General features: G+C 42.3%; 18 protein-coding genes and 1 pseudogene across 40 annotated transcripts in view; 13 read left to right on the top strand and 6 right to left on the bottom strand.

Annotated features, from left to right (window-relative positions):
- The window catches only part of sytl5 (synaptotagmin-like 5), an 18,960-nt gene extending 16,722 nt beyond the window's left edge, over positions 1-2,238 (top strand). The window contains exon 16 of the mRNA XM_084544621.1: positions 672-2,238. Coding sequence (XP_084400747.1) covers positions 672-814 — 143 coding nt within the window. The 3' untranslated portion in view covers positions 815-2,238. The remainder of the gene's footprint in view (positions 1-671) is intronic.
- A 2,934-nt stretch (positions 2,239-5,172) lies between these two features.
- Positions 5,173-19,139, bottom strand: srpx (sushi-repeat containing protein X-linked). 2 transcript variants are annotated; one of them, XM_084545326.1, is made up of 10 exons: positions 18,775-19,139; positions 12,826-12,882; positions 11,119-11,307; positions 9,879-10,055; positions 8,735-8,861; positions 8,497-8,618; positions 8,037-8,216; positions 7,311-7,444; positions 6,165-6,284; positions 5,173-6,071 (listed from the first exon to the last, which is right to left on the bottom strand). In XM_084545326.1, exons 1-10 carry the CDS (start codon positions 19,019-19,021, stop codon positions 5,886-5,888), a joined length of 1,539 nt encoding a protein of 512 aa, XP_084401452.1. In that variant the 5' UTR covers positions 19,022-19,139; the 3' UTR covers positions 5,173-5,885. The 2 variants fall into 2 exon arrangements, with proteins under 2 accessions (XP_084401452.1, XP_084401453.1); XM_084545327.1 differs by lacking the exon at positions 12,826-12,882.
- A 3,047-nt stretch (positions 19,140-22,186) lies between these two features.
- Positions 22,187-28,461, bottom strand: LOC311488799 (uncharacterized protein; the record flags this gene model as incomplete). The annotated part of the gene is made up of 4 exons (XM_084545648.1): positions 22,187-23,321; positions 23,652-26,292; positions 27,757-27,830; positions 27,954-28,461. The coding sequence occupies 4 exons, from the start codon at positions 28,459-28,461 to the stop codon at positions 22,471-22,473; spliced, it is 4,074 nt and encodes a 1,357-aa protein (XP_084401774.1). The 3' UTR covers positions 22,187-22,470.
- Positions 28,462-29,106: 645 nt separating this feature from the next.
- Positions 29,107-32,533, bottom strand: LOC311488797 (X-linked retinitis pigmentosa GTPase regulator-like; the record flags this gene model as incomplete). Its single annotated transcript, XM_084545646.1, has 11 exons — positions 29,107-29,117; positions 29,206-29,317; positions 29,469-29,593; positions 30,087-30,242; positions 30,805-30,841; positions 30,940-31,196; positions 31,285-31,443; positions 31,561-31,623; positions 31,926-32,018; positions 32,125-32,280; positions 32,503-32,533. 11 exons carry the CDS (start codon positions 32,531-32,533, stop codon positions 29,107-29,109), a joined length of 1,200 nt encoding a protein of 399 aa, XP_084401772.1.
- Positions 32,534-33,137: 604 nt separating this feature from the next.
- Positions 33,138-36,393, top strand: otc (ornithine transcarbamylase). Its single transcript, XM_084545660.1, has 10 exons — positions 33,138-33,592; positions 33,693-33,831; positions 33,933-34,014; positions 34,400-34,487; positions 34,666-34,819; positions 34,905-35,027; positions 35,129-35,182; positions 35,274-35,423; positions 35,875-36,012; positions 36,137-36,393. Exons 1-10 carry the CDS (start codon positions 33,510-33,512, stop codon positions 36,194-36,196), a joined length of 1,071 nt encoding a protein of 356 aa, XP_084401786.1. The 5' UTR covers positions 33,138-33,509; the 3' UTR covers positions 36,197-36,393.
- A 1,212-nt stretch (positions 36,394-37,605) lies between these two features.
- gpr161b (G protein-coupled receptor 161b) lies at positions 37,606-46,537 on the top strand. 2 transcript variants are annotated; one of them, XM_084544326.1, is made up of 6 exons: positions 37,606-37,758; positions 39,109-39,492; positions 41,079-41,800; positions 43,553-43,660; positions 44,154-44,279; positions 44,407-46,537. In XM_084544326.1, exons 2-6 carry the CDS (start codon positions 39,149-39,151, stop codon positions 44,676-44,678), a joined length of 1,572 nt encoding a protein of 523 aa, XP_084400452.1. In that variant the 5' UTR covers positions 37,606-37,758; positions 39,109-39,148; the 3' UTR covers positions 44,679-46,537. The 2 variants fall into 2 exon arrangements, with proteins under 2 accessions (XP_084400452.1, XP_084400451.1); XM_084544325.1 differs by lacking the exon at positions 37,606-37,758 and having other exon boundaries at positions 38,951-39,492.
- An 890-nt stretch (positions 46,538-47,427) lies between these two features.
- dcaf6 (ddb1 and cul4 associated factor 6) lies at positions 47,428-70,784 on the bottom strand. 4 transcript variants are annotated; one of them, XM_084545125.1, is made up of 20 exons: positions 70,399-70,784; positions 65,906-65,967; positions 63,824-63,916; positions 63,418-63,603; positions 63,228-63,341; positions 62,184-62,319; positions 61,630-61,841; positions 59,704-59,797; positions 59,194-59,313; positions 58,367-58,705; positions 55,317-55,376; positions 53,310-53,487; positions 52,462-52,571; positions 51,969-52,299; positions 51,754-51,795; positions 50,956-51,094; positions 50,304-50,460; positions 50,108-50,196; positions 48,635-48,740; positions 47,428-48,541 (listed from the first exon to the last, which is right to left on the bottom strand). In XM_084545125.1, the coding sequence occupies exons 1-20, from the start codon at positions 70,493-70,495 to the stop codon at positions 48,483-48,485; spliced, it is 2,724 nt and encodes a 907-aa protein (XP_084401251.1). In that variant the 5' UTR covers positions 70,496-70,784; the 3' UTR covers positions 47,428-48,482. The 4 variants fall into 4 exon arrangements, with proteins under 4 accessions (XP_084401251.1, XP_084401252.1, XP_084401253.1 ...); XM_084545126.1 differs by having other exon boundaries at positions 51,754-51,783; XM_084545127.1 differs by lacking the exon at positions 51,754-51,795.
- A 2,106-nt stretch (positions 70,785-72,890) lies between these two features.
- Positions 72,891-78,935, top strand: mpc2b (mitochondrial pyruvate carrier 2b). Its single transcript, XM_084545486.1, has 5 exons — positions 72,891-73,268; positions 75,984-76,024; positions 76,205-76,289; positions 76,734-76,845; positions 78,273-78,935. The coding sequence occupies exons 1-5, from the start codon at positions 73,175-73,177 to the stop codon at positions 78,319-78,321; spliced, it is 381 nt and encodes a 126-aa protein (XP_084401612.1). The 5' UTR covers positions 72,891-73,174; the 3' UTR covers positions 78,322-78,935.
- A 2,321-nt stretch (positions 78,936-81,256) lies between these two features.
- On the bottom strand, positions 81,257-84,256 carry rpl24 (ribosomal protein L24). Its single transcript, XM_084544229.1, has 6 exons — positions 84,210-84,256; positions 84,008-84,083; positions 83,286-83,396; positions 81,969-82,105; positions 81,502-81,565; positions 81,257-81,387 (listed from the first exon to the last, which is right to left on the bottom strand). The coding sequence occupies exons 1-6, from the start codon at positions 84,212-84,214 to the stop codon at positions 81,307-81,309; spliced, it is 474 nt and encodes a 157-aa protein (XP_084400355.1). The 5' UTR covers positions 84,215-84,256; the 3' UTR covers positions 81,257-81,306.
- A 375-nt stretch (positions 84,257-84,631) lies between these two features.
- Positions 84,632-89,937, top strand: cep97 (centrosomal protein 97). 2 transcript variants are annotated; one of them, XM_084544985.1, is made up of 11 exons: positions 84,632-84,898; positions 85,527-85,669; positions 85,777-85,935; positions 86,028-86,129; positions 86,227-86,340; positions 86,437-86,603; positions 86,693-86,857; positions 87,561-87,739; positions 87,834-88,482; positions 88,591-88,666; positions 88,821-89,937. In XM_084544985.1, the coding sequence occupies exons 1-11, from the start codon at positions 84,862-84,864 to the stop codon at positions 89,310-89,312; spliced, it is 2,283 nt and encodes a 760-aa protein (XP_084401111.1). In that variant the 5' UTR covers positions 84,632-84,861; the 3' UTR covers positions 89,313-89,937. The 2 variants fall into 2 exon arrangements, with proteins under 2 accessions (XP_084401111.1, XP_084401110.1); XM_084544984.1 differs by having other exon boundaries at positions 84,632-85,669.
- Positions 89,938-94,009: 4,072 nt separating this feature from the next.
- On the top strand, positions 94,010-101,281 carry LOC311487963 (NXPE family member 3-like). Its single transcript, XM_084544441.1, has 5 exons — positions 94,010-94,129; positions 95,005-95,786; positions 99,773-99,840; positions 99,926-100,150; positions 100,225-101,281. Exons 1-5 carry the CDS (start codon positions 94,037-94,039, stop codon positions 100,785-100,787), a joined length of 1,731 nt encoding a protein of 576 aa, XP_084400567.1. The 5' UTR covers positions 94,010-94,036; the 3' UTR covers positions 100,788-101,281.
- A 19,667-nt stretch (positions 101,282-120,948) lies between these two features.
- Positions 120,949-269,417, top strand: LOC311488796 (NXPE family member 3-like; annotated as a pseudogene). The gene is made up of 6 exons: positions 120,949-120,976; positions 121,090-121,235; positions 265,160-265,941; positions 268,183-268,250; positions 268,336-268,564; positions 268,635-269,417. The product of its transcript is annotated as an NXPE family member 3-like (transcript).
- Positions 121,698-125,644, top strand: LOC311488715 (NXPE family member 3-like; the record flags this gene model as incomplete). The annotated part of the gene is made up of 5 exons (XM_084545566.1): positions 121,698-121,703; positions 122,124-122,905; positions 124,639-124,706; positions 124,795-125,013; positions 125,088-125,644. 5 exons carry the CDS (start codon positions 121,698-121,700, stop codon positions 125,642-125,644), a joined length of 1,632 nt encoding a protein of 543 aa, XP_084401692.1.
- On the top strand, positions 132,309-141,410 carry LOC311487965 (NXPE family member 3-like). The gene is made up of 5 exons (XM_084544453.1): positions 132,309-133,497; positions 134,658-135,439; positions 139,771-139,838; positions 139,924-140,148; positions 140,223-141,410. The coding sequence occupies exons 1-5, from the start codon at positions 133,405-133,407 to the stop codon at positions 140,783-140,785; spliced, it is 1,731 nt and encodes a 576-aa protein (XP_084400579.1). The 5' UTR covers positions 132,309-133,404; the 3' UTR covers positions 140,786-141,410.
- LOC311487959 (NXPE family member 3-like) lies at positions 143,539-175,659 on the top strand. Of its 4 annotated transcripts, none has more exons than XM_084544435.1 (6): positions 143,539-146,920; positions 165,634-165,797; positions 166,885-167,657; positions 173,010-173,077; positions 173,163-173,387; positions 173,462-175,659. In XM_084544435.1, exons 2-6 carry the CDS (start codon positions 165,714-165,716, stop codon positions 174,022-174,024), a joined length of 1,713 nt encoding a protein of 570 aa, XP_084400561.1. In that variant the 5' UTR covers positions 143,539-146,920; positions 165,634-165,713; the 3' UTR covers positions 174,025-175,659. The 4 variants fall into 4 exon arrangements, with proteins under 4 accessions (XP_084400561.1, XP_084400562.1, XP_084400563.1 ...); XM_084544436.1 differs by having other exon boundaries at positions 143,539-147,010; XM_084544437.1 differs by lacking the exon at positions 143,539-146,920 and adding an exon at positions 163,148-164,245 and having other exon boundaries at positions 165,666-165,797.
- LOC311487964 (NADP-dependent malic enzyme, mitochondrial-like) lies at positions 189,937-222,474 on the bottom strand. Of its 12 annotated transcripts, none has more exons than XM_084544449.1 (9): positions 217,995-219,423; positions 208,909-208,999; positions 207,443-207,531; positions 204,997-205,074; positions 203,150-203,600; positions 202,908-203,069; positions 202,593-202,696; positions 201,667-201,770; positions 189,937-191,417 (listed from the first exon to the last, which is right to left on the bottom strand). In XM_084544449.1, exons 5-9 carry the CDS (start codon positions 203,180-203,182, stop codon positions 191,317-191,319), a joined length of 504 nt encoding a protein of 167 aa, XP_084400575.1. In that variant the 5' UTR covers positions 203,183-203,600; positions 204,997-205,074; positions 207,443-207,531; positions 208,909-208,999; positions 217,995-219,423; the 3' UTR covers positions 189,937-191,316. The 12 variants fall into 12 exon arrangements, 11 of the variants coding, with proteins under 11 accessions (XP_084400575.1, XP_084400574.1, XP_084400573.1 ...); XM_084544448.1 differs by lacking the exon at positions 208,909-208,999 and adding an exon at positions 207,618-207,735; XM_084544447.1 differs by lacking the exon at positions 217,995-219,423 and adding an exon at positions 209,267-210,061 and having other exon boundaries at positions 208,909-209,057.
- Positions 191,911-200,952, top strand: LOC311488714 (NXPE family member 3-like; the record flags this gene model as incomplete). Its single annotated transcript, XM_084545565.1, has 5 exons — positions 191,911-192,027; positions 192,520-193,292; positions 196,265-196,332; positions 196,424-196,642; positions 196,717-200,952. 5 exons carry the CDS (start codon positions 191,911-191,913, stop codon positions 197,277-197,279), a joined length of 1,740 nt encoding a protein of 579 aa, XP_084401691.1. The 3' UTR covers positions 197,280-200,952.
- Positions 229,805-246,164, top strand: LOC311487958 (NXPE family member 3-like). 2 transcript variants are annotated; one of them, XM_084544433.1, is made up of 6 exons: positions 229,805-237,992; positions 238,746-238,908; positions 240,407-241,188; positions 243,983-244,050; positions 244,142-244,360; positions 244,435-246,164. In XM_084544433.1, the coding sequence occupies exons 2-6, from the start codon at positions 238,825-238,827 to the stop codon at positions 244,995-244,997; spliced, it is 1,716 nt and encodes a 571-aa protein (XP_084400559.1). In that variant the 5' UTR covers positions 229,805-237,992; positions 238,746-238,824; the 3' UTR covers positions 244,998-246,164. The 2 variants fall into 2 exon arrangements, with proteins under 2 accessions (XP_084400559.1, XP_084400558.1); XM_084544432.1 differs by having other exon boundaries at positions 244,136-244,360.
- A 5,614-nt stretch (positions 269,418-275,031) lies between the features above and the next one.
- Positions 275,032-280,114, top strand: LOC311487962 (NXPE family member 3-like). Its single transcript, XM_084544440.1, has 5 exons — positions 275,032-275,167; positions 276,002-276,783; positions 278,312-278,379; positions 278,465-278,689; positions 278,764-280,114. The coding sequence occupies exons 1-5, from the start codon at positions 275,075-275,077 to the stop codon at positions 279,324-279,326; spliced, it is 1,731 nt and encodes a 576-aa protein (XP_084400566.1). The 5' UTR covers positions 275,032-275,074; the 3' UTR covers positions 279,327-280,114.
- Positions 280,115-286,620: the final 6,506 nt, after the last annotated feature.

Raw genomic sequence — 286,620 nt, 5'->3', positions numbered from 1 at the left:
TTCAGTCCACGGGCTGAACAAAAACCAGCCCACGGGAACTCTCAGGTTTTCAAATTGACACAATGTCCTTGTATAAAAAATTGACTGAACAAGAGATGCTGCAGGTGGCGTAGAAATAGGAAATAGTCCAGCAGTTACCTACTCACTGTAACTTTTAGTCATGATTTATTCATTTTTATGTGGATATGAAGGAAATCTGAAAATCTGTAGTTTATTCCCCCCCTGTTAAGCATTCATGATAATCATTTAAGTCATACCTTTTCCCATATGACAATATGTGGCAGTAATGTGCAATATTTGTGATCACCTGAAGACCGGTGGCCACCATCCAAGGACTGCAAATAGAAATTAGCTTTTAGCTCCAGCTGCTATAATAAATGCACTGTGCATTGTCCCTGTTTAATACATAATATGTAAACATAACGTCTTTATATTGCTACAGCTGAGTTTCAGGGTATTGTCGTTTATTATTTGCCCAATCTATTGCACGTTTGTACTGTTGCCTGCCCGTAAAGGTTTAGTTATTATCATGTTAACTAGCTATTAATTCATTAGATCTACAAACAGGAGTTCTGAGGGAGTGTTCTGTGTTGAGGGAGCGTTAATGTCCTCGGGGCTCTCGAGTCGCTGTAACAAAGTCAAACAAATGTTTATGTCTCTCTCCCCTCAAGGCAAAAGCTATGGGAACGAGGTAGACTGGATGGACTCATACGGGGAGGAACAAAGGCTGTGGCAGCGCATGATGGAAAACCCAGAAGTCCCTCAGGAGTGTACTCTGATGCTGCGATCCAGCATGCGCAAGCACAACACATGAGGCGGGCCAAAGCACAGACAGAGAGGATAAAAGAGAATAACAGAGGGAGAAGAGAAAGAAGTGGTCTGAGGGCACGAGGAAAGAGCTGGAAAAGTGGAGCGATCAAGAGGAAAAAAAAAAGAAAACAGTGAAGGGTCCAAGACTCGAAAAAGGAACAGAGACCATCCCTCTCACTACATCTTTCCGATTCAGATCCCTTCTCCTCTCCACAGCAGCCGGTCATGCCTTACACTCTCATCCACTCGTGTCCCTCCAAAGCATCTAGTCTTGACCCAGCACTGCTCTTTACCGCTGTTTATGTTCTATGTAACTTACTGTAAATCCACTGAATAAGCACACAGTGACTCCTGATGTGTCCTCATCCCCGAGTCATTTCTGCATGTAGTCACAGCCGGCGGAGACCATTTGTAAGGTGATAGGCAAGGCACTGATCAATTATATATATATATATATAAACATTCCCTTTGGTAAGCACACCAAGCTGCATCCCGGTCCGAAGCACACGGTGATGCTGAGTTTCATCCCATCGTAAACATTTGTGCACAGAGGTGGAAACTAACTAATGCTGGTACTGCTACATCACTGTAAAAGAACTAATCTGACTTCTCAAAATCAGTGCTCTTCAGTGGCCATGATTCCTTTATAAAGTTAATTTTTGATAAAGAATTAAGAGTGTTGCAGCACTGTGGAGTGTCTTCTGTGAAAGGAAAAACGAATGACTTTTAGGACTGCAGCTAACTGTGTAGATTGCTTTTTTTTATTGCTCTAGTAAGTTTGTGAAAACTGCCTTGTCATGGCAAAGCTGTAAACAAGTTTATGTCGTCCTACCAACAGTATAAAACAGAGAAAGCACTTAATTTAGTAAATCTACGATGAAATAAAACAAAGAAGAAAACCCTCATTTGAGAAGTTACATTATATATCTGCTGGAGGGATCGTTAGCACTCATTTTTGCAGACATTCATGGTCCCAGATGATGTACCACAAGGAACCTGATGTCCTCTAACGTTTTGAATGAGTGGTCTCCGATGTGCCTCTCCTCCTAAGGATTGGTAATCTCCACCATCTGGTCAAGTAGTCTCACATGTAGTAGACCAACAAAAGATTCCCACTGTATGCAAAAATACAAACTGAAACGAACACAACTAGAGTTGTAGGGTTTCTCGATGACGTTTCGCCACTCACCCAAGTAGCTTTCTCAGTTCTAAAAGCCTGGTGGGATGTTGGGGTAGAAATAGGAACATCTTTGGGTGTGGCAGACCTGAAAGCTGCATGACTAGGGTGTATTACCAAGACCAGAAAAGACTAAAAACGCGCCTGATGGACGTCAGCAGGTTGCACCAAGAGGACAGTACATGCTGTCTTTCAGAGCCGGTCAACATAAATGGTATTCTGTGCTCCCAATGGTTTACTTCATGGACACATCACTTGCCAAATTTGACTTAATTTATTGTCACACGACACGCCCAGACACTCTCCTTTTATCGTGCAGTCTGAACCTCCTGCTCCTTTATATCAAATGTGTTGCTGATTTATTTTTAGTTGATTGATGAATTTAGTAAAAAAAAGTTTACACGTGGCCAAGACAGTACTGGAAGTGAGTTATTTTCCACCCCTGGTTGTTTGAAAAAAATAAATTAAAAATAAATCTGTGGCACGAAGCTTCAACAGATAGCCTAACTTAGATTAGCTTTGATGTAAATTTACATGACACTGTATCAGTGTGATAATAGAAAACTGCATGGTGTTAGATAAAAAAAAAAAAAAAAAAACAGAGGTAGAAGAACAAAAAGGATACGCAAAGCACTGATACTGACATCACGTTACACCTAGACAAGAAAGTGTGATGTGAAGTGCGTTCCCAGGAACCCTGAGATGTGTGTTGTGTGTGTTGTAGAGTGAGTCAGCACTGAGGCGAGCGAGCTGCCTTCATCTTAAGGTTGGGGGCTAATAATGAGCCGGTGACAGTCAGACGGTGACCTTGTCCCTGTCGCCCGGGGCTCTACGATCCACCGTGATGAATCACACAGTTCACAAAAAATACGATTCTCGATGTAAACCCCTCCGTAGAACCATCTCTCATGTGGAATGCCAAAAACTGTCCGCTTGTCCTTGGGTAACCGTCTGCTCTGAGCTACCAGAGCGGACATCTTCACACCCGCAGTAATAGTAATAATACATGTGTTCACTGTCCAGCATACCTGAGCTCGTGCAATACCTGATTACTGAAGAAACTCTTGATGTACAGCATGTACTATCTCTGTTGTGTCTGGTTTCCATGCATCATTTTTAATGTCCCAAATGTGTTACAAGAATATTTTGAAATAAACACATCTTTCCATAGAATATATGTTGTTTTCGTTGTTGTCATTGGCGTTTTTTTACTCTTTTTGCCCAAGGGCTTCAAAAATGTAAACCCAATTAGTTTGAGAACACAAACTACAGCTACAAAACTACAAAGCATAGCCTGGATGAAGAAATTGGTGGAACATTTAGAGTTAATCCTGTAATTGTACTGGTGTTAAGGTCAATCAGGACACACAGCTGAATGCATAAAAAGGTCCGTCTCAGAGACATCCCAGGGTCAAGAACAACCCGTGATCGACTCTCCCATTTAAGAGCATTAGTTTGTGCTCAAACCAAGGATAAGACTTTTTGTTTATCCCCCACATTCTCGTGCTATGAGCTTTAAGAGCATCAAGGCCAGCTGCACCGTGTGCTCGTTGACATTATTGGATGTCATTGCCGAAGCAAACATGAGTAATGGGAGCATTGAAAAAAAAAAAGTTCAGGCCAGCGCAGCATTCATTTTTAGAGCGTCGCATGCGTCACAAGTGCCGAGTTTCTGTCTGAAGCAGCGTTATCGCCGGCTTTCGTCGAAAAAGGCTCGTAGCCAGCAGGTTTTTATGCCAGTAATGTGAACACAGCATTACAAGCCTCTGAATGACGTCCAAACCAAAAGCTAAAGGTCAACTGAATACGGGGCTTTGTCATCGCACTCTATCAGGAACAACTATGACGGCGCTGCTGTTGGACCTGTAACCAGCATTCGTTGGTTATCGTATTTTTGGACAAAAAATACTGAGAGTGTAGAGGCTGTACTGTGGATACAGGCGTGCTCTCAGCTTAATCTCAGCTAGTCTCAGTTAAAGTGCTTTATTTGTTATTCTACAATTGTACAACGAAATTACATGGTGAGGTGGAGGGTTAGTCCTGAGTCGCTTTGACCGAGCACGCCGCCCCTGTGGGTCAACCTGACCCAGCGCCTAGCATCCATGTTTTTTTATGATGGTGGGAGGAAACGCACACAAACATGGGGAGAACATGCAACTCCACAAAAACTGCGCCCCGGGGGGATTTGAACCAAGGACCTTCTTGCTGTTAAAGGGGAACTACTGTTTTTTTACAACCTGGACCTTATTTCTAGCATAAAATAAGATCATTTACTCACCCATATAACTTTGGTTTTATTTGGTGTCGTTCGTCAGATATTTACATCCGCGTATGTCCATATAGTGGGAGTGACTGGGGCACCGAAACACAGCCTCTAAATAACGCAGTCACTCCCACTATATGGATATACGCGGATGTAAATATCTGACGAACGACACGAAATGACGCCAAAGTTACATGGGTGAGTAAATGCTCTTATTTTATGCCAGAAGTAAGGTCCAGGTTGTAAAAAACAGTAGTTCCCCTTTAAAATTATGTTTGTAAGTGTGTAAAAATGTATCATAGTTACCATCTTAATGTGGCGCGCCCCAAAACTGTGTGAGTCATTTATTTAACAAAACAGCTAAGAGGACATAAAATGTATTTCCTTTGATTTCAAAGATCTGTAATTAGCCTTAGGACTGATGAGATAATCACACAGACTCTAAGAAGAAAATACTGTAAACCTAAAGTGGCACTAAGGCGTAACTGAGTTGCCCGGGAAGACTTGGGCGCCAAGTTGCTTCTAGGCGTAGCTTACGTGCGCAGCTCAGATGCAATCTTGACAACATGCAGACGCCACGGTGTCTTCATTACTGCTGCATTTGTCCTGTATTCCACAAAGAGTGAGAATCAACTTTGTTGCTATGGTGCCGTTCCTGGGACCAGTAGCATTAACGGGCACAAACTGGGAAGTCTGGAGCCGGCATAAGCTTCATTGAGTTAGACCTGATAATTAAGAGATAATTTTTTTTAAAAAAAGTACGTATATGATTTATCCTTACGGCTACATGAATGTTTGAATCTATTATTATTTTAATTCATTTGATTTGAGACTTTTTACAACAACAAAAAAATAAAAGTCAGGGGGTCTCCAGCGTTAGTGGAATCTGGCGATTACGAATGTCTACAAATTGCCTTAGCTGACTGACTAATAGCCACAGAATTTGCATTGCTGCAGAGTTTGTTATTTAAAGAAATAATCATTTTTAGTTGTGACTCGTGAAAAGGCAGCTCTGCCGTGAATCCTTCACCTCTTCTTCCGTTTCTCTTGCTCACACTGACGCACAGAACAGCACATCCTCCGCACTGGACATTTTTAATCAGTATTTTATAAATCCAGGCGTAGAGACGCAGATGCACTGTACACCACACACAAACACACCGACAGACAGACAGACAGAGTACATAATTTTTAGAAAAGTGAGGCATAAATATCAGACAGGTGAAAAAGATTCCAGTTCATACAGTAAAAAGTCTTTTTGTACAAAATACTAAAACATGTTTCCGCTTTGAAAATCTTGATAACAAAACAGACAAGGCACAGGAATCAATATGATTGTAATGTACTGTGTGATCCATTTTATACAGATCAGCCTCAGATCAGCACCGCGACTTACATATAAACCTTTGATGACACATGCACACCACCACACACACACACACACACACAGACATAAAGATACATACAGTCAGATGAAGAACAGAACGAGTTCAGGTAGGAGTGTGTGACATGTGGGTAGAAAAAGAAGATCTGAGTCAGTCTTGTCTGTTGTGACTACAGAGGAAAAAAAGATCAAAGATGGCTGACAGTCCATGGAAGTGCGCTGAGGGCCCGGAGGGGAGGAAGGGGGGTGTTTTATGATTGACAGGTCTGGCCTGCCTGCTGCTGTAGCACCATCTCGTCCTTGCGGAGTGGGAAGGTGTCGATGGTGGTGAATAATTCCGCTGATGTGATCGGGAACGGGTAGCGTTGCTTGTCCATGCCCTGCTTGTCTACCAGCACCATTTGGAAAGACCTTAGAGGAATCTGGAGCAGTAACCTAGGAAACGCACATCGGCTCAGCGAACAGGGGCAAAGACCTATGGGTTGAAGTTACATGAGGGTTTGTGTGTTGGCGCCGTGTTAGTACCTACTGATTTGCAGCGCCAGTCCTGGAGGAAGCAGCCTGTGTCGAATTCGGCCAATTTGTGCCGGGTAGGTCCCGACCAGCTCAATTACTGTCACGTGTCTTAAGTCCAGTCCGCACTGAGCATGCTGTTCAGTAAGACAGGAACAGAAAGACAGATCCATATGTTTTACAGCACTGTTATTGGTTGCCGTACATGGTAAAGAAACGAAACACATTTGCAAAATCACCAAGGCTGCAGCTGATGATTAGGTTCATGATTAATTAAGTTCACCTCCATTCAAACTTTGGTACAATACAGAATTTAAGTGGAAACTCAAACCTTCAGTGTTTTTATGTGTGTGTGTGTGGGGGGGGGGGGGGGGGGGGGGGAGCTGTAAAATATGTGACATTAGAGAAGATGTCCAAAACTTGGAAAACGTGCAATACCTCATAACTGAGGAAAGTCAACTATCTTTCTTGTTTCCCAAGCTTCAAACTCACTGCACTCAAATCCAATTTGTCCTCAGTGTGTTGACATGAAATATTAATAATCTCCCTGCTGTCACTGGGTGAGTCTTAACTAATTAATCTTCCTTAAAAGACCAAGATGTTCTTCTTCCTTGCCTCTTCTTTCGCTATTAGATATGTGTAAAAAACATGTTTTAATTGTGTATTATGATTGTAAAATGCTGCAAAAGCACCAACCCCTACTTTTTAACATGGCCTCATAAATGTTTATCCAGTAACTGCACAAACATTTGAGGCTGCAGGACTGATCCCTTCCCTCTTTCACAAGCTGATGATGGCTTGTCTTTCAGCTGATGGCCTGATCGCTTTAAAAGGTCAGGCGTTTAAAGGCAGCTCTGACTTGATGTTTTCTGACGAGCTGAGAAAGCCTCCCCCCACGAATAGCCTTATCAGAGCCGGCGTCAGTATCGTTTATTCACTCGCCCTGACATTTTCTGTTCATCACGACGTTTTCTCTCCTATTTATTTGTCTCGCTGCCTTGTCCCACTTTAGGTAGCCGAGCGAGAGAGAAAACCCGAACACACAAACGCTTTCTGAGACGTATCGGAGGAGACACGAATCACTGCAGTGCTGACTTCCGTCTCTTTCTCACGCTCGTCCCTCCATCTCCAGCCTCGTGTTCTCCGTGTGAGTCGTGCCTCACCTGTAAGTTAGTCATCTGGAAGCGGTAATTATGATTGGCAGCCGTTGGTGCTGAGATAATGAGGAGCCGTCGCTTCTCATAGAACTGGTCCAGCAGTGCAGCAGCCGTACGCACTCCCACATTGATGTTCATGGCTGTGATGACATTGAATGTACAATTAAGTGATACGACAAGATGTGACACACAGCAAGAGAATATTCATTCCAACACAATATGACTGTGAGATGTTGCAAAATGTGATTGTTTTTTGTCTGTTTAGTGCACGAACTGAACAGAAGATGCGACACAGAGTGTTTTTTTCACTTTTTTTCCTATCTCACAGACACAGACATTCAATAGATGGGCGTCTAGTATTGATTGTTCAAATCGATGGATAGCAGAGGCGGCCATTTTCTCCTCCACTGAGTTTCTCAAAAGAAACTAGAAACAGTGTTGCCAGAATTGACTGACGGCAGGTAAGTAATCGAAACAAAAGTAGCCCAATTTTCAGACAGACTTCGTGTTATGTTCTGCGGCTGAATACTAGTCCTGAGACACTTTTGTTAATAAAAACAGCCAAACCCAATTCTCCGTGGATAAGGTCTCCACTACAGTGAATAAATAGAAGCCTGATGGAGGATGTGCAGACAACAAGCTACAATTTATTGGCAATTTTGGTCTCGTGGCAGGGAGTTTCTTTTTTGTGTTAAGAGAGAAGGTCTGTGTTGATTTCCATGCTGTACATACGTGCACAGGTTGTGTCTAAACCAGACCAGGTGAGTCCAGATTGGCACACTCTGGCGGCGCTGCCCGAGAGCTCGTAGCCGCCGGTGCAGGTGAATTCACAGGTGGCACCGTAGTTGTCTCCGTCGCTGTCACACTTCATGTATCCATTGTCCGGGGCGAATAGCGGGCTGCAGCGGCGCACTACACACAGAGAGACACATTTAGACCACGGTAACAGTAAAAAAAGGTGTTACTCTTGCCCGAAGACAGTGGTCTCGTTATTTTATATAATTTACTGAAGCTCAGGTTTGACATAAACCAAAAGAGAAGAGCATTAGATGGCTCCGAGCATACTCATAGAACGGGAGCTACATCCAGTAAATTCTACTTTTACCATACTCCTAGGAGACATTGTGAAAACAACCCCGCACGACAAAGTGTTACTAAATCCTGCTCTACACAGATGATCAAAATCTCTTACCTCGCACTCTGACAGTGAAGCGGCAGGACCCTTTGTTGCCAGCCCGGTCAAACACAGTGTAGGACATCTTATGGAGGCCCTCTGGGAAATCTGATTTCGAAGGTTTTCCCTTCAGGATAACACTGCAAAACACATTCAGTCTTTCACTGTGACCTTCGCATTTCAGAGTGCAGTAACGGACAGGACTAACACAGACTGAGAGCAGTGAAGCAAAGCGGGTAGCTGGGATGAGACTTACTCAGTAAGGATGCCGTCTGCGGTGTCGACACCCTCCGGTGTGTCCCAGGTCACTCTTGCTGTCAGCTTTCCTGGTTCTGCCCACTTATCCTTCACATTAGGACACTTGATTTTTGGAGGATCAGTGTCTATAGAGAGAAGACGAGAAAACTTTAACAACTTGCTGCCTTCTATATTTTCTGTTCTGAAAATTCAATCTCTTTTGCTTTTGAAACAACAATTCACGTTGTGTTGCTGGTACATTTATTTAGACATAACCAGATGTTGTTCTAGTGCGGCACTGCCTGACTAATTAGTGCTTCTAAACGACTCTTATTAAACCAGAATATTCTTAAATAATTGGTCTTAAATAATCACTTGATGGTTACAAGTACCAAAAGCTTCAGTTCCTCAAAAACCCCCATGGGGATGAAATAAACATGTTTACAGCCTGTAGACTAATTTCCCCATTCATGATGGTGGTGGTGGTGGTGGTGGTGGGGGGGGGGGGGGAGCTTTATATAACTATGGTTTAAAGTTATGCACAGTTAAGGGTTTTGCTTCTCTGAGTCACAAGTTGCGAGCTGTGGGTGCAGGTGTCACATGCCTATCTCAGCTTCATCCGCACTCTTTGACCGTTTCTGTATTAGCCAGGAGTTAAACAGGAGGAAACAGGGGCGGCTGACTCTGCAGTGCGTTCTCGCAGACAAAGAGACAGTGTTTGTGAAAATGACTCAAATCTAATTTCACAAACAGCTCTGGTACAGACGTGCTGCTGGCTGTGGTGCAGTGACGACTGAATGATTCCGGGCAAGTAGACAAAAGCCAGCGATTAGCCACTGGTTGCAGGACTTCTCTGCAATTTATATGAGCACCTTATTGCAGGTTGTGTAGCCCAGATTTTGACAGAGGCTGGGAAGAGAGACACATGTATCATTTTGTAGTGAATGGCTATAAACCACAGTCTGCTTGTGAATGTGTTTCCGTGTATAATGCATGTACACGTCTAGAGGCATTTTTTCCCAAACATCAATTACATAACCTTGTGTTAGGACTGATACTCTTTGTTGTAGACTTTTCTTCCAATAGCTAGAGCTGACGCTATGCCTTAAGCAAGTAATTTTTTGTTAGTAGTCTCCAGGAGGTAAAACTGAGCAGACTCTTACCAACACAGGTGGGGACTTCGGCGCTCCATGCTTTGTTGTGTTGACAGGTTGCTGTCTTTTGTCCCTTCAGAGTGAATCCAGGGGAGCAGAAGAACTGGCAGCGAGAGCTGAAGTAGGAGCCGTCCGAGCACTTGTAGCCGCCATTAATGGGCATGTCCAGCTTGGGACAACGGATCTCTGTCATCAGAGAGAGCTCGATGTTTATACAGTACTTGCTTTGAGTTAACAAGTATATTGCTCTCTTTTTCTGCTGGGACTGATGCCATACATTTAAGGAGCTGCTTTTAATTACTGATGGAACCAGATTGTCTTCAATAAAATGAAAGAGATGCGACTGTCTATACAGGCCATTAAACTCAAGCAGCGGTAAGGTTTCACTCTAATTGTTCATCAGTATCCTGAGCTAGAATGCAGAGATTAAAGAGGTCCAGCACGCTTTAAAGAAATTAACTGTTTGATGCTTTAACGATGTCACAAACAGCATCCGAATCCAAGTCCCCCCACGACTTTTAAAGTTGGAATCTTTGGTGCTTTTTCAGCCAATTATCTGACATTTACGCCCACCGACCAGTCGTGTATTGTACTGCCTCAGTTGTAGTCGCCGTATCCATTCACGTCCAGAGTTAATTTGGAATAATTATGTGTCTCAAGGTCTAAATACTGTTTCCAAAACAGCTTTTGCACCCTGCCAAGTACAGCCTTCTGGGAAAAGTAATGGATCTGCGTAATTGTTTACAAAATTGTGGTTTAATAAAATGATTCATTTGAAAATACCCTAAGCATCGGCTACAGGCGGCTTTATAAATCACTATAAATGTTAGATTTGGAAGGAGAATATTCATGATATTAATATAAATGACGTCCCTTGACTGAACACTGCGAGACACAGGGGAAAAGGAACCAGTGGACCTTTTATATCAAGGGTCAAGAATGGATTTTAATCAAAGTGGAATTACCTTGGCTTCAGTATCCTTCGCTTAAAATGACTCCCATCAATCTCTTTTTTGTAATATCAAGTAATAGTTATTCATTAAATTTGGGAGATGTATTAACTGTTCTGCTGGATATTAAGGAAATTATTGCTTCAATAATAAGATCTGAGTACTTAAATAAGGCTGCAGTGTCTTCGCTGACTGACAGTTTTGGGTGCGAAAGCCAACCTGCACTACAGTGGGTCATGGATCCATCTTCACACTTTTTGTCTCTACGTGCAGGTGTTCGGGCGGACGTTAGATCTCACCTCGGCAGGCGTAGTTAGAGGACCAGTGTTTGCTTGCCATGCACACCACCTCTGGGCTCTGGACTTCGTATCCCTGCTTACAGCGGATTTTACACCGTGTCCCCATCACGTTCCTGTAGTGCTCCCCTCTGGGCGTGCGACAGCTCACGTCACCATGTTTCACTTTAATGGGGGCGCACCACGGGGTTCCTAAAGACGGAGGGAAGAGAACAGCACTGACCTTTCCATCGCAGTATCAAGGCAATTACATGTTTGTTTTTTTTACGGTGTGGCCTCAGAGTGAGAAAAACTCAATAATAAGCACTTACCTGAGAACTATAAAAGCTTCCATAGACTTCCATTATTAGTGTAAAAATGTAAAAACCCTCCCATCACCTTGAGCACAGGCAGATAGGGAGGATTTTTCATTACCTTATCTGCCACTTCCCATAATCCAACATGGAAGAAAAGTAGATACCCTCAGTTGAAGAAAAGACAGATAATTATGTGTAGGAAGTGTTTGAGTTTCAGTGTGTGTGTGTGTGTGTTATACAGAGTGAAAACACGAACAGAAGCCTGATTAAGATGGTTGCAGAAATACTTTTTTGTTTTGCACAGAGACAGTTTAATCATTCTGAGCATTTTTGCTAAGCTAAGTCAGCCTACTACTGGCAGTAGCTTGGTATTTACCACAGAAACATCTACAATTGTGTTAAGTAATGGGATCAAAGCAGAAAAAAAATCTTTTTAAAAATCTTTTAAGGCTAAACTACTGCATTTGCTTTCAGTGTGTTTCTTTGCATGCTGGGTAACTGCCCATCTCTACAACGACAACACAAAATTCCTCGTCTGATGCCAAATTTAAGGGGCCACAAGGTTCTTATTCTAATACATCTAAATCTGCAGTTTATTTCCTGCTGGCTGAGGGTGAACACTCAGCCCTGTGAACCAGCGCGCACACTGGAGGGGAGAATAGCCACCAGCTTAGGCTAATTTCCAGTTGGAACAAAAAATGAGATTTCATTACACAGCAAGCCTCCCTGAATCCCTCTCTCTGTGCGTGTGTGTGTATTGGCAAGGTTTCCAAAGCCACTGAGTGAGAGAAAATAATATGACATTTGAGCTTTTACACGAGGGGCGAGTTTGATTTGGCCTCGCTGGTAACGTTCCGCATCTAACTGACCCCGAATTGAAAGCTAGAAGCTGCTCTGACGTAACTGCGCCAGTGTACGAAACTGGCTGACCTGACTCGTCTGAAATGGTGCCTCTTTAAAGACAAGAAACAGCCCAGCACCGTCACAGTACTTTCTGAGAGCCTCCTTGCCCCGTGGTAACTCAATGACCACGTCAATGCTGCAATGCATTGTGGGATATTTATGCAAAAGCAGTGCTATTACTTGCTACTACTCGGAAATTGCGCACAGTTTATATACTAGAGTCATATGAAGGAAGTGTAGTAAAACATCATTTGGGGCAATTAGCTTCACATTTGACCATTAGCTAGTAGGACATGCTAGTTAGCAGATCTGTTGCAGATATGATTATGTGTTCTGTCCCCATTTAGAAGCTAATTGTTATTTGCTAAGCCACAACATTGCAGAAGTAGTAACTTGATAACTACAGGTCTGCAACGTCACCCCAAGTATAATTTACTTTAATCAGAATAGAATCACTTCCTGCATTTACTGTGTATGCGTGTTTTGGCAGTGACAAACCAAGAACAGTCACCTTTATATCTACGAGAATACCAGTCCTCATCATCTCCGTAGGCGGACTGTCCTGACCCTGTGGGTGAAAGAAAACAAGAGAAAGCAACTAATAGAACAGCGGGTCGTGTTCAAGTTGTTAGGCAATGTTTTAGAGCTTTGTCCTGGGCTGACTCGGGGGACTTTTTTTTTTTTTCTTCTGCAAAATGGCACCATGAACAGGCTTAAAAACATTACTTAGCTTTTCATCTAAACCAGACTCCAGGGGAGGTGATCTGGATCTTTTGGAGAGGACACATGCAAAAAAGGAAAACATCTCAAAAGATCCTGTTGTTTTCCAGCTGGCGTGGAAAAATGAATCTGTTTAACAAAAAAGATTCACTCTGCGGTCCCCTGCAGCGTTTGGTGTAAATGAGGACAGCTATTTTGAATTTTTTTGTTCCAAAACAGTTCCCAGAGATATACCTACCGTAGACAGCTATCCATTTTGAGTCAGTTCTAACAGTAAATGCTCTGCTCAGACAGGCAAAAAGACAGTAGCTTTCAGAGAGCTGAGATATTTCTGAGTGGTGGCTGCAGAGCTGGTGGAGGACACAGTTGAGTGCCACTGGTAAAAGACAAATGTGAGGAGAATAGTGATGAGCAAGGAAGATTATTTTAGGAAAGAGGAAGAAGGGGATGTGGAGGGCCTGGTGGTAATAAAGCAAAAAGAAAATGGGTCAGTAAGGGGTTAAAGTAGGGGGGCAGGGTGTTCAACCTTGGCCTCCAGGATGTTATGAACCCTGGTGTGAATGTGTCCTCTGTTCAGGACCCACAAGGGAAGAGTGTTCAACCCTCTTCCAGCTTCATATTTGAGCAGCATGTTTGTCAGTGAGCCCAATACTGTGATCAAATATCCCATACTGTTCCCCAGTCCTCATCACGGCTTTGCTCTGTCAGTTTAATAAAAGCCGTCTGGACCGAAATGCCACAGGTCGACACACACTCATGCATACACAACAAGCTCCGAGGTTTCAGCAGTCAGATCACACAGCACGGACGGCACACGGCAGACCCACATACCGAGTGAGTCAGATTTAGCTGTCTAATGGGAAAACTTTAGTGTCTGCTTCTTAATAGGGCGAGGGAGGGAGCCATGGAAAGGTATGGAAAACTAATTACAGGTGTCGGTGTGTGTGTGTGTGTGGGCGTGCGTGCATCCCAGCAACACTCGCCAGAAAAATTATCAGCTCTGCAAGAATTTGCAGCAACGCCAGACAAACTGGAAGACTCACACAAACATTGTTAAGTCACATTTGCTGGTACCGCCAGCAACCACTGGTGTTATCAAAGCAACCAGAGCAGAAATCTTGAGGATATTTAAGTTAACTGACTCGTAAATTCACGAGTAGCTGCCTGCAGATTTACCATAAGGAGAAAGTGATCTGAGTACGCCAAGCTGGAAACGTTAACATCGGCAGTAGTAAATATGCAAAAGCAAGGCGCCCCCTAGAGGCAAATATAATAAAAACAACTGTGGTTTGGAATAATAGCACCACCTGCAGGCAGTCGTTGTTACTGTAATAACAATGTAGGGCTAGTAATTTCTGTAAGCTACAGTATAATTCTTCTGGATGCCAAAAGTGTCACTTAAAATCCATGATTAACATAAACAAGAACTAAAACTAGAATCTAATTGGCTAAAACATTATATTTAAATGTAGATGGTGAAAAAAAGCCCAACGCAATAGCACTGGATCAGGTATAAAAACACAACCAGGGAAACAATATCCGTGAATCACCCAATCAATTTCTCCCAACTCGTGAAGAGCTAGGAAAAGACTAATTAGATAAGATGAAACATCACTTTGTTTTACCACCTGTACAAACAGTCTGAAGTCTGAATTGTGTCTTGAATAATTAATAAAATGTGCATTTTATGATACAGATCTTTTTTTCCTTGTACTTTTCTTACAACAATAGAAAAGCAAGCATCTCTTAAGTACAGAGGACATTCAAGGATGCTCAATTTTCAAATCTTAACGTCTCCTGAATGTCTCTTAACATCTACATTTGCAGCTCTGAACAGCTGTTGTTGAGTTTCTTGCTTATAGACAGCTCAGGCTAGTAAGACAGGTTTCCGGTACATCATATCTGATTAAACAGACGTGTTCTGGTTTGTGCCTGTTGATAAAAGACTTCCCTATTCAAAGAGAATCGAGGCGAGAATATGCGATCTGAGACCCTTCATCATTCATATCTAATAAATCTGTCAACGCCACGAGGAGGGCGATCAGCAGCCAGCATCATCTTCCCGTCCATCCCTCCTACTTCAAAGAGAGTTCTTAGCAAGAAGTCTGAAAAAAAGTGTTAATAGTGCAGGAAGTGCAGAATATTGCCTTCGTGACAAACCTCTGGGAGCGAACACGCTTTAACTTACTGAGTCTGATATTCCAATTAGCTGTTCTCCGCAGGCTCGTAATGCAAACTGTCATTACGTGGAAGGAGCTCATTCCCTGTAAATGCAGAAGCGTGGCTGGAGGCTAACAGCAGACCATGGTAGGCAAGCAAATGGGATGTCATTTCTTTATCGCTCAATTCGGCGCGACATGATTACACTCTTACATAATTCCTTTTGTGCAGTAAGGGTTTCTGTGTCATTTATACTGTATACCAACACGCCTGCTGCTGCTTTCTTTATCACATCAGCAGTTTCTGATACTGAAGAACAAACTGTTTTAGTTTCCATTAACACTTGACAGGAAAATAGTCCAGTTTCAGTGATACAGTATGACACGCGCCCACAGTTTTTTTAGTATTGCTTGCAAAAACTGTTCTCAGTTCACAGTCATATATATAATTCACTGAATGATAGTTATTTATTCCCTGTTAAGGCTCTGTAGCTGCTTGTGACTTAAGTAAGATAATAATACATTACCTGAGAGACAAGGAATGAGTCATTAGCAGCAGAGGTAACTGGACATGATTCGTTTTAGCTGTGTACAGGATGCAGATTTACTAGAAACCCAGCATCGCACACTGCGCTATTATTCAGCATCTCTTTGGCCGTTCTTAAAGTGAATGATGCAGAGCTGGTGGCCAAAACGTGTCAAGAAAATGTCCCCTACGACATTATGCCACCACCACCACCAGCTGCCAGAATTGTTGATAAAAAAACAGGCAATGTTTGCACAATCTTCTTTTGTCCAATTTTCGTGAGCTCACACCCAACAACATCTGCTTCAGAGTGAGAGATGCTGATTTCTTTTTTATTACGGGCCTCTTGTGTCTGTGCCTCACAGCACTGAGTTTCTGCGAGGTGACTGGATGATTCGATTTCTGCTTCAGTTGGGGAAATTGAACACTAACCTATTAGTTAGCTGAAGTTAGCTTTGTAAGACATGACAGGTTGATACTGATGTTCAGTTCATTCTTAGACATGATGACTTCATTACGTCATTCCTGAACCAGACAAGGATTCATCCTCTGCTGCCTTCTTATAAGGTACAGCTTCGAGAAAAGTCCACATGACGACCTCTGTTGTGGTATTCACGACCTTGAAAGTGTCATGAGTTCTGATGTGTTTGTTGACGTTTTCAGAAATGATAGTTGCATATAGGTTTCTTTGTAGTTTTATAATATGTCCAAGAGAAGTGTTGATATTCTCAGTGGCCACATACTTTCATCATGCCTTTGCATTTCTACGACATTAGGTTACCTGGTTGTTAGCTTGCTAACCTGTTAGCCTCGCCGGCTTCACCCATAGACTGTATAAAGATGGACGCCGAAACTGATCCTCAAAAGTGAAGCCAAAGCAAGTAGAGCTCCCCCTGGTGGCTGGCTGCAGTATAGGTCATAAGCTCCGCCCCCTCCATGTTAGTGGGCGGGACTTGCGCCGAACTAAAACACTAAAGTACATGTCAAATAATTATTTTTCAAGGATGGTTTCCGTCATTTTAGATAAATTTTGTTTTAATTAGTTATTTGACGCTATAGAAACAGGATGTGACATAAGCCATGCCAACCGCTCCATGAAGTGGCCCCATGAGACCATGAGAGTTGTAAAAAGAAAAAAGAATAATAATAAATACAGTGTATAATCCAACATTTCCTTGTAACTGGTGGAGGTACAGCAGAGCGTAGTATCACTTAAACAAAAACGCAAGTGAGTCTAGAGGAAGTGTGGTCGGGCCATCGATAATGCGGCTCCAAGTAGCTCCACTCTCGGACCCGTAACCCGTAAATAGCGTCAGTTTGGCTGATGGGGACACATTGTCCACATGTATACAGTCTATGGCTTCACCACACCAACAGTTGCCTAGCAGCGGCGGCCTCACTACTCACGACTGATGTTACCACGTGAACATCAAGCACAACTTCCCCTGTCATTACCACAAGCGTGTGACCCTCTGACCTTTACCTTTGCTGAACCATGTCTTGTTGTGTTTTCTGTAAAACCACATGAAAACACAAAGTTATTTGTGTTTTGTTCATTAAGTATTAGTTTGTCATGATTCAGGATTCACAGGATCTTATAAGTGTTATTTTTACCTGGGAGCCCAGTCTTTCATTGATTTATTTGATGGTATTTTCAAAAGTTTCTCCCTCTGTGAAGAGCATTGTCGTCCCAAGGCTTTAATCAGTACAAGAATCCTCATGGAAAATATGACCTGGACATAACAAATGCCTGCTTTAAATGGGTTTAACTGTAAAAGGAAATGTATGACTCAAAGACTGTACATACCTTCTTTTAAAAGAAGAGCCCCAGATTGAGCAAAAGTAAATCACTTGAAAATCTCTGCACTTCCACCCAATGTTAGGCACCCTCTCTCAACCAATAAAGGGTATAATTGACCACTAGAACAAACACAAACAGACCCCTGTAAAATAAACTCCTCATAAACGCACACAAGCACGAGTTCAGACCGGAGTCCTGACTGTCGGCTCGGCGAGCAGTTTTTAGCCCGTCAGCATAAATCTCCTCTGCAGTTTGTGTTCATGTTTCAGCCTGTACGATCATACAGCGGTGGTGAGCCACTCTCAAACCATCCACAGACACATAGCCACTGTGACTGCACGTACACACACACACACATAAAATATCCATCCAGGCTTCCAGGCTTTGAAGTCATTTCAGACTGCACTCCTGGCTGCAGGCTACAGGGTTTGCACTGTGCCTTTCTTTGTGATACCCGGACGCTACACTTTTAATTATTAAGATATCATTTTGTGTGTAAAAGATGAGAAATTGTCATGTTTTGTTGACAAAAAAATGTCTAAAATCAAACAATATTCAAAATACAGCAATAGAAAACTTAACAAAAACATAAAATCCTAACTTTAGAGAAGCTGAAAGCAGAAAAAAATGGGGACTTTGAGAGAAAAAAAAAAGGAGTTTTAAACAACTTATCACTAAATTTGTAATTGTGTGCATGTGTGAGAGAGATAGAGAGTCACAGAGAAAATACCATTAAATGAGGTACTGTAAAAGTTTCCAGGCAAACTCTCAGTCTCAAGATATAAATGTCCACTGCAGCGATTTAATTTCAACATGAACATCTCAGTTTAAGCCTCTGAGCACAGAATAAAGAAGTGTTGGCAGGAAAAAAGTGAACGTTAAACTCACAATTCACAGCAGCTTCAGAGCTTTCATTAGTGCCACAGACTGACTGAGCTCTGTGTGCTCAGAGAAACGTCCCCCAGATGCACACTGCACTCCCCCCGCTTTTTCCTCCCCCTCCACGCAAACACAAACCGCGGTTCACCAAACTGCAGCGGTGGAGACAAGAAACCTCAAACACAGTGCAAGGAAAAAAAAAAAAAAAGTAATCTCCTAACACAAACCGTCTAATCTCACCCCAACACCCAAATTTTCCACATTTTCACCAGGGTCAGTGTGGACATTAGCAGCATTATTGTTTAAACTTCCTCCCTCTGTGCAGGGCTAATCATGCCCAGCAGCCTCTTCTTTTTTTCTTTTTTTTTTTCTTACCTTCATACCCGGAGCAGAAGCAGAGCTGGACAAACAGGAGCACCAGTGGCCACATGTCCATATCGGGACGCGGACACGGACACTCTTCAGCATGTGAAGGGGAGCTTGCAGGAAAAGTTCCAGTGCATTCCTGCTTTCCAAAAGGCCCGCCTCTTGCTCCAGAAACAAGGGAGGATTCTCCTAATACAGGCAGGCCCCGGCCATGGCAGGAGATGTGCCAGCAAACTGTGACATGTGCACAGGACATGAAAGCAGCCCAGATATTAAAATAGGGAGCACATGTGTGGGGTGACAGGTACAAAGGACTTTATTTTGAAGGATCAAGAGCAGTAAATTAACGCAGCTAAAATTTATTACAGTAGTAAATGCAGTTTGCAGCATAGTGCATCAGAGTCTCCTTGATCTTATGTGTAGGTTACGTATAATAATAGGGCATTTAGGGACTTTTATTTGAATAAATACATGATTTAATACTTTAAGTGTGTGTCTTCTTCTACTTTTCACCTTGTTTCCATTGGAAACTACAGCAGTGCACATTCTGCAAACATAAACTCAGGTAAAATAGCTTTAATGAGTGTGCACTGATTCATTCATCAACCAGTTTGCAGCCAGCGTGTCTAAAATACAAACAAGCATCTGGTTCCAATAATTTTGACTGGACTGCCCTTCCTTGAGGAGGCAGCAGTATGAGGCCACATTTGGCTCAATTACACTTAAACACAGTTTTCATCTGATTCTGTGTTATTATACAAATGTTGAGCTTTAAATTAGCTTAAAGTGTAAACTGTGCTTCCCAATTTTCTTCCATCAAACAATGGCCCCGTGCCTGCAGAGCTAAACAGCAGTTGATAATGTGCGTTTGGCAAGTCCAAATGTCAGCTGCGAGATCTATTTACGTTTCATTCCACCTTTCCGCCTGCTTCTGTGCCCGACATGCTTTTAACCGAAATGCTGAGCTCCGCTGCTCTTCTCGCACCATTGCAAAGCTGCAGAAACTGTGGAAGGATTGTTCTGTTGTCAGACGTGAGCCCAAGTTTAGTCCCTTTTTGTCTTGCTAATGATGTGGACATTTTGCAGGAAGTCAAGTTGGATGCAAGTTGTTTCCTAGCAACACTAAGCTGTTTAGATGTTCTATAGTAACCGAATCCTGAGCACTGTCTTCAGTTTTTGTCTTCCACCGCAGAGACGGTTAGTGTTTGTGTCGACCAACTCTGGCTCGACATTTATATGAGTCTCCTGATTATTTTTTGCAATCTTTCATAACACACATACGGACGGCAGAAAAGCTGGGTGAAAGTACAGAGCTACTGACTAATTGCTGTTTAAATATCTGCACGAGGTTCGGTTACCGACCCTTGTGCAGTGTATGAATGGGCGAGTCGACACATGAAGTTGCTGAAGTGCTCCTTGTCCTGACGGGAAACAGGAAAGGGAGGCGTGCGCTGAAGCGACTGCGAGAAGATCTCCAGAGCTGTAATTACACGTGGCTGCAGCCAGCCGTCACGCCTGCATGTCCCTCTGGGGTCAGGTGAGGAAACGGTTCACCGACTCCATCTTTGCTCGCTCGGCTCGGGAGCGACCGGTGCGACACTATTATGGGGCAGTTAGAGCCAAAGATTCTGGATTAAGTTTGTCTTTTGGGTTTGTTGCCTTAAACTGTAGTGTGCACTTGCAGCAACTGAGAACTTCTCCAGCTCAAACACAACATGTGTAATTACTGCACAAATTTTGTCATCGTGGAGGTAGAATCACACATAAACACAGCAGTGGGGTTTGATCCTAAACATCTGACTGCCAAAGTTCCCTTTGAAGTCTGAAAGGTGTACAATTATTTTAATCGTAGGCCATAATTTACCATCATCTAGGCAGAAACAAGGAATACAAACGTATTTATAAAACATGCGCGCTTGGAGAAGACAAATTAAAAGATGTGTAACGAGGGAACAAATCCTCATGACGCGGTCACACATTTGACGTTTCTTACATGTTCTGTATGTTTCTGTCTCATGAAAAGACTCTGGAGTCCACCCAACTACAAGTGTTGCCTGTGTAGTAATATAGATCAAGGCTACAGCAGCCTCTGTTCCTCCTGTTTTATCTGCAGTGGAGGAAAAATAAGTTTATTAAAAAGCAGAAATATCTGGTTCTGCTCCATCTATTTTATACTTTATCGTTCTAGTACAGAAGTGACAAATACCTTATAGAAGTGTACATTAAAGGGTTATGTCACAGAATTGTCACCCAAATGGGAAATGCCACTTACATTTACGGAGCTGCGCAGTGAGTTTCAGCCCATAGAGTTTTCAGCCACAGTAGGCAGCTGTTTGCAGCGGGGATGCTCTAAAAAGCTTCTGCACACCACATGCCCTGCACCAAACAACAGCCGGACACAGTTAGGAACTTGATGATGAACATAGTGGTGCATGTAACAGCTAGAAAGGCAGCTCTTTACCTCGGGAGTTGGAGACTTATTTGTTTTCTTTTTATCTCTGACTTTGGCTCCAAATTATTGCAGATGTTGCTGTTGATGTTAAACCTGTTTGACTCCGATGAATCCGTAGTGTCAAAACATTGGCAAACACAGCCGATGAATGTTGTTCAGTCTTATTCAGTGGAACACGAATATGTTTTACTGAATGTCTGGCGATAGTCCCACATGAGTGTTTGCCAAAAACAAAAACAACTCCTGTTTTATGAAATCATTGAGATTTTTAAAAAATTCAACTGTATTGCATTAGTCTTTAACCGTTTATAGGGCAAATTCAAAATTTCAACCCTACAGTGTTATTACAGGACTTTTTTTAACTGAAATTAATGAATTTACCATATATGGTCCCTTGCCCTAAATTGGTAAACAAATATAAACATGTATTTAAACCATTAGAACACAAGCGCTGATTCAGACACTTGTCAACATGCACATTATCACATTAGACAACATTAGGCCACTTCTTCATGGTACCTAATAAAGCAGTTATACTCAGCAGAGGTGAACCTTGCAGACCACATTTGACCCTGATTTGACCTGAGATCCTTGCCTTGATCTTTTCTGATTGGCTGGGTGAAAACTGCGTGCTTCAACGCAATTTAAAACGTGTGCTGAAGGTACCAATATACGGTTCCTTGCCCCGTAAAGGGTTAAAGGCCGTGACACACCAAGCCCAAAGTCAGCCGATTCGCCGTCATCGGTGAGCGCCATCAGCATGAATCGCCAACAAAGTGTGTCGGTGAAGAGAGATCTATTCGATTGGCTGTTGCGACGACGTCACAGCAACATTGAGAGGGCGCACATTGCTTTATTTCTTCACATCATTCAAATACACAAATATGTTCACAACACGATCATCTAGAAAAACTGTAGAGCAACTGATCAGCATGATTCAGGAAAGGCCAGCTCTGTATGACAGTGCGTAGTGTTCCTAGCATCCCAGCTAATAATTGCTTTTGATTAGCCCTTTTGAATGACGATTACAGACTACTGCCCCCTGCTGGTGTGGAGAGTTATTTCCTCTCCCTCAGAACGTATGGGCCGGCCAGTTGTTGGCTTTAGTCTCTGGTGGTGCCGGCAGACAACTGAAAAACATTTTTTGTGCCTGTGTGTGTGTGTTTTCTAATCCGCTGACAGGAACAACAGCAGACTGGTGCTTTTAAGAGGCAGAGTGTGACTCACAGTGAGCAGGTTTGTGTGCGGTTACGTCACTGCAGGTCCAGGTACTGAGGCAGGACGTTGTCCCAGAACTGAGAGCCATCTTGTCTCTGCTTCGTCCTCGGTGCTGGTTTGGGTGCGTCTTTCTGTTGTTTGTCTTTTTTGTCTGAAAGAGCAGCTTTAGGAGGCGACCTCTGTTTGTCAGCTTTTTTAGTTTTTGTTGATTTTACTTTTTCCTCCTCTTCCTCCTCCTCCTCTTCTTCTTCCTCTTCCTCGCCTTCTTCCTCCTCATCCTGTCCCTCTCTATCTTCCTCCTCTTCTTCCTCCTCTTCTCCTTCTCCCTCCTCCTCTTCTCCTTCTTCCTCCTCTTCTTCCTCCTCTTCTTCTTCCTCTTCCTCCCCTTTTTCCTCACCCTGCTTTCCCTTTTCCTTACTATCTTCTTCCTCTTCATCTCCCTCTTCCTCCTCTTCATCACCTTCGTTGGTTTCAGTTTCTTCCTCTCTTCTGTCTTCTCTCTGGTCCTTTAGTCGTTTCTCTGTTATCTGTTTAATCTTTGTATCTTCGTCTTTCTCTTCCTCCTCACCTTCTTCCTCCTCCTCTGCTCCTTCTTCCTCCTCTTCTCCTTCTTCCTCCTCCCCCTCTTCCTCACTCTCCTTTTCTTTTTCCTTACTGTCCTCTTCCTCTTCATCTTCCTCTTCCTCCTCTTCACTACCTTCGTTGATTTCACTTACTTCCTCTTTTCTTTCTTCTCTCTGTCTCTTTAGTCGTTTCTCTGTTTTCTGTTTAATCTTTGTATCTTCACCCTTCACTTCCTCTTCCTCGCTTTTTTCCTCCTCATCACCTTCACTCTCTTCCTCTTCACCTTCTCCTTCCTCCTCTGCAACATCTTCCTCATCTTCTTCTTCCTCGCCACCCGTGTCCTCTTCCTCCTCAGTCTGGCCCTTACCTTCTCCCTCATCTTCCTCCTCCTCCTCCTCCTCCTCCTCCTCCTCCTCACCCTCTTCATTGTCCTCATCCTCCACAGACACCTCATCTTCCTCTTCCTTGTCACTTTTTCCCTCTTCCTCTTCCTCCTCCTCACCAGCTTCCTCTTCTTCCTCATCATCGTCTGTCTCTTCATCTTCCCCTGAGTCCTTTTCCTCATCCTCACTCTTGGTGGAGTCTTTTTCTTCCTCAGATTCAGCCTCCTGCTCCTCTTCATCTTCACTTTTAGCAGTTTCTTCAGTGTCACTTCCCTCGTTGTCCTCCTCCCCCTCCTCTGACTCTTCGCTCTTGCCGTCAGCACTCTCTGATTCATCACTGCTTTTCTCTTCTTCATCCTCTTTACCTTCTTCTTTGCTAGACTCTTGACTTTCACCGTCCTCCTCTTCCTCTTTACTTTCTCCTTCGCTAGACTCTTCACTTTCGCCTTCCTCCTCTTGCTCTTTACTTTCTGCTTCGCTAGACTTTTCACTTTCGCCGTCCTCCTCTTCCTCTTTACTTTCTGCTTCGCTAGACTCTTGACTTTCGCCGTCCTCCTCTTCCTCTTTACTTTCTGCTTCGCTAGACTCTTGACTTTCACCTTTCTCCTCTTCCTCTTTACTTTCTGCTTGGCTAGACTCTTCACTTTCACCTTCCTCCTCTTCCTCTTTACTTTCTCCTTCGCTAGACTCTTCACTTTCACCTTCCTCCTCTTCCTCTTTACTTTCTGCTTCGCTAGACTCTTCACTTTCCCCTTCCTCCTCTTCCTCTTTACTTTCTGCTTCGCTCGACTCTTCACTTTCCCCTTCTTCCTCCTCTTCTTTACTTTCTGCTTTGCTGGACCCTTCACTTTCACCTTCCTCCTCCCCCTCTGTTTCACTCCCTCCATCACTTGTTTCCTTACTGCTTGCCTCTTCCTCCTCTTCAGGCTTTGTTGCATCGCTTCCTTCATCCTCTTCCTCACTGCTCAAGCTTGTTTTCTCCTCACCCTCTTCTTCCACAGACTCATCATCCTGGTGCTCCTCGCCTTCTCCAGAACTACTCTCTTCTTCGGCATCATCGTCATCACTACTGCTTTTGCTTTCCTCGTCTTTGTCTTCCACATCGCTTCCACTCTCGTCCTCTCCCTCCTGTTCTTCGTCTTCTGTTTCCTCCATCTTAGATGTTTCCTCATCTTCATCATCTTCTTCATCTTGTTGTTGGGAAATTTCTTCGCCAGTGGTCTGCTCAGAGAGGGCACTCTTGTCGGCCTCCTGTTCTGATGGATCATAAGTGGTATCATTACTTTCTTCTCCTTTGGCTGCATTTACCGACTCTGCCAGGACCCTCTCTTTATCGTCTTTCTCTGTGCTGTCTTCTATTTCTTTTGAGGCCTCCGTTGAAGAAAAATGGGACAGTGGGGAGGAGAGGGAGGGCTGCGTAATCGCTCTCTGCTTTGTGAACATTTTAGCTTTAGCGGGTGTTTTAGGTGGCGAAGAGGTAGATTTGTCACTGTCAGACTGGAAACCAGTCACTGTCTCGCTGAGGACCCCGATGGCTGCACCTGCTATCCCAACAGCAGGAAGAAGAGATGCTGCATTACTGAGAATTTCCCCCCACCTTGGTTTTTCCTCAGCCAGGCTCTGAGTATTCTCGCTGCCTGCATCAGAATCCGTTCCAACAGGTTCAGAGCTTTGCAGGGATTTGGCACCACTGATAGAAACTACCTCAGTTCTCTCGGGACTATGAGAGGAAATGGGCTTAGGTATCACTTCAGTAGGTGTATCCCGCTGTGATGACAAAAGGCTTGAAGCTTTAGTCTCCTTACTCCTTGGCTCAGCCTTCATATCATCTTTATAGTCAGTGTCACCTACATCTTTAACTTTGATCTCCTCTCCTCTTGCTCTAGTTTTCCCCCTCACTTCAATCTCAGACCCCTTTGTCTTCTTCTTGACCTTTACTTCATTTAACTTCTGCTCATCTACAGTTCTACTTTTTGTTTTTTGAGGCGTGTTCTTGGCAAAGTTCAACTCATTCCCCTCGCCGTTCTCTTTGCTTTTACTTTTAACACGGGTACCTTCTCCGCTTTTACTTTGATCTTTGACAGGTGCGGATTTGAGCTCTTGTGATTTTCCTTCAACTTTCACAGGTGTGGATTTCACACTTCGAGGTTTCTTGGCTTCGCGGGTTGTTTTGACGCGTGTGATGTCTTTTTTCGCTGGCGGTGATTTCATATCCACTGCTGTACTCCGCTGACCTTTTCCTGGTGCAGACTTAACCGGGCGCAGATCTATTATTTGAGTCGACGTGAGTCGCTGCGGCTCCTGTTGCACCTCCATCTCGGGTTTTATGTCAGCGCTTGTGCTCTGGTTTTCTACATATTCCTTTGCAGCACTTTCCGTGGCTATTGAACTGGTTGTTTCATTTCCTTTAGTGACCTTAATAACAGGAGATGTCTTGTCTAAAGCTGGTGATTTAATTTTCTCCCTTGCTGGGGATCTGATCAAGTGTTTCTTAGAAGAACCGGCTTTTATATTACTTTCTTTCAAATTATTTTTTTCCCTGGCATTTTCTTTCTCTTCAGTGAGCCTCCGCTTTGCTGACTGTTGTGTTTTTGGACTATATTCGGATGGTTTGCCCTTATCATGCGCTGGCGATTTAAAATGGGGGCGCTTCTTTTGAGCTTCTCCGTCTAGCGGAGTTTCGATTTTATCAGACTGTGTGATAATGTTCTCTTTGCCTTTAGATGTGACTTTGTGGCTTGTCTTTGTGCTCTTCCGTGGAGACATTTCTTTCTTTAAAGGGCTGGAGCCTTTCAGAAGCTCTGCGGGTAGGGCCGTCAGAGAGTTGTGGTCTGTTTTCCCGTTGGTCTGGAGCTGCTCTGCCTCTGCCTCCTTTGCAGCTCGCCTAAGATCTCTGGCCCTTTTCTTTCCCTGCAATAAATCACAGAAGGATTTATTAAGATGTAAAAATAAGAAGAGAAAACATGCAAAAAAAAAAGGGTCATATGCTGGAAAACACAGTTAAAAGTATAAAAAGGAAAGTCGTAGTTGGCAAAGATCTCCAAACAGTATGACTGTATGTAATTAGGGTATTCTGTGATTAATGCATGTTATAAGGATATAAGCTTAAACTTAGCTACCTATTTGATTTATCTAGAGACATGTTCAATTACTTTTGTAAGACAATTTTAATATAAATGGTTACAAATACTAATCTTTGTGTCACAGAACAATAAATATATTTTCAGAGCGTATTCAGGATGTCAGCGTCATATATGGGCATGCTTCGGTACATAACATGTGACATTTACTCATCACATACAGTACGTACATGACGCAGTATGTGTAGGTTTTAATGGTAATACCAAGAATACCATAAGACATATGGCATGATGGGCCCACGTAACAAATCCGTCACCGACACATCAACAGTATAATCTCGTTAAAGTACAGATGTGGGTGGTAGGTAAAGAAAACCACTGCGATGATGGAGAAAAGACGAGGGATTTTTTTAAACAGATGGTGGTTAATTGGGGGTCAGTGAGGTGCTATCTTCAGGCGCCATACGGCGTTAAAAAGCAGGTTCAGTGACTCGTAAACACTCTCTACAATGCGCCAAACTGATTTTTTGCAAATAATAAAAAAAAGTATTGTGCATCTCCAGAGCTATTCTCTCTTCACACTTGAAGCCCACACATGTGAACATTGCGCATATTGTACATCCAGAAGCATGTTTAACACTACAGCGAGGGAAGGAGCGGGTTACTGAGCGCCACATGCTGCCGTAACCCATTGCACACTACAACGTAGGAGACTTCTTCACAGCTTGCTTCATCACTGGCTGTGGAAACACTGATGAGATGTGGCAAGACTCCTGCCAACTCTTCCAAAGCACTGTGTATGTGTATGTGTGTATGAGTGTGTGTGAGTGTTTGTGTATCTAAGGACTAGAGCAGGAGCACATTTGTGTATTGGCAGAAGATATCCAAATATCTATATCGGCCTGGAGGAGATTCATTACAGAGATTCTTGGAAAAAAGGAAATGAACGTAGAAATCTGAGAGGCCGAAGCAGCAAATTCAGTTTCACCTCAGTGTTAAACTAAGTGGAAAATCTCTCCCTACACACATGGGCTTGCAGGAGCACACACACACACACACACATACACACACACACACACACACGTAGAGTATGTATGCTGAGGCATGCACATTTCCTGGAAAAAAGTCAGTGAGTGTTCAGCATTGCTGCTTCCTGCCCTGGAGTGCATGTAATCTACAGAAGACAGAAGGAGCCTAAAGAAGAAAACAACATTGAGCTGACTCTGTGTCCATTACTCCGTGAACGATCAAACTCAAAGGACCCATTAAAAATAAAAAAAACCACATCTCTCACCGTATATGGTGAAAGGTCGACTCCTTTCTCCTTCACTCCTGCAGTGACTGTTTGTCTCTTAATGGTTTCACTCTCTGCAAGAATAAACAAGACTTGGTTGAACAGCTGTCCGCAGCAGTATCTCCACATTTTTCATGGATCAGATAAATGCTGGCAGACACTGCAGTCACGTGTTAAAAATAATAGGTTCAAAGTACCTGTTTGTGGTGAGGCAGGATGCTCTTCCTCTCTGAGGTTTTTATTGGAAAGACGAGCGGGGGATCCGGTCGGGCTGCAGGGCTCTTTAGGTTGTAAAGGAGATGACAGTTTGACACTTGAGGCCTTTCTAGCGGTTGCTCCCCTCTTCTTAGTAGTCACGGGGATATTGAGGTTAGATTTAGCTGTAGCTTTAGGTGACAATAAGGCAGAAGATAGCTGTTTGGGCTGGGGCTTAGAGGAAGCAGCAGTGGAGGCTTTATTTTTACGTGCGTAGGATGATTGAGAACGTGGGCTTGACGGCTGGGAGGATAACGCTGGACTCTGAGGGGAAACGGGCCGAGATCTGGGGGAGAGAAGTGGGCTTGCTGTTGCTTCTGACTGTGGATTGGGGGATGATGAATTGGTAGCGGTGTCCTTTGGAGGCGTTTTTGGGGGTAGGATATTTCTGGAGGTTTGCCAAGATGTGTTGAGGAAGCCAGAGTCGAGGCGTGGGAGGTTCTGAAACATCTCCCCAAACAGCTCCCCAGAACTCTCCTGAAAAACAAGAGACCGGCTTTGAAATGTATGAATGGAGCTCCCTCAACCAGTTACTTGGTGGCACTACAACAGAGCTGCAGTTTGGTGCAACACTGCTTCCTGCTGGAGTGAGACATAGAGTACAAGTCGAGACCAGAAACATCTCCAGAGTTTCTGAAAGATGAATTTTAAGACCTAAAATACAACGTTAGTTCATTACCACATAACTAGTTTCATAGTCATGTGTGTCAAAATATTAAAATCCAGCAGAGACTATGTGGCCCGGAATTATATTACATTACAGAAATACATTTTTCAATGCTTCACAGCATTGTATACCTAATTTCTAAAGGAATAAGTTATTATATTATTATATATATAAATTAATGCAGATTTTGAAGCAGTGACTATGTTTGCTGCATGTCTAGCCCCACTGACAAACCGTGTGCTGTTTGACAGTTTACAACATCTCCAAACAGTCTACAGTCTGCCAAGCAAGCTTTTCTAAATTAAATGTAAATTTGAATTAAATTTGAATTCTTTTTTACAACTTTTTTGATTTCTTTTCCGATGTTCGACCATGTGCCCGGCAGCAAATGGCTGAAAGTTATGCAAGTGTCGTATATGAAAATGCACTCACTCTTTCTCTGTGACGGGCACGAGCAAACAGAGCTGACAACGGGACTACCCGAGTTTGATCAATAAATGTTTCTTGAAAGAAAATTTCTATATAACTTGACTCCAAAAGGCTGCCTTTGATAGGAACATCCTTCTCTGGCGTCACTTGTTGGTTGTCTGGAGGTCTGGGTGCAGCCAGGACCAACATGTGGTGGCCGCCACAGGACACCTAAACATTAAGTGGACACAGGAATACACATGTATTACCGAGTTTACTGCTTTTTAAATCTTACTAAGGCTTTACATATTCGAGAGATTAAAACACTGTAATTGTGATTAACAGATGACCTGCTGCCATTGCACCACCTGAACTTACTTACTGCATGAACACTGTACTGGCGAAAACGAGTGCAGGGCATCGGGCTGAACTGGTTGATGAAGTTCTCCTCACCTAAACCCAGCTTCCCATGACGACCATCACCAAACGTGTACAACAGCCCGCTGCCTGTGGAGGACAAATGTGTTAAAGAATGCCTGAAGATATTCAAACGTGACTGATTCCTTGTTTACAAATGGAAAAATACACCAACATACCAGACAGAAAATATACAGTTTATTAATTACATATTCATACTTTCTCTTTTAATTTACGTTCTTATGTTTTTAATGCTTTATGACTCACCATAATTTACACAGTCGTGAGAGAGAGCCATTTACTGCATGTACAATAAGAACAATAAAAACTTTGAATGAATAATTATCGCTGCACTACTAAGGTTTAATTATGTGTGAAGTTGTACAGAAATGAAATATCTTTGGGTTTTCAGCTAAAACAAAACAGCTAAAGACCACATGTCCGGCTCAGAGAATGTGTTTGTTTCAGTTTCACCATGACCACAATTTGGCAAGTATGTGTATATCAGACATGAAACATGCACGGACAACTACATCATTTATTAAAATGACAACAGACAGAGTGATCTTAGAAGAGAGTTTACTTGTGATGACAGCAGTGTGGTTCTCTCCACAGGAGATGTGTCTGATGCTGCTGTCACAAAAGTGCTCCAGTGGTTTTGGCGAATGGACCTCGAACAGAAACGTTCCATGGCCCAGCTGACCGTACTGACCCCTGCCGAACGTGTACACGTGCTCCTCTGTAGAACAAAAAGAACGACTGCAGTTAACAGAGCACTCACTCGACTACTAGAACAGTGTTGAGGTACTTGTGATCTACTTGAGTATTTCGATGCTCTGCTTCTTTATACTTGTACTATGTTTGACAAAGAAAACGTGTTTTGGCTTTTTACCTCACCAACTGCATATGTTGCGAAAACTTCCAACTCCAAAGCAATAATCACTTATTCTGTCTTTCAAAATTCTCTTAGTAGTTTCTAAAAAAGTCTTTGGGTGAGGGTTTTTGACACAAGTTGTTTGAGGCTGGCAGATTTATTTAAGAAATATATGGTCACAATACAAAATAGTTCAGCTCCACATTGATTGTCTTGGAATGGAATGGAAAATTGTTAGTGTAGTGTTGTATTTTCCTATTGTTATGATGCGTTTGCATAGGTAATGGATCTGGATACTTATTTTATCACTAACTGTCTAGCAGATAGAAGTATTTAGTGCAATATTAATATATACACGTTCAAGTATGCAAAGTTAAAGATGGCTCTTTTTGGAACAAGTGGGATTATGCTCTTTTTGTTGGTATACCTGTGAGCGCCACGGTGTGCTCTCCTCCACAGCACACCTTCGTGACATGACCCAGAATGCCTTGCACTCGTTGTGGGACTCTATGATTTGCCAGCAGCTCCACCTGCAGACCAAGCCTTCCATTTGCACTCTCACCAAACGTGAAGAGATTGCCGTGCACTGGGACAAAACCAACGTTATATTTACAGTACAATAAAGGATGAAAATGTTATTATTGAGTGTCTCTGTGGACTGTGGAGTACCTGTGACAAAAGCTGAGTGGTGGTACCCACAAGAGACCCATGTCACCGCTTCTCCGACGTTCACCTCTCTGGGATCTGCTGCAAATCCCTCGTCCCCTAAACCAATCTGGCCCACAGAGTTGTCTCCCCACATGAACAGCCTCCCATCCTCTGCCAACACGCAAACAGAAAATCAAATATCACACACGTGTATGCAGCTTGGCTATCAGAAAGATGTATTATATCACCACTGTCAGACCTGTTAAGGCAGCTGAGGTGTTGAATCCTGCAGAAAGCATTTTAATTGGTGCCCAGTCACAGAAAGGATGCAGCAGCTGAAAGGATGTAGTGTTGCTGTAGTGACCCAGTCCCAGCTGCCCCTCCTGGTTACTACCAGCAGCATATACACCGCCCCGACCTGAAAATACACAGAACTGGATTAAAAAGGAAAAAAAATAGCTTGGAGACTACAATTCTGCATTCATGAACATTTCTATCACATAAAATTTCTGGTATTATCTGATTAATGTCTTACGTGTGGAGACGATTGTGTGATCTTTCCCACAAGCTGCAAGATTTACCTTCTCAGACTTCAAGGCTGAAAAAGGACATTTGTCATTAATGCTACTAAAAGTAACTTTAAAAAACACAAATTAGGATGCTTTAGGTCAGTAAGTGAAAAAGAGTTGCCCAGTTAAATGATTATCTTGATCACATTGTCAAGTAGCAAACATTGGTTTCATCTTCCATTTTAAGATTACATGACAGTGAACTGAATGTCTTTGGATAGATATGGACTTATTCTCTGACGTTTTATAGGCTAAATGATTAAATAATTATGCATAAAAGACTTGAAAAGACTATGAAAATAATGATGAGGTAGTTTACAATAAAACACACCTTTCACAGAGGCAGGTTTGCTGGCAGCAGGTTTTAATCCCAGTCCCAGCTGGCCACAAGTATTATCACCAAACATGAGCAACCTCCCATTTTCTGCAGGAGAGAAGTGAAAGATTACTTCAGCTGTGGAAGACTACACTTTATCTATCAGTAAAAAGAGTGCGCCTTCATTATTAACATGTGCCTATAGTGTGATTACCTGTTACGACCGCACTGTGCTGTCCTCCACATGACATATGCACTGGATGGTCATTCTTCAGCCAGAATTTGCTTGGCACATTATCAGCAAAACTGCTCCTCCCAAATGTGAAGACTGCTCCTGTTTCTGACAAGTGTGGCAAGTGATTCAGCTTTAGTCATCCTTGCACTATACAGGAGGCTAACTGAACACTGTGGCTAAATCCCAACCCAGCCTGCTGTCAAGTGATTTAAGCACCGGCAGCGTGACAGAAATAGCGACAGGTTTACCTTACACATAAGTGTAAACTGTTAGCAGAAGAAAGGGCAGGTGAGTAAGTGTAAGTATTCACACAAAGCTATACTCTATAATGCCTAGTGGCAAAGGAAAAACTCTCACCGGGTTCGTCCTCGTCTGTCTGCCCCGTCATCTCACACCTGCTGTGCAGCTCCGTGCCGACTGTCAGGTGGATAAAGGAAAGCTCAGGAGTTAGCTAAGCTGGGCTGGCTGTCCTTCTGTGGCCCATAGAAGATAATTACAGCTAGGGGAAGTAGAAAGTATTTGGTGAGCAGAGCATAATTACTTTCAAATAAAGAGAAAAAAACATAAATAACACTGGAACATGTTCTCCTAAGTGGGTTAAGTTAAATATTTCAAATGCATCAACCCTAATTTCAGAATCTGAAGTTTACGTGTTCCAACAACAATCCTGAAAAACAGTTAGTATATGCCTTTACATACAGTACACTGGGTTGGGAAAGCATCTCTCACTATATTTTAGTACTATATGAGTGAGGAGAGCATGGAGGGATTGTGTTTTACAGAAGTAATACATTAAAGATTCACATATATTTAATGTTATCAACAACAACAAGCGTTTTCTTTCCTTTCTTTTTTTTTAAATCCATCCATGGGCTACCATAGACCCTTTTCACAGCAGCATATTTCACTTGCAGCGTGTGTATAAATATATAGGATAAATACATGCAAAAAACTCACCTGGGCAAAAGTTAGTGCATCAATAGCACCTGTGCTAGAGGACTCTCTGATGTTGGACTCTCTTGGCACCTGGAAAAAATTAGTTATTTCACACAACTGCTGAATACCATAACCTTTATTAAGATGTTGTGCAGGGCTATTATATTACAATATGCGTTTTCGCTAGTGTACCTTATAAACAGGCAAGAAGACGGATGGTCTCATATGATTGGATATTGCTTCCCTTGTACTGTCCAATCACAGGAAGGCAACCTCGGGCCCCGCCCCCCAGCTCGGTCCATGTGCTGGTTGGCTCGGAGCTGCCGTGTCTGCATGCGTCTGTGGAAAGGCTGTGATTCAAAGTTGCTTCTTTCTGATGAAATAGTCGAACAAGATTGCTCTCTCCCGTCTCTCTGTGGGTTTTTACAATGTCTTTGAGGCTTTTATCTGTAAACTGTCCCGCTTTCAAATGTTTGAAATCTTTCCACAACTTGTCTGCACGAGGGTTTAGGTAAGAAACTGCTGACAACTTTATTTAGCATGAACTACAAACGTTGTTTTTCTGCAGTATAATACGTGCATTAGGCATTAATTTGTTACCTGTTTCGCAGCCACGGAGCAGCTTCCCTCGGTTCAGTGAATTTAAAGGGTCGCAGCTGTCTCACCCTTAAAGATTTCAGCTCGGATGAAATCAAGAGGCTGTTGTGGGTGTCGGCGGACCTCAAGCACAGGATCAAACATGAAAAACAGGTCTGTAACTGTAATTTTAAATGCCAACCATTTATTTATTTATTTGCTTTGCTGTCTTTGTTTGATTTATTTCAGGAGGCTAAGTGTCTTTTCTGTTTCAGCATCTGCCTCTTCTTCAAGGAAAGTCAATTGCTATGATATTTGAGAAGAGGAGCACCAGGACAAGAATGTCCACAGAAACAGGTGCATGTGTTTTTTTGTTTTGATTTTTTTGTTTTTATCAAAGTGTATGCAGTACAATGAATGACAACACTGTGCATCAGATTTCCAGAAGGCATTCCACAGTTTTCAGGGTCAAGTCTGCACAGATGAGAGGCTCAGATTCTTCATGTGCAAACATGTATCCATGGACTGTTAGCAGGGCTGATACCGTTCATCTCCATCATTGTTAGTATGGATACAAAAGAACTGCTGAGAAGAGACTTTCAGTGCAAACCTGTAACAAAACACCCTGAACAGCTATTTCCATTTATCTTTCACCCCCGTGACCTTCCCCGTCAATGCTTTTACTTTGTTTTTGCAAGTGGCCTTTAGGGAAACTAAAGTTAACTTAAAATTATAATTTCAGGTTTCGCTTTGTTGGGCGGACACCCGTGTTTCCTTACCTCACAGGACATCCATCTGGGAGTGAATGAGAGTTCCACAGACACAGCTAGGTCGGTCTTATAATTATGATATTTTTCATTATCATTGTTTATTCGAGGAAATTTAAATTTTTTTTAGCTTAATTCTTCTTTACATGTCAGCAACAGTACTCTTGACTGTCTCTCAGCTTCGTTTTTTCCCCTCCTGCTCCACTATAAGAATGATGTGATTTCTACACTTTCACCACAGGGTTCTCTCAGGACTCTGCGATATTGTCTTGGCACGGGTGTATAGCCACTCGACGCTGGAGGAGCTGGATAAAGAGGCCTCCATCCCCATAATTAACGGTCTGTCCGACCTCTATCACCCGATCCAGATTCTGGCTGACTTCCTCACCTTACAAGTACTTTTACACTTCAATAAACTACAGTTTTTGTCCAGTATGTAAGTGTATTGGTGGTTTCTAAATTACTACCATTCTCTTCTAGGAGCATTATGGATCCCTTAATGGACTAACAGTGAGCTGGATCGGTGACGGGAACAATGTCCTCCACTCCTTCATGATGACTGCAGCCAAACTTGGAGTTCATCTCAAGATTGCTACACCAAAGGTCTGTGCTCATTGTCGTGTTTGTAGATTGCTATGTAGCTTTCAGGGACGGATTTCTGCACATCCTGTGACCCTAGGGTAAAACTCAGTCTTTATTTCCAGGGGTATGAGCCAGAAAAGAGTGTCATTCAAGAGGCAGAAAGACTCTCCAAACAGGTGAGGTGATCATCTTCAGGGGGCATTATTATTTTTCATAATAATTTTATATTGGGCGTATTATTAATAAATAATACTCCTTTTGTGTCAGCATGGGACTCAGCTCGTTCTGACCTCTGACCCGATGGAGGCCGCCCATGGCAGCAATGTTTTGGTGACTGACACCTGGGTCAGCATGGGACAAGAAGAGGAGAAGAAAAAGAGGCTCAAAGATTTCCATGGTTACCAGATTACTATGCAGGTAAAGAAGACAATATTTTTTTGGTATTATTTAGAGGCAAAGTCTAGGCATTTGATTTGTTTCTATACCCAATATTTGGCCCGGAAATCAAAACAACATTAGTAGTTTTTGGAGACGTTAGCAGTTGCCTTTGGCAGCTGCTGCTTCTTCTCAAATGTCTCTCGCAGCTGTGCACACAGTAGGACAGTAAGCAAATCAGTTCTGTGCTAACAACGTCTCTGCTTCTAAACAAAGCTTAAGTAGTTAACTTGCATGTGAAAGTAAAGTTTAAATAAAACTCTTAAAATGTGATTTCAATAAATGCTTTACACAATACAAGACTGTGTTCACAAAAAGAGACCGGGAGATATTCTGAAAAAAACGCACAGAGCTTATTTCGGTCTTTAAAAATACTCTAAGTCTGTCACCACTGTTTGTTGTAACTGTTTTTCTTTCGGCTGCTCTATTACAGACAGGAAGTGTAGCCAAACCAGACTGGACTTTCCTACACTGTCTCCCTCGGAAAATGGAGGAGGTGGATGATCAGGTATTCTACTCATCCCGCTCCCTCGTCTTTCCCGAGGCTGAGAACAGAAAATGGACAATCATGGTGAGTACTCTAATTATTTAATGTGCCATTTTAGATGGGTATGCGTTCAATTGAATTTTGCCTGAATTATCTTTGCCCCCAGTTTGATTCTTCTACTTATTGTCACAACCATCTTTTCTTTCAGGGCCTGATGGTTTCACTTCTAACTGACTATGCTCCACAGAGCACCATGATGAAGTTTTAACTTCAGGTCATACATGTGTGTTGCCTGGATGACAGCTCTGACTATAGATGCTTCTGTAGCAGTAACTGATGTCTAGTTTACATTTTTTCCCACTTATAAGCACTTCCACAACACTACAGACAACCCAAATGAACTTTGTTTACATTGCTTCATTCAGCTTTTGATATTAAACAGTTGCATGGGTTGACTTGACTGGAGACTATTGCCATGCTGTTGTCAATCTGTTTACATTCTGTGTTTACTGTGATAGCAAGACAAGCTATGAAAATATCCGTTTATCACTTATAATGGTATCCACATGGTATCTATATGTACAGCACATTCAGGATAGACATAACACAGCTCAGTGACATTAAATGTAATTAAATATAATTTTCAGCAATTACATGTTTATTATGTCTGCAATTGTCGATTTTCCAGGTCATTGTGCATCGAATAGGGAAGATCCAAGCACGTCCTTCATTTAACGTTGTTCTTAAATGTCTAAATGTCTAAACATCTATTCTGATTGTGTCTCAGCCAACACTTGTACTGCATATGCCTGGGCATAGACGGTCACTTGATAAGATGTGCTTTTATTGATTCCCCATAGGGGAAATAAAAATTATGTCAGCTAAAGACAAGGATTCTCAGTGAATTATTGCAAGGGCTTTTTGCACAGCAAATTCAAACTTCTTATTTTTTGGTTTTGTCAATAGCAGCACAAAGTGTGGAGCTTTCTACCGTTTGACCTGACCAGAGCCCAACTCCAAGGCTGTATGGACGTTTCTTTGTGTTTAATCAAAGTATTTCTGCTTGTAGATGTGGTAAAAGTATTTCAATAATTAAACAATCTTTAAATAAATCACTGTTTATGTTCTGTGCACTTCCGGTCCGAGTGCGCCACCAAGCGGAAGTAGTCAGTAAAGCCCCCGGCCTCTGATTGGCTGCCGGGAGATGACGTGTTTGTGCGGGAAGCTATGATCTACGTGGGTGGTCCAGCCGAGCCGGTTTAAAAGCGATGCTGCGTCCTCTGGCCAGACATAAACAAACCAGTCTGTCATTAAACAAACACGCCTGCATGCATTCACATGGTTTTCTAAACACTACTATAAACGCCCACACTACACATTGCATAAATTAATAAAAATTTAAGCATTTTTTTTTTAAGCGGACACATTATTAAAGGGTATGATCTTTTTTTTTTCTACATCTAACACAATAATATGCTCCACACACACACGGAGACATAACGTTTGCTGCTTCAATGGCAATATGAAAACAAGGTTATTTTCTTGGACGACCACCCACACGCTGAAGGAGGTTGCTGGGAGAGGGAGGTGAAGCTGAGGAGGAGGAGGAGGAGGAGGAGGAGGTGGACGCCATTGCAGCGCAGCTGGTCGTTAGTGATTCGGCTAAAGGAGGGACAGACGTTAACAACCCCGACAAATGAGTGGGTTTTGGAGATTTTTCCAGCTTGTCTCTTTCCTCCGGGACTGCACCGTGGAAGCAGAGACGTGAGATGGACGTTTTTGTCTCAGGAGAGGGGGGAAATGTGGAGCCTCAGCGCCGAGCCAAAGCAGGTAACGAGCTGCCTTTCAGTCGGGAGACAATGGGAGAAAAGTTTTTAGCTAAACTTGGCTAACTAACGGTGGTTGTTCCAGCTAACGTTAGCATCACTGCTAACGAGATGGAGGTGGTTGCAAGAGCTTCACCCTGTTCACGCATTTGTCAGGAGCTGAACAAAAACTAAAACGTGGCTGGATTTGTGTTGTTAAGACAACTTTTCCTGCCGTCTTTACACCAAGCTACGGAAAAAAGTGAGAACAATTCCGGGTGTCTTGTGCAAAATAAAGTGAGCAAAAGAAGCTTTTCATAAAATTAAAGCTGAGCATTTAGACTTTAATGCTAAATAAGGTCGACATTATTGTCCCTGACTCAAGCAAAAGTAGCTGAGTGTTATATTTTGCTTCAAGTATGCATGTATATAACTGTATAAAAATGGTTTATAGTTCACTATAATGTAGTTGTAAGTAAACAGAAGTGTAACTTAATTCCTCTTGTGGGCACCCAGTAGTAGATTATAAACTAAAATATAATTAAATAAAAAGAAAATAAATGTAAAACCATGTAAAAAAATATGTCTTAATTGGTAAAGTTATGATATTTGATTACTGCACGTCATTAAGTCATCTGCTTGCCACCTAATTATACTGTCCTGTTATAATCACTTGCCACTTCATTAGGTATATTTTAGGTATATTTTGTACTTTGCTAAATTAAACATTATAATAGTCATGAAGGAGGATTCAGTTAAAGTCCTGTTAAAGTGAATTTGTCTTCACTAGTGTACCTAATGTTTTAGCGAGTGAGTGCATATGTTAGACATTATCATACAGTGTTAAACTCATGTCTTTCCTGTTAAAAGTCCAGTCATCTAAAAGTTTGCATGTTCAAAGTACAGATTTTTTCCAGGTTCAGAGCTTTTTCCCGCTGTTTTTTTTTTCCCCCCCCCTGCATATAATGATTCACACTGATCTGAAATTACCCGTGACCGACCGACTGATTCTGTCGTGTTGATTATCATAGATTATCCAAACAGAGAACATTTGTTGGTTTTACCACTTGTTTTTCTTCTATATTTGAAAAGAACGGGCTGTTCTTGTTTTTGCATTTGTGAATCAAATATATACAGTACACATTTAGATGTTTTTCATAGTGAAACTTTTAATGCTATGAGTTATTCAATTGCCTTTAAGATGAGGAAGATCTTCTGATTTGTTGTTGCTTCCATGATTCATGACATGCTCTTAAAGACATACATTATGCTAATAAAGTAGTCCATTACCAGAAAGAAGAATATTACGAATGCTTTTTTTTGTTATGTACTTGTACACCTGTTTTCTTTCTGACCGCAACCTCCTCCTCGACAGTCTCCATTTCTTCACCTGTCCGGTGGTCCAGTCTCTCGCCATGAACAGCAGTAGGAACTGCACCGCGGTGGGGAACGGCGATGGTCTGTCTGCCCTGGAGTCGGTCTCCATCGTGACCATCACGCTCCTCGCCTGCTTGGGCAACCTGATGATCGTGGCCACCCTTTACCGCAGGCCTTACCTGCTCACACCCAGCAACAAGTTCGTGTTCAGCCTGACTCTGTCCAACCTGCTGCTGTCCTTGCTGGTGCTGCCGTTCGTGGCGGTGAGCTCGGCAAAGAGAGAGTGGGTGTTCGGGGTGGTGTGGTGTAACTTCACCGCCTTGCTGTACCTGCTCATCAGCTCGGCCAGCATGCTCACCCTCGGAGCTATTGCTATTGACAGGTTAGTGACTTACATATTTGAAAAAATAATGCACAAGGGAATGTTTTAAACTTAATGTTTTTTGTTTAGTTTGTTTATCTTGGTCTCTGTCAGCTCCTGAGAAAAACTTTGCTAGTCTGTCACCACTCTGTTTGCAGTTTTGTGCTGGGCAGGTAGCGTATTGTTCGTTTCCTCTACTGCAGCTGGACTCAATTAAAACAGTAAATGTATGTGCTGTAAAACCATAACACTAAGGTGAAATGTGCCAAAACGTGCTGTTCAGCTTAGGATATTTGCAAAGCAGTAATTTTGTGTTCGTAGATAAATCAGTGGCGGTTACGGAGAGAGGCCTCTTACCAGAATTTGTTCCTGTGACCTTGAGCAATGAAGTTAACCACCGTGGAAGCTGTTCAACAAACAGTGATCAGTGTCAGTCAGCTTACGCACGTGAACGAGTGCGAGTGTGAGGAAGGACGTCCACAGACCTCCTAATTTCAGCGCATTTGTTCCGTCGACATTTAATCAGTCACGACTCACAAACCAGACAAAAGTTTCCCCCAGTGATTTGATTATTTAACCCAATAACATGGTTTTTGGTGCATTTCCCTGTACGGTCAGAGGGCAGCCTTGTAAATAAAGCTGGTCAACCACATACTTAGGTGGTGGCTTTTTTTCTGGAGATTCCTCCGGCTCAAGTGACATGTATTAGACAGGCTTAGGACCAGGGTGATTTTAAATGCCTGCTGACATGATTCATAAATGCACCATTCATCAGCAGAGCTCAGATTATTTCCCTTAATTTCTACTTTTAGAATCGAGAACTATATGAACACAAAGCGGCCTGCACACATTCAACAGGCTAATCTAATCAGGATATGCTTTTTTAAAACTTAGTTGATAGTTTCTAACAGCTGTAATTCAGTTTAGCAATTTAGCATTATTTTAAAAAGTGGAAAAATTGTTGTGTTGTCTAATGTAGGGAATCAAAATACACTGTAACTCTGGTCATTTTGGCCATGTATCACAACATTTAAACCTTTTATTAAATCAAATGTTCCCTGTTTTATTTGATTACATTCTTAAATTTCAACAAATCAAGCTCTGGCCCTTGTGAACAGCATTTGTGCTATTTGTTCTAAATGTTAAAAACCAGAGGACTGGTTATGCATTTAGCAAAATTATCAACAATTTGTTAAATATTGAAAGTAACGCTAAGTTTCAGTTGCAAACCACATGCATCGCACTTTTGCTGGAGTTACCATTCGTTGAGTTCAAGTGTGTGTCATTCCTGTTTTCAGGCATCACAAAGCCTCTGCAAATGTTCTCTGCAGCATACAGTCGTCACTGTTCTCGCTGCTTCCCTAATTACCCTCAGCACCTTTGGGGATTTCTGATTACAGTGCATGTTTTTGTTCTGCTACCAAGTCCCTCTTTGCTGTTTGTGGGTTTAAGGAAAACACATGGAAGTCTTGTTGAGGGGGAAAGGGCAGCCTTTAGCTTCAGTATTATTTCCTCCAGTCTGAGCAGCTTTGGCTCCGGAGTTTTTCTAGAGATTAATGATTCTGTTCAGATGATTTCTTGACCGCGTTCCTCTCCCATCACAACAGGTACTACGCTGTGCTCTACCCAATGATCTACCCGATGAAGATCACAGGGAACCGGGCGGTTGTCGTCATCGCCTACGTGTGGTTACACTCGCTGGTGGGATGCCTGCCTCCTCTGTTCGGCTGGTCCTCATTCGAGTTCGCCTGCTTCAAGTGGACGTGCGTTGCGTCTTGGCACAGAGAGCCGAGCTACACGGCCTTCTGGGTCACCTGGTGCATGCTTCCTCCCTTCTTCGTCATGCTGGTGTGTTACGGCGTCATTTTCCGCGTTGCGCGCATGAAAGCTCGCAAAGTTCACTGTGGGACAGTTATCGTGGCCCAGGACGACGGCACGGGAGCTCAGAGGAATGGGCGTAAGAACTCGAGCACCTCAACTTCCTCTAATGGAAGTCGGCGGAGCCTCGTGTACGCGGGGAGTCAGTGCAAGGCCTTCGTCACCATCTTAGTAGTGATAGGCACCTTCCTCGTGACCTGGGGGCCGTACGTTGGCGTGGTGTGCACCGAGGCTCTGTGGGGGCTGGGCAGCGTGTCTCAGGGACTGGAGACTCTGGTGGCTTGGCTCTCCTTCTGCAGCGCCGTGTGCCACCCGCTCATCTACGGCCTGTGGAATAAAACGGTGAGGAAGGAGCTGCTGGGGATGTGCTTTGGAGACCGCTACTACAGAGAGTCATTTGCCACGCGGCAAAGAACGTCCCGCCTCTTCAGCATCTCCAACAGAATCACAGGTTTGGACAACGGCAGTGGCTCTCTTTGTCATGCAGAGCAGTTCACAGCATCATCCTGCATTTTTGGATAGCTGTCTTATTTATGAGTCAGCTTTACAGGCTTGAAATGCTCTCATGATTCTAGTTCCTAGTGGCTCTCTGTGAATTTATTCATTAGTAAGAACAATGTTCAGAAAGATAGACAGATATACAGAGAAAACAGACGCAATAAAGCCAACAACTCTGACTTTATGTGGACACGAATATTCCGATTATGATCAAGTTTTTAAAGTGTCTTGTTTGTGGTCGTGCAAATAAACACGAAACGTAAATTTTAGATACCTGGGAAAGCTCCTGACCTGATTTTGAGATACCCAAAGTGCTAACCGGAGTAGTTGTTCAAGTGTTATTGTTACTGGTCATTAAGGCCACGTCCACACGTACGAAAACGGTCTTTTCCCTCTCCGTTTTCGAGGGCATCGTTTCAAGAAATATCCGCGTCCACACAGGTCCGTTTCAGCACGACCGAAAACGCTACTTCATATTCCAGGCCTATAGGTGGCGCTGTTTCAGTTTCAGAAATTCACCAAAAACGGAGAGGAAGAGGCGGAGCATGCGCACAAATCTTGAGCGCTGTTTACAAATCGCCTTTTTTGCTCAGCGTGGTGGCACAGGAGCATGATATGTTGCCCTAGTAACCCTAATAGGCTCAATATCTTCTCCAGCAGGAAAACTAGCATGCAGTCCACCATTGTTGTTGATGTAGTTATGAGACGTCTTGCGGGATGTGGAAGGCTGCTCGGGGGTGTGACGATGACATCATCGTTTTCCCCGTTTTCGCCGTCCACACAGAAACGCAAGAGTTGCGTTTGCGAATTTCTCCACCCTGGGACCCGTTTTCAGAAAAGTGCGTTTTAGGGCTATGCGTTTACAGGATACGTGTGGACGATCGGCCAAAACGATGAAAAACTTCTGCGTTTCTGCATTTTTGCGTTTCCATGTGGACGGGCCCTAAGGTGACAGAAAGCAGTGAAATGCTGACCTATGCGAGTGTGTTATAGAAAGGTTACAGAGCAGCACGTATAGTGGAACAAGTCAGGAGCCTCAATCAAATTAACCTTCAAGATGAAAGGTTGCTGAGCTGTTCGATTACTGATTTCAAAATATACAACACCAAACTTCTTTGTGTAAACATCACACTTGTAGTATCATCATAAATTGCCCAATCAAGAAAATACACCTGCGGACTGAAGTTAAAATACACCTGTACCATAATCTGAGACTATAGTCCTCACCGCAGCGGCACAGGTTCAATTTCTGTCTTCGCCCTTTGTTGAATGCCGCCCCCCTCTCTCTCGTCATTACGTCCCATCTCTCTTCACTGACAACTATCCAATTAAGCCACAGAAAGACCAAAACATGACTTCCCGTAAACGGACATACAACAGGGTTGCATTCATTAATACACAGGATTAGATGTAACAATCCCTTGTGCCAAAATCCCAGGCAAAACACATTTAGAGACCCTGTCCAGCTGAGAAATCCTAACAAACCTACAGTCATATGATATGACGCTTATCCTACAATCTAAATGAACTAAGTAAATGCTGCTGGCTTGTATGGCCCGCTCAGCAGCTGACGCTAACTCAACGCTTGGTTATATATTGCGTTGAGCATTGTAATAAGCAACTGGTAGACATACAGCGTTCAATTTGTCCATGATAAGATTTCCTTTGCTGCGTGATAATGACTTGCATGTTTTTGTTTATCCAGACTTGGGTATGTCCCCACACCTGACCGCCATGCTGGCTGGTGGAGGACACCTGTTGGCCCCGGGGAGCAGCACAGGAGATACTGGCTTCAGTTTCACTCAGGACTCATGTAAGTGTTACAACACAGTAAGCTCAAAATGTATTTAAATTGCAGCAACAGATGTCAGTTGACTAATTAAATATTATTATATTCAAGGCTAATCATCATCTTACTGTTGTTTTTTTAGAAGGTGCGTCTTCAATGCTCTTCGATTTAACCTCTGCCCATCTGGCTTTTTAAATATCGACTGTTTATCTTAACTGTGAATAAAATGGGGTTAAGATTGTAAACATGAAATGCTGACAGATGGTCTTACTAAGCCTGTTGCGTCATACACCCACAGCCCTGTTAAGAGTCGGCCCCACATTCCTGTTTCACAGCTCATGTTTTCAGCTGAGGATGGTGTGGGCAGGGCAAGTAATGTCATGTGTAACACAAAGACTAATCTACTTATCTAGATTATTTGTGTGTGGTTTTGGCTGTTTGGTTTTGAAAGTGACATTTCCTTTTTGGATTGAGCTCTCGGTTAAGTATTTTACCGTCTCCTCGTTTTCCCACACAGGTACAGATGTGATGCTGCTGGATAACTTCTCCACAGACGGCTCCTCCCTCCTACAGCACCACGGGAATCCGTCCGGGAAGAGGAGGAGCTCGGTCACCTTTGAAGACCAGGTGGAGCAGTCCAAAGGTATTTGTTATATCCACAAGAGAATAAAGAAGACATCATTCACCTCATGCTCGATTGTGATTAAAAAAAAAAAATTAGCTTGTGGTCTGCAAGAGTTTTACGGTAATCCTGTTTTATTATCCCATAGCTGAAAACATGTCTTCAGTCCAAGTCCATGCAGACGTACACAAATCCCTCGACACGTTTGCCTCCTGTTTGGCAAAGGCCATAGAGAATGACGCTAAGCTCACCCTGTTCGGGGAGGGCTTGGCTCTGCCGGGGGGGCTCTTCGCCACGAGGGCAGCGCCGAAACCGAGGTACCTGGACGGTCAGAGACTGAGGCTGGAGAGTATCGATGAAGGGATTGTCAAAGATGACAGAGATGAAGGTGAGCATGGCGTGGAGGAGAAACCCGCCTGAACTGTTGTGAGTTTCTAAGGGTTTCACTGCCTTAACACTGTTACACGTGGCCTCTCAGAGCTCTGTGGCACCGCTGATGAAGTCTGGACTCTCCACACACGGATACGGCATACTTGAAATTATTATCAAATAGGAAGAGGCACATTATTCATTCCACTACGTTGGACCAAGTGCACACCTTCACACGTGTCTTGGCAAGCTTTTGTATGGATTCATGTAATCATTGGAAGCCTTAACTACTGTAATCTGAGTGGTTGGATTGTTGTTTTAATTCGTTTAGTACTTTATATTATTTTTTATTATGATTATTGTGTGGTCTGATAATTAACAAGAACATTTGTTTAGTCCCAGTAGTTCCAGACTCACAACAACGCTTCATTACATTAAGAGAAATATGTTCGGTCCTCATATTCAGTCTACAAAACCAATTTTTTCCTTACATACAACGATGTCTTCACGTACTAATAAGACAACTTACCTAAACTGTGTTGTGTTCTTGGCTCCAGTCACATATTTACCAGTCTTATTGGTACATGATGACCTCAATTAATTCATTGCATCTTCAGCCACATGTTTACAAATCACGTGGCGTCCGCTCGAGGTACTCAAGATGGTAACCGCAAAGGAGTTTAGGATTTTAGTGGGAACACCTGAAACTCAGGCGACTGGGGTCTGTTACGGAGCACTAATTACAATAACTAGTGTTGAACATTAGTGGTGGTGTAAACGGAGGTAACCAGCCAGAGTACACGTAGACACATGTGTAAGGCCTTTAATGAAGAACGTTTAAAGCGAGCAGAGAACCGTGTTCCTCAGAAGATGGAAAAGAGTTTATTGTGAACCCAGCATGTGAGTTTTCTCTCTGTTCTCTGACACCGACTGTAGATCACAACCCGACACACCTTTTTAACTGATGCCTGTCACATTGTGCAGCGTCCTAACGACTCAGTGGACACTTTGAATTTTTGAAATTCTTTTAAAGACTGAAAAAGAAAAAGAAAAAAAAAAACACCACTTTTTTTACTGGAGACATTATTTGTAACAGCTGGACAAATGTGTGGATAGTAAAAACTATTTCCTGACATGAAAAGCATCTTCGCTGGACTGAAAACAATAATTTACTTTTAAGGTGTAGATGTGAATGAGTGTGTTTGCCCTGCAGTGCATGCTGGGATAGCCCTCAATAGGAATTAATGGGTACAAAAGAAATCAGTGTGTTGATAAAGCTTACAGTATGTTAATGTATGGACCATATTAACGGAACGTGTTGGCCGCTGTTTGTAGTATTAATAAGGTACCTGCAGAGTGCGATGTTTCGCTGGTACCTGCTTTAATCACAGCCGGATTAGAAACTAAACTGTCCAGACATTTCACGATTATCCGTTTAACTGTGGATTTACACGGTAATTGCACTTGAACATGTTGTGTGTACTCTCACTGTACGTCGGATAAAGGAGATCGTTGCGGTTCGCTGGTTGTGACGCAGCGAGCGGCCTCCTGACCAAATGAAGCCCAGAATCGGACATTTTCTAGACTCACTCTTGTAGCGACCGAAATAAATAATCTTGCTTTAGTGGTTGTTGAAACTCTAAAGAATTTGACAAATCATGGTTTTACATCAGTTTATAAAACTCCAGCCCTCCCTTTACATCGTAAAAGAGGAGATTTGTAATAAGTAGGGCCCAGTTCAGGTGCTTCGGTCTTACCTCGTGTGTTTTTATTTTTTTCTCCCATACTGTGTTTGAACAGGTACTACTTTTGTAAGAAAAGCTATACACCCGTAAAATGATGTAACCTTTTGATTTTCACTCTAAAATAAGTATTCGTACAAATATTTGCATTAAAGTTTTGTATTAAGATTCTTAAAGTCTTTTTTTTTTTTTTTTACATAAAGCAATGTTTTCTCCTTTGTGTGTCCTGTGAGAGAAAGAGAGACGGTGCTTCCTGTGTCGTTATTTAGGCCACAGATGGTGCTCGTTTGAGGACTCTTCTAACCTCAAATAAAATACATTTGCTTGCCAGTTCAAAAGTCAAATCAGCTGTCTCAGTTGTTGAATTATGTTTCCTTACAGTAAAATATTGTGTCTTTCAAATTTTTCTTAAAACTAAAGTCAGAAGCTTTTATTCTTTAATAATAAAATGATTTTAGGTTACTCATTCCTCTTGTTTTTGGCTTTTAAAGAGGCTTTCCTTCAAAATGCTTTCCACTGTAAGTAATCTCAGTCCTACGGTATAGTCAAACGTTTTATTAACTTAACATGAGGCCTGTTTTGCACAGACTGTGGATTTCTTTCTCTATGGCTTCATTAGAAGCACACCGACAGAGGAGCAGTTTCTAATTTTCTCTAACTTTGCAGTAGGTCTGTGAAGGTTCTCAGTCATCCAGGTCATGGTATATCCGAAAAAGCGTTTTTAAAAAAAAAAAAAAAAAAAAGGCAACTGGAATTGCAGAATTTTTTGATAACAGCGTCCAAATTTTAGCCAGAGAAGACCGATGGTTTGAAAGAGGAGTAAAGGAAGCCATCTGTGTCAGAATGGAAAAAATCTTGGACTGAGATTTAATCTGCCATCTTTTTACAATACAGTTTTAACTTCTGTCCCCAAGAAGTTTCAACCCCATTCACACCTTGAGACTGGTGCCTCTGACTGACAAGGGTCGGTATAGCACCCATCATAGGGAAGAGGACAGGGACAAACAGCCCCCCCCCAATGATCAGGTAAGTATGTAACTGTAAATAAAAAGCTGCACCAGTTTTTGGTTGTTTACACAAACAAGTAAGTTTCAGTAGAAGTTCCTACTTAAACCTCAGACTTCTTCAGAACTGAAGGAGCTACTCGGATGAGTGGTGAAACGTCTTCTGAAAAAACTACAAGTCCAGTTGCCTTTTTTAAACGCTTTTTTTGGGGGGGGGATCATTTTGCAGTAATTATTTAAACCCTATTTCCCATTCATGTGGCTTATTTAATGTAAAAATCATGTTTTTTTTTCCTGCAGTAGCTTGATATACACCGTTTAGTGCACCATCTGATTTCCTACAGTGGAGAATGCAAAGTCAGTATGACCCACAAAGACAGAGGACCTCAAATCAAGATCAAGCGATTGACGACGAGTGCAGCTGCTGAGGACACAGTTGTGATTGTCTAAGAGACAATATAATCTGTCCCAGACAACATTCAGTGACTGACAAACAGCCATGTGGATAGTCTCTGCTGTATATAGTTATCAGACGGGAACCAGCGCGTTAACTAACATACCATGATGTCCAATTCTTGTTGTCCAATCTGCATTTCAGACCCAAGTGCAGACATCTTTTATTTTTTTTTCAAATTCTGTAAAACATATACTTTTGTGGAGAAGAACCACAGTTTTTTTTTTTTTTCCCCTCCTGAACAACAAAAATTAAAGCAATCGTGTTTTACTTAAAGTCTTGTATTCACATGCGTAACTGCCAGCCGGGGGGCGGGGGGGGCAGCACATCAAACGTTAACACTGATCAATGCTCACCTTCTCCTAACAAAATAATATTGCACTTAACATCCTCTCACACAAGCCGCCATTATTCTCACACTTAATATATAGATATATACTGACGTCCTTGCCTCTTGCATTCACACAGGTGTAGTTTATCCTCATACAGAAACATCAGTAAGAAAGTCGTCTTAAAAAAACACAGGGGGGCTAGAAATTACACTAGTTCTCAAAAGGAAGTATTCTATACTATTCTTGTACAAATCTCAGGTATTTTTCAAGTGCTATACAGCAAGAAGAAATAGTGTTTACTCTCGAAATAAAACGCCAGCCGGCTACTGCTCGTCCTCATTTTCCTGGCCTGAACCTTCAGAGCGATCGCCTTCTAGTCGATCTAAGAGAAAGAAGAGGCAGAGGTTAAAGAAAGGGAGACGAATGAACTGGAGGATCAAATGTGGATGCTGTAGTATTAAACTGCACGTTTTACCTGATCTGATGTGATTGAGGGAGGCCAACATTCGGAGCATGAAAGAGGCCGGGACTGTGATTGTGTTTCTCGTTTCCTCTAGCATCAACTCATTCCGAGTTATTACCTGACGGGGAGAGAAGGAGGAGGGGGAGATGAGCTTGACAAATAAGAGAAGTCATGGGAAGGTTGGGAAATTGATCAACCAGACAGAGCGTGAAAATAACCCTCGTTTGACTTTTTGGGACAAACCCTTCTTTGTTTTCTTGGCCAGAGTGAGATGACAAGATCAGTAACAGTTTCGAGTCTAAAGGCTGTTAAATACCCCGCGAGAAGCAAGAAGTGGGAGTTCTTGTAGCTTGTTCTCGACACATCCAACCGGGCAGAACTTTTTTCTCGTGTGGTGTCATGTGTAATCACTTGTCTGTGATTAGTCAGAAACTGGAGCGTGTCGTTAATGCGGAAAAGAGAAATTGCTAACGGCCGCTCATCGACTGTATCTGTGAGCTCCAAGATGCTAATATTTGCACCGTGACCGCTAATCTCTCCTGGGTAGAGATTGGCATACTGTGTGTGGGTGCATATTAAATGATCGGATGCACACGGCCGTCAAAATGACTTGCCGACGTCCGAAAAATAATAAGAAAAGTGCCTCTTGTTGTCGATCAATCTCCCGCATCTCCCACAGTGCTTAGCGTGTGCGACGTGTGCTGCAGTCGGAGGACCCCATGAGGACTTACCCGGAGTTCGGCACTTGAGTTTCTCGTTAAGTGTAAATTAAACGGCCAAAACGAACTTTTTTTCTTGTTCTCACAGCCCTAAGAGCGAGAACAAATTTCTCGCTTCTCGCGGGGTATGCAACAAGCTTAAAGCTCGCATATTAACTGCTTGTATCTAATTTATTTACATTAGTTTCTTTCTGTCTAAAGCAATGGGTTTTGTTTTTTTGTTAGAGAGAAAGGGTCAAAGTGCTATTGAGAGAGACCACACAGGAAAATAGTTTGGATGGATATTTGCGGTCTGGCAGACAGGAAGAGACTACCAGCAACTTGGCAACAACTGACCATCAAATGTTAAACAAAATTCAAAGAGTTGTAGAAATGATAGGCCAAATGAGTGAACGGCGTGATCGAGGTAACGACCGACGGGCGTGACTGATACAGCTGACTGACATCTGACGCAAACATGGAGTTCCCCAAACATTTACAGCAGCAAGGAAACAACTTTGGTTCCCACCATCAGAGTCACTGGACCGATAGTGGGCGGGTGTCGGGTGTTACAGTAGGGGAAGAACACATGGTTGTCACTTTAATGTATTCAAAAAGCATAATGTTGTTTTATGTTGGATTATGTGATCTTTTGGTTTGGAGTACGGACTTCCTGCAGGACATTTTTGCTCTGAATTGTTCATCTTTCAGTAACTATTGTGGCTGTCTCCTGTCCTGATGTCTCACACACCAACTCTATGCAAAATCCAAACTGCTTCCACTCTACCTCATCAGCAAGAACTCTGTTGAACGACGGTGATTCTTCCAGTGGCGACCAAATCTTAATATCGTAGTCAATCCCTGAAGAAGCCAGGACTGAAACAGACCAGAGAATGAGGTTAACACATTACAGTACATGGAAACATCGCAACGTCGCCGTCAGGACCAGGCAGGGGTGATCACAAAGTCCAGAGTGGACTCACTGGGGTCGTAGGGGTGCGGCTGCAGGCAGTTGACAACGTGGTTGTCGGCTTCGAGCAGCATGAGGTGCTCTGCCGTGTGTCTGTCCCAGATGAAGATGTGTCCGCAGTCTGAGCCGCTCATCACAAAGTTGTTGCCCCAGAAACACGACTCCTTTATCTGGATGTAAAATAAGTTTGATTATTACACCGATAACAGTTAAAAGGAATTGTATGCTTTCTCTCAGAGAGTGTGATGAGAACAGTTTTATTTTCCTGTACGTAGATGCAGGGTTGCTAAGAATCAGACCGTTGCGCAAGTTTCTGTCTTGACAGTGTGTGTCCCGAACTTGCAGCATCTCTGACCACAGAGCAGGTTGCATGTATTCTACTACACGCCTATGTACAAGCATCATTAGTATCAAACCTGGCAACCTTACAGTAACACGACTCCAGGAAGTCGCTGCACTCTTGACCAATAAACAGTTACCGCAAACAACTAAAACCAAAATCAAATCAACTTTAAAATTTGAGCTTTAAAAGATGTATATAGGCCTTTCCCCTCGTTTCTAGCCTTCATGCTAAGCTAACCACTTCCTAGCTCCTCCTGCATACTGCAACACACAGACACAATTCTCATCTAAGCAATGATTAGCACTCGTGTACTGAGGATTACCATTGTCCTGGAGTTACGGTGGCCCTTGTAGACCATTTTGACCGAAGGCCTCCTGATATTCTGGGTCTCGCTCTCCTCCATCTCCCTCCGTTCTTTCCTCCTTCGGAACAGCTCCTGGATGCGAGCTGCTGCTGAGCGTCTGGGGGAAAAAACAAAAAACAAAGCATTTGTAAAAGAAACAAAACAAAAAAACAGATAAGGACAGACAAACACATGCTGTCGCTGCTGGTACTTTTAAAAACCCATGCTTTAAATAGATGCCAGGTTTACGTTTTCAATCACTAACAAGCTTTTTAAGCAAACTCCAAGCTAGAAAGCAGCCACTTTTGAGGGAAAACAATTGCTCGTTCCATCGTAACTGACTCAAGTCAGTGATATTCTGTTTAACATGTGACCTTATTCAATCAGATACACGCTATAGTATCAGCATATAGAGCTGTTTTTAATCCACTCAGGATATAAAATCCGTAATTTGTATTGATTCGGCTCCTTTCCATCAGGATCTCATTCATGCACACGCCTTTTTCATTCGCCATCTCCTTACTGTACAAAACGTATAAAAATGCAGCTGTGATGCTTCTATTCACACCGTCTGTGGAGTCAGTACTCACATGCACGGCACTCTGCAGTCAGCTGTGTGTGGGTGTGTATTATTAGTTTGTTGTGAGAGAAATGCCCAAACCAAGCCAAAAAAAGCGTTATCTGAGCACTCTTCACATCATGTTGTGCTCTCCAGTATAAAGGCTTTCCAGCATGTCACACTCCTGACAGGTTGGTTTTGCAGTGCAAACACGTTACCTTATCATCCTATCTCCTACTGCAGATCCTCTGGAATTAAATCTACATTTGTAGTAAAACAGTCAATGACAAAGCAGCACACAAGTTCTCAAATCAGAACACCCATCCTTTAAAAGTTGAATTTAAGAGACAATAAGCTTGATTCAAACATGTAAGGATGGGTTCTTACTTGTAGTGTACAGAAAGAAACAAGGCCATAAATGTTTCTATCATACCTCTGTCCCTGTCCTCTGAACCTTGTCGACGGGATGAGAATGGGATCGTCGTCGCTGTCGTCGGAGTCCTGGTTTCCCCGTGCAGGCTGACTCTGGCCCTCCTCTCCCTCCTCTCCGGCGGGCTCCGCTCTCCTGCAGCCCCCCGACGTGTCCTCAGTACCCTCCGGCTGACTCCTCTCCTGCAGCGAAGACGCCACGCCGCCCCCTTCAGAGGAGCCCGCCGCTTGGCCCTGAGCACCCGAGCTGCCGAGGGCTACGGAGCACGAAGCGTCACGCGGAGGCTCCGTGGAGGCGGCCGGTAAACTCTGCTGGGCAGAGGACTCAGAGGGAACTGGGGGGAGAATACACATCAACTCACGTATGACTGTAAGACACTAGATAGCATATATTCAAATGCATCACTTACAGTCTGTGTTCATTTACCGTACCGCACAAGAAAGATGATTAAAAGTTAAACAGAACCGTTTTCATGACACCGAAAGAGACGACTCACTCTGCTCTGACATCGAGCTCTCAGTCGACATGCTCTCTCTGCTCTGAACAACCATAGCTTCAGAGGTTTTGGGTCCACCGCTGCCCATCGAGGTGGAGGTGCTGCTGCTCCTGGAGAGGAATGAAATGTAATTTTCTTCAGTTTCTCATAATCTAACATGTGTAGGTTCCTGTTCAGACCTGGTGTTAACATATGTCATGAGTGATCAGATTGCAAACGGCCAGAGAGAGAAATTGAGATCTGATCACTCAGGTGACAACTGAAGTTGGTCTAGGACACTTATTGACTGCAATCCTCAGTAGTGTGAAGTCACAATGTGTCCTGGTTAGGAACGATTGAAAGAAAAGACAAGCACGGTGCTGTGTTCATTGGCACGCAGTGAATATTAGAATGTTTTGTCTTTGTAAGAGTTAACTAACCAAATAATAGGTTGGTTAGTTAACAAACTAACAAATTAAAGTAAAATAAAAAACATATCGTAGCAATAGCGTTACTGTTCATGGGTTTGAGTCATAATCTGAGCTTTGTGAGGGTTTCTAAAATAACTAATGTTCATCATGATCTAGAATTTGTGTCATGTCCTCACATCTGGTAGTTAGAAATCCATTGTTTTAATACAGCAGCTGTTTGCATCTGTGTTTAGAATCATGCGGAGAGTGAAACTGAGATAAAATCTCAAGCGGTGGCTCCGACGCATGTTGAGACGGATTACGCCAGGCGTGAACTCATGTAGCTAGTTACCCCCCCCCCCCCCCCCCTCACATGTCGTTGTGATGAAGATTTATTTAAAAGTCGTAAAGGTACAAATGAACATAGAACTATCTTCAGTTCAGGCAGACTTCACTCACCACTCATCTGTGAAGTCCAGCTTGATGGTGCTGGTGGTGGTTCCTTCTGAGCTGTAGTGCAAGCTGAGGACTGGCTCTGCTGCACTGGGCCGACTGGTGGAGGTGGAGGGAGGGTGGCTACTGCTGGCTGGCGCAGACACTGCTTCATCAGGAGGTGAAACTGTAGCTTCTGCGGCTCCTGAGCACAAGAGAGGAAGACACACAGGCAAAGCAAACAAGAAGGGCTCATTAGTGCTGTTGAAACGTGCTGCCTGCTCAGCTGATAACTTTCATAAAAAAATAGCTCAGTGATTCTTCCGGTTGTTTACGACATGTGCTTTGTTGTTCAGAAGCACACTGGAATTATGCAACCTTCTGTTGCATCCATTCCCTCTGATCAACAACATGTAACAGTAATGGTGACATGCAGCAGACGTTAGCAGGGCGGACAAGGGACACACCGACAGAGACGTATCGACTGTCGACAGCTACAGAAACACACAAGACAAAAGAAGTCAAAGCCCCTGAATGGTCATTAGAAAACTCAGCTGCTTGTTAGAGTCAAGGAGAAGAGAGTCTGCAACATGTGTTTCAAACATGCATCCTTGTTTTATTAGTGTCAGAGAAGAAACTTCAAACAGATTAGTAGTCTGTCTCAGAGCCAGGGCTGCAAATTAATCAATAAATTCTTTAACCGACAGAAACATTATATTAAATATTACTTTTTAGTGCTAGAAAGTTAACATCTTCCAATAAAATCTTGCATTTTCTTCTTAGCATCCATTGTGCACAAAAATAATAAGGTTAGAAATACTTAAGTGAAAGTACTTTCAAAGTATTGACATGTGCAATGAAACACAGTATGTAGCACGTTAGCTAAAAGCAAATACCAAATTTAAGGGTGCACAATCAGGAGGATGTGGAGCTGTTGGAACAGAAATGTCTGATACACTGATCAGGCATAACATTATGACCACCTTCCTAATATTGTGTAGGTCTCCCTTGTGCCTCCAAAGCAGTTGTGACTCATCAGAGAATGGACATGGGCCTTCTGAGGGTGTCCTGTGGTGTCTGGCAACAGGATGTTGTTAGTGGGGGCCTTTGGGTCCTATGGGTTGAGGGGAGGGGCCTCTGTGGATCATCCCACAGATACTTGATCAGTTTGGGATCTAGTGAATTTGGAGGCCAGGTCAACAGCTTGTGCTGTTCTTCATGTTTTTTTTAGTTGTTCCTAAACCGTTTCTGTGTGTGTGTCTGTTTCAGGCTGCATCCTGCTGGGGATGGCTGCTGCCATCAAGGAGTGTCATTGTTATAGGGTGGGGGTGTCTGGTCTGGTCTGGTCTAGGTGGGTGGTACATGTCTGAGTAACATCCACATGAATGCCAGGTAGAAACGTTTCCCAGCAGAAGGTTGCACTGTTACAAGATGCTCAATGTTATTTACTTCTCCTGTCAGTGGTTTTAATGTTGTGGCTGATCGGTGTATTTTAGTGTGTATTCATTATATAGTTTGTCCACCAGAGTGCACTGAAAGGTTTGTATTTAAGCTGCAAAGTTTCCTGCGGTTTGATCACAAGTCTGTAAAAGATCACTTTTATGGTTTAACCTAAATAAATATCAGCTCATAATATCTGCTTCAATAAATACCTTTATACCAAACTATAATTTTTATTGGTTTGTTTTTCTGTAATTTGCATGAACTAACCCTTTAACTATGGGTTAAAGCAGCTGCAGCAGATGGACTAATGTAAAAGTTTTTAGATATTATGATTTGTATTATTCAAAGCTTTAGAATAATCATTATGTCCCTCAATCTAAGGAGCAGTAACTTAGGTCAGATAGACATGCTCAGTGTCGCTGACGGCGCTTTAATAACACACATCTGGACGATTAATGCTGAACATTTAAGCGGTGGACACAGAGAAAGCAAAGGCATGAAAAACAGCGGAGAGGGTGAGAGGTGTTAAAAGGTTTATGACGGAAGCAAGTAGCAGGGTTGGGGGGGGGGATTCGTATGGGGGGGACGCACCCTGCTGTTCGTCAAGAGTCATGGATCCCAGCTGTTTGTTTACCACAGACGAGGGAGAATCTGGAACACAAATGAGACCGACTAAACATCGAACACAGAGGTCAAACCTGAGGGCTCACACAGTCAAGCCACACGAGGGTTAAAAACTCCAAAGTCATGTTAAAAATAAATCCAAGACCAAGCAGGAAGAGGTTTAAAAAAATAAATCAGCCAAAGGAAGAAAAAGAGCCTGATAACAGGTGGCAGGTCAGTCCACACACACAGTGCAGCTTCGGCTTCTTTAAATGCCTAAATGAGTATCAGAGATTAGTCAGTGTGAAGGGAAACAAGGAAAATTAGGTTCACACATGCTTACGGCAGATGTTTTAATTCCTGCTGTGTTATATAAAAACTGAAAATCCCCACCGACGACAAGTACTTATTCTTAGACGCTATACGACACAGTAATAAACACGACACAAACATATTCCTGACTGCTTGCTGCACAACAGATCCTCTCAAGTATATTTTTGAAATATTCAAAACCTCCCAAACAAAAGCCGAACTAAATTCTTCATCTTTTAGTCAAACAATTCAAGCAACGGCCTTTCAACCCTTTAGTGTCAGATGCACAACAACCTGTCCAGTAAAAGCCCCTTTCAGACATGACGCCTCATTCTGTATGTGTTCAATATTACACGTCTCTAAAACAAAGCTAAAACAAGGACATTAGGCTTGTTTCGACATCATGCAAGTAGCTTCTTCAGTCCTAAATGACTGGTGGGAACATTAGGTTTTTATAAGAAACATCTGTGGGTGCTGCCTAGCTGCAATTTATGTGACTAACTCTTATAAGTCCTAAGAGTTTCTGGTCATAAATGGGTCATTAGGGACCCACTAATTGTGAAAAAGAAGATACCGCCATAGTTAATCTGAACAACATCCTCTAAATCAGGGGTCATTACAGACCCTAGTCATGGGGGTTTCAGATGGGAACCACCCAACGATGTTGAGAAACAGAAACCCAAACTCCTCATCGGTCACTAAGAACGAAAAACGCCACATGGATGAGGCGTGAAACATCTTCGTTTAGACCTACCAAGACCTGGATGTCCGAGAACCATCACAGATAAATTTACACTCACATATTTGAATCCTTCTTTCATTAAACAACCAACACGTCTGGAATCTTAGTCGGACAAAACCTACAATATTTAGGTCACTTCCAGCAACTCCCAACTTTAACAGACAGAGAGATGTTAAACCACATAAAACTAGATGAATAAGCTATGGTTAGTTGTTGGTTCCCCTCACGGTGTGAGGCGGATGATTGCCAGAGCAGCTCTCCCTTGCATCATTTTAAATTTTCATTAACGTCGACTGCATGGAAGGAGTTATAAATATTCAGGAAACACTCTCAGAAGCATCACACAAGCTAACAAACAATTTGAAGATGTATGCTTTCCACGGTCAGGCGGCAAGAGTTAGCTTTACCCTAAATCGGGGGGTGTCAAACTCATTTTAGTTGTGGGCCGCCAGACCAGTAAGATAACAGCATAACAACCTATAAATAACCACAACGCCAGATTTTTTTTCCATTTGTAACAGCGCTAGGAAAGAACAAGTAAATTAGGAGAATGTTTACATTCAATAAACTATCCTTCAAACAAAATGACATTTCTTAAGAAAAATAAGTGCGATTTGAGCACATTGCTTTGTGCTGTTTAGTCCTGGGTCTCAGTGTTGTGTTCTGTCCGCTTCTCTTACTAAAACAGTGGACAAATTAGGAACAGAAGTTATTTTCACTGAAAAATTGCAGCCTTCAATGTAAGTTTTGCACAAATTAGACCCAATGGTGGCCTGCTTTTGGCCCGCAGGCCGTTTGTTTGACATCCGTGTCCTAAATGATTACACTGATGAGAAAATGTACGAGTAGCGCTCCTTGTGTTCAGAAACTACAGTCCCAACCGGAAGATATTTGTTAAAAACCATCACTGAAATAATTTCTTCTATTAAGGCCCTTCCTGAATCCACATTTACACAGCCACATGACAAAAAGCCTTCACTTAAACTGGCACAGTGGACAAAGTCAGTAATATTACATAGTCTACGTCTGAAAAGGGCTTTATTCTCCTATGGAAGTGAGATCAGACCGAAGGAAAGGTGACGAGTTAAGGCAACAGGTCAGTCAGCGAACACTGGTGAACAACCACACGAGCCATGAGGACGCCAAGGCAGAGCCTCATACCAGCTGGTGCCACTCCAGCAGGAGAGTTTGCAAAAACTCAAGCAACAAGTGGACAGATGGGGTGAGAGCATTAGTGAGTGAGGGGCTGAGCAAACAGTGGAGAGGCGACACGGTGGAGGCCGTGGAGGTTGAGACGTAACAAGGTGCATTACTGGGAGGGAGGGGGGGGGATGGAAAGAGGATCACTGTGTTGTTAGTGCTCAGTTTTAGCAAAGCTGGGTCTTTGTGGAGCCTGACTGCCTCTACAGGTATGTCTGCTTTGGTTACATAGAGGGGACGGGTAGGATGGCAGGGGAGGGGGCCCATATGGAGGGGGTTGGGAAGCTCGGAGGGTAACCTGTCTCAGCAGTCTCAGCAGCAGAGGTAGCAGCTCTTTGTGACTGTCTCTCAGTGGCTGCAGAAGAAGAGGAGGAAGGAGAGGAAGGAGGAGAAGAAGAAGAAGGGCCCGCCCGCTGACCCTGTCCAGGCGGGTCGGCCAGCCGGAGCAACCTCTGCAAACGCCTACACACTAAACTTATGGGCAGCCGATGAGGACCGTACTCTGACAAAGAGGCAGAGGGAGAGAGGGAGAGTGAACGCACGATTAGAAGACAGAGGGAGGAGGATGTGAGCAGGAGGTCGGGAGAAGAGAGACAGGCGAGAAAACGAAAAAAAAAAAGGACAACAGGATGCTTTAAGGAAAAGAGAGTGAAGTGAGGCTGCTGCTTGAGTGGAGTGGCTCCAACAAACACACACTCACACAGACATACACTCACATACTGCACATACAGAGGAGACCTGCTGCCTGCTGCTATATCTGTGAGTGCTGCTTTGGGGCCCTTACCCGAGAGCGCCCGTTCAGATGTGGGCGTGGCCGTCGGCGTCCCGGTCGCGTCGGGCTGGCTCCTCTGCTCCGAGTCGGGCGAGGACGTGACGGGGGAGGAGGAAGGGGCCGAGCTCTCCACTGACGAGGAGCTTGAAGGAGGAGGTGCTGTAACTGTCGACGATGACCCTGAGGAGGAAGAGGAAGTGGATTTAGGCACGGCCGCGGCCGCTGCAGGACTGGCTGGTACCTCCGGGGAGTCCGTCCCCGCAGGCCTCTCGGGGGCACTGGACTCTTGGGTGGAGTCTCCCGTCGGGGCGGCTGGAGTGTTCGCCGCCCCCTCTGGACGGACGGCTGTCCCTGGAAACAAGAACATGAACAGATAGTTAGTGGATGGTCAGGGTGGGACAGGTGCTCACTGCTCACACACTTATCTTCTTTAAGCACAATCAGTCACTGTTGCTCCAGTTTTAACGACATTCATCGGTCTGGTTTGAATAAAATCAGATCAAGGTTATCCTGAATGAATAAATACTTTATTCTAAAGTCACAGGACATGCTTCCCCCTGTACATTTATTTTCATGCAAGACCTGAGATATGTTGAGGTCTATTTTATAGATTTCATTTAATAATCCAAACTACTTTGACTCAAATGATTGATTTTCAGTCGGACTGTAAAAACAATGCGCTCCCTGCTTAGCCTGAAGAGACCAAACTGGGCTTTCCTTTTAAATAAAACCCGTCAGTTCGTTGTTCTCTAACTTAGCCAACATACGCGACTGTTAAATTAAATTTAAGGAGTTTTATGGTCTGTTTGATGAGTCCCAGTTTCCCGCTGCTGTCTCACCTCTGGGTCGCGTCTGAGGTCGCGTTCCTCTGCTGCTCTGAGCCTCGCTGGCCTCCTCAAACCACCGGGACAACATGTCTGACATCCTCTGCATCAGGGACACGTTCGGACTCTGCTCCCCTACAACAGCAAGGGAAACATCTTTAGATGACTCCTCAAGATGATACCTAATTCTTTGACAATCTGCATTTATATAAACATGAAGGAGCTTCGTGAATATTGGGCTTTGATTCTAGACGATGGATGGCAGTGGCAACATGTACATTCAGGTTTGCATTGTCTGAGTTTAAAAGGAAAACGTTAGCTGCTGGTTCTTTCTTATGTTGACAAGCTGCTCTAAGTTTTGATCCTTGCTGGAACATTATAAAATCTTAACAGGGAAAAATAAAAATAATAATTTGCATGATGGGTTAAGGAATAAATTCTAAACATTTAGAGCCTTATAAAAATGTCTCAGAGGTCGCGTCTGTCATACGAGATGTCTGGAGCACACACACGCTAAAACCTCACCATCTCTCTCCCTCTCACTCTCAGGACGAGCCCGGGGTCCAGTGTCAGACCAGTCACCTCGCAGACGGAGGCGCTTCACCGGAGGCTGCCTCAGCTGTGGAAACACACACACGTACGGGGAAAGATTAGCAGTTTGTCAGTCAAAGCATGGCCAAAAATAGCCCCGCTGCCAAAGGAAAACACTGCTTGTCTCTGTCAGTGTCCTCTTTAAAGTGCCCCCCACCCCTCTCCTGGCTGCACAACTGAGGTTGCCCCCACTTTCCAGTCCCCTGGCTCTCTCTCTGGCAGTGCAACAGGCCGAGAGCCAGAAATAGAAAAATGGGGTCTTAGTGGAGGGACGATCAACTGCTTTCCTGAGGAAATGTCATCAGGTCAAGACAGGTGGTTAAAAAGAGCAGAGGCTGAGAGAGATTTTATCAGGGAGAAAAGGACAGTGAACAAATGGGGTCACAGGTAAGAGGAACCGGAGAGTAGAGATGGGTAATGAGCCTTTCCTTTTGCCTCCCCCACTCACCCCCCCTCCTACCTCTGCCTGAACTATTTTGGTGGTTTGAGGAACGCTGCCTGCGTCGGTCGCTGTATTTGGAAAGGAATGTGTGTGGCGGTTGCATCTCGGCACAGCTGAACTCGAGGCTCCGAAACATTGGCACCATGATCCAGCACATTCAGACACACGTGAAGACCGGGGCTAACTGTAAACACGGGTCATCCCGACATGTCCGATTTCTAAAGTAGCTTCTAGAGCCGATATTAAACACAAAATCTGAGTAAGAGCAACACAGATCACTCAGTAAGCCATGATGCTTCGCCCCGCTCCTCCCTCCTGTGTCTTGGGTTTTCAGGGTCATTTGTTTCCTATCACTGCACTGCATCAGCCAGATTTAGCTCCGATGCCTGCAGCACTCAAGAGCAGCAGACAGCAGCAACTACGTCTGCGTGGTTTACAGCAAACAGTTCTTACGACTATAAAAATCCGCTACAAGGAAGCCTCTGCTTGGCCACATGTGCTTGTGTTTATTTCTATGATACATACAAGTAGCAGCTGGATTCAGACATCAGCCACAGCTCCTCAAGGTAAAACTGTCTGCAACATACACATCACATTTATCTGACTCATACTGATGAAGCTACTTTCAGCAGAAGTTATATTTTTGCAATGATAAAAATCAGAATGATCCCTGATCTCCCCCAACAATTCAACTTGCTCCAACAATCAAAACACCCCCGACATCCATCTGATCGGCGCCAATGGCGGAAAAACTACGGCCACAGAAGCTCACTCAAGGCCCAGCAAGCCTACATTACCCACAATGCAACTAAACCATCAACTTAAGTGGGAGGTTTGGATGTGTTTTGCTAGTGGCAGCTGTTGTAGCCTCAAGCTGCTAGCCTCAAGCTGCTAGCCTCAAGCTGCTAGCCTCAAGCAAGTGGGTTGCAAAAGATTTTATTGTTCCATTTTCAAACCTGTAGTCTTAAGACTCAACTGACATCACAAAAGGCTTTAAATGAATGTATTTATAAGTTGTGACCATGTGAAAAGCTGTGAGCATTAGTGAAATTCTTCCTTTAGGAAGAAATATGTTCACGGACAGAATCATCCAAAAGCTATTTCTGTGAAAATATGACCATGGGAATCTTATTTTAAGATAGACTTGAAAAATTGCGATCCAGTCTTTTAGTGGATACTAAAATAAAATGAAATAAAATAGAAAGTGTTAAGTATAAAAAGTACAATTTCCATACAGTTGTGTAAATAAAACTGGCTTCTTTGCGTGTCTGGGTGATGAACAACAAGATGAGACTTAATAACATTAAAAACTGAAAATCCATAACAGCAAATTGCATAAGACGAGCTAAAAAGAAAGCAAACAGTTCCCATCAGGTTATATGTGATTTTACAGGACATCAGCCTCCCTGTGATCTCACCTCTTCCCTCCTCTCCTCCGAGGGGCCCTTGAGCTCTCGGGCCTGGTCATCTTTGGGGTCGAACAGGTAGATGTAGTCGGAGGAGTAGCTGACCAGCACCTCCTGGCCGTCCTCGCTGTAGCAGAGGGACGTCACTCTGCACGACTTGTTGGTCAGGTGAGCGGGAACGAACCGAACGCACATGCCCGTCGTCCCCCGGCCCATGTAGTTCCCTGAGAACGAGAACGGATGTGATATTTACAGGCTGCAGTTTCTATAAATACGGTTAATGATGTTGCAGATGTCACAAGGACTTATGAGTCACAAAGATAACGTCAAAATATTAATGAAAGCGTCTAACAATAGACGGCTCCCACAGGAGGGCAGGAACAGAACAGCAGGATGGGACTCAAACCCCCAAAGAGGAAAACCTGTCAGGTACGCTTCATTACCCCTCCATCTGCCTCAATGACTTATTAACAACTGCTGGTGAAGGTAAACGATTGTGTTACGAGTGTAAATCCGTAACGTGGAGGTAAAGAAAGCAGAGTGGATAACGTCAACGTGTAGCTTACCTGTCGCTCTGGTGCCCAGCATGCGTCTGTCGTAGATTCGCACGGAGCTGTCAGAGCAGCCGACGGCCAGATAGTACGGCACCAGGGGAGAGATGGATATGGAGGTCGCTGCTCTTCGACAGTTTATGAGGATGTCCTGGAAACAAAAGAAAAAAAATGAATATATTTCAGAAGAAACTCCAAAAAAAAAAAATAACATCATATGCACCAGGTGCAGTTTATTGGGCACACCTACCTTAAACTAATGTCATCTAATAAAAGAGTCCAGTAATAAATCCTGCATTCGTGTTATTATGTTGTGTTGAAAATGTTTTAGAGACTGTTGCATTATGTTGCATCATCTTGAGAGATGCTTCTACTGTTTGGTCACATTAATTTCACTGGGGAAAGATTAAACAAACAACTTGACTGCAGTGAAGTTAAACAGCACCACACCACATCCTCCAAACTCATCAACCTGAAATGTTCTGCATTAACGTTATGCATTAGTTTTAACTAGGTGTACCTAATAAACTGGCAGCTGAAGGGAGACGCAACAGCAGCCATGCAGCAACTGCATAACTAGATGAGCGGTTCAGACAGATGATGGAAGAGAGAGGTCCTCTTGTAGCACTGACAGGTTGTAAGGATTAAGAGGAAAGAGAGGTGGTGGTGGTGGGTTGGGGTGGAAAGAGCGGTGACACCGTCTGGTAAAACTATTTCGACAGTTTTAAGGTCACAGGTTCTGATCTGGAGCATGAAACACGAGAAGATGCAACCCAATCGGGGAGGGCACAGTTTCTGCCTCTCGCACACATTCATCACGTGAAGCAGCCTGGCCTGAAGCCAAGGAAACTATTTTCTGAATCACTACAGAGAGACAGAGAGCCGTTTGTGACGAGAGCGCCGGGCGGCTACACGGCTACATCGTCCGCACCAAATTAAAAATAATAATTAAACGTATTACACAACGAAAAAAAAGAGGATTCCTCCAGTTAAAAAGTAAGGTGAATCAGTTCACGTTCATGGCTGAAAGCAGAGGAACGATCACGGGCGTCACCGTACGTCTTTGCAGTCTTCTTTAGTGCAGCTCGTTTTCATGCGAAGGTCGAACCATCGCACCGTGCCGTCCTCCCCACACGACAGGAACGTGTAGGGGTCGTTGGGTACAGTCATAATCTGACGAGAAGACAGACAGAGAAGTAAGTTTCTACCGTAGAGCTTCTGTGACGTGTTGGCCGGAGCCGTTCGGTACCTCGTAAGCTGTTCCATAATGGCAGGTGAACTGACACTGTCTGTTGTGCTCGGGACTCTTCTCTGTGTGGGTGTAGTAGATGATGCCGTCTCCGGAGCAGGAGATGATTTCCTGATCGTTGGTGTGGGGCATGAACTTCGCACTGAAGATGTTTGCCCGGTGACCTGAACGTATGGATTTCTTGACCTAAAGAAGCAAAAAAAGAAAATTACACAGCGGCAATGATGGATTTTGCAAACTTCCCACATAATCTACCTGTGTACACTGATTAAAGTGTACTGTACCGGACTAAATGAATAAATGATTGAGCTACAAGTAGACAGGTGTCGTCTTCTCTTCTTTGGTTGTTCCTCCATAAATTATTTCAGATATATTTATATTTAAATGCCCATTCGATACAACTTACCTTTTTGTTGTACGGGTTGGTGATAACCAAAAAGGTATCGTCTGAGCCCGACAGGATATATTCACCAGTGTCGTTCCAGGATATAGTGTTGACCTGAGGAGGCACAGACGCAGAGTTTAATTTTTGTGATTTACATGAGCTGGGCTGAAACATTTGGCTTGATAATAAATCAGTTTACTGGGAGTTTACTTACGAATTTGTTAATTTTACGTCATCAGTCAGTAAACACCACAAAAACTTTAAGGTACTGAAACATTTTGTGACATTTTATGGACTAAACCGGACGTTTTGAGGAGGAAATAGATTAATCTGAATGGAAATACGTGCACACGCAGTTACAAGTTATTAAAAAGTGATTAATAATAAAAATCAGTAGTAGCAGTTTCTATTTCACAGAGCAAATTTCATCTTAAACCCTAGAAAGGGAGCACAACAACAGGCATCGGTTCATTGACACTCGATATGTGGATCAATATTTCATCAACACCTGCGGCTTCGTTCAGTGTTTCATCATCAGCGCACTCTCTACTGCAATCAGGGGGTTTACACTGTGTAAGGGAGAGTTCAATATAACACGCGTGACAGTCCATCCATCACGACCTGAACTCCAACCAGATTAAACATCTGAACGGACGCCGGAGCGAAGGCGAACCGACGCCCGCCCTATTTTATCCAACGAAAGCTCGAAACAGATGATTCAGACGAGGCTGGTAACGAGAAGGTTTACTCATTTTGAAAAGTCTCAGTGTCTTGTGTAACACGGTGCGATGCAGAGCCACAACGACGCTTGCATAATACAACTACTTCCTTGGTCCTACCGACGCTTTGGTGAAACTCTTTCTGCGGCCGCAACCATCCAACACTCAGAAACACTTGCACCATCCGTTCACTGACAGGATGTAGTTTGTTTGCAGCGGTGTTCACAAGTGACTGTTCATCTGTTGTTGGTGCGGTTTCTAAAAATACGAGCGTTTACGATAAATTAAAAAAAAAAAAAAAAGCAGATGCCTAATTTAAAGAAGCCACATATAAGAATACCAGCCCTGCAACTAATTTCAATTCTCAATAAAAGTATTAGAAAAGGTCTCGTTTGTCTCAATAACAGACCAAAATCATACTGAATTTCACTGTTCAATGTGTTTATTGATCTGTGTGAGCTTCAAATTAAAAACAATTTTTTACTTATTTTCTTTTACTCAGTTAGTTAACTGACTGCTCTCCCTTCATCCTAAATTTGAAAAAGAATACTGTCAATAAATATTTCTAATATTTTCTAAATACAATAAACTAAAATTCTCAAAGCACTTGAGCTCTTTTATCTTCGATACCGAGAATAGTCCACAGGTGTAGTACTATCACCTTTATACATGAGAATACAGATTAACCCAATGATTCGTTTCTATAGTTACAGGTCAATTAACTGCAAGATAATTGTCGCGTTAATTGCTGACTGATTTGTTGTGTGATTACAAAGGCTTTCGTGTTCCCAATTTAAAAGCATGAATGAAAATTTAAATTTAATAATATAATCTAATATAATTAATTAATACAAAAAACAAACATGAATAAACACTGACAATCAGTCAGTTCCTATAAAAGTACTTAATAAAACTAACTATAACTAAAGAGCAGAGGGATAAATCACTGTGTTTCAGATGACGAAAAAAAAAAACAGTAATACTTGTACATGACCAACGACTTAAATTAATCAACAATAAATAAAACTGACAGATACAGAATCTCTCAGCTCGCGGTGAAGTAGACTACATGTCAACAAAACGCTGCAATAAAGTTTGACAGAAGCCGTTCTGGTTACAGGTATGTGAGGTCTCCTGGGCTCTGGCCGCACGCTGTGGCGTGTTGTGGTGCCTTTTTGGACGCGCTGACGTCCGGGCCGATAGTGTGACAGGACGTGTGACTGTTATGTCAGCTTCAGGTTTCTCAGAAGCATTAACCACCTGACCCGGAGTCAAAGATCTGTCGCAGGCTGCACCGGGCCGAGTGAGGGGGAAAAGCAACGTGACGTGCGTTTTTCTCGCGGGAGGACGAAGGAGAAACGGGCGAAGAAGCGGGGACACTTACACAGCCATCGTGCACATTCAGCGTCGCTTCAAGTTTAAGCCTCTGGACAAATTCTCTTCTGCCTGTGAAAAGACAAAAATAGACAAAATGAGAATCATTTAATCTATCTATATATCTAATCGTCCATTTAGTTATCATCCATCTGTTAAGCTAGTCTATCAATCTGTCAATCAATCCACTCATCAGCCACCTATCGATCTGCGTATCGATCAACAGTCATCCATTTATCCATCTCTTCATCCGCCCATCTCCACTTCAGTTAAGTGCAGTAGGAGCGTGCTTTGGAATAAAACGTCACATTAAACATTGTATTTCTGTATGATGTTCTGTATTATTCATGCAGTGGAGGCCTTGGTTCACCGACAGAAAAACAAAGCTGCTCTACACTGAGACTACACTGTACAGACAAAAAAAGTGGACTGAGTGAAACTACTTCAAGTTGGTCTTCCTGTGTTTTTAGTGTTACTTCGACTGAGGTTTTATTGATTGTACACGGACCAGCTTCATGATGGATCTTCGTGTTTGCAGATCTTTCATTTCAAGGCTTTTAGTCAACCTAAGCGATAACAAAGAGCTGTGAGAGACGTGTGTTTACACTTCTCATTCTGGTTTTGATAACATTTGGGATGTGGCTTTTACATGGAACATGAGAAACATAGTTATTAGCGTATAAGTACAGTTTCTAGACTTGTCGTGTCTTGATTTGTCAACACCTCAGCTGCCAAGAGCAATCCGGTTTAAGATCCTCCAACATCAAATATCTACAATAAAGCCTCATCGTTAAATAAACTGTTTAATTTATTAAATCTGAGCATTAAAACTGTGAAGGAGATGAGCGTTTATCACGTGTAGGTGCACTCAAATGCACCGTCAGCAGTCAGAAATCCCAAACTCTTGATGTGACTGAGCGTGCCTCATGCAGGACGAGCTTTATTTACATAAGCACACACACCCCGTAATAAATAATACATGATAAATTACTTCTAAACCACAGGCTTATCCTGCCCAACAAGGAAAAGAAAGACAGAAGAAACATCTTCACTAACTGTGATTAACAAAAGAAACTGTAAATAAAACTGTTAAAACTATTGATTAGAAGAGTATTATTAGAAAAGTAAAGAGGACGTTGTTTGGGCACATATGAGAAAGTGAGTCAAAGGCGTCTCCTTGTCTGATTCTTCTTAATTTGTGAACTTCGCTTATGTGATCAGCACTCGTGTTGATATTATTTCAACAATTATGCTCATTAGACGGAGGGTGTGACACTCAGTGCAGCCGACGATGAACAAAGTTTGAACTCAGACACTGCATCCTCTGTGAGGTTTTTTCTGTTTTGTATGTCAGAGAGAAGTTGTGAAAGTCTGCAGCTGTATAATCAAATGAACTTGCACCGGCAGGTTTTATTAGCGTTGCGAGAGTTTTTGGGTGATTCACGAAACGGTTATTGTTTGTTCTCCCATCACCTCCGATCACAGTGACTGTGGCATCACACAGGAAAGTGTTGCCTTAATAATACGAGACCAAGACGAACTTTATTCTCGTTATATTCAGTAATGTAAAGAAATTTAGAAATTAAACGGGGATTAATATTCTTAACTCGCACAACGCTGCATGTTTTTATTTTGAAAGAGACTTATATACTAACAATAATCAATTAACAAATCTGCAGCCATGTATGGACACTGAACAGGGCTCCCCGACCCCTGTACCCCAGGCCCGGAGCTAATGGAGGAGATTAGGTGGAGACATTTTGCCTCACAATCCGTCATAATGTCTGGACCCAGAGTAAGTGGCAGAAAACTGATGGCTGCATTAAGCTGCTAAACTTCGTCAATGCACTTCCCAGTAACTCATGTTCATGTCTACGGCCATCAATAAATATATTAAATGTAAGACTTCTAAATCATTTCTAAGGTCCTCTCTAGACCTGTAGTTGCACATAATTTCCAATAGATTGACTATTTACTCAGATTATGTAATTATTTTGTTTAATTGTCTGGGGGTTTTTTCAACTGATCACTTGTTTAATCGACTTAGAGACACATTTATATATAAATATATATAAAAAGCCTTTAAAACTGCCCCAGTGTCCGTTTGTTACTCAAAGATAATCAATCAATTAAAATTCAATTGTATATTAATGTGTTAATACTTAGCCTAAGCTCATAATGTTACACATGGAAACTGGAATTTGATTTTATATTAAAAAAACTATTTGTTAAATGTCTGGTTTAAATAGACTTTCTGTGTGTGTTTGTAGTTAAAGTTCAGGGAAATCCCTTCGATACAGATTAATTTATTTCAACCTCGCTGGACGTTTCGACCAGAACTCAAACCCCGACTTGTTGCCTCCCACCCTCCTTAAAAGCTAAATATACCCTGCAGGAGCAGTGACCCACTCATCACTGCATGCATCCTGTCCACATGCACAATAACAGCCTCTCTCTATATCTCAGTCATGCTAAATGCAGCACTGACTAAACCTCTGAGGCACCTGCACCTCCTCCTCCTCCTCCTCCTCCTCTATGGGCTTATGAATCTTCATTCAGCCGCTGTGTGGTGCCCGACTGTGTGACGGGACAAGTCCATATCATAAGATTATAAACCTTTGCACCTTATATCTGTGCCTTCTGGGGTTTTGTCAAAACTGTTTTCTTAGACAGAGAAACAGAATAATTACTTCCATTCACAATAAGACTCTGGTCCCTTTCTAGCTTTGCCCTGCCTGCTGAATCCAATTACAAGGGGAATTTGCATGAACTTTATAAATTACATTTAACAGCTACTTTCACACATTGAAAGCCAAAGCAGGTTAATCTGTCTAGCAGCTTTCAAGTGCTTTACACAAGACGTGCAAAACAAGTATAAATAGGAGCTTAATTAATAAAGGAGCGGGGTGCAAGCTCTGAACAAACTGAAGCAAATTTTAATTCATTAAACGCAGCATCAAACAGAAAAGCTTTAAACCTTAATGACCAACTTTTCCGTTGGTTCGTTCCAGATGTGCGCAGAATGAAAACTCAAGAAACTCTGCGTGTTATGTTAATGCTCTTATCTGAAGTAGCTGTGGTGACAAATAAACCAACAAGGTTCCTGCGTTGGTGACGGTTTCCACATCCCGGCAGTGCGGTAACAAATGTTTTAGCAACTGGAAATTAAACGGTGTTTAGATTTTGCCGCAAAACGTGTGTGTACAAGTCGTCTGTGTCCGACGCTGCTGAGATCTGTTTAAGGTTTAGGGCCGAAGCAGACGCCTCGTTTTGTTTAATGTGGCAACGTGTCGTTCCTCTATTCTGAAAATAAATGTTGTGAAATACCAGACTGTGTCCTCACTTGATTCTGCTGTTCTTGAATCTATTTAGTAGTAGATATATATATTTATTGCTCTCTAAGGCTGCAAAGTTGGTTTCGGATTTGAAAATGAGGCCAGGAAAGAGAGTTAGTTTCGCAGCTCGATATGAAACTTTCAAAAGAATAAGGATTATATTATATCGTATTATAAATGCTATTATTTTATATCTAGAAGGGCGAATAATTAACGCCAAAACATTATGATCTGCTGTGATGAGTTAAACACGCAGAATTACTGCTATAATTTCTTCTGTTTGTGGATTACGCCCACCTTTAATGATTTATGTTCTTTTGACTGAACTAAACTCATAATATTCTCCTACCACGCGACCACAGTTTCTACCCGGGAGTAGACCTCACTAAATCTTGACCTCTTCAAGAGGATGTGGTCGTGCAGTTACTTGAAAATGTCTTAAAAGTGTGGCTTTTTGGGTAGTCTCAGTTCATCTTTTTTAAAAAGATCTGTATATTTGTAACATATTTAGAATTTCTGCAGTGTTTGCATTTTTAATTTTACTGCACATGCACAATGACAATAAAAACAACAACATTATTTTCTATTCTACTCCAGCTAGTTTTAAGAGTTCATATCCATGTTCTTTTCCTTAGTGTGACACTGAAAGCACTTCCTTGCACACCGGACTGAGACTGAGAGCACTCTATAATGCACTATAAATACATTAAACGATTGATTCGTGCTTTGATTGCATTATTTCTGCCATATTATGCTAGCTGGAGGAGGCTGCGGATGACTGATTTAACGCAGCGTGTAATTGTTTTGATGCTGCATAATAACGCGTTGCAAAAATAACGTGTCAGAAAGAGCACCTCCGTGAAGGACTGAGCATTTATCTCATATATTTAGATGCATCGTTTCCGCTTTTGCACCACAAACAGCTGATGTGTTTACACTGGTGCAGTACCTGCAGCTCTTTGTTGTTGTTGTTGTTATTATAATTATTATCATTATTATTATTATTATTAATAAGGTAGTCTAATGTCCTGAGACACACTTACTGCCACTTCCTCTGATTCAGCACCGCGTATGAAGTCTGCACACTGTTTACAATCGACGCACAGTGTCAAATAAAATACATGTTTACTCTCATGTTAGCATTAAAGAAGCCTCGTTTGGTTCTTACCTAAATAGTTGGTCCTGATGGCGTTCGGCTCGTTGTATCCAATTAAGCGTTTATTTACATCCCAGACCAGGTTCCCAGAGCAGGACATCGTGACCATATGTGGTTTTTAATTGACAATAACATTGAAACTTAAGCTAACCCTTCTCCTGGTGATGTCGCCTTTTTATCTACCGTCGCCCTCCGGGTTTTCCATCGGGATCAGTCCCTGCCTGTCGGGACGGGCGCTGACGTTAGCTGGCGGAGGCGCCCTGCGTTGGCATCGCTGGAGGTAAAAGAGTCGGTGCCGTGTGTGGTCTCCCCCGCCGTCCTCCCGACTTTACCCCGACTGCGTCTCTGCTCGCCGAGCTGCTAACTATCTGACCCGCTAGCCTAGCCTGGTGGTTTATTTCGTCTAGCAGACAGCGGTCAGCTGTGTCCAAACAACGCGATAACCTGCGCGTTTTGACAAAGAGGCTGGGTGCGCTCGTTTTGAGGCGCGCTTGTGTTGGACTGTTGTGACACGATCAGCTGCAGTAGATGTCAGTTTTTTGCCTAAGTCAGTTATGAATTTGAGTTTCTTGCTTTCAGAAGTTTTCAATTAAAATGTAAGTGGAAGAGAAGAATTTGGTTAAATAGTTTGTAAATTCTCATCAGTATTTTACAGTAATGTGTCAAATACTCAAACAAGTCGTCTGTGAAGGTTCTCAGTCATCCAGGTCATCCAACAAAGGTTCACAAAAAAAAAGCAACTGGACTTGTAGAGTTTTTTGAGAAGACGTTTCACCACTCATCCGAGTAGCTTCTTCAGTTCTGAAGTTCTGAAGAACTGAAGAAGCTAAAAATAGCAACCCCCGTATAAACCAATCATATTGGAGTAAGTTCTGAAGAACTGAAGAAGCTACTCGGATGAGTGGTGAAACGTCTTCTCAAAACACTCTACAAGTCCAGTTGCCTTTTTTGAACCTTTGTTGGATAAGGATATGTGAAAACTTGTAATTAATATTACAGGGTGTAATGTCATTATTATTCAATTCAATTCAATTCAATTTTATTTATATAGCGTCAATAACAATACAATTCGTCTCAAGACGCTTTACAAAAACCCGGCCTGAAACCCCCAGAGCAAGCCTGAAGGCGACGGTGGCAAGGAAAAACTCCCTTTTAACAGGAAGAAACCTCGAGCAGAACCCAGCTCATATGGAGGGACCCATCTGCCTAAGGCCAGCCGGGTACAGACAGAAGAAAGAGAGAAGAGAACAGCAAAGAGAGAAGAGAACAGCAAGATAAACATACATCTGTCATAGATACACATATCTGACTAAAGCGTACATGTGGAATCTTATGATACAAACTGATGATGTTACATGACAGTTTGAAAATGTAAGAGGAATCACAGGTATGCTTTTCTACATGATTTATAATCTTGTCTTCAGCTTGTCTGTGTTTTATTTTTTTCTATTCTGTGTTGTAACATGATGCAGTAGAGTGTTGTAGAGTAGTTATTGTCTCTTGTCAGCACACATCTAGCACATTGGGACTAGGAGAAACAGTATTTCAAACCTCTGTATGTTAATAAACTTGAATCTTGAATCTTTTGTTGCCCTTTTCGAGCAGAGATCCTTCAAGAGTGTATTAAAGAAGCTCTGCCAAGTCTGTTGTGGGTAAATCTCTCTTGCCACCAGGAAGTGGCGGTAACAAGAACGAAACTACAGAGCTGACACGAACCAGGATGTGCAGATGGCATAAGTTTGGGTGCAAATAATGTCCAAAGCAAAACTAGTCAACTCTGGAGGCTTTGGATGTATAAATTACATTTGAATAATCTCTATTAAGCTAAAACTAATAAAACATAGATGCACGACTGAGGCCTCGGGGTAATTATTCAGCCACTACAACCTTATAAATCTCTCTGGGTGAAAGATGTACACCATTTCTTTGTTTGAATATGTACTGGCTCAAGGTTTCCAGTGTGGTGCACGAGTTTGAGAATAAGATTAATAAGAGAATCGTCTAAAATTAAACAACATTGTGTTATTGTCATGTCAGCTGATGTTATTCTGCAGTGGGTCATATTTTAAAATGTATTTCAGGTGCAGCTTATCATTGATCCTGATCAAAACCTCCTAAAGAAGAATTATAATCACATAAAACCATTTAATTCAATCAACATATCTGTAGGAGTGAAACTAATAACAGCTATAGTTGATTGTTGATGATATTTGCAACGTTTCTGATAAATGTGTGACTCTAAAATACAGCTTGCTGTTAACATGATGGCTTTTTGTGATAACGAATAAAGAATATATTTTATTTGCTTATAACATATGTATTTCTCGCTCCGCATTCATTTCTTCCCCCACTTTTGTATTCGCCCATCTGAGGCACTCCGGGTCGAAAAAATAACAACCCCGTATAAACCAATCATATTGGAGGCCTGATCGGGCGGGCCAATGAGAATGGTGGAACGGGCTAGCCCCGCCCCTCGTGCGGTAGGTTGCGTCGCACGGAAAGTCACCTCGTCGTGTCGGTCAGGGCGAAGCTATTGAGGGTTAGCAGCGGTAGCATGGTCACAGTGCTGCCGGGGGAAGGTCGATAGTAGGACAGCAGCATCCTCTCCTCACCGCGAGCTTACCTGGTGTTTATTTGCGTCATAGAAAACACACAAAGTCAAACTCCTTTTCTTAAATTCCGTGGCTTTTAAAGAAATACACGTAGCTAGCTAACCGTTTAGCGAGCTAGCTTGAAGTTTCAGTGTCTTCTTCTTCTTCTTCTTCTACTGCTCTGAACATCTACAATCATGGCTGCGCTCAGAGCGTCCTATCACAGGATTTTGGACAGGATCGAGCATACACTGCCCGCCAAACTGAGACCTCTGTACAACCACCCAGCAGGTAAAGCAGTAGTTGATCTTCCTGACTAGCTGGTTGGGGCTTTTTTTTGTGGTATTGCTTGGTGGCGGCGGGTGACAGTAAAAGCAGCTGGTACCTGTCCGGCTGCTCTACGTGGTGGAGATGATGTGAATGTGTGGACTGCAGCCTTCAGGGAATACTAACACAGCAGCTCATGTCTAACCTTGACGCCCGAGCTGCACGAAAGTCATTGTTATTATGAGTTAAGTGTTGCTGCCGGAGACCATAAGCTCTTCCTAAAGCAGCTCAGTCTGAGGAGGAGAAGAGTTTATGGCAGGAAGAGTTTGTCACTGTCTGAGCCTGAAGTCTTAACTTGAGTTTATTGTGTTGTTGAATCCTGGGACTGATTTCCCTCTAAAAATCTATTGCCATTGTAATGCACCCTTATTAACTCGGGTGTAAAGAAATTACAAATGCAGGAAACAGTGAGTGTTATGGTGCAATAATACACTTGCCAAAACATTAGGTACACTAGTGAAAAGGAATGCACTGAATTTAAATCCCGCTTCGTTCAGACTTAGTGCAGGACTGTTGGGTTAGAATGCTTTTGTTTTTACTTTTGCACCTAATAAACCGGTTTTCATTCACAGGAAAGTTGTCCCTCTCACTGGTGCAGGAACTAAGGGACTCTTGATCCGAATGCTGAAACCTAATCAGAAAGATAACTAACAATTAAACAAGGTGTTTCGTTAAAACCGTCCACAGTGGCGTTTTCTGCTTCAGTGGGAATGTTAAATTGGTCACTGGCGCAATAATAGAAATAGATTTTCAGTCACAGGAAAGTTTGTCTCAACGGTCTCCTGCTTCAGTAGGAATGTTATTTGGTCTGAGAAATGATGGAAGTTCCTCTCGCAGGTGCTCAAAGCCCAAAGATATTTTCAGACGTCTTGTTTTGTCCAGTTAACAGTCAAAAATTAAAAGCTGTTTAACGCAATATAATGCGAAATATTAAATATATTCGAGCAGTTTCTGCTTTGATTTATCCAGTGGTTTTTCATACAGTGCTGAATATATATTTAACCTCTACACCTCCTGCATGACAGCATACTGCATGCTGTCTATGAGCGTAAATGAGGTGGAAACGTCTCTCGGTTTAACAAATTGTGATTTAACAACACAGCTAACAGCTAAAAATCATAACCTTCATGTGTGCGTTGCTCCATACATTGTTTTCAATAGTACCTTTAAACTGAATGTACGTGTCCTGTACAGTAAGGCCTCAGACACTCTGACTAGAGGGTACTGAGATTAAGGAATAACTGGCGTCACTGGGAACTCTCTGGCCTCTATTTTGCCTGTGAAAGGTTACAGGAGCTCGAGTTGTCAAGGACAACTTTACTGACCAGGTATGAAGGGGGCGGCAACAAAAGCAGACTCCCTCGGAGATGATTCGCAGTGACACGCGGCCTACTTTTTGTTTAGCCTTCAGTATTGGTTCAGGCTGCTGATTGCAAACCAGCAGCTTTTTTTTTTTCCTCCTCTGCTCTGTGGTTAGTTAATGTGTGAGTGTCTCCTTCCAGTGGCTTGGAGGCATTGGAAGTTTCTGTTGGAAGTTGCTCACTTACTCGGCCCTGATTGTCTGGTATTTGATTTGATCTTAAGGAGCCTGACAGGAATTTCAGCTGTCTCACGGAGAGAGAAAAGCCTCCCAATCAAACAATATCAATTGATTTTATATTCTTGAACTAGTTGCGGTGTCCTGATCTTGTGTTTTGTGTGGTTGCATTGCAACATCCCGAAGCCAATATTGCACCAACTTTACTGTGGCGTTGTATGAGAGCAGTTCAAAGGTATAACCATAAAAATAGCAAAAAAATTCAAGCCACACTTAACTAACCCAACACGTGGTATTTGTGTCAACAAAACATATCTGGATTTATTGCACTGTCGGAAGGTTTTGTGTTAACATAAAGAGTTTGAGTAAAGAGGATGTGTCTGACATAGACTGACTATATCCAGGACAATACACAGAATTTTAGATTTTCATCAAGTATTCAGTTTACATTAAATTTTGTGGATACAGCAACGGAAACAGTACATACTGTCTTTACAGAACGCAGCTCCTGAACAAGCACTAAGGCCAGTCAGGTAGAGAGACAGAAAAAAGGTGGAGAGGTGGAGAGCAGCAGATGCAACCAAATAAATTCATGCATCTGGATGAAGCACACATGCAACATGATAAGGTTCAAGGTTCTTTATTTGGCCATTTGTGCATAAACCAACAGTCCAGGCACATTGGAAATCTTGTGCAGGGCTCTCAGAGTCAACAGTTTAGGTAGTTAAGAAAGAAAAAGAAGTATAAAATCTAGAAATAACTATACACTAAACAAGATAGAAACCAGAGTGCATGACACAAGGAGATAGATAATACACAGGAGACTGATAATGGAAAAGAAGAATGGTGAATAAATTAAGACCAAGTATGGCGGTGGATAATATTCTGTGTGATCAGTTGATTCCAGACAAACAGCTTTTAATTTTTCTTCCTGCTCCAAAGTTAATGAGACAAACCTAATTAAATTTTGGTTGCCTCTGGACACTGCTCAGGCGTAGCCTTCTGCAAATAGGTTTCGTCGTTGCATCCATTTGATGGTCAGTAACATCAGAAAGAAACTATTGAAAAACTTTGGTGTAATATCCTTTGTCGGGACGTAACTACCAAATGTCATGTCTCTGTGTCTTTTCTTTCTCTTCCAGGTCCCAAAACAGTTTTCTTCTGGGCCCCGGTGTTTAAATGGGTACGTGCACTTTTCAAAAACGTAAAAATCAAACGAGGGATTAAGAAAGATCAGACGATTATTAGGTTTGTGTGGAAGTAGAAGACATGAAGAATTAAACCTGCGTGTGTAGTTACTGGTATTACCAGTTAAAGCAGCTTTGATGGAGTAAAGACATCATCGGTCTCTTCTCTCTTTCAGGGTCTGGTGTTCGCCGGTTTGGCTGATATGACCCGACCAGCAGACAAACTCAGTACCTCCCAGTCTGCAGTGCTGACGGCCACAGGTGAGACGAGATTCAGATCAGTTGTTGTAACGTTCCAGTTTAAAATGCATCTGTGTGATCAGGAAGAACCTCACAGCTGTATGCAAAACGTTTCCTTGTGAAAAGAAGTAAAAACTCTTGGGTAAATACACATTGATGAGCTCCTACTTCCTGTTTTATGAACTTAAATAATATCAGTATTGATTAGTAGTTATCATCCGCTCTTTTTTTTGCACATTCCTCCCAATGCTGCAATAATTAACATGTACTTCAGACTTTTCAGTTGTTAGTTGTCAGTCCAACGAGAATCTGGGCTAAAGGTTAAAGCTGCTGCATCTACTTTTGCAATATGTTTCTTCAAACAAATCTTATCTATGACTTCTATTGGCAAAACATAGACTCTGTTCTCGTGAATAACGCTTGTTTGTCATCAGCGTGCGTAACCTCCACTCTGTTCTCATCCAGGTCTGATCTGGTCCAGATATTCATTGGTTATTATCCCGAAGAACTGGAACCTGTTCGCTGTCAACTTCTTTGTGGGCAGCGCTGGGGCCTCCCAGCTTTACAGGATCTGGAGGTGTGTGTTTGTGAATTTACAGCAAAGAGAAGTAAAGAGCGCTCTGTCAGTGAATTACTTGACCTAATTAGCTCTAAAAGAACCATTTTAGTGATCAGTTATATTAAAGACGGAAAGATATGTGCACATAGATTTCTGTTAAGTGTGTACATATATATATTGCTAGTTGCTGATATGAAATCATGGCAACAAATGAATGTTTGACTAAATAGTGAATTTGTAATATACAGTAGTTCTCATGTGTAGTATGTTTGCCAGTGTCGGCCAACCTCCAAGAATCTGTTCATGGTTTTTATTATAGTCTTTTCTGAGTTTTCTGCCAAGATTACACACTCGTCTACAGCCAGATGTGCGTTCCTTCAAGTCATTTTCAGTGGGACCAACTCCCGGAGATTTAGGTGAATTTACAACAGCTTTCCAAGCAGAGGGAGCAGCGAACCTAAACGCCATTCTCCTAGTTCAGTACAGACTTCAGGGACAAATAGTAGGAACTGGTCTCGAGAGCAGAGGCGTTAATATCCTTCTTTTTTTAAAGGAGGTGTAGCGCAAGATTTACCTTCTAAGTAAGAGCTTACAAGTGCACAAAGCAGGCCATCTGACCCTGGTACACTATACAGTGAGTTACGAATTTAAGCACACGGTACTAGACAGTATTGGGTATCAAACGTTGTTAGGGGCTTAAGGCGTTGTATGTCTATGCAATGAGTTGTCACCAATATGAAGACACCTCTTCTGAGTAACTTTCCATTGACCTCCACCGTTCCACAACAGGGGTCAGCTCATGTGGACGCAGCGCTGTTTGAAGGCGGCATGTGCAACCAGCCCTGTGGCGTGTCGGATGAAACCGGTCCCACTGACAACACGAACGTTAGCTCTCTAAACAGGACTGTTTAAATTCAAGAAGAATAATGCCCCGTCTAAATGGCGTTGGCTGTGTTCACAAGTAAGCAGAGAGCAGACCCCGCTAGTGGTATACAAACCTTCAATAAGGTTTGAAGCTGTGAACTCGGAAGGTTTAGTACTCGACACATAAGTTCCATTTGAAGGCAGCATATTCATCAAAAGCCTGGGTGGACAGCGGTCGACATATTTGACCATAAACTTAACCAAAAGACGTCTTGGGTGTTATCTGGATGGGCCAAGGCTTTGACATTTAACTAAGCGGTGTAACATCGACATTTTATAACTGCTGTATGACCCTGCTCACACCTGATATTAAAACGCTCTGCAAGCAAATAAACTCTGACATCTTTTGAGGGCGTAGTAGAATATTTAGCAAACAGCTGCTGCGTCTGAAGGATCTTTACCTACCACTCAAACCCTGGAAGCGTCCAGTTGAGGACTCGTTTCTTGAGCCATTTTAATCTAAAAGCACCAGACGGCAAAGAAAGTATGTCTTTTAACCTTTTTTTCTTTTTTCCTTTTAGGCACAAGCAGGATGTGAAGGCACAGGCTAAACAGGAAGCAGAGTCCTGAGGCTTAGGTCCCTCTAGGCCAACTCTCCACTGCAGTGGACATAAAGGGAGACTCTCATCATCTCTACACCACACCATCTTGTCTCTGTAACATCAATGCCATAACCATTGTTCTACCACATTAAGCCTGTTGTCCCTGTTGGAAATATGCACTTTTTAAGTTAAGTTTCAGATTTCCTCAGGGTAAAAAAAAAAAAAAAAGGACGTTTTTTTTAACTTTAGTCAACACACACTCAAGAATGGTGGTCATCAACGCACAAGTACTACTTGTTCAACAAGTTTTATGATTGTACAGTGTTTAATTTAACATCATGCTCTCTATATATATCATGCACTAGCATCATGGGGGTTATTGTTTTTCTTCCATCATCTGTTTTCAGGCGTAGCAATCAGTACCTCGAGCAAAGATTTCCCCAAATACATGTAACTCTTGAAAGTGGTTTAAGGAATGTTTCCAGAATGAAATTGCGCAGGATGTTCTCACACACACATTTACTTATTTATAATCTGTCCAGGCATCTGTACCTCGTCGATCATTAAATCACAACTGATTATCATGTATAATGATTCCTTCCATTTTAATGGCTTTAAATGTTTGAACCTGTGAAAACAAATCCTAATTTATGAATCACTTGATTAAAACTATTCTCTTGTAGTTAAGACTGTACAGAAGGATTCCGTTGTTTCCTAATTCTATATCAGGAATACGTACTCAGCTTTTCATTGATGGTTTCTGAGCCAACGACCAAACACTGGTACTGACATGCTGACGGCTCGTTATTATCAATAACCGCTGTTTAAAAGGCCTTGCTGTTCACAAGAAGGTGTTTTATATTTTGTTTCTGTTTAAGAATGGTAGTTTCTTTGTCTCCACTGTATTTATACACCACAGCCCGATACCGATATATTTAGCAATAACCTGTCTTGTCCCGGAATCTACTGACTGTTTGAACAAATGGCACTTTGAGGGTTGATCAATATGGCTCTGTGGCTCTGTAATGCTAATAAATACTCTTTAACACCTACGGTTGATTTATAGTATGAAAATTGCTTAGTTTATTTACTAGTTACTTCTAAGTCTTGGGTGTCTCCAGGTTACACTGATTCATTTCCTCGTCCTGTAAGGCTGTAATGTGAGTTTTTGAAGCTTGAACCAGACAAGACTTTAAATATATACTGTTAACTTTTTGAACTTTAAATAACACAACCTGTGCAACGACACCAAAGGCTTAGCTATTGCCCCAATTGCAGCTGAAGGGAAGTAGCCCCCCAAAGACATGATGCTGATACCACCATGCTTCACAATGGTGTTTCTTTTTCCTGATGTGCAGCACCAAAATCACTTTTTTACAATTTTGGATGACAAGTTCAATCTTGGTCTCATCAGACCATAACACATTTTTCCATATGGTTGTAGGTAACTGGATTTGTGTTTTAACCAAATATACTACACCGATCAGGCATAACATTATGACCAGTATTGTGTAGGTCTGCCTCCAAAACAGTTGTGACTCCTGCTGCATCCTGCTGGGGATGGCTGCTGCCATCAAGGAGTGTCATTGCTATGGGGTCGGGGTGCCTGGTCTGGTCTAGGTGGGTGCTACATGACTAAGTAACATCCACATGAATGTCAGGTCTAAAAGTTTCCCAGCGGAACATTGAATTGTCACAAGTTCGTCAATGTTGTGCACTTCACATGTCATATTGGTCATAATGTTATACCTGATCAGTGTATTTCATGTGTCTGACATAAAAGTCATTGGTTCTTCTGGTGTTTGTGAGTAAAACTTTGGACGTTCTGGGCTGACAAATCTATCAACATCTGCATAATGCATTTGAATTGAATTTTTCAGAGTAAACTGATAAATGACAACAGTCATTCACAGCCCTAAAAAGTTATGTTAGCAGTAGCACCAAATGTTCTTCAGGTGCACGGGTTTGACATTGACCGTCATTTCTGAAATAGCAGAGTCAACAGTTAATGCAGGAAGCTTTGATGAACTCTATTTGTGTCTCTGGGTACACATACTGCAGGTGTGAGCCAGTGTTTCCAGTATAAACAGAAAAGCTTTTCCACAGCGCTGGTCAGAAGACATGCTGGGACAGAGTGGAGCTCGATCGCCCCCTTGTGGTTACACAGTGAACTACAGAGCTGTATGTAGCAGGTGGCATCTGCTCAAAGACTGTTGTTCTAAAATTAATTACAGATTTGATGATACCGAATTATGGCAGCCTATCCTGCCACTTGATCTGATCTGCTAAAAAAGATAAAGTGGGTCAAAATCAGGATGAGGATTAAAGCACACAGCTGTCACGCCTCATGAAGTAATGGACAGTACTAACTTACAGGTGCAACTAATCTAGCTGGAGTGTGAATCAAAGTTAATGAGGAACTCGATGTCCACCTTGCTCTAAATTACACTTTAAGAGCAATCCATGGCTTTTTGTTAGCATTACTTCACAATCCCTTTTTTTTTTTATATATAAACGTTGACATTTCATTCAATGGATCAGAATAATCCACTCCAAAAGAATAAAAGAGCAGGTTCACACAGACTTAAATTTCAACAAATGAAAATGAAAAGCTTGAGGGAATCTGGCAGATGCATTGCAATGTTGGTCATTGCTGAAATTCAACCCAAAGTAGTTATAAGCTTTGACACATCTGTATTGCGACAGGTGTGGCCTTCAGTAACTAGATTTTGAACCAACAAGTCACAGAACTCTTTAACACCGTCATCAAAACACCAAATGAAGAGGTGTCTTCTTTAAGAAAGGTGTCCACCCCTCCAGTAGAGATTCTGAGATTGAAAACACTGAAGATGTTCTGGCTGCACGAAAATCCAACACTTTTACTAATTTGTCTTTCTAGAGCAAGACTCCAGTATGATCCCAGTAAAAGATTGTTTTTCTTTTTAAAGCACGAATCACTCAAATGATGGTTAACCACAAAATTTTATTCACAACCATAAACAATGGGTCAGATTTAGCGTTTTCCGCCAACACGGGGTGCACTGATCTTCATGGGCTTGGCGATCTTGGGTTTCTGTGCAGTCTTGGTAGAGGCCTAAGAAAAGAGACAAGACGTACAAGTGTGTCAAATTTAAAACTCACGATCTAGTCACGACAGAACATTGATAGACATCCACACTCAGGCTTAATGACGCAAAAGTAATCTCACCTTTGCACTTGGGGCTGCGGGCTTCTTGGCTGCCTGCTTTGCCTTCTTGGCCTCCTTGGCAGCTCTGAGAATGTAAAGAGAACCAAAATAAATCACTGCTCATCTTCCTAAACAGTACAGGCAACTATTTGTGGCTAAATATCAGTACAAATCAAGACATATTATTCCACGGATGAAAAACCAGTCAGACTCGTATCTGAATATGGTAGCTTACCCTCGCTCAGTTTAGCGTCTACTAAATATATTGCACGTTTAAAAATATCAAAATTAAGGTGTAAAATTCTTCTTTAAGAACGACCAATTCTATTCCATTTGAAACCTGTACCAGACTGGTCCATACTCACAAGAACAGAATTGTGGACTGCAGCCATAAGCCCCTCATTTTTCATCAACTACTACTCAACTTCTGAGTTTTAATACATTTAAGAGCAAAGTCCCAAATCAGTGGGTGAAGTCTGTCCTCTTACCTGATGGCCTGCTCCCTCTGGGCCTTGCGGACCTCGGGCTTCTGGTTCCTCTTGGCCATGATCTCAGCCAGGGAGGCCCCAGTGATGGCCCTCTGGAATTTCACTGCGCGGCGGGTACGCTTCTTGGTCACCTCTTCCTGTTGAAACATATCAAACACTTGTTAACTGACATCGAAGGAATCGCGGTATTTGGATATGCATAACATGTCCACCGGCGACCCAACCCGTTATTAAGGTCTTCATTTTGGGATTGTCTGGTTCAAATCAAAGTAAGAACAGAAACTCGCAATGGTCGACCAAACCAAAAGTATTTCTAAGAGGAAGACTTTAATCTACATCTCCATAGTTAGGATCATAAACATCACAACAGTTGTGAAACTTTAGTTTAACAACAATTTTGGGAACAAGATTTCCCCGACCAACTTCACATTTGCTTAGATGGGAGCAACCAGATGAATATTACTCAATAGAAGAGTGCAATGAGTCTCCAACCATCTTTACAAAGTCAGTTTGTGTTTTCTGATAACCTCATCATTCAGGCAAAAATAAACTAGTCCTCCAAACAAATATTAGACATAAGCTTTTATCAGCAACTACACAAATGCCCCAAACACTGCAGAATATTGTGGCAACCAATAGTGACGGTTAATGAAGACACAGAGTTGTGTTTTAGCACGGATTAATTTCTCTGAAACACTCTTGAAACACTACATTTTTTACAAATACTAGTTTAAATGAATTAAGACTACACATAATTGAGCACCAGGTGATTTAGCATGTTGGAGAGTTTGGAGGCTGACCAATGGTGAGATGTCTATGAAGACGTCAAGGGCCAGTACTATGATCTCCAGTTGTTCTATGGCTACGGGTGTTGGCGTGAGCGCTGTTGCCGAGCCTGCAAGACGCAGTCCAGCAACAACACATAACACAGACCAACACCGCGCACACACAATTCACCCGCAGCCAATTTAGTATGTTAACGGAAACTTAAACATGTGGTTTAAACAGAAGTACAGATCCACCATGACTATAGGAAGGCAGAGCTTATTGTAGTTTATCGACTATCTGCTAGTTCAAACAGTTGCGACTCTAAACTACAAGAAAATAACTTACGACAGCTTCTCAGTCACTTTGTCAACACAAAAAGGCACAGCTGGCCCAACAAATTCAGCTTTTGACCCTAACTTCACTGCATCAGACAGTATGTCACTATGGCTTTAAAGCCAAACATGTGAATAATATAGTTTCATTTTCACAGTTAACTCCTTGTGAAAAACACACACACACACACAGGCAGAAACTCGGTGTGTTACTTACAGACTGGCCCTTCTTGTGCTTGCGTCTGTACAGCACAGTCCAGTTGATCTGTCTGGGGTTCCTCTTGGCCAGGAAAGCAGACTCACACTTGGCGTTCAAGAACTGGAACACCTAACAACGACAAAAAAAAAAAAAAATATCACCAATTAACAATTTCAGTTGTGTCCAAAACTGTCCAGCAGATACTCTTTTTAGAGATCTAATTGTTAACCCCAGTGGTAAGCAAAAAAACAGATTTTGACACGAGTGTAATCATGGCATTTAGTCTTTATACTGAAATGTGGGAATTACACCAGAAATCAAAACACATGTCATTTTGCACAGGGTCATACTCATTGGAAACTAGGAAACAAGCATTTTAAGGCATCATGTTGAAATAAGAGATTCTCCTGTATGTGTACTGACATCAGTTTTAACTTAAGCTTGTAGGCTGCGACAAATATGATGTGTAGAGTATCAAACACACACAAATAAACTGAAAAGCAGGTCAATATTATCTTGTTTAGTTGCTAGTTGGGTATGCTAGCAGCTAACGTTAGCAAGTTACATGCGATTCAATACAGCTAGCTGGGCCTACTCCAGAGAGTAGTTTAGGCTGTAAATATATGCGTTACACTCAGTTTAGAGTTAATAGTATGTACTTAATACGGTCAATTGTACTTTACAACGTATATGGGGACAGAGCGAGTAAAGACCGGTGTCAGACTTGGCCAAATGGTTACCTTTCCGTCTATCCTGGCGTATCGGCGGCCATGGCCGGGGTATATTTTATACCCGCTGAAACTGCACAAGTCGACCCTGAAAACGACAAATATTAAACATCACTGACAGAAAAGTATACACGGTGTCTCTTAATGCCAATAGCATCTTTATAATGTTTATTTAACAGTTAAGATGGCATTTGATAGCATTCCGTACACTCACTTCATGATGGCTACGAGAGGGCGCAAAACCGGAAAGAAAGATGACGGATGCGGAAACTGAATTGTGGGTAACGGCCCAAACGACAGTTCAATATTTATAAATTAATAAACGGTAAATAATTTTTTCAACCAGCCAAAGATTAGCTAATGCATTTAAAGTAATGTGCCCATATACATTTTATTTTGCCATAATAAAAACATTTTAATCAAATGAATACTTCGGTTAAGCATCCCGACGTCACAATCTGACGGTTGCCTAGCAAGCATATCAGGAACTGATAACAAACTACTTTCTAGCTAAATGACTGTATATTATAACGCTGGAAACACGGGATAATTTTACTAATTAATAAAAAAAAAATACCTAACATAACTTTCGGTACTTTAATTTCGTATAAGTTATTCACTATCTTATTTCTTATCTACAAACTAGCTGGCGGGTTTCATCAACCTTAGCGCGCTGGTGAAAAATGTAGTCTTTTCGAAGGCCAAAGATACGGCGCGTTTATGAGAGAGACAGCTTGTTTGAACTACATTTCCCTGAAAAGCCTCGGTTACGCAGTTTGACAAGCCACAGACGCTACTTGTGTTTCACTAGTGTCTACAGCTAACAGAGTAGTTAGCTAACGAAAGGTGTTGCCTGGACCGACAGGATGGGTGTATCAGATTTACAGGTTGATACAAATGCTGGTAAGTGGCCGTCTGGTTGTTTTGATCAGAAAAGCGCAGTTTGTGCAAAACCAGCCGCTGTGAGGACGTTTATTACTGGCTAACGTTAGCCGATCACTGCAGAGTACTGCCCGTCAGCTAGTTCACCTTAAATGTACATACAAACATCCTATGTCAGTCCTTTGTCTCAGATAATTTACAGATTGTACAGAATTTGCACAAATTTTAAATTTAAACCAATTCCTTTTGTGGCGTTTTTGTGTTCAACGTGTCCTGGTAGATTTACGATGTCAGCAACAACATTACAGCTATAACATTATGTGAAACCTAATGTACAACACTGCACAAAGATTAGGGAAATATTATTCTCTTTTCTTACGTGACACATCTTCAGATATGATTATCCAGAACTAGTCTCTGGGGCAGTACGTAGAGACTTGCTCATCCTAGAGAAATCAACAACAAAACTTGAACTGAAAAATGTTGCAGCAGTTTGAGATACCTCGAGTTTTGAATTAGTAAAGCTTCAAAAGCACCGGATCCTACAATTCCCATAATGCAACTCAGTTCCCTACATTTCCAAACTCTATGCCAGTTTATAATCCAGATTACATTACTTGGTGTTTAATGTTTTCCTTTATTCTACCAGGACCTGTGGTGGACCTGTCAGCTCGGGGGATGCAGAAGCTGGATCCCAGTTTCATGTGCTCCGAGGACACTCACACTCTCATCCTGGACCGCAACAACATCATGAAGCTGGACCACCTGGAAAGGAGCCCTGGCCTTCAGCAGGTAATAGAGCCTGTGAAACTCACTGCTTTTATTTAAAACACTCAAAAAGCTTCAGTTTGCACAGATTCCTGGTTTGGTACACTGATTTTAAGCCTTTTCCCCTTCAGCTGTCTGTAGCCAGTAACCGCCTGGTGAGAATGATGGGGGTGTCTCGGCTGACAGAGTTGAGAGTCCTCAATCTTCCCAATAACAGTATCGGCTACATCGAGGGCCTAAGAGATCTGCCTCATCTAAAATGGCTCAACCTGTCTGGCAACAACATTAAGGTGACGAGAAGATGGAATTCTCACATGTGATTTATTTTTTCCGCTTATATATGAAATGATAGATGTTTAACAGCTTCTACAATGTCCTGCAGGTCATTGAGCAACTTAACAACTGCGTCTCCCTTCAACACCTGGATCTGTCAGACAATAACATATCTACCATTGGTGATCTGACTAAACTGGTGGCATTAAAGGTTAGTGGTAAAGCCTTGGAATGTGTGCTTTAACAAAAATAATGATATTGTTTTTTCTTTTCTTTCTTTGATGACTTTGTTTCTGTGAATATTACAGACTCTTTTACTCCATGGAAACAGCATCACAACACTGCGCACTGTTCCTGCTCATCTACCTGCTCATTTATCCATTCTCTCCCTGGCAGAAAATGAGATACGGGATCTTAATGAGGTAATTATATTTTCTCTCATTCGATATAGCAACACGGATTGCCTACTACATAAAAGCTAATCATTATTGAGTGACTTCAATCTGATTGCTCCGTAGATGTCATACCTGGCACCTCTTCATGAGCTGGAGCAGCTGTCCATCATGAGCAACCCTTGTGTTATGGCGACCCCCTCATTGCCAGGCTTTGATTATCGGCCATACATCATGAGTTGGTGCCTGAGCCTCAAGGTCCTGGATGGCTATGTCGTGTCACAGAAAGAAGGGTGGGTACCTTCCTATCCCGTTGCAGTTTGCTTATTAAAATCAAAGCAGGAAAATTGTCAAAATCTTTGACTCTCGTGTGTAATTACAGTCTCAAAGCAGAGTGGCTCTACAGTCAGGGCAAAGGCCGCTCATATCGACCAGGGCAGCACGTTCAGCTGGTTCAGTACTTGGCCACTGTTTGCCCTCTGACCGCTTCACCGGCCCTGGAGACTGCAGAAGATGCCAAACTGGAGAAGATCCTCAGTAAGCAGAGGTACAAATCTGAACACCGTCTGACACCGAGTGAACCTCAGTAAACATGACAGCAAAGATTATCATCATCCAGTAACAACTTCATACATGCAGGACAACACAGGTTGGTTATAAAAAAAAAAAAAAAAAAATGGACCATGGCCTTTTGTGTGTGCACTACCATTTTTAAGGCCTTGAGTTTGGGATTTGGCCCTCGCCATTTGTTTTCATTATAGCCAGATGTGGCCATATTTGGACTAGAGGGAGGAGCTGGGGTGGAGTGAGGGGTAGGTCTGACTGAGAACACTAGGAGAGTTTGTCTTTCTCTCCAGACTGACGTGTCGGAGTGGCCAGATAAATACCTCGCTCTGAGGCCTGTTTATCTACTTAACTATGGTTATATTCGAAAGGACCACGGATATACTGATCAGAAAAAAACATTTTAGCTTATGGTGTCATAATAAGGAAAAACATTATTTATGAGAATGAAAGGCCAGTTTCATTCATTTTGAATGGCAGTCTAAACAAGCCAGAGATTGTCTTGTTTTTGGAGCTAGCGTCTAGCTCATCGTGGTTGTACTACAAGCCACTACTGCAGCGGCTTCACTTTATAAGACCAGCGGCTACGCCTATATTTTATATAAAGTCTATGGGTAACATGCGTAACTCGTAATCCTTCTTAACTGGGAGTATCTACTTGAATGTTGTTGACGCTTGTGTCTCAGGTTCCATCAAAGACAGCTGTTGGAGGAGACCTGTGGAGGCTGTCCTTGCCCTCCTCGTCCAACTCAACTAGATGTGGAGAGCCACGGTCCTTCACATGCAGCTCCTCAGGAAGGAGCCCGAGATGTGAAGAAAACCACTGCACCTGGACCAGCAGCCGCTCCATCAATCCTGGAAAAGGGTAAGGGAGCTGATTTGTCACTTTGTGGGGCATTATGCAATTGTTTTCATCGTTTCATGTTCCTTCACGGTTTGACTTGTATAATTTTCTGTAGAGCCAGTTGTGCAGTTTAACACCTGGGTGAGCTGTGATTCCTCTCATCCATCACTGCCGGTAGTTCGCAGCCCAAGACTTGGAGAGGAATCCATTTATTTGGAGGATGTGCAGACGGATGAGGACAAACTCAACAGCAGCATGCTTTCCTCAGAGTCCACCTTTCTCCCCTTCACATCTGATCTGGAGCCACAAACGAACCGCTCTGACAGCGAGGACGAGACGGAGACGTTTGAGCCCGACTCTCTGGCTCCAAAGAGGCCGACGCAGCCACAAAAGCACAACACAAACAAGACACACCATTCTCCCCCAGCGGATGAGCAAGAGAAGAAGCCTCTTGGAGAGGAAGTTGCTTCCGGTTCCGCCACAACATCTGGATCACTGGTGGTCAGAGTTAGCACACCGCAAAATGAAACATCCTTCGAGTTCAGTCAGACAGCAATGAATGAAGGCCCCAAGCAGGAACAATCTGGCATGTGTGACTTCAAATTAAGTCTAACGGAAGCAGACAGGGCAGCAGTTAAAATACAGTCGTGGTGGAGGGGACATTACACCCGGTGTTGTCGCCCCATGGCCAGGGAGGTGCGCAGTGAAATCCGCCTACGCAGGATGCAAGAACATATCGTCTTCCTGTCTAACAAGCTGGACACGTAAGTGACTTACCAGCACCCTATTTTTGGTTTTGTGGTTTCACTTTCATGGTGGCAGATGTATAAATATGAACTCAAGGTACTTCTGTAACTCTGGTGTGTTTGCAGTGTTCAGAAGCAGTTTGAGGAAGAGAGACTACAGCGGCTGGTGCAGGAGGAGGCCGTAAAGTTTCTTTGGAAAGAGGTCAGCAGTATTGATTATTGATTATTACAGCACTTACACTATGCATCATTCATTGTGTGAACGACCGTGATATCATTTGCAGTGCCCTGAAATTGTTAAGTAATCAGTTCACATCCTTCAATAGCTTCACACTCTCCCTGTGCTCTCTGTGCAGCTCCAGTCTATGCAGCAGTGGAAGCAGTCCGTGCAGCAGCAGCTTGTAGCCATTACTCAAGCTGCGCCCCCTGCTCAGATCTCATCTCCTGGACTATGTAAGGCATCTCCACCTGTTGCCTCCAGCACCACAAACCCACCCAGCACAGACGTCTCCTTCCCAGATTCTGGCTTCCAGTCAACCAGCGATCAGCAGGCAGTGCAGGAGGACAGCTTCCTGAGCAGTGGGACAGCAGACTCTCTGAAGACGGTGCGAGCGCTGAGTCCCGTTCATGGCGGCTTTCCCGCCGGTAGTGACGGTGCGGACAGTGCAGACTGCAGCCTGCTGGAGCAGTATCTCTCGTCTGTGCAGCAGAGGGAGGAGGAGGCCGAGGAAGGGGTCGGTGATAGAACAGAAACGCCACAGCTCTCCCAACCAGCGTCCCCCAGCAGGATAGCACCAGTCAACTCCCCCACACAGAAGTCAGTAGAAACCCCTCCAGGACCTGTCTGAGAGCCCTCAACTAATCTGTACAGAACTACTGAGTGTGTGTGTGTGTGTAAATTAGTAGAGTGTAGGATTGAGATGTGTGGCTCCCTCTTGAGACTTTGCTTGAACCTGCACTCCTCTTGATTACCGACCCGATCTCATATAAGAGTGCTCTTAGTTTCTGCTGTTTGTCAAGACTGAACCCAGACACAGCTTGAAACAGAACCTTACTGTGAATGTAACACGTTTTTTATACTTCACTACTTGGATCTGTTTTGTTATTAATGGACCCTATCTTCTCTGTAAAGACAATGATTGTGATGTAGCTTTCAGAAGGTGTCGGTAACGTGAAAGCAATTATTTATTCTTGAAGGTTACTACCTCTACAAGCATGTTATAACCTGTTCTATTTATCAACATCCACTGCTTTAGATACTTGTGACAGACTACAGTACATTAGATTAGGAGTTGATGTGTACAGTGCACTTGTAACCACAGGTATGCTATCCTGTACATCTGTTGTGACATTCATATCAGTAGCTGACCTGATCTTTTTTTTTTATTTTTTTTTTGTTACCAATTTTCAGGTTCAGATCAACATTACCTGATAAACAAATGTTGTAGCATCCTAACCTTAAAATGTAAATAAACCTGCAATTATAATTTCCTAAATATTTTTATTTGGTCTAATATTATGCTCACTAAAAGCTATTTTCATGATCGGGTAATTTCTCAGTTGTTGTGAACCAACAATTAAAATGTATTAAGGGTTTAATAGACATTTTTTCATGGCAGACACTTTGATTTGTAGGCGGGTAAACACAGGTGAGGCAAATTGTTTTAACAGTGGTTCAGTTCTATTAAGAATTTCCAAAACAGTGCACAATACATGGATCCTGGAGTAAGCGCAACTAAATACAGCTCTGACATTTTAATATCACTTACACTTCTGCTGTTCCTGCCCTCAGAAGACTAAATCTCTCAGGATCCCCCACAGTAAGCAATAGAGTGCCATGTGATGGGAAGTTCGGCTCTTTTCTCCCGAAGAAGAGTCGACTCTTCCGGCTCCAGAACGGCTCTTTATTTATTATCGTTTATAGAGTAATAAAGCACTGCAATAAGTTCCGCACAAGGAAATACAGAACCAAACCCCCTAAACCAGGGGTCCGCAACCTATGGCTCTTTTGATGACTACACCTGGCTCACAGATAAATCTTAGCTGACATTTCTTAACACAACAAGTAATGAATAATTCCGCTGACAGTTTAAAAAGTAAAAAAATAGAGAAAATAATGTTAAAAATAATGTTCAAAATATAAAAAATTCTCATGCATTTTAATCCATCCATTTATTTTCTACTGGTCCTGTTCAGGTTGCAGGTGGCTGGAGCCAATCCTAGCTGTCCTTTGGGGTACAGGAGGGTCCGACACCAAAACTCTATTTTTATTGGATAATGCGGTAGCCTACACGGGTCATTGTGAGGTCAAGAAGTGAACTTCATCTTCTTTTAATTAAATAGTCAGCAAGCTAATTTATACAGAGCAACCCAGTTTGTCGAAGAAGATGGCGAAAAGAAAAAAGGATGAGGAGTACCGTACATTTCGCCACAGATGGACAGAAGAATTCGACTTAATTCGACTTATTATACTCTAAAATTGTTGGTTGAAAAATACACGCATTTACTTGTATTCAGTGTTAAAAAATATTAAATGGCGCTTGCAGAAATTTATTTTAAAATATGTGGCTTTCATAGCTCTCTCAGCCAAAAAGTTTGCCGACCCCTGCCTTAAACAAACAAATGCCCATGTGTTATTTTGCAGTGAAGACTGTCAAGGCCACAGCCTCTATTGCCCTCTCTCTGATTTCACGTAATCGTACGATCCTAACTCCTCAAATATTATTGGCCACATGCCGTAGGCTACCCATCAAAACAAAGTTGCACCCCCGTCCTCACCCAACAGACATAAACGAGCAGAAGGCAAAAAAAAAACAGTTGTGAGCAGGCTCTCACTGGATGGGAGTCGGCTCTTCTGATTCACTACCCAGCATCGGCTCTTAAAGACGACTCTTTTGCGCATGACACATCACTACCTCCTATTACAGCCACTACTCCATGGATTGCTTCCCAGTCCGTCCCCTCTTCACCGTCCAGCGGCTACTCTCCCTAGCATCCTCCCACTCCAACGGTCCACCACACTCTAATCCGTAAGTAAACTAGCAGTATGTGACCAAACCATCATCAGCGACGTTGCTTAACCTACAGAGGTATTTATTGCAGAGTTGATTCTATAAAAGCTTATTATTTCCTGCCATGTCTTTGTTGTTTGTTGCAGTGCCAACCAGTGCTGGGCACGTTACTTTTAAAAAGTAATTAGTTATAGTTATTAGTTACTTCTCCCAAAAGGTAACTGAGTGAAGTGAAGTGAAGCGCCATTCTCATCTCAGAGAAAACACAAATGCTCTTAATCTGTTGCCGCCTACAGCCAGTCTAAAGACAAAAAAGAAAAAAACTGACCATATTTTAAAATTTAGACCATTAATCACAGACAAGAATGTCTGTTTTCTTCTAGACTGTGAGTAACGTTATGACACTGAATCTCACTGGAGCCTATGTTGTGAGTGAATTAATAGCCTACTCTGCATCCACTCCACATACATTTTAAACCATAAAGAAATAAAATATTCTTTCGTAGTTTTGACCCTGTCCTCATTCTTTTTTTTTTTTTTTTGCACAGCCTTATTTTGGGCTTTAGGTTTAGGCTTATATAAGATACTTGATAGGATTTTCATGTTTATATGATCACAATGAACTGATAAATGGCAATAACAGGTAACTGTAATAATCTGTTCTTTGATGTTTACTATGCTTTATTATGTCACGAGTGAACGTACTGGAAAAACTTTCTTTCGCAATCGGGCCATTTTGGGTCAAGTGACTCGCACAGCCGGGCTCATATCAGTGAGTGACTCAGAATGATCCGAATCCCTCAAAAGAGCCGGGTTTTACACTACTAGTGACTATACTTCCACCTTTTGAAACTTTGCTCCGAACTCGCCATTGCAGCATATATTATATATACGAAACCATGATTTAAACTGTAAGGGTTAGCTGACAGATCGATCAACCGACAGTTCTGATAGATTAATCTTGTTAAGCAGAAATTGTTAAAGCAAATTCACTGATTATAATCTGATTATATAATCTGGACTCACTCACAGCTTTACTCATCTTGGTATCATTGGCCAGGTGTATCTCCAACTCCAGTCACTGATGCACAGACTGTAGTTGCAAGTATTTTCACCAGCCATGTAAGATGTCAGCATTTCTGATATACCTTTAACATCTAGGGAACTGTCATGTCCTCCATCTTTATATATCAGCTATGGTCTTAGGGAGACCATTTTTCTAATGTAAAGAACTGTCGAAGAAAAGTGTGCGGTACAGGGCAGGGCCAGATGTAGCATCTACCTCTTTACTTCAACATGTAATCTAGGTTCTTGCTCTATTGGTATCTGGAATATCTTCAAAGTCTCTCGACTTATTCTTAAAAAGATACAAACTCAAGTCTGATTCTTGGTGCCATGCGAGTTCAGACTGATTTCATGGTGTCACGCATCTGTTTTTATACTGTCATTAACATATGGTATAACTTATTAACTAGATATATATATTTAAATATATATATATATATTTAAATTCATCTTAAATATATATATATATTTAAATTCGAGTTAAAGGACATTTTTTTGCTTCTACTAAAATTTTATGTGAAAATTCTATATATTGTTATGCCCAGTCTAGGGGTGTGTAGGACACAACATGATTTAAGGCCCCCATCAACCCCAAGTCCCAAGTAGCCACCAAGACACTAATGAATCAAATGTAAAGAAAGAATTTATTTACAGAAAATGAAATTACTTAACAATGAGTGGATGGTATCTTCAGGGTGGACTAAGGCCAAAATAACGAACAAAACAACCCTACCTAGAAACAACTACATATTAGATTAGATTCAACTTTATTGTCATTGCATATAACACAGGTACATACACAATGAAATGCAGTTTTAGTAAAATTAACCCAATTGTAGGGAACAAGTTAGGACTATTGTATTAAGTAAGTATTTTCCAATAATAGTATATATAAAAATACAAGTCTAATAATCAGTGTGTGCAGTATAATGCACTACCACGTCAACAATGCCAATTTTAATAGCAAATCCGCTGTATTTGAATGCATTAGATAGATCATTGCTTTTAGTAAAATGCTCGTAGAGCGTCTGTGGAATGGGTTTTTGGTAGGACGAGCAGATTAGACAGATGAAATGTTTTCTGCAACACTGCCAGCACCCGTCTAATAATGTCTTGTTCAGACAGATATCCTTCATTCTAACTGTTGTCTCCGTTAATTTTGATATGACAGCAGCACACACACAGAGTGAATTATATACTGAAATGCATAGGTTTAATTAAGTGGATGGAGTGTACATTTTGTAATGTAACCTGTTTAAATATTATTATTTATATTCAGCAGAGACTTAACTACTTATACACATGTATTTGGGACCAAACCTTATCCAGAATATCAGCATTATCTCATGTCATCTCAAATGATTCTCCACAAACATCAACAGAACCTTCTTGATGACAGTGTTTATGGACGCAGATGAAAAGATGGCAGCATCGTCATCGCAGTGACGGCAGATTGTGAGACAGGACCTGATCAAGGGAGATAGAAGGAGGTCACCATGTACCGAAATCTGTCCAAATATGCCCTCATCTACCTCTTCCTAGCACTGTCTGTCCTCATTGTCCTGCTGAGCAACATCCACACTGTAGAGGTGAGGAGAGAAGTGGGGTTAAATGAATTTATCTTCCCCAGTGGGAAGTGGTTAGACTGTCTGTTATGTACAGTATCTCTGGACCAATGCTGCACATTATCAGTGGAGTTGTAGCCCAAATGTATTGTACACAAGTTAAAAGTTTATATTATAGAGAATCAACTGCTTTTTCTTTTCATTGTGCGCTGTGGTGGATAATAAGAAATCAGAACACCCTGGTCTTTCTGTGTGTTTAAGTTAACATCTGTAGATGGGCTGACAAAGCACCAAGCATTGGGAGTGCCAAATGAGTAAATGATACAAAGTGTAGATCTGTTTTATGCTTCTTATCCACTGGAGGTCACATTGTTCACTCCTTTCAGCCATCTGTCTGGCTCCCAGGCACGGGCCCTGAAAGCATGAACCATGTGTATTGATTGTGTGGAAAACTTACATTACAGTGCTTTACCAATATATCCCACATAAAAGTAGGAAAATTGTTCCAAAGTGCTCCAAAAATTGACAGTAAATCTGCAATTTTTGACAAGATTGCCTCACTCAAGAGGACAAAAACACAGGTGTCCCAAGGTAACCATCCATGAAGAGTTACTAAGATAAACACAGTTGCATGATGAAAAAATACACAAAAAGAATCAACAAATGTTAAATTAATATCAAAGCAACAGAAGCCAAATTATTTAGTATTTTAGCCATAGTTTTGGTCTAATTAAATTTCTCATAATGCAACCCCATATGCTCTCAGTCTGATAAAAATCCTGTTGAAACGTGCAGCTCCACCCCTGATCAGGATTGTTCACCTTAAAAAAGTTTTCATTCTGGTTGCATTACTCATTAGTCCATAGTGTGCCAACCATTCTTTCTTTCTTTCTCCTAAGAACTGGAACTCCAACATGATTTCAGCCCTCTATCAGCTGCAGAACAGGATCCAGTTGTCCTTCATCTCAGAGAACCTCCCTACTTTTCATCACAACCACACCTTCTGTGCCCATCTGGACCAGAAACCCTCGCTCGAAGATGAACTGGAAGAGCGCTACCTGTTGGAGTCTATCGCCTGGCCTTTGCCCCCATCTCACTCTACACCTACCGCCATCCGTAACACTAGTGACCCCATGCACAGCGTCTTCACCATCCTTCCCAGCAAGGGAGTTAGACAGTGGCACGTTGGGGACCAGCTGGAGGCCCTCGTCCAAATGCATGACTTCGATGGTCGTCCCAAGCGCTACGGCGGGGACTTTATCTTGGCCAGGGTGCACTCTCCGGAGCTCCAATCTGGTGTAGCAGGCACGGTGGTGGACCACAGGAATGGATCTTATTCCGCTCTGTTCCCGCTCCTCTGGGTGGGGTCAGCGCAGGTTGAGATAACGCTGGTGCACTCCAGCGAGGCCGTTGCTGTGCTGCGGCGGCTGAGGGAGGAACGTCCTGATCGGGTGTATTTCAAGAGCCTGTTCCGCTTGGGCCCCTTGTCAGAAACTACTGTGTGCAACATGTGCTTGCCCCCTGACCAGCAGCCCCTGTGCAACTACACAGACCTTTACACAGGTGAACCCTGGTACTGCTATAAGCCCAAGAATCTGAGCTGTGACACCAGAATCAACCACGCCATGGGAGGCTACACGACAAACCTCATCACCAAGGAGGAAGCACTGCTCTTCCAAAAGTTTGTAGAGTTAACTAATCCCATAGCTCATTCTTTGTTTATTTGTTTATTCTGAATATATAACAGCCAGCACATTAGTAATGAAATCATCAGTGTTATTCACGTCAATGGTTGGTGGTTTAAATGTTGTGGCAGAATTGTGTATAGATGGACACCGTCAACAGTTCCTCTAACCTTCTTAAAGTTATTCCCAAATATAGTGGAAGTGAGCATTGCGTTCTTGTGCTTGTAACGTATTTTGCAACCAGGGTCAGTGCAGTAATGAACATGTGGTAGAGGCGTAGTGATGATGTCCTGCCACCAGTTGTGACCCCTTCAGCCCAGGAGCCACATGATTTTTGGTGTTTTGGGCCCTTACTGGATAGTCAACAGTGGAGAGAGGCAGGAATTAATGAGGCAAGAGCTTGCACAAAGGCTGAAAGTTGGAATTAACCCTGTGCCACTGCAGCGAGGACTAAAGTCTCAGGTTATGGCTCACCATGTAAGTTATAAGGACACCGCTGGCTGCCACAATCTGGACTCACTCATAGCTTTACTCATCTTGGTATCATGGGCCAGGCGTATCTCCAACTCTAGTCACTGATGCACAGACTGTAGTTGCAAATAATTTCACCAGCCATGTAAGATGTCAGCATACTCTGTTGGTATTAAATATCTTCAAAGTCGAGAAGTTTATTCTTAAAAAGATGCAAACTCGAGTCTGATTCTTGGTGCCATGCGAGTTCAGACTGATTTCATGGTGTCACGCATCTGTTTTTATACTGTCATTAACATATGGTATATGTTATACCCAGTGATGGGCATAACGGCGTTAAAATAAACGGGCGGTAGCCGCATAAGTGATGATGATTGGCTAAGGTAGGGTAAGATGGTAAGCCAATCAGCGGCAGGGTGATTCAGGGTGTTCAGTTGGGCAGGTGTTGTTTACGCACAAACGCGCGCATAGCAGTAGCACACAAGCGATCAGATATAGTCTGCAGCAATAGCGAGATTGGAGCATTCAGAGGTAAAGTTGCCGTTTTCAAGGTGGAAGTATAGGCATGGGCGTGGTAGTGGGGGGGAAAAGGGGACCTGACTACCCAGGGCCCGAGTAGGTAGAGGGCCCATGAAAATCCTGATTTATTTTTATTTTTTTGGAATTAATTGGGCCCTCCAATTAATTGGTGTCATAATGTATTTCAAATATATTGATAACATCAACTGAGAGAATGAACCTTGTGTCACAGCCCTCTCAACATATTGGACTTTCTGGGGGCCCCCTCTTGCTGACGCAAAATGGTTTAGTCCGCCCATAGACAACGGCCGGCAACAAGTGGGTCAGTGAGCGCAGATTGAATGACCTGGAGGCTAACTGTCATCATGCCGCCCAAAAAACACAAATCGGGGTATCAGAAAAAGAAAGAGTGGAAAGAAAAATAAATAAGGCAGAATGCAGGGGAGCAACTGTTAACTGCTTTCTTTCCGAAAGGTGAACCGAGTTTACTTGTTGTGTAACTGCATCCAATTAACATTAACGTTGTCGTAGTCCAGAGTCAGTGGGCATTTACTGGGATGTAAATTACGGCCTTACATCTCGTGTAAGGCTTTAGCAAGGCTTTATGTCTTTTTCTACAAGCTGAAGAACAAATATAGCTGCAAGCAGCAATGAGGGGTCCAAGCAGGACGTTTCGGATAGAGCTGCAATAGTACTGATAGCATCGGCATGATGCAAGGAGTCCAACAGTACCATGTTTTTGAATATCAGGCATACGGGTCAAAAGTTATCAACAAAAACGCAATTTTGCTAATTAAATCGCCCCCTAGTGGCCGAATGACACCAAATTTGTCATGTCTCCTCGGGACGGGGTCTCGAAACGTACTTCCAGATTTAGTTTTAATATGTCACACCGTTCCCGAGATATGAGCTTGTATCCCCTTTGCCGCTTTTGCCGCCGATTTTGATTGGCTGTAGCGGCCAAACGGTTTTGAACCTGAAGACGCCTGATAGTAACTTTTGTGCACATTAGTGAGAAGACGGCCTGTGCTGATTTTGGTGAGAATTGGACAAAATTTGCGAGCGCTGCAAATTTTGTTTCGCTTTCAACAAAATCCAATATGGCGGAGAATCCAATGGGGCGAAATTAACATCATAGGTATCGTTGATCTCGGCATGATCCAAGGAGTCCAACAGTACCAGGTTTTTGAACATAAGGGATACGGGTCAAAAGTTATAAGCAAAAACGCAATTTTGCTAATTACATCGCCCCCTAGTGGCCGAATGACACCAATTTTTTTATTGGGCACTTCTAACGCCACCTTCGCCGCCAATTTTGATTGGCTGTAGCGGCCAAATGGTTTCGAAGCTGAAGACGCCTGATAGTAACTTTTGTGCGCATTGGTCAGAAGATGGTCTGTGCCAATTTTCGTGACAATGGGACAAAATTTGTGACCGCTGAAACTTTTTTCGTGTTTTCGACAAAATCGTAAAATGCGAAAAATCTATCATGACGCATTATGACGTCATATGGTGCGTTGAAATCGTCATGATCCAAGGATTCCAAAGATACCTTGTTTTCAAAAATCGGACATACGGTTCAAAAGTTCCATGCACAAATGTACTTCAAATTTTGACCAGTTGGTGGCGCTAGACCGTGCTTAGTGCTTACATGTAACTCAGTCAAAGTAATACTGAGACTGCCCTTAAGCTATGTGCCAAATTTCACAACTTTTTACCATACGGTTCAATGGGCTGCCATAGACTTCCATGGCGGAATAATAATAATAATAGGGAAGAAAACGTACAAACACAATGGGTGCCTTCGCAGCTTCGCTGCTTGGCCCCCAATTTTATTGAAAAATTAGATAGTTTATTTGATTTGATTCTCTGTGTACAGTTGTTCGCTCCTGTTCAAGAAAAAATATTTTTAAATCAAAATGTGTCATGGATCAAAACGTTCGTACACAAACCAGATGTAGCCTAATGTTTATAGATGTTTGAGCACAAGTAGGCCAAATGCATCAGTTCAGGTGGTGAATGAAAGAACCAGTCATCAGTATAATCTGATCTGATTTTATCTTAAAACCCTATTTATGCTTGTTTATTTATAAATAAATGCCCCCAATTTTTTTTCCTTGCACGCTTCATGCACTGGCATGGCTAGGGGCCCACTGACATTAAGAGTGTACAGGGCCCAGAATTTGGTGCTACGCCCCTGATTATAGGCAGTACTTTAACCTCATTGAGGTAAAAGGCAAGGACGTACACATGAAGTGTACATTACGCTCAGAAAAAAAATCTAATTCTTAGACATATTTAAACTTTTTTTTTTTTAAAGTAATGCAACAGTTACTTTCCCTGGTAACTAGTTACTTTTATAGTGGAGTAATTCAGTTACTAACTCAGTTACTTTTTGGGAGAAGTAACTAATAACTATAATTAATTACTTTTTAAAAGTAACGTGCCCAACACTGGTTATACCATGTTTGATATATTATCAAAAAATAAGGTACTTTTGCTCTGGAAACAACCGTGTCTTCTTGTGTCAGGTTTGCTCTCCCTACTGACAATAATTGTGTCCAAACACATAACTTTTTTTATCCATCATTTGTCACAATTATGTCCACTCCTAATCTCATGTACATTTTTAAATAAGGATTCCATATATGGTGTTGTTGGTATATTGCTCATATATATAAATTACATGTCAATTAGACGTTCCAGATGTCAGTTAAATGTCAATTAGATGCCAGGCGACTGTGTCCATTTCCCTATTATATGAATAAATGTTCAAATATCATAAGCAAGAGGTTAAACAATGGTCAAATTTTTTCCCGGGTCAGTACTTTCACTTCTGATTTCTCTCAACATAGTCCACAGGTAAAAAGTTCGCTGAAAGTTCGGTTTTAGTGAATTATTGAGTGGGGAAGTCTAAATACTTGAGACAGTAGATAAAGATATCCTTTACTGGAACAGTGAACAATATGTTGCTTTTTGTTTTTTGTCTTAGTGGTGTAAACATCAAAGTTCACATACACGCTTCAGGACCCGACACAATCAATGTGCTGCCACAGAAAGGTAGGATATACCTGCAGAGTGACATTTGTAGTTTGTGCATTCTTTGAGTTATTCCAGTCAACTCATTTGTCTCGTCTTGTATCAGATACAGAAGTAGTGGAAGAAAGCAGCACCATGAAACCAGAACCGAACAATTTAGCACCATCTGGATATTACTATAAAGACTCGTGGAGGCCGTTAGCTGGCGTTACGATGCGTCAGTTTAATCAGCCATCTTCCGTCACTCAGTGTTTGAAGAACAAAGTGATCCACATGTACGGAGACTCCACTGTCCGCCAGTGGTTTGAGTACCTCATTGCTTCTGTACCAGGTGAGTGTTTTTGTCTCATCCTACATGACTCTTTTCCGTTCCATCTTAACTTTAATTTATTGCATCTTATCCAGAATTAAAGGAGTTCAACTTGCACAGTCCTAAAAATGTCGGGCCATTTGTGGCAGTAGACATCACCCATAATATTCTCTTGAAGTACCGCTGTCATGGCCCTCCCATCCGCATCTTACCTGTCATGTCCAGTGAGTTAAGGTACATTTTAAATGAGCTGGACGGGCTCTCTGGGGTCCCCAACACCGTGGTGGTCCTCAGCATCTGGGCCCACTTCAGCACCTTTCCAGTGGAGGTATACATACGCCGGCTTCGCCACATTCGACGGGCACTGGTGAGGCTCATGGACCGAGCACCGGGGACCCTTGTAGTGATCCGATCAGCCAATGTCCAAGCCCTGGACCAGAGGGTGAGTCTCTACAACAGCGACTGGTACTCGCTGCAGCTTGACATGGTGCTCAAGGCCATGTTCAAGGGACTGAACGTTCTGGTGGTGGACGCCTGGCAGATGTGTTTGGCATACCACCTCCCTCATGACTTGCATCCTCCTCAAGTCATTGTCAAGAACATGATAGACATGCTTTTGTCTTACATTTGCCCAGAAAACAAGAACAGCCAAAATTAAAAATGCAGCAATGATAGTGGGTTTGTTGTTGAAGGAAACTGTGGACTTTATGTGAATTAGTCAAGACACTCTCCAGACTTTAATGCTCATCTGTTCTATATAACTTTGAAACCCACACATTGTTTTGTTCTGGCAATGCCAAAGATTTTAGTACCGCTCAGCTTTTATTGTTACCAAAGTCTTGTATGTGTGTGTGTGTGTGTGTGTGTGTAGGATTGAGATGTGTGGCTCCCTCTTGAGACTTTGCACATGTCTGAACCTGCACTCCTCTTGATTACTGACCCACATCTCATATAAGAGTGCTCTTAGTTTCTGCTGTTTGTATTAGATTAGGAGTTGATGTGTACAGTGCACTTGTAACTACAGGTATGCTATCCTATACATTTGTTGTGACATTCATATCAGTAGCTGACCTGTTTTTTTTGTTGTTGTTTTTTGTTTTTTTGTTATGAATTTTCAGGTTCAGCTCAACATTACCTGATAACCAAATGTTGTAGCATTGATTCATTGATTAATTCATCTTCTGTACCCGCTTATTCCTGTTAAATGGTCGCGGGGGTTTGCTGGAGCCTATCCCAGCTGTCATCGGGCGAGAGGCATGGTTCACCCTGGACAGGTTGCCAGTCTATCGCAGGGTCATGTTGTAGCATCCTAACCTTAAAATGTAAATAAACTTGCAATTATAATTTCCTAAATATTCTTATTTGGTCTAATATTATGCTCACAAAAAGCTATTTTCGTGATCGGGTCATTTCTCAGTTGTTGTGAACCACAATTAAAATGTATTAAGGGTTTAATAGACATTTTTCATGGCAGACACTTTGATTTGTAGACGGGTAAAGGCAGGTGAAGCAAATTGTTTCAACAGTGGTTTAATTCTATTAAGAATTTCCAAGACAATGCACAATACATGGATCCTGGATTTAGTGCAACTAAATACAGCTCTGACATTTTAATAACACTTACACTTCTGCTGTTCCTGCCCTCAAAAGACTAAATCTCTCAGGATCCCCCATAATAAGCAATAGTGGGAGATGAGCTTAGATTGTTTATTTTAAAAGAAGCACTCCTACAAAAGTATTAACATCAAAATGCACTTAAAGTAGCCTATCTAAAATGATTTACCATTTGTGCAGAATGGCCAATTAGTCATATGGATAATAATATATAGTATATGTATTTTAATTTTAATGTTGCCACTTGAGCAAGCTGAAGTATTTTTCTTTTCTTTCTTTTTTTATAAAAAAAGAAATAAAAAATGGATCATCAGAAAGTCCTCTGCCAAAATTGACAGCTAGACTTACCTGGATCTGTGCATAATTCTCCTCAACTCTTCACTGAAACCCCAGGAGTAGCAGCTCCAAATAAGGAGGCCATGAGCACCATCTTTCACCGTGAGTATTTTTGGACAAAATGTTAAATCTTGGTATAATCACACCTTTTAGTTTTATCATCACAAAAACAGCTGCTGTAACAGGGGCTTATTTTTCAGACTGTCCTCCTCTACAGAACGACCACAGTTGTCGTTTTCCTGCACCCAAATTACGACAGAGTGTTACGTTTGGGGGTGACTAGCTGCGCTAGTGCCCTCTAGCGGCATCGTAATAAGCAGGCTAAAAGCTGTTTTAATTCCCGCTCTATAGCTGTTAATACGTCACTTTATTAAGTTTTAATATTTTTTCATGCTAGAAAGTAACGGTGTAGATCCCCAATATGTGATCAGTTTATCCAAATAACGCCTGGTTGGAAGTTTGCTCCGATGTTTTCGGAGAAGTGAAGCGCCACCTGTGGAACCGGGGGCGGCGGGTCATCTCAGAGACGAACGGCCGGCCTCCTGATGTGATCCGCCGGTCAACCTCCGTCGTCATCCCGGGGTAGAAAACGAGCCGATTAGTGTAAAAATACTACCCACATCCTCAAAGTGAATGCTAGTAATGCCATATTACTCAATGCATTCGTTAAACCTGGTCCACACGTGCATTTTGAACTGTATTATTAAAAGAATCTTATAAGGTCGGGAGAAAGCATAGTGACGTAGTTGGACTCATTCGATTCCTGTCTATAGCTGTCTGCCGTGGATTGGCTGCGTTCGGTTTCTGCCGCTCAACCAAGCTACAGCAAAGCTTCATAATATTTTCAAATAAACTACTCAAATGCAGTGTTGTGTGTCATTTCTTAACTTAAAGCAACTATAATCACTGCCGTTACAAGTTCGGCTGTAGTAAATATTTCATGTGTTCAGCAGATAAACCAATCCAAACCCTGCCTACTGAAGCGGGAGAACCAAACTGCAATGCTGTTTGGCGTAAATCTATATTGCGCGGTTCTAAACACATCCTAAATAAACTCTCTTTACTTTTTCTTTACATATATCGACTTAAAGCAATGTCATCGCTAGTTCGGCAATACTAGATATTCGATGTAATCAGTATATATATCTTTTTACAACCATATTTTAACATATATGTTTGAAAACTGAAAAAACTACAAATATCACGTGACTTGGTATCAAGCTATATGTCGCAGCTCAAGGGATTTGTAGTTTCTACCACGATTAGTGATTTCCTTGAATAGGAGGTTATAAATAACTAGAAAATTCCTGCGGAAATTTTGACTGTGCCGATGATGCTGACGTCCAGTTTCAAGTGTGCGTGGTCTAAAGGCCTGGCTGCTAGGCTCAAAGTGACTGGATGGGTGTGAGTTTGATGTCATGCATGGTACAACAAACCAAATAGGATGAGGAGGATGCAGTAGGCCTGGCTGAGAGAGAGAGACACTGAGAAGGGTCGTCCTTTATGCCCTTCTACAAACCGAGTCCACAAGGGCAGGTACAGGCAGCAGACCCCTCCCAGCTGCACCTGAAAGCCAGCATCAAATAAGGAAGAGAGTGGGAGTGATCGTCACACCCCCATATATTAAATTACTCCAATTATATATATATACTGTCATTAATGTTGTTACAAGCCATAAATGTTTCCTACTTTATGTGGTGGAATAATATATTTTTCAGTTTTACACAGTTATATTTAAAAATATCTTCCCTTTGAATTGTAAAACTTCAACATTATGTTTTAACTTCAGTGCCGGTTTGATGACTGTGATAAGCTCCCGCTAGCAACGCGGCGAATTAGCCGCCGGCTAACCCCACTACCCAGATAGCCACTGGACGCTGTAACGGAACAGGGCCGCAACCGCAAAACGATAGAGCCGGGTCTGGCCCGCATCCGCCTCACGGACTCGTTCCTGAGTCCAAACGCACATCGGGCCGAAGCCGTTTCTGGTCTGTTTTTAGGGGTTGTTGCGGATATGTGCCAGCGCCGATCCAGCACCGCCTGATCATCCCGTTACAGATGCGTAACGGGTGCGTGAAACGATTCCGCCTACCGGAGCTGTGCCGGATGTATTACGATTCCGCTTAAATCACCACTGGATTGTCCTTTTGCCTTATTTTCGGCAGGTTTCAGTTGGAGCAATGCATATAGGCTATAGCTGAAATAAATCGTTTTCATGATTAAAACGCATAGCCTACTAAAACAACGTGAACAAAGTTAACAAACACAGAGTTAATGACAACGAATTCATAGATTTAATTATAAAAAACGAACAACAAAGTCATGAACAAAGTCAACAATTAACACAGAACACAGAGAACAACAAACACAGAATTAATGGATAAAAAAAAAACCGCACAGGCTATTAACACAACGTGAAAAACAAAACAAAACATGCACTTAAACAAAATCACTAGGTGGGTGCTGTGGCAGCTGTTGCTGTTGCTTCTGCTGCTGACGCCCTCCTCGATCCTGTCCGCCGACCAGATGTCCGAGACCAAAACCGGGGACATAATCCCAAAATTTTGGAAAAAACGGGGACATTTTTAGTTTGACTGTCAATCTGATTGAAATACATACAAGTTTTATCTTCAAAAAACAGGGGCATAGGTAGTTTTTTCTGTATTTTCCCGGAGGCAACCAAAAACGGGGACTGTCCCCTGAAACCGGGGACGTCTGGTCATCCTAAGCTAAGACCACCTTTTAAAATTCAGCACATTAGCGCAAATATATGTCATGATATTAAAAAGTTGATTCGGTTATCCTATAATTGGGTCTATTCTGTGCAACACTCATAGGCTATTTGTATATCGCAGTAGCGCTATAGATGCGGCTTTAACATCAAACGGCTAACACAAACTCGTGGTGCGCAAATAACAGCCTGTAACTGCTATCTACAAAGCAAACACCATTTCACTTTCACGTTTAAGTAATAGTAAATTAGAATAAACATACAAATAGATGTACATAATAAACACATAGAATAAACACATAAAAACTTACGTGTGCATAGCTGGTCAGATAATCTGCGTTGACAGCTTGGTTTGATGATATTTTTTTTATTATTTTTTGGCGCTTCTGGCTGAAGTCCGTAGTACGGATGTGGGCCGTATCTGCAAGGCGACAGTCAAGCGAGACCCAATGTTCACTTGGCACTTTGGGCGCTGTCGTAAAACGGACCTAAAACGGAGCTCAAACGGACCTGTGCTGTAACGGACCTTATAGCATCACAAAATGTACTGTATAGTTTTTAAACACTGATTGCTCAGCTTAATGACAATGCATTTATCTCATGCTAACTGACAAAAATGCCGAAAATAAGGCAAAAGGACAATCCAGTGGTGATTTAAGCGGAATCGTAACACATCCGGCACAGCTCCGGTAGGCGGAATCGTTTCACGCACCCGTTACGCATCTGTAACGGGATGATCAGGCGGTGCTGGATCGGCGCTGGCACATATCCGCAACAACCCCTAAAAACAGACCAGAAACGGCTTCGGCCCGATGTGCGTTTGGACTCAGGAACGAGTCCGTGAGGCAGATGCGGGCCAGACCCGGCTCTATCGTTTTGCGGTTGCGGCCCTGTTCCGTTACAGCGTCCAGTGGCTATCTGTCTCTGTCAAAACAGTGCTGGCTCAAATCCGTTTTGCAGATATGGGCCAGAGCAGTTTTTAGCCCTTTTTTAAATGCAATCGGCTCAGATATGTATCACAGATTCGGGCCACACCAGTGTAGCCTATGTGAAAACAGTATCGGCTCAGATTCATATTGCAGATCTGGACCAAATCAGTGTCAGACACAGCTAATGTCTTTCGGTTACCTATGGGAAAAGTGATCTGGGCCAGATCTGTAAAATGATATAAATAGGCTACTGAACTGATGGTAGTTAGAATGTTTAAGCTGAAACCTCTATCTGGCACGGATCTGGTTCACAATCAGAAAACGTCTCTAAGCTAGAAACGGAGGCAAGGGGCTTAAAACGGATCCGGGCCAAATGTAATGGCTATCTGGGTAGCCTCCGCGTTAGCTCGTGGCTAACTGCCGCAGGTGCGCGGATAAGTCCCGCGGCTCCGCGGTTAAATCCCGGTTAGCTCGCGGTTAAATCCCGGTTAGCTCGCGGTTAATACCCGGTTAACTCGAGGCTAGCTCGCGGTTAACTCGAGGCTAGCTCGCGGTTAGCTCGAGTCTAACTCCGCGGTTGAGTCCGCCGCAGTTAGCTAGCGGCTAGCTCCGCTAGCTCGCTAATATACATGAGCTATTCTGGAAAGCTAGCCTAAGGCTAAAACATTGGTCGGTTAGTAGTTAACTCCTATTAACAGTTCAGCTGTGTTGGGCACAAACACTTAACATATGGATAATTCTAGAAACTCACTTACCTAATAAAGTGATAGCACCAACGGGGGGGGGGGGCAAGGGGTGTTCTGCCTCCCTACTGTAGTGAATGTAATGTAATGGCTACCAGGCCTAGCAGCTGTGTGAAAGCACCAACAGAGGAGGGAGGGAGGGACAGTTACAGTGCCTCCCTACTGTAACAGTCTGAGAGTCCCTAATGTTTTGGCAGATCCTTTTATCCACTCAGAACCCTTTTCCCTCCACTTTCTGTGTGCACCTGTGCTGGGTCTGCTCGTCAGGATGGGTCATAATGTTTTGGCACAGAGAGCGGGGGAGAGGAGGGAGGGAGAGAGAGGAGGGAGGGGGGGGGGGGGCATGGAGTGTTCTGCCTCCCCATTGTAACAGTCTGAGAGTCCCTAATGTTTTGTCAGTCTGTGTCTGTAATGCTATAGTGGCAGGGGAGGTGCGGGGGTTGGAGTGTGGGGGTCACAGTGTCAGGTTCTGGCCCCTACAGTAGTGGAAGGGGTGGTTTTAATGTTTTGGCAGATCCTGTTATCCACTCAGAACCCTTTTCCCTCCACTTTCTGTGTGCACCTGTGCTGAGTCTGCTCGTCAGGATTGGTCATAATGTTTTGGCACTCTGTGTCTGTGTGAATGTGCTCCTCTTCTGCTGCGTGTGTAAGCTCGTTAGGGTCCGGTTGTCATGGCTACCAGGGCCACCTGCTGCTGGAGTCTCCTTCTGACTCTCACCTCTGCCTGAGTGAGAAGGAGGTCCAAAAAAACTGGACCCTAGGATTAGGGGTCCGAACAAATGCTCATAAATCAAAAACTACAAGTCCTATCGGGAAAACGAACACATTGTGAGCGTCAGCCGAGGGTTTTCTACAATTTAGTGTTGTTCCCACGCGCCTACTGCGAAAATTGTGGCCGTAGTCGTTTTAGAAAAAAAATATGCGACATGAAAAATCGTCGAAAAATCCCTCTCGCTTTCCACATACACACACATGGGGAAAAATTCGAAAACTGATCGGCGCACTCCTCGCTCGGAGGAACCTCCAGCCCAAACCGTACGTCCCACACAAATAAAACCCACACCATCTGAAAGCCAACAAAAATCCCTACGTTGTTATGTATTTTTTATCTCTGTACCTCAAAAACTGTGGCCACCATGCAAGATTGAACCTTTTTTTTTCCAGAATTTCGCCGAAACTCTGAAGTTAGAGTGAGCGCCAGAGTGTGCTCATAGAGATCCATTATAAACGATGATTTTTTAATTTTTTTCCAAAATTTCCCCAAAACGTAAACTGCGACCCTGACCAAACCGTAAAAGGTATCGAAACGCCGTTTTCAGAATAAAAAAGCTACACTTCCCGTGCCTCGTACAAACTTCCAAGCATTTTTCTACTCCAAAGCACGGCCGAGTAATCGCTCAGCAAAGCGAAGGAGGAGATTTTGGAATGTTGGCGTTTTTTTCGGGCGTCTCCATTCATTTCAATGGGCCAAAACGCCCGCTTTTTGTCCGATTATTCTCGCCCCGTTGGAAGAATCGCTTAGAAAAGTCATAGCACACTTGTCCCGATTAAGGCGCACGTCTGGATATACAATTTGTCTATTTTTTTTAAGAACTCTGGGAGGAGTAGCGAACCGAAAAAACGGGCGGAAGGCGGAAGAAAAACTAGAAAATTCCTGCGGAAATTTTGACTGTGCCGATGATGCTGACGTCCACTTTCAAGTGTGCGTGGTCTAAAGGCCTGGCTGCTGGGCTCAAAGTGACTGGATGGGTGTGAGTTTGATGTCATGCAGGGTACAACAAACCAAACAGGATGAGGAGGATGCAGTAGGCCTGGCTGAGAGAGAGAGACACTGAGAAGGGTCGTCCTTTACGCCCTTCTACAAACTGAAGGGCAGGTACATGCAGCAGACCCCTCCCAGCTCCACCTGAAAGCCAGCATTAAATAAGGAAGAGAGTGGGAGGGATCGTCACACCCCCACCTTTAAGATGGCTGTCCTCACTTGGATCCCCAGACTTCAAACAACAGTACAGCTGCTAGATGGCTTCACAATACCCACAAAATGTTAGGTAACATACTTAATGGTGGAATAATATTTTTCAGTTTGACACAGATGCACTTTATTCAAAAATATATATATATTTATTCAATAAATATATAACTTCAGTGCCGGTTTGATGACTGTGATAAGTTCCTGCTAGCAACACGGCGAATTAGCCGGCGGCTAACCCCACTAGCCTCCGTGTTAGCTCGCGGCTAACTCCCGCGGTTAAGTCCGGCGGGTCCGCGGTTAAATCCCGGTTAGCTCGCGGTTAATCCCGGTTAGCTCGAGGCTACCCAGATAGCCACTGGACGCTGTAACGGAACAGGGCCGCAACCGCAAAACGATAGAGCCGGGTCTGGCCCGCATCCGCCTCGCGGACTCGTTCCTGAGTCCAAACGCACATCGGGCCGAAGCCGTTTCTGGTCTGTTTTTAGGGGTTGTTGCGGACATGTGCCAGCGCCGATCCAGCACCGCCTGATTATCCCGTTACAGATGCGTAACGGGTGCGTGAAACGATTCCGCCTACCGGAGCTGTGCCGGATGTGTTACGATTCCGCTTAAATCACCACTGGATTGTCCTTTTGCCTTATTTTCGGCAGGTTTCAGTTGGAGCAATGCGTATAGGCTATAGCTGAAATAAATCGTTTTAATGATTAAAACGCATAGCCTACTAAAACAACGTGAACAAAGTTAACAAACACAGAGTTAATGACCACGAATTCATAGATTTAATTATAAAAAACGAACAACAAAGTCATGAACAAAGTCAACAATTAACACAGAACACAGAGAACAACAAACACAGAATTAATGGATAAAAAAAAAACCGCACAGGCTATTAACACAACGTGAAAAAAAAACAAAAAAAAAACATGCACTTAAACAAAATCACTCGGTGGGTGCTGTGGCAGCTGTTGCTGTTGCTGTTGCTGCTGACGCCCTCCTCGATCCTGTCCGCCGACCAGATGTCCGAGACCAAAACCGGGGACATAATCCCAAAATTTTGGAAAAAACGGGGACATTTTTAGTTTGACTGTCAATCTGATTGAAATACATACAAGTTTTATCTTCAAAAAACAGGGACATAGGTAGTTTTTTCTGTATTTTCCCGGAGGCAACCAAAAACGGGGACTGTCCCCTGAAACCGGGGACGTCTGGTCATCCTAGCTAAGACCACCTTTTAAAATTCAGCACATTAGCGCAAATATATGTCATGATATTAAAAAGTTGATTCGGTTATCCTATAATTGGGTCTATTCTGTGCAACACTCATGCTAGCCTATTTGTGTAGCGCAGTAGCGCTATAGATGCGGCTTTAACATCAAACGGCTAACACAGACTCGTGGTGCGCAAATAACAGCCTGTAACTGCTATCTACAAAGCAAACAGCATTTCACTTGCACGTTTAAGTAATAGTAAATTAGAATAAACACATACAAATAGATGTACATAATAAACACATAGAATAAACACATAAAAACTTACGTGTGCATAGCTGGTCAGATAAATCTGCGTTGACAGCTTGGTTTGATGATTTTTTTTATTATTTTTTGGCGCTTCTGGCTGAAGTCCGTAGTACGGATGTGGGCCGTATCTGTAAGACGACAGTCAAGCCAGACCCAACGTTCACTTGGCACTTTGGGCGCTGTCGTAAAACGGACCTAAAACGGAGCTCAAACGGACCTGTGCTGTAACGGACCTTATAGCATCACAAAATGTACTGTATTATTTTGTTTTTAAACACTGATAATATTGCTCAGCTTAATGACAATGCATTTATCTCATGCTAACTGACAAAAATGCCGAAAATAAGGCAAAAGGACAATCCAGTGGTGATTTAAGCGGAATCGTAACACATCCGGCACAGCTCCGGTAGGCGGAATCGTTTCACGCACCCGTTACGCATCTGTAACGGGATGATCAGGCGGTGCTGGATCGGCGCTGGCACATATCCGCAACAACCCCTAAAAACAGACCAGAAACGGCTTCGGCTCGATGTGCGTTTGGACTCAGGAACGAGTCCGTGAGGCGGATGCGGGCCAGACCCGGCTCTATCGTTTTGCGGTTGCGGCCCTGTTCCGTTACAGCGTCCAGTGGCTATCTGTCTCTGTCAAAACAGTGCTGGCTCAAATCCGTTTTGCAGATATGGGCCAGAGCAGTTTTTAGCCCTTTTTTAAATGCAATCGGCTCAGATATGTATCACAGATTCGGGCCACACCAGTGTGGCCTATGTGAAAACAGTATCGGCTCAGATTCATATTGCAGATCTGGACCAAATCAGTGTCAGACACAGCTAATGTCTTTCGGTAACCTATGGGAAAAGTGATCTGGGCCAGATCTGTAAAATGATATAAATACTGAACTGATGGCAGTTAGAATGTTTAAGCTGAAACCTCTATCTGGCACGGATCTGGTTCACAATCAGAAAACGTCTCTAAGCTAGAAACGGAGGCAAGGGGCTTAAAACGGATCCGGGCCAAATGTAATTGCTATCTGGGTAACTCCGCGGTTGAGTTCGCCGCGGTTAGCTAGCGGCTAGCTCCGCTAGCTCGCTAACATACATGAGCTATGCTGGAAGGCTAGCCTAAGGCTAAAACATTGGGCGGCTAGTAGTTAACTTCTATTAACAGTTCAGCTATGTTGGGCCCAAACACTTAACATATAAATAATTCTAGAAACTCACTTACCTAATAAAGTGAAAGCACCAACAGAGGAGGGAGGGAGAGAGGGAGGGAGAGAGGGGGGGGGTCATGGGGTGTTCTGCCTCCCTACTGTAGTGAATGTAATGTAATGGCTACCAGGCCTAGCAGCTGTGTGAGAGCACCAACAGAGGAGGGAGGGAGGAAGAGAGGGAGGGAGAGGAGTGGGGGGGGGAGAGAGGGAAAGAGGGAGAGGGAGAGAGAGAGGGAGAGAGAGAGAGGGAAGGAGGGAGAGAGGGAGAGAGAGAGGGAGAGAGGGGGGGGGGGTTGGAGTGTGTGTGTGTGTGTGTGTGAGGTGAGGGAGAGGGGGGGAAGAGGGGGTTTTTGGGGGAGAGAGGGGAGGGAGGGAGGGGAGAGGGGAGGGGTCAGCCTCGCTACTGTAATGGTCTGAGAGTCCCTAATGTTTTGGCAGTCTGTGTCTGTAATGCTATAGTGGGAGGGGAGGTGGGGGGGTTTGAGTGGGGGGGTCATAGTGTCAGGTTCTGGCCCCCAACAGTACTGCAGTAATGGTTTGAGGGGTTTTAATGTTTTGGCAGATCCTGTTATCCACTGAGAACCCTTTTCCCTCCACTTTCTGTGTGCACCTGTGCTGAACCTGCTCGTCAGGGCCCGTTGCCACGACTACACGCCGCACATGATATTCTATATGTTATACTCCCTTCTCTCCTGCACCCTAGGATTTGCCCTCCGAACAAATGCTCATAAATCAAAAACTACAAGTCCTATCGAGAAAACGAACACATTGTGAGCGTCAGCCGAGGGTTTTCTACAATTTAGTGTTGTTCCCACGCGCGTACTGCGAAAATTGTGGCCGTAGTCGTTTTAGAAAAAAAGCATGCGACTCGAAAAATCGTCGAAAAATCGCTCTCGATTTCCACATACACACACATGGAGAAAAATTCGAAAACTGATCGGCGCATTCCTCGCTCGGAGGAGCCTGCAGCCCAAACCGTGCGTCCCACACAAATAAAAGCCACACCATGTGAAAGCCAACCAAAATCCCTACGTTTTTATGTATTTTTTATCTCTGTACCTCAAAAATTGTGGCCACCCCGTAAGATTGAACCTTTTTTTTTTCAGAATTTCGACGAAACTCTGAAGTTAGAGTGAGCGCCAGAGTGCGTCCATAGAGATCCATTATAAACGATGATTTTTTAATTTTTTTCCAAAATTTCCCCAAAACGTAAACTGCGACCCTGACCAAACCGTAAAAGGTATCGAAACGCCGTTTTCAGGACTAAAAAGCTACACTTCCCGTGCCTCGTACAAACTTTCAAGCAATTTTCTACTCCGAAGCACGGCCGAGTAATCGCTCGACAAAGCGAAGGAGGAGATTTTGGAATGTTGGCGATTTTTTCGGGCTTCTCCATTCATTTCAATGGGAAAAAACGCCCGCTTTTTGCCCGATTATTCTCGCCCCGTTGGAGGAATCGCTTAGAAAAGTCATAGCACACGATTCCCGATCAAGGCGCACGTCTGGATATACAATTTGTCTATTTTTCTTCAAAACTCTGGGACGAGTTATCCGGCGAAAAAAAGGCCGGAAGAAGGTATAAGAATATTAAACGCGAGCAATAGCACTAGCTCCCATTGCCTGCAATGGGAGCTAGTGCATCGGCACAGATAATCAGTGATGAAGTGATGACCTTCAAACTGTCCTGTTAGTCCAGCATTTTGTCTCATGTTGGACGTCACTGCAGTCTGTCTGGATCAGCAGGAGGAAAACTATACGCAGACAAATACACATGTCAAATAATGTCATGTAACATACTTAATATAAGTCTTATGAGTGTTCAACAGCTCATTATTTATTTAATTAAAAACATCATATTATATTAAATTACACCAATTATATATAAACTGTCATTAATGTTGTTGCAAGCCATAAATGTTTCCTACTTTATGTGGTGGAATAATATATTTTTCAGTTTGACACAGTTTTATTTAAAAATATCTTCCCTTTAAAATGTAAAACTTCAACATTATGTTTTAACTTCAGTGCCGGTTTGATGATAAGCTCCCACTAGCAACGCGGCGAATTAGCCGGCGGCTAACCCCACTAGCCTCCGCGTTAGCTCGCGGCTAACTGCCGCGGCTAATCCGTGGTTAATTCCCGCGGGTCCGCGGTGAAATCCCGGTTAGCTCGAAGCTAACTCCGCGGTTAGCACGAGGCTAACTCCCGCGGTTAACTCCCGGTTAGCTCGCCGTTAGCTCGATGCTAAGTCCGCGGTTGAGTCCGCCGCGGTAAGCTAGCGGCTAGCTCCGCTAGCTCGCTAACATACATGAGCTATGCTGGAAGGCTAGCCTAAGGCTAAAACATTGGGCGGCTAGTAGTTAACTTCTATTAACAGTTCAGCTATGTTGGGCACAAACACTTGACATATAAATAATTCTAGAAACTCACTTACCTAATAAAGTGATAGCACCAACAGAGGAGGGAGAGAGAGAGAGAGAGAGGGAAGGAGGGAGAGGGAGGGAAAGAGAGAGGGAAGGAGGGGGGGGGGGGGGGGGGTCATGGAGTGGTCTGCCTCCCCATTGTAATAGGCTGAGAGTCCCTAATGTTTTGTCAGTCTGTGTCTGTAATGCTATAGTGTGGGGGGGGGTTGGAGTGGGGGGGTCATAGTGTCAGGTTCTGGCCCCTACAGTATTGGAAGGGGTAGTTCTAATGTATTGGCAGATCCTGTTATCCACTGAGAACCCTTTTCCCTCCACTTTCTGTGTGCACCTGTGCTGAGCCTGGTCGTCAGGGCCGTTGCCACGCCGACGACAACGCGCACATGATATTCTATATGTTATACTCCCTTCTCTCCTGCACCCTAGGATTTGCCCTCAGAACAAATGCTCATAAATCAAAAACTACAAGTCCTATCGAGAAAACGAACACATTGTGAGCGTCAGCCAAGGGTTCTCTACAATTTAGTGTTGTTCCCACGCGCGTACTGCGAAAATTGTGGCCGCAGTCGTTTTAGAAAAAAAAGTATGCGACGAGAAAAATCGTCGAAAAATCCCCCTCGCTTTCCACATACACACACATGGAGAAAAATTCGAAAACTGATCGGTGCACTCCTCGCTCGGAGGAACCTGCAGCCCAAACCGTACGTCCCACACAAATAAAACCCACACCATCTGAAAGCCAACAAAAATCCCTACGTTTTTACGTCTTTTTTATCTCTCTACCTCAAAAACTGTGGCCACCCCGTAAGATTGAACCTTTTTTTTTTCAGAATTGCGACGAAACTCTGAAGTTAGAGTGAGCGCCAGAGTGCGGCCATAGAGATCCATTATAAACGATGATTTTTTAATTTTTTTCCAAAATTTCCCCAAAACGTAAACTGCGACCCTGACCAAACCGTAAAAGGTATCGAAATGCCGTTTTCAGAAAAATAAAGCTACACTTCCCGTGCCTCGTACAAACTTCCAAGCAATTTTCTACTCCGAAGCACGGCCGAGTAATCACTGGACAAAGCGAAGGAGGACATTTCGGAATGTTGGCGCTTTTTTCGGGCTTCTCCATTCATTTCAATGGGCCAAAACGCCCGCTTTTTGCCCGATTATTCTCGCCCCGTTGGAGGGATCGCTTAGAAAAGTCATAGCACACTTGTCCCGATTAAGGCGCACGTCTGGATATACAATTTGTCTATTTTTTTTAAGAACTCTGGGAGGAGTAGCGAACCGAAAAATTACGGAAGAAGGCGGAAGAAAATTAAACGCAAAGCAATAGTAATATATGTGCCATGCACAGGCAGGCTGCGCCGTAAGATTGATGGAGGGAGCTAGTGCATGCCTGTGCATGCACTAGCTCCCATTGCCTGCAATGGGAGCTAGTGCATCGGCACAGATAATAAACGCAAAGCAATAGTAATATATGTGCCATGCACAGGCAGGCTGCGCCTGCAATGGGAGCTAGTGCATCGGCACAGATAATAAAATGAATACATAGCCGGGGGTTTAAGGGTGTGGGAAACACATTTCTTACCAGAATTTAAGCATATAATTGTCAAGTGGGTGAAAAGATACCATTTTGGACAGCGCTCCCACTTTCTGTCTATATCCACTAGGTATAGTCACACAGGCACAAAAGGCAGAGTTCATAAGCTTTCTACAGCACTTTGTCCCATGTCTATAGCCCCTTTTGATGCAGAATTACAAGCCTTCAAAAATTCTCAGAAGTCAGGGTTCAAAGGTCAATAGTTCAAAGAAGGAGTCAGTTACAACCCCTAAACTAACATGTTATTCCCCACGTTGAGACCTTTCCAACAATATCTTTATTATAGTCCTACAACAAAGTATGGATTTTCACATTTCATGAACACAGCTGTGCACAGGCTTAGATTCAGAGAGCCTTTTGAGGGCTCAGCCCATGATATAAGTATTTTTTTTTTAACAATGAGAAAAAATCATGTACGGTAATCATATCTGACAGATTTACAACTGAATTTAGTAATTTATATTGTATCTGCTCATTTGTTTTTGCCAATTAATTCCACCAGACATCTTTAACCCGTGTGTAAACTAACATCACAACAGCTATTTGTCAAGGGACTTTGAGTAAATCAGTTACACATACCGTTGTTATGATGTCCAATAGGTCATTTCTGACATCTGTGTGTTTCAATGAAAAAACAGCATCTCAACAAAACACTAATGAGGATATGCGACAGGGGGCATTCCTTGATTTCAGAATATTGTGACTTCTATCCTCACCTATAGTGTAACTACTGGTTCACAGCTTATGCCTTTAACAATAAATGTTAATCAAAACTAAATCAATTCTGAGTAATTAACAAGCAATATAAGCACAAAAATTCAGCTGATGGGTAAGAATGTACTTCTCGATGACATGGGCTTGTCTTTTATGCTGGCTAAGCTACTGTAATGGGTGTGATTGGATGAAGTTGTCTGTTAACCCCTCACCCTTTTTTAGTGAAAACAAACCTATTCAGGCTGCTAATTTATAAACTGTAAACAATCGTGAAACTGAATTGAATGGAAATGAACACAGACAGAGACAGGTGGCAGGTATTTTATCTTAAAACATTACCAGACATTAACATTTATCATTCATGTAGCCAGGGTGGTTAGCACTGATTCCTCACAGCGAGAAGGTCACAGGTTCGAATCCATGGGCCGACTGGTTCCTTTCTGTGTGGAGTTTGCATGTTCTCCCTGTGTCTGCGTGGGTTCTCTCCGGGTACTCCCGCTTCTTCCTGTCGGCCAGAGACTTGCTGGTTAGGTTCATTGGTGATTCTAATTGGTCGTAGGTGTGCACGTGAGTGTGAATGGTTGTCTGTCTCTCTATGTTAGCCCTGCGATAGACTGGTGACCTGTCCAGGGTGTACCCCGCCTCTCGCCCGATGACAGCTGGGATAGGCTCCAGCAGACCCTGCGACCCTTAACAGGAATAAGCGGGTACAGAAGATGAATGAATGAATGAATTCATGTAGCCTGTCTCCTCAAAGATCAAGCAAAACAGATCATAAAGCAGTTATATCAAAGAATACATAATAACTCAGTCTCCATAACTGGCATACAACACAGCAACAATAACAAAATCACTATGACACAGTAACAGTCTATTTCAGGATGTTACCTTTGAATGTTGTCTTTTGGCTCCCAGGAGTTTTTCCACTTTGTCCCACTGCAAGACAGACAGATAGACAGCATTAAGTATTACTGTTAAATTGCTTTAAGATTATTGGAAAATGTACAACAACACATTCCTCAGGTATGCAGATATTTTGTAATCATAATACCTGGCTATGTATGCAACAGCCTGTATTTGAAGATGACGCGATAAATTAGTGTAGCCAAGTTAGATAAAAAGGTGCATTATGTAACACAGTATGCATGTAGTACACAATCTAGTAGCTATGTACATTGTGTACTACTTCACACTTTAAATGATCCAATGATCACTCTGACCTGTCAGAAGGCCTCAGGTTCTCAGGGACCATGCCTGATTTCAGACATAGGGCAGTTATATATTAATATATTACTTAACTACTTCAACACACGTTTTCTCTTCAGAACAATAGATACTGTGATTGGTAAATTAAGTATGTAAAGTATGATAATAACATTTGAAAATCAGCTTACAGACACCAATGGACACCTGTCTTACCTGTCTGTCCTTTTCCATTCCAGGTTTTCACTTTTTAAACAACTTTATTTAGCTTTAGCAACATGGTTACAAACATGATATTCACCTGTGCATGTCCTGACGTCTTCTAAAAGTCATATTTACGTAACTGTTATCATGATAGCTAGCTAGCTAGCTACCTTTAAAAAAATAACTTTTGGCTAGTTGTTTTAATTTAACGTTAGCTCTTATAACGTTAATTATCCCCCGTAGTAATTCTAGATAGTATACTAGAAGGCGAATCAACATTAAAACGAGCTGACAACATGTTATATTGTTCTCAAATGTTAATTAAACACATTTGCTGTACTTACCTTAATTCGTCCAACTATGACATACCGATGTAGTGGATTAATCCCCGCAATCCGCAATACTCTCCTGTTACCGGTAGGAGCGCTAGTGCAAGAAAGGAGTGCGTACAAACGACCACTGTGGTCGTATAAGTTGGAGGACTTGTTGTTATTTTTACATCAATGTCCTAACAGTCTATGGTCCTAACCACCAGGGGGCGATATAAAACTGAAACCCCCCTTTACCCTATTAGTGATGGGAAGTTTGTCTCTTTTCTCCTGAAGAAGAGTCGACTCTTTCAGCTCCAGAACGGCTCTTTATTTATTATCGTTTATAGAGTAATATAACACTGCAATAAGTTCCGCGCAAGGAAATACAGAACCAAACCCCCTAAACCAGGGGTCGGCAACCTATGGCACGCGAGCCAGAGGTGGCTCTTTTGATGACTGCACCTGGCTCACAGATAAATCTTAGCTGACATTTCTTAACACGATAAGTAATGAATAATTACAGTTTAAAAAGTAAAAAAATAGAGAAAATAATGTTCAAAATAATGTTCAAAATATAAAACATTCTCATGCATTTTAATCCATCCATTTATTTTCTACTGGTCCTGTTCAGGTTGCAGGTGGCTGGAGCCAATCCCAGCTGTCCTTTGGGGTACAGGAGGGTCCGACACCAAAACTCTATTTTTATTGGATAATGCGGTAGCCTACACGGGTCATTGTGAGGTCAAGAAGTGAACTTCATCTTCTTTTAATTAAATAGTCAGCAAGCTAATTTATACAGAGCAACCCAGTTTGTCGAAGAAGATGGCGAAAAGAAAAAAGGATGAGGAGTACCGTACATTTCGCCACAGATGGACAGAAGAATTCGACTTAATTCGACTTATTATACTCTAAAATTGTTGGTTGAAAAATACACGCATTTACTTGTATTCAGTGTTAAAAAATATTAAATGGCGCTTGCAGAAATTTATTTTAAAATATGTGGCTTTCATAGCTCTCTCAGCCAAAAAGTTTGCCGACCCCTGCCTTAAACAAACAAATGCCCATGTGTTATTTTGCAGTGAAGACTGTCAAGGCCACAGCCTCTATTGCCCTCTCTCTGATTTCATGTAATCGTACGATCCTAAATCCTCACATATTATTGGCCACATGCCGTGCCCATCAAAACAAAGTTGCACCCCCGTCCTCACCCAACAGACATAAACGAGCAGAAGGCAAAAACAACAACAACAAAAAAAAAAACAGTTGTGAGCAGGCTCTCACTGGATGGGAATCGACTCTTCTGATTCACTACCCAGCATCAGCTCTTAAAGACGGCTCTTTTGCGCATGACACATCACTACCTCCTATTACAGCCACTACTCCATGGATTGCTTCCCAGTCTGTCTCTGTCCCTAGCATCCTCCCACTCCAACGGTCCACCACACTCTAATCCGTAAGTAAACCAGCAGTATGTGACCAAACCATCATCAGCGACGTTGGTTAGCCTACAGAGGTATTTATTGCAGAGTTGATTCTATAAAAGCTTACTAATCTTCTCTCATCTATTGATTATTATTTCCCGCCGTGTCCCTGTTGTTTGTTGTGGTGCCAACCAGTGCTGGGAACGTTACTTTTAAAAAGTAATTAGTTATAGTTATTAGTTACTTCTGAGTAACTGTGTTAGTGAAGTGAAGTGAAGCGCCATTCTCATCTCAGAGAAAACACAAATGCTATTAATCTGTTGTCGCCTACAGCCAGTCTAAAGACGAAAAAACTGACTGTATTTTCAAATTTAGACCATTAATCACAGACAAGAATGTCTGTTTTCTTCTAGACTGTGAGTAACGTTATGATACTGAATCTCACTGGAGCCTATGTTGTGAGTGAATTAATAGCCTACTCTACATCCACTCCACATACATTTTAGACCATAAGAAAATAAAATATTCTTTCGTAGTTTTGACCCTGTCCTCATTCATTTATTTATTTATTTTTTTGCACAGCCTTATTTTGGGCTTTAGGTTTAGGCTTATATAAGATACTCGATATGATTTTCATGTTTACATGATTACAATGAACTGATAAATGGCAATAACAGGTAACTGTAATAATCCGTTCTTAGGTGTTTACTATGCTTTATTATGTCAAGAGTGAATGTACTGGAAACACTTTCTTTCGCAATCGGGCCATTTTCGGACAAGTGACTCAAGTGACTCGCACAGCCGGGCTCATATCAGTGAGTGACTCAGAATGATCCGAATCCCTCAAAAGAGCCGGGTTTTACACTACTAGTGACTATACTTCCACCTTGAAAACGGCAACTTTGCTCCGAACTCGCCATTGCAGCATATATTATATATACAAAACCATGATTTAAACTGTAAGGGTTAGCTGACAGATCGATCAACCGACAGTTGTGATAGATTAATCTTGTTAAGCAGAAATTGTTAAAGCAAATTCACTGATTATAACTTATTAACTAACTAACTTATTAACTTGCTTCTACTAAAATTTTATGTGAAAATTATACATATTGTTATGCCCAGTCTAGAGGTGTCTAGGACACAACATGATTTAAGGCCCCCCATCAACCTCAAGTCCCAAGTAGCCACCAAGACACCAATGAATCAAATGTAAAGAAAGAATTTATTTACAGAAAATGAAATGACTTAACAATGAGTGGATGGTATCTTCGGGGTGAACTAAGGCCAAAATAACACACAAAACAACCCTACCTAGAAACAACTACATATTAGATTAGATTCAACTTTATTGTCATTGCATATAACACAGGTACATACACAATGAAATGCAGTTTTGAGAGAGGTGCAAATAGCAAGAAGTACAATTAACCCAATCTTAGGGAACAAGTTAGGACTATTGTATTTACTATAAGTATTTTCCAATAACAGTATATATAAAAATACAAATCTAATAATCAGTATATGCAGTATAATGCACTACCACGTCAACAATGCCAATTTTAATAGTAAATCCGCTGTATTAGAATGCATTAGATAGATCATTGCTTTCAGTAAAATGCTCGTAGAGCGTCTGTGGAATGGGTTTTTGGTAGGACGAGCAGATTAGATTAGATGTTTTCTTCAACACTGCCAGCGCCAGTCTAATAATGTCTTGTTCAGACAAATATCCTTCAGTCTAATTGTTGTCTCCGTTGATTTTGATATGACAGCAGCACACACACAGAGTGAATTATATACTGAAATGCATAGGTTTAATTAAGTGGATGGAGTGGACATTTTGTAATGTAACCTGTTTAAATATTATTATTTATTTTCAACAGAGACTTAACTACTTATACACATGTATTTGGGACCAAACCTTATTCAGAGTATCAGCATTATCTCATGTCATCTCAAATGATTCTCCACAAACATCAACAGAACCTTCTTGATGACAGTGTTTATGGACGCAGATGAAAACATGGCAACATCGTCATCGCAGTGACGGCAGAGTGTGAGACAGGACCTGATCAAGGGAGACAGAAGGAGGTCACCATGTACCGAAATCTGTCCAAATATGCCCTCATCTTCCTCTTCCTAGCACTGTCTGTCCTCATCTTCCTGCTGAGCAACATCCACACTGTAGAGGTGAGGAGAGAAGTGGGGTTAAATGAATTTATCTTCCCCAGTGGGAAGTGGTTAGACTGTCTGTTATGTACAGTATCTCTGGACCAATGCTGCACATTATCAGCGGAGTTGTAGCCCAAATGTATTGTAAACAAGTTAAAAGTTTATATTATAGAGAATCAACTGCTTTTTCTTTTCATTGTGCGCTGTGGTGGATAATAAGAAATCAGAACACCCTGGTCTTTCTGTGTACTTAATTTAACATCTGTAGATGGGCTGACAAAGCACCAAGCATTGGGAGTGCCAAATGAGTAAATGATACAAAGTGTAGATCTGTTTTATGCTTCTTATCCACTGGAGGTCACATTGTTCACTCCTTTCAGCCATCTGTCTGGCTCCCAGGCACGGGCCCTGAAAGCATAAACCATTTGTATTGATTGTGTGGAAAAACTTACATTACAGCGCTTTACCAATATATCCCACATGAAAGTAGGAAAACTGCTCCAAAGTGCTCCAAACAATGATAGTAAATCTGCAATTTTTGACAAGATTGCCTCACTCAAGAGGACAAAACTGTCCCTGGGTAACCATCCAGGAAGAGTTACTAAGACAAACACTGTTGCATGATGGAAAAACACACAAAAAGAATAAACAAATGTTAAATTAATATCAAAGCAACAGAAGCCAAATTATTTAGTATTTTAGCCATAGTTTTGGTCTAATTCCAAACACGCTGGATCCTAAATTTCTCATAATGCAACCTCATATGCTCTCAGTCTGATAAAAATCCTGTTGAAACGTGCAGCTCCACCCCTGATCAGGACTGTTCACCTTAAAAAAGTTTTCATTCTGGTTGCATTACTCATTAGTCCATAGTGTGCCAACCACTCTTTCTTTCTTTCTCCTTAGAACTGGAACTCCCACATGATTTCAGCCCTCTACCAGCTGCAGAATAGGATCCAGTTGTCCTTCATCTCAGAGAACCTCCCAACTTTTCATCACAACCACACCTTCTGTGCCCATCTGGACCAGAAACCCTCGCCCGAAGATGAACTGGAAGAGCGTTACCTGTTGGAGTCTATCGCCTGGCCTTTGCCCCCGCCTCACTCTACACCTGCCGCCATCCGTAACACTAGCGACCCCGTGCACAGCCTCTTCGCCATCCTTCCCAGCAAGGGAGTTAGAGAGTGGCACGTTGGGGACCAGCTTGAGGCCCTTGTCCAAATGCATGACTTTGATGGTCGTCCCAAGCGCTACGGCGGGGACTTTATCTTGGCCAGGCTGCACTCTCCGGAGCTCCAATCTGGTGTAGCAGGCACGGTGGTGGACCACAGGAATGGATCTTATTCCGCTCTGTTCCCGCTCCTCTGGGTGGGGTCAGCGCAGGTTGAGATAACACTGGTGCACTCCAGCGAGGCCGTTGCTGTGCTGCGGCGGCTGAGGGAGGAACGGCCTGATCGGGTGTATTTCAAGAGCCTGTTCCGCTTGGGCCCATTGTCAGAAACTACTGTGTGCAACATGTGCTTGCCCCCTGACCAGCAGCCCCAGTGCAACTACACAGACCTTTACACAGGCGAACCCTGGTACTGCTATAAGCCAAAGAATCTGAGCTGTGACACCAGAATCAACCACTTCAGAGGAGGCTACTTGAAACATCTCATCACCAAGGAGGAAGCACTGCTCTTCCAAAGGTTTGTAGAGTTAACTAATCCCATAGCTCATTCTTGAAGGCAGAAGCATCAAACGAGGTGAAAATCATTATAAATCGGTTCATGTCGAGAGCTGTAGTTACACGAAGGGAGTTTTGGTCGGTTCTGTACGCGCCAGCATGCGGGTAAGCGGTAAGCGACTTGGACTTGTAGTTCGTTTAATTACGTATTTTCCATAGCGTTTTACTTAACTATCTTGCGACAAACTGTGACATTCTTGACATGTAAAATCATTTTTTATTCTGAAAAACAATATATGTATAATCCAAGGCACAAGTCGATCGGGACCAGAAAATAATTTATCTTTTGCCATAGAATGCCGTTCATATTTTTTCAAAAGACAGGTCCCATGGAGGCAATCGGAAGGGGCGGGACTTCGGCTCTCTATAAGTTCCGTGAATTACGCGTGAATTCCCCATCCTGCTAGAACTACCAGAGCGATGGCTGCTGCTAGCGAACAACTTTCTTTCGAATCGGCTTTGGCCGCCACTCTGAAAGACTTGAAGTTAAGCTTTTCTCTGAGAAAGGAACTCTCTTTTCCGTCGCTCTGACTACGTCACCTTCTTCGTTGCTCTGATTGGTTGTAGCGCTATCCTATTGCGTGGAGAGGGAGTTTGAAAGACAACCGTTTATCCCACCCCTCCGGTTGAGCCCTGTCTATGGAGAGTGCCCAGACCCTACATTTAATGTGGGTCTGGCTCGTCAGGCTATGGGGCACCATGTAAGCTATAAGGACACCGCTGGCTGCCACAATCTGGACTCACTCATAGCTTTACTCATCTTGGTATCATGGGCCAGGCGTATCTCCAACTCTAGTCACTGATGCACAGACTGTAGTTGCAAATTATTTCACCAGCCAGGTAAGATGTCAGCATTTTTGATATACTTTTAACTTCTGAGGAACTGTCATGTCCTCCATCTTTATATATCATCTATGGTCTTAGGGAGACCAGCTTGCTTATGTAAAGAACTGTCAAAGAAAAGTATGAGGCACCGGGCAGGGCCAGTTGTAGCCTGTACCTCTTTACTTCAACACGTAATCTAGGTTCTTGGAGTCTATTGGTATCTGGAATATCTTCAAAGTCGAGAAGTTTATTCTTAAAAAGATACAAACTCGGGTCTGATTCTTGGTACTATGCGAGTTCAGACTGATTTCGTGGTGTCACGCATCTGTTTTTATAGTGTGTGGTGCCTCATTACCATATGGGGCTGGACACTGCCCTTTATCAAACAATACGGTACTTTTGGTATCAGGTTTGCTCTCTCTACTGACAATAATTGTGTCCAAACATAGACCTTATTTCATCCATCAATTGTCACAATTATGTCCACTCTTAATCTCATGTACATTTTTAAGAAAGGATTCCATATATGGTCTGGTTGGTTCTGTATATTGCTCATATATATCAATTAGATGTCAATTAGACATTCCAGATGCCAGTTAGGGTTAGGGTTAATGTTAATTAGATGCCAGGCGACTGAATAAATGTTCAAATATCATAAGCAAGAAGTTACACAATGGTCAAAAATTTTCACTAGTCAGTACTTTCACTTCTGATTTCTCTCAACAGAACGTAGTCCACAGATAGAAAGTTCCCTGAAAGTTCTGTTTTAGTGAATTACTGAGTGAGGAAGTCTAAATACTTGAGACAGTAGATAAAGATAGCCTTTACTAGAACAGTGAACAATATGTTGCTTTTTGTTTTTTGTCTTAGTCGTGTAAACATCAAAGTTCACATACACGCTTCAGGACCCGACAGAATCAATGTTCTGCCACAGAATGGTAGGATATACCGGCAGAGTGACATTTGTAGTTTGTGCATTATTTGAATTCCAGTCAACTCATTTGTCTCGTCTTGTATCAGATACAGACGGAGTGGAAGAAAGCAGCACCATGAAACCAGAACCAAACAATTTAGCACCATCTGGATATTACTATAAAGACTTGTGGAGGCCGTTAGCTGGCATTACGATGCGTCAGTTTAATCAGTCATCTTCCATCACTCAGTGTTTGAAGAACAAAGTGATCCACATGTACGGAGACTCCACTGTCCGCCAGTGGTTTGAGTACCTCATTGCTTCTGTACCAGGTGAGTGTTTTTGTCTCATCCTGAATGACTCTTTTCCGTTTCATTTTAAATTTAATTTATTGTATCTTATCCAGAATTAAAGGAGTTCAACTTGCACAGTCCTAAAAATGCCGGGCCATTCATGGCGGTAGACATCACCCATAATATTCTCTTGAAGTACCGCTGCCATGGCCCTCCCATCATCTTCACAACCGTCATGTCCAGTGAGTTACGGTACATTTCAAACGAGCTGGATGGCATCTCCGGGGGCCCTAACACCGTGGTGGTCCTCAGCATCTGGGCCCACTTCAACACCTTTCCAGTGGAGGTATACATACGGCGGCTTCGCCACATTCGACAGGCACTGGTGAGGCTCATGGGCCGAGCGCCGGGGACCCTCGTAGTGATCCGATCAGCCAATCTCCGAGCCGTGGACCAGGAGGTGAGTCTCTACCACAGCGACTGGTACTCGCTGCAGCTTGACAAGGTGCTCAGGGCCATGTTCAAGGGACTGAACGTTCTGGTGGTGGACGCCTGGCAGATGAGTTTGGCACACCGCCTCCCTCATGACGTGCATCCTCCTCCAGTCATTGTCAAGAACATGATAGACATGCTTTTGTCTTACATTTGCCCAGAGAACAGCCAAAATTAAAAATGCAGCAATGATAGTGGGTTTGTTGTTGAAGGAAACTGGGGACTATTGGTTTTAACGGTTTTACTTTAATTCTCTCAGGCTGTTCTCTGTTAAAATATATATGTGTTTCATCCTGAGCCAACTTCACTGTTAATGTGAAGCAGCACTCCAAGTACAGCTTTCTGTCTGTAATAGCATCAACAACACTAAATTCCATACCGTACACGCCCACTTTCCGTTTATAGTTTCAAATGTTTGTATGTGTCTACAGCACACAACACGACCACTGTAAATCATTATAGCAGGAAAAATATGAAAAGGACTTAAGCTCAAGAGCTGAAAAACTCTAACAAATCCTGCACCTTTATTAGATGCTGGGCATATTTTTTTATTTTTCTGCTTGTATACCTTCAATTATTTACTTTTAAGGTCTAAGTTTTCCGTCTTGGTGTGGTCGACTTTTATCTCTTCTGGACAGAGACTCTCAGCCTTTCAGCGTGTCCAATTTAACAAGTCTGGCAAATGTACAACAGATCAAATCCCAACAGCAATGTGTGTTTGTCTGAGCCTCGACCTTTACGTACATTTCCTCTTTATATGTGGGATCCATACTGAAATGTAATACATTCATGGACACTGAACACCCCCCATTTCCATGTATTTTCTTTTGATTTCTGAATTATTATTGTGGTGAAGGTCCTATTCATCACTGGAACTAATTACATAACAGCAATCAATTCAATCAGATAAGATTAAGTAAATAACTCACAGACACAAAGCTGAAATATTGAATGTATTTTATTGTGTGTTTCTCTTGGTGGGGCCTCTCAGCTGCTACTTATGAGGGCCTGTCCTGGGAAGAGAAACACATTGAAAGGCTGGTGTAGTGTTTTAGTGGAACAATTTGTCTGTATGTTTGGAAATCTGGCGTTGAATAATGTTTTCTTACCTTTGCTGTCTCCTCAGGTGTTCAGCCTAAAAGAGGTCTGAACACCTTTTTAAAGGTCCCGGGAGAGACCATTGTGATAATTGGAGGGGGGGCTAGCAAATGTTTGGTGACTGTAAAGGATTGCTATGGGTGAATGTTAGCTAAGTAAGGGTTTTATGAGGTTTATAACAGTAGAGGCATTCAGAGTATATGTATTTGTTTAGGTATATTATTTAACCAAATATTGTATGATGGATCTGGGGAGGGAGCTCACCTGTTCAGTGGTAGGGCTCGAGGGGTAATAGGTAGCAGCACACAGACAGGGTGTGAGTGATTGGCAGGGCTGTGACCCAGACCTCAGGCCACAAAAGGGGTATGATTTTCTTTTTGTCTTTGAATTTTTTTTGTCATGAATTATCAGGGTGAAATAAACACTAGGTTGGTTTGCAAACAAATGTGCCTATTTGGTATCAAATCTGTTTGTCCCTGGCGACAATCAGAGGCCGACTTATCACACAGTTTACATCAACATGAGCTGAGTCGCCGTCATGTTTGCCAGCATGTGTGCTTTTCTACACATTTAAAGGAGCGATCCACGGGCGGATTTGGAAACCATTGTCATTGGCATACGAACTGTGCGCAACACGCTTGCTTAACTTTTATGTGGTAACATGGATTGTAACATTTGGGTATCATGTATCGCAGCCTGTGTTCAATAAACTTAAATGTCATAATGGCAGTAACTCTCGTTCAACATTATTGTGGAACCGCATAACACATCTTATGATATAAACAGGAAATATTCTTCTGGTATTGTTATGGTATCAGTTGGAAGTGGCCTCCTTGTTTTCATATGCTTCCTGTTAGACCATGTGCAGGGAAACAATGAGCGAATTAAACAACCAGGACACACACCGATCAGGCATAACATTATGACCGCCTTCCTAATATTGTGTAGGTCTTCCTTGTTCCTCCAAAACAGTTGTGACTCATCAGAGAATGGACATGGGCCTTCTGAGGGTGTCCTGTGAAGTCTGGCTTGAAGGGAGGGGCCTCTGTGGATCATCCCACAGATACTTGATCAGTTTGGGATCTAGTGAAGTTGGAGGCCTGGTCAACACCTTGTGCTGTCTTTCATGTTTTTTTGAGTTGTTCCTAAACCATTTTTGTGTGTGTGCCTGTGTCAGGCTGCATCCTGCTGGGGATGGTTGCTGACATCAAGGAGTGTCATTGCTATGGGTGGGGGTGTCTGGTCTGGTCTGCTCTAGGTGGGTGGTACATGTCTAAGTAACATCCACATGAATGCCAGGTCCAAAGGTGTCCCAGCAGAACACTATTGTCACAAGATGGTCAGTGTTATTCACTTCTCTTGTCAGTAGTTTTAATGTTGTGACGAATCCAATCTGTGTATAAAAGCAATAAGGCTCTGTTGCCTGATATAAACCGGGTGTAATATGCACTAAAGTACCTTGGATGTTGTCATTGAAGGTACAGTATCGATTCCGGTATTTGTTGAGGATGCAGAAGGCGTTGCTGTTGGCGAAGTCCTCAAACAGTATCAAGCAGTTCATCCCGTACCTGCAGAGGAACAGAGTGATCAGTCGGTCTTCAGGATCAGCTGCACCTTCTTTTAACCATTTTTGTTTTTACTCACTTGTCCGTCACCGCCTGCATGAACTCTTCGATCAGATCGTCGTACTCCATCGTCTATCCATAAAGGAGAACTCCTCGTGGGTGTTCCATTTTGGTTCTGCGACTGATCAGTGAGACAGTAAAAAGTTGCTTAATCACTTCAGTACTTCCCTAAACTGATATGAAATCTCAGAAGACTGATAAGAGGCAGATACGGAGCGCTACACCAGCACATAAACGGTGACTGCAACCTTCCTACAGCTCTGAGGTCACGTTCACCTGGTTGTCTGTGCGACATCCAGCAGCACAGGGAGGCATTGCTGTGGCCCAACTCCACCGCAGGCTGTGTAGAGCGCCAGTTTCCCAACTGGAATCCCCATCCCATAGCTGCCCAGGTCACCCAGGCTGAGGATATGCTCACCGTCTGTACGGAGACTGTTGGTTAGACAAAACTAAACATCTGAAGACACTGAAGTATGACTGGCATTTTCTTTTACACAAAATAAATTTAGATTTTAAGTAATTATTTACTACTCAAGAAAATATTTAATGTCTATACATTACGTCAGTGATTCCCAATCTGGGGTACGTGTACCCCCAGGGGTACGCAGAGTGACGTAGGGGGTACCCGAAAGAGTTGATTCTGAACTCAGCCTGATTACATTTTGAAACTGAAAAAAGGGTAACGGGTTGTTTTCTCATAGGGCTGGGCGATTAATTGAATTTCGATTTTGATTTTGATTTTGGCTTCCCTCGATCATGAAAATAAGATAATCGCAATAAAACGATCATTCTGCCGCACGCCGTGTCTTGTGTGGTAAATGCAGCGAACCCTTCCATCTCCACCTGTGCGCTCTGCTCCGTCCCCGCCGGGAAAAAAAAGAAGTGTAGAAGACGACGATAGATGATGGCAGAAAGGCAGCCTTTGGTTGGGAAAATCCAGCGGAAATCCCGCTCACCTCATTGGTCGAGGTACTGTTGCTTGCGAATCTTGTATTAAAAATAAATTGTTGAAAAAAAAAAATTCACCACCCTGGCCCTGCCAAAGTCTGGGATAGTGTTTATTTTTACATATTATTTAATTAACTTTATTAATATATTTTTCTCTTATTTATTTGTATTTTTCTTGTTTTTCAGTTCAAACTTATCGTGTTAAAAGAAATATCAGAGTTAAAAGTTCAATAAATGCTTGTTCTCAAATCAATGAATAATGATTATAATTTTTGCCATAATCAAGCAGCTCTATTTTCTCATTTTCTGATTCTCCACCTAATGAAAAATCAAAAGACTGTGTTTCATGTGAGTCAAGTATGTTAATAGCTAGATTGTAGGACAACTGGCTTTGAAGTTTGCTGCTAATGTAGCTAGTGCTAGGTCACCTAAACAAGAAAGACACTGATTCCCTGAAATGTCTGTGATTGGTGGGCAGGTGCAAATCTCCTGATGATATAGCTATACTCGCTACAGTTATTCCCCCCCCCCAGAAACAAGCAAATCTCGTTCTTGATTGGGTCTTTAAATTATGTCGTCAACAATTCTGATAACTTTCTGTCATTTGAGCTGTCGTCATCACTCTGAGGTAAACTAGGTCGCCCGGCTTGTTAGAGAATAATTTCTCTTCCCTTCTGCTGGGGTCAGTTATCTGCCCTATTTTCTATTTTATTTCGTGATCTCGTCAAACGCAGACAGGGCAAGGCACAATATATAACAAGACATTATACATTTGCACTTACCGAGTCCTTGTTCTATTGAGATCCCGTTCGTGACGCCAATTGTTCGGGAGGAATTTGTGGTGATGCCGATGAAGAAGGAGAAGCACCAGTAGGGCTGCTCGATTTTGGGGGGCGACAATTTGCCAGTTCCCCACAAAGATATGACAGATAATAGAAAACCATGTAGCGGCGCAGATGTATTTATTTATTTTTTTTCCAAGTGCTCGTGCCGCCCCCCTTGTGTCATGAAAAAATGCCGCCCCGGGCGGCTGCCCGGTTCGCCCGTGCCTAAAACCGCTACTGACAACATACACCATAGAGCCAATACTCCCTGCGCACACTCTGACAATGCGAGCGCCACTGCCACCTACTGTAGTGGGATACGTGCAATTACACTTTATTCTAGTAGCTACGGCCAAAAAAAGCATGTTCCCCGGGGTGTCACGCGCCCCCCCGGCATCGCACCGCGCCCCCACTATTTGAAAAGCACTGCGCTCGCCTCACTTAAAAACTGCGAGTAGCTGCCGTGCCGTCTTCGTCTCTGTCTGGTGCTCGTTTAGACGATCACTGTTGTGTTGAGTTGACTTGAAGGGGGGGAGGAACGACAGCTGATCCGGGCCGTCCTTTGACATTGGTAGTTCTACTTCCCCAGTCAGTCAGCCTCTCTCCGAGCTTCGCAGCCTCCAATGTGTGTGTGTGTGTATGTGTGTGTGTGTGTCAGATGGATTGAGATGTGTGGCTCCCTCTTGAGACTTTGCACATGTCTGAACCTGCACTCCTCTTGATTACTGATCCACATCTCATATAAGAGTGCTCTTAGTTTCTGCTGTTTGTACAGGACATTAGATTAGGAGTTGATGTGTACAGTGCACTTGTAACTACAGGTATGCTATCCTGTACATCTGTTGTGACATTCATATCAGTAGCTGACCTGTTTTTTTTTGTTGTTGTTGTTTTTTGTTTTTTTGTTACGAATTTTCAGGTTCAGATCAACATTACCTGATAACAAAATGTTGTAGCATTCATTCATTCATTCATTCATCTTCTGTACCCGCTTATTCCTGTTTAGGGTTGCGGGGGCCTGCTGGAGCCTATCCCAGCTGTCATCAGGCAAGAGGCGGGGTACACCCTGGACAGGTTGCCAGTCTATCACAGGGCCATGTTGTAGCATCCTAACCTTAAAATGTAAATAAACTTGCAATTATAATTTCCTAAATATTCTTATTTGGTCTAATATTATGCTCACAAAAACCTAATTTCATGATCGGGTAATTTCTCAGTTGTTGTGAACCACAATTAAAATGTATTAAGAGTTTAATAGATATTTTTTCATGGCAGACACTGTGATTTGTAGACGGGTAAACACAGGTGAGGCAAATTGTTTTAACAGTGGTTTAATTCTATTAAGAATTTCCACGACAATGCACAATACATGGATCCTGGATTTAGTGCAACTAAATACAGCTCTGACATTTTAATATCACTTACACTTCTGCTGTTCCTGCCCTCAAAATACTAAATCTCTCAGGATCCCCCACAGTAAGCAATAGTGGGAGATGTACTTAGATCCTTTATTTTAAAAGAAGCACTGCTACAGTAAAAGTACTTAAGTACAAAGTATTAACATCAAAATGCACTTAACGTATCTAAAATGATTTACCGTTCGTGCAGAATGGCCAATTAGTCATATGGATTATAATATATAGTATATGTATTTTAATTGTAACATTGCCACTTGAGCAAGCTGAAGTATTTTTCTTTTCTTTCTTTTTATAAAAAACAAAACAAAAAAACGAAACAAATGGATCATCAGAAAGTCCTGTTCCAAAATTGACAGCTAGACTTACCTGGATCTGCGCATAATTCTGCTCAACTCTCCACTGAAACCCCAGGAGTAGCAGCTCCAAATAAGGATACCGGGAGCACCATCTTTCACCGTGAGTATTTTTGGACAAAATGTTAAATCTTGGTATAATCAGACCTTTTAGTTTTATCATCACAAAAACAGCTGCTGTAACAGGGGTTTATTTTTACATCAATGTCCTAACAGTCTAGGGTCTTACCCACCAGGGGCGATATAACCCCCTTTACCCTATTAGTGATGGGCAGTTCGGCTCTTTTCTCCCGAAGAAGAGTCGACTCTCCCGAACGGCTCTTTATCGTTTATAGAGCAATATAACACTGCAATCAGTTCCGCACAAGGAAATACAGAACAAATGTCCTTATGTTTCATTTTGCAGTGAAGACACTCCCAATATCAAGGGCTCAGCCTTTATTGCCCTCTCTCTGATTTCACATAATGGTATGATCATAAATCCTCACATATTATTGGCCACATGCGGTGCCCATCAAAACAAAGTTCCACCCCATCCTCACCCAACGAGCAAAGGGCAAAAAAACAACACACTCTAACCATGAGTAAGCTGGCAGTACGAGACCAAACCGCCATCAACAGCTACGTTGGTTAGCCTACAGAGGTATTTATTGCAGAGTTGATTCTAGCTTACTAATCTTCTCCCATCTATTGATTATTATTTCCCGCCGTGTCTTTGTTGTTTGTTGCGGTGCCAACCAGTGTTGGGAACGTTACTTTTAAAAAGTAATTAGTTATAGTTATTACTCCACTATAAAAGTAACTAGTTAACTACGAGCGACTCGTAAGTCAACAGCCACGCACTCCGTCAGCAGAGAAACGAAACTTAACCGACTCAGGATCCACGAGTCGCGAATCCCTGCTTAACCGAGTGAGTGAGTGGGTGAGTGAAGCGCCATTCTCATCTCAGAGAAAACACAAATGCTATTAATCTGTTGCCGCCTATGGCCAGTCTAAAAACAAAACAAAACAAAAAAAAAACTGACCGTATTTTAAAATTTAGACCATTAATCACAGACAAGAATGTCTGTTTTCTTCTAGACTGTGAGTAACGTTATGACACTGAATCTCACTGGAGCCTATGTTGTGAGCGAATTAATAGCATACTACATCCACTCCACATACATTTTAGACCATAAGAACATAAAATATTATTTTGTACTGATGATCCTGTCCTCATTCATTTTTTGCACAGCCTAATTTTGGGCTTTAGGTTTAGGCTTGTTTACATGATCACAATGAACTGATAAATGGCAATAACAGGTAACTGTAATAATCCGTTCTTAGGTGTTTACTATGCTTTATTATGTCAGAGTGAATGTACTGGAAACACTTTCTTGAAAGAGCCGGGTTTTACACTACTAGTGCCTATACTTCCACCTTGAAAACGGCAACTTTACCTCTCAATGCTCCGAACTGCCATTGCAGAATACACAAGTATGTATTTGGGACCAAACCTTATTCAAAGTATCAGCATTATCTCATGTCATCTCAAATGATTCTCCACAAACATCAACAGAACCTTCTTGATGACAGTGTTTATGGACGCAGATGAAAAGATGGCAGCATCGTCATCGCAGTGACGTCAGAGTGTGAGACAGGACCTGATCATGGGAGATAGAAGGAGGTCACCATGTACCGAAATCTGTCCAAATATGCCCTCGTTTACCTCTTCCTAGTACTGTCTGTCCTCATCTTCCTGCTGAGCAACATCCAGACTGTAGAGGTGAGGAGAGAAGTGGGGTTAAATGAATTTATTGTCCCCAATGGGAAATGGTAAGACTGTGTGTTATGTACAGTATCTCTGGACCAATGCTGCACATTATCAATGGAGTTATAGTCCAGATATTGTACACAAGTTAAAAGTTTATAGCCAGTCTTTCTGTGTGTTTAAGTCAACATCTCTAGATGGGCTGACAGCACAGACAAAGCACCAAGCATTGGGAGTGCCAAATGAGCAAACAATGTGTAGATCTGTTTTATGCTTCTTATCCACTGGACGTCACATTGTTCTCTCCTTTCAGCCATATGTGTGGCTCCCAGGCACGGGCCCTGAAAGCATAAACCATGTGTATTGATTGTGTGAAAAACTTACATTACAGTGCTTTACCAATATATCCCACATAAAAGTAGGAAAACTGCTCCAAAGTGCTCAAAAAATGACAGGAAATCTGCAATTTTTGACAAGATTGTGTCCCTGGGTAACCATCCAGGAAGAGTTACTAAGATAAACACAGTTGCATGATGGAAAAATACACAAAAAGAATAAACAAATGTTAAATTAATATCAGGATGGCACAGTGGCGAGGTGGTTAGCACTGATGCCTCACAGCGAAAAGTGTGTTCTCCCTGTGTCTGCGTGGGTTCTCTCTGGGTACTCCGGCTTCCTCCCACCATCCAAAGACATGCTCATTAGGTTAATTGGTGATTCTAAATTGGCCGTAGGTATGGATGTGAGTGTGAATGGTTGTCTGTCTTTCTGTGTTAGCCCTGTGATAGACTGGCAACCTGTCCAGGGTGTACCCTGCCTCTCGCCCAATGACAGCTGGGATAGGCTCCAGCAGACCCCGTGACCCTTATCAGGACAAGCGGTTACAGAAGATGAATGAAAAAAAATGAATAAATTAATATCAAAGCAACAGAAGCCAAATTATTATGTATTTTAGCCATAGTTTTGGTCTAATTCCAAACATACTGGATCCTAAATTTCTCATAATGCAACCCCATATGCTCTCAGTCTCATAAAAATCCTGTTGAAACATGCAGCTCCACCCCTGATCAGGATTGTTCACTCATAAAATAGTTTTCACTCTGGATGCATTACTCATTAGTCCATAGTGTGCCAACCACTCTGCTCTTTACTAATCTGTCTTTCTTTCTCTTTAGAACTGGAACTCCAACACGATTTCAGGCCCCTACCAGCTGCAGAACAGGATCCAGTCGTCCTTCATCTCAGAGAACCTCCCTACTTTTCATCAAAACCACACCTTCTGTGCCCATCTGGGCCAGAAACCCTCTCCTGAAGATGAACTGGAAGAGCGCTACCTGTTGGACTCTATCGCCTGGCCTTTGCCCCCGCCTCACTCTACACCTACCGCCCTCCATCACACTAGTGACCCCATGCACAGCCTCTTCACCATCCTTTCCAGCAAGGGAGTTAGAGAGTGGCACGTTGGGGACCAGCTGGAGGCCCTTGTCCAAATGCATGACTTCGATGGTCGTCCCAAGCGCTACGGCGGGGACTTTATCTTGGCCAGGCTGCACTCTCCGGAGCTTGGAGCTGGTGTAGCAGGCACAGTGGTGGACCACAGGAATGGATTTTATTCCGCTCTGTTCCCGCTCCTCTGGGTGGGGTCAGCGCAGGTTGAGATAACGCTGGTGCACTCCAGCGAGGCCGTTGCTGTGCTCCGGCGGCTGAGGGAGGAACGGCCTGATCGGGTGTATTTCAAGAGTCTGTTCCGCTTGGGCTTCTTGTCGGAAACTACTGTGTGCAACATGTGCTTGCCCCCTGACCAGCAGCCCCTGTGCAACTACACAGACCCTTACACAGGTGAACCCTGGCACTGCTATAAGCCCAAGAATCTGAGCTGTGACACCAGAATCAACCACGCCATGGGAGGCTACACGACAAACCTCATCACCATGGAGGAAGCACTTCTCTTCCAAAGGTTTGTAGAGTTAACTAATCCCATAGCTCATTCATTGTTTATTATGAATATATACCAGCCAGCACATTGGTAATGAAATCATCAGTGTTCTTCACGTCAATGGTTGATGGTTTAAATGTTGTGGCAGAATTGTGTGCACACCGTCAACAGTTCCTCTAACACTCTTAAAATTATTCCCAAATATAGTGGAAGTGAGCATTGCGTTCTTGTGCTTGTAATGTATTTTGCAACCAGGGTCAGTGCAGTAATGAACATGTGGTAGAGGCGTTGTAAGAGCCACATATTCTTTAAGAGGGTTGTTTTCCTCCATGCCACCAGGGGGCAGCAAAAACGTCATGCAGTGGTTGAATTACATGCGGGCTGAAGGTGGCTACAGGTGTTTTAAGTTTGGGTTAATTATGTGTTTGTTTGCTGAAGTGGAAGGAGCCCAACAGTTTTTGACTGTGCTCGAGTTTATTTTTTCAACAGTTTGTTTTCATTATAACCAAAGGCACCGTCACGAGAAATAAAAGGACATTCTAAGTAAATCACAGAAAACAGACTATTGGTTTATTCTTTTCTTTTAAACGGAGCACACGTTCCAACACAGCTTCAAGCTCTCTATCAGCTGGTAGCGGCTAAGTACAGGACTCGCCACTACAGGCGTCGTGATGATGTCCTGCCACTAGTTGCGACCTCTTCAGCCCAGGAGCCACATGATTTTTGGCGTTTTGGCCCTTACTGGATAGTCAACAGTGGAGAAAGGCAGGTGTTATGCCCCGTCTAGGGGTGTCTAGGACACAACATGATTTAAAGCCCCCATCAAAGTCCCAAGTAGCCACCAAGACACTACCGAATGCAATGTAAAGAAAGAATTTATTTACAGAAAATGAAATTATTTAACAATGAGTGGATAGTATCTTCGGGGTGGACTAAGGCCAAAATAACAAACAAAACAACCCTACTTAGAAATAAATCAGATAACCTAACAAATGCAAACAAAGGACAAAACACTTACCTCCCTACCTAAATAAACGGGAGAAAAGAAGGTAACAAAGCTGGCAGTGCACCCCTACTACTCAAAGTAAACAAATAAACAAAACTCATAAACAAAGCAAAAGCTGTGGCTGGTTGGGAGATGAGGAGGATGAGGAAAATCCTGCTGCCAGCGCAGGCCCGCCATCTTGGCCGCTTATATATGCGGGAGCTCCGTGCTGTAGCCAGTCAGGAGCCAGGACCGGGACCTTCCCACCAATCACCTCAGAGGCATTGCACACACCTACTAAACATAAAGATCTTGTTACCACTGGCCAGGCGTATCTCCAACTCTAGTCACTGATGCACAGACTGTATTTGCAAATAATTTCACCAGCCATGTAAGATGTCAGTAGTTCTGATATACCTTTAACTACTGGGGAACTGTCATGTCCTCCATCTTTATATATCATCTATGGTCTTAGGGAGACCAGCTTGCTTATGTAAAGAACTGTCGAAGAAAAGTATGAGGTACCGGGCAGGGCCAGTTGTAGCCTGTACCTCTTTACTTCAACACGTAATCTAGGTTCTTGGAGTCTATTGGTATCTGGAATATCTTCAAAATCGAGAAGTTTATTCTTAAAAAGATACAAACTCGAGTCTGATTCTTGGTGCTATGCGAGTTCAGACTGATTTCGTGGTGTCACACATCTGTTGTTATAGTGTGTGGTGCCTCATTAACATATGGGGCTGGACACTGCCCTTTATCAAAAAATACGGTACTTTTGCTCTGGAAACAACCGTGTCTTCTTGTATCAGGTTTGCTCTCCCGACTGACAATAATTGTGTCCAAACACAGACCTTATTTCATCCATCATTTGTCACAATTATGTCCACTCCTAATCTCATGTACATTTTTAAAAAAGGATTCCATATATGGTCTGGTTGGTTCTGTATATTGCTCATATATATCAATTAGATGTCAATTAGACGTTCCAGATGTCAGTTAAATGTCAATTAGATGTCAGGGGACTCTGTCCATTTCCCTATGAATAAATGTTCAAATATCATGAGCAAGAGGTTAAACAATGGTCAAAAATTTTCACCAGTCAGTACTTTCACTTCTGATTTCTCTCAACAGACCGTAGTCCACAGAAAGTTCTCTGAAAGTTTTGTTTAAGTGCAGGGGTGCTCATTACGTCGATCGCGATCAATTGGTAGATCGCGAAGGCAGTGCGGGTAGATCTCTGCGTGCCATTGAAAAAAATGTTTTAGATGTTAGTCTAATCATTTATCTGTTGCACCTCCAAAACAAACAGCAAGACAAACGTTCGTCTTTATTTATTTTTACTTTATATTTGTAACATGCCCTCAGTTCAGCGGCACACACAGGTTCATATTCAGAAACATATTCAAGTTTCATTCAATATATTCAAAGTTTCATTCAATATATTCTAAGTTTCATTCAATATATTCAAAGGTTCATTCCATATATTCAAGTTTCATTCAATATATTCAAGTTTCATTCCATATATTCAAAGTTTCATTCCATATATTCAAGTTTCATTCAATATATTCAAAGTTTCATTCCATATATTCAAAGTTTCATTCCATATATTCAGAGTTTCATTCAATATATTCAAAGATTAATTTCCTGAACGGCATGCCATAATATGTATACATATATACACACACACACATATACGGGTAGATCTCTCAGCTCTCAACGAAGGCGGTCGCATCTCTCCCTCTCTCTCCCTCCCTTATCTTTCCTGCTTTGCCTCTCTCGTCTCGTCTTGTCTTGTCTCAAACTTTAAGAGCCTCTTCCTGCATTGCTCTCTAAAGTCTAAATCATGGAATTGATCAACTGGTCTCTCAACGCAATTGACAAAATCTTCTCGACGAGAAGCATTGGTTCGGGGGAACCTGCCTGCCCTGACGGAACGTTTGCTGCTGGATACACGATGGACTCCTGGGAGAAGTGGAGGGTCGTGTGCCTGGCGATCCTTTCCGTAGAGGACGTAGAGGATCTTTACTTATTTGGAACCATGATAACAGGATTTCTGCTGATTGGATTAGGCATTTTCCTGGTGTATCGGAAAAATCAGATGTCGGTGCCAGCAGTCAAAAGCCCAACGATGCTGCCCGAATCAATTGATGGAGGGTGCAAAGTTGTTAGCGCTCAGACTGTGGAGAGAGCTATGAGCACATTGGCTGTGGCTATAGATCGCAACATGGATAACACCGTGGAGAGACTTATTGTGATTATTAGCCGCAAGATGGACACCACCTTGGAGGCTGTTCATGCTCTGACTGTGGTCAGTAACCGCAACATGGGAAACATCTTGGAGAAGTTTTCGGCTCTGCAAAGGCGAATGAACGACCTTGGTGACCAAAATGGACAAACAGAGTAGATCGTGTCTACTGAAATGCGAATACTCGACCTAACCCAAACAATCATATTATAATCTGCATTCCGGAGCCAGCCGGCCTTGGCCAAGGCCGCTGCTGGAACAAACCCCCCGGGAGATTGCTGCAGTGAGACGCTCTGTCCCATCCCTGCTCCCTTTCTTCACAAACACCTGCGATTGTTGACTTCGTCTGGGACCCCATCAGGGACGTCTCCATGGCAACCATGCTGTGTTATCGCGCTTACATCCTGTGAACTGAGGCACTGTTTTTGGGAGGCTAGTCGAAGCAACTCTCCAGGCTTATGTACACACACGCACCCAAGGACAATCACACACATGCACATATGCAATTCACCTCCCTAACCCAAACCCACGCCTTCGCTGCTTTTCGCCCAGTCCAGTGCAACAGGCGGGGTCCGCTGGCGGCGCCTTAGGGCAGCGGCTGCGGCTGGCTGCCTGTCTGCGCTGGAACACCTCCACACCCCCTTCCCCCTCCCCCAGGTGCAAGTTGTCTTTGAGTTTTCATGTTGTATACTGTGCTCATATGTGCTTATGTTGCTGAGGTTTTTTTTCCCGGTCCCACACTGTACTTCCTCGGGAGTGTAGTCTGGGAGCTGTTTTTTTTTCTCCTCCCCTCTCCTCTTGTCTCTTCCCTTTTCCTACCCAAACTATTACCTAACACTCATCCTGTTATGTCTGTCTTATTGTATGTATTGTCTGTATATGTACGGGTCGAGTGGCGCAATTTCGCTGTACTTGTTATAGTGACAATAAAGTTCATACCATACCATACCATACCATCACTTTGACATGGTCATTGTAAAAGTAGCTCACAAGCCAAAAAAGTGTGGGCACCCCTGTTTTAGTGAATTATTCAGCGGTAAAGTCTAAATAATTGAGACAGCAGGTAAAGATGTCCTTTACTGTAACAGTGAACAATATGTTGCTTTTTGTTTTTTGTCTTAGTGGTGTAAACATCAAAGTTCACATACACGCTTCAGGACCCGACAGAATCAATGTGCTGCCACAGAAAGGTAGGGTATACCTGCAGAGTGACATTTGTAGTTTGTGCATTCTTTGAGTTATTCCAGTCAACTCATTTGTCTCGTCTTGTATCAGATACAGAAGTAGTGGAAGAAAGCAGCACCATGAAACCAGAACCAAACAATTTAGCACCATCTGGATATTACTATGAAGACTCGTGGAGGCCGTTAGCTGGCGTTACGATGCGTCAGTTTAATCAGCCATCTTCCGTCACTCAGTGTTTGAAGAACAAAGTGATCCACATGTACGGAGACTCCACTGTCCGCCAGTGGTTTGAGTACCTCATTGCTTCTGTACCAGGTGAGTGTTTTTGTCTCATCCTACATGACTCTTTTCCGTTCCATCTTAACTTTAATTTATTGCATCTTATCCAGAATTAAAGGAGTTCAACTTGGACAGTCCTAAAAATGTCGGGCCATTTGTGGCAGTAGACATCACCCATAATATACTCTTGAAGTACCGCTGCCATGGCCCTCCCATCCGCATCTTACCTGTTGTGTCTAGTGAGTTGCGGTACATTTCAAACGAGCTGGACACCCTGTCCGGGGGCCCCAACACCGTGGTGGTTCTCAGCATCTGGGCCCACTTCAGCACCTTTCCAGTGGAGGTATACATACGCCGGCTTCGCCACATTCGACGAGCGCTGGTGAGGCTCATGGACCGAGCGCCGGGGACCCTCGTAGTGATCCGATCAGCCAATCTCCATGCCGTGGGCCAGAAGTCGAGTCTCTACAACAATGACTGGTACTTCCTACAGCTTGACATGGTGCTCAGGGCCATGTTCAAGGGACTGAACGTTCTGGTGGTGGACGCCTGGCAGATGTGTTTGGCACACCACCTCCCTCATAACTTGCATCCTCCTCCAGTCATTGTCAAGAACATGATAGACATGCTTTTGTCTTACATTTGCCCAGAGAACAAGAACAGACAAAATTAAAAATGCAGCAATGATAGTGGGTTTGTTGTTGAAGGAAACTGGGGACTTTATTGTGTGAATCAGTCAAGACACTCTCCAGACTTTAATACTCACCTCTGTTCTACATAACTTTATTTTGTTCTGGCAATACCAAAGATTTTAGTACTGCTCAGCTTTTATTGTTACCAAAGTGTGTGTGTGTGTGTGTGTGTGTGTGTGTGTAAATTAGTACAGAGTGTAGGATTGCGATGTTCGACTACCTCTTGAGACTTTGCACATGTCTGAACCTGCACTCCTCTTGATTACTGACCCACATCTCATAAAAGAGTGCTCTTAGTTTCTGCTGTTTGTACAGTACATTAGATTAGGAGTTGATGTGTACAGTGCACTTGTAACTACAGGTATGCTATCCTATACATCTGTTGTGACATTCATATCAGTAGCTGACCTGTTTTTTTAAATTATTATTATTATTGTTGTTACGAATTTGAGGTTCAGATCAACATTACCTGATAACCAAATGTTGTAGAATCCTAACCTTAAAATGTAAATAAACCTGCAATTATAATTTCCTAAATATTCTTATTTGGTCTAATATTATGCTCACTAAAAGCTATTTTCATGATCGGGTCATTTCTCAGTTGTTGTGAACCACAATTAAACCACGGTTGAAGCTGGCAGCTGCTTGCAACAGCTCTTACTCTATCTCTCTTTTTTCCGAATTTAATTCACTTTTTGCTTCCTTTTTTGTGGACATTATTTTTGTTATATACTTATTTCAGACAGCATTGCACTTTTTTAGTTTTGTTTTTTATTGGGAGTCTCGCCATAGCCAAATATTTTTAACAACATCCAGACCGTTACTATGCAGGAAGCCGGCGGCGTAACTATGCGAGAAGCGGCCAGCGTGCGCATTGGTTACAGGAGGGACGGACATGGGATCCCTCCGGAGATGCTTCGTGGGAGCCGCTGTGGATCCCGAGCAGGAAAACTACATCGAGAAGAGAAGAGACGCTTCACTTTTCAGCGCTGTTTTCTCCGTAACCATGGGCAACGTGAGATCGCTGCCATATAAAACGTTCGAACTGGCCGCACTCTGCAGGCTCTGTGGTGGCGTCGGCCATCCTGTGTGGAATGGTCTGGAGCAGTGGCATCACAGGGAGGGAAAGGAAGAAGCTGGAAAAGAACATCAGGAAGTCCAGCTCTGTCCTGGGCTGCCCCTTGGACTCGGTGGGGGAGGTGGGTGATGGGGGAGTTCTGGCTGAACTGTCCTCCATGCTGGACGATGACTCCGGCCCCCCTCCATGGTGACCTGAAGGGACTGAGGAGCAGCTACAGTGACAGACTGCTTCACCCTCGATGTGTGAAGGAAAGATACAGAAAGTCTTTCCTTCCTGCTGCTGTTAGGCTCCATGGCGAGCACTCCTAATATGTGCAATATGTCTATTATCTGTTCTATCTCTGTCATTTCTGTATGCTGTTGCAAACTGCAATTTCCCCATTGTGGGACTATTAAAGGTTTTCTTATTCTTATTCTTATTATTATTTAATAGACATTTTTCATGGCAGACACTTTGATTTGTAGATGGGTAAACACAGGTGAAGCAAATAGTTTTAACAGTGGTTTAGTTCTATTAAGAATTTCCACGACAATGCACAATACATTGATCCTGGAGTTAGCGCAACTAAATACAGCTCTGACTTTTTAATATCATTTACACTTCTGCTGTTCCTACCCTCAGAAGACTAAATCTCCCACAGTAAGCAATAGTGGGAGAAGTACTTAGATCCTTTATTTTAAAAGAAGCACTGTTACAGTAAAAGTACTTGAGTACAAAAGCATTAACATCAAAATGCACTTAAAGTATATAAAATAATTTACCATTCGTGCAGAATGCCCAATTAGTCATATGGATTATAATATATAGCAGGGCTATTGAATTAATTGGGAATAGAGGCCGGCTCATGAAACTGAGGCAAACTAAGGGGCCAGAGGGAGTCAATGTATTCTATTTTGTAAATGCAGAACAACATATGCACAAAGGGTTGCCAACTCCCTGAAAAATAAATAAGGGACACCTCATTGGCAGGGCCAGCCGACCCGGTTGACTTCACCCTTCCCTGCGTGGTGAATTTTTTTATTTTTTTTTTTGTGTGTGAAACGATTTTTGAACTATTTGACTCGAACCTGAATTAAATTAGATGCATAGTTTTTGAGTGATATGAACACGTGCAAAACAAATTATTCAACAATTTATTTTTAATACAAAATAACAAAATTAACAGAAACCTGTCCTGCTTAACTTAAAACTGTATAAATTAATATAAAACAATAGAAAGCAGAGCATTCCTCTTGTAAAAAGTGCGAGTAAAAGTTGTTGCTTTGTTGTCTTCCAGTATCTTCTTCGCAAACAACAGTACCTCGACCAATGAGATGAACGGGATTCCGGCTGTCAGCTCAGGCCTGGGAATAAGTTTACCGTAAATTTTCACATAAAGCGTCCTGTTATTCATTAATTCCATTGACATTTTACTCACTATTTTTGATTCTCACAGTAATACGGGACAAAGTGTGTCCCATTTCAGCTCAATACGGGACGCGTACTTTTGTTTCTCACTACGGAACGATTCTGTTTTTCAAGGGACGCTTGGCAACAGAGCCGTTTCTTGCCATAGGCGAACTAGGCGAATGCTTGGGGCCCCCAAGCCACCAGGGGGCCCCAAAGCTGCATGTTCATCCTCATCTGAGGAGAATTAAAATTTTCTGTCTTTATCTGTAGCTACCTCGTGTGTTTGTTACATCCCTTTATATGCTTAAAAATAAACGTAGGTCAGGATATAAATAAAATAAACTGCAATGATAAGCAGTGGCTGGTGTTTTTGTGGCAATATTGTGTCATATTCGTTGGACCGCACTGTCACAAAGTGAGTGACGTAGAATAGAATAGAATAGAATAGAATAGAATAAAACTTTATTGTCCACCGAGGTGGAAATTTGCCTTCGGCTCACCAACACAGAAGACATACAGTACTAAAATACAAAAGTTGACAAATACAGACACACAGCATTACACTGACATAATAATAAATACAGTAAGACAGTGGATGGCAGTTCAAGTCACTACATGTAGATTGGTCACTTGGTTGTGTTAAGAATGCCAATGGCATAAGGGATAAAAGACTTTTTAAAAAAACCCTTGGCCAGAGGGGCTCTATAGCGCCTCCCAGATTTCAAAAGTTCGAACTGATTAAAAAGAGATTAAAATTTTGCTTGCCATTGCCACAATCCTGTTTAGTTTGTTCTTGAACTTACTGCTTAAGTGTCCCAACCAAGCAGAGAGATGAAATGTTAGGACACTCTCTATGTGTGCAGTATATACAAGTTCCAGAATCACTGGACTGACCCCAAGACAACTCAGTCTTCTCAGAAGGGGAAGCCGCTGTGAACATTTCTTAAAAACCAAGTCTGTGTTTTCTGAAAAGTTTATCTGGCATTCCAGAACTGTGCCAAGGTATTTAAAAGTTTCCACAGTTTCAACAAGTTGACCATCAAGTGAAACCTTCACTACTGTCAGATCTGGTTTTGTGCAGATGACCAACTCCTTTGTTTTTGAAACATTGATTTCCAGCTTGCTATCTATGCACCGTGCTTCAAAAGCCTTAATGTGAGCAAAATAGGATGTCTCACCAGAAGTGTCCGTTCTCAGTAACAAGCCGGCTAAGTCCATGTCATAGCCGCCGACAGGTGTCATGGGCATGATTGACAGGTACTCATCATTTCAGTTAGCGAGAATATTAAACAAAACAAACACAGTAATGGCATCAAAAAGAAGTTATCTCAGTTTCGCGGAAAACGGAAGAAAAAGAAAACGGAGGAAGAAAAACGGTCAAAAGATAAAGGTAAGGCATTTGTTGGTGACGTGGGCTGGATAGGTGGAGGTGAAACACCGTTTAGCAAGTTTTGTTTATTTGTCCTGCTAGCCTGCTAGCTAGTCCTGGATAAATGTTAGTTAGCCAGCCCTCGATAAATGTTGTCATTACACACAGGTGTATGTGTGTCAAAGTCAGCAATATTATCAGCTCATATTCAGCCAAATGCTTCAGAACTCATTGGACGGCACTTCACAGTGCAGATGGACAATGACCCGAAGCATACTGCGAAAGCAACCAAAGAGTTTTTTAAGGCAAATAAGTGGAATGTTATGCAATGACCAAGTCAATCACCTGACCTGAATCCGATTGAGCATGCATTTCACTTGCTGAAGACAAAACTGAAGGGAAAATGCCCCAAGAACAAGCAGGAACTGAAGACAGTTGCAGTAGAGGCCTGTCAGAGCATCACCAGGGATGAAACCCAACGTCTGGTGATGTCTATGCGTTCCAGACTTCAGGCTGTAATTTACTGCAAAGGATTTGCAACCAAGTATTAAAAAGTGAAAGTTTGATTTATGATTGTTAATTTGTCCCATTACTTTTGGTCCCTTAAAAAGTGGGAGGCACATATACAAACTGTTGTAATTCCTACACTGTTCACCTGATTTGGATGTAAATACCCTCAAATTAAAGCTGAAAGTCTCCAGTTAAAGCACATCTTGTTCGTTTAATTTCAAATCCATTGTGGTGGTGTATAGAGCCAAAAAGATTGGAATTGTGTCGATGTCCCAATATTTATGGACTTGACTGTAGTTAGCTAATTTTATTTCCCTAATTTCCCCACGGGGATGAATAAAGTCTTATCTTATCTTATTCTATTTTTATACTCTTACTTTTACTGTTTCTGCTTTGGCTTGCACCAGGACCAGGCTAACTAATTTCCACCTCATATACCAACATGTGTGTAATGACAATAAAACTCCTTGAATCCATCTAAGGGTTAGGAATCTCTTCATCGTAGTTTGACAAACAAGGGGCCCCCAAACAGCATCTTGCTTAGGGCCACCACAAAGCTAGAAACGGCCCTGCACCCGTGCCTAAAACCGCTACTGACCCAACGTGATGGAAATAAATAAGTGAACTTGTAACAGTTCTGTTTCAAAGCACAATCTTACTGTGAAATTAGATTTGGTGTTTGTTAAGATGAATTACTGGTGTATAAGCATTGCAAGCATCGTAGCAAAAAGGCATTAACATTAGCCCTTCATTCATGACATGGATACTGTAATCATACAGAGAGAACATAGCATACCTTTATCTTTTACTCGTTTCTTGTTATTCATAAGTACAGTTGTACCAAGGGAAGGCAATCTACCCAGGTTAAGTTTGTTTAAGCCATGGTCTTTTTTAACCTCAACTTCACAATGGTTTTTTAACGTTATGTTTAACAGCTGGGCCAGGTGGCTTATTACTTGATTTACAAAGTGGAGCCCATTATCGCTGTTGGTGATCTCAGGTATTCCAAATCTGGGTATTACGTCTCTTAATAGGCATTTGGTTACAGTAAGACTATCATTATGAGTACATGCAAACACTTCCACCCACTTAGAGTACGGATCTATGATTGTAAGGCAGTATCTCTTTCCCTGGACCTTATGTAGTGCTATAAAATCTATGCACAGATGTTGGAAGGGGTACTCTGGTTTTGCAAAGCGGCCTGACGGTGGTCTAACCTTCCCCCTGGAGATTGTGTTTTGCACAAAAAGACTCTCTACAATCTCTACAATTTTTTTTTAATCTGTAAACCCATAGCTCGTATATTTCTGGTGTACTAGTGCACACATCCCTAATGTCGAGACATGTGTACTACCATGGCTCACTATTGCTGCCCATTTATAGAGCGATTTTGGTAAGATTGCTGTAGCTTAGCCTTACAGCTGTAGTTTAGCCTTACTCACTTTGTGCCCTTGCATTGACATGTATTGCAGAAGTGCCAGTGTGTCTGTTTTGCAATCTTTTACAATCTTGGAGGCTATCAATATGCCATCCACATAAAGTAAAACCTGACTGAAGTAATTTAATAATGTATATGGGTCTGGAACACAGACCCACACACCCTGTACCATTCTCTATCCTGTTGAGGGTGGAGCCTTTTTAACAGGAAACAGTGGCGCATTGCAGGCTGAGGCTTCTTAACTATCACTTTTGCTTTCAGTAGCGTGTCCAAGATTGGCTTCATTCCATCTTCTGCCTCAGGTTTTAACGGATATTGGCGTTGGTGAGGTCTGTAATCTGATTATGGCACTATTTGTACTGCCAATGCACCTTTCATTAACCCTACATCATGCAGACCTTTTGACTACAACGTCTCTGGTATGTCTGCTAGGTCTGGGCGATATGGCTGAAAAATGTATCACGATATAAGTGTTTCATATCAGACAATATTGATAATTATTGATTTGTTTTTTTAACCTATTCTACCCAGACTTCTCAACTGTGCTGAACTGCATCCGTTATTTCTTTATATCGCTTTGATGTTTTGTCGTATGGCACTGCAGCCGTGTACCTCTTGATCAGAGATTGCGCTAGACTTTTTCGTTGTCTGTCACTTTGCCTGACAGGGTCATAAAAATCCCGCCACAACCCATTTTTACCTGTCACTTTAATTTTTAAAAATGATAATGACATATTCAATAGCATTTAATTTTCATTCATTTTAAATTAATATTCAAGGATCAAGGATTCTTTATTGTCATTACGACACATGTTGGTACATGGGAAGGAACGAAATTGGTTACTCTGGTCCCGATTCAAGCCATAAGTAAAGAAACAAAAAAAACAAAAGTATAAATATAGAATATAGAATAAAATTAGCTTTCCAAGTATTATACAAAATAGCAGGTATAAATTTTTTTTATAAATATAGGCGGTAAAAGTATCAACATAGAATTTAACAGCAATGAATTGAGGAGGAAACAGGAAACAGGAAACAGTGGCATATTGCAGGCTGAGGCTTCATACCTCCCCTTTCAGCCAGTATCATATCTGTTGCAAGTCTATTCTGATATGTTGTCAGAGAGGAAGCAGATAGTTGACCATGTATGTGTGACCATGTGTGTCAAACATTTGTCATTTGGAGGAGAGGCCTTTCTCCTACTTCTCCTTTTTACTTGGGCGGGGTATCCAGAAGGTCTTTTCTATCACATCCAGCCATAGCAACGGCGGGATGACTATCAGGCTTATCACTGCCAAACAGGCCAGTGTAGGCTATGACCCAAAGGTCAACATTTTATTCTTCCTCTGTTTCTTCGCCTTTATCCCTTAGGTGCTTTCTGAATTCTCTAAGGTTTCTTTCTGTGGATGGCTCTCCTCTTTTACAGTGTGTTTTGTGCCAGTATCCACTCACCTTAGTCTGCTCTTCATAGAGCCAGACTCTCACACTGTACGTGGTCGACGACACTACCTTAAACGGGCCTATCCACCTTGGCTCATTCCACGTTCTGTGGAACACTTTTCTGTAGATCCATTCTCCCTCTTTTATCTCCTCTTCTGTGCATCACCAAGACAATTTCTAGCCCGTGAGTGACCTTCCTCCTCTCTGTTCTTTTTAGATTTCCCTCCCTCCAGAGCCTGCTCTCTCAATGCCTGTTCTTCCATTGCCTGTTCTCTTTTTTTTCTTTTTCCTTCTCTTTCTTTCCCTTCAATAACCTTCCCGTTTTTTCGATTTCAATTGTTAGTTTGTTTACTTTATTTTGGAGGTTCTTCGCATAATATTTCCACTGCGCGGCTGTCCGGTGGGGTGCCCCCAAGGTCACTGAACAACCCGTCAGCCATCACATCACTACACCATTTTTCAAAATCTTTTAGTTCCCTTTTGACTCTTTTTTCCAGGAGGGATCGTTTTATTCTATCTCTCCCTTCCTTTAAATGGGCTCCTAACGACCCTGGTATGATTCTGACTCACACATCCTGTGTTCTCATTCACACGATCTGGCCAGCTGAGAAATGCGGCACGCTATGTCCAAAGTACTCAGCTCCAAAGACTGATCACGTATAGATTCGGTCCTGACACCAGAACTTATTCAGACCCGTTTCCGCCCACCTGCTGCTTCATCGTGCCCTCCGGATCTCACACACAACAGTAAACACACAAAAACACTGATATACTTATTTTACTATACCCGTAACTTCTTTTGTCTTTGACTGTTACCTTAGGGGCCGTCCACACGGAAACGCAAAAACGCTGAAACGCATAAATTTTTCATCGTTTTGGCCGATCGTCCACACGTATCCTGTAAACGCATAGCCCTAAATTGCACTTTTCTGAAAACGGGTCCCAGGGTGGAGAAATTCGCAAATGCAGCTCTTGCGTTTCTATGTGGGCGGCGAAAACGGGGAAAACGATCATGTCATCGCCACACCCCCGAGCAGCCTTCCACATCCCGAGAGACGTCTCGTAACAACATCAACAACAATGGCGGACTACATGCTAGTTTTCATGCTGGAGAAGATATTGAGCCTATTAGGGTTACTAGGGCAAAATATCATGCTCCTGTGCCACCACGCTGAGCAAAAAAGGCGATTTGTAAATAGCACTCAAGATTTGTGCACATGCTCCGCCTCTTCCTCTCCGTTTTTGGTGAATTTCTGAAACTGAAACAGCGCCACCTATAGGCCTGGAATATGAAGTAGCGGTTTCGGTCGTGCTAAAAACGGACCTGTGTGGACGCAGATATTTCTTGAAACGATGCCCTCGAAAACGGAGAGGGAAAAGACCGTTTTCGTACGTGTGGACGAGGCCAACTTTAACATGCTTTAACATCCAGACACTCAGGCAATGTGGGCCTAAGTATCTAGATGAGGGACCTTTAAACCCACCTCTTCACTACAGACTTTCAGAGCTGTCTCTTTTTCACCTTCCCCAAGCGAGGGAACTATAACCCGAACTCTCTCTGGAGCTGTCTCTTTTATGCTTGGATCCTCAAGTGAGGGAACTATTGGGGGCTGATCAGACTCCTCCGGCCTTAAAACCGTGTCAGCCGCGCCTGAATTTACTTTTCTTTACTCTTTTTATCTCTAATCCGTACAAATTCTCTGCGTTTTTTAGTTCTATAAAAACAACACTACTGTTGGATCATACTCTCACAGCCATACAATGTCTAGAAAGACATGCAGAAATTGGTTTAAAAGGTTTCCTGCTTACCTATTATTTAGTTGCGGCCGCTGTCTGTAATAGACGTTCCTCCAGTGTAACTATTCCTTCCCAGGTATCCTGGACGAGCCCCCAATTTGTTGAAGGACGAATTTTTCCCTCTCCTTCAGCCCAGGTTCTTTATACCTATTGTAAAGGTTAGTTCGACTATGAATAGACCACCCGACAACTTCTCTCCAATTGACAATTCATTCAGGACGCAGAGAATAGGTACAGAGTCAGTGCTGAGACTTCAGCTTAACCACCTTAACTGGCGTATGAGTCCCAGACTATCTTTATCTCTTTGTGGCCTATGAGTCCCAGACTCTTTATCTCTTTGTGGCCTATGAGTCTCAGACTCTCTTTATCGCTTTGTGGCCTATGAGTCCCAGACTCTCTTTATCGCTTAGTGGCCTATAAGTCCCAGACTCTCTTTATCTCTTTGAGGCCTATGAGTCCCAGACTCTTTATCTCTTTGTGGCCTATGAGTCCCAGACTCTTTATCTCTTTGAGGCCTATGAGTCCCAGGTCAGTCTGTCTTCCTCTCCAGTTTACTGGAGGCTTGCAGGCACGTCAGCAGCAGCAACAGCAGCATCAAGCAGAACCTCCGGAGGAATTATATACTGAAGTGCATAGGTTTACTTGAGTGGATGGAGTTTGCTTGAGAAGAGATTTGTTTTCTACATTGCTCTCTGGGCTGGTCTCCTCTCTAACAACGCAGACTGCTTCATGTGCTCAGGAAGGTTGTTTAAACCTGGTTGAAAGTGGATCACTGGCTTTGATCGTCTTCCCAAAACGCTTAAAATGCTGCCAGTTGTATACTGTTGTCATGTAGAAATTGTGTATTTCTGTCTCAAATATTTAGGAATAGAAGGCTTTGCAGATGGACACACTTGGGTAAACTTGTCCTACCTCATATTTACTGTATACATATGTGTGTAGAACATGTCCAGATTATAACGTACGAGAAACATAAAAGCTTAAAACATTAGAATCATAAAACAAATCAAATCAGGTACAAAAAGACCTTCTTCCCCAAACTACTACTAGCAATAAAATGTAGGGATGCACTGAAATGAAAATTCTTGGCTAAAACCGAAAATGGAGATGCCGGAAACCGAAACCGAAACACCGAAAGAAATTATTATGACAACTAGACAATTCCCCTGCGGGAAATCGCGAGAGTGATGCAGTGGCCGCAGCAGTCTGCGATACCATGCTATATTGCTGCGACAGTACGATGCTACGATGCTATGATGATGCTACTATGCCAAGATGCTACTACAATGCTATGATGCTAAGATACTAAGATGCTATGATACTAAGATGCTACAAAGCTAAGATACTATGTTGCTACGATGCTAAGATGCTACAATGCAATTATACTAAGATGCTATGATGCTTTAATGATCACCTGTTCATATAGTCATAATATAATCCTGGTGAAAATATTTGCGACTTACGTTGCAAATAATTTCATGTTTGACTACAAAAAGTAATGGTCAGGTCAAGACAGGTATGAAAGTATTCGCGACTTACGTCGCGAATGTCTTTACTAAGTAGCATGTCTTTACTACCATGAGCAGCAGCTATAACAAAAAGCACAACTCAAATAGTCATTTAAGGCCTGGTTCCTTCTGACTGGATGGGTGTGAGTTTGATGTCATGCAGGGTACAACAAACCAAACAGGATGAGGAGGATGCAGTAGGCCTGGCTGAGAGAGAGAGACACTGAGAAGGGTCGTCCTTTACGCCCTTCTACAAACTGAAGGGCAGGTACAGGCGGCAGACCCCTCCCAGCTCCACCTGAAAGCCAGCATCAAATAAGGAAGAGAGTGGGAGGGATCTCACTAGGATCCCCAGACAAAGAACGAGCAAATTGTAACAATTGATCGTTAATCATAATAATTTTAACAATAAAACTCATTACTCCTACCTGAGCAATAGTTTAACAGTTTACGGCACAGTCTTACAGTTAGATAAACAATAATATTAAACTTAACACATCCAGGCTGTAACAAGGAATCAGCGATGAAGTGAAGACCTTCAAATTGTCCTGCGAGTCCAGCTCTTTGTCTCATGTTGGACGTCACTGCAGTCTGTCTGGATCAGCTGGAGGAAAACTATAGGCAGACAAATAGACATGTCAAATAATGTTATGTAACATACTTAATATAACTCTTATGAGTGTTCAACAGCTCATTATTTATTTAATTAAAAACATCATATTATATTAAATTACTCCAATTATACATATATACTGTCATTAATGTTGTTGCAAGCCATAAATGTTTCCTACTTTATGTGGTGGAATAATATATTTTTCAGTTTGACACAGTTTAAAAATATCTTCCCTTTAAATTGTAAAACTTCAACATTATTACTGTGATAAGCACCCGCTAGCAAGGCGGCGAATTAGCCGGCGGCTAACCCCACTAGCCTCCGCGTTAGCTCACGGCTAACTGCCGCGGCTAATTCGTGTTTAACTCCCGCGGGTCCGCGGTTAAATCCCGGTTAGCTAGCGGTTAGCTAGCGGTTAGCTCGAGGCTAACTCCGCGGTTGAGTCCGCGGCGTTAAGGTAGCGGCTAGCTAGCTCCGTTAGCTCCGCTAGCTTGCTAACATACATGAGCTATGCTGGAAGGCTAGTCGTCGGCTAAATCACTGGGCGGCTAGTCGTTAGCGTCTGTTAGCAGTTTAGCTATTCACTGACCTAATAAGATGAAGGAAACGGGTCAGGGATGTTGTGTCAGGAGTTTCAGCAAAGCAGCCAGATATAATTTGTGTTTAAAATAAAGGAAAAGGTCAAACATGACTGAGAAATTGTCAGTCAGTCAATGAGAAGAGCTATAGCTAAGAGGCCCAGCAGCTGTGTGAAAGCACCAAGGGAGACAGCGATGGTTTGGGGGGTTTTAATGTTTTGGCAGATCATGTTTTCCACTGAGAGCTCTTTTCCCGCCTCTCGTCCCCTCCTGCTACGTGTGTAAGCTGGTTGGGGTCTGGTTGTCATGGCTACCAGGGTCTACTGACGCTGAAGTCTCCTTCTCTCTCTCACCTCTGCCTGAGTCAGAGGGAAAGTGCAAACTAGGATTTGCCCTCCGAACAAATGCTCATAAATCAAAAACTACAAGTCCTATCGGGAAAACGAACACATCGTGAGCGTCAGCCGAGGGTTTTCTACAATTTAGTGTTGTTCCCACGCGCCTACTGCTAAAATTGTGGCCGTAGTCGTTTTAGAAAAAAAGTATGCGACGTGAAAAATCGTCGAAAAATCGCTCTCGCTTTCCACATACACACACATGGGGAAAAATTCGAAAACTGGTCGGCGCACTCCTCGCTCGGAGGAGCCTGCAGCCCAAACCGTACGTCCCACAGAAATAAAACCCACACCATCTGAAAGCCAACAAAAATCCCTACGTTTTTACGTATTTTTTATCTCTGTACCTCAAAATCTGTGGCCACCACGTGAGATTGAACCTTTTTTTTTCAGAATATCACAGAAACTCTGAAGTTAGAGTGTCGGTCAGAGTGGGCCCATAGAGCCCCATTATAAACGCTGATTTTTAATTTTTTTCCCCAAATTTCACCAAAACGTAAACTGCGACCCTGACCAAACCGTAAAAGGTATCGAAACGCCGTTTTCAGGAAGAGAAAGCTACACTTCCCGTGCCTCGTACAAACTTCCAAGCAAGTTTCTACTACAAAGCATGGCCGAGTAATCACTCGACAAAGCCAAGCTGTAAATTTTGGAATGTTGCCGCTTTTTTCGGGCTTCTCCATTCATTTCAATGGGAAATTTATCGCATTTTTTTCGCGACTACGTCGCGAAAAAATCTTGTTTGAAAGAACTGTATAGAAGCACACCGAGTCCGATCGAGACGCACGTTTTGATGTATTTTGTGTCTGTGTGCGACGAACGGTATTTGAGTTGAAAAGTTTCGAAAATCCGTAGGAAAAAGTTTAATAATAACTAGACAATTCCCCTGCGGGAAATCGCGAGAGTGATGCAGTGGCCGCAGCAGTCTGCGATACCATGCTATATTGCTGTGATAGTACGATGCTACGATGCTATGATGATGCTACTATGCCAAGATGCTACAATGCTATGATGCTAAGATACTAAGATGCTACAAAGCTAAGATACTATGTTGCTACGATGCTAAGATGCTACAATGCAATTATACTAAGATGCTATGATGCTTTAATGATCACCTGTTCATATAGTCATAATATAATCCTGGTGAAAATATTTGCGACTTACGTTGCAAATAATTTCATGTTTGACTACAAAAAGTAATGGTCAGGTCAAGACATGTATGAAAGTATTTGCGACTTACGTCGCGAATGTCTTTACTAAGTAGCATGTCTTTACTACCATGAGCAGCAGCTATAACAAAAAGCACAACTCAAATAGTCATTTAAGGCCTGGTTCCTTCTGACTGGATGGGTGTGAGTTTGATGTCATGCAGGGTACAACAAACCAAACAGGATGAGGAGGATGCAGTAGGCCTGGCTGAGAGAGAGAGACACTGAGAAGGGTCGTCCTTTATGCTTCGCCTTCTACAAACTGAAGGGCAGGTACAGGCAGCAGAGCCCTCCCAGCTCCACCTGAAAGCCAGCATCAAATAAGGAAGAGAGTGGGAGGGATCTCACTAGGATCCCCAGACAAAGAACGAGCAAATCGTAACAATTGCTCGTTAATCATAATAATTTTAACAATAAAACTCATTACTCCTACCTGAGCAATAGTTTAACAGTTTACGGCATAGTCTTACAGTTAGAAAAACAATAATATTAAACTTAACACATCCAGGCTGTAACAAGGAATCAGCGATGAAGTGAAGACCTTCAAATTGTCCTGCGAGTCCAGCTCTCTGTTGGACGTCACTGCAGTCTGTCTGGATCAGCTGGAGGAAAACTATAGGCAGACAAATAGACATGTCAAATAATGTTATGTAACATACTTAATATAACTCTTATGAGTGTTCAACAGCTCATTATTTATTTAATTAAAAACATCATATTATATTAAATTACTCCAATTATATATATACTGTCATTAATGTTGTTGCAAGCCATAAATGTTTCCTACTTTATGTGGTGGAATAATATATTTTTCAGTTTGACACAGTTTAATTTAAAAATATCTTCCCTTTAAATTGTAAAACTTCAACATTATTACTGTGATAAGCCCCCGGCTTGCAACGCGGCGAATTAGCCGGCGGCTAACCCCACTAGCCTCCGCGTTAGCTCACGGCTAACTGCCGCGGCTAATTCGTGTTTAACTCCCGCGGGTCCGCGGTTAAATCCCGGTTAGCTAGCGGTTAGCTCGAGGCTAACTCCGCGGTTGAGTCCGCGGCGTTAAGGTAGCGGCTAGCTAGCTCCGTTAGCTCCGCTAGCTTGCTAACATACATGCGCTATGCTGGAAGGCTAGTCGTCGGCTAAATCACTGGGCGGCTAGTCGTTAGCGTCTGTTAGCAGTTAAGCTATTCACTGACCTAATAAGATGAAGGAAACGGGTCAGGGATGTTGTGTCAGGAGTTTCAGCAAAGCAGCCAGATATAATTTGTGTTTAAAATAAAGGAAAAGGTCAAACATGACTGAGAAATTGTCAGTCAGTCAATGAGAAGAGCTATAGCTAAGAGGCCCAGCGGCTGTGTGAAAGCACCAAGGGAGACAGGGGTGGTTTGGGGGGTTTTAATGTTTTGGCAGATCATGTTTTCCACTGAGAGCTCTTTTCCCGCCTCTCGTCCCCTCCTGCTGCGTGTGTAAGCTGGTTGGGGTCTGGTTGTCATGGCTACCAGGGTCAACTGACGCTGAAGTCTCCTTCTCTCTCTCACCTCTGCCTGAGTCAGAGGGAAAGTCCAAACTAGGATTTGCCCTCCGAACAAATGCTCATAAATCAAAAACTACAAGTCCTATCGGGAAAACGAACACATCGTGAGCGTCAGCCGAGGGTTTTCTACAATTTAGTGTTGTTCCCACGCGCCTACTGCGAAAATTGTGGCCGTAGTCGTTTTAGAAAAAAAGTATGCGACGTGAAAAATCGTCGAAAAATCGCTCTCGCTTTCCACATACACACACATGGGGAAAAATTCGAAAACTGGTCGGCGCACTCCTCGCTCGGAGGAGCCTGCAGCCCAAACCGTACGTCTCACACAAATAAAACCCACACCATCTGAAAGCCAACAAAATTCCCTACGTTTTTACGTATGTTTTATCTCTGTACCTCAAAATCTGTGGCCACCACGTGAGATTGAACCTTTTTTTTTCAGAATATCACCGAAACTCTGAAGTTAGAGTGTCGGTCAGAGTGGGCCCATAGTGCCCCATTATAAACGCTGATTTTTAATTTTTTTCCCCAAATTTCACCAAAACGTAAACTGCGACCCTGACCAAACCGTAAAAGGTATCGAAACGCCGTTTTCAGGAAGAGAAAGATACACTTCCCGTGCCTCGTACAAACTTCCAAGCAAGTTTCTACTACAAAGCATGGCCGAGTAATCACTCGACAAAGCCAAGCTGTAAATTTTGGAATGTTGCCGCTTTTTTCGGGCTTCTCCATTCATTTCAATGGGAAATTTATCGCGTTTTTTTCGCGACTATGTCGCGAAAAAATCTTGTTTGAAAGAACTGTATAGAAGCACACCGAGTCCGATCGAGACGCACGTTTTGATGTATTTTGTGTCTGTGTGCGACGAACGGTATTTGAGTTGAAAAGTTTCGAAAAATCGGGTGTGGAAAAAGTTTAACTAGACAATTCCCCTGCGGGAAATCGCGAGAGTGATGCAGTGGCCGCAGCAGTCTGCGATACCATGCTATATTGCTGTGATAGTACAATGCTACGATGCTATGATGATGCTACTATGCCAAGATGCTACTACAATGCTATGATGCTATGATACTAAGATGCTATGTTACTAAGATGCTACAAAGCTAAGATACTATGTTGCTACGATGCTAAGATGCTACAATGCAATTATACCAAGATGCTATGATGCTTTAATGATCACCTGTTCATATAGTCATAATATAATCCTGGTGAAAATATTTGCGACTTACGTTGCAAATAATTTCATGTTTGACTACAAAAAGTAATGGTCAGGTCAAGACAGGTATGAAAGTATTCGCGACTTACGTCGCGAATGTCTTTACTAAGTAGCATGTCTTTACTACCATGAGCAGCAGCTATAACAAAAAGCACAACTCAAATAGTCATTTAAGGCCTGGTTCCTACTGACTGGATGGGTGTGAGTTTGATGTCATGCAGGGTACAACAAACCAAACAGGATGAGGAGGATGCAGTAGGCCTGGCTGAGAGAGAGAGACACTGAGAAGGGTCGTCCTTTACGCCCTTCTACAAACTGAAGGGCAGGTACAGGCAGCAGACCCCTCCCAGCTCCACCTGAAAGCCAGCATCAAATAAGGAAGAGAGTGGGAGGGATCTCACTAGGATCCCCAGACAAAGAACGAGCAAATCGTAACAATTGATCGTTAATCATAATAATTTTAACAATAAAACTCATTACTCCTACCTGAGCAATAGTTTAACAGTTTACGGCACAGTCTTACAGTTAGAAAAACAATAATATGAAACTTAACACATCCAGGCTGTAACAAGGAATCAGCGATGAAGTGAAGACCTTCAAATTGTCCTACGAGTCCAGCTCTTTGTCTCATGTTGGACGTCACTGCAGTCTGTCTGGATCAGCTGGAGGAAAACTATACGCAGACAAATAGACATGTCAAATAATGTTATGTAACATACTTAATATAACTCTTATGAGTGTTCAACAGCTCATTATTTATTTAATTAAAAACATATTATATTAAATTACTCCAATTATATATATACTGTCATTAATGTTGTTGCAAGCCATAAATGTTTCCTACTTTATGTGGTGGAATAATCTATTTTTCAGTTTGACACAGTTTAATTTAAAAATATCTTCCCTTTAAATTGTAAAACTTCAACATTATTACTGTGATAAGCACCCGCTAGCAAGGCGGCGAATTAGCCGGCGGCTAACCCCACTAGCCTCCGCGTTAGCTCACGGCTAACTGCCGCGGCTAATTCGTGTTTAACTCCCGCGGGTCCGCGGTTAAATCCCGGTTAGCTAGCGGTTAGCTAGCGGTTAGCTCGAGGCTAACTCCGCGGTTGAGTCCGCGGCGTTAAGGTAGCGGCTAGCTAGCTCCGTTAGCTCCGCTAGCTTGCTAACATACATGAGCTATGCTGGAAGGCTAGTCGTCGGCTAAATCACTGGGCGGCTAGTCGTTAGCGTCTGTTAGCAGTTAAGCTATTCACTGACCTAATAAGATGAAGGAAACGGGTCCTGGATGTTGTGTCAGGAGTTTCAGCAAAGCAGCCAGATATAATTTGTGTTTAAAATAAAGGAAAAGGTCAAACATGACTGAGAAATTGTCAGTCAGTCAATGAGAAGAGCTATAGCTAAGAGGCCCAGCAGCTGTGTGAAAGCACCAAGGGAGACAGCGATGGTTTGGGGGGTTTTAATGTTTTGGCAGATCATGTTTTCCACTGAGAGCTCTTTTCCCGCCTCTCGTCCCCAGCAGCTGCGTGTGTAAGCTGGTTGGGGTCTGGTTGTCATGGCTACCAGGGTCAACTGACGCTGAAGTCTCCTTCTCTCTCTCACCTCTGCCTGAGTCAGAGGGAAAGTGCAAACTAGGATTTGCCCTCCGAACAAATGCTCATAAATCAAAAACTACAAGTCCTATCGGGAAAACGAACACATCGTGAGCGTCAGCCGAGGGTTTTCTACAATTAAGTGTTGTTCCCACGCGCCTACTGCGAAAATTGTGGCCGTAGTCGTTTTAGAAAAAAAGTATGCGACGTGAAAAATCGTCGAAAAATCGCTCTCGCTTTCCACATACACACACATGGGGAAAAATTCGAAAACTGGTCGGCGCACTCCTCGCTCGGAGGAGCCTGCAGCCCAAACCGTACGTCCCACACAAATAAAACCCACACCATCTGAAAGCCAACAAAAATCCCTACGTTTTTACGTATTTTTTATCTCTGTACCTCAAAATCTGTGGCCACCACGTGAGATTGAACCTTTTTTTTTCAGAATATCACCGAAACTCTGAAGTTAGAGTGTCGGTCAGAGTGGGCCCATAGAGCCCCATTATAAACGCTGATTTTTAATTTTTTTCCCCAAATTTCACCAAAACGTAAACTGCGACCCTGACCAAACCGTAAAAGGCATCGAAACGCCGTTTTCAGGAAGAGAAAGCTACACTTCCCGTGCCTCGTACAAACTTCCAAGCAAGTTTCTACTACAAAGCATGGCCGAGTAATCACTCGACAAAGCCAAGCTGTAAATTTTGGAATGTTGCCGCTTTTTTCGGGCTTCTCTATTCATTTCAATGGGAAATTTATCGCATTTTTTTCGCGACTACGTCGCGAAAAAATCTTGTTTGAAAGAACTGTATAGAAGCACACCGAGTCCGATCGAGACGCACGTTTTGATGTATTTTGTGTCTGTGTGCGACGAACGGTATTTGAGTTGAAAAGTTTCGAAAATCCGTAGGAAAAAGTTTAATAATAATAAGAAGAAAAAACGTAGTGAAGAACAATAGTTTGCAGTGCTTCGCACTGCAAACTATTGACTCCCATAGCTTTGCTATGAGGGTCAATAGTTTGCATTGCGTAGCACTGCATCACTAACTAGACAATTCCCCTGCGGGAAATCGCGAGAGTGATGCAGTGGCCGCAGCAGTCTGCGATACCATGCTATATTGCTGTGATAGTACGATGCTACGATGCTACGATGATGCTACTATGCCAAGATGCTACAATGCTGAATGAATGAATTAATTTATTGATCATTGAGAGATACTCACGAGCACGAACGGGGGGACGAGCTTGAGAGCAGGGTCGGTGGGAAGGCTCCTCTCCGGCCGGGGGGGACGTCTGATGAAACATTAAGACCAAACACATACAGAACTCAGCAGTTAAGGAGAAAACAATAGATGTAACATTTCTAGAGCCATTTTCACGCAGACAGATGTCATTGTGGCACAGAAGCTTATCTACTGTGTAAATACCTCCAGGGGGGAAGGGGTGGACCTCAGCTCCTCCAGGTCGAGCCTCCTCCAGCGCTGCTTCACCGCCATGGAACGTCTGGACTTCCTAGGCATCCTGCTGACAAAAAATAGACAGAAAAAAAAACAAGACAAAATACTTTTCAAAGCTTAACAGGCTATCAAACCTATCAAACTAACCTAAACCCTAACCTTTACCTAAACTCTAACTACCTAATGTAAAATAATCTAATCTAAGACAAATTAATGTAATATGTTATACTTAAATTAAATCTGTGTAGATGAAGGTGTGGTGAATGTATGTGTGTGGGTGAGGTGGCGATACTGCTCTGCGATGGTTGAGGGCGATGAATCAACGATGATCACTCTCAGCTGTCGAAGCACAGGAACCCTTTAATCCTATCAAAGACAATGCAAAAAAATTGAAATGTCTTTCAAATGTTATAAGTAAATGTAAGCAACAAGCTAATAACAAAGCAGACACATGTTAAACATCTGTAGTTGTCATAAAGTGTGTGTTTTCCTTATACTAAGATGCTATGATGCTAAGATACTACAATGCTAAGATGCTTTAATGATGCTACAATGCTATGATGCTTTAATGATGCTACCATGCTATGATGCTTTAATGATCACCTGTTCATATAGTCATAATATAATCATGTTTGACTACAAAAAGTAATGGTCACGTCAAGACAGGTATGAAAGTATTCGCGACTTACGTCGCGAATGTCTTTACTAAGTAGCATGTCTTTACTACCATGAGCAGCAGCTATAACAAAAAGCACAACTCAAATAGTCATTTAAGGCCTGGTTCCTTCTGACTGGATGGGTGTGAGTTTGATGTCATGCAGGGTACAACAAACCAAACAGGATGAGGAGGATGCAGTAGGCCTGGCTGAGAGAGAGAGACACTGAGAAGGGTCGTCCTTTATGCTTCGCCTTCTACAAACTGAAGGGCAGGTACAGGCAGCAGAGCCCTCCCAGCTCCACCTGAAAGCCAGCATCAAATAAGGAAGAGAGTGGGAGGGATCTCACTAGGATCCCCAGACAAAGAACGAGCAAATCGTAACAATTGATCGTTAATCATAATAATTTTAACAATAAAACTCATTACTCCTACCTGAGCAATAGTTTAACAGTTTACGGCACAGTCTTACAGTTAGATAAACAATAATATTAAACTTAACACATCCAGGCTGTAACAAGGAATCAGCGATGAAGTGAAGACCTTCAAATTGTCCTGCGAGTCCAGCTCTTTGTCTCATGTTGGACGTCACTGCAGTCTGTCTGGATCAGCTGGAGGAAAACTATAGGCAGACAAATAGACATGTCAAATAATGTTATGTAACATACTTAATATAACTCTTATGAGTGTTCAACAGCTCATTATTTATTTAATTAAAAACATCATATTATATTAAATTACTCCAATTATATATATATACTGTCATTAATGTTGTTGCAAGCCATAAATGTTTCCTACTTTATGTGGTGGAATAATATATTTTTCAGTTTGACACAGTTTAATTTAAAAATATCTTCCCTTTAAATTGTAAAACTTCAACATTATTACTGTGATAAGCCCCCGGCTTGCAACGCGGCGAATTAGCCGGCGGCTAACCCCACTAGCCTCCGCGTTAGCTCACGGCTAATTGCCGCGGCTAATTCGTGTTTAACTCCCGCGGGTCCGCGGTTAAATCCCGGTTAGCTAGCGGTTAGCTAGCGGTTAGCTCGAGGCTAACTCCGCGGTTGAGTCCGCGGCGTTAAGGTAGCGGCTAGCTAGCTCCGTTAGCTCCGCTAGCTTGCTAACATACATGCGCTATGCTGGAAGGCTAGTCGTCGGCTAAATCACTGGGCGGCTAGTCGTTAGCGTCTGTTAGCAGTTAAGCTATTCACTGACCTAATGAGATGAAGGAAACGGGTCAGGGATGTTGTGTCAGGAGTTTCAGCAAAGCAGCCAGATATAATTTGTGTTTAAAATAAAGGAAAAGGTCATAATGTCAGGTTCTGGCCCCCTACAGTACTGCAGTAATGGTTTGGGGGGTTTTAATGTTTTGGCAGATCATGTTTTCCACTGAGAGCTCTTTTCCCGCCTCTCGTCCCCAGCAGCTGCGTGTGTGAACGTGTGTAAGCTGGTTGGGGTCTGGTTGTCATGGCTACCAGGGTCAACTGCTCCTGTTAGAATGTCAGTTGGAAGACGGGGACAGAGAGAGAAAATGCTGAAAAATCGCCTCGAACAGGAAGGACTTGTGGCCAAACCGTATTTCCAATCATTGAACCGACTTAACTTTGGGCATCTTGAGGCTTTCCTGAACGTCTACATGTGTAATTTGTAGGTAAAATGAAGAAATGTGACCTATTCAAAGCGATTCAAAGAAAGGTTACGTCTGCTTTCCTCCAGAAATTTCCCTGCCTTTTTAACATGGCAGTCTATGGAGCTGTGGGTGGGTGTTGCTGGCGCATCTTTGTGTCTGACGCCAAAACTATAAGACTTACAGCTTTAGCAGACGAATTTGAGTGAGAAGACACATTTTCCTACATTTCTATGTATAAATTATGTCTGTCGTGTGAAATTTGTGGCCACGGGAGCAGTTTCTGTGCAGTTTTTTGACTAACTTTCTTCTCCCCTCCTCACTCTAGCTGATGATGTCATCCACTCTAGCACAAACATTCCGCGCAATACACACCCATTATAAACCCTGAAATTTGAGTAAAAACCTACACAACTCTGAGGCTTCATAGTTTAAAAACGGTAAAAGTTGTCGACAAGTGAAGTGAATCTCTGAAGAGAAGGCAAGAGTACCTACGTTTTAAAGTTTAAATGAAGTCTCTCGGTTAAAGTATGCCAGAGCAGTTCATTGTTGAAAATGTCTGTTGAATTTTTTTTTTTTTCGGGCTTCTCCATTCATTTCAATAGGGAAATTTGTCGCAGTTTTTTCGCGACTACGTCGCGAAAAAATCTTGTTTGAAAGGACTGTATAGAAGCACACCGAGTCCGATCGAGACGCACGTTTTGATGTATTTTGTGTCTGTGTGCGACGAACGGTATTTGAGTTGAAAGGTTTCGAAAATGCGTAGGAAAAAGTTTAATAATAATAATAATAATAAGAAGAAAAACGTAGTGAAGAACAATAGTTTGCAGTGCTTCGCACTGCAAACTATTGACCCCCATAGCTTTGCTATGAGGGGGGTCAATAGTTTGCATTGCGTAGCACTGCATCACTAATAAGAAGAAAAAACGTAGTGAAGAACAATAGTTTGCAGTGCTTCGCACTGCAAACTATTGACTCCCATAGCTTTGCTATGAGGGTCAATAGTTTGCATTGCGTAGCACTGCATCACTAATTATTAGTACCATTGCATTTATGGCTATGACTGTGTACTACCCTTACTAAAATCAACGCAATGCCATTGCATAAATTAACAGTAATATTTCAAAGAATAAATCAATTACAAAATGAGGAAAATATTTATTTAGCACATTCCAACAATGCACAATATAAAATAAAATAAAATTCAAAATAAAATGTTTAACTTGACTCTAGGGCAGCACAGTGGCGAGGTGGTTAGCACTGATCACACAGCGAGAAGGTCCCAGGTTCGAATCCATGGGCCGACTTGGCCTTTCTGTGCGGAGTTTGCATGTTCTCCCGTGTGGAGTTTGCATGTTCTCCCTGTGTCAGCGTGGGTTCTCCCGGGTACTCCGGCTTCCTCCCACCATCCAAAGACATGCTAGTTAGGTTAATTGGTAATTCTAAATTGGCCGTAGGTGTGATTGTGAATGGTTGTCTGTCTCTCTGTGTTAGCCCTGTGATAGACTGGAGACCTGTCCAGGGTGTACCCCGCCTCTCGCCCGATAACAGCTGGGCTAGGCTCCAGCAGACCCCGTGACCCTTAACAGGAATAAGTGGGTATAGAAGATGAATGCATGAATGAACTTGACTCCACTCATGTGTACATTAAATAATAATGCTTTTGCAGCTGGAAATCAGCATCGATCCACTGTGTAGTTAGACTGAGCATATTTGTTTTTATTTTTATTGAGGAAATATTTAGAAAAATATTGCTGTCTGTTTAAGAAAGACAGTAGCTTAATTGAAGCTGTGCACGGCTGTGGATGTGTGCCGCTGAACGGGCACGTCACAATAAAAAGTGAAAAAACAAAACAAAAAGATGAACGTTTGTCTTGCTGTTTGTTTTGGAAGTGCAGCAAATAAATATATATATATGTTTTTTTTCCAATGGCACTCGATCTACCCGCACTGCCTTCGCGATCTACCGGTGGATCGGGATCGAAGTAATGGGCACCGGCACCATCACTGGGAAACTTCCTTGCTTGAATGTTTGGATTTCAGGTGATAAAATAAACCCGACTTTGCAGATGCACGCCTCTTGAAATTTCAGCATCACACGTTTTGCAAATCGCTATCAGTGGGTCTTTATATATTTATATACAGTGTTGGGTATAGTTACTTTGGAAAGTAGTTAGTTACATTACAACGTTACCATCAATTAAAAGTAATCCGTTACGTAACAGCGTTACCTTAAAAGTAACGTGTTAGAGTAGGCTACTCATGCTTAACCCAAAAATTAAAAGCCGTCTGCAGCGCCTCGCACATGCTGCAACTCAGCGACACACAGCCTCCTTTAAATGCACCGAGAAGTCCTGACAATGAATAACGTCATTCATCCAACCAAATTAACTCTGCAGTGTGCATTTTACCGTTATGTTGTTCTTGTCCTTTTCGCTGGCGAATTGAAAATAATGTGCGTACTTCCGCGATTCAAAAGCTGTCCTCTCTGCCACCTTGCCAGCGGTTCGAAAACAATCACTCACACACACACACACATACAGGTAACGTAGGTGAGCAGGGGACAGACGCATCATCACAGCGCTGCGCCTCGCTGACACATCCGCAGGTGGCACAGTACTGTCTGACAAAAAGCAGGCTGCAGTCGGAATTTTTCTTTCCTTATCCGGAGAAATTCTTAAAGTAACGGATTACTTTAAAAAATAAAATAGCGAAGTTACTGATTACTTAACGCACGAACCTAACGCCTGACGTTACAAGTTACACGAAAAAAAGTAATTAGAGTACTCTAACGCTAACGCGTTACCCACAACACTGTTTATATAATACTTTATATATTAAAATACGTCCACACGGCAGACATGGCCGTGCTGGCTGCGGTTGTTGCTTCCGTCATCACAACATCCTGTTTCGGCCGTGTTGTTTCTGCGATAAAAGTCTTTCAGCCGTAAACCCGAAAATGCACTTTTGGGCCATTTTCGGCCGAAAATTTTCGGTGGCCGAATATTTGGTGCATTCCTAACCCACTATAGCTCAGTGGGTAGAGCTGGCGACCCATGTGCCGAGGCTGAGTCCTTGCTGCAGCAGCCCAGGGTTCGAGTCCGACCTGTGGCTCTTTGCTGCGTGCTATCCCCTCTCTCTCTGCCCCCCTTTCCTGTCTATCTTCAGCTGTCTCTATAATAAAGGCAACAAAAAGCCCCCAAAAAAAAACAAAAACACTTCAGCTTCACCACATAGGCAACCCATTTCTTTGTCGCAGTGATTTAGGTTTGTTCAACACATCGCCTTTTGTAATACAACCTGTGTAAATATTATTATTTATATTCAGCAGAAACTTAACTACTTATACACATGTATTTGGGACCAAACCTGATTCAGAGTATCAGCATTATCTCATGTCATCTCAAATGATTCTCCACAAACATCAACAGAACCTTCTTGATGACAGTGTTTATGGATGCAGATGAAAAGAGTGTGAGACAGGACCTGATCAAGACAGAAGGAGGTCACCATGCATCTGTCCAGAAGGTTCATCTTCCTCGTCCTAGCACTGTCTGTCCTCATCTTCCTGCTGAGATACATCCAGAGTGTAAAGGTGAGAGAAGTGGGTTTAAATTAATTTATCTTCCCCAGTGTGAAATGGTTAAACTGTGTTATGTACAGTATCTCTGGAGCAATGCTGCACATTATCAGTGGAGTTGTAGTCCAAATGTATTGTACACAAGTTTAAAGTTTATATTATAGAGAATCAACTGCTTTTTCTTTCCATTGTGTCCTGTGGTGGATAATAAGAAATCAGAACACCCTGGTCTTTCTGTGTGTTTAAGACATAAGACATGTTTATTAATCCCACGTATGGGAAATTACCTTGTCACAGCAGCACGGAATTTGGCGAAATATATACAAAAACAATAGCGACGTTGACAGGGGTATTTACCAAAAAACACAATACAAATTTCAAAATATATACAAAAAAAAAACAACACTCTGAAAAATATATAGTGGATAGAGCAATCTGCTGCTGAAGGAGCTGCTTAGGTCTCCTACAGTCTGATGCAGTGGGTGAGATTGTCCATGATTGTCAGCTTGGCCAACATCCTCCTCTCACCCACCTCCTAGATGGAGTCGAGAGAGCAGTCCAGGACAGAGCCTGTCAACATCTGTAGATGGGCAGACAGCCCAGACAAAGCTGTCAGCCCATCTAAACGTTGGGAGTGCCAAATGAGCAAATAATACACACTGTAGATCTGTTTTATACTTCTTATCTACTGGAGGTCACATTGTTTACTCCTTTCAGCCATCTGTCTGGCTCCTAGGTACAGGCCCTGAAAGCATAAACCATGTGTTTTGATTGTGTGAAAAACTTGCATTACAGTGTGTTACCAATATATCCCACATGAAAGTAGGAAAACTGCTCCAAAGTGCTACAAACAGTGACAGGAAATCTGCAATTTTTGACAAGATTGCCTCACTCAAGAGGACAAAAGTGTCCCTGGGTAACCATCCAGGAAGAGTTACTAAGATAAACACTGTTGCATGATGGAAGAATACACAAAAAGAATAAACAAATGTTAAATTAATATCAAAGCAACAGAAGCCAAATTATTTAGTATTCATTATTCGTTAGTGCATAGTGTGCCAACCGCTCTACTCTTTACTACACTGTCTTTCTTTCTCTTTAGAACTTTAGAATTTCAGCCCTCTACCAGTTTAAGAACAGGACCCAGTCGTCCCTCAACTCAGAGAACCTCCCTACTTTTCATCACAACCACACCTTCTGTGCCCATCTGGGCCAGAAACCCTCTCCTGAAGATGAACTGGAAGAGCGCTACCTGTTGGACTCTATCGCCTGGCCTTTGCCCCCGCCTCACTCTACACCTACCACCCTCCGTAACACTAGCGACCCCGTGCACAGCCTCTTCGCGATCCTTCCCAGCAAAGGAGTTAGAGAGTGGCACGTTGGGGACCAGCTTGAGGCCCTTGTCCAAATGCATGACTTCGATGGTCGTCCCAAGCGCTACGGCGGGGACTTTATCTTGGCCAGGCTGCACTCTCCGGAGCTTGGAGCTGGTGTAGCAGGCACGGTGGTGGACCACAGGAATGGATTGTATTCTGCTCTGTTCCCGCTCCTCTGGGTGGGGTCAGCGCAGGTTGAGATAACGCTGGTGCACTCCAGCGAGGCCGTTGCTGTGCTGCGGCGACTGAGGGAGGAACGGCCTGATCGAGTGTATTTTAAGAGCGTGTTCCGCTTGGGACCCTTGTCAGAAACTACTGTGTGCAACACGCTCTTGCCCCCTGGCCAGCAGCCCCTGTGCAACTACACAGACCTTTACACAGGTGAACCCTGGTACTGCTATAAGCCGAAGATGCTGAGCTGTGACACCAGAATCCACCACGCCATGGGAGGCTACACGGCAAACCTCATCACCAAGGAGGAAGAACTTCTCTTCCAAAGGTTTGTAGAGTTAACTAATCCCATAGCTCATTCTTTGTTTATTCTGAATATATAGCAGCCAGCACATTAGTAATGAAATCATCAGTGTTATTCACGTCAGTGGTTGGTGGTTCAAATGTTGTGGCAGAATTGTGTATATATGGACACCGTCAACAGTTCCTCTAAAATTATTCCCAAATATAGGGGGAACTGAGCGTTGCGTTCTTGTGCTTGTAACGTATTTTGCAACCAGGGTCAGTGCAGTAATGAACATGTGGTAGAGGCGTAGTGACGATGTCCTGCCACCAGTTGTGACCCCTTCAACCCAGGAGCCACATGATTTTTGGTGTTTTGGGCCCTTACTGGATAGTCACCAGTGGAGAAAGGCAGGAATTAATGAGGCAAGAGCTTACACAAAGGGTGCAAGCTGGAATTAGCCACTGCAGTGAGGACTAGAGTCTCAGTATATGGGGCGTCATGTAAGCTGTAAGGACACCACTGGCTGCCACAATCTGGACTCACTCATAGCTTTACTCATCTTGGTATCATTGGCCAGGCGTATCTCCAACTCCAGTCACTAATACACAGACTGTAGTTGCAAATAATTTCACCAACCATGTAAGATGTCAACATTTCTGATATACCTTTAACTCAGAGGTTGCTCTAGACTTTTTCATTGTCTGTCATTTTGACTGACAGGGTCATAAAAATACCGTCATAATCTATTTTTACCCGTCACTTTAATTTTTTTAAATTATAATAATGACAATAGCATCCAATCTTCAATCATTTAATTAATATTCACAATATTCAATATAAATTCATTAAATATTATTTTGTTTTAAAAAAAAAAACAGTTTGGGCTGCCGACATGTCTTTTTCCTGTTCTTGGACCGGGACTGCTAGCGCTAACAGCTCCGGCGGTTTCTGTGCTTACTGCAACACGCTTTGCATTTAGATGGCACCGTAGGGTTGAAGTGCTTAGGTGGTATGCTATGCTCACTATTTTTTGGACAATTTGCTCAAAACTCCGCTTTTATCAAGGCTTCCTAAAATAAAATTTGCCTTCCATCAGTCCAAGCAACGTGCTTTGCTTTCATCTGATTCCTCCGTTAGCTGAGCTCTGACTTGTGCATCAGTGTAATCGGTGTACCAGGAAATCGTCCACTGACAAAAGTTCCGAGATGTTTGGAATGTAAACTGCGATTAGAGACAAGAGCCAATTAATAATGTCACTCGCCACCAAGTGGTCAGGGGCGCGAATTGCAATCTATCAAAATGACAGATTGCCTTCAGATTTTTCTGTCACAGTTTTAAAAAAAATGGTCAATGACAGATAATATTCGGTTAACGCGACCCCTGCTTTAACTTCTGGGGAACTGTCATGTCCTCCATCTTTATATATCATCTATGGTCTTAGGGAGACCAGCTTGCTTATGTGAAGAACTGTCGAAGAAAAGTATGAGGTACCGGGCAGCGCCAGTTGTAGCCTGTACCTCTTTACTTCAACACGTAATCTAGGTTCTTGGAGTCTATTGGTATCTGGAATATCTTCAAAGTCGAGAAGTTTATTCTTAAAAAGATACAAACTCGAGTCTGATTCTTGGTGCTATGCAAGTTGAGACTGATTTTGTGGTGTCACGCATCTGTTTTTATTGTGTGTGGTGCCTCATTAACATATGGGACTGGACACTGCCCTTTATCAGAAAATACGGTACTTTTACTCTGGAAACAACCGTGTCTTCTTGTGTCAGGTTTGCTCTCCCTACTGACAATAATTGTGTCCAAACACAGACCTTATTTCATCCATCACTTGTCACAATTATGTCCACTCTTAATCTCATGTACATTTTTTAAAAAGGATTCCATATATGGTGTTGTTGGTTCTGTATATTGCTCATATATATCAATTAGATGTCAGTTGGATGTTCCAGATGTCAGTTAAATGTCAATTAGCTGTCAATTAGATGTCAGGTGACTCTGTCCATTTCCCTATTATATGAATAAACGTTCAAATATCATAAGCAAGAGGTTAAACAATTTTCAAAAACTTTCAGCAGGCAGTGTTAGGGAGGAATTTGTGGTGATGCCGATGAAGAAGAAGAAGTACCAGAGTCCTGTATGTCTTATGCTGAAGGAGTTTATTTAGGCCCGTATACGAGGAGAACAGAAGCTTCGTCATCACAACATAAGTGCATGAGTCCACCTCAATTCTAAGGGACAAACAGTAAAGCTCAGATTCTTATACTAGCAAGCAAGGCCGAGGCAGCAAACGGGAGATGTGTTAACATCCAATTGGCTATTGTACATAAACATGAAGATAAGGATTCATACCAGCTAGGAAATACAAAGTGTCATCTAACTCTACAGCTATGCCTGTAATGCAAAGTATCCTCCAGAGAGTGAGATTGAAGATGCCAAAGAGGGACCTTGGTCTTGGCATGTTCCTCAGAGAGAAAATAGGGCAGATAACTGACGCCAGCAGTAATCACACATTAACCACACATAGGGAAGAGAAATTATTCTCTAACAATACCCTCTTATTGATCATAAGATCAATACACTATAATTTAGCACCTTACAAGAACCCAATGAGATCAAATGTAAAAAGTAATAAACAATTAAACAAATAAATGCATCAACATTGATAAAGATGGTGTTGTAAAATAAAACACAATTAAACACAGAATCACGTGAGTCAAATAATATCATGATGTAATATTCACACCCCTCTTATATAGCATGTCAGCTTATCTAACATGTGACCCATGAATCCCACCTTCCCGTCAACAAGGACCGCTGGAGGCAAACCCTCAATGGCATAGAGAACCCCTGAAACACCTAAGTGTTAGAAGGGCTCACGTTGGAAATCACAGCCACATGAACCTACTTACAGGAAGCCAAAAACCCCCCCTTTCTTGACGAGAGGAGATAAAAAGACCCCTGCGCTAACTATTCTAACCATGGAGTCAGACCTACAGGAAAAACCTCAATTACATGGAGGAAAACCCAAAGTCTCGTCTCATCCAGATGATGTCATAAGGGTGTGTAATCACTTGGTACAACACATGAATCAATGACCATGTTTACATGGTCTTTAGTATCCCGGTTTTGATCGGGTTTTTGAAGTATCCCGTTTTTGTGTTTGTCCATGTAAACACCATATCCTGAATTCAGAAATCGGGATATGCCCATTTCCCTATTTCAAGAAACCCGGTTTTGCTACCTGGAGTACTACAATAGAAGCCGGGATACTGGAGCATGTATACACCTTATCCCGATCTCTGACGGCTGCCCACTGTCTGCGCAGGCGCGAGTGACGCCAAGTGACGCACTAGATATACAAACAACATGGCGGCAACGAGAACTTCTCACTTTTGGAGCAGCGAAGAGACAGAATTTTCCCTTAAAGTAATGAAAGAACTAAACATAATGACGTGTTTAGATGGCAGAAAACACCGAAATGCTGATGTATTCAAATCTGCTGCGGAAAAGCTACGTGACGCTGGTTTTCCACCTCGCTCCGCTGAACAAGTTAGGTCGCGTTGGAAAACGTTGAAAAAGACATAAAACACGCATGCGCAGATAGGATGCAGCGATCAGAAAACGGGTTTCTGGTATTTATCATGTATACAGGGATATGAATAACCGGGTTTCTCTGTGTTCCATGTAAACACCATATCCCAGATATGCTCAAAGCCGGGATAAGCCTCAAAATCGGGATACTCCAAAAGTGAGAAGTTCTCGTTGCCGCCATGTTGTTTGTATATCTAGTGCATCACTTGGCGTCACTCGCGCCTGTGCAGAGAGTGGGCAGCCGTCAGAGATCGGGATAAGGTGTATACATGCTTCAGTATCCCGGCTTCTATTGTAGTACTCCAGGTAGCAAAACCGGGTTTCTTGAAATCGAGAAATGGGCATATCCCGATTTCTGAATTCAGGATATGGTGTTTACATGGACAAACACAAAAACGGGATACTTCAAAAACCCGATCAAAACCGGGATACTAAAGACCATGTAAACATGGTCAGTGATGAGGACATTTGGACTCACCAGCACAGATTTCAAACAACAATAAGAACACACATTGTAACGATCGCAAGGATATTCTAATGAGAAGAAAGTATAAATAATTTGAAACTACTCTTTTACTTTTATAATTACTATGTGATTTGAACTTAAGTGTAATTAAATGAGAATATAGTAAAATAGGGCAGATAACTAACGCCAGCAGTAATCACACATTAACCACACAAACTATCCATAGGGAAGAGAAATTATTCTCTAACAGGCAGTACTTTCACTTCTGATTTCTCTCAACAAAACGTAGTCCACAAATAGAACATTAATCCACCCCTGAAAGTTCTGTACAGTAACAGTAGGGTTAGACTGTTAACTTCACTGTTAAAAATTTTCCTATAAAATAACAGTAACGAACTGGCAGCAGGGTTGCCATTATGTTACTGTAAAATTAACATTTATTTACTGTCACTAAAATTTACAGTTTTGTACTGTTATTGATAAATACAGTATGGGACTGTTTTTTTATTACTTGTATAAAAACGGCAAAGAACTGGCAGCAGGGTTGCCATTATGTTACTGTAAAATTGACATATTTTTACTGTCACTAAAATTTTGTTTTGTGCTGTTATTGAAAAACTGTTAAGATTACTTTCACAATACTTTACAGTCAACTGGTTTGTTTAAAAATACATCATCAGTCTTCACAAAATCTACAAACAGTGAAGGGTCGTGGGGTCTGCTGGAGCCTATCCCAGCTGTCATCGGGCGAGAGGCGGGGTACACCCTGGACAGGTTCCCAGTCTATCTCAGCTAACACTACGGCCAATTTAGAATCACCAATGAACCTAACCAGCATGTCTTTGGACGGTGCAAGGAAGCCAGAGTACCTGGAGAGAACCCACGCAGACACAGGGAGAACATGTAAACTCCACACAGAAAGGCCCAGTCGGCCCATGGATTCGAACCTGGGACCTTCTGGCTGTGAGGCATCAGTGCTAACCACCTCTCCACTGTGCCACCCGAACAGATCCAGCTTCCCATGTGTATAGTTCAGGTTAAATTTCCCAGAATGCAAAAAATACATCATGATACCGTGAGAAGGTTTGGACGAATGATTAGCAGTAAAATGCTGTATTTTAGGAAAACAATATAGTTCTGTTAAAAGAACAGTAAATCACCAAAATGTCACAGTTTTTTGTTTGTATTAACAGTAGAGTGATGTATTCAAAAATAACAGGTTAATACTGTTGGAATTCCGCTGTAAATTAACAGAAATTTCTAACAGTGTAGGTAAAGATGTCCTTTACTGTAACAGTGAACAAAATGTTGCTTTTTGTTTTTTGTCTTAGTGGTGTAAACATCAAAGTTCACATACACGCTTCAGGACCCGACAGAATCAATGTGCTGCCACAGAAAGGTAGGGTATACCTGCAGAGTGACATTTGTAGTTTGTGCATTATTTGAGTTACTCCAGTCAACTCATTTGTCTCACCTTGTATCAGATACAGAAGTAGTGGAAGAAAACAGAACCATGAAACCAGAACCGAACAACATAGCACCATCTGGATATTACTATAAAGACTCGTGGAGGCCGTTAGCTGGCGTTACGATGCATCAGTTTAATCAGCCATCTTCCGTCACTCAGTGTTTGAAGAACAAAGTGATCCACATGTACGGAGACTCCACTGTCCGCCAGTGGTTTGAGTACCTCATTGCTTCTGTACCAGGTGAGTGTTTTTGTCTCATCCTGAATTACTCTCTTCCGTTCCATCTTAACTTTAATTTATTGCATCTTATCCAGAATTAAAGGAGTTCAACTTGCACAGTCCTGAAAAAGTTGGGCCATACATGGCAGTAGACATCACCCATAATATTCTCTTGAAGTACCGCTGCCATGGCCCTCCCATCCGCATCTTACCTGTTGTGTCCAGTGAGTTGCGGTACATTTCAAACGAGCTGGACGGCCTCTCCGGGGGCCCCAACACCGTGGTGGTCCTCAGCATCTGGGCCCACTTCAGCACCTTTCCAGTGGAGGTATACATACGGCGGCTTCGCCACATTCGACGGGCGCTGGTGAGGCTCATGGACCGAGCACCGGGGACCCTTGTAGTGATCCGATCAGCCAATGTCCAAGCCGTGAGCCCGTGGTCGAGTGTCTACAACAACGACTGGTACTCACTGGAGATTGACATGGTGCTCAAAGCCATGTTCAAGGGACTGAACGTTCTGGTGGTGGACGCCTGGCAGATGTGTTTGGCACACCACCTCCCTCATGACTTGCATCCTCCTCCAGTCATTGTCAAGAACATGATAGACATGCTTTTGTCTTACATTTGCCCAGAGAACAAGAACAGCCAAAATTAAAAATGCAGCGATGATAGTGGGTTTGTTGTTGAAGAAAACTGGGGACTTTATTGTGTGAATCAGTCAAAACACTCTTCAGACTTTAATGCTTATCTGTTCTATATAACTTTGAAACCCACACATTATTTTGTTCTGGCAATGCCAAAGATTTTGGTGCTGCTCAGCTTTTATTGTTACCAAAGTTTTTTGTGTGTTTGTATGTGTGTGTGTGTGGGAGCATTTTTCATTTTATTTTTCTGCCAAAGCTGAAGGCTCCCAGAGTTCAGGTGTTAAAGATTTTTCTCAGGCTGCATATATATGTGTTTCGTCCTGAGCCAAATTCACTGTTAATGTAAAGCAGCACTTCAAGTACAGCTTTCTGTCTGTCTGTAATCTGCATCAACAACACTGTGGTTAAATCCCATACCGTACATGCCCACTTTCCATTTATAGTTTCATTTTAAATTTACATTTAAATGTATTTAATAGACAAATCCTGCACCTTTAATAGATAATTTGCATATTTTGTTATTTTTCTGCTTGTATACCTTGGTCGACTTTTTTCTCTTCTGGACAGAGACTCTCAGCCTTTCAGCGTGTCCAACTTAACAAGTCTGGCAAATGTACAACAGATCAAATCCCAGCAGCAATGTGTGTTTGTCTGAGCCTCGACCTTTACTTACATTACATTTCCTCTTTATATGTGGGATCCATACTGAAATGTAACACATTCATGGACACCGAACACCCCCCATTTTCATGTATTTTCGTTTAATTTCTGAATTATTATGATACATGGTTTTGGTGAGATGTATGTTTATTTGCATGACAACTTATTGTTATTTTAGTGTAGTGATTTGGGGTTACTAGGGGTAAAACTTATGCAGGCACATTGGGCAGCTTTGGGGTCCTTTTGGCTGGGGCATAGGAGCGTACTTGCATCCCGTGTAGCATACCTGAGAACGTCAGCTGTTAGCCGCATGCGCTTGTGTTTGTATATTTTCAGAAGCAGAAGTAAAATTTTTCTAAACTTATGCACGCCTGGAAGTAAATTTATGTGTCCAATTGTGCAACATATATTATAGAAAAAAAAAATACTTTTTTATACTAAATTTGAATTCTAGGTGTTTTATATAGTCAGAAAGGCTGTAGGTTTCACAACCTCATTATAAAGACTTTAGAGCAGGCGGGGAGTTTAATTTCTGTACAACTCAGAGAACAAATGTGCCTGTCTGGTATCAAATCTGTTTGTCCCTGGCGACAATCAGAGGCCAACTTATCACACAGTTTACATCAACATGAACTGAGTCGCTGTCATGTTTGCCAGCATGTGTGCTTTTCTACACGTTTAAAGGAGAGATCCGCGGGCGGATTTGGAAGCCATTGTCATTGGCATACGAACTGTGCATACGAATGTTTGCTTGGCTTTTATATTGTAACATGGATTGTAACATTTGGGTATCATGTATCGGAGCCTGTGTTCAATAAACGTAAATGTCATAATGGCAGTAACTCTGTTCAACATTATTGTGGAATCGCATAACACATGATATAATAACATGATATAAACAGAAAATATTCTTCTGGTATTGTTATGGTATCATAACAATACCAACATATAACAATACAAGGAGAATTCGAGCGAGAATGTCAGGAGTATGGAGGTTGTGTGGGATTATGGGCCAGTGCAGGGAGAGTGTCAGAGTATGGGGATTGATGGGAAGGACGAGTTCTTTCCCAGGTGAGGGCAGGATTGTCTGGAAAAAAGGCGAAGGATAAGATGAAAAAAGTTACAGATATGTGGAATGAGCTCAAACTGCAGGGAAAGTCGGAAGGAAAGGTAGAGTTGACTGGTCTGATAGGACGCATGGAAAGGGAATGTTATGATAAAGAGAAAGAGTTAAAGAACAAACCACCCACGTCTATAATTAAATGCAAATGGAAAAAAGACGTTGAGGCTCACGAACATAGGAAGTCTGTCTTGCATCTGCTGGCCGCGGTAGTAGTGGAAAGGAATGAGATGATGGAGCGGGATCAGGCTAGAAAAAAGAAAGAAAAAGAGACTGAGGGACAAAGTCAGGGTAGGGCTCCCTTGCTCACTGCCCCTCCCGTGCCTGGGATATATCCGACCCCTCCATACAACCGTTTACTGGCAATGCAAGCCCCCATGTTTGCGATTAAGGGAGGGTTAGTGGAGGCGACGGAAGTGTCGGATGAGGGTCCCGAGCGAGCCAGAGAACATTTAAAAAGACAGTTGGAACAAGACCAAGAGATAATGAGGCGTCTGTCAGAACAATCTCAGGAGCGGGTCGATCGCGTGCGGGCAGCCGCTAGTGAAATTGCTAGGGCTGAACGATTTGGAAAATTTCCCCCCAATATTGTGATTGCGATTTTTGTATTTATTTTTTTATTTTATCCTCTTTTTTTCCCAACAAAACATAATGAATGATTTAAATATGAACAACACAATATTAGATACATTTAGTGTAAAATTTTCTTTCCCATAGGCTGGGCCTATTTGTCAGAATTAAATTAAAAGATGTATGACTTGAAATAAATGACATTTTTATTTAACTGCTCATTACAGAAACATCTGTGGCTTTGCCATTGTGCATTTAAAGGGGAACTACTGTTTTTTACAACCTGGACCTTATTTCCAGCATAAAATATCATCGTTTACTCACCAATATCACTTTTGTTTCATTTGCACTTGTTCTGAAGATAATTAGATCAGCGTATATCCATATAGCGGGAGTGGTCAGGGCATCGAAACGCAGCCTCTAAATAACGCATTATCTGCCCTGAAACTCATTCATTCCGCCAATATTTTGTTATTGTACGCTAGTGCTATACCCTGTTGAGTCTGGAGTTACGTGTTAACATCATCCGGGTTCTGTAGATTGACCTACAGACCCCGGATGATGTCTTCTGACCTGGATGATGTCATCTCTGAGCGGCGCGCACACCCGCTACGGTCGGCTTGTTTACCAGTAATTTGCTACTGCTATGGTTTGTCAACCTCAGAGTCGGACAAAAGATCAGCCATGTTGCAAGCAGTAGCAAATTACAGGTAAACAAGCCGACCGTAGCGGGTGCGCGCGCCGCTCAGAGACATCGCCCAGGTCAGAACAGGCGGCAACCTCCAGGTCTGAAAATTGAAGCCAATGCGGAAGTGCAAAAAACTGCAGTTCATTGAGCGACCGCTTGAGGCTGGCTCCAAAAGGGAGCAAATCCCCATTGACCCCCATGTTAAAATGCCCAACTTTACAGCAATATTAAACATGTTTACAGCCTGGTACAAAAAATGGTTTTAGTCTCAATGCCTTATTTCACTATTCATGACTGTACGGGGGGTGAATTTTTTTCTAACGCGTTTAGTTTATTTTTTATTAAGGTTTAAATTCTGCATAATTAAGGGCGTTCCCGCCTTGAGTGACAGGTGACGTATGGGCGCGGTCACTTGGCGGTAGCTGCTAGCTTTGGTCTCTCCGCTAGTCCCCAGTTAGCTAATTAGTGTCACGACCATCCGGCCGTGCTTGTAGTCAGTATTGGAAAATTGTACACACACATACCACTGACAAATACCGAATAAACAATGGCTTGTTGTTCGGTTAATTGTTCTAACAGACGGAATCTGCTCTTCAGTTTTTTCGGTGAGTGAAACACTGGTTTTATTCTAAATATGTTCGCACTAATTAGCAAGCATTGGTGTCTTAACAAAACAGGCGCGTTAGCTCAGCTTGTTAGCTAGCTAGTTAGCCAGCTAATGAATTAGCCTTCGGGTAATTCATTAGCTGCGATGTTAACGGGAGCACATTGTTGGTTGTCACAGTTATTAAACCGACTTATATCGTAATATATAAGTAATATAGACTTTACGATGATGATACCTTTAAACCTAATTCCTCTGTATGAGGTTGGGGAAAATAGTTCACCTCATAAATTAGCTAACATGCATATAGTGTTAATCTTGAACTTGCTTTTGGCAATATAACGTTAACAGGAACGTTAATGTCAGAATAGCTTAAAATCATTAAAAAGTGACGACCTATGTGCAATTACAGTATGATTTGTGTTACATAAAATGATTAATGACACACCTGAACAGGCCTTTGCTGCTACAGATGTCATACACAGGTTCTCCAGTGTTGGATCTGTCATATTTTTATTTTTTATCCTTATGTCCTCGTGCTTTCTGCCACTGTTATTAACCAGTTACCTTTTTCTTTTGTAGGACACTTTGGGAGGGATAAATCTGGGCAACAAACAACACTAACAACAATAATAATAAAGAGGTTGAAAACGTTAATTATTTCACATAAGTACATAGACATAAGTATTTGTGTTACATCTGTTAACACATTAAAGCATACTAAACAACTTGGAAATGTGTTTGCATGTGAATGCATTTGATCCTAACTTGTTAAGCCACTGCTTGTATAGCAGTAATATTTTTGTTATTAAAATAGAAAAGACTAAATATAATTTAAATTAACAGCAAATGTTAGACTTGCTGACATTAATCAGTTTTCAATGTTAATATTGTGGTTATTTTAGCAGTTTTTTTTATTCTGTATTCTGTCTCATGTGTTGAACATCATTGCCTGTTGTTTTTTAACTTTCAGATTGACAGTGACATTTGTGAAAGATCTACAGTAAGCATAAAAGACAAAAGGAGTGCAAATACAAACAGGATTTTAATGTAATATTTAAAAATATTTGTTATACAACAGAAGAGAAAAAAACGGAAGAAGGCCTTTCCACTGCAGTCCAGCGAGCCAAACCAACAGATGAGGACATCCTGCAGACTGAGGTTGCTTGCCATGGTGGTCACAGCTCTCTAGGCCCCACGCCTTCACCAATTATCATCACTGTATCCATGGAAGGGAAAAAAGTATAGTTAACTATGTCACATTTAAAGGGTTGAATGGAAAAAATAATACCAGTACATATATTAACTAGTTACTGAAAGATAATCATCTTGTAATAAATATAAATGTACCTGTCTTTTTCAGATCATGATGTCATTTATGGTAAGAACTTTAAACAGCAGCCAGCACACATAACGTTGTTTAGTAACGATAGTCAACATATTCAAGGAACATTATTCTGTCCTGGCAGTTGTGTCCGTTACAAAGCACTGACAGATAGCTAACGAGAATAGAATGAAGAGCGGGACTTTTCTTCCATGAAACTTTACTTGGACTAATTTCATTTCTTTTCCATCTATCACTTTCCATTCAGATCTGTAAAACTACAAAGACATAAAAATACAGAAAGTCACTAAGTGACGCCTCTTTAAGCTGTCAGTTATCAGATTTAACGATCTCATACATAACGGTATTTGGTTGCTAGGTTACTAGGTAGCAATATGCAGAGTGGCCAGACTTGTCATGCTAACACACAAGTATTCATACATTAAAACAAACATTTTGTTACTTATTATCTTGGAAATTTTACGCTGTAATAGTTATGTAACTCTTTCATAGTATCTTATTCATTTAACACTTACGGACGGATTTACTCCAAGGATCAAACGAGGAAACAGCTGTTGTATGCATCTCATCAAACTGACGAGTAAAGGCTAGATTATGCTTCCGCGTAGTGATCACGCAATGGTCACGCAATGGCCACGCAGTTGCTTGGACGCAGTCGTGAGACCGTGATGGTTCTGTGTGGGGTTTACGTGTCGAAATGCATGCCACACCGGTAGAGGGCGCTATGATTTTTTGTGACCGACCGACCGAGACTCTTGTGACGTATCTCGCCTCGTATAGTTATTGTCGTAGTCACAGTGTACGATGGACACCAAGACAGAGAGACTGGCGTTGGAGCTCCAAATTATTCAAGCAGAGGAAGAAATACTTCTATTGCAAATTAGGGCACGACAAAGGAGACAATGATGTTTATGAGTGGAAACCGGAAAAGCGGTCTCCAGTGGATGTAGTTAGTGGACCAATCACAGCCAATGCCGCTGCGTTGCTGCTGCGTTGCTGCTGCGTTGCTGTTGCGTCGCCTCGACGCGCGTCGAGGATTTTTGGGAGGTGCACGTCTGGCCCTTGCGTAGGACGCACGGGGGTCCGCAAGGACGCAATAGGTCCGTAATAGGTCCGTACGCGCCCTCGCGCTGTATCAACACGAAAGCATAACTTGGGCTTAACTGACAGGCAACGGCTACGTTACAACGGAATACATGTAGCGGTAGTACCGAATTCTGGCACCAGGTGTCACCATAGCAACATAAACATAACAGAAAAATAACAATTACACAGGAGTCAGAACACTCCCCGCCTGGTATAATTGCTATTATATCACTACATTTGCTTTACTTAATCGTTTCTGATGATCAACACAAGAAAAGAGCAAAACCATATCACTGATCGGTCTCAGATATTCCTTAACAGTCCCTTCTTTTGTTGTCTTGACCATGACCTTACGAACTCTGCTGTCACTGCTGGGGAAGGCCTTAGTGACAAGTCCAACAGGCCATTCGTTGCGTTTCACCTGACAGTCTTTGAGCAGGACAACATCACCTTCCTGAAGGTTGGGTTTGTTCTCAGTCCAGACATAATTCCACTGGTCAGGTGAGGTGGATTTTCGTATGCATGTGACTCTGTTTGCTACATCCACCCGTCTCCTTGGTGAGCGGGATGGCAGTGGCGCCACCCAGTTGATCTCATCTCCAAGGTGCACTCCTTTGTCCATCACGTCCAGGAAAACATTGTCTTCGATGGAGAGGGCGATCTTTTCGTCGTCTGCGTTCCTCGCGAGGACACTGTCTCCGAGGCGATTTGTGGCAGCACTGGAGCATGGTGATCTCAACTCACATGATGAGGCAGGTAAGTGCAGAGAATGAGGTTCTATCTTCTCTTTCAGCTGGACGTTTTTAGTGCATGGAGTGAAGAATGAAGCTCTGCCATTGGACAGCACGTTTGTCTTGTAGACGTTGGCTTTAGCAGGTTGATGTGCTCCGTCAAGGCAGATCTCTCCCACGATAACCCAGCCCAAATCTAAGCGCTGTGCGTAGGGCGTGTTGTGGGGTCCGTTGTACTGCTCACGTACCTTGTGTACACTTAAGATGTCTCTCCCCAGGAGAAGGAGAATCTGAGCATCTGGATCTGGGGCTGGAATCTTGTTGGCCACTGGAGTGAGGTGAGGGAAGTGCTGGGCTATCTCAGGTGTCGGGATTTCTGCTTTGTCGTCTGGCATTGAGTTGCATTCTATGAGGGGAGGGAGAGCCACTGTCAATTTCCCATCAAGTGACTCCACTGTGAAGTTGCAGGCCTTTCTCCCCGCCGTCTCAACTGTGCCTGAGCACGTCCTCAGAGTGTAGGGAGAGGGGTTGCCTTTGATGCCAAACAGGTTGAAGAACTGTGTCTTGGCAAGCGAGCGGTTGCTCTGGTCATCCAACACCGCGTATACACGTTGGGCTTTTTCAGGATGACTTGTGGGGAAAACTTTTACCAGGCATATTTTGGAGCATGACCTGGGCTGAGAAGAAGTGCTACATATTTCGGTGCATTTGGCGGTGACGTCGAGCTGCTGTTCATGCTGTTCTGGGTCGCCTTTGGTCTCTTCGGGCAGTGAGGGGGTGGGCCCAGGGTGCAAGGCAGACACATGCTTTTCGCTGTCACACTCTGCATTTCACAGACATTTTGCAGTCCTTTGCAACATGTTTGGTGGAGGCACAGCACCGGTAGCAGATGAAGTTTTCCTTCAGAAAGGCTTTGCGCTCATCCAGTGGTTTGTTCCTAAAGGTGCGGCACTTAAAGAGGGCATGGGGCTTGTTATGGATGGGGCAGTGCTTGTCTGGCTCATGAGCTGATTTCTCTGGATGGCTGACATGGGAGTTTTGAGCTGATGACACCTCAGTCCTCTTCACAGAGATGGATGGTTTGTTGCTTACCCTGCCTGTCCTGTCTGTCTCGATGCTGTTTGCACAGCTGGACAAGGGGAAGATAAAACTTGGGTCATTTCTAGTCTTAGCTTGATTGAGATGAAATGCACAAAAAAACAGAAGGGTGTAAAGGCTGCCCTGTGCTGTTCTTTGTACCTGGAGCCCTGTGTGACCCATTTTTCTTGAAGGTTGTAGGGGAGTTTTTCCACTATGGGGTTTACACCTCGAGCTGTGTCGAGGTATGCAAGTCCTGGTGTGAGTCCGCTCCACTTCGCAGACTCCAGCTCCTGTAGCAGGTCTCCCAGCTCTCTCAGCTGGCGAGGATATTTGTTTGAGATGGGGGGGAAGTCTTCAAGCCTTTTCAGCAGAGCATGCTTGATGACTTCAGGGCAGCCGTAGCAGTCCTCAAGGCGCTCCCAGATGATGTCGACTGCCTTCGCTGGACTGGTTACGTGGACTGACCAGAGGCGCTTGGCCTGTGTGGATGACTCTGGGCTGAGCCATTTGACAAGGAAGTTGAGTTCTTCTCGATGCGTTAGGTTGTGGTCATGTGTGATGCTCTGGAAAGATATTTTCCATGCCCAGCCTTCATTGCGGCGCTACTAGCCACTGACACGTTGGACCTGCCTGTTTGTGACCGTGTGTCCAGTGTTAGGTGTCCTTCGTCTGCAGATGCCATTTTTGTTGTAGCGATGTCCGGGGGAGTGCGTTGAGTTGTTTTAGATGTCTTCACCCGCTGTGTAAACGTCCTTTTACTATTCTGTCCTGGCAGTTGTGTCCGTTACAAAGCACTGACAGATAGCTAACGAGAATAGAATGAAGAGCGGGACTTTTCTTCCATGAAACTTTACTTGGACTAATTTCATTTCTTTTCCATCTATCACTTTCCATTCAGATCCGTAAAACTACAAAGACATAAAAATACAGAAAGTCACTAAGTGACGCCTCTTTAAGCTGTCATACATATTACATAAAAGTAAACGACAGTTATCAGATTTAACGATCTCATACATAACGGTATTTGGTTGCTAGGTTACTAGGTAGCAATATACAGAGTGGCCAGACATGTCATGCTAACACACACGTATTCATACATTAAAACCGTATATACTATGGACAAACCCATCATGACATAAGGGCGTTGTTAAATAAGTAACGTTTTCAACCTCTTTATTATTACTGTTGTAGTGTTGTCTGTTGCCCAGATTTGTCTCTCCCAAAGTGTCCTACAGAAGAAAAGGTAACTGGTTAATAACAGTGGCAGAAAGAAATACCATGGCCTGTCTAGTGCAGGCCAGGAACACTGGATAAACATATAAGAAACTAAAAAGCACGAGGACATAAGGATAAAAAATAAAAATATGACAGACCCAACACTGGAGAAACTGTGTATGACATCTGTAGCAGCAAAGGCCTGTTCAGGTGTGTCATTAATAATTTTAAGTTACACAAATCATATTGTAATTGCACACAGGTCGCCACTTCTTAATGATTTTAAGCTATTCCGTTATTAACATCCTCTTACCTGTTAACGTTATCTTGCCTAAATCAAGTTCAAGATTAACATTACATGCATGTTAGCTAATTTATGAGGTGAACTATTTCTCCCAACCTCATACAGATGCATTAGGTTTAAAGTTTATCATCACCGTAACTGTGACAACCAACAATGTGCTCCCGTTAACATCGCAGCTAATGAAATACCCGAAGGCTAATTCATTAGCTGGCTAACGAGCTAGCTAACAAGCTGAGCTAACGCGCCTGTTTTGTTAAGTGCAAACACCAATGCTTGCTAATTAGTGCGAACATATTTACAATAAAACCAGTGTGTCACTCACCGAAAAAACTGAAGAGCGGATTTCGTTGAAGGTCTGTTAGAACAATTAACCGAACAACAAGCCGTTGTTTATTCGGTATTTGTCAGTGGTATTAATGTGTACAATTTTCCAAAACTGACTAAAAGCACGGCTTGATGGTCATAACACTAATTAGCTAACTGGGGACTAGCGGAGAGACCAAAGCTAGCTGCAATTAATCGTTCAGCCCTACTATTAAAGCCGGCAACTAAAATTATTCTATGACTTAAATGTACCGTAGCAGGCCTGATGCGGTGCTTGTGTTCGTTGTCAGCTTCACTCGTCAGCGAGCAAAATAAAACGAAAGGTACCTGAGTCAACGTTCCTGTCCTTTCCTCCAACAGTTACAGGTGCAGGCTCGGAATCTGATCAGCATTTCACCACAGACTCCGTCGGTTGTCTTTTCTCCTCCCGTTTTGCCAGAAGAACTCACAAGTGAAGTCCTGGGGCCTCATGTACGAACGTTGCGTGCGTACAAAAATGTTACGTAAGTACTCGCTCACGTAAAAGTTCAGATGTATCAAGAGTGAAATGTCTGGGAATTTTGTACGTGCCGACGCCAACAACGTGGCTGGCGTAAGTAGGATTCTACAGATGTCGATCCTTTACTTACTTAGAGGTGATGCCGGGAAACTGTCATAAATGTGAAAACTATTACTCCGACCGATTGGGACTGTGCCGGTCGACCCTGAGCAGAGCCATGCCAGCAGTGTGGGACGGAATTATCCGCATGTCAGCCAGGTATATCAGATTCCCATACAATGCATCTGAACAGGTCAACATTAAAGAGCAATCTGCAGCGAGAGACGGTTTTCTGAATGTAATCAGAGCTATCGACTGCACACACATTGCTATAAAAGCGCCATCGCATGAATTTGTAAATGTCAACAGGAAACATTTTCATTCGATCAATGTACAGATCATACGTGATGCGCAAATGCAAGTAACCAACATTGTGGCAGCGTGCCAAAGAACACATTTTTGCGCATCTCCACTCCAGTGAGTAGCATCTCCAGAGAGGGGAATCTCAGGTGCAGGGTCAATTTAAATATAATTTGCATATTTAAAAGGGGCGTGGACGGGGAGTTGCATATTTAAAGGGGGCGTGGACAGGGAGGAGTCGGGTACGCTCGATTGGGATGTACAAAGGAAATGTGCTTCGAAATGCTACTAAATCTGAGCTTACGTCACGATTTAGAAGGAAATCTACGCAACTCTCATACATGAGGCCCCTGGTTACTCAAGCTCTGTCCTGGTTACTCCAAGCACTGTCTTTCCGATCGAAAACAGCAGTTAACCCCTCAAACAGTTCATTCGAGGGAGTCAGACTTTTATCCAGAAAATGTCTGTCCACTAGCAATAAACTGACTCGAGCTTATCCTCCAAGGTGGCTAAGCGTTAGCATTAGCGGTAGCACACCACGTAAACAGTCCGAAACTCCGTGTAGAAATTCCTCCTGTTTCTCAATATCCAGCTTGTCACTCTCACTGAATGTCGTGCAAACAATCATAAGCTACAAATTACACATCGGTTTGTGCAATTCTAATATACTAAAGAATACAGAAATTTTCCATATCACGCTCACTCTCTAGCTTAGTTCTGGCCGCTCTTCGTAAACTGTGTCCCACTTCTTTTGTCCATACTGAAACACCTGAGACCTGACGATCCTGTTGATTGATATTAACCCCATAAATGCTGGTCCAGAGTTTCCAGAATTACACTGACCTTGAAATTAAACAATAAACATTTAACACTTTTTAAACTATTTTTAACATTCTATCATAACTTTTAAAAATTAATTTCAACCTTTTTTAATAGCACTTTTTTATATGCTTTGAATAATTGATTCTATGAGCACAACTTATTATCTCATATTTTTTAATCGGGTAACACTACTGTTTGTACTCCATCACATCCTGTTGCGTACACTCCAGCTGGACACCAGACTGAGATCATGAGTACACTCACCACTAACCATTTGTCCCCTAAACCTCTCATCCTCGTTTTGCAGGGGTTATTCATAAGTACAGTGGTACCAAGGGAAGGCAATCTACCCAGGTTAATTTTGTTTCAGCCATGGTCTTTTTTAACCTCAACAGTTGGGCCAGGTGGCTTATTACTTGATTTACAAAGTGGAGCCCATTATCGCTGTAGATGATTCAGGTATTCCAAGTCTGGGTACTACGTCTCTTAATAGGCATTTGGCTACAGTAAGACTGTCATTATGAGTACATGCAAACACTTCCACCCACTTAGAGCATTGGTTTTCAAAGTGGGGACCGCGGCCCCCTGGGGGCCTCAGACAATTGGAGGGAAGATAAGAAAAAAAAATTAGAAAAATGAAAAAAATATAATCAAATTATTTTTAACCATTATTAAAAAATATAATCGAATTATTTCTTAAATCATTATCATAAAACACCTGGCTGTTTGCACCATTTATCAAGCTGCTTTGCCCCTCAAGCTAGCATGTAGCTAGCATGTAGCTAGCACAAAATGGACAGGTTTTTGACAAGAAAGAGACCGAAGGAACATACCAACAGCCCTGTCGTGGAGGATACTGCTGCAAACAAAAACCTAAGAACTCCTGGCCAACTAAAATCAGAATATGTGAGGCAGCACTTATGCTAAACAAATGTAATAGTTATTGAATAGTGAATAAAAGTAAGAAAAAACATTATAAAAAAATGACGTTTCTTTACATATTTTGTAGCATTGTCTGTAGGTTTGCAAAGGGGGTCCCCGGCCAGAAGCTAATGCTGTTTTGGGGGCCTTGGCATGGAAAAGTTTGGGAACCCCTGACTTAGAGTACGGATCTATGATTGTAAGGCAGTATCTCTTTCCCTGGACCTTCCCCATTGTGTTTTGCACAAAAAGACTCTCTACAATCTCTACATTTTTTTATTTTTTTATCTGTAAACCCATAGGTCGTATATTTCTGGTGTACTAGTGCACACATCCCTAATGTTGAGGCATGTGCACTACCATGGCTCACTATTGCTGCCCATTTATAGAGCGATTTTGGTAAGATTGCTGTAGCTTAGCCTTACAGCTGTAGTTTAGCCTTACTCACTTTGTGCCCTTGCATTGACATGTATTGTGCCAGTGTGTCTGTTTTGCAATCTTTTACAATCTTGGAGGCTATCAATATGCCATCCACATACAGTAAAATCTGACTGAAGTAATTTAATAATGTATATGGGTCTGGAACACAGACCCACACACCCTGTACCATTCTCTATCCTGTTGAGGGTGGAGCCTTTTTAACAGGAAACAGGGGCGTATTGCAGGCTTCACACTTAAGTATCACTTTCGCTTTCATCAGCGTGTCCAAGATTGGCTTTATTCCATCTTCTGCCACAGGTTTTAACGGATATTGGCGTTGGTGAGGTCTGTAATCTGATTTTGGCACTATTTGTACTGGCAATGCTCCTTTCATTAACCCTACATCATGTAGACCTTTTGACTACAACGTCTCTGGTATGTCTGCTAGGTCTGGGCGATATGGCTGAAAAATGTATCACAATATAATTGTTTCATATCAGTCGATATCGATAATTACTGATTTGTTTTTTTAACCTATTCTACCCAGACTTCTCAACTGTGCTGAACTGCATCCGTTATTTCTTTATATCGCTTTGATGTTTTGTCGTATGGCACTGCAACCGTGTACCTCTTGATCAGAGGTTGCGCTAGACTTTTTCGTTGTCTGTCATTTTGACTGACAGGGTCATAAAAATACTGTCATAACCCATTTTTACCCGTCACTTTAATTTTTAAAACTGATAATAATGACATATTCAATAGCATTTAATTTTCACTCATTTTTAATTAATATTCAGTAGCGGTGGAAATGTCTGTTATGTATTTTAAACCCTGTTTTAATTGTTCGGTGACCTTGGGTGTTTTGAAAGGCACCTATAAATAAAATGTATTATTATTATTATATTATTATTAAAAAAAGATTCGGTTCATATAACCGTCCATCAAAGACGACTCAAGAATCATGAATCTAGACGTCTATTTAACCGGCTCAGTTGAGTCCTACCACGTTTGATTGATATAAAATGCACCACTAGCAAACTAAGGCAGTCAGACACTCACTCACTTCCGCACAATACGCAGAGAATCGAAACTTAACCGATTCATAACCCATAACCTGCTTGTGGATCCCTGCTTAACCGTGAGTCAGCAGCCACTCACTCGGCCGGCAGATAAAGGAAACTTAACCGACTCTTACACTACTAATCAAGAGAGACGAGAGCCAATGCTCAATCGCCACCAAGTTTGCAGACAACATCGGTCTGACTCGTCTGACTAAAAATAACGAAAATATTGCTAAACTGGTGACGTGACCTTTCCTTTTTTATCTACAATTTCCTCTCGCGCTGTTGCACTCATATTCTCCTTTCACTCCACACCGTTCGTTATTGTTGATGCCACCAACCTGGCTTAGATGGGCCGTGACAGGTCGAGAGTCTAAAGTCCTTCCTCTGCCTACACCCCCCAGAATGATTTGCAGTTCTGGCTCGGGGTTTTCTTCCTATTTTCCTGTAACGGAGTTCAAGTGAAATTATCGAACATTCTATTCTATTGATAGCTCACCCTAATGACCATGTTTACATGGTCTTTAGTATCCCGGTTTTGATCGGGTTTTTGAAGTATCCCGTTTTTATGTTTGTCCATGTAAACACCATATCCTGAATTCAGAAATCGGGATATACCCATTTCCCGATTTCAAGAAACCCGGTTTTGCTACCTGGAGTACTCCGATAGAAGCCGGGATACTGGAGCATGTATACACCTTATCCCGATTTCTGACGGCTGCCCACTGTCTGCGCAGGCGCGAGTGACGCCAGGCGACGCACTAGATATACAAACAACATGGCAGCAATGAGAACTTCTCACTTTTGGAGCGACGAAGAGACTGAATTTTCCCTTAAAGTAATGAAAGAACTAAACATAATGACGTGTTTAGATGGCAGAAAACACCGAAATGCTGATGTATTCAAATCTGCTGCGGAAAAGCTACGTGACGCTGGTTTTCCACCTCGCTCCGTTGAACAAGTTAGGTCGCGTTGGAAAACATTGAAAAAGACGTAAAACACGCATGCGCAGATAGGATGCAGTGATCGGAAAACGGGTTACTGGTATTTATCATGTATACGGGGATATGAATAACCGGGTTTCTCTGTGTTCCATGTAAACACCATATCCCGGATATGCTCAAAGCCGGGTAAGCCTCAAAATCGGGATACTAAAGACCATGTAAACGCAGTCAATGTCTGCTAACTCGTCAGTCAGTCAGTCATTTCTGTTCGTCAGAGTCTAAGATGTGCACTGCCGGCGTGCACCTGTTTCCTGTTGAGGGTGGAGCCTTTTTAACAGGAAACAGTGGCGTATTAGGAATATTGGCACTAGGTATCGTGTCAGCTGTCTGAGTTTGTAACTTTTCTATCACATCCAGCCATAGCAACAGCGGGACGACTATCAGGCTTATCACTGCCAAACAGGCCAGTGAAGGCCACGACCCAAAGGTCAACATTTTATTCTTCCTCTGTTTCTTCGCCTATATCCCTTAGGTGCTTTCTGAATTCTCTAAGGTTTCTTTCTGTGGATGGCTCTTCTCTTCTACAGTGTGTTTTGTGCCAGTATCTACTCATCTTAGTCTGCTCTTCATCCAGCCAGACTCTCACACCGTACGTGGTCGATGACGCAACGGGCCTGTCCACCTTGGCTCATTCCACGTTCTGTAGATCCACTCTCCCTCTTTTATCTCCTCTTCTTTCTAGCCTGTGAGTGACCTTCTTCCTCTCTGTTCTTTTTGGTTTTCCGCATTCCTTCTCTATTGAATGTATTAGTTCAACACATTCTAATCTCTGTTTAACTAATAAACACAACATCCAGACAATCAGGCAACGTGGTCCTAAGTATCGAGATGAGGGACCTTTAAACCCACCCCTTCACTACAGACTTTCAGAGCTGTCTCTTTTTCACCTTCCCCAAGCGAGGGAAAAATGGAGATGCCGGAAACTGAAACCGAAACCGAAACACAGAAAGAAATTATTATGACAATTATTAGTACCATTGCATTTATGGCTATGACTGTGTACTAACCTTACTAAAATCAAGGCAATGCCATTGCATAAATTAATAGTAATGTTTCAAAGAATAAATCAATTACAAAATTATGAAAATATTTATTTAGCACATTCCAACAATGCACAATATAAAATAAAATAAAATTCAAAATAAAATGTTTAACTTGACTCCAGGGCAGTACAGTGGCGAGGTGGTTAGCACTGATGCCTCACAGCGAGAAGGTCCCAGGTTCGAATCCATGGGCCGACTGGGCCTTTCTGTGTGGAGTTTGCATGTTCTCCCTGTATCAGCGTGGGTTCTCTCTGGGTACTCCGGCTTCCTCCCACCATCCAAAGACATGCTAGTCAATTGATTGTGAATGGTTGTCTGTCTCTCTGTGTTAGCCCTGTCCAGGGTGTACCCCGCCTCTCGCCCGATGACAGCTGGGCTAGGCTCCAGCAGACCCCGTGACCCTTAACAGGAATAAGCGGGTATAGAAGATGAATGAATGAATGAACTTGACTCCACTCATGTGTACATTAAATAATAATGCTTTTGCAGCTGGAAATCAGCATTGATCCACTGTGTGGTTAGACTGAGCATATTTGTTTTTATTTTTATTAAGAAAAATTGATGCGCTGCACCTTTAGAAAAATATTGCTGTCCCTTTAAGAAAGACGGTAGTCTTAACTGACGCTGTGCACGGCTGTGGATGTGTGCCGCTGAAAAATAAATAAATAAATAAAAATATATATATATATATTTTTTTTTTTATTTATTTTTTTTTTCAATGGCACGATCTATCCGCACTGCCTTCACGATCTACCGGTCATCGCGATCGACGTTAATGGGCACCGGCACCGTTACCGGGAAACTTCCTTGCTTGGATGTTTGGATTTCAGGTGATAAATTAAACCCGACTTTGCAGATGCATGCCTCTTGAAATTTCAGCATCACACGCTTTGCAAATCGCTGGTCTTTAGCCTATATATTTATATAATACTTTATATATTGAAATACGTCCACACGGCAGACATGGCCGTGCTGGCTACGGTTGTTGCTTGCATCATCACAACATCCTGTTTCGGCCGTGTTGTTTCTGCGATAAAAGTCTTTCAGCCGAAAACCAAAAAATCCACTTTTGGGCCATTTTCGGTGGCCGAATATTTGGTGCATTCCTAATAAAATGTAAAACTCACTTAAGCCATTTCTTTGTCGCAGTGATTTAGGTTTGTTCAACACATCGCCTTTTGTAATACAACCGGTGTAAATATTATTTATATTCAGCAGAAACTTAAGTACTTATACACATGTATTTGGGACCAATCCTTATTCAGAGTATCAGCATTATCTCATGTCATCTCAAATGATTCTCCACAAACATCAACAGAACCTTCTTGATGACAGTGTTTATGGACGCAGATGAAAAGATTGCATCATCGTCATTGCAGTGACGGCAGAGTGTGAGACAGGACCTGATCAAGGGAGACAGAAGGAGGTCACCATGCATCTGTCCAGAAGGTTCATCTTCCTCGTCCTAGCACTGTCTGTCCTCATCTTCCTGCTGAGATACATCCAGACTGTAAAGGTGAGAAGAGAAGTGGGTTTAAATTAATTTATCTTCCCCAGTGTGAAATGGTTAAACTGTGTGTTATGTACAGTATCTCTGGACCAATGCTGCACATTATCAGTGGAGTTATAGTCCAAATGTATTGTACACAAGTTTAAAGTTTATATTATAGAGAATCAACTGCTTTTTCTTTTCATTGTGTGCTGTGGTGGATATTAAGAAATCAGAACACCCTGGTATTTCTGTGTGTTTAAGACATAAGACATGTTTATTAATCCCACATATGGGAAATTACCTTGTCACAGTAGCACGGAATTTGGCGAAATATATACAAAAACAATAACGATGTTGACAGGGGTATTTACCAAAAAACACAATACAAATTTGAAAATATATACAAAAACAAAAAAACAACACTGAAAAATATATAGTGGATGCAGCAATCTGCTGCAGAAGGAGCTGCTTAGGTCTCCTACAGTCTGATGCAGTGGGTGAGATTGTCCATGATTGTCAGCTTGGCCAACATCCTCCTCTCACCCACCTCCGAGATGGAGTCGAGAGAGCAGTCCAGGACAGAGCCTGTCAACATCTGTAGATGGGCTGACAGCCCAGACAAAGCTGTCAGCCCATCTAAACGTTGGGAGTGCCAAATGAGCAAATAATACACACTGTAGATCTGTTTTATACTTCTTATCTACTGGAGGTCACATTGTTTACTCCTTTCAGCCATCTGTCTGTCTCCTAGGTACAGGCCCTGAAAGCATAAACCATGTGTTTTGATTGTGTGAAAAACTTACATTACAGCGTGTTACCAATATATCCCACATGAAAGTAGGAAAACTGCTCCAAAGTGCTACAAACAGTGACAGGAAATCTGCAATTTTTGACAAGATTGCCTCACTCAAGAGGACAAAAGTGTCCCTGGGTAACCATCCAGGAAGAGTTACTAAGATAAACACTGTTGCATGATGGAAGAATACACAAAAAGAATAAACAAATGTTAAATTAATATCAAAGCAACAGAAGCCAAATTATTTAGTATTGCATTATTCACTAGTCCATAGTGTGCCAACCGCTCTACTCTTTACTACACTGTCTTTCTTTCTCTTTAGAACTTTAGAATTTCAGCCCTCTACCAGTTTAAGAACAGGACCCAGTCGTCCCTCAACTCAGAGAACCTCCCTACTTTTCATCACAACCACACCTTCTGTGCCCATCTGGACCAGAAACCCTCGCCCGAAGATGAACTGGAAGAGCGCTACCTGTTGGAGTCTATCGCCTGGCCTTTGCCCTCATCTAACTCTACACCTACCGCCCTCCGTCACACTAGTGACCCCGTGCACAGCCTCTTCACCATCCTTCCCAGCAAGGGAGTTAGAGAGTGGCACGTTGGGGACCAGCTGGAGGCCCTCGTCCAAATGTGTGACTTCGATGGTCGTCCCAAGCACTACGGTGGGGACTTTATCTTGGCCAGGCTGCACTCTCCGGAGCTTCAAGCAGGTGTAGCAGGCACGGTAGTGGACCACAGGAATGGATCTTATTCTGCCCTGTTCCCGCTCCTCTGGGTGGGGTCAGCGCAGGTTGAGATAACGCTGGTGCACTCCAGCGAGGCCGTTGCTGTGCTGCGGCGACTGAGGGAGGAACGGCCTGATCGAGTGTATTTTAAGAGCGTGTTCCGCTTGGGCCCCTTGTCAGAAACTACTGTGTGCAACATGCGCTTGCCCCCTGGCCAGCAGCCCCTGTGCAACTACACAGACCTTTACACAGGTGAACCCTGGTACTGCTATAAGCCGAAGATGCTGAGCTGTGACACCAGAATCAACCACGCCATGGGAGGCTACACGGCAAACCTCATCACCAAGGAGGAAGAACTGCTCTTTAAAAGGTTTGTAGAGTTAACTAATCCCATAGCTCATTCTTTGTTTATTCTGAATATATACCAGCCAGCACATTAGTAAAGAAATCATCAGTGTTATTCAGTTATTCACGTCAGTGGTTGGTGGTTCAAATGTTGTGGCAGAATTGTGTATAGATGGACACCGTCAACAGTTCCTCTAAAATTATTCCCAAATATAGGGGAACTGAGCGTTGCGTTCTTGTGCTTGTAACGTATTTTGCAACCAGGGTCAGTGCAGTAATGAACATGTGGTAGAGGCGTAGTGACGATGTCCTGTCACCAGTTGTGACCCCTTCAACCCAGGAGCCACATGATTTTTGGCGTTTTGGGCCCTTACTGGATAGTCAACAGTGGAGAAAGGCAGGAATTAATGAGGCAAGAGCTTACACAAAGGGTGCAAGCTGGAATTGACCCTGTGCCACTGCAGTGAGGACTAGAGTCTCAGTTTATGGGGCACCACGTAAGCTATAAGGACACCGCTGGCTGCCACAATCTGGACTCACTCATAGCTTTACTCATCTTGGTATCATTAGCAAGGTGTATCTCCAACTCTAGTCACTAATACATAGACTGTAGTTGCAAATAATTTCACCAGCCATGGTGTCAGCATTTCTGATATACCTTTTCGTTGTCTGTCATTTTGACTGACAGGGTCATAAAAATACCGTCATAATCTATTTTTACCCGTCACTTTAATTTTTTTAAATGATAATAATGACATATTCAATAGCATTCAATCTTCAATCATTTAATTAATATTCATAATATTCAATATAAATTCATTAAATAGTAAAAAAAAAAAAAGAAAAAGAAAAAAAAAAACTGTTTGGGCTGCCGACACGTCTTTTTCCTGTTCTCGGACCGGGACTGCTAGCACTAACAGCTCCAGCGGTTTCTGTGCTTACTGCAACACGCTTTGCATTTAGATGGCACCGTAGGGTTGAAGTGCTTCGGTGGTATGCTGACTCTTTTTTGCACAAAAATAAAATTTGCCTTCCATCAGTCCTAGCAACGTGCTTTCATCCAATTCCTCCGTTAGCCGAGCTCTGACTTGTGTATCAATGTAATCGGTGTACCAGTAAATCGTCCACTGACAAAAGTTCAAGATGTTTGGAATGTAAACTGCAATTAGAGACAAGAGCCAATTAATAATGTCACTCGCCACTAAGTGGTCAGGGGTGCGAATTGCAATCTGTCAAAATGACAGATTGCCTTCAGATTTTTCCACCACAGTTTTAAATAAATGGTCAATGACTGAAAATATTCGGCAAACGCGACCCCTGCTTTAACTTCTGGGGAACTGTCATGTCCTCCATTTTATATAACATCTATGGTCTTAGGGAGACCAGCTTGCTTATGTGAAGAACTGTCGAAGAAAAGTGTGAGGTACCGGGCAGTATGGATAGGCGACATGGACTAAAAAATGTATCCTGATAATTTCTGGTATTTATCACGGTAACGATAAAAATGACGATAAATAAACACCAATTCAGCCTAATCATTCTGACTATAATGCATCGGCAAGTTTTATCTGAGTTGTTTTTTTTTTTACCGTACTCTTTGGATGAAGTCGACGCTGCTTCTGCATCCTTGCGTATTTTCTGGCTTTCTTCATATTCTGGTTTGTGCTTTGTGTTTGAGGTGGTGGAACAAATTAGCGCTGTTACTGTCCTTTTTATGCACTATTTGTTAGCAAACTTGCATGTTGTAATTTGCTGCTCTGCATCAGACTTTTTAACCCCTTCATGCCTACTGTCGCGAATTCATGACGCACTGTTTCCGCTCAGACTGCAGCCGAAATAACGCATGTAATATTCCAATGTCGGTTTTTGCACATTAAAAAAATTCCTAGGAACTACACTCTAAGAAGTGAAACATGATGTTGTTTGCATTACATCATTTTTGTAAGGTGAAACTACTGAATAATTCCACTTTTGAAAAATAAATCAAGAGAGTTTCATTGCATTAATGTAATACAAAAAGGTTTTGGGATTACAAAATTGTTCTGAATTGAATCTACGTAATCAAGTTATTTAAAACACACTGCAGGCGTTAAAATGAATGAAGACCGTCCCAACGCGGTTTCCGTACTTTCTTGCACATGCGCAGTGTGGCTGAGGACGCTATACGCATAGACATAATAAAGAGAAACATAAACATAAATACTCATCGTTTTTATCGCGGGAAGACATATTCTTACCGTGGGGAATGTTTTTGACGATATATCGTAAACGATGAAATATCGCACATCCCTACCAGGCAGGGCCAGTTGTAGCCTGCACCTCTTTACTTCAACACGTAATCTAAGTTCTTGGAGTCTATTGGTATCTGGAATATCTTCAAAGTGGAGAAGTTTATTCTTAAAAAGATACAAACTCGAGTCTGATTCTTGGTGCTATGCAAGTTCAGACTGAGTTTGTGGTGTCACGCATCTGTTTTTATAGTGTGTGGTGCCTCATTAACATATGGGGCTGGACACAACCATGTCTTCTTGTGTCAGGTTTGCTCTCCCTACTGACAATAATTGTGTCCAAACACAGACCTTATTTCATCCATCACTTGCCACAATTATGTCCACTCCTAATCTAATGTACATTTTTAAAAAAGGATTCCATGTATGGTCTGGTTGGTTCTGTATATTGCTCATATATATCAGTTGGACGTTCCAGATGTCAGTTAAATGTCAATTAGATGTCAGGTGACTCTGTCCATTTCCCTATTATATAAATAAATGTTCAAATATCGTAAGAAAGAGGTTAAACAATTTTCAAAAACTTTCCCCAGGCAGTACTTTCACTTCTGATTTCTCTCAACAAAACGTAGTCCACAGATAGAAAGTTCCCTGAAAGTTCTGTTTTAGTGAATTATTCAGCGATAAAGTCTAAATAATTGAGACAGTAGATAAAGATAGCCTTTACTGTAACAGTGAACAATATGTTGCTTTTTGTTTTTTGTCTTAGTCGTGTAAACCTCAAAGTTCACATACACGCTTCAGGACCCGACAGAATCAATGTGCTGCCACAGAAAGGTAGGGTATACCTGCAGAGTGACATTTGTAGTTTATGCATTCTTTGAGTTATTCCAGTCAACTCATTTGTCTCACCTTGCATCAAATACAGAAGTAGTGGAAGAAAGCAGCACCATGAAACCAGAACGTAACAACTTAGCACCATCTGGATATTACTATAAAGACTCGTGGAGGCCGTTAGCTGGCATTACGATGCGTCAGTTTAATCAGCCATCTTCCGTCATTCAGTGTTTGAAGGACAAAGTGATCCACATGTACGGAGACTCCACTGTCCGCCAGTGGTTTGAGTACCTCATTGCTTTTGTACCAGGTGAGTGTTTTTGTCTCATCCTGAATGACTCTTTTCCGTTCCATTTTAACTTTAATTTATTGTATCTTATCCAGAATTAAAGGAGTTCAACTTGCAAAGTCCTAAAAATGTCGGGCCATTCATGGCAGTAGACATCACCCATAATATTCTCTTGAAGTACCGCTGCCATGGAAATCCCATCCGCATCTTCCCCATCATGTCCAGTGAGTTGCGATACATTTCAAATGAGCTGGACGGCCTCTCCGGGATTCCCAACACCGTGGTGGTCCTCAGCATCTGGGCCCACTTCAACACCTTTCCAGTGGAGGTATACATACGGCGGCTTCGCCACATTCGACGAGCGCTGGTGAGGCTCATGGACCGAGCACCGGGGACCCTCGTAGTGATCCGATCAGCCAATCTCCAAGCCGTGGACCAGAACATGAGTGTCTACACCAGCGAGTGGTACTTCCTGCAGCTTGACATGGTGCTCAAGGCCATGTTCAAGGGACTGAACGTTCTGGTGGTGGACGCCTGGCAGATGAGTTTGGCACACCGCCTCCCTCATGACATGCATCCTCCTCCAGTCATTGTCAAGAACATGGTAGACATGCTTTTGTCTTACATTTGCCCAGAGAACAAGAACAGCCAAAATTAAAAATTCAGCAAAGATAGTGGGTTTGTTGTTGAAGGAAACTGAGGACTGTATTGTGTGAATCAATCAAGTCAACCGGTTCTGGCAATGACAAACATTTTGGTACTGCTCAGCTTTTATTGTTACCAAAGTCTTTTGTGTGATGTATGTGTGTGTGTGTGTGCGTGTGTGTGTGTGTGTGAGGAGCATTTTTAATTTTATTTTTCTGTCAAAGCTGAAGACTCCCAGAGTTCAGGTGTCAAAGATTTCTCTCAGGCTGTTCTCTGTTAAAATATATATGTGTGTTTCGTCCTGAACCAAATTCACTGTTAATGTGAAGCAGCACTTCAAGTACAGCTTTCTCTCTGTCTGTAATTGCATCAACAGCACTGTGGTTAAATTCCATACTGTACACGCCCACTTTCCGTTTATAGTTTCAAATGTTTGTATGTGTCTACAGCACACAACACGACCTCTGTAAATCATTATAGCAGGCAAAATATGAGAAGGACTTAAGCTCAAGAGCTGAAAAATTAGACAAATCCTGTACCTTTAATAGATAATGGGCATACTCCAAATGATTTTCCCCACTCAGCGACACGCCCGCTGAGAAACCAACTCTGGTAATTGGCGACTCAACGTGAAGACAGAGAATCCAGCGACCATAGTTAAATGTATTCCAGGGGCCAGAGCGGGCGACACCAAATCTTACCTTAAACTGCCATCTGAGGCTAAGGTTAAATATGGTAAAATTGTTATTCACGTCGGCAGTAATGACACCCGGTTACGTCAGTTGGAGGTCACCAAACTTAACGTGGAATCGGTGTGTAAGTTTGCAAAAACTATGTTGGACTCCGTAGTTTTCTTTGGTCCCCTGCCCAACCTGACCAATGATGACATGTTTAGTCGCACGTCGTCATTCCATCGCTGGTTATCTAGGTCAGTGTTTTTCAACCTTTCTTGAGCCAATGTACATTTTTTTCATTGAAAAAATCACAAGGCACACCACCAACCGAAAACGTTAAAAAAATTAAACTCCGTAGCCAATATTAACAATATAAAGTAATTCTTGTCAAATTGTCTTGAAAAGAAATCAAATAAACACAAAGAAAAAAGTCCTATATACATACACAGCAGGGGTCGCATTAACCAAAAATTTTCCGTCATTGACCGTTTTTTTTTAAAATGTGACGGAGGCCATGACTGAAGGCCATCCATCATTTTGACAGATTGCACTTTACACCCTGACCACTTGGTGGCAAGTGACCTTATTAACTGGCTCTTGTCTCTCATCACAGTTTGCGTCCCAAACATCGCGGAACTTTTGTCGGTGCACGATTTCCTGGTACACCGATTACACTGATGCACACGTCAGAGCTCGGCTGTCGGCTAACCATATGTCTACGTCTAGTATATACAGTCAAGGGTCTACGTCTGTGCAGCTAACGGCTACCAAAATGGAATATGCACACCACTGAAGCACTTCATCCCAACGGTACCGTCTAAGAGCCGTTTATGCCAGCAGTCCCATTCCGAGTACGGACAAGACGTGTCGGCAGCCGAAACTTTTGTTGTTGTTTTAGTTACCATTTATATTCAATACTGTTTTGAAAAAAGTACTTAAAGATAATTAAACTTTAATGAAAATTAAATGCTATTGAATATGTCTTTATTATCATTTAAAAAATAAATAAAGTGACGGGTAAAAATAGATTATGACAGGATTTTTATGACCCTGTCAGTCAAAATGACAGACAACGAAAAAGTCTAGCGCAACCTCTGATACACAGACAGATATATATACACAGACACTTGACAATGACATATTATTTGCATGTAATAATTAATTCGTTTTCAAAAAAAGTTTTTTAGGCCAATTAGGTGAAATTGGATAATTTCCCACGGCACACCTGACGATCTCTCACGGCACACTAGTGTGCCGCGGCACAGTGGTTGAAAAACACTGATCTAGGTGGTGTCCAGCAAACGATGTGGCCTTCATTGACAATTGGCACACTTTCTGGGGAAAGCCTGGTCTGATTAGGTGAGATGGCATCCACCCCACTTTAGCGGGTGCTGCTCTCATCTCTAGGAATATGGCCGATTTTATCACCAACCACAATTTAACTCCTGCTATAATAGATTATTTTGTCAATGGCACTGCAGCATCGCTTAGTTCAACTCTAAACTTAGTTGCTCCTCTGAAAAAGAAGGTCATGAATCAGAGGAGGCTAGCTCCCTGGTATAATTCACAGTTGCGCTGCTCAAAAAAGGCAGTCCGAAAGATGGAAAGAATTTGGCATTCCACTAATTCTGAAGAAGCTCGCATAGCCTGGAAACATAGTTTAACAAAAACAAGAACAACCCCAGATTTCTTTTCAGTACTGTAGCCAGGCTGACAAAGAGCCACAGCACTGTTGAGCCATCTATTCCTTTAGCCCTCAGTAGCAATGACTTCATGAGCTTCTTTACTAATAAAATTGTTGGCATTAGAGAAAACATTCAAGGCATCCTTCCTCCAGCTGTCAAAGATGTAAGTACAGCGACATTAGACATTTCTGTAAGACCATAGCAATATCTGGAATCCTTCTCCCCAGTAGATCTTCTTGAGCTCTCTTCAACAATTACAGCATCTAAACCATCAACTTGTCTTCTAGATCCAATCCCAACCAAATTGCTCAAAGAAGTTTTTCCATTAATTAACACCTCCATATTGAACCAGATAAATTTATCTTTATTAACAGGAGCTGTGCCTCAGTCTTTTAAGATTGCTGTAATTAAGCCCGTACTCAAGAAAGCCACTCTAGATCCAGATGTTTTAGCCAACTATAGACCAATTTCCAACCTTCCTTTTATTTCCAAAATTCTAGAAAAAGTTGTTGCTAATCAGTTGTGTGACCACTTAAACAGGAATGGTCTGTTTGAAGAGTTTCAGTCAGGTTTTAGATTTCATCACGGTACAGAAACAGCTCTGGTTAAAGTTACCAATGATCTCCTCATGGCTTTAGACAGTGGACTTGTCTCTATACTTGTTCTGCTAGATCTTAGTGCTGCATTTGACACTATTGATCATAATATTTTATTACAGAGACTTGAAAGTGAAATCAAGATTAAAGGAACTGCATTAGACTGGTTTGAATCCTATCTGTCTGACAGATTCCAGTTTGTTCATGTCAACAATGATTCTACTACTTATACAAAAGTAAGTTATGGAGTTCCTCTGGGTTCTGTGCTAGGACCAATACTTTTCACGTTTCCCTTGGGCAATATTATTAGAAAACATGGCATAAACTTCCATTGCTATGCAGACGACACCCAGCTATATTTATCCATGAAACCAGATGAAACTAATCAGCTGGTTAAACTCCAAGCATGCCTTAAAGACATAAAGTCTTGGATGACCTGTAATTTCTTACTCTTAAACTCAGACAAAACAGTAGTCATTGTATTTGGTCCTAAGCATCTCAGAGATTCATTATCTAATCACGTGGTTTCTTTGGATGGCATTACCTTGGCCTCCAGTACTACTGTGAAAAACCTTGGTGTTATATTTGACGAGGATATGTCCTTTAAATTGCACAGAAAGCAAGTAACCAGGACTGCCTTCATTCACCTGCGTAATATTGTAAAAATTAGGAACATCCTGTCTCAGAGTGATGCTGAAAAACCAGTTCATGCATTTGTGTCGTCCAGACCGGATTACTGTAATTCATTACTGTCTGGCTGTCCAAATAGCTCTTTAAAAAAGCCTCCAATTGATTCAAAATGCCGCGGCAAGGTTATTGACAGGAATTAGCAAGAGAAATCATATTACTCCAGTTTTAGCTTCTCTTCATTGGCTCCCTTTGAAATCTAGAATAGAATTTAAAATCCTCCTCCTTACATACAAGACCCTTAAAGGCCTAGCTCCATCATATCTTAAAGACCTCATTGTACCATATCATCCCAACAGATCACTTCGGTCTGAAAGTGCAGTCCTTCTTGTGGTTTCTAGAATTTCAAAAAGTAGAATGGGAGGTAGAGCCTTCAGCTATCAGGCTCCTCTCCTGAGAAACCAGCTCCCAGTTTGGGTTCAGGAGGGTAAAAAACAAAACTCGCCAGTTTTCTAGACTACCACTCATTTCCATGTCAAGTTAGTGGAGTGGGCGCTGGGGCGCCCTCATTGTCACATCAACTTGCTGCTGAGAGTCATACAGGTTGTGTGTGTCAGAAGAGGCAAGGGGGAGCGGGGAGAGGGATAGACTGATCCCAAGCCATGACACAAACTGCTTCCAAATAAATTGTATTTCATTCCTAAAATTAACACAGACCCATATACCTACATGTAATTAATTGGGTTATGTGAAAAATGCAAAAAAATAAAATAAAATAATAATACTAATCATAATGTGCAGTCATCTACTTGACTCACGTAACTCCGGTTGATTGACGGGCGAACGGACGGTGTTGGCAAAAGGTAATGCAAAAGTTAATGATGTCGAGTCTTCATCTTCATCATGGATCAAAGTAAAAGACCAAAGAAGCCATCAGGTGCCCAGTTCAGAAAAAGAAGAAAGGAAGAAGAGGAGAAACGGGCAAAAGATAAAGGTATGCAGATTCTATGAGTGATGTGAGTGACAGTCTATAGGCTATTTATTAGCCTCTTGCTAATATGTTGCCATTAGCCACAGAAGACGACTGTATTTGGTTTTTAGTTTTGCTGAAATAGCAACTATTAGCGTTGCACAACAGATTTCATATGATGATGTAATTGATGATTTTGCATCGAAGGCTAGAAAAGTCAAGTTTTAGATTGCACTTCACACCTGTTGTTAATGTTAATGACAGTTGTAAACAGGGTGAAAAACCCAGATTGAAAAATCTGCTACAGTCTGAGCACTGAATACAGATTATGTTAATTATCTGCAGTTTCTCTATGTACAAAACTGGTGTGTTATCATAACTGGAACTGTTCAGATGGTATTAGGATGATGCAAAACAAAACTCGTATGTAAAATACGAAATAGTTCTATTATATAAATCTTTTTTTATATAGTTATTTATTTATTTATTTTAGCTTTCTTCAGGGATTTTTCAAGCATGGTTATTAGATCCTGTGATGAAGGATTTATGCAATTTACATTGGTGTTTATATACTGTATTTCATTTATTTATCTTGTTTTTTGTCTGTTCTTGTTACTTTTTTGTATTTAAGATTATATATAATAATACAAATAATATAATATATTGCTGTGTTGGTGGTGGGGTTGGTAGGGATGGTTCGCCCAGGGCGTAAATCTAGCTAGGACTGCCTCTGATCAGCTGCACCTTCTTTTAACCATTTGTGTTTTTACTCACTTGTCCGTCACCGCCTTCATGACCTCATCGATCAGACCGTCGTACTCCTTTCCTCTGACCCTCTTGTGCTTCAGTCCGATGTACAGAGGGTCATCGAGGAGTGCCTGCACAAAAATACAACAGTTATGTATAAAGGAGAACTCCTTGTGGTTGTTCCATTTTGGTTCTGCAACTGATCAGTGAGACAGTTGCTTAATCACTTCAGTACTTCCCTAAACTGATATGAAATGTCAGAAGACTGATAAGAGGGAGTTATGGAGCGCTACACCAGCACATAAACGCTGACTGCAGGTCACGTTCTGAGGTCACGTTCACCTGGTTGTCTGTGCCGACGTCCAGCAGCACAGGGAGGCACTGCTGTGGCCCAACTCCGCCGCAGGCTGTGTAGAGCGCCAGTTTCCCAACTGGAATCCCCATCCCATAGCTGCCCAGGTCATCCAGGCGGAGGATACGCTCAGCGTCTGTCACCACAATGGCCTGGAATGAGACCAACACGTATTACCAGTGGGTGCGTTACGTTTCAGGTGCAAACAGCTGTGTGTTTAAAGTGTCTGTACCTTGATGTTGTCTTCAGGCCAGGAGTTGAGCATGGTGGTGATGTGGCCTCAGTCATGGATGGTGATCCATGTTTCCGGTTTAACCTCTTAGCTATCTCACATACACAGAAGCCGTGGCATTCATCTGGTACTTATATGGTATTCTCTCTTTATATATGTTCCACCACCATGGCAAATGGTATGTGGGACATAGTGTTGTCTGTAGACATGAGCAATGACAGCACATGTTTAGATTTTAAGGCACCTTGCTGCATTAAAATGGAGTTTTTTCCACTCGAATTAAGACACAATTGTTGAGGTGGGGGTTTCTGGTGATGTCTTAGCCCCTCTGCGGTTCGTCCCAGAGTGGCAGACCTGCACAACCTGGACGGAGGCTCTGTCTGCGGGCAGCCCCCCTGCAGTGTGACTCAAGGCACCGGCCAAAATCCGCATCCCACCGGCGGTCGTGTGCCTGCACAGTAGTGATGGGAACAGCATTTTTTCTGACTGTACTGAATCACTAGAATCAAATCACTAGAATCAGTTCATTAAAATAATTTGTTCAAAAGATTCCTTCACCGAATCGTTCAGTGCTTAGCAGCTCTGGCTGTATAGTGCACATATGTGAACATATATCGTACTCAAGGGCACATCCGGCGGTTGCCAAGGCAATCTCAGAGGTTGTTTTATTCAGAAGCAGGTTCAAAACCAGGAAGTCAGGATACAGGCTAAGGTACAATGATCCAGCAGGCGAAAAACTCAGGTAATAAAGACAGGCTAAAGTCACAACTAGTAATCACTTTGAAGAAACTGGCTCGAACGCTTCAGGTAAACCTACAAGACGATCTGACACAGAAGGAGTGGGGAACACAGCTTAAATACACAAGGGAGAGGGAGACAATGAGACACAGGTGAAACACATGAGGGCAGGGAAAGCAATCACAGACAGAACTAGACAGGAAGACAAACTTCGGAAGACTCATACTACAAAATAAAACAGGAAGTGACAAAAAGGACAGAGAACGGAACTAAAAAAAGTAACAAACACTACGTGGTCCTGACATCGTGAACTGACATGCTGTGTGTTGTTGTCAGGGAAAGAAGGACCCACAGCTCTATAAGCTTATCTTATTACTAATTGCACAAATAAAAGATTCAAACCAGAGACGGACCTTGCAGCATCATCCATAAAACGAGCATGCAGGGTTAAAGTGGGTTAAAGTCCCTAAAGACCGGGTTAAAACCGACTCTGTTTTCGGGGTTATATGTGAGGGAGTGTCCCGAGGCAAGGGCTGATTGAAGGATATGTCTGGTTATCCTGCCGGTCTCGGTTCTGTACGGGGAGGTTTGGATGACACTGTTGACTGGTGAATTAAAAGAATTACGGAGGTCGGGAATTAACCCCCAGGTTGTGACCGAACCAAATTAGTTTGGTCTAGAAGCATGTCATAACGATCTCCTGATTTGCCCGACGGAGGCATTCACTGGTCAGGTGCACGTGTATAAAAATTTTTGTGGTAACATAGTAAGAATACAAGGAGAATTCGAGCGAGAATGTCAAGAGTATGGAGGTTGTGTGGGATTAGGGGCCAGTCCAGGGAGAGTGTCAGAGTGTGGGGAATGGTGGGAAGGACGAGTTCTTTCACAGGTGAGGGCAGAATTGTCTGGAAAAGAGGCGAAGGATAAGATGAAAAAAGTTACAGATATGTGGAATGAGCTCAAACTGCAGGGAAAGTCGGAAGGAAAGGTAGAGTTGACTGGTCTGATAGGATGCATGGAAAGGGAATGTTATGATAAAGAGTTGAAGAAAAAACCACCCAAGTCTATAATTAAACATAAATGGAAAAAAGACGTTGAGGCTCACGAACATAGGAAGTCTGTCTTGCATCTGCTGGGGATGGCCGCGGTAGTAGTGGAAAGGAATGAGATGATGGAGCGGGATCAGGCTAGAAAAAAGAAAGAAAAAGAGACTGAGGGACAAAGTCAGGGTAGGGCTCCCTTGCTCACTGCCCCTCCCGTGCCTGGGATATATCCGCCCCCTCCATACAACCCTTTACTGGCAATGCAAGCCCCCATGTTTGAGATTAAGGGAGGGTTGGTGGAGGTGACGGACGTGTCGGATGAGGGTCCCGAGCGAGCCAGAGAACGTTTAAAAAGACAGCTGGAAAAAGACCAAGAGATAATGATGCGTCTGTCAGAACAAACTCAGGAGTGGGTCGATCACGTGCGGGCAGCTGCTAGTGAAATTGCGCAGGCATTTACTGTTCATGCGCCTAGAGCATCCATTCCTGTGGTTGGGGGCGTGCCAGAAAATGGATCCTCGTCACCACATCAAGCAAGGGCAGGAGAGGAGCAGGGCATGTGGGAAAGAAGAGGGAGAAGAGAACAGACTCCTCCACGAGACCAACAGTATGGTTCATGCAGCTCCTTAGCGGGTGATCAGGAGGAACAAGGCAGTGAGGAGGAAAAGACAGAGGAGGAGTGTTAAGAGGATGTCCAGACTATTGTACTGGCACTCTGCGTAAAGAAGGAGTATCCTCCCGCCACAGTCATTTCACGCGCTCCCAAAGCCAAAAGACGCAGGGGTGTCAGTTTCCCCTAGTGGCCATACAGGGGGAGGACATAAATACAAACCATAAACCCTGGGGGATCTGAATAGCCTAGTGGATGAGCTTCCACCCCTGGTAGAAGGGGGGAAGGGTTAAAGGGATTATGTAGACTGACTACTGGTCAGAGATTAGCAATGGGGGATGTCAGAGCAGTTCTGGCCAGGTGTGCTCCATCCTGGGATTCGGAGGCAATAGAAACAGCTACCAAAACCTCTGGAGTCCCAGACATTAACCCATTTATGCCGCACTCCACTGCCTGGGGAACTGCTTTAAGAGACAGGTGGCCGTTAAAGGCTGAAAAAATGATGCAAGTGGCATGTAAGATCAAATCAGATGAAACTCCAAACCAATATGTAACTAGATGTAAGGAGGGGTGGTTTAATTCCACGGGTGTTTACCCATCCTCCGATCCCAGACAGCGGCTGCTGTTTAGAAGGGCTCTTCTGGAGGGGTTGCCAAAAAAGGTGCGAGATCAGATGGAGGATAATCCTGATCTCCCAGGGGCAGATTGTGCGTATTGGGAAAAACACCTCACACATTATTTGGGAGAACATCAGAGGGAGGAGGGGGACACGCAATTACAGTTGCAAGTAGGGATGTGCGATATTTCATCGTTTACAATATATCGTCAAAAACATTCCCCACGGTAAGAATATCTCATCTCATCCCGCGATAAAAACGATAAATTCCCATTGATGACGTATATATGTGCGCGACACACTCGCAGCCCAACACGTATGGAATATTGACAAATTGACGATGGCGGAAGGTGGAGCAGATACGCCGGGACGCGAGGAGCTCGTTCCTAAACGAGGCTCCACCTCCATTATCTGGTTTGGTTTTAACCCCTTAACGCCTGAATTGATTTTTCAATTATATAAAGAAATGGAATATTTGTATTTTTGCTTACCACTCCGGCCGGTCCTACGGGAAACTAGTGCTTGCAAAAGGTTCCTAGGAATTTTTTGAATGTGCACAAACCAACATTGGAGTATTACATGTGTTATTTCAGATGCAGTCTGAACAGAAACAGTGTGTCGCGAATTCGTGACACTAGGCATGAAGGGGTTAAAAAGTCTGATGCGGAGCAGCAAATTACAACATGCAAGGTTTGCAAACAAATAGTGCATAAAAAGGACAGTAACGGCACTAATTTGTTCCACCACCTCAAACACAAGCACAAACCAGAATATGAAGAAAGCCAGAAAATGCGCAAGGATGCAGAAGCAGCATCGACTTCATCCAAAGAGTCCGATAAAAAAAACAACTCAGATAAAACTTGCAGATGCATTATAGTCAAAAAGATTAGGCTGAATTGGTGTTTATTTATCGTCATTTTTATTGTTACCGTGATAAATACCAGAAATTGTCGGGATAAAATTTTTACTCCATATTGCCCATCCCTAGTTGATATGTGGTTTACATTATTGTTTCCATAAGAAAGATGTGTTCAAACAGGCAGTAGCATAGTAAAAACTACATAATAGAAGCCAAAGGTGTTAAAAGCACAAGTAAAAAAACAAACAAAAAAAAAACAGTATTTAGCTGATTAAAACGGTAGAAATGTGACTTTAAAGGACACAAACGTGTTGTAATTTCATGATGTGGGGATATATGTGCAGTGAATGACTGAAATAAGAAATAGAGAAACTGATAATATGAAAAAAGAAAAGTGAAAATCTGTTTAATAAAGACAGCTAACAACCTGCTATGAGGAACTGATGACTCCTGTCTTGTCTTCTTCTGTGTAAACAGGGTATATATCTTCTGAGAACAGGCGACCCGTCTTGAGGCCTGTAACAGGAACAGAGTTCATAGAACTGAGAAAGTTGTTTTGCAGAGCTGGCGCCATGAGATGACTGAGCAGGGGTAAGAAGTACCATATAAGGAGGAAGTTTCGGGTGAAAAACAAGAACAGGGCGCATTTGTTGCTTCTAGGTCACAGGAGGATACGTTGACCTTACTGAAAAGAGGAATCTGCAGAAGTGGAGACAGATGCTGGGGTGCCAAAGAAGGAAAGCACATCGTGGCAGCCAATCAGAAGGGGACCACTCCTCACATCATATTTTGTTTGTTGTATTGTACAAAACTGGGTCGAGGAAGATTTAGGAGTCAGACTTCGTAAACTGACATGCTGTGTGTTGTTGTCAGGGAAAGAAGGACCCAGAGCTCTGTAAGCTTATCTTATTCCCACATAGCAGAGACATGTGGGCCAGATCTGGCTTGAAGCCAGCACAGGTGGCGTTCACTCGGCACTGGCATACGGCATGTGAGCCGGACATGGCCCAGATGCGGCAAAGGCGGCACTGTCTTGACTCCGGCAGACTGATGTGGGCCACTTGTGGAGTGCCGAATTCGGCCCACATATCAGCTTAGACCTCTGGGCCACATATGTGAGGCCGGACTCATGCCACCCTTAAAGTTATTTTTCGATATTTTTGAGTGAGTTGTTGTTTAACATCACAGATTTAATAAAAATAAATAAATAAAATATTCTTATGATATATTATCGATGTCAATCAAAATCAGCTATCACCCTTAACTATCGTTCTTGTCGAAACAGGACAGATATCACAGTTGATCTGAAATTTTAAAGTTAAATCTTGCAACAGCGGACTTTCAACGGTCAGCCAGCTATCCACTTTTTAAATTCATCAGCCACTCAACGTAGGCCACGTAAGTAACTGTCCAGGTGACTGACGCGACCGACGTCACTGTGGTCAGAGCTGATGCCCATGCGCTCCGGTGAGACGGACAACAAAGACGAGGTGAGTGAAATGCATCAGTTATATGTTTACGATAACATTTGTTTTTGAGACAATGCGCTAACCGTTGGTATACAAAGACAATTTTTGTCTAGAGTCTAGCCTAAATGTTAACAAGGGGCGCTAACGTTTAGCTACAGTCATGGACGAAAGTATTGGCACCCCTAGAACTTTTCCAGAAAATGCACCATTTCTCCCAGAAAAGTGTTGAAATTACAAATGTTTTGGTATACACGTTTATTTCCTTTAAGTGCATTGGGACAACACAAAAAAGCAGAAGAAAAAAGCCAAATTTGACATAATTTTACACAAAACTCAAAAATTGACTGGACAAAATCATTGGCACCCTATTAAAACTGTGGGTAAATAATTTCATTTCAAGCATGTGATCCTCATTTAAACTCACCTGTGGCAAGTAACAGGTGCTGGCAATATAGAAATCAAAACTGAAGCCAGTTGGAATGTATAAAAGTTGACTCAACCTTTGTGTTGTTTGCCTGTGTATGCCACACCAAGCATGGAGAAGAGAAAGAAGAGCCGAGAATTGTCTGAGGACTTAAGAAGCAAAATTGTGGAAAAATATCAACAATCTCAAGGTTACAAGTCAATCTCCAGAGATCTTAAAGTTCCTTTGTCAACTGTGCGCAATATAATCAAGAAGTTTTTAACCCATGGAACTGTGGCAAATCTCCCTGGAAATGGACGAAAGAGAAAAATTGATGCAAGAATGCAACGCAGGATTGTTCGAATGGTGGATAAACAACCTCAGTCAACTTCCACACAAATTCAGGCTGTCTTGCAGACTCAGGGTGCAACGGTGTCAGCTCGAACAATACGTCGTCGTCTGAATGAGATGAAGCGCTATGGCAGGAGACCGAGGAGAACCCCACTTCTGACACAGAGGCATAAAAAAGCAAGACTGCAGTTTGCAAGAACATACCTGAGTAAGCCTCAATCCTTCTGGGACAATGTTTTGTGGGCAGATGAGACTAAGGTAGAGCTTTTTAGCAAAGCACGTCATTCTACTGTTTACAGAAAACCGAATGAGGCCTACAAAGAAAAGAACACGGTACCTACAGTCAAATACGGTGGGGGTTCAAAGATGTTTTGGGGTTGTTTTGCTGCCTCTGGGACTGGGTGCATTGATTGTGTGCAAGGAATCATGAAATCTGGAGACTATCAAAACATTCTGGCCCGTAATGTAGGGCCTAGTGTCAGAAAGCTGGGTCTGCATCAGAGGTCATGGGTGTTCCAGCAGGACAATTCACACATTTACGACAAATACCGTAAATGTGTGTATATATACAAACTACCCCCCCTCTAAGTTTACACTTGAGTTTTACCATCTATATTTTATTCTATATTACAGTCTATATTTTATTCTATTTTTATCGGTGTACATTTACACTTGTATTGTTTACCTTGCGTGTTAAGGAATTTGCAATTACTACTGTTTTACTGTAGTACTCTTTTTTTTTAAATCTACTGGCTGCAGGTACAAGAATACATTTCACTGTGCATTGTACTATATATAACTGTGTATGTGACAAATACAATCTTAAACCTGCTTTCTTAAAGCAGGGAATAGACATATCTTAAATTCATGCTGAGAGTGGGGAGAATCCAATTTATCCAGTTTGTGGACATGTAGAATCATAAATGTTCAGTTTTTAAATTTGTTAAATATTTGTTAAATGTGCAGGTGTGTATTGACATGACTAAAAAAAATAAACATTTGCTTATAATACTGTACTTGTTTTTTTAATATATATTTATGTATATATATATATATATATTTGAATAAATATGGTATATAAATTAAGTGGCTGTGTTAAGGTTGAATTAAGGCTGACATCAGGAACCACTTCTGAAAATGGTTTGGCCCACCATAGGGCCAGACTAGGGCCAGCTCCGGTTGTAGTTTGGCTGAGTTGTGGGCCTTATGTGGCACACATGTTGGATGCCGGATTTGGGCCACAAAAGGGCCGCAATTCATTCATGCATGTGGGCCAAGTGCAAGTGGGTTGTGTGGTCCACCACTGGGCCAGACCAGTTTTGCTATAGTTACTTCTCCCAAAAGGTAACTGCTAGTAACTGAATTATTCGTCTGTGAAGGTTCTCAGTCATCCAGGTCATGGTATATCCAACAAGGTTCAAAAAAGGCAACTGGACTTGTAGAGTTTTTTTGAGAAGACGTTTCACCACTCATCCGAGTAGCTTAAGCTACTTGTTGGATATAACTGAATTACTCCGCTATAGAAGTAACTAGTTAACTACTAGCGACTCGTGAATCTGCTTAACCAAGAGCAGGGAGTCAACAGCCACTCACTCGGTCGGCAGAGAAACGAAACTTAACCGACTCAGGAATCCACGAGTCGCGAATCCCTGCTTATCCGAATCCCTGAAGCACCATTCTCATCTCAGAGAAAACACAAATGCTCTTAATCTATTGCCACCTATAGCCAGTCTAAAGACGAAAAAAAAACTGACCGTATTTTAAAATTTAGACCATTAATCACAGACAAGAATGTCTGTTTTCTTCTAGACTGTGAGTAATGTTATAATACTGAATCTCACTGGAGCCTATGTTGTGAGTGAATTAATAGCCTTCTCTGCATCCACTCCACATACATTTTAGACCATAAGAAAATAAAATATTCTTTCGTAGTGGCGACCCTGTCCTCATTCTTTTTTTTTTTTTTTTGCACAGCCTAATTTTGGCCTTTAGGTTTAGGCTTATGTAAGCTACTTGATATGATTTTCATGTTTACATGATCACAATGAACTGATAAATGGCAATAACAGGTAACTGTAATAGTCTGTTTACTATGCTTTATTATGTCAAGAGTGCATGTACTGGAAACACTTTCTTTCACAATTGGGCCCTTTTGGGTCAAGTGACTCAAGTGACTTGCACAGCCTGGCTCATATCAGTGAGTGACTCAGAATGATCCGAATCCCTCGAAAGATCCGTGTTTTACACTACTAGTGCCTATACCTCCACTGTCAAGATTACCAACACTTCAGAGAAGAGACGAGACAGACTCCAGACGAGGTTGTCTTAAGGATCTTTTACTTGCAGCAAGGAGAGGACACAATGATATTAGCCTAGCCAATAACACAGTGTGCTTTGTCTATCTGTCAGTGACATCTATATTTATACTCCTGTGCACGTGAGTCATAAATGGGTGTAGATGTCTCTGTGGTTAAATGAATAGCGTCATATATGTTTGTGAATGAGATAACATGTTAACTTCCATCTTTTCCCTCCTGTTTAACATTTCTATGATTCAATTTCATCATCAGCACCCATGTTTCAGGTGTGTTGTATCCTTGCCGTCTGGGAGCATGCCCGATATTCATCCTCCATGATCGTCCCAAAGTCGTGTTGTTTATGCATGCAGAGTAGGTTCATGAGCCGTCGAGTCAGGCTGTGCCGTCACATCACCTTAAGTCTGTTGAACGAGAAGAACTCTACCCTCTTCGACATCAGAGATCACTAGTGTGTGCGTAACAGGACAGTTCACTACTTTGTCAATAAGGCAAAAAGAAATAACACAAAATTTTGCACAAACAGCCATGTTTTATTATAAAAATATAAGTGAAACAGAAACTTATATTTCTCAATTGCTCAATACTTCAATAGTATATTTAAACACTTAAGAGAATCCAGTTATTCAACTATTGCAATTACAACAGGAAACACACTTTTTAAGGTGCACAATCTCCACCTCTAACATAGGTAGGTAGATGGCAGGTCTTGTATAGTAGGGGAGGTGGGTGGCTCATTCTGACCAGTGGCAGAGGATGCTCCGAAATATTTTAGAAGTGCCCCTGAAATTGCAATTGAAACTGACATCAAAAGACCGTAGACTCTAATATAACTCTTATACAAAACATCCATGAATTGCAAATTTAAATAAACATGCCCTTACATGCTAAATGTCTGTCATTAGACACTATATTAATCTATCTTTCAGAGAGGAACAATTAGCTCCTTGGTTACTGCCTCGAATTCTATGCTTGGCACACTTTTAGTTATGACTGGTTAAACTATGTTTGACACAAAATAGAGTTGTAGCAAATGGCAATTGTTCATCTTTGAAACTACCTACAGATATGAAAAGTCCGTTGGCTAATTACAGGACCCAACATGATGGAAATAAATAATAACTGAACTTGTAACAGTTTTGTTGCAATGCACAATCTTACGGTGAAATTAGATCTGGTGTTTGTTAGGACGAATTACTGTTGTATAAGCATTGCAAGCATCATAGCAAAAAGGCTAACAAACGTATACCACCAATTAACATTAGCCCTTCATTCATGACATGGATACTGTAATCATACAGAGAGAACATAGCATACCTTTATATTTTGCTCGTTTCTCCTCTTCTTCTTCTTTTCCTACATTGGCTTGTTTTCTGTCCATCTCTTCAAACGCTGTCCCTCACGACCAGAAGTCAGGACTAAACCAATTCACCTTGGTGACCACATAATATGGAAGAAAGTCGAGGTGTGACTGACTTTAGGCCGTGCCTAAAACCGCTACTGGTCATTAGAGACTACTGCGTGGTTTTGCAAGCAATAAAGTCAAATTGGTAGGTTGTAGTTTGACCCTGTGTGGCTACTGTAGCGCTCCCCTCAGTAGTCATATTGATGAGGGCAGGGCTTTTGGGTTCTTTTAATGTATTTATCTAATGTTTTAACCCTGATTAACTCAGTTTAGAATATTATCTTGGATTTCTTTTTTAAAGTACATACATGAAATGTTTTAGCCAACCCATTTAATCACCTTTCTTAAGTTATAGTTTTGATGAGGATTTTTAACCAAAATGTCTGTATATGTCTCTCTTTGAATAAACTACTTCCCCCTTTTCCAGGTAAGTAATAAAATAACACAACACAGGATTTTAGAAAAATAGTTCTCAATTATTTACTTAATGAACTGATTATTTGTAACAAAATAAGAAAATGCAATAAAAATATAAATGTTCTTTTTAAACCTTCAAAATAAAATGTCCCTTTTCTTTAAGGAAAATACTGTAAATTAATTAACCCTCTTTTTAAGGAAATACTCTCATTGGTGTACCACATATAAATGCATAAACAACAATACAAACACTTTTACACTTCAACTGGTTTAACTCAGAAAAGTTCAGTTTACCAACCTCAATGTCACTTAAACTTAATTTGTGGGCCCACACACACCTTAATGCATTGTCTATTAAAGCCGGCAACTAAAATTATTCTATAACTAAAATGTACCGTAGCAGGCCTGATGCGGTGCTTGTGTTCGTTGTGGCCCAAAACTTAATGGCCGCTTCACTCGTCAGCGAGCAAAATAAAACGAAAGGTAGCTACCTGAGTCAACGTTCCTGTCCTTTCCTCCAACAGTCACAGGTGCAGGCTCGGAATCTGATCAGCATTTCACCACAGACTCCGTCGGTTGTCTTTTCTCCTCCCGCTTTGCCAGAAGAACTCACAATAGCTCTGTCCTAGTCACTCCAAGGGCTGTACTGGTCAGTAGCGGTTTTAGGCACGGGCGAAACGGGCAGCTGCTACATGGTTTTCTATTATCTGTCATATCTGTGTGGGGAATTGGCAAATTGGCGCCCCCTGCAGCTGCAGCCACCCCTGCTCGCTGAGAAGGTGCCGTGCACAGAAGCTGTGTGCGAGAAAGGGAAAGGAAAGGGGAGAGGGGCGGCGCGGGGACAGTTCACCTCTGGGTCTCTCCCAAATACAACGGACGGAGGGGGGTCCACTGTATAAAAGGACTAAAGTCAGTCACAACTTGACTTTCTTCCATATAACGCACATTTCATTCATAATATTATAAATACAGGCCTATAATTCCTGCACGTTTTTGTTTTTATGAATTGTGTGAAATGACCAAATAAAAATAGGTAATACAAAACGATTATGTGGTCACCAAGGTGAATTGGTTTAGTCTTGACTTCTGGTCGTGAGTGACAGCGTTTGGGGAGATGGACAGAAAAACGTCAAAGCCAATTTAGGAAAAAAAAGAAAAGAAGAAGAGGAGAAACGAGCAAAATATAAAGGTATGCTATGTATGATTACAGTATCCATGTCATGAATGAAGGGCTAATGTTAATTGGTGGTATACGTTTGTTAGCCTTTTTGCTATGATGCTTGCAATGCTTAGCTATACAACAGTAATTCGTCCTAACAAACCCCAGATCTAATTTCACCGTAAGATTGTGCTTTGAAACTGAACTGTTACAAGTTCAGTTACTATTTATTTCCATCACGTTGAGTCCTGCAATAAGCCAACGGAATTTCCATATCTGTAGGTAGTTTCAAAGATGAACATTTGCCATTTGCTACAACTCTATTTCGTGTCAAACACAGTTTAACCAGTCATAACTAAAAGTGTGCCAAGCATAGAATTCGAGGCAGTAACCAAGGAGCTGACTGTTCCCCCCTGAAAGTTAGATTAATATAGTGTCTAATGACAGACATTTAGCATGTAAGGGCATGTTTATTTAAATTTGCAATTCATGGATGTTTTGTATAAGAGTTATATTAGAGTCTACGGTCTTTTGATGTCAGTTTCAATTGCAATTTCAGGGGCACTTCTAAAATATTTTGGAGCATCCTCTGCCACTGGTCAGAATGAGCCACCCACCTCCCCTGCTATACAAGACCTGCCATCTACCTACCTATGTTAGAGGTGGAGATTGTGCACCTTAAAAAGTGTGTTTCCTGTTGTAATTGCAATAGTCGAATAACTGGATTCTCTTAAGTGTGATTTTTTAAATATTCTGTTTAAGTATTTGTGCAATTGAGAAATATAAGTTTCTGTTTCACTTATATTGTTATAATAAAACATGGCTGTTTGTGCAAAATTTTGTGTTATTTCTTTTCGCGAGGGGGGGGGGGGGGGGGGGGGGGTCCTGGTTACTCCAAGCACTGTCTTTCCGGTCGAAAACAGCAGTTAGCAACGTAAACAGTCCGAATCTCCGTGTAGAAATTCCTCCCGTTTCTCAATATCCAGTTTGTCACTCTCACTGACTGCCGTGCAAACAATCATAAGCTACAAGTTACACATTGGTTTGTGCACTTCTAATAAAATAAATAATACAGAAAATCTCCGTATCACGCTCACTCTCTTGCTTAGTTCTGGCCGCTCTTCGTAGACTGTGTCCCACTTCTTTTGTCCGTACTGAAACACCTGAGACCTGACGATCCTGCTGATTGATATTAACCCCATAAATGCTGGTCTAGAGTTTCCAGAATTACATTGACCTTGAAATTAAACAATAAACATTTAATACTTTTTAAACTGTTTTTAACATTCTATCTTATCGCACTCTATATTATTATTTTATTCCTCTTATTATTTAAGATTTTAATAGTTTTATTTCATTTCATTGTCTTCATTTCTATTTTTTTCTAGTTTCTGAGAGCAGTAACAGGGATGAGTTGATGTAGGGGATTTTCTTCATGGAAAAGAGGGTTTTAAGCTCCAACAAATTGCCTTAAGTTACGTAAATGAACACATACATGGCATTAATATGTACTACTATAAAACTGAATTAGTGCATTTATGGATCGACAGCTTTCCGTTTCTCTCCTGTCACATAACCACTTACAGTTGAGGCCGAAATTATTAGCCCCCCTTTGAAATTAAAAAGTTTTTCAAAATTTTCCCAAGTGCTTTTTTAGTAGAGCATGGAATTTTCAACATAGCACTTCTAAACATACTAGTTTTCTTTAGAAAGCATAAATTACTTCAATTTTCACATAATAACAGAATTGTTCAAAAAAATAAAAAATTACCACGGCCAATATTATTAGCCCCCTTAAGAACTGACCATTTTATTTAGCCATAGCACAAACCACTGTTGTGCAATGATGTGCTTTGACTTTGTAATGCTCAAAGCTTGTAAAATCAAGTTAAAATTAAGAGTTATCTCCCAATTTACACACAGTATAAATCCTCCAGTAAGGGTTTTGGCTGGCACTTGAGGAAGCATCATGCCAAAAACAAAACAAATCAGTTTAGACTTGCGAAAGAGAATTGTTGATGCTCACAAAGCAGGAGAAGGATACACAAAGTTATCACAGCATTTCCAAGTGTCAAGAAGTGGAGTGAGAACCATCATCAAGAAATTAAAAGAGAGCCACATTGTACGGAACAAGCCTGGCAGAGGTAGGAAGCGAAGTATTTCAAAGACCCTGGAAAGAAAGATGTGTCTAAAGACCCCAGAACAACCGCCAAGACACTAGGGAATGACTTAGCCTTGTCAGGAATTGTAGTCTCAAAGAAGACAATCACTAGAGTTCTGCACAGGAATGGACTGCGAGGTTGCAGACCAAGAAAAACTCCACTTCTGCAGAAGAGACCTTAAAGGCAGACTGAAGTATGCTAAGGACAACCGGGAAAAAGATGATGCATACTGGAAGCATGTCCTTTGGTCAGATGAGATGAAACGAGAGCTCTTTGCCCACAGAGACATTGCTTATGTTTGGAGAAAGAAGGGTGAGGCGTATAACCAACAGAACACCATCCCCACAGTGAAACACGGTGGAAGGAGTATTATCCTGTGGGGATGCTTTAGTGCATCTGGAACTGGGAATCTGGTCAAGGTGGAAGGAATCATGAAGAAAGAAGGATATGTGAAGATTTTTAAAGAAAATGTCAAGCAGTCAGCAGCAAAACTGGGTCTGGGTCATCGCTTTGTCTTCCAACACAACAACGACCCAAAACACACGTCACTCCTGGTGAAGAACTACCTCCAGAAGACCAAAGTGAATGTTATTGAATGGCCTGCACAAAGCCCTGACTTGAATCCCGTAGAAAATCTGTGGGGTGAACTAAAGACCAAGGTCCATGCCAGAATGCCATCAAATCTGGAAGAGCTTCAGAGATTTGCCAAAGAAGAATGGGCTGGTATTCCTCAGGAGACGTGTCAGGGACTTGCTTAAAACTACAACAAACAACTACAGGCTGTTATCCAGCAAAAAGGATACACAATTGACAATTAACATCAGGGGGGCTAATAATTTTGACCCTGGTAATTTTTGGTTTTTGTGAAATAATTTCATTTCTGTGTGGAAAGTAAAATAATGTAAGCATCCAAAATAAAAGGCGGATGTTTGAAAGATGTGTGTTAAAAATTCTTTGCTCTGTTTAACAGCACTTGGGAAATATTTTCAAAAGAATCAAATTTCCATAGGGGGGGCTAATAATTTCAGCCTCAACTGTACATGAAAACTTGACTTGAAAAAGAAGTCAATCTTCTGCTCTCTCTTTTTTCATTCCTAACAAAAAGAATAATGATAATGTTGAATAATATCAAAATCGGTGGATGGCTCTAGAAAACTGTCAGTTACCATTAACTTTACTGGGCTTGCATTAACTTTGTTTTCCACCTGGCTTGCTTAATATTAGCTGACATGCCACAAAGCAAGACATAGTTTAGTTATTTACAGAGAAAATTCTAGATTATTAACTTGTTAAATTACCGTTTCATTCTTCTGCTCTGTTCGCTGTCTGCGGCAGTGATTGACGTCAGCTCCGTGTAGCATGTAACTGTTTACTTTGCCGGGCAGCTGGGACTAGTGGGTTTGGTCAAATGGCTGTGATTGGCTGGATGGCTGTCAATCAATCTAACTTGACCAATGGGTTTTCATGTCTGGGGGACTGAGGTGTGCTCCATTTCAGTACACTGGTACACTGCCAGGGTGGGCAAACGGTTTAATACCTTAGGAAAAAGTGGGGGGGTGAAATCACCTTGTTGAAAAAGTGGGGGTGTAGCAACACCACGGGTGTGACGCCCATGATAGCAACGGCAGGACGACTATCAGGCTTATCACTGCCAAACAGGCCAGTGTAGGCCACGACCCAAAGGTCAACATTTAATTCGTCCTCTGTTTCTTCGCCTTTATTCAATTCAATTCAATTCAATTTTATTTATATAGCGTCAATAACAATACAAATCGTCTCAAGACGCTTTACAAAAACCCGGCCTGAATCCCTTAGGTGCTTTCTGAATTCTCTAAGGTTTCTTTCTGTGGATGGCTCTCCTCTTCTACAGTGTGTTTTGTGCCAGTTTCTACTCATCTTAGTCTGCTCTTCATCCAGCCAGACTCTCACACCGTACGTGGTCGACGACACTACGGGCCTATCCACCTTGGCTCATTCCACGTTCTGTGGAACACTTTTCTGTAGATCCACTGTCCCCCTTTTATCTCCTCTTCTGTGCCTCACTAAGACAATTTCTAGCCTGTGAGTGACCTTCTTCCTCTCTGTTCTTTTTAGATTTTCTGCATTCCTTCTCTATTGCCTGTATTAGTTCAACACATTCTAATCTCTGTTTAACTAATAAACACTAACTTTAGGCATAAGGTAAGTGTCCCTTTCTCTTTTTTTTTCTTCCATTAACCATTAACACTTACAAAAACCTTTCTTCATCTCCCTTCCCCTACGTACTTTTTCCATTGATAACAATTGTTACAGTCCATCATTCAGCTATGAGCAAGACATCACATTAGCCTGAGCAGCTCCTGAGTGGAGTTACACATTTAGCACAAACAATCTGCTCCTGTTCCAAAACACTCTTATCTCCAGTCCTCTCCTTCCTTCCTTCCTTCCTTCCTTCCTTCCTTCCTTCCTTCCTTCCTTCCTTCCTTCCTTCCTGCTCTCTTGTTACCATTCCCTCCAGAGCCTGCTCTCTCAATGCCTGTTCTTCCATTGCCTGTTATTTTCCCTCTCCTTCTTGTTTGTTCTGTTCCACGCCCATGCTGCCTCTCTTCCTTTTACCTCCCCATACTGTGACCCTGCCTCTCCCTCGCTGGTTTTGACAGTTAACTTGGCCATTCCCTCTTTTTAGTTCACTTAACATGTTCATTATTGCTGTCAGTGGGGTGTATGAAGGTGGTGCAGGGCATAATGACTCACCAGTTGTTGCTGTGGTAGTCTCGCTTTCATCGGGCTTGTTCTTTTCCTTTTCTTCCGTCTGGACCGTTTGCACTGGAGCGTAGGTGTGACTAAAAAAGCAGTTGCTAAAATGCAGGCGTGTAAGTTTCATATGATCTTCATTTTTTTCTTTTTCCTTCTCTTTCTTTCCCTTCAATAACCTTCCGTTTTTTCGATTTCAGTTGTCAGTTTCTTTATGAAGGGTCTTAATATTAATATAATCAACCCGTCAGCCGTCACGTCACTACACCATTTTTCAAAATCTTTTAGTTCTCTTTTGACTCTTTTTTCCGGGAGGGATCGTTTTATTCTATCTCTCCCTTCCTTTAAATGGGCTCCTAACGACCCTGGTTCTAATGATTCTGATTCACACATCCTGTGTTCTCATTCACAGCTGAGAATGCGGCACGCTATGTCCAAAGTACTCAGCTCCAAACACCGATCATGTATGGATTCGGTCCTGACACCAGAACTTATTCAGACCCGTTGAGCAGCCTACTTCAACAGACAGTGAACTTGTGTTAGCACCGTTAGGTTTCCGCACCCGCCATGGGGATCACACCCCTGCGACTTTTTCAACAAGGCGACCCCCCTCTTCCTAAAGTAGCCTATTAAACCGTTTGCCCGCAGTAGCAGTGTACCAGCGTGCTGAAATTGAGCGCACCTCAGACATGAAAACCCATTGGTCAAGTTAGATTGATTGACAGCCATCCAGCCAATCACAGCCATTTGACCAAACCCACTAGTCCCGGCCGCCCGGCAAAGTAAACAGTTACATGCTACACTGAGCTGACGTCAATCACTGCCACAGACAGCGAACAGAGCAGAAGAATGAAACGGTAATTTAACAAGTTAATAATCTAGAATTTTCTCTGTAAATAACTAAACTATGTCTTGCTTTGTGGCATGTCAGCTAATATTAAGCAAGCCAGGTGGCAAACAAAGTTAATGCAAGCCCAGTAAAGTTAACCCTTAGCAAAAAGTAGTTTATTCAAGTGTACTACAAGTATACTTATTTTATACTAAAATTGAGGTAGCATACTTGAAGTTTACTTTTTATATACTATATTTCATATACTTAAGAATAGTATAGTGAAGTATACTTGGCTTATACTGAAAAGTATAAAGAAAAGTCTATATATACTAAGACTTACACTTATACTTTAAGACTAAAGCTTATATTTGTACTTTGGTATACTTTTTACTTCTTTCTGCCACAAAGTACTAATACTTAGTATATCTTAGTCCAAGTACAGAATAAGATCAAGTCATTGACTCGTGCATATATTTAATTTAGCAGAACAAAAATGTTTTTCTACTATACAATTTGTTTGAGCAGGGCCGTTTCTAGCTTCGTGGGGGCCCTAAGCAAGATGCTGTTTGGGGACCCCTAGTTTGTCAAACTACGATGAAGAGATTACTAACCCTTAGATGGATTCAAGGAGTTTTGTTGTCAAGTTTCATATGATCTTCAATTTTTTCTTTTTCCTTCTCTTTCTTTCCCTTCAATAACCTTCCATTTTTTCGATTTCAGTTGTCAGTTTCTTTATGAAGGGTCTTAATATTAATATAATCAACCCGTCAGCCGTCACGTCACTACACCATTTTCGACCCTGATTCTGATTCACACATCCTGTGTTCTCATTCACACGATATGGCCAGCTGAGAATGCGGTAGGCGTTCCACCTACATGTTGGTACATGAGGTGGAATGAAATTAGTTACCCTGGTCCCACTGCAAGTCAAAGCAGGAACAGTAAAATTAAGAGCATACAAATAGAATAAAATTAGCAAACTAAGTATAAAAAATTACTGGAGTCTGTGCAAAATGACTGCATTCAGTGCAAAATTTATCTGGTTGGTTGTCGGGGGAGGGGGGGCACTCAGGCAAGTTAAACTGATAAAAAATTATAATACAAGGAAAACAACAATCCTCTATATGTCAATAAATAAAACATATTTTGAATGTTTATAAATATGTTTACATAAGAAAATACAACAAACCAACATTGATTTTAAAGTGCAACAATGAAAACAAAACAACACTAAAAATAATGCGTATTTAACATGTGACGGCCACCTGCCACTAGGGCCTGTTGTGTGTTTTCCCTTGTCTTGTCTTCTCTGTTTCTGCAGGTACCTCAGTGGGCGGGGTTAATCATGAGCAACTGGGAGCACCTGGCCAGTCTCCCAGAGCTTACAAAACCTGGCAGTCATGATCCTCACTCTCTCTCTCTCTCTCATCTACCACCTGGACTCCAACATGGGTTTTGGTTGTGTTGGCTTTGGCCTGGTTGTTTTGTTTTAACACCTTTCAACACTACACCTACACTATCATGCACCCATCAACAGACACACTGATCTTCACACACAAATCTCATTCATTCTTATGGGTTTTTCTTTTGGTTTGCTTTAATAAATCAGTTGACCTTTGTATTTTACCGCGTTTCTTTGTCGTTTGTCATGGCTTATGAGCCAGGTCATGACAAAGTGGGGGCTCGTCTGCTTGTTCATTTGTAATTTGTTCGCGACTTTTATGAATGAAGTGACGTAAGTACATTGTTTTTGAGTGTAAAAGTGAAAGCTTTGAGTAGCTGGTTTTACACATTGTGTCATTGTGGAGATGCGGAAATTTGTAAGGGTTTAGAACATTAAGTGGAGTTCAATGTTTGGTTGAAATTATGTGAGTGTGGTTCAGTGTTCACTGTGTGTTTTGGAGACATTTTCCCCTGTTAGGTATTAGCGGCGTTGCTCCTTTGAGTTTCGCTGGTTTGTTTTTTTTGTAGTGTTGGGGTGAAAGCGGTTAGAGCTTTGTCTTGGGAGCATGGCCGTGGTGATGGGTTTGTTGCCAGCTAATGGTCGCTTTCCCACACCAGCGGTCTTCAGTGCATAAGTACCCACCGCAAGTAACTTCATGAAGACTAGGGTTGAGTTTAGTTAGTTTTGGTTAGGTAGTTAGAGGGGATTGTGTGCTCCGTTTGTGGTCTTGATTGGCCTAGTGTTCACTTGGCTCACTCACTTTGTCTTGTTTGAGAGAAGCAACTTTGAGTTTTTTTTTTTTCTCTTGTGTGCACCATGGCTGAATTGTCTGAATTTGTTAATTCTCCAACTGAAGAAGTTTTGAATAGGTGTACAAAAGAACAACTGTTAACGATTGCGGATTATTATGAGATTGAGATATCTGATAAAAGGTTAAAGGACACGGTAAAAGGCATTTTGAAGGCAAATTTAAGTGAAATGGGTGTGTTAACTGCTGGTGAGGAGCAGAAGTGGCAGAACCTTCTGCCACTAATGCGGGTGGTTCGGCTCCATTATTGTTTGTCAATAAGAATCTGACGTTTGAGCAGCAAAAGGAGTTGCTGGTATTACAATTGGAACATGATAAGATGATGAAGACAGCAGAAATTGAAAAGCAATTGGCTGTTGAAAAGCTCCGTCATCAGACTGAACAGGCAAAAGTTTCTTTACAACAGTTTAAACTTGAATTAATTAAATCTGGAAAGTCTGTTACTGATACTTCTGTTGATCTTGAAGATTCACCTTTTCATCATGAACATCCAGAATATGGTTTTGATGTGTTGGGCAACTTGCGCTTGCTGCCAAAATTTAATGAAAGAGACCCTGAAACATTCTTCTCTCTGTTCGAGCGCATAGCAGAATCGAGAAAGTGGCCCGAGTCTGCGCGCACATTAATGCTGCAGTGTGCATTAACTGGCAGAGCGCAGGAGGCCTATTCGGCGTTGTCTTTTGCAGATAGCCAGAATAATTTTTTTGGTGAAATCTGCTGTTCTGAATGCTTATGAGCTGGTCCCAGAAGCTTACGTCAACGTTTCCGTACGTGGAGGAAAGCTGAGAAACAAACTCATCTGGAATTTGCTCATGATCTGACCGCTCATTTTATGCGTTGGTGTTCTGCATTAAAGGTTGACCGCTTTCAAGATTTGTGCGATCTCATAATTTTGGAGCAATTTAAAAATTCTATTCCTGGTAGTATTGCTACCCATATCTGTGATCACAAGGTGAGGACTGCCATGGAAGCGGCTGCTCTGGCAGACGATTACGTCTTAACACACAAGCGTACTTTTGTTGACGGACGTGCTCGCAGCTCCACTTTCGTCGAGAGCCCAGAGTTTTATGGTACGTCTGCTTTTCCAATTAAAACTGAGGCGAGGGATCGTAGCTCGAGAAATGCAGACAAAGTTTGTAATTTTTGCCATAAAAAGGGTCATTGGAAAGCTGACTTATGCTCTAAAGCAGAGGTCTTCAACAGGGGGTCCGTGACCCCTAGGGGGTCCGCGGAGGTACTGCAGGGGGGTCGTGAAATTTTTTTTTTCATAAATTTAAATGTCTTTAAATACACATTTGCATAAGTAGGGGGTCTCCGCTCCATCTCTTCATCAGTTTGGGGGTCCTTGGCCTGGGAAACGTTGAAGACCCCTGCTCTAAAGGCTAAAAACAAACCGGTGGGGCAGGCGAGAGGTGCTTGTCTAGCGGTGTCGGTGCCAAAAAAGCATGAGGTTGATCTGGAAAAGGAAGAGATGCAAAAAGAGATTTTGTCTGGTGAGCTTGATGCTTTCTTACCTTTTGTTTCAGATGGCTTTGTCTCTCTGGTGGGAAGTGAGAAGAAAGTACCAGTTAAAATTCTACGTGATACTGCTGCGTTTGACTCCTTTATCCAGGCTTCGGTGCTGCCCTTTTCAGATGAGAGCAACACTGGATCCTCTGTTCCTGTGTTGGGTGTGGGCATGAAGATTTTGCAGGTTGCGCTGCACAATGTCATGCTGTTCTCAGACCTGGTTCAGGGTCAAGTGCCTGTTGGAGTGCGGCCGGCACTGCCGATTGGGGGCATCACTTTCATTCTGGGAAATGGCGCGGCTGGAAGCCGGGTTTGGGCTGATGGTCCACCGATACCCCTAGTGGTTTCTTCTGTTCCGTTAGTCAGGAACCGGCCTGACGATAGTGAAGTGAACTTTCCAGAGGTCTTCACAGCGTGTGCGGTGACGCGCGCCATGGTGCGTGCCGATGCTGCGCATGAAGGCGAGGAGAACAATGTAATGCATGAAGTGTCAGAATTGTGTGCATTTTCTTTATCTGATGTTCCTCTTTCAGTTTCGCTGGAGGACCTGAAGGCTGAGCAACAAGCTGATCCCTCTCTGATGGCTTTGTTTGAGCAGGTGCTGCCGGCAGGAGTGGTGAACGATAGCTCTCGAGGCTTCTTCATTCACGATGGGGTTCTTGTGAGAAAGTGGGTTCCACACGGTGACGGTTTCATCGGCGACCCCGTTATCCAGATTGTGGTGCCAGCTAAATTTCGCGAAGCAGTGTTGAAGTTGGCACATGATGAGGCTGGTCACTGGGGGGTCCGTAAAACCTATGATCGGGTCCTGCGGCATTTCTTTTGGCCACTCTTGAAAAAAGATATCGCTGTATATATTAGGACATGTCACACGTGTCAGCTCACAGGTAAGCCCAATCAGAACATAGCTGCTGCACCACTGTTTCCCATTCCAGCGGTCAGCCAACCCTTTGAACATCTGATCATTGACTGTGTGGGTCCACTGCCCCCTTCTCGGTCTGGTGCAATTTACCTTCTTACTGTGATGTGTCAAACTACTCGCTATCCAGCTGCATACCCGTTGCGCACGATCACAGCTAGGTCTGTTGCACGTGCACTCAGTCAGTTCATTTCGGTGTTTGGGATTCCGAAAATCATCCAGTCGGATCAGGGTTCGAACTTTTCTTCCCATTTGTTTTCTCAAATCATGAAACTGTTGCACATTAAACACAATAAAGCCTCTGCATACCATGCGCAGAGCCAGGGAGCTCTAGAGCGGTTCCATCAGACGCTGAAGTCCCTGTTGCGTGCTTACTGTGTTGAGATGGAGAGAGACTGGGAGGAAGGATTGCCCTGGTTATTGCTGGCTGCCAGAGAGGTCACGCAGGAAAGTACTGGGTTCAGTCCGAATGACTTGGTCTTTGGGCACAGGGTGCGTGGCCCACTGACTTTGATCTACGATCAGTGGAAGGAAGCAGAAACTCCACAAAATCTGATTATGTTAATGGTTTTCGGCATAGATTGTATGTAGCCGGGGAGTTGGCGAAACAGAAGCTGTCATCTGCGCAGAGTAAGATGAAGAAAATGTTCGATCGACGTGCTGAGCGCCGGTTGTTCAGTGTGGGGGACCGGGTTTTAGCGCTGCTACCTATAATTACTTCACCTTTGCAGGCTAAGTTCTCGGGCCCATATGAAGTAGTGAAGCAGGTATCGGCGCTTAACTATGTCATCTCTACTCCCGAACGCAGAAAAAAGACTCAACTGTGCCATGTAAATCTGTTGAAACCCTTTTACTGTCGTGATTCTTCTAAGTCTTGTGATGCTGCTCTGTCTTCTTCAGGAGGTGCACGTCCAGTTTGTTCAGCGGGAAGAGTGTCTGCTGTCCATGCCCCTCAGTCTGTGGCAGCTGAGGTGGAGGATGGGTTGCCATGTTTGGATCCCACTGTGTTGCAGGGCCGTCTGAAGAACTCGGAGTCCCTGTGTAATTTGAATGCGTTGTTGGGTCATTTGTCGGAGTCAGAACAGACAGATTTATCAGCGTTGATTGGCTCATATCCTTGTTTGTTCCGTGACACTCCCACGCAGACACATTTAATAGAGCACGATATAGAGATAGGCGATGCTCAGCCGGTTAGACAGCGGTTTTATAGGGTAAACCCTGAAAAGCGTAAATATCTTGAATGCGAAATACACTACATGTTGGACCATGGCATTGCTGAGCCCTCATCATCCAGTTGGGCCTCACCTTGTCTTTTGGTGCCCAAATCAGATAACACCCCCAGATTCTGTACTGATTTCCGTAAAGTGAACGCCGTTACTAAGCCTGATTCGTTTCCTCTGCCACGCATGGAAGATTGTGTAGACCAAGTAGGCCAGGCCAAGTATGTCAGTAAATTTGATCTATTAAAGGGCTACTGGCAGGTTCCCTTGTCCAAGCGTGCGCGTGACATTTCGGCATTCATAACACCCAACGGTTTGTTCTCATACAAGGTTATGCCTTTTGGGTTAAGGAATGCTCCTGCGACTTTTCAGAGACTTATGACCATAGTACTGGGGGACTTGGAACGTTGTTCAGTATATCTGGATGATGTGGTTGTATTCTCTGACACCTGGTCTCAACATCTCGAGCGTGTCCGGGCCCTGTTCAGCCGTTTGGCTGAAGCTCATCTCACAGTCAACCTCGCCAAGTGTGAGTTTGCGAGGGCGACGGTAACATATTTAGGTCGGGTCAAGGCTCTGTTCGTCCGGTGCAAGAAAAAGTCCAGGCAGTTAAAAATTATCCTGTCCCAGCAACAAAAAAGGAGCTCATGCGTTTCCTTGGGTTAGTGGGCTATTACAGAAGTTTTTGCAGAAACTTTTCTGAGGTAGTAGCACCCCTTACCGACTTGCTAAAGGCAAAGGCAACTTTTGTTTGGTCTCCCGTGTGTCAGCAAGCTTTTGAGCAGGTAAAGGGATGATGTGTAATGCTCCAGTTCTTGCCGCACCGCGGTTTGATCGCCCGTTTTCTCTGCATGTGGATGCCAGTCATGTGGGTGCAGGTTCTGTCCTTCAGCAGGAAGATGACTTCGGTGTTGCGAAGCCTGTTAGCTTCTTTTCGAGGAAGTTTAATTCTTACCAGCTAAACTACTCGACTATTGAGAAAGAAGCGTTAGCCTTGGTGTGGGCTTTGACACATTTTGATGTGTATGTGGGGTCTGGTGTTGTGCCTGTGGTGGTCTACACTGACCACAACCCTTTAATTTTTCTCAATTCTCTGAAGTGTCCGAATCAGAGATTAATCCGTTGGTCATTACTATTACAATCATACTGGTTAGATATTCGGTACATCAAGGGCTCTGACAATGTCGTGGCAGACGCGTTGTCAAGAGCACCTCACCACTAGTTCTTCCGATGTTTAATTCCGTTACTGATGCATGTTTATTTCTTTACGTCCTTGTTTTTTCCCTTTCCTCTCTTAAAGTGCTTCCTTTGGTACCAGGTTGCTGAGAGGAATGGTTTGACGAGTACTAGAGGTAATGAGCGCATCAGGTCAGTTGGTATGATTGGGGGGAAAAAAAAAAAAAAAGGCTATATACATATAGCCTATTTAGGGCAAACAAATATAGAATATTTTTCTAAATGTTATAGTTGGATATACTTTAGTTGGTTTTTGGGATATTCTGTAATGTCCTCATTATGTATTTTGGTTGGTATTCCAGGATTGGAATCCCTTCTTATGGAGGGGGGTGTGACGGCCACCTGCCACTAGGGCCTGTTGTGTGTTTTCCCTTGTCTTGTCTTCTCTGTTTCTGCAGGTACCTCAGTGGGCGGGGTTAATCATGAGCAACTGGGAGCACCTGGCCAGTCTCCCAGAGCTTACAAAACCTGGCAGTCATGATCCTCACTCTCTCTCTCTCTCTCTCTCTCTCTCTCATCTACCACCTGGACTCCAACATGGGTTTTGGTTGTGTTGGCTTTGGCCTGGTTGTTTTGTTTTAACACCTTTCAACACTATCATGCACCCATCAACAGACACACTGATCTTCACACACAAATCTCATTCATTCTTATGGGTTTTTCTTTTGGTTTGCTTTAATAAATCAGTTGACCTTTGTATTTTACCGCGTTTCTTTGTCGTTTGTCATGGCTTATGAGCCAGGTCGTGACAAACATCACAGTCACTTATCAGCATAACACCTGATATACTTAATCAAAGTAATAACAACAGTTTATGTGATGGTTCTGGAGCTTCCTGGTCAGGAAGTTCAGTAGATCCCTCTGGCTCAACGTCTGGAGCTCCAAAATATTCTAGAATTGCTCCTTAGGTTATCAAGCAAAATAGATCATTAGTGCATATTCCTATTTTATAATTGCAGTGATGTTGCTGTAATACAGAAAATTAAAATTAATCTGTTTTTATATTAAACACTGTCGTACAGTGTGCCCAATAACAAAGTTGTCACTTTTAAGAGTTTTCTGCATTAATTTACACATAGGACTAGTGAAATAAATAAGATAAATGATCCACTGCCACAATAGTCTAAAATAAACACAATGCGTCATATGTATAAATCACTTAAGAGACAAACCTTTCAAATATTTCTTTAAATTATAAAACTGTAGCACACTTCTAATTAGAGGCCTATATAATACACACAAACTTGAAAATGACCATGACAGGACAGACTGTCCATTCACATGCGACATATTCATTTTACATTTGTGAGTTTGTGACGAACAAAGCCTAGCCAGCTAGCTAACATTTATCCAGGGCTAGCTAACTAACATTTATCCAGGACTAGCTAGCTGGCTAGCAGGACAAATAAACAAACTTGCTGTTTCACCTCCACCTATCCAGTCCACGCCACCAACAAATGCCTTTATCTTTTGACCGTTGTTCTTCCGCCGTTTTCTTTTTCTTCCATTTTCCTCGAAACTGAGAAAACTTCTTTTTGATGCCATTATTGTGTTTGTTTTGTTTAATATTGTCGCTAACGGGAAGGATGAGTAGCTGTCAATCATGCCCATCACACCTGTCGGCGGACCGCTACGTCACTCACATTGCGACACTGCGATCCAACGAATATGATGCAGTATTGCCACAAAAACACCAGTCACTGCTTATTATTGCAGTTTATTTTATTTATATCCTACGACGTTTATTTTTAAGCATATAAAGGGATGTAACAAATACACGAGATAGCTACAGATAAAGACAGAACATTTTAATTCTCAGATGAGGATGAACATGCAGCTTTGGGGCCCCCTGGTGGCTTGGGGGCCCTAAGCATTCGCCTATAGCAGGGGTGTCAAACTCATTTTAGTTCAGGGGCCACATACAGCCCAGTTTGATGTCAAGGGGGCCGGACCAATAACACGATAGCATATTTACCTATAAATAATGAAAACTCCAAATGTTTCCCTTTGTTTTAGTGCAAAGAAGTACATTTTGAAAATGTTTACATTTAATGACTGGACGTTTCTTACGAAAAAGAATGCAATTTCTCTTTAGTTCTAGGTTTCAGTGTTGTGTTATGTCCACTAAATCTGTGTGTGAACCCTAGGAATGGCGGTTACTTTTATTGGAAAAATTGCAGTTAATGTCTTCAATGTAATTTTTGCAATTTGCAAATTCATCCTGCGGGCTAGATTAGACCCTCTGGCAGGCCGGTTTTGGCCCCTGGGCCGTATGTTTGACACGTATGGCCTATAGCAAGAAACGGCTCTGTGTTTGAGGTATTACCCCTGTTAGAAACTTACATGTTCAAGATCATATAGTGCTGAACTTTAAAAGTTTACAGTAAATGGTATGTGTGCTCACTAGCATTATCTTTATGTACCTTAAAAACATACACAAAAACAGAAACACTGACTTGACTTTATTGATCAAGTTCTAGTCCCTTTCATAAGGGTTTGGCAATGGTGTTATGAACACAGCATCATCTGTTTCAACAAGAACACATTTAGTTTTAATCATGCCAGGCCAGACAGCATTAACAGGTTTTTTTTTTTTAAATTCTCATATATAAAGTACTTTGTACTGTGAATCTTTACATACAGGCCTGTCTGATTCAGTAAGTACCTCAACTGAAACACAACATAGTTTGGCACATGAACAAAAAGCAGAAATTTGATGTCAAGATAGATAGATAGATAGATAGATAGATAGACAGATAGATAGATACTTTATTGGTCCCGAAGGAAATTCAAGCATCCAGTAGCAGTAACATACATTGAACATACATTAAAGTTAACTTATAACACAGTAACCATACGCTGAAATTGACCTGAGATAAATGTAAATTTAAATGTGTACAGAAAAATCAAAGAAATTAAACATATGTAGTAAAATTAAACATTTGCATAGAATTTAAATATGTACAGAGAAATTAAATATGTGGAGGAGTTGAAACTCTGAAAATTAAAAAATGTGCAGAGGAATTAAACATTTGCCTGCAAAATAAATATATAACTGTGTTAAGTTAACCCGTGCTAATCGTCTATACAAAAAATATATAAAAAAATAGTAACTAGAAATAAAAATGTTTTATATAACTATAAACTATAATTAAAATATAAAGTGACTGTAGAAGTAGAAGTGTTTTTTTACAAATATGAGAAAAAACTACAATTGGGGAGGACTGTGTGCAATTAAATTAGGCTGTAAACAGATGAATGAAACGAATAAATGAATGAAAGTCACAGTCACCACATGTAGCAGAGGTAGACAGACATGGCAATGACAGAGTGTCCAGGAGGTAGTGCAAAAAGATTTGTGCAATCTACACTTGAGCTGTGTTGTTTTCAAAGCCGTTGGATTGTTTCCTGGTGCTTCAGCTCTTTTTTGCTCTCACTCTGCCACACTGCTACCTAACTCCTCTTCTCGCCAACTGTCTCCCTTGGATTCGTGACATGAATTTGCCTTCATACTTTGCCTAACATACTGTAAGCTGCAGAATTTGCACATTATCTGGCGAAAGTTATTGAAGCGTTATGTCTTAACAGATGCTTTGCATACATTCAACACGTTTGTTTAAAAATAACCAAGTCAATAATTAAACTAAACGTATCATCTCTCAAGCATACAGCACTGTTGTATCTCTTCTTTAGTCTGAAATGTCCACATCCAGTTTGCTTGTGGTAGGGTTTTCAGTGTTGAGTTCATCGTCTTCATCTTCACTGTTGGAAGTGTTACTCCAGTGTTCTTCTGTGTTGATTTGGTTATCTTTATTATCATTCTACATGTGAACCAAGGAAAGAGAATGAAAAATGTAGTTAATAAAACGATGACTGAAATTGTGCAGGTGGTTTGTTGTAGCTTTTGCTTTGTACTGACAATGTTGTCATTCGTCTACACTTGGGTTAGACTAGAGGATAGGTCAAAATGTACCACAATTAAGCTAAATTGTCTGTTAGATGGTATGAATGCACTCAACTATTACAGCAAACCTCTAACTACATGTACAGTAAACTACATGTGTGCACTGTTGACACTTTTTGAGGGTGTCACTGGAAGCCCTCTGATGAATATTATATAAATCAGTGACGTGGCATATGACATGTGGTAATGATTATACCTACTTGGGGAGCTGACAGCAGAGTTTAGGGAAGATTCTTAAAATTCAATCAAGCAGGACAAGAATGTTACCCACATACATGGGGGAATGTATCCTGGCAACAGAAGATGTCCTGACATATTTCAAGATTGCAGGTCTGTAATGACTTGGACAAACTGTGTCAATGTGTATTTACCTGTTGAAAGGCAGTATCCAAAAGCCTAGGTGTGGAGGAGCTCCTACTGTTGAATCATCTCTAACTTCTCTGTGGAAAACAATAGGCCGACTCATGAGATCTTGTGTGTTTTCCTGTAGTTCTGTCCTGTCCTGGAAAGATGGGGTGTTCAAATATGAATGTCAATAATTACTCAAGTCATTTCATTCCCCATGGGTATACTGAGTGCGTTTTTAACATAAAATCATCCCAACAGTTTTTGGGAAGATGCCTCCAAAAGAGATACATAGTGCATGGGTAGCAATTACCTTTGAAAACAAAACCAGATTCAACATTTCGCCTTAAATTACTATAAATATTTGTACAATTTATATATATTCAAAACTACAAATTGATGAATTCAATCAAAGTTGCTAAACTAAATGTATTACAAATTAATGCAACTAGTAATTTATATAGTTCCCCAATAAACTAAAATAAAACATTACATGACCTTTTCAACTGATGATTTTTCTTACATATCAAACCAGTTCAACATAAATATGCAACTGGAAACGGCCATTTAATATAAAGCTAGACACATGATAATCTTGGAGCTAACCTCACATCACCAGCAGCCTGTGGAAAGTAATGGAATGGAATATTCTACCAACTGTGTTGAACATAAAGCTCTGCTGCACTGTAAGCAGCAAGCTGTGTTCAGATAGACATCATGAAATCATAACAGTCTTAATTCATTATCTGTTACTTACTTTTACTTTCCATCTTTACTTGGTAGTCCTTGAAGTCCCTGCTGTGTAATCCTCCAAATATCTTTTATAAGGTCTACGACGTTTCGCGATGTTAGCTCTAATGAGCTAATTCAGAAGCTTCTCCAGCTCTCGCTGTCACAGTGTTGCGACGCGACTCGCGCACATAAACTGTACAGTCGGGCATCCAATGGGAGCCTAATTTCAAACTGGCGTCCATCGCTGCAGGTAACGATCTTGTTTTCCAAAGAAAAACCAACGGTCCCGTTCTCAACAAGGAAAGAAGGAGAAAACGACATGGAGGTGAAGTGGAACATTAAAGGCAGAGAAAAGTCAGACGGTCCAGCAAAGGTTTTAATGTTTGATGGTAAGTTGTTGCATTTTATTTCTTCCCAGTTACCTTGATAGCATTGATTTAATCTGTCACTTTGTCATAGCCCAGTTGTTTGCACGTGACGTCACCGCCGGCATGCTGCTCATTGTTTTCCATCAGTTACTCTCTAGCTCAGGGATGGACAACTGGCGGCCCGGAGGCCACACACGGCCCGCGACCTCACTCGGAGTGGCCTTTAGATTAATTTTTGATAATTATAAAAATATGTCCTCTGAATCAGTTGTAATGACACAGTTGGCCACTAGATGGTGCCTCTAATGCAGACGCCACCTCGTGCACGCTTCCACCGGGTCCAGACGTTGAGCCTTGGCAAAACTCGATCAGAAAACCGTGTGTGTGTTTCAGGTGAAAAGGGAAGAAGATTATCTGTTCACAGAATTTAAAAGCAAACCTATGTGCTTAGTCTACTTAGAGACGTTATCTGACATGAAAGCTTATAATTTAAGTTGCCGCTACAACACGTTGCACAAAGCTAAATACGCGAAGTATACTGAAGCTGCAAGGGCTGCTATCGTAGCGGACCTTAAATCAAAAGTACGCAAACAACAGCGACTTTTTACCAGTGCCCACTGCTGGTAGTGGTGAGGTAGAGTGGGTATACAGGGAAAATGTTGAACTCTTTCTTAGTGTAAAAATGCACAAATTAGTTCTTGCAATTAATGTCCGTCTAATGTTCTGCAGGTTTCTGACATCCTTGAAGAGGATGATGATTTGTATGTTTTATTTTCATGAGCCCTTTGCACTAAAAAAAAATAAAAAAAAAAATAAGTGGTTATTTTTGTTTGCTTCAATAAACATATATATATATATATACACACACACACACACACACACATATTTAAAATGGCAGTTTTATCATATATGGTTAAGTGTGCGGTCCTATGTGGCCCTCTGGTAGTGTCGATGAAAAATTGTGGCCCCCTCCATCATTTAAGTTGCCCATCCCTGGTCTAGCTGATTCAGGTGTGATGTATGTGCATTCCCTCTATAGAATTTTTTTCCTGATTGCATTTAAGTTCAGAAATGTACCTAATAAACCATCCTTCATGCCTCATTCACAAGTGTGTTAATTGTGGATGGTGAATAAAAATAACATTGAAGTAATGTTGTGTGTTTTTTTCCCTCACAGTCCATGCCCAGGCCAAGTTCCCTGACACCACCATGCAAGATGTGACACCAATCAGAAGAAAGAAATGCAACAATATAAGCTATGCCAAGCAAGTAGCTGAAAAGAAGTCGTAAAAGTAATGTTTTTGTTTCTGTCAAGGTATTTATTATTTTTGGTTCCAAAGACATGCACTTTTCTTTTATCTTTTTTTTTTTTTTTGACAAGGAAGGACTTCAGTTCTCAGTTGGAAACACTGTTTTGTTTACATTTTTACATGCAAATGTGAACTTTTTCATTTTTCAGCAAAGAAGCACTTGATTTCATAGAAGCTCTTTGTTTTTGAAATGCACATCTTTAATGAGTTAAGCAGGTATTTGTAAATACTCTGTATGGTATGTTTTAAAATGTTCTATAAATATATCAAACTTGTTGTCAACATTCTGTCTTGTGATTTTGTAAATACATTGCAGTTTAGTGTACACACAGTATGGGTTAACTTTAAGAATACTTTAAGAAGTATATTTCAAGTATATACACTACTCACAATAAGTTAGGGATATTGTGAGAGACTCAGTGGATGTCATACATACGGTGTTTGTTTCACTTCAGAGAGTTTTGGGATAAGGAGGCAATTGTATTGGGGTGATAGACACACCTCATTTTGTGTTCTCCACGTAATGGTCTCACTGTGTACAGTGTGCCTTACATATTGGGGCCAATACCAAAAACTACTAAAAGACAACCCTTTTCAATGTGGCATCAATTTCAACATTCTGTGGGTATAAAATGCTGGTATTGTCAGTAAGTCATTCCAAGTTCATTATTCAAACAGCCATGAACACACAACGTCACTTAACGGACGAGCAGCGCCACCTGGCCATAGCGCGCCTTCGGGTCGGTGGCAGGCAGTCAGATGTTGCTCGTGAACTTGGTGTGTCTCAAAGTGTCAAGTATACTTAATAAAATGAACTTAAAGTATACTACTTTTTGCTAAGGGAATGGTAACTGACAGTTTTCTAGAGCCTGTTACAAGCCATCCACTGATTTTGATATTATTCAACATTATCATTATTCTTTTTGTTAGGAATGCCAAAAAGGAAAAATCAGCAGAAGATTGACTTATTTTTCCACTCAAACTGTCATGGTAGATGACAGGAGGGAAACAGAAAGCTGTCAATCCATAAATGCACTAATTCAATTTTATAGTAGTACATATTCTTGCATTAATGCCATGTAAGTGTTCATTTACGTAACTTAAAGCTATTTGTTGGAGCTCAAAACTTTCTTTTCAGTGAAGAAAATCCCCTACATCAACTCATCCCTTTTACTGCTCTTGGAAATTAGAAAATAATAGAAATGAAGACAATGAAATGCAACAAAACTTTAAAAGAAAAAAAAGTATGATAAAGGCTAGGATGAAAGATTAGTTAAAACAGATTAGAACAACAAAATATATGTGAAATAATTAATAAAAAGCAGATAAAAGAACAACAAAAGAAATGAATGTTTCCTCATCAAAATCAAGGCTGCAGAGGTTTGTTCTAAGTTTACATAAAATATTTCAACACTTCCATGGAGATGATGGAGGGAGAGAACAGGAGAGAAGAGAGAGAGAACATAAAAGAAGAAGAAAGGGAGAACATGTGAGGAGAGAGAGGGAACACAGTGTTCTTGTCATTCAGACTTGTTCCTAATAAAACATAAATTAATTGCTTTATGCCATGGTATGTGATTGTTTGTGAATATCTTGGGTTATATAGCGTTGTGCTATAATGTACATTTTGAACGCAACATTATTTGCATATCCTCATGAAGAAAATCTAGAAATGCATTGCATTAGTTTTGGAGACTGAAACAGGGGCCAAAGGTGGTTGCAGTGCCCATGTGCTACCCAAAGAACCCCCCCACTTTTAAAATTACTGCTCCACCCCTGCCACCCGCTGCTTCAGCGTGCTCTCTGGATCTCACGCACAACAGTAAATACACAAAAACACTGATATACTTGTTTTACTATACCCGTGACTTCTTTTGTCTTTCCCTGTTACCGTAAAACTTCTTTATTTCTGCCCCTACTGGTCACTTCTTTTCAATACAACACACGACATAGAGGGGTGCTTTAACATCCAGACACTCAGGCAATGTGGGCCTAAGTATCTAGATGAGGGACCTTTAAACCCACCTCTTCACTGCAGACTTTCAGAGCTTTCACTTTTTCACCTTCCCCAAGCTAGGGAACTATAACCCGAACTTTCTCTGGAGCTGTCTCTTTTATGCTTGGATCCTCAAGTGAGGGAACTATAACCCAAACTCCTAGACTGGGGTTATTTTTGGGGGCTGACCCCTCCGGCCGTAAAACCGTGCCAGCCGTGCCTGAATTTACTTTTCTTTACTCTTTTTATTTCTAATCCGTACAAATTCTCTGCGTTTTTAGTTCTATAAAAACAACACTACTGTTGGATCATACTCTCACAGCCATAAAATGTCTCAAAAGACATGCAGAAATTGGTTTAAAAGGTTTTCTGCTTACCTATTATTTAGTTGCGGCCGCTGTCTGTAAGAGACGTTCCTCCAGTGTAACTATTCCTTTCCAGGTATCCTGGACGAGCCCCCAATTTGTCGAAGGATGAATTTTTCCCTCTCCTTCAGCCCAGGTTCTTTATACCTAATGGAAAGGTTTGTTCGACTATGAATAGACCACCCGACAACTTCTCTCTAAATGACAGTTTATTCAGGATGCAGAGAATAGGTACAGAGTCAGCGCTGAGACTTCAGCTTAACCACCTTATGGGTAGAAAAGGAGAAGCCCCCAAGTATGTGTGCACAGAAGTTTTATTCTATCTGGGCTCCACTCGAGGACGATAGGGTATCAGTAGTTTTCATGTATCAGTAGTTTTCAATGTTTAGCTGAGGCCAGCTCTAACTGGTTTCTAGAAGGTGAAATATTACAGTATGGTGCATCCTATCTCGTGAGCAAGGCTGCAGCAAAGCGGTAAACAACCCCGTATATGGTATGATAGAAGAAGAGCACTTCTTTCTGTTTTTGCCCTCACATAACTCTTTAATATCTGACAGTGCATTATCCAGTTCAGTCGTTGTCTGTATGAGTAAGTTGTTGAGCTATGCTGGCAATTTTCCATCACCTTCTCCCAGTCAGTAGCTTGTGTCACCTTTTGAATGAAATCACCCACTCCTTGCCACGTTCCCTGCTTGGGCTTTGACAGAGATACGTGGGCAGGCGAGTGATTTCGGGGCAATTTCCATGCCTCAGCTGTCAACTGCACTGTTGCCCCACAGTATCCTTCTTCATCCCAGTAAAGTGTTTTTAGAACCAGTTTCGAATTGGTCAGTTTGTGACATTGCTTTTCATATAACAGGTCTGGGTATGGGGTGTAGTTAAAGTACAGAGTACAATGCACGTCCCCTGGTTGCTGGAGATCTGTGTGGATGTGTGGAGTTTGCATGTTCTCCCTGTATGAACGTGGGTTCTCTCCGGGTACTCCCACCGTCCAAAGACATGCTAGTTAGTTTAATTGGTCATTCTAAATGGCCGTGATTGTGAATGGTTGTCTGTCTCTCTGTGTTAGCCCTGCGATAGACTGGTGACCTGTCCAGGGTGTACCCCGCCTCTCGCCCGATAGAAGATGAATGAATGAACTTGACTCCACTCATGTGTACAGTAAATAATAATGGAGCTTTGTCAGCTGGAAATCAGCATCGATCCACTGTGTGGTTGGATTTGTTTTTATTTTTATTAAGAAAAATTGATGACGTTAGAAAAATATTGCTGTCTGTTTAAGAAAGACGGTAGTCTTAATTGAAGCTGTGCACGGCTGTGGATGTGTGCCACTGAACGGGCACGTCGCCACAAAAGGTGAAAAGCAAAACAAAAAGATGAACGTTTGTCTTGCTTTTTTTTTTCTCAATGGCACGCGATCTACCCGCACTGCCTTCGCGATCTACCGGTGGATCAACGTAATGGGCATCAGCACCATCACTGGGAAACTTCCTTGCTTGGATGTTTGGATTTCAGGTGATACATTAAACCCAACTTTGCAGATGCACGCCTCTTGAAATTTCAGCATCACACGTTTTGCAAATTGCTATCAGTGGGTCTTTATATATTTATATAATACTTTATATATTGAAATACATCCACACGGCAGACATGGCCGTGCTGGCTGCGGTTGTTGCTTGCGTCATCACAACATCCTGTTTCGGCCGTGTTGTTTCGGCGATAAAAGTATTTTGGCCGTAAACCGAAAATGCACTTTTCAGTGGCCGAATATTTGGTGCATCCCTAATAAAATGTAAAACTCACTTCAGCTTCACCACATAGGCAACCCATTTCTTTGTCGCAGTGATTTAGGTTTGTTCAACACATCGCCTTTTGTAATGCAACCTGTTTAAATATTTATATTGAGCAGAGACTTAACCCCTTAACGCCTGAATTGATTTTTCAATTATATAAAGAGATGAAATATTTGTATTTGTGCTTACCACTCCGACCAGTCCTACGAGAAACTAGTGCTTGCAAAAGGTTCCTAGGAATTTTTTGAATGTGCACAAACCGACACTGGAGTATTATATGCGTTATTTCGGCTGCAGTCTAAGCAGAAACAGTGTGTCGCGAATTCGCAATACTAGGCGTTAAGGGGTTAACTACTTATACACATGTATTTGGGACCAAACCTTATTCAGAGTATCAGCATTAGCTCATGTCATCTCAAATGATTCTCCACAAACATCAACAGAACCTTATTGATGACAGTATTTATGGACGCAGATGAAAAGATGGCATCATCGTCATCGCAGTGACGGCAGAGTGTGAGACAGGACCTGATCAAGGGAGACAGGAGGTCACCATGCATCTGTCCAGAAGGTTCATCTTCCTCTTCCTAGCACTGTCTGTCCTCATCCTCCTGCTGAGATACATCCAGACTGTAAAGGTGAGGAGAGAAGTGGGTTTAAATTAATTTATCTTCCCCAGTGGGAAATGGTTAAATGGTTATGTACAGTATCTCTGGACCAATGCTGCACATTATCAGCAGAGTTATAGCCCAAATGTATTGTACACGAGTTAAAAGTATATATTACAGATAATCAACTGCTTTTTCTTTTCATTGTGTGCTGTGGTGGATAATAAGAAATCAGAACACCCTGGTATTGCTGTGTGTTTAAGACATAAGACATGTTTATTAATCCCACATATGGGAAATTACCTTGTTACAGCAGCACGGAATTTGGCAAAATATATAAACAAAAACAATAACGACTTTGACAGGGGAATTTACCAAAAAACACAATACAAATTTGAAAATATATACAAAAAAATAACACTGAAAAATATATAGAGAAAATAGAAATATAAAGACATTCTGTATATACAGCGTGGTGGTGGAAAAACCTTAATAAATAATTGCTAAAACTTAAAAAACTGTAAGATGGTGAGGTAGTGGTTTGTGCAAAATAAGGCAGTGCAAAAAGGCAGATTTATTTGTGCAAAAATGACAGTAAAAACCACAACGAAGCCAAGTCTAACATGTGGGTTATTGTTGACTCAGGCTGGTGTCGTACAGCCTGATGGCAGTTGGAATGAAGGACCTGCGATAGCGTTCCTTCTTGCTAGCGTGGATGGCATGCAGCAATCTGCTGCTGAAGGAGCTGCTTACTGTTTCCTACAGTCTGATGCAGTGGGTGAGAGGGGTTGTTCATGATTGTCAGCTTGGCCAACATCCTCCTCTCACCCACCTCCTAGATGGAGTCCAGAGAGCAGTCCAGGACAGAGCCTGTCAACATCTGTAGATGGGCTGACAGCCCAGACAAAGCTGTCAGCCCATCTAAGCGTTGGGAGTGCCAAATGAGCAAATGATACAAAGTGTAGATCTGTTTTATACTTCTTATCCACTGGAGGTCACATTGTTTACTCCTTTCAACCATCTGTCTGGCTCCTAGGTACAGGCCCTGAAAGCATAAGCCATGTGTAATGATTGTGTGAAAAACTTACATTATAGTGCTTTACCAATATACCCCACATGAAAGTAGGAAAACTGCTCCAAAGTGCTCCAAACAATGACAGAAAATCTGCAATTTTTGACAAGATTGCCTCACTCAAGAGGACAAAACTGTCCCTGGGTAACCATCCAAGAAGAGTGACTAAGATAAACACCGTTGCATGATGGAAAAATACACAAAAAGAATAAACAAATGTTAAATTAATATCAAAGCAACAGAAGCCAAATTATTTAGTATTTTAGCCATAGTTTTGGTCTAATTCCAAACAAATTTCTCATAATGCAACCCATATGCTCTCAGTCTGATAAAAATCGTGCAGCTCCACCCCCATCAGGATTGTTTACACCTCATATTTTTCACTCTGGTTGCATTACTCATTAGTCCATAGTGTGCCAACCACTCTACTCTTTACTACACTTTCTTTCTCTTTAGAACTGGAACTCCCACATGATTTCAGCCCTCTACCAGCTGCAGAACAGGACCCAGTCGTCCTTCATCTCAGAGAACCTCCCTACTTTTCATCACAACCACACCTTCTGTGCCCATCTGGGCCAGAAAGTCTCTCCTGAAGATGAACTGGAAGAGCGCCACCTGTTGGACTCTATCGCCTGGCCTTTGCCCTCATCTCACTCTACACCTACCGCCCTCCGTAACACTAGTGACCCCGTGCACAGCGTCTTCACCATCCTTCCCAGCAAGGGAGTTAGAGAGTGGCACGTTGGGGACCAGCTGGAGGCCCTTGTCCAAATGCATGACTTTGATGGTCATCCCAAGCATTACGGTGGGGACTTTATCTTGGCCAGGCTGCACTCTCCGGAGCTTGGAGCTGGTGTAGCAGGCACAGTGGTGGACCACAGGAATGGATCTTATTCCGCCCTGTTCCCGCTCCTCTGGGTGGGGTCAGCGCAGGTTGAGATAACGCTGGTGCACTCCAGCGAGGCCATTGCTGTGCTGCGGCGGCTGAGGGAGGAACGGCCTGATCGGGTGTATTTCAAGAGCCTGTTCCGCTTGGGCCTCTTGTCAGAAACTACTGTGTGCAACATACACTTGCCCCCTGGCCAGCAGCCCCTGTGCAACTACACAGACCTTTACACAGGCGAACCCTGGTACTGCTATAAGCCCAAGAATCTGAGCTGTGACACCAGAATCAACCACGCCATGGGAGGCTACACGACAAACCTCATCACCAAGGAGGAAGCACTGCTCTTCCAAAGGTTTGTAGAGTTAACTAATCCCATAGCTCATTCTTTGTTTATTCTGAATATATACCAGCCAGCACATTAGTAATGAAATCATCAGTGTTATTCACGTCAGTGGTTGGTGGTTTAAATGTTGGCAGAATTGTGTATAGATGGACACCGTCAACAGTTCCTCTAACCCTCTTAAAATTATTCCCAAATAAAGTGGAAGTGAGCGTTGCGTTCTTGTGCTTGTAATGTATTTTGCAACCAGGGTCAGTGCAGTAATGAACATGTGGTAGAGGCATAGTGACGATGTCCTGCCACCAGTTGTGACCCCTTCAGCCCAGGAGCCACATGATTTATGGCATTTTGGGCCCTTACTGGATAGTCAACAGTGGAGAAAGGCAGGAATTAATGAGGCAAGAACTTACACAAAGGCTGCAAGCTGGAATTAACCCTGTGCCACTGCAGTGAGGACTAGAGTCTCAGTTTATGGGGCGTCATGCAAGTTATAAGGACACTGCTGGCTGCCACAATCTGGACTCACTCACAGCTTTACTCATCTTGGTATTGTAATAAATGCGGGTTTTCACCTTTAGCTATAAAAGCTAAGGATGTCAGAACCTCTGAACAAACACATGGACAGGGATGATGTACAATAGGGAACAATATTTATTAATAATTAGCAAAAGCTCATAAAACACGTGGGGGCTCCGATCTGACAGAGAGATGCCGGTCGGGGGCGCAGGCTTCCTTCTGGAGGGTCACAACAACGACAGGCTCGCCTCTAATACAACTCAGTGACAATCCACTACACATCGGCTAGCTTCACTAGCATCTAAGGCACGCTTTCAACACAGCACGCGGAATGAGAACAACAATGAGTACAACAACTCACCTTTCTGTAACAGATAACTCCATGTTAGTCATGGTAATGGACACTATTGCACCTTATCATCCCTGTGTATATAATATATATTCTTCCATCTCTATTTCTTGTACATTTGTCTATATACTAATATGCATTGTACATTGTACATTTTGCTTATACTATTTTATTTTACTAGTTTTTATTTACTTATTTTTATTTTATTTAATCTTTCTTTTATCCGTGGTTCTTAAGAGTGTTACTGCTACTGTAACCAAGCAATTTCCCTTGTGGATGAATAAAGTTTATCTAAGTCTAAGTCTACGTCTAACCCACTGCACATCAGGCTAGTGTCACTAGCTTTTAAGGCACGCTTTAAACACAGCACGCAGAGTCCATACACTACCCCACACATGACTAACCTGCAGCATATGGCACATATACATACAAAGTTGAATAAAGGATTGTACTTAGCTCGCCCGCTCGGCGAGACCCTCCCCCGGGGTCTGAGCTTGTACCGCCGTCCAACTCCCCGGACGGCGAGAACAGGAACTGGCTGGCGATGGGAGCTGATGGCCGCACGGCACTCTCTACAAAGGGCCCTGATCTAGCTACAGGAGGCAACCAGCCTCCCCTCCTAACACGTGAACCACCAACTCCCCCTGGCTACCTATGTTCATCGCCGGCAGCTCTATATCATTGCGAACGACACCCTCCCCCGCTAGCAGAGTACCGTGTCGCCGAACGTGTTGCTCCTCTCCCCCCACGCCACATCTCCCGCACTTACCAGACTGTCTCTCCCCACATCATCCCTCCCAGCTGCACCACATCAGTAATAAGGAGTCCTGCTCCTGACGTCACCCACCGGGTCTCTCCTAATGTCACCACAGTATCATTGGCCAGGCGTATCTCCAACTCTGATGCACAGACTGTAGTTGCAAATAATTTCACCAGCCATGTAAGATGTCAACATTTCTGATATAGCCTACCTTTAACTCAGAGGTTGCGCTAGACTTTTTCGTTGTCTGTCATTTTGACTGACAGGGTCATAACGGTCAATGACAGAAAATATTCGTTTAACGCGACCCCTGCTTTAACTTCTGGGGAACTGTCATGTCCTCCATCTTTATATATCATCTATGGTTTTAGGGAGACCAGTTTGCTTATGTAAAGAACTGCTGAAGAAAAGAGTGAGGTACCGGGCAGGGACAGTTGTAGCCTGTACCTCTTTACTTCAACACGTAATCTAGGTTCTTGGAGTCTATTGGTATCTGGAATATCTTCAAAGTCGAGAAGTTTATTCTTAAAAAGATACAAACTCGAGTCTGATTCTTGGTGCTATGCGAGTTCAGACTGATTTCATGGTGTCACGCATCTGTTTTTATAGTGTGTGGTGCCTCATTAACATATGGGACTGGACACTGCCCTTTATCAGAAAATAAGGTACTTTTGCCCTGGAAACAACCGTGTCTTCTTGTATCAGGTTTGCTCTCCCTACTGACAATAATTGTGTCCAAACACAGACCTTATTTCATCCATCACTTGTCACAATTATGTCCACTCCTTATCTCATGTATATTTTTAAAAAAGGATTCCATATATGGTCTGGTTGGTTCTGTATATTGCTCATATATATCAATTAGATGTCAGTTGGACGTTCCAGATGTCAGTTAAATGTCAATTAGATGTCAGGCCACTCTGTCCATTTCCCTATTATATGAATAAATGTTCAAATATCATAAGCAAGAGGTTAAACAATTTTCAAAAACTTTCACCAGGCAGTACTTTCACTTCTGATTTCTCTCAACAAAACACAGTCCACAAATAGAACATTAATCCACCCCTGAAAGTTCTGTTCTCGTGAATTATTCAGCGGTAAAGTCTAAATACTTGAGACAGTAGATAAAAGATAGCCTTTACTGTAACAGTGAACAATATGTTGCTTTTTTTTTGTCTTAGTGGTGTAAACATCAAAGTTCACATACACGCTTCAGGACCCGACAGAATCAATGTGCTGCCACAGAAAGGTAGGGTATACCTGCAGAGTGACATTTGTAGTTTGTGCATTCTTTGAGTTATTCCAGTCAACTCATTTGTCTCACCTTGTATCAGATACAGAAGTAGTGGAAGAAAGCAGCACCATGAAACCAGAACCAAACAATTTAGCACCATCTGGATATTACTATAAAGACTCATGGAGGCCGTTAGCTGGCGCTACGATGCGTCAGTTTAATCAGTCATCTTCCGTCACTCAGTGTTTGAAGAACAAAGTGATCCACATGTACGGAGACTCCACTGTCCGCCAGTGGTTTGAGTACCTCATTGCTTCTGTACCAGGTGAGTGTTTTTGTCTCATCCTGAATTACTCTTTTCCGTTCCATTTTAACTTTAATTTATTGTATCTTATCCAGAGTTAAAGGAGTTCAACTTGCACAGTCCTAAAAATGTCGGGCCATTCATGGCGATAAACATCACCCATAATATTCTCATGAAGTACCGCTGTCATGGCCCTCCCATCCGCATCTTACCTGTTGTGTCTAGTGAGTTACGGTACATTTCAAATGAGCTGGACGGCCTCTCCGGGGGCCCCAACACTGTGGTGGTCCTCAGCATCTGGGCCCACTTCAGCACCTTTCCAGTGGAGGTATACATACGGCGGCTTCGCCACATTCGTCGGGCGCTGGTGAGGCTCATGGACCGAGCACCGGGGACCCTTGTAGTGATCCGATCAGCCAATGTCCAAGGCGTGAGCCAGTGGTCGAGTGTCTACAACAACGACTGGTACTCGCTGCAGATTGACATGGTGCTCAAAACCATGTTCAAGGGACTGAACGTTCTGGTGGTGGACGCCTGGCAGATGTGTTTGGCACACCACCTCCCTCATAACTTGCATCCTCCTCCAGTCATTGTCAAGAACATGATAGACATGCTTTTGTCTTACATTTGCCCAGAGAACAAGAACAGGCAAAATTAAAAATGCAGCGATGATAGTGGGTTTGTTGTTGAAGGAAACTGGGGACTTTATCATGTTAATCAGTCAAGACACTGTCCAGACTTTAATGCTTATCTGTTTTATATAACTTTGAAACCCACACATTATTTTGTTCGGGCAATGCCAAAGATTTTGGTGCTGCTCAGCTTTTATTGTTACCAAAGTCTTTTGTGTGTTTGTATGTGTGTGTGTGGGAGCATTTTTCATTTTATTTTTCTGCCAAAGCTGAAGACTCCCAGAGTTCAGGTGTCAAAGATTTCTCTCAGGCTGTTCTTTGTTAAAAAATATATATATATGTGTGTTTCGTCCTGAGCCAAATTCACTGTTAATGTAAAGCAGCACTTCAAGTACAGCTTTCTGAGTGTCACAACACTGTGGTTAAATTCATACCTTAACTTATTGTTATGTGGGGCATGGGAGCGCAGTGCATCCCGTGTAGCATACCTGAGAACGTCAGCTGTTTGTATATATTTTCAGAAGCAGAAGTAAAGTTTTTCTAAACTTATGCACACCTGGAAGTCCATTTGTGTATCCAAGTGTGCAACATATTCATTCATTCATTCATCTTCTATACCCGCTTATTCCTGTTAAGGGTCGCGGGGGTCTGCTGGAGCCTGTCTCGGCTGTCATCGGGCGAGAGGCGGGGGTACACCCTGGACAGGTTGCCAATCCATCGCAGGGCTGACACAGAGACACAGACAACCATTCACACTCACACTCACACCTACACCTACGGCCAATTTAGAATCACGAATGAACCTAATGAGCATGTCTTTGGACGGAGGAAGCCGGAGTACCCGGAGAGAACCCACGCAGACACAGGGAGAACATGCAAACTCCACACAGAAAGGCCCAGTCAGCCCATGGATTCAAACCGGTGACCTTCTCGCTATGAGGCATCAGTGCTAACCACCTCGCCACTGTGGTGTTTTATATAAATATAAATGACAATAACAACAACAAATAACAACATGTTTAAAACGGTATTAGCAAGCTAGCTTAGCCCCGTAGTTAGCTGCACTCTCCACCGTATAGTAACCACCACGTCCCGCTAGTCTCGTTTTATACTACACGGTGAACACGAGTCCTCTGCGCACTACATTCACTGAACATGCTGCACGGATGTTAACAAGACAGTTATTTTAGCAATACAGTTACTAAACGTGAATCAAGTCATCTGCCCTGAGTGAGTAGCAGTTCTGTGTGTACAGTAGATTCGCGAGTCTTTCGTGATTGGCTGATTCTAGGTTCATTGGGTGATTCGCAAACCTAGCGAATCTTGCAGTAGTTTAGCAAATCGTGATTTGTTGCAAGATTCGCTAGATTCGCTAGATTTGCGAACCTTCACAAACCTAGTGATTCGTGAACCTAGCAAAGCAGGCCATGGTTGCAGAGCCTTGTGAATGTTCACATTTGAACATACACAGATAGTGCCGCACTCTAAACCCCCATCGAGCCGCCCCGCTGGAACTCCAACTCATGGTTTAGTATGGCTGACACAGTCCAACTGTGTACTGCTGGAGGCTATAGCACCACACCATTTGTCAGCTGCAGACCTACACACTGTAGATGTCATAAAGCCGTGAAAGGACTCTGAAATGTACTGCAAGCCAGGCAGTAATGTGTGTTAAAGTATTGATCATACTGAGGCAGCGTAGGTGTGTGTGTCACGTTCAACTGTTTCTGAATTGGGGGTTACTTTTACTTTCTGTGCAGTGTTTGTTTGTGAGGACTATTGCGGTCAGATCAGCTTGACACAAGGGCTGTAGAAAGAAACACCTAATGACTCAGCAATCCCCCCTCTGACCTTAATAATTCATCACCCCTTAGAGTGCATCGTAAATCTGTTGCAAAATGTGACATGTGCATCTATCTAATCAAACTTTCTATTGGCGCTGACGATACCCATTATTCTTTAGGTTGTTTTTAATGAAGATCAAGGGTAAACAAGGGGCACCACTGCTAGATTTTTTTTTTTAATGCTGCAGTGCTGCTCCTGCCACTGCATAATTTTAGTGGCAGCCAGCCCCACACTCTTGACGACTTTTAATCCCGCCCTCGAGATTGACTAATGAATAGGCTTCCCCATAATGCAAATAACCTCGCTGATATTCCTTTGACATATATCGTGTCGGTTTAATTCATAAGCCTCAAAGCCGTGAGTTGCAACTTTGCTGTGGTGGCATTAATTGTTTTGGATTAACAGAAAAAAAACACTTAAGCTCAGCGTGAATCTAGCTTGTGTTTATCTGATCTGGTTCTTTCTTCAAAGCATTTATACAATAATGCATATATTTAGTCCCTTTAAACTGGAATGCATGTACATAAGAAGTCACTGGTTTGGTTGCAGGCCTTGTGGTTGGGTGCCTATCAGCATCATTTAATTCCAGCTGCTTGTCTCTCTCCATATTTCAAAAAATTCTTTTGCGGTGCGTCGCTGGAGTCATGGAAGCATTGTGAGCAACTCGATATATTGCTGCGGACATGTTCTTACATGCACAAGAAGAATGTGTCTCCCCGGTGCCAAAGATTTGCAACGACCAGCTGTGAAACATCGACCGCTTGTTGCTTGAGCAATGTCTTACTCATATTTATGTTGGTGCTCAGCAGTCACTGGTGCCCAGGAATAACTGGCAGCAATAACCGACACATTAATAAACACTATTAAGTTAACCCACCACCCCCCCAAAAAAAGCTGCTCGCCTACAGAAATTCAAAAAAAGGAGCTTTGTGACTTTGCAGTTTTGCCAGTTTTACACCAGATTGCTTCTTGTTAGTCTATACAGTAAGCCTAAAATCCCTCCTTACAGCGACAGGATGACAGAGGCTAGATGAGAAGTGTGAGAAAGGGGATAAACCGCAAGAGGAGATGTGTTACCCAACAGATAAAAGGGCATAATGAAACTCTCCTCTCTCTTTCCCTCCCTTTGGTATCTCAACCTTTTTTTCTGTCTGAATCCCCTCGTCTACGGACTCAGCTGCTTTCCTCAGCAGCGTGTCTTGTTCTGCCCTCGGATGTAGTTCAGTGTGTCAGGCACTACTGAAATATTAACACAGCACCAAGCAGGAATGCTTGCGAGCGTTTATGTCTTAGTGCACCATCATGATGTAAGGGAAGACTTCACTTTCTCCAGACTTTCATGTTGGTGATAATTTCTTTGTGTGGGGGTGAATTTAAACAACGGTGTATCTAAAGAGATGCCACCATGTTTTATTTAATATAAAACAAAGCATTAACAATGTAGTCTAACTGTTGCCAGACAGACTTCCCGTATTCCAGTAGCGCTGCGTGTGTGTGCCACACTGACAACTGTGATTGTTTTTGACAAATGTCACTGAGGTCTTAAGGGGTCTTAGAGTGTGTGACTTGCAGCTGCAGGAAGGGAACAAACAGGGACAAATAAACCAAGATGAACACCGCCCTGTTCCTTATAATCAGGATGTGAAATGTGGACAATCACAGGAGACTAACACCATGTGTTTCTCTGAGTTTGACCATTTGTCCTAACAGGGAAGCAGCAATGCTTTAACAATAACCTCCAGAAACCCAGAAAGTGATATTGCAGCTGTTATATTCACTGCCTTTCCGCGTTTATCTTCTGTCTTCTGAATCACAGTCCAGAGACACTTTAATCAAAGGGCGCTCTAGCAGGTGAGTCATTCCCTGGCATTTCAAAAAGCCTGTGTATGATAACATTTTTGGTCGTTCCACTCCCAGTATATCTGTGTACTTGGCAGAGCGGGCAGCTTGTGATCAAGTGCAGCTAATCTTTTGTAGAAAAACTCTCCCTACTTGATGTGTTGGCCTAAAAGGTTGTAATCCTCCCATGTCCAAGTCTGTTGTAATAACGGAGATTTCTCTAAGGCTTGAGTCAGGTCACTGAGTTTTTTGTTTTGTTTTGTTTTTTACCAGAACTGGACATTTCTTAGTTTTTTCTTCAGTGAATGTTTTTAATAATTGAATGGGCTTTATTTCTACTCATATTTTTATTCATATTGTATTTTTCTATGCAGCATCAGCTGCCGACTGCTGCATATAACATGCCACACATTCATTATGATTCATACACTTGTTTTACAGCACCCCCCCATCCCTCGTCCTCTGCTCTACCTCACTCACTCTCTGTATCACGTCTGCTGACTGAGGTTTTCCTACATTAGACTGGAGCAGCTTGGAATTACAGTGGGACTCCTATTCTGTGCGTGCAAAAATTCCTCCTCCTCTCTGGATCTATTTGCCTGGCTCTCCTGACTGATGCCTGTGTGGACCTGGAGGAATGGGGTGCACCACCAGCACGGTTGTGTTTGACGGGCTGCGTACTGTCTTAGAGAGGAACTGTAGTGGTTACATCTGTAAGGAGGCAGCTGAGCCCACTGGTCCATCTGAGGCTGAGCGAGCGCTGAGTCGGAGAGAGTTGCGTGTATTGCCAACATCAAGTGTGTTTAAGGTGTGTGTGTGTGTGTGTGTGCAGCCAAACTGACAAAACTGTATGATTAAGGAATAATTAATCTGGGCTTTTTGTTTTGACTTTAAAATATAAAGTAAAGCTCACAATCCCATCTTCATACTTTATTTATCTTTCTGTATATCAGCCTAGGATGAAAAGATGTTAAGCTTACTTTGGCATCAGACAGAAAATGTCAGCACATCATCTTATTTTGAAAACTGACTTGAACAAACCTCTATAATAGCAATACTGTGCAGATTGTGGCAAATGTGACAGAAGACTCCTTAAAAAGTAGTTTTTCTGCTCAGTCAGACAATTCATTATGCTCCGGTTAGTGATGAAATGTATTAGTAGCGAATTGCAAATAATATAAAGCCAAGAATCGCAGTAAATTCTCACATTTGAGAAACAAACGATTGCCATTTCTGCTTCATAAATGAGGTACAATAAATTATTCCTCTGACAGACGCTGCAATCCTTCTCTCATTTGTTCTTTCAAGATTGCAAAATGCAGGGCACAAATCTGATAAGATTGTAGTAGTATTACAATATGTGTGTGCAGCTTCCCTTAGTGCAACATCTTCCTCTGTTAAGGAATCATCCCCATATTGACACATAAATACAACTGCTGGTCTGAATACAACAGCAATTATCATCATTGCTGTTTCAGCCATGTGAACATGGCCGTAGCTTTAACAGTACAAAACGTAGGGCAGCAGGAGGGCTGGATGTTGCCTCTTGCCAAGCGCTGCACGGGTTAAAGCCTCCGAGCGTGGGGATGGGGGTGAGGAGGGTAAGGGGCGACAGTAAGCTCTGTGTCAGTAAGGTTAATGGAAGTTTGATAACATGCAATAAAAAATCAATGAAATGCTTCACCTAGTTGTTTTAGTTGTATTTATTTTTATTGTTTGTTTCTTTGTGTTCTAGTCTGGCGCTATTAACAGAACCAACTTAACTAGCTTAACTAGCAGCTAAAACACATTAAACTAACTAGCTACTTACCTGCATGAAGCTAATTTTATATCAGTAATCTGTAACAGTCAGTACAGAAATGTTAGCTACACTTACAATGAAGCTACACTTACTATCACTATAATTATTAACAGTTAACAGTAGATGAAATATATTTGGCTGCTAAGATACTAAAAATATGTTCCTGACTCTTCGCTGATGCATGCTAAAGACTTGAAACACAAAATGAGCCACTGAAAGATCAATAGAAGAATAAAATAATCTTTTAGGGCATTTTTGCCTTTGTTTTACATGCACACTTGATACACTGAGACAAAATTGAGAGTTATCTGAATGGTTTACATTATCATACATTCAGTTACTTTGCGTAGGATTTAATGGAATCTAGATGTGAGGTTACAGATTGCAAACAACTGACTACTTCCATTTCTAAAAGCCTGTGGTGACTATAATTTCACTGTCAAATTGCAAAAGGAACCATCTAGAAGCCGTGATTTCTTTGTCCACTTCGGGCTACAGTACATCTAGGCTACTCTGGAAACATGTCTGGAAACATGTCAGGCTCCATGGACAGTGACTTGCTCCTCATGTTAATATGAAGAGTTTATTCTAAGCTAACAGAGGCACAGTGATTCATAGTTACAGGCGATTAGACGAAAAAACACAATTATGAATGAACGCTATATTCACTTTCTGCTGATAGATCCTGGCCCTTTATCTACTAATGTTTCACTTCCTCTGTAATTCTTCATCTTTCATCCCCAACCCTATCTTTGTTCAAATGTGTCTGAACTGAGTAGGATGTGTGCTGCTTTGGGCACTGCACCTGTTTAATGCATTAAACTTGGCTATAAAAAGACACAAGCCATTATGTTTGCCCTTTTAAATCCATCTGATTGCAGGAGTTATTTATTTCTGGGAATTTAAAACGGAGATGACGGGGGTTAAGCCAGTCAGACAATCATAGACAAAGCTGTGTGTGAGAAACCGCTATGCTCACTTATTCCCCGTGCTCTGCCTTTTCCTTTCTCGTGAAGACTTGCACTTGACTTTAAAAATACAAGTCACTGATTCAGGTTAATGCACTTTTCATTGTTGTGTGAAAACCTACTTCAAGTCGGTGTCACTGTGCTTGGCTTTCCTTCCTTTATTTCCATGAACAGTTGCGTATTACTGTAACAGAAGTGCTTGACTGTTGGTTTTATCAGAGGAATGTTGTTGCAAGGAAAGAAAAAAAAATGATGTCAGCTTGGGGAAAGATGAAAGTTTTGTCCAATTATGCTTTGGGAGTACAGGTCTAACTTAGACCTGTGATGGTTAGTTTCCAATGCACCGTGCCAAATGAGCATAAGTTTATACGTTCCTTGTCACAGGGATGCCCCGTGGCCTCTAATTCAGACAGGAACAATTAACTCAATGCTTGTCCACCTCTAGTCACCTTTACAAACCATATAGCCGGCAGGTGTCTGAGGTTGGTAATTAGCACAAATTGAAACGGATTAGTTGTGTAGTTGTGTTTAGTGCTTTTGTGCCACAGTCTCATAGATGAATTAGAGAACAAAAGTCAGAGCATATGGTGTTTTAAATATCTTTATTTGATTAATTCTTTTGGCATTTCTCACCTCTCCTCTAGACTGCACTTGGCCATCCTCCCATTTGGACTCAGGAACTGCCAAACCAGGCCACGCCCATTAGAATGCCATTTATGGTCCAGTTCCCGGGGGAATGCGCCAAGTGTGGTATGGATAAGGGGGAGTTTTGGGAGATGTTGGTATAAGTATGGAATTTGAGCAGTTGACTGTCATATTTACTCTTTTGAATTACGTAACAATGTATTTTTCACTGTTAACTTATAGAAACATTTTCAGGAGTATGAATTAATCACTGCCAAATGTTAACTAATTTATTAATTGTGTTTCCCTTGTGTAGGAGGAGCCACGGTCTATATAAGCAGGAGATGGCGTTTCTCTTGGGGGAATTTTAGATGTGACTGGCCAGCAGGCCACAGTGATCGCCATTGCCACAGGCCCAGAGGGGGGCATAGCCTAGTACAGATTTCTGGTTTGACCTTTAGATTTGCGTGTTTGTTTATATCAGTGATGGAGAAACCGAAGCTTTCTGAACCACTGAAGCAATCTGAAGCAATTGTGTTGAAATGGTTCAGGTGTTTCGAAGCATTTGATACAATTAAATGTGGCGACATCTGCTGGATAATATTATACATAGCATTCACATGAAACGAAGGGTCGTGAAACAGAAAGTTGTGTTTGCCTAACAATAAAGGATCTACAGTATGTGCATCTTGAAATGTTTGATTTTTTTCTTTTATAGAAAATAATATACTTGATATACTGAGTTTGCCAACATATAATACTGTATGTTTTAAATATATGCTTTTATAAGATTGATAGAAATAGAAAAATATATTTACAAAATAAGTGAAATGCTTGTGCATCTAGGGACGGTGATGACTGTAGTTGTACAAAATGCTTGTGAAACTGGGAAGGGGATTTGGGTGGTTCAGAGATTTTTATTTAAAAACAAGATAATTTCAGCTGAGTTAGGCTTTAGTCTGTTCCTCTTCTATGTATGTATACAGGTATGTAAATCAATGTATAGTGTGTGAATGCCTATGTGCCAATGTGAGTATGCAAGTTAATCTAATGTTATACTAATCTTACCTTAAACTTCACTTTCCCTCGTTCTAAATCAATGAAACTACGTAACATATGCAAAACTCTCCTCCTCTCAAAAACCCACAACCATCTGAGGGATTGTGTCCATTTATAATCATTGTGAGTTTGACAATCCCGTGACACGTCGCAGATGACGGTTGATACGCCGTGACGTAATGAAGCTTCATTTGGGGAATCACGTGATTTTTCAACTGACGAAGCGAGGCATCGAAACATCTTGTTGCGATACTTCTGCTTTGAAAGCTCGACACTGTTTCGAGCGTCTGCTTCGAGCATAACATCTCTAGTTTGTATCTTAGTTAAGTGGATTTCAGTTATTTTCTTTTGATTTCTTTTTCTTTAGTCTAGTTTTTCTTCAGTTTGGCCAAGCTGACCTGCACTGTATATATTGGACCATGCTCACTTCTGGGAAAAAGGGAAAATAAAATAAAATGGACTGTTGAACGGTATAGAGTTCTCCTCCTTTTTGCCTTCACCGCTCGACCAACCTTACATTCCTCATGTGGTATGGGGGCAGGTTGATGAAATACAGAGCCTGCATGACATCAACCAGAAATTATTTACAGATTAAATCCTTTTTAAAGACCCAGTAACAGTATTTGACTAATGCCATCCTGTCCTCACTGACAATTGATTTAAGCATGTTTGCTTTAATGTGGGACATGACAGACAACATGAAGAGCGGTTTTACAGTCTTAGACTTATCCTTATTGCTGTATCTATTTATGTATAATTGTTTCTTGTATACGGTAGTCCGTATCGCTACATAAACAATTAGTCTTCTATGCTGATGTTTTCTCTGTGGTTTGACCTATCTCATCTGGACACTAGACAGCCAATAACATCATGCTCCGTGTAGCTCCCATGTTTGCCCTAACAACGGCATACTTTCCAGGTCTGTTTTTGTTGGTGATTGCTTCCTACTTTTGAGTCGGGTGTTTGGACGTCACAACACTGCTGTGTTCTGTTGATGACAGACACTTGTAGCAGATTGACAACTCCTTGAGTAGGCCCTTCCTCTCATCCAGTGTCTTCATTCTAAACCCTCTACATTTGGCGAGTGAAAATGTGGCTTCTTGTGTACTGGACACTAGGGCTGCCACGATTAGTCGACTAGTCACGATTATGTCGACTATTAAAATCGTCCACAACTAATTTAATAGTCGTTTTTTTTTTTAATCTTTGTTTTTCTCTCAAAACTGCTGCGGCACCTTCCACTGCCACGTCTGCCTTTCTGTCCTTGACACACATGGGCAGTAGTGGTAATCGGGGTCAGTTGTGATGTCACCGGAAGTTATACCAGACGGGCTCTGGTATCATGGCTACCCGGCGGCAACAGAGCTCAAAAGTGTGGGAGCATTTTAAGAAAACAAAAGAGAAAAGTGTGCAATGCAATATCTGCAAGACAGAACTTGCCTTTCACAGCAGCACAACTGCGATGCACGAGCACCTGAAAAGGAAGCACGTTGTGGCTTGTGACTATAGTTGCACGATACCCACGGTACCCTGCGGTGCCAAATCGTAACGGTTCCTACTATACTAGAAATTCTACACAACGGTACTGGATTACTATAGTACTGGTGCCAGTTTCCGCTACATAGCGGCCGGCTCTACTCTCCTCCCGGCTTCTCAATGCATGCTACTCCCTTGTAAACAAACCCACATGGCAACTACTGCAAACGAACTACACAGCTGCTAAATGATTGGCTGTTTGCCTGTTACTGGTGACGTCCGGGGATATGATAGGTTGTTTCCGCATGCTGGGTGTTAGTTGATTGGCTGTTCGTGTGTTTCTGCCAGCACGAACGAACTCCATGAAGACAGCTCCGCTTCGAAAGGAATTCGCTTCAAAACAAACGACAAGCTAAAGTTCTGTCTCGCCCAAACGCACTCGCGGCTTACAGTCACAAACACGAGACAACACACTCACCACGGCATAAGCACCGGGTCGAGCGGTGAGTCTACCGCGTCGTCGTCAGTGGCACCACTAATTTTGCTCAACATTATAAGTAATTAATAAGTATTTATAACTTGTACAAATACATTGCAGTTCATAAAAATAATAATAATAAAAAAAGGCGGCAGTATTGCGATAATACCCGGAACCGTGATACTTTGTCTGGTATAGTATCGTGGTTACTCATTTTGGTATCGTGACAACTCTACTTGTGAGAACGATGAAGAGGGACCGTCGTCTCGGTAAGCTAACTGGCTAGTTAGCTGCTAATATTAGGGTGAACAGAGAGCAAGCTCTTGCAGGAGGTGACTGTCTTTAGGACCAGCTTTGGGAAAGCTTTCCAGGCGATTGAAGAGAGAAGCTTTGATGGCTTCTGGTGAGCCATTATTCCTGTCCAGTCTCTGCCATAAACATTTAAGACCTGCTTCAGGGTTGCTAACATGAACAGCTCTGATTCTTAGGGCGTGCTGGAGAGACTCGCCGCTGAGCCACTTGGTGAGTAAATCGAGCTCTTCACAGCATTTCAAGTCCAAATCCTCAGTGGCGCTCCGAAACATAGATTTCCAGGCTATGAAGGTTTCCGGCCTGTTATCAAACACTGTGAGTCCAGCTGTCAGGAGGTCATGAAGTGAGAGGAGCACAGCAAGGTCTGATACATCAGTTCGTTGACGTAATGATGGAGACGAGGTATTGTCTGCTCCAATGTGGCTGGGCGAATGGAACGGTGGATGTTTGGAGCGCCTGACAGGTGGAGAGCTGGAGGAGTACTCACGTACATGTGTCATTACTGTTGGCGTGCCTGGCCCGACGTTGTTGGTGTTGTTTGTGTCCCACTTTTGTTCTTTGTCAGGCTTTGTCTCGTCTTCCATATTAGTGTCATTATGGAAGTGGGTATTTACATATTCTTGAGTGCGGCTGGCAGCCGTGGCTATTGTTGCAGGAAAGTCCGGTGGCTCCACAAGCTCTGCTTGGTCCAAAAATGCAGCCTCCAGGACCCTTGCTGCTGCGAGCGCTGCTTCTGCCTCTCCCTCTTGCTTCAGGGCGTTCATAGTAGCCTCCAGTCGAGTCTTCTCCATCTCGATGCGTGCCTTTTCAACCTCCATGTCTATTTGGCGTTTGGCGTACTTTGCCCTGGCGCAGGCGGCTTCAGCGTTGGCTCATGCTTTTGCTGCAGCTAGGCTAGCTGTTGAGCTACTTGACCGGTGTGTCAAAGTTGAGCTGCCTCTTTGACCTGACTTCCAGTTGGGAGAGCGGAGGGGTGTCTCCATGCTTGGACATGTCTGCTTTCACTGGCGTGGTGTGTCTCAGGACCCGACGATGCACTCGATGTGTAAACAATCTTTTTACTCTTCTGCCCTCAGCTAAATGGAATGCTTTAGCTTATGCAGCAAGCTAAACACAAATGGCTTCAGTAATCACTCGTGAGACTTGTAACATTATTCTGAGCTTTACTCGTGTACCATTTCTTATTTGTATAACTGTAACAATAACCGATCTTAGGTCTTAACATTAGCAACCGCCAACCGCTAACATGAAATAGCGATCAAAATGCTACACGATAACATGTAGCTTTCTCTTATTAATTAACAAGCCGACAGTAAGAACACAAACAAAGGCACCAGTATGCATCCATAAACAATCATCTTTGCACTGAATTTACAGATTATACCTTTCTCAAGTGCAACAGGTGAGGAAGTCAGCAGACACGACATACAGGACCGACATGTTTGCGAGAACTCGGCGGCACTCTCGCTCCGATACAAACTCACTTCCGCTATACGCCACTAGATGGCGGTGATCGTCAACAAACTGAAATTCAATGCATTTCTCTTAAAGGCACATTTACCAGATTAATAGAGAGAGAAATAACTAGAATCTGACACATAACGAATCCCAAGTGCAAAATATAATGAAAAAACAAACTAAGGGACAGAATAAAAGATGTCTTGAAATGTTGCTCTTTGCTTATGAAAGCCTTAAATATGATACGGCTTATTATTACTGATTACTTTATAGCGAGTTGAGAGTTTTTTATTGTCTAGCTCTGCTGCGTGAGATGACCGCCGTTGCTTTATGATTACATCCTGTTATTTTTGATCCCATTGTGCCCTGCATCCTACTTGTTATTAACAGAGAGTGGTGCTGCGCCTTTATTACCTCCATGGTCGAATGAATCTCATTCTCAGAACAGAGTTCAGTACTTTTTTGGAGGATGGACTGAAAGTCCAGGCAGGATGGTGGGGCGGTAGCCTGACGTTGCCATACTCAATTCTAGTCAGAATGTGAGTCTGGTACCGCTCCATAGGGCTGTGATTATGGGGCGTGTTTCAACCGAACCAGGAAAAAAAATGCCTCTGCACTCAATTGGATAGACCTATAACCAATCAGAGCAACGGAGTGTGCGACGCATGTTGTGTCCCATCTTCATAAGCCTAATTTATGCTTCCGCGTTGACACAGCGCGTCCGTGCGTACGGACCTATTGCGGACCTATTGCGTCCTTGCGGACCCCCGTGCGCCTCGACCTACGACGCGCGTCGAGGCGACACAACAGCAACGCAGCAGCAACGCAGCGGCATTGGCTGTGATTGGTCCGCTAACTACATCCGCCGGAGACCACTTTTCCGGTCTCCACTCATAAACATAATTGTCTCCTTTGTCGTGCCCTAATTTGCAATAGAAGTATTTCTTCCTCTGCTTGAATAATTTGGAGCTCCAACGCCAGTCTCTCTGTCTCGGTGTCCATCGTACACTGTGACTACGGCAAAAGCCGGAAGGTAAATAACGAGGCGAGATAGTCACAAGAGTGTCGGTCGGTCGGTCACAAAAAACCATAGCGCCCTCTACCGGTGTGGCATGCATTTCGACACGTAAACCCCACGCAGAACCATCACGGTCTCACGACTGCGTCCGAGCAACTGCGTGGCCATTGCGTGACCATTGCGTGATCACTACGCGGAAGCATAATCTAACCTTTAGCGACCATCGGAGCCAGCTTGTTTGACTGTCCGTTAAATAAAGTTTGAAAAAAAAACCAAAAAAAAAAAAACATCGGAGCCAGCTGATAAATTAAACTTTTGCCGAATCCCGTAGGAAGGACGGCAAACACATCTTTCCGATTAACAAATGCCTTGATCGCATTTATCTGTTCCTCTTTTAAAATTAATGCGCTGTCGATATCTTCTAGAACAGAGTCAATGGCAGAATCTACACATCTCAGTTCTCCAGCGGCAGCCATCTTTGTTGTAAACAAATTCAACCCAAGCGCTCTTTGGTGAAGTGATTACGTTACTGTTGATCATCTGTCCATCATCGTATAAAGCCCGCCCTGAGAATCTGATTGGTACGAACAGCTTCTGTTCGAGCATAATTGCGCCTTAACGGAGCGACACCAGACCGAACTTCCAGACCTCAAATGTTGTGGGCGGGACTAAGTTCGGCTGGCACCCAGGCTAGTGGGGCGGTGTGTTTTGTTACATTCCAGGCTACACCCTGTTTTGCCTTGGCTGATGCAGTGGTTGCATCAATCCCTTGTTATGTAACTGAGAAGCCCAGCCAGGCTGCGGATCACAACTTGATATATGGGTAATTAAAATATGTTTTAAGTTATATTTCTGTTAAGCAAGCATAGCCATTGACTTCACAGTCACGTATTGGTCATTTCCTGTGATTTGTTTTCAATATACCCAGAATGAGATAAAAACTGCAATAAAATTAAGGCAAATTAAGCAAGAGGAGAAAAAAAAAGCCAAGAAATCCACCCAAAGCTGCCACTCCTATGGTGAGTCAGGCCATGCAAATACACTGCAATAAAGCATAATTTATATCCTGTATGATCATATTTAAATGGATTCTGTCATTTGACTCTTGTGCGAGATGATGTGGCATAGTGAATTTAATTTCTTTCTTAGTCTCTCCTCCCAGTTCTGTCATAAAATGGTGCGGCGATGACGCAAAACTAAAGCCAGCGAAATTCCTAAATGGCTCCAGGGGACAAGAGCAAAACCTTTTAATGAATTATATTATTAAATGATATCAGGTTCAACTTGGATAAACATAAACTTACAGTCTTGGTACTACTGGATCTAACCGCCGCCTTTGATACAGTAGACCATCACATTTTATTAAACAGATTGAAGAACCTGGTCGGCCTCTCTGGTACTGTTTTCAACTGGTTCGTCTCTTACCTCACAGATCGCCACTTTTTTGTGAGTATGGATACATGTTCCTCAGGAACCCATGAGATCAAGTGTGGGGTTCCCCAGGGGTCAATTTTAGGTCCAATTCTTTTTAATCTATACATGATTCCCCTTGGGGATGTCATCAGGAGGCACGGCATCAGCTTTCATAGTTATGCTGACGATACACAACTGTATGTGGCCGTGTCTCCTGATGACACAGGGCCTATTGATGCCCTTTTTAACTGCATTTTAGACATCAAGTCATGGATGGCAGCGAATTTCCTGCAGCTCAACCAGGACAAAACAGAGGTTTTAGTCATTGGTCCTGAAGGCCAGCAAGAGAAACTTTTAACAAAATTACAAGATTTTAAACCATCTCAAATTGTAAAAAACCTGGGCGTGATTTTTGACTCTGAGCTTAGTTTTATCCCACATATCAAAAACATAACAAAGACCGGTTTTTACCATCTGAAGAATATAGCCAGAGTCCGCCCATTTCTCTCTCAGGCCAGCACGGAGGTACTGATGCATGCTTTTATCTCTTGTCGTTCAGATTATTGTAATGCCCTGCTGCAAAAGTATCTCTAATCTTCAGCTACTTCAGAATTCAGCCGCACGAGTGTTGACGAGGACCATAATCATACCTAAAGTTAGATCAAAAACACACGGGGAGGCGGCTTTTAGTTATTATGGTCCCCGATTGTGGAACAGCCTACTGGAGAACCTCAGGGCCGCAGGGACTGTTGATGTTTTTTAAAAGAGGCTCAAGACCCACCTTTTCAACCAGGCTTTTAATTGATTCTCTTACCCATTTTACAGTTTTAGTTTTAGTCCCTCAGTTTTTAGCAATTTTTAGTTTTTAGTAGTTTTTATCAGACTTTTTATCATTTCCTTTTCTATTTTTATTTTAATTATATGTTATAACTACTTGTTTTAATTTTATGAGCTGAAAAGCATTTTATCTATATTGGTCATTTTTGTCCTATTTTACAGTTTTAGTCCTCGGTTTTTAGCCCCAGTGTTTCCTCATGGGGGCCGACCACACTGGGAGTTGCTTCTGGTCTACTGACGGGGGTGCTGTCCTGTGGGCGGCTCTGGCCCTGCTGGCTGGAGGGCTCTGCACCTTGGTGTGGGGCCTCCTGTCTGCCCGGGTCGGGGCTGTCTCTATGGCGGTGCTCCCTGCAGTCGTGGGCTGGAGGCCCTCTCGGTGTGGTCGGCCCCCAAAGGTAGCTTTCTCCTTGCTCCAGGTCTCGGTGCCCGGCCATGTCTCTCTCGTGTGGGTGCGTGTGGGTGTGTGTGGGGCGTGTGTGTGTGTGTGTTGGGGGGGGGGGGGGGGGGGGGGTATGTGTGTGTCTCGTGTCTCTGTGTTTTTATGGGGGTGGGAGGCACTTTGTATTGCTTTTAAAATGCATGAAAAGTGCCATATAAATAAATTTGATTTGCTTTGATTTATATCTAACAAGAAAAATAAATACATTTTGACTCGTTGTTTTTAAGCCACTTCCAGATGTCTGAATCACTGCCTGCATCTCTGATTCGTTCAGCATTTCGTACGAATGAGGTGAAATGGCAATCCAGTCCGACTCTCGAGTTACATCATCAGTTTTTATCTGCGTGTGTTCATTTTCCTAGGCACAGGCACGACCCCAAAATGTGATGTCGTCAAGGATACAACTGTTATTCATACATATGTGCTTTCAATTAATTTGCGTTGAGTGGAGAGGTTAGCAGAAGTGCATTTGGTCTGAGTATAGTTCATCCAAAACACCCTGCCCATCTGCTTCTGGCAACTTGAGTGTTTGTTTCTACCACTAAAAAGAGCTCAGCAGGCCTTCCTACTCAGACCTGAGTGCCAGCTAGTCCCAAAAGAAATATGCTTGTATTCACTTCCATGGAATTTGATTTGATCTTCACTATGTTACCTCTCATTGCTACTGCTATGAGATGCAGAAGGACTCAATGTCAGTATCAATGTCTAACCCTTGTAACATGGCATCAGGCTATGCACAGCTTAATTACTAGTCCTGCTATTCTTGCAGTGTGGATGGTCACAGTGCGAAATGATTCAGTGGATTGAATTGTGTATGAGCCTAGTTGTAGATAGCCTAAGCATTAATCAGCAAGCGCGATAAAGTAAACAAGCTCATCTGATAAACCTGGCCCTGGGATTGCGGTTAGAGGAAGCAGAGGAGTGCACCGCGCTATCTCCGTCAACCTCTACGATAAACACCCAATGAAACACAGTTCAGGGAAAAGCTGTAATAACAAATGCAAACCCTTCATGTTTCATTCCAGGCAGTTTTCTGGAAAGTACCTGCCACCTATGCACAATATTTACTTTTTAAACAATACTGTTCGACGGGCATGTGTGCAGTAGTGAAGTGAGTCTCTTCAAACCTCGCCCCTTCAGCCGAGCTGATATGGCCCCTAGATGAGACCTGTAACACCTGCTTTCACTTGATGCTGAGATTAGCTAATATCCCTATAGACACAGACAGGCAGTTCCGGCACACATCAGGGTATGCTGATCTGGCCTCATGCCAGACAGCAGCAAGTCTTACGTGCATGTTTCGCCTTCTTTCTGTCGCTCCTTATGTCACCACTGATTATTCATTTATTCACAAACAGCTTCACTTTTCCTGCATTAAGTACTCTGTAAGTTATAATTTCTAGAGGCAGGAGGAGAGTTACGTAAACTAACAATTTCTTGGAAGCTGTTTTACCTAACTTTTTTAAGTCTTCCAGCCAAGCTATGCAAGGCTGATAAAAACACACCGGACTAGACAGATATTGATCATTTAATCTATTTCAAATGTTCTCCTCCCACTTTATTAGGTACACCTTGCTAGTACCAGGATAGACCTGCTTTTGCCTTAAGAGTTTAACTTCATGGCATAGATTTAGAGAGGTTCTGGAAACATTCCTTAGATATATTGATCAATATTAACATTATATCATAGCACAGTTGCTGTATATTCATATGCACCACCTTTATGATGTGAATCTCCTGTTTGGACTGTGACGTGATGACTGTGGAGGCCATTTGAATACTTAGATAGACTTAGATAAACTTTATTGATCCACAAGGGGAAATTGCTACAGTGAAGTCATTGTCACAGTGTTACATCTTACTGTATTCTGTTGAATTATGACAGCTCATATGAGGAAAAATGATAGACTCCTGATATTAATTTTGATCATATTAGCAGTCTTTGTGTTCAGCCTGAATCTTGGAGTAGGTTCGCGCATCATGAGTGGCAGTGCGAACGTGAATTGCCAGACAGACTCACCTCCCTGTGTGTAGCGAGCGACACAACACTACAACAGCAGCACATTCACGAGACGTGAATGTGAGTCCTCTTTCTTTTATATTGCAGAGTTAAGCAAAGAAACTAGGAAAGGCGGATTAAAAAAACACATTGCAGCTGCAGCTGAGATTGTTCTTTTAAAAACTTCAAATATTTAAATCCGTCTTGCAGTCAGAGTTTATAGACGTGTATTATATGCAGTGTAATGTAGTATTATAGGCACTGTTTTATATTATGTATTCCCTTGTAGGCCCAATGCAAATATGATGCTCCGTCTGGTGCAATAATATAGACCGAACACTATGTGCATGCATTTTTCCAGCCTGTCAAATAAACAAATAAAGTGTATGTGACCAAGTCAGAATCAGAATCAGAATCAGAACACTTTATTAATCCTTCAAGGAAATTGTTTTGTTGCTGTTGCTCCCATAAAGTGACAGTTGCTAGTTAACAGAGCAAATACAATAGAATAAAAGTTGTACAAAAATATATAAAAATAAGTAAGATGCATTTTAAAGTAAAAGAACGATATTGCACAAGTCTGGTTGTTAAATATGTTTTATTGCACTGAAATGAAAACAAGAAATAATAAAAGTGAGAAATAATAAATAAAAAGCAAAATGACAAACTAAAACTCTTAGAAATACTCTACAAGTGTCAAACAAATGAAAGATTGTCCTTAAACATTATGCTCTCTCCCTTTTCATCAAAAGATCTTGCCCCTACTCCAGTTTTGCATCTAAAAATACAAGCTGGCTGACTTTGAATGAGCTTATATTTTCTGTCACAGCTTGCTGTAAATGGAGTTTGCTCAGGCGTCAACAGTCCCTCCCCCCGAAGATCCAGAGTGAGTCACAGAACGCTGCAGTTGCGCTCCCGGCTGTCACGTTCGCCGCTGAGCTCAACTGAACTGAGAAAGGAACGAATCAGTTGGTGAAGTGATTCCATTCAGTACGTTCACTCAAAAGATTCGTTCATTGGAACGAATCATTCGCGAACGACACAACGCCACTGCACAGGGACAGAGCTGTATGGGAGCTGTTCTTCCTGGGAGGGAGTTCATACTGCCTGCAAGTAGAAAAACAAAACACATACAGTGAGTCTGCTGCTGCTAATGATATGATCCTAAATCCTCTCATATTATTGGCCACATGCGGTGCCCATCAAAACAAAGTTCCACCTCCATCCTCACCCGAGCAGAGATGAGCAAAAGGCAAAAAAAACAAACAAAAAAACAGTTGGGAGCAGGCCATGGGCGTAGCGGACGCGGGGTACACGGGGGACATGATGTCCCCCGCACTACCTGTATCTGTGCCCTCCGTCCCCTGCACTTTTTACAGCCATTACAACCACTTAATTCGTTTTTAACATGTTGAAACGCGTTTTTCCGAGCCGCCTCTAAACGCATCATGAGTATCGCGGAGCTAGAAGGTGGCAAACAAACGCCGCTGACGTGTGTCAGCAGAGAGGAACGTTGTGCTTCAAACATGTTCAGCAAACCAGCCAAGAGGCAAAAAACTTTAGACATTTTTTTTCCCAAACAAACCGTGTAAGTTGAGTAATGCTGTTACATGTAGATAATGTTTAACAAAAACAGAGACATTCTATATTGTATATTATTCCCTAGGACTTTGGCTAAAAGATGACAAATAGATGTCAATTTAGTTAGCTAAGCTAGCTAGTTATAAACCCACTCCTCCTTAATTTCTGCACAGAACATGTGCTCACTATTTTTTGCACATATTTTTTTAAATCTTTATACAATAGAAAGAGCAGGGTGAGGGAGGAGAAAGTGGGCCAGAGGCCAGCAGCAGGGATGGTCACGGAGGGTCTTCACAGCAGGTAAGGAGAAAATAACTTAAGTCCTTATAATGTCTCTGGCTGAGAGAAAATAATGATAGCATAAAGGGGATTTTTTTGGTTAAATTCTAATACTACTGTATTCATAATTCTGTTTCAAAATGTTGCTTTCCATTTTAGATGTGTAGATCTGTTTTATACTTCTTATCCACTGGAGGTCACATTGTTCTCTCCTTTCAGCCATCTGTCTGCCTCCCAGGTACAGGCCCTGAAAGCATAAACCATGTGTATTGATTGTGTGAAAAACTTACAGTACTTTACCAAGATATCCCACATGAAAGTAGGAAAATTGTTCCAAAGTGCTCCAAAAAATGAATTGCAATTTTTGACAAGATTGCTTCACTCGGGGACAAAAACACCCTGGTTACTAAGTGTCCCTGGGTAACCATCCAGGAAGAGTTACTAAGATAAACACAGTTGCATGATGGAAAAATACACAAAAAGAATAAACAAATGTTAAATTAATATCATAGCAACAGAAGCCAAATTATTATGTATTTTAGCCATAGTTTTGGTCTAATTCCAAACATACTGGATCCTAAATTTCTCATAATGCAACCCATATGCTCTCAGTCTGATAAAAATCCTGTTGAAACGTGCAGCTCCACCCCTGATCAGGATTGTTCACACATTAAAATAGTTTTCATTCTGTTTGCATTACTCATTAGTCCATAGTGTGCCAACTACTCTACTCTTTACTAATCTGTCTTTCTTTCTCCTTAGAACTGGAACTCCCACATAATTTCAGCCCTCTACCAGCTGCAGAACAGGACCCAGTCATCCTTCATCTCAGAGAACCTCCCTACTTTTCATCAAAACCACACCTTCTTTGCCCATCTGGACCAGAAACCCTCTCCTGAAGATGAACTGGAAGAGCGCTACCTGTTGGACTCTATCGCCTGGCCTTTGCCCCCGCCTCACTCTACACCTACCGCCCTCCGTAACACGAGCGACCCCGTGCACAGCCTCTTCACCATCCTTCCCAGCAAGGGAGTTAGAGAGTGGCACATTGGGGACCAGCTGGAAGCCCTTGTCCAAATGCATGACTTCGATGGTCTTCCCAAGCGCTACAACGGGGACTTTATCTTGGCCAGGCTGCACTCTCCGGAGCTTCGAGCTGGTGTAGCAGGCACGGTGGTGGACCACAGGAATGGATCTTATTCCGCTCTGTTCCCGCTCCTCTGGGTGGGGTCAGCGCAGGTTGAGATAACGCTGGTGCACTCCAGCGAGGCCATTGCTGTGCTGCGGCGGCTGAGGGAGGAACGGCCTGATCGGGTGTATTTCAAGAGCCTGTTCCGCTTGGGCTTCTTGTCGGAAACTACTGTGTGCAACATGCGCTTGCCCCCTGACCAGCAGCCCCTGTGCAACTACACAGACCTTTACACAGGTGAACCCTGGTACTGCTATAAGCCGAAGAATCTGAGCTGTGATACCAGAATCAACCACTTCAGAGGAGGCTACTTGAAACACCTCATCACCAACAAGGAAGCACTGCTCTTCCAAAGGTTTGTAGAGTTAACTAATCCCATCGCTCATTCTTTGTTTATTCTGAATATATACCAGCCAGCACATTAGTAATGAAATCATCAGTGTTATTCACTTCAATGGTTGGTGGTTTAAATGTTGCGGCAGAATTGTGTATTGATGGACACCGTCAACAGTTCCTCTTACAAGAGCTTGTAGAGGGTGCAAGCTGGAATTAACCCTGTGCCACTACAGTGAGGACTAAAGTCTCACTTTATGGGGCACCATGTAAACTATAAGGACACCGCTGGCTACCACAATCTGGACTCACTCATAGCTTTACTCATCTTGGTATCATTGGCCAGGCGTATCTCCACCTCCAGTGACTAATGCACAGACTGTAGTTGCAAATAATTTCACGAGCCATGTAAGATGTCAGCATTTCTGATATACCTTTAACTTCTGGGGAACTGTCATGTCCTCCATCTTTATATATCATCTTTGGTCTTAGGGAGACCAGCTTGCTTATGTGAAGAACTGTTGAAGAAAAGTATGAGGTACCGGAGAGGGCCAGTTGTAGCCTGTACCTCTTTACTTGTCACGCCTGCTGATATGATGTGGACCATCTAATTCAGACACAAACCCAAAGCCAGTGGTTGTGGTGATTTAACCAGTTTATTGTAGAAAACAGAGGAAGCAGGTGGGAGCAGATTAGCAGGTCTATGAAGATGGATCAGAACCAGGTTGTGGGGTATCCAGGGAAAACAGGGGTAGAAATGCAGGGAGGAAGGCTGACGGACTGGTGGAGCTGGGGTCTCATGTACTTAGACTTGCGTGGATTTCCTTCTAAAACGTGGCGCACGCTCAGATCTAGAAGCATTTTTCTTTTGTACATTCCAATCGAGCGTACCTGACTCCTCCCTGTCCACGCCCCTTTTAAATATGAAAATTATATTTAAATTGACCCAGCACCTGAGATTCCCCTCTGCACGATCAGAAAATGAAAACATAAGAATGAGTAAGATGGGAAAAAAGAAGAACTTCACAGAAAGAGAATTGGAGACGCTACTCACTGGAGTGGAGGTGTGCAAAAATGTCCTCTTTGGCATGCTGTCCTTCACGCGCCACAGTGTTGGTTAATTGTATTTGCTCATCACATATGATCTGTATATTGATGAATGAAAAGGTTTCATCATGTGATAGCGCTTCTATATCAATGTGTGTGCAGTCGATAGCTCCGATTACATTCAGAAAACCGGTTCTCGCTGCAAATTGTGCTTTAATGTTGACCTGCTCAGATGCATTGTGGGAATTTGATATACCTGACTGAACTTTTCCGTGAGCGTGTACGTACGGACGTTTTTTGTGCGCACGCAACCTTCGTACATGAGGCCCCTGGTGAGTTGATGGATCTGAGAGCTGAAGATGGGGGAAAACAAAAATAAGTAATGCAGCAGTAGAATTAGCAACTACAGACATAAGCCACAGCACTACACCACAAAGGTAAGCAGACGATCTGGTGACGACTGGAGGACTGAACCAGGATTATATGGACAAGGTGAGTAGATAGCTGCTCCATTGTTTGCAGGTGTGCATGGAAGTGGCTCCAGCTCCGCCCAGCTCCAGACCAACCTCCACTGAGAAAAAATACAGACACACCCAACAAGAAACACAGGAGATCCTGACATTATTTCGACACGTAATCTAGGTTCTGGAGTCTACTGGTATCTGGAATATCTTCAAAGTCGAGAATTTTTTTCTTAAAAAGATACCAACTCGAGTCTGATTCTTGGTGCCATGTGAGATCAGACTCATTTCATGGTGTCACACATCTGTTTTTATAGTGTGTGGTGCCTCATTAACATATGGGGCCGGACACAGCCCTTTATCAAAAACTAAGGTACTTTTGCTCTGGAAACAATCGTGTCTTCTTGTGTCAAGTTTGCTCTCTCTACTGACAATAATTGTGTCCAAACAAATATCTTAATCCCATCAGTAGAATACATTTTCATCCATCACTTGTCACAATTATATCCACTCCTAATCTCAACTACATTTTTAAAAAAGGATTCCATATACATACAATTTTCAAAAACTTTCACCAGGCAGTACTTTCACTTCTGATTTCTCTCAACAGAACGTAGTCCACAAATAGAACATTAATCCACCCCTCAAAGTTCTGTTTTAGTGAATTATTGAGTGGGGACGTCTAATTGAGACAGTAGATAAAGATAGCCTTTACTGTAACAGTGAACAATATGTTGTTGTTTTTTTTGTCTTAGTCGTGTGAACATCAAAGTTCACATACACGCTTCAGGACCCGACAGAATCAATGTGCTGCCACAGAAAGGTAGGGTATACCTGCAGAATAACATTTGTAGTTTGTGTATTATTTGAATTATTCCAGTCAACTCATTTGTCTCGTCTTGTATCAGATACAGAAGTAGTGGAAGAAAGCAGAACCATGAAACAAGAACCGAACAACTTAGCACCATCTGGATATTACTATAAAGACTCGTGGAGGCCGTTAGCTGGCGTTACGATGCGTCAGTTTAATCAGTCATCTTCCGTCTCTAAGTGTTTGAAGAACAAAGTGGTCCACATGTACGGAGACTCCACTGTCCGCCAGTGGTTTGAGTACCTCATTGCTTCTGTACCAGGTGAGTGTTTTTGTCTCATCCTGAATGACTCTTTTCCGTTTCATTTTAACTTTAATTTATTGCATCTTATCCAGAGTTAACTTGCACAGTCCTAAAAATGTCGGGCCATTCGTGGCGGTAGACATCACCCATAATATTCTCTTGAAGTACTGCTGCCATGGCCCTCCCATCCGCTTTTCCACCGTCATGTCCAGTGAGTTGCGGTACATTTCAAACGAGCTGGACGGCCTCTCCGGGGGCCCCAGCACCGTGGTGGTTCTCAGCATCTGGGCCCACTTCAGCACCTTTCCAGTGGAGGTATACATATGGCGGCTTCGCCACATTCGACGGGCGCTGGTGAGGCTCATGGACCGAGCACCGGGGACCCTCGTAGTGATCCGATCAGCCAATCTCCAAGCCGTGGACCAGGAGGTGAGTCTCTACAACAGCGACTGGTACTCGCTGCAGCTTAACAAGGTGCTCAAGGCCATGTTCAAGGGACTGAACGTTCTGTTCTGGTGGTGGACGCCTGGCAGATGAGTTTGGCACACCACCTCCCTCATAACATGCATCCTCCTCCAGTCATTGCCAAGAACATGATAGACATGCTTTTGTCTTACATTTGCCCAGAGAACAAGAACAGCCAAAATTAAAAATGCAGCGATGATAGTGGGTTTGTTGTTGAAGGAAACTGGGGACTTTATTGGTTTTAACGGTTTTACTTTAATTCTTTCAGCCTGTTCTCTGTTAAAATATGTTTTCGTCCTGCACTTCAAGTACAGCTTTCTGTCTGTAATAGCATCAACAACACTGTGGTTAAATTCCATACTGTACACGCCCACTTTCCGTTTATAGTTTCAAATGTTTGTATGTGTCTACAGCACACAACACGACCTCTGTAAATCATTATAGCAGGCAAAATATGATAAGGACTTTTGCTCAAGAGCTGAAAAACTTACATTTAAATGCATTTAATAGACAAATCCCGCACGTTAAATAGATGCTGGGCATATTTTTTTTATTTTTCTGCTTGTATTCCTTCATATATTTACTTTTAAGGTCTAAGTCTTGGTGTGGTCGACTTTTATCTCTTCTGGACAGAGACTCTCAGCCTTTCAGCGTGTCCAACTTAACAAGTCTGGCAAATGTACAACAGATCAAATCCCAGCAGCAATGTGTGTTTGTCTGAGCCTCGACCTTTACTTACATTTCCTCTTTATATGTGGGACCCATACTGAAATGTAACACATTCAGGTGTGTCATTCATATGTATTTGTTTAGGTATATTATTTAACCAAATATTGTATGGTGGATCTGTTGAGGGAGCTCACCTGTTCAGTGGTAGGGCTCGAAGGGGTAATTGGTAGCAGCTTATAAAAGGGAGCCTGTGCACACAGACAGGGTGTGAGTGATTGGCAGGGCTGTGACCCAGACTTCAGGCCACAAAGGGGCATGATTTTCTTTTTGTTACGTCTTTCAAGTGTTTTTGTCATGGATTATCAGGGTGAAATAAACACTTGGTTGGTTTGCAACTCATTTCTGACTCAAGCTTCCTGTTTTTAATCCAACTGCTGCCAGGCCATCCTAACAATTATGATAACATGGTTTTTGTGAGATATATGTTTATGTGCATGACAACTTATTGTTATTTTAGTGTAGTGATTTGGGGTTACAAGGGGTAAAATTTATTCAGGCACACTGGGCAGCTGTGGGGCGTGGGAGCGTGTCATTTGACTGACAGGGTCACAGAAATCCCGTCATAATCTATTTTTAACTGTCATTTAAAAAAAAAAAAAAAAAAAAAAAAAAAGATAATAATGACATGTTCAATAGAATGTCATTTTCATTCATTTTTAATTAATATTCAGTAGCAGTGGAAAAAAAGATTCAGCTCATATAACCGTCCATCAAAGACAACTCAAGAATCATGAAGCTGTCCATTTAACCGGCTCAATTGAGTCCTACCATGTTTGATTGATATATAATCAATAAACGGCACCAGTAGCGGTTTTAGGCACGGGCGAACCGGGCAGCTCAAAGATGAACCTTAGAAACACCTTGTGTGTTTCCTGTTGTAATTGCAATAGTTGAATAACTGGATTCTCTTAAGTGTGATTTTCAAATGTTCTATTGAAGGATTTGTGCAACTGAGAAATGTAAGTTTCTGTTTCACTTATATTGTTATAAAAAACATGGCTGTCAATGTCGAACCGCCACTGAACGGCACCATTCAAACATCTTACATCTCACTCGGCAGAGAAACGAAACGTACTACCCGACTTGACCACTAGCAAACAGTCAGACACTCATTAACTTACGCACAATACGCAGAGAAACGAAACTTAACCGACTCATAACCGCTGCTCGTGGATCCCTGCTTAACCGAGAGTCAGCAGCCACTCACTCGGCCAGCAGAGAAACGAAACTTAGCCGACTCTTACTAATCAAGAGAGATAAGAGCCAATTAATATGCTCATTCGCCACCAAGTGGTGTGGGGTGTGAATTGCACTCTGTCAAAATGACAGATTGCCTTCAGATTTTTCCGTCACCGTTTTAAAAAAACGGTCAATGACAGAAAATATTCGGCCAACGCGACCCCTGAGTGTAGGCCTACTTGAGAAAGTCAGCTGTTAGCCGCATTGGACTGATGTGCTTGTGTTTGTATTTCCAGAAGCAGAAGTAAAGTTTTTATTATAACTCCCGTTCAGTCAATCACGACACAAGCGTTCTTCAATTCACAGACATTTATTTCCGAGGAAAATGTCGTAAGAACTGCATGAAAAACATAAATATAAATTAAATGCATGTAACACAGAGCGGGTTACAAAACATAATAGAAACAATAGTAAAATATAAACATACCTCATTGGCCTTAACTAGACGGAGTTAAGGAAAATTATTCTTTCATATCGGGCTCGTTAATGATCGCCGATCTACCTCAAGCATGGTGAAGGTAAGGTACATCAAAAAAAAAAAAAAAAAACAACTGACACAATAAAACCGGAGAACACTGGTTCCGCTATGTAGCCAATAGGCTACACAGTTCTTTTTTTAAACAGAAATAAAATAATTTACCATTCGTGCAGAATGGCCAATTACTCATATGGATTATAATATATAGTATATGTATTTTAATTTTAATGTTGCCACTTGAGCAAGCTTAAGTATTTTTTCTTTCTTTTTTAAAAACAAAAAACAAAAAACAAAACAAAACCAAAAAAAAATGGATCATCAGAAACTCCTGTGGCAAAATTGACATCTAGAGTTACCTGGATCTGTGCATAATTCTCCTCAACTCTTCACTGAAACCCCAGGAGTAGCAGCTCCAAATAACGATGCCATGAGCACCATCTTTCACTGTGAGTATTTTTGGACAAAATGTTAAATCTTGGCATAATCAGACCTTTTAGTTTTATCATCACAAAAACAGCTGCTGTATCAGGGGCTTATTTTTACATCAATGTCCTAACAGTCTATGGTCCTAACCACCAGTGAGCGATACAAAACGGAAACCCCCTTTACTGCCACTGATTTCCTCCTAATAGCGATGGGAAGTTCGCCTCTTTTCTCACGAAGAAGAGTCGACTCTTTTGGCTCCTGACCAGCTCTTTATTTATTATCGTTTATAGAGTAATATAACACTGCAATAAGTTCCGCACAAGGAAATACCAAACCAAACCCCTTAAACAAACAAATGTCCTTGTGTTTATGCCAATGCCACAGCCTCTATTGCCCTCTCTCTGATTTCACATAATGGTATGATCCTCACATATTATTGGCCACATACCATGCCCAATAAAACAAAGTTCCACCCCCGTCCTCACCCGAGCAGACATATCGAGCAAAAGGCAAAAAAACGCCGCACTGTAATCCGTGAGTCAGCTACCAGTGCACGACCAAACCGCCATCATCAGCGACATTAGCCTACAGAGGTATTTATTGCAGAGTTGATTCTATAAAAGCTTACTAATCTTCTCCCATCTATTGATTATTTCCCGCCGTGTCTTTGTTGTCTCTTGTGGTGCCAGCCAGTGTTGGGCATATGTCACTTTTAAAAAGTAATTAGTTATAGTTATTAGTTACTTCTCCCAAAAGGTAACTGAGTTAGTAACTGAATTACTCCACTGTAGTAACTAGTTAACTGTAAGCGACTCGTGAATCTCAGCTTAACAAGAGCAGGGAGTCAACAGCCACTCACTCGGTCGGCAGAGAAACAAAACTTAACTGACTCAGGGATCCATGAGTCGCGAATCCCTGCTTAACCAAAAGCAGGGATAAGTTTTCTCTGCCAAGTGAGTGGGCGAGTAAAGCGCAATTCTCATCTGCTCTTAATCTGTTGCCGCCTATAGCCAGTCTACAGACGAAAAAAAAATGACCAAATTCTAAAATTTAGACCATTAATCACAGACAAGAATGTCTGTTTTCCTCTAGACTGTGAGTAACGTTATGATACTGAATCTCTCTGGAGCCAATGTTGTGAGTGAATTAAATATTCTTTCGTAGCAGTGACCCTGTCCTCATTCTTTTTTTTTTTTTTTTGCACAGCCTAATTTTGGGCTTTAGGTTTAGGCTTATGTAAGCTACTTGATATGATTTTCATGTTTACATGATCACAATGAACTTTTTTTCACAATCAGGCCATTTTGGGTCAAGTGAATCAAGTGACTGGCACAGCACGGCTCATATCAGTGAGTGACTCAGAATGATCCGAATCTCTCGAAAGATCCGTGTTTTACACTACGAGTGCCTATACGGCAACTTTACCTCTGAATGCTCCGAACTCGCCATTGCAGCTCATATATCTATATATATGGATATATAAAAATATACAAAACCATGATTGAAACTCTAAGGGTTAGCTGATAGATCGATCAACCAACAGTTCTGATAGATTAATCTTGTTAAGCAGAAATTGTTAAAGGAACCGTATGTAAGAAATGTATTTCAATTAATCATAAAATGGCCCTGATATGTCACTAGACATGAAGAAATCATGTTCATTTCAAATACTTATATCACTGACAACAGTGGTCCGGCCAGGATATTGTCATATCTCAAAAAAAGTGGGAGGCACATCTGAGGTGCAGTTCTTACAGGTCTTAATGGCGACAGGTAGCGGAGGTTTGTCCTGCACAAGACACAGTAATCAAGTTAGTTGTTTGATATCAATATCACAGAATAACAGCTTTTTTAAAACACCTTAGTCAGAATATACTGTGTATCTATACATTACTAGTGAGTATACACTCTCCAAAAGAAAAGCTGTGTCCAATAGGAAGTGAAAAAATTTTGGCTGTCCTCTTGTTCGCCTTGGATTATGGTGATGTTATTTATAGACGTGCCTCAGCCTCCATTAGGAAACCTGAGAATATGCGCAGAGATTTTATGCTCCCATATTCACCTGATTTGGATGTAAATACCCTCAAATTAAAGCTGAAAGTCTGCAGTTAAAACGCATCGTGTTCGTTTCATTTCAAATCCATTGTGGTGGTGTATAGAGCCAAAAAGATTATAATTGTGTCGATGTCCCAATGTTTATGGACCTGACTGTAGATGAAATGTTTTCTGCAACACTGCCAGTGCCCGTCTAATAATGTCTTGTTCAGACAGATATCCTTCAGTCTAATTGCTGTCTCCGTTAATTTTGATATGACAGCAGCACACACACAGAGTGAATTATGTACTGAAATGCATAGATTTAGTTAAGTGGATGGAGTTTGCTTGAAGAGAGATTTGTTTTCTACATTGCTATCTGAGCTGTTCTCCTCTCTAACAACGCAGACAACTTCTTGTGTTCAGGAAGCTTGTTTTAACCTGGTTGAAAGTGGACCACTGGTTTTGATCGTTTTCCCAAAACACTTAAAATGCTGCCAGTTGTATACTGTTGTCATGTAGAAATTGTGTATTTCTGTCTCAAATATTTACGAATAGAAGGCTTTGCAGATTGGACACACTTGGGTAACTTGTCCTACCTCATATTTACTGTATATGTGTGTAGAACATGTCCAGATCATAATGTATGAGAAAAAGAAAAGCTTAAAACATTAGAATCAGAAAACAAATCAAATCAGGTACATAAAGACCTTCTTCCCCAAACTGTTTTTATACCTTGTACCCAGAGGACGTCAGCACAGATAACTAAACTAAATGATGAAATAATGAGCAATAAAATGTAAAACTCACTTCAGCTTCACCACATAAACAAACCATTTCTTTGTGGCAGTGATTTAGGTTTGTTCAACACATCGCCAGATGATCTCAATCTCAAGTGTCACACATTTTGTAATGTAACCTGTTTAAATATTATTATTTATATTCAGCAGAGACCTAACTACTTATACACATGTATTTGGGACCAAACCTTATTCAGAGTATCAGCATTAGCTCATGTCATCTCAAAGGATTCTCCACAAACATCCACAGAAGCTTCTTGATGACAGTGTTTATGGACGCAGATGAAATGATGGCATCATTGTCATTGCAGTGACAGCAGAGTATGAGACAGGACCTGATCAAGGGAGACAGGAGGTCACCATGTACCGAAATCTGTCCAAATATGCCCTCATCTTCCTCTTCCTAGCACTGTCTGTCCTCATCTTCCTGCTGAGCAACATCCAGACTGTAAAGGTGAGGAGAGATTAATTTATTGTCCCCAGTGCGAACTGGATAGACTGTGTGTTATGTACAGTATCTCTGGACCAATGCTTCACATTATCAGCGGAGTTATAGTCCAGATGTATTGTACACAAGTTAACAGTTTATAGCCAGTCTTTCTGTGTGTTTAAGTCAACATCTGTAGATGGGCTGACAGCACAGACAAAGCACCAAGCATTGGGAGTGCCAAATGAGCAAACAATGTGTAGATCTGTTTTATGCTTCTTATCCACTGGAGGTCACATTGTTCTCTCCTTTCAGCCATCTGTGTGGCTCCCAGGCACGGGCCCTGAAAGCATGAGCCATGTGTAATGATTGTGAGAAAAACTTACATTACAGTGCTTTACAAATATATCCTACATGAAAGTAGGAAAATTGCTCCAAAGTGCTCCAAACAATGATAGGAAATCTGCAATTTTTGACAAGATTGCCTCACTCAAGAGGACAAAAACACAAGTGTCCCTGGGTAACCATCCAGGAAGAGTTACTAAGACAAACACAGTTGCATGATGGAAAAATACACAAAAAGAATAAACAAATATTAAATTAATATCAAAGCAACAGAAGCCAAATTATTTTGTATTTTATCCATAGTTTTGGTCTAATTCCAAACATATTGGATCCTAAATTTCTCACAATGCAACCCATATGCTCTCAGTCTGATAAAAATCCTGTTGAAATGTGCAGCTCCACCCCTGATCAGGATTGTTCACACATAAAATAGTTTTCACTCTGGTTGCATTACTCATCAGTCCATAGTGTGCCAACCACTCTACTCTTTACTACACTGTCTTTCTTTCTCTTTAGAACTGGAACTCCAACACGATTTCAGCCCTCTACCAGCTGCAGAACAGGATCCAGTCGTCCTTCATCTCAGAGAACCTCACTACTTTTCATCACAACCACACCTTCTGTGCCCATCTGGGCCAGAAAGTCTCTCCTGAAGATGAACTGGAAGAGCGTTACCTGTTGGAGTCTATCGCCTGGCCTTTGCCCCCGTCTCACTCTACACCTGCCGCCATCCGTAACACTAGTGACCCCATGCACAGCCTCTTCAGCATCCTTCCCAGCAAGGGAGTTAGAGAGTGGCACGTTGGGGACCAGCTGGAAGCCCTCGTCCAAATCCATGACTTCGATGGTCGTCCCAGGCGCTACGGTGGGGACTTTATCTTGGCCAGGCTGCACTCTCCGGAGCTTCGAGCTGGTGTAGCAGGCACGGTGGTGGACCACAGGAATGGATCTTATTCCGCTCTGTTCCCGCTCCTCTGGGTGGGGTCAGCGCAGGTTGAGATAACGCTGGTGCACTCCAGCGAGGCCGTTGCTGTGCTGCGGCGGCTGAGGGAGAAACGGCCTGATCGGGTGTATTTCAAGAGCCTGTTCCGCTTGGGCCCCTTGTCGGAAACTACTGTGTGCAACATGCGCTTGCCCCCTGGCCAGCAGCCCCTGTGCAACTACACAGACCTTTACACAGGTGAACCCTGGTACTGCTATAAGCCCAAGAATCTGAGCTGTGACACCAGAATCAACCACGCCATGGGAGGCTACACGACAAACCTCATCACCAAGAAGGAAGCACTGCTCTTCCAAAAGTTTGTAGCGTTAACTAATCCCATAGCTCATTCTTTGTTTTTTCAGAATATATACCAGCCAGCACATTAGTAATGAAATCATCAGTGTTATTCACGTCAGTGGTTGGTGGTTTAAATGTTGTGGCAGAATTTTCTATAGATGGACACCGTCAACAGTTCCTCTAACCCTCTTAACCCTCGTGCTACCCTTTTGCATAATCTGTCTCTGTCTGTCCATTCGCTTGGGGTCCCGGAGACCCCAAGGGTAGCATGAGGGTTAAAATTATTCCCAAATATAGTGGAAGTGAGCGTTGTGTTCTTGTGCTTTTAACGTATTTTGCAACCAGGGTCAGTGCAGTAATGAACATGTGGTAGAAGCATAGTGATGATGTCCTGCCACCAGTTGTGACCCCTTCAACCCAGGAGCCACATGATCTTTGGCGTTTTGGCCCTTGCTGGATAGTCAACAGTGGAGAGAGGCAGGAATTAATGAGGCAAGAGCTTGCACAAAGGCTGCAAGCTGGAATTAACCCTGTGCCACTGCAGCGAGGACTAGAGTCTCAGGTTATGGGGCGTCATGTAAGTTATAAGGACACCGCTGGCTGCCACAATCTGGACTCACTCATAGCTTTACTCATCTTGGTATCATTGGCCAGGCGTATCTCCAAATCTAGTCACTGATGCACAGACTGTAGTTGCAAATATTTTCACCAGCCATGTGAGATGTCAGCGTTTCTGATATACCTTAAACGTCAAGGGAACTGTCGTTGATGTCCTCCATCTTTCTATATCATCTATGGTCTTAGGGAGACCAGCTTTCTTATGTAAAGAACTGTCGAAGAAAAGTGTGAGGTACCGGGCAGGGCCAGCTGTAGCCTGTACCTCTTTACTTCAACACGTAATCTAAGTTCTTGGAGTCTGTTGGTATCTGGAATATCTTCAAAGTCGAGAAGTTTATTCTTAAAAAGATACAAACTCAAGTCTGATTCTTGGTGCTATGTGAGTTCAGACTGATTTCATGGTGTCACGCATCGGTTTTTATTGTGTGTGATGCCTCATTAGCATATTGGGCTGGACACAGCCCTTTATCAAAAAATAAGGTACTTTTGCTCTGGAAACAACCGTGTCTTCTTGTGTCAGGTTTGCTCTCCCTACTGACAATATTTGTGTCCAAACACAGACCTTATTTCATCCATCACTTGTCACAATTATGTCCACTCCTTATCTCATGTACATTTTTAAAAAAGGATTCCATATATGGTGTTGTTGGTTCTGTATATTGCTCATATATATATATTAGATGTCAATTAGACAGTCCAGATGTCAGTTAAATGTCAATTAGATGCCAGGCGACTGTGTCCATTTCCCTATTATATGAATAAATGTTCAAATATCATAAGTAAGAGGTTACACAATGGTCAGAAATGTTCACCAGTCAGTACTTTCACTTCTGATTTCTCTCAACAGAACATAGTCCACAGATAGAAAGTTCCCTGGACGTTTTGTTTTAGTGAATTATTGAGTGTATATGTTTTTTTTTTTGTCTTAGTCGTGTAAATGTCAACGTTCACATACGTGCTTCAGGACCTGGCAGAATCAATGTGCTGCCACAGAAAGGTAGGGTATACCTGCAGAGTGACATTTGTAGTTTGTGCATTCTTTGAGTTATTCCAGTAAACTTGTTTGTCTCACCTTGTATCAGATACAGAAGTAGTGGAAGAAAGCAGAACCATGAAACAAGAACCGAGCAACTTAGCTCCATCTGGATATTACTACAAAGACTCGTGGAGGCCGTTAGCTGGCGTTACGATGCGTCAGTTTAATCAGCCATCTTCCATCACTCAGTGTTTGAAGAACAAAGTGATCCACATGTACGGAGACTCCACTGTCCGCCAGTGGTTTGAGTACCTCATTGCTTCTGTACCAGGTGAGTGTTTTTGTCTCATCCTACATGACCCTTTTCCGTTTCATTTTAACTTTAATTTATTGTATCTTATCCAGAATTAAAGGAGTTCAACTTGCACAGTCATAAAAAAGTCGGGCCATTCATGGCGATAAACATCACCCATAATATTCTCTTGAAGTACCGCTGTCATGGCCCTCCCATCCGCATCGCCCCCGTCATGTCCAGTGAGTTGCGGTACATTTCAAACGAGCTGGACAGCCTCTCAGGGGGCCCCAACACCGTGGTGGTCCTCAGCATCTGGGCCCACTTCAGCACCTTTCCAGTGGAAGCATACATACGGCGGCTTCGCCACATTCGACGGGCACTGGTGAGGCTCATGGACCGAGCGCCAGGGACCCTCGTAGTGATCCGATCACCCAATCTCCTAGCCATGGGCCAGAAGTCGAGTCTCTACAACAACGACTGGTACTTCCTACAGCTTGACATGGTGCTCAAGGCCATGTTCAAGGGACTGAACGTTCTGGTGGTGGACTCCTGGCAGATGTGTTTGGCACACCGCCTCCCTCATGACTTGCATCCTCCTCGAGTCATTGTCAAGAACATGATAGACATGCTTTTGTCTTACATTTGCCCAGAGAACAAGAACAGACAAAATTAAAAATGTAGCAACGATAGTGGGTTTGTTGTTGAAGGAAACTGAGGACTTTATTGTGTGAATCAGTCAAGACACTCTCCAGACTTTAATTTTCATCTCTGTTCCATATAACTTTATTTTGTTCTGGCAATGCCAAATATTTTGGTACTGCTCAGCTTTTATTGTTACCAAAGTCTTTTGTGTGTGTGTTTGTGTGTGTGAGGAGCATTTTTCATTTTATTTTTCTGCCAAAGCTGAAGACTCCCAGAGTTCAGGTGTCAAAGATTTCTCTCAGGCTGTTCTCTGTTAAAATATATATATGTGTTTCATCCTGAACCAAATTCACTGTTAATGTGAAGCAGCACTTCAAGTACAGCTTTCTGTCTGTAATAGCATCAACAACACTGTGGTTAAATTCCATACCGTACACGCCCACTTTCCGTTTATAGTTTCAAATGTTTGTATGTGTTTACAGCACACAACACGACCTCTGTAAATCATTATAGCAGGCAAAATATGATAAGGACTTAAGCTAAAGAGCTGACGAAATTACATTTAAATTCATTTAATAGACAAATCCTGTACTTTTAATAGATACTGGGCATATTTTTTTATTTTTCTGCTTGTATACCTTCATATATTTACTTTTAAGGTCTTAACTTTTCTGTCTTGGTGTGGTTGACTTTTATCTCTTCTGGACAGAGACTCTCAGCCTTTCAGCGTGTCCAATTTAACAAGTCTGGCAAATGTACAACAGATCAAATCCCAGCAGCAATGTGTGTTTGGCTGAGCATTGACCTTTACTTACATTACATTTCCTCTTTATATGTGGGACCCATACTGAAATGTAACACATTCATGGACACTGAACACCCCCCCATTTTCATGTATTTTCGTTTGATTTCTGAATTATTATTGTGGTGAAGGTCCTATTCATCACTGGAACTAAGTACATAACAGCTCTCAATTCAACCAGATAAGATTAAATAAATAACTCACAGACACAAAGCTGAAATATTGAATGTATTTTATTGTGTGTTTCTCTTGGTGGGGCCTCTCAGCTGCTACTTATGAGGGCCTGTCCTGGGAAGAGAAACACATTGAAAGGCTGGTGTAGTGTTTTAGTGGAACAGTTTGTATGTTTGGATATCTGGCATTGAATAATGTTTTCTTACCATTGCTGTCTCCTCAGGTGTTCAGCCTAAAAGATTTCTGAACACCTTTTTAAAGGTCCCGGGAGAGACCATTGTGATAATTGGAGGGGGGGCTAGCAAATGTTTAGCGACTGTAAAGGATTGATATGTGTGAATGTTAGCTAAGTAAGGGTTTTATGAGATTTACGAGAGTAGAGGCATTCAGAGTATATGTATTTGTTTAGGTATATTATTTAACCAAATATTGTATGGTGGATCTGTTGAGGGAGCTCACCTGTTGAGTGGTAGGGCTCAAGGGGTAATTGGTAGCAGCCTATAAAAAGGAGCCTGTGCACACAGACAGGGTGTGAGTGATTGGCAGGGCTGTGAACCAGACCTCAGGCCACAAAAGGGGTATGATTTTCTTTTTGTTATGTCTTTTAAGTCTTTTTGTCATGAATTATCAGGGTGGAATAAACACTTGGTTTGCACCTCATTTCCAACTCAAGCTTCCTGTTTTAAATCCAACCGCTACCAGGCCATCCTAACAATTATGATACATGGTTTTGGGGAGATGTATGTTTATGTGCATGACAACTTATCATTATTTTAGTGCTTTGATTTGGGGTTACAAGGGGTAAAACTTATTCAGGCATACTGGGCAGCCTTGGAGTCCTTTTGGGTGGGGAATGGGAGCGTACTTGCATTCCGTGTTTTTATGTCTATGTTGTAGCCAGAGGTTGAGCTAGACTTTTTTGTTGTCTGTCATTTTGACTGACAGGGTCATAAAAATCCCGCCATAATCTATCGTAACCCAGGTGTAAAACCATGGTCACTAGTTAGAATGAATAAGAAATCCTCAGTTTTCTTTTTACATTTAGAAACTTATTTGAAAGTGACAGTTAAATAAAGATAAATATGTGTATTTCATGCTCTGAATACATTACGCAAATAAATTGGAACGTTAAAAAGAGATTATTTGTTTATTTTGTTTGTGTCTAAATGACCTGACTGCACCTGAAGGCAGCATATAAAATTCATGTATCTGGAGCACGTCGTGAGTCAGCAGCCAATTAGAAGTCACGTTCAGTTTAGGAGAGAGTCTGCGCGCAATTCCTCTTTTTTTTTCATCCCGATCTGAGGAGCAAGAAGCGCTAACGCTAGGAATTATATAAATAATCTACGCCAGACCAGCTACCCTTTATAGTTACTGTGTAGAGTCAACTCAAGAGTAGCCCCGACGCTGTTCCGAGCCCGAACCGAACGTTGCCGTGTTGGTAAGAGCGATCTTTTTAGCGCTAGCTTCGTGCAAGTGATTAGACGCTAAATGCTAATGCTAATATTTACAGGCCGCAGACGAACACCGCAACCGTGCTGAGACCCAGCGTGACTTCACTCGGTTTTGGAGCTTATGTGAATCGGTGAGATAACTTTGGCTGCCGACATGTTGATTGTGACTGTTAAAATTATAACGATTTGGGAAGTGTTAATTACTCATTACCTTCAGGGTCAGTCAGGTGTATTTACGGTGTGAATGAATTACTTTTGAGTGATATGAGTGAATGAATTTCATTTTTTATTTGGCTTGTGTGATTTAATTAATTAAGAATTTGACTAAGCTGAAATAATTTCATGATTTACTTGTTGCTTTGTATATTGAATGTACTTTTACCTTAGATGAGGATGACATAATCCCTCATTTTATATTGAGATGCAATGTTTTACAGAAACAAAAGAGAAAAATAATAGAAAATAGAAAGATATAAGTCATAACATAGAACGAAAAATCATAAACCTGTTTTGTGGATACAGGTCAGGTCTTTTTTTATTTGGAGTTGGAGAAAATCTTGAAAAACCTAGAAGAATCCAATAGATGGCGAGCCGCCCCAGTGGAACCCAGGTCTACATGAGAAACTACTGAGTTGCAGATGACAGGTAGGATTATACCAGTCACGCTGTGCTGATACTACTTGGAACACACACGAACAACCGAAAGCACTCGAGTAACTTTACGAACTCTGAACATTGAACTGGACACAACACACAGTACCAGTATTCAACAAACCCTTTAATTCCTTTGAAGGCGCCATTTTATTTTGTTTGTTATTTTCTATACTAGCTGTTTTCATAACTGTTGTACATTTTCTGCTGCAACAACTGTTCACTAAATTCAAGTTCATTTTGCAACTTACCGTGTTGGTCTGTGTCTTTCATTGTAGCTACTTCAGGTTGTGTGAGCTCTATTCGGACCTAGCCTATTTAATACGTGTACTACTCCAGGATTGGGTTACACTATTTTTACCTGTCATTTTTTTTAAAATGATAATAATGACATATTCAATAGAATTTAATTTTCATTCATTTTTAATTAATATTCAGTAGCGGTGGAAAAAAAGATTCGGCTCATATAACCGTCCATCAAAGACGACTCAAGAATCATGAATCTAGACGTCTATTTAACCGGCTCAGTTGAGTCCTTCCACGTTGATTGATATAAACGGCACCATTCAAACATCTTACATCTCACTCGACAGAGAAACAAAACGTACTACCCGACTTGACCACTAGCAAACTAAGGCACTCAGCCGCTCACTCACTTACGCACAATACACGGAGAAACAAAACTTAACCGACTCATAACCGCTGCTCGTGGATCCCTGCTTAACCAAGAGTCAACAGCCACTCACTTGGCCGGCAGATAAACGAAACTTAACCAACTCTTACACTACTAGTTAGAAAGGATGATTAATTCATCTATCAGAAAATGGCTCGGTGTCCTACGCTGCTTAAGCGGCACAGCCTTGTATGGGAAAGGCATATTGGAGCTCCCAGTTACCAGCCTAACAGAGGAGTTTAAGTGTGCTAAAGTTGGACTGGAAATGACTCTTACTCAGTCAAAGGATCCAGTGGTTAGGAGTGCAGCGCCCACTGTTAAGACAGGGAGGAAGTGGAACCCAAAAGAGGCAGTACAGCAAGCACAGGCAGCTCTTAGGCATAGGGATATCATAGGCAATGTACAGCAAGGGCGTGGAGGCTTAGGGCTGTGTGCAGGGAAACCTCTGTGGAGCAAGGCATCAGCAGTAGAAAGGAGAAAGATGGTAGTGGAAGAGGTACAGAAGCAAGAGGAAGCAGTTAGATGCACTAAGGCAGTGTCGCAGGCTAAGCAAGGTCAATGGGTGAACTGGGAGAGTGTGGAGAAAAGGAAGTTGAAGTGGAGAGCGCTTTGGAGCATGGAGGCCAGCAGGATTAGATTTATGTTAGGGGCTACTTATGATGTGCTGCCAACTCCCCAGAACCTAAACCAGTGGGTAGGTGAGGATGCTGCCTGTCCACTGTGCACTTGTGTATGCACGCTTAGCCATATTCTGACAGGTTGTAAGGTTAGTCTTTCCCAAGGACGTTACACCCAGTGTCACAACCAGGTACTGAAATGTTTAGCAGCTGCAATTGAGGAAAAACGGGTGAATGTAGATTCCATGGCCGTTAACAGAGGGAATAGACCAGGGGTGGGCAATTATTTTTCTCAAGGGGCCACATGAGAAATCGTAAATATCTTGGAGGGCCGTGCCAATAGGCTGAACTCAAACCTGCGCCTGCAACATTGGTATGTTTTATTTTGTGCTGGTGTTTTTAGTAAAGGGATGATCAAGAAAGCAATTAGTCATACTTAAAGCTTGAAATGCTTTACAATGAACACATTCTATTATTCAGATTCAGAAAACTTTATTTGTCCCCAGGGGGCAATTTAAGTAATAAAGTGCAGTTAATTAAATCTTTAATGAAATCTGTACCAATGAACTTTTAAAATATAAACAAAATTTATTTAGTTATTTAACTGTTAATCTATTAGTATGATTTGTTTTTTAAAATGACCATATATAATATTTATATTGGCTAATACTACTGTATATTAAATAAATGATCATTCATTCGACTCAATCGATCCTACCACACATGTCAAACTCAAGGTCCATAATTGTATGCGGCCCGCAAGATAATATTTTCGATGTATCCAGTGGTGGACAATAACGAAGTAAATTTACTTGAGTACTGTCTTAAGTACAGTTTTTGAGTATGTGGGTTATCCAGCTCATTTTTGGCTGTGATACATGATATAAGTGTAAGTAAACTAGCCAACAAGTTGTTTATCCATCAATGTTACAAAACTGAATGTTACAATAAATGTTTAGGTATTGGTAAATATACTTCATGATGTGTTCAAATGTAACTACAATATGTAGAAATTGCATTTGTTGATGAATGCAGTTGAGTCTGTGTTCTGAGGCTTCTTGCCTTTATTTGTTTATTTTTGAGCTATAAACATATCTGTAGCTGAATCGCATCAGTGGATTGTATAATGACAATAAAGCTACTTTCCTTTCCTGTATTTCCTGAGATACTTTTTAAATACTTTTACTTAAGTATTTTTTTAAGCACATACTTTAGTACTTTACTTAAGTAATATTTTGACTTAGCTACTTTTACTTGTATTGGAGTAATATTTGACAAGGAGTATCTGTACTTTTACTCAAGTAGTGAAGGTGTGTACTCTGTCCACCTCTGGATGTATCGGAATCAGAACTGACCCGCATTTATTTTGCGTGCGTCAAGCAGGAACGTCAATCAGCTCCTCCTCCCACCTTTATTGACAAACTTGTCAGAGTCTCATGGTTGCCTTGGCAACCGCTCAGCGTATCTGTACGGCAGCGCGGCGCTCTGAAGTTCATACGGTGGACCAATAATACTAAAATATGTTAACGGAGATTCTGACACAAAGTAACGATGTACCGGTTAGCAACGTCACTATGTCTTTGTAACCAGTTAGCAGACCAGTTAGCAGACAACGGGCTAAATCTGTTAGCTTACTGTTCCGCGGTAGCACACACGGCAGACAGAAAACTTACTATAAATGACAACATCACTGCAGCAGCTAAACACCAGTCTGTTAACATACACGCTAACATACAGACACACTGAAAGTGTCCGATAGCCAAATAACAGTGTGTTTAACACGGCATTAGCATGCTAACTTAGGACACCACGCAAAAAAAAAAAAAAAAAAAGTTCTGTCGAAAACAAATGACAAGCTTTACGCGGGCCGGTCAGAGTCAGCCAAAGGGCCGTATACGGCCCGCGGGCCGTGTCATGCCCAGGTCTGGAATAGACGCATTAAGTTTGTACGGGCGGGAGAAAAGGCTAGACTAGCAGGCATAACACGGGACAGCTAAGATTAGGAGGAGCCTGGGAGATGAGAGCGGATTTAAATGGACAACTGGTTATTCCAACCGAGATAGCTAGCACCCGACTACGGCCAGATCTGCTGTTGTGGTCTGAGCCAGAGAAAGTAGTCTATTTCATAGAGCTGACTGTCCCGTGGGAAGATAGAGTTGAGAAGGCTCACGAGCGTAAGAGAGCTAAGTATGCAGAGCTAGCAGCAGATGCAGAGCAGAATGGATGGAAGGTTTATCTCCGCCCGGTAGAAGTGGGATGCCGTGGATTTGTAGCAAAATCGGCGATTGCCCTTCTGAGCGAGCTGGGCATACGGGGAAAAAGCCAGAGGACTGCGGTATGTAACATGTCTCGGGCAGCAGAGAGAGCGAGTGAGTGGCTCTGGACACGTAGGAAGAATGCTAGCTGGGGAGCTAGCTAAAGGTAAGGCTGGCTGCGTGACTTTAGTGTGTTTGCAAATCATTATAGATGTGGTCGATTGGTTCGTGGTTCAGTCCGCATCATCGGGGCGAACCACGGTAGATTTGTTTGTTTGGTTCGTGTTTCAGCCCGCATCAACTGGGCGAACCACGGTAGATTTGTTTGTGTTGTGATTCATAAAAGGACTAGGCTAATTATTGAAATATTAGTTGTCTAATATTAATGGTGAGAAATGGTGAGAAAAACGGGGTTTTGCAGTGGCAGCGTGGAGGGGGGTGACTCCAGGACGCTTGAATTCACTGTTAAGCCTTCTCGAGGTGTCGTGGGCCTAACTTAACGAAACATCGGTGAAGGGAGGTGCCCACTTGAAAACCCCAATGACATGCTGCATACTGCTGTTGTTTAGGCCAGGTTCCTGATGTCTTCATGTTGCTTGGTAGCTATGGTTACCTGCTGAGCGGGCCATACAAGCCAGCAGCGTTAGGTTAGCTTATGTTTCACAATGTTTGAATTATCCTCTGCTGCTCTGTGGGCCT

Source organism: Chelon labrosus, assembly GCF_963514085.1.
Source record: "Chelon labrosus genome assembly, chromosome: 5".
Lineage (NCBI taxonomy): Eukaryota > Metazoa > Chordata > Actinopteri > Mugiliformes > Mugilidae > Chelon > Chelon labrosus.
The sequence above is the reverse complement of the archived record's forward strand: the minus strand, read 5'-3'. Positions and strand labels throughout refer to the sequence as shown.

Coding starts and splice junctions, on each gene's coding strand:
- cep97 (XM_084544984.1), top strand. CDS start 85,466: ATGCCAGTTTATAATCCAGATTACATTACTTGGTGTTTAATGTTTTCC. Junction 86,341..86,436: donor AGATACGGGATCTTAATGAG/GTAATTATATTT, acceptor ATTGCTCCGTAG/ATGTCATACCTGGCACCTCT. Junction 86,858..87,560: donor AAGATCCTCAGTAAGCAGAG/GTACAAATCTGA, acceptor CTTGTGTCTCAG/GTTCCATCAAAGACAGCTGT.
- dcaf6 (XM_084545125.1), bottom strand. CDS start 70,495: ATGGTCACGATGTCCTGCTCTGGGAACCTGGTCTGGGATGTAAATAAA. Junction 62,320..63,227: donor CTAAAGAAGACTGCAAAGAC/GTACGGTGACGC, acceptor TTTTGTTTCCAG/GACATCCTCATAAACTGTCG. Junction 55,377..58,366: donor ATCTGAACGGGCGCTCTCGG/GTAAGGGCCCCA, acceptor TTTGTGTTCCAG/ATTCTCCCTCGTCTGTGGTA.
- LOC311487965 (XM_084544453.1), top strand. CDS start 133,405: ATGTACCGAAATCTGTCCAAATATGCCCTCGTTTACCTCTTCCTAGTA. Junction 139,839..139,923: donor CAATGTGCTGCCACAGAAAG/GTAGGGTATACC, acceptor GTCTTGTATCAG/ATACAGAAGTAGTGGAAGAA. Junction 140,149..140,222: donor CCTCATTGCTTCTGTACCAG/GTGAGTGTTTTT, acceptor CATCTTATCCAG/AATTAAAGGAGTTCAACTTG.
- rpl24 (XM_084544229.1), bottom strand. Junction 83,397..84,007: donor ACGCCAGGATAGACGGAAAG/GTAACCATTTGG, acceptor TGTCGTTGTTAG/GTGTTCCAGTTCTTGAACGC. Junction 81,388..81,501: donor CCGCAGCCCCAAGTGCAAAG/GTGAGATTACTT, acceptor CTCTTTTCTTAG/GCCTCTACCAAGACTGCACA.
- LOC311487958 (XM_084544432.1), top strand. CDS start 238,825: ATGCATCTGTCCAGAAGGTTCATCTTCCTCTTCCTAGCACTGTCTGTC. Junction 241,189..243,982: donor GAAGCACTGCTCTTCCAAAG/GTTTGTAGAGTT, acceptor TTTTTGTCTTAG/TGGTGTAAACATCAAAGTTC. Junction 244,051..244,135: donor CAATGTGCTGCCACAGAAAG/GTAGGGTATACC, acceptor ACCTTGTATCAG/ATACAGAAGTAGTGGAAGAA.
- mpc2b (XM_084545486.1), top strand. CDS start 73,175: ATGGCTGCGCTCAGAGCGTCCTATCACAGGATTTTGGACAGGATCGAG. Junction 76,025..76,204: donor GGGCCCCGGTGTTTAAATGG/GTACGTGCACTT, acceptor TCTCTCTTTCAG/GGTCTGGTGTTCGCCGGTTT. Junction 76,846..78,272: donor CAGCTTTACAGGATCTGGAG/GTGTGTGTTTGT, acceptor TTTTCCTTTTAG/GCACAAGCAGGATGTGAAGG.
- gpr161b (XM_084544325.1), top strand. CDS start 39,044: ATGCTTTTTTTTGTTATGTACTTGTACACCTGTTTTCTTTCTGACCGC. Junction 41,801..43,552: donor CATCTCCAACAGAATCACAG/GTTTGGACAACG, acceptor TTGTTTATCCAG/ACTTGGGTATGTCCCCACAC. Junction 43,661..44,153: donor CAGTTTCACTCAGGACTCAT/GTAAGTGTTACA, acceptor TTTCCCACACAG/GTACAGATGTGATGCTGCTG.
- srpx (XM_084545326.1), bottom strand. CDS start 19,021: ATGTCCTGTGCACATGTCACAGTTTGCTGGCACATCTCCTGCCATGGC. Junction 12,883..18,774: donor CTTCTGCTCCGGGTATGAAG/GTAAGAAAAAAA, acceptor TTTCACCCACAG/GGTCAGGACAGTCCGCCTAC. Junction 6,285..7,310: donor TCCAGATGACTAACTTACAG/GTGAGGCACGAC, acceptor CTTACTGAACAG/CATGCTCAGTGCGGACTGGA.
- LOC311487964 (XM_084544442.1), bottom strand. CDS start 219,559: ATGAAACTTACACGCCTGCATTTTAGCAACTGCTTTTTTAGTCACACC. Junction 205,075..207,442: donor TCATCAGTTCCTCATAGCAG/GTTGTTAGCTGT, acceptor TCTTTTTTCTAG/CCTGATCCCGCTCCATCATC. Junction 203,601..204,996: donor ATGCAAGACAGACTTCCTAT/GTTCGTGAGCCT, acceptor ACTACTGTGCAG/GCACACGACCGCCGGTGGGA.
- otc (XM_084545660.1), top strand. CDS start 33,510: ATGTCTTTGAGGCTTTTATCTGTAAACTGTCCCGCTTTCAAATGTTTG. Junction 33,593..33,692: donor TTGTCTGCACGAGGGTTTAG/GTAAGAAACTGC, acceptor CCTGTTTCGCAG/CCACGGAGCAGCTTCCCTCG. Junction 34,820..34,904: donor CTGACTTCCTCACCTTACAA/GTACTTTTACAC, acceptor ATTCTCTTCTAG/GAGCATTATGGATCCCTTAA.
- LOC311487959 (XM_084544435.1), top strand. CDS start 165,714: ATGCATCTGTCCAGAAGGTTCATCTTCCTCGTCCTAGCACTGTCTGTC. Junction 165,798..166,884: donor GATACATCCAGAGTGTAAAG/GTGAGAGAAGTG, acceptor CTTTCTCTTTAG/AACTTTAGAATTTCAGCCCT. Junction 167,658..173,009: donor GAAGAACTTCTCTTCCAAAG/GTTTGTAGAGTT, acceptor TTTTTGTCTTAG/TGGTGTAAACATCAAAGTTC.
- LOC311487963 (XM_084544441.1), top strand. CDS start 94,037: ATGTACCGAAATCTGTCCAAATATGCCCTCATCTACCTCTTCCTAGCA. Junction 94,130..95,004: donor GCAACATCCACACTGTAGAG/GTGAGGAGAGAA, acceptor CTTTCTCCTAAG/AACTGGAACTCCAACATGAT. Junction 100,151..100,224: donor CCTCATTGCTTCTGTACCAG/GTGAGTGTTTTT, acceptor CATCTTATCCAG/AATTAAAGGAGTTCAACTTG.
- LOC311487962 (XM_084544440.1), top strand. CDS start 275,075: ATGTACCGAAATCTGTCCAAATATGCCCTCATCTTCCTCTTCCTAGCA. Junction 275,168..276,001: donor GCAACATCCAGACTGTAAAG/GTGAGGAGAGAT, acceptor CTTTCTCTTTAG/AACTGGAACTCCAACACGAT. Junction 278,690..278,763: donor CCTCATTGCTTCTGTACCAG/GTGAGTGTTTTT, acceptor TATCTTATCCAG/AATTAAAGGAGTTCAACTTG.